We start from the raw sequence: 249,339 nt of genomic DNA, 5'->3' as shown, positions 1-249,339 counted from the left end.
CTGAAGAAAGAAATTAAGGAAGATACAAATAAATGGAAGCATATACCACATTCATTTTAATCAATATCATTAAAATGGCCATATAACCCAAAGCAATTTATAGATTCAATGCAATCTCTATTAAAATACCAATAGCAGATTTCACAGACCTAAATAAATACTTCCAAAATTTATATGGAACCAAAAAAGACAATAAAATGGCCACAGCAATCATGAGGCAGAAGAACACAGTAGGAGGAATCGCAATACCAGATATCAAACTATACTACAAGGCCACTGTAATCAAAGCAGTATGGTATTGGCATAAGAACAGACATACAGATCAATGGAACAGACTAGAGAGCTCAGAAATAAACCCAGGTCTATATGGTCAACTAATATTTGACAAAGGGGGAAGGAACATAAAATGGAGTGAAAAGAGCCACTTCAACAAATGGAGCTGCGAGAACTGGACAAGGACATGGAAAAAAAAAAAAAATGACGCTAGACAACCAAATTATAAACTCAAGATGGATTGAAGACTTAAATATAAGCCGTGACACCATAAAGGTCCTAGAGGAGAACATAGGCAGGAAAATGTCAGATATCCCACATAGCAATATTTTCACCAATATGCCTCCTAAGGCAAGGGAAATAAAGGAAAGAATAAACAAATGGGACTACATCAAACTAAAGAGTTTCTGTTCAGCAAAAGAAAACATCAGCAAGATGAAAAGGGAACCAACCATATGGAAAAACATATTTGCCAATGACACCTCAGACAAGGGACTGGTCTCCAAAATATATAAAGAACTTATATGATTCAACACCAAGAAGACAGACAACCCAATTAAAAAGTGGGCAAAGGACCTGAACAAACACTTCTCCAAAGAGGACATACAGAGGGTCCACAGGCATATGAAAGAATGCTCAACATCACTAGCCATCAGAGAGATGCGAATAAAAACCACAACGACATACCACCCCACACCTGTCAGAATGGCCATCGTCAACAAATCAACAAACAACTTGTGCTGGCGAGAATGCGGAGAAATGGTAACCCTGGTGCATTGCTGGTGGGAATGCAGACTGGTGCAGCCACTATGGAAAACAGTATGGAATTTCCTCAAAAAACTTAAAATGGAACTGCCTTTTGATTCAGCAATTACATTGCTCAGATTATACCTGAAAATCCCGAAACACGAATTCAAAAGAACCTATGTACCCCCGTGTTCATAGCAGCTCTATTTACAATAGCCAAGTGCTGGAAATAGCCCACGTGCACATCTGTAAAAGAGTGGATCAAAAAACTGTGGTACATTTACACAATGGGGTACTGTGTAGCAGAAAGAAAGAAGGAACTCATACCATTTGCAACAACACGGATGGAACTAGAGAGAATTATGCTTAGCGAAATAAGCCAGGCAATGAAAAACAAATACCATATGACATCATCTGATGCAGGAAACTAATGAACAACACAAACAAATGAGCAAAATTGAACCACAGGCATGTAAACAAGGAGCAGACTGACAGTGACAAGGGGAGAGAGGAGAGGGAAAGAAGGGGGTTAAGAAGGGGAAGGGTCTAGACAAGGAACTAGTATAAATGACCCTGGACATGGACAACTGGGTGAGGACGGACTGTGCGAGAACGGATGGGTGGAGTGGGGGGAAGCGATGGGGGAAAAAGTGGGACAACTGTAATAGAAAAACAATTTTAAAAAATTAAAAAATAAAGTAGATATTTGATGTTTCTTTTTGTTAAAAATATATTCATTTGTATAAAAAAGGTATTCATAGTACATATTTGTGATCACTCAAGCTTTCTTAATAACAATTACTAACATGTTTGAGACTTACTCTAGGCTGAATGCTTTTTGAAAATTATTTTTATTTTTTAATTATATTTTATTGATCATGATATTACAGTTGTCCTGATTTCCCCCTTTCCCCCTCCACCCAGCACCCCCACTCCCTCAGGCAATCCCTCCACCATTGTTCATGTCCATGGGTCATGCCTATAAGTTTTTTGGCTGCTCCATTTCCTATACTGTACTTTACATCCCCATGGCTATTCTGTAACCGCCTATTTGTACTTCTTAATCCCCTCGCCTCTTCACCCACTCCCCCACACCCCTTCCATCTGGCAACCATCAAAACTTTCTCCATATCCATGATCCTGTCTCTCTTCTTTTTGTTTGCTTAGTTTGTTTTTCAGAGTCAATTGTTGATAGATATGTGTTTATTGCCATTTTACTGTTCATAGTTTCGATGTTCTTCTTTTTCTTAAATAAGTCCCTTTAACATTTCATACAGTAATGGTTTGGTGATGATGAGCTCCTTTAGTTTTTTCTTGTCTGGGAAGTTCTCTCTGTCTGCCCTTCAATTCTAAACGATAGCTTTGCTGGGTAGAGGAATCTTGGCTGTAGGTCCCTGCTTTTCACGACTTTGAATATTTCTTGCCAATCCCTTCTAGCCTGCCAAGTTTCTTTTGAAATATAAGCTGATAGTCTAATGAGAACTTCCTTGTAGGTAAATAACTTCTTTTCTCTTGCTGCTTTTAAGAGTCTCTCTTCATCTTTAACCTTTGGTATTTTAATTATGATGTTTCTTGGAAGGCTGAGTGCTTTTATTTAAAATATTTTATTTATTTATTTTTAGACTGAGGGGAAGGGAAGGAGAAAGAGAGAAACATTGATGTGAGAGAGAAACATCAATTGGTTGCCTGTCACAGGCACCCCAGCTGGGACTGGACCCGCAACCCAGGCATAAGCCCTGACTAGGAATCAAACCAGCAACCTTTCACTTTGTGGGCTGATGCCTACTCAAATGAGCCATACTGGTCATGGCTTGGCTGAGTGCTTTTAATGCAGTGGCTATTTGATCCTCACAATGAGATAGCATAGCTTATTGACAGAAGAGTGAACTGGGGCTGGAGCTCAAGAAAGGTAAACAACTTGGCCAAGATCACACAGCAAATGGTACAGTTGACTTCCAAAACTAGACTTTGATATAATTATAGACTATGTTCTTAATCAGCAGCCAAGTTATTTCCCAAAATGCAACCCACTTGTACTCAAACCACAAGTAGTGACTGTTTAAAACCAGTAACATAATGATCTTTAGATGTGGGCCTTGGAACTGATATTTCTACCAAGCTTATCAGGTTTTCCACATGTCTGTTAATAGCTGAGAATCAGCAATAGTCAAATAGGATTCACCACTCTTCCAAGTGCAGTGCACATCTGTATTAGTAACAAGTATATTGTACCTTATTTTCCTTGAATCCATGCTCCACAAAATGAATGACTAATGTTAAGGGGAAACTCAACCAGCCTTCATTGGAGCAGGATTCTGTTTACAGGTTTACTGAGAAAGCTGCATTATTTACTAGATGGATCGCCTGAGTTATCGCTATAACTATGAGAAATATCACTGAGCTAGCATCCTTTTCCTAAAAGAAGGAGAAATTCAAAAGAGTTGTGGAAAAACCAAACATGTATTAATTTTTATGAGCCATGACTATTTCATTTTGTTTAAAATAATCTATTTTTTATACCACAAATTAGTTTAGAATTGTAGTCATCAAACTCTTTAGAGTACAATTAAACACTCCTATTGAGCAAATATTAAAATGCCCGTACTACTTGACCTAGGTATCATCGGCCCTGATTCCATCTCTAGGGATCTATTTTGTAGCAACACCGCCAAAGGACAGGAATATACAGGGTGGGACGAAAGTAGGTTTCCAGTTGTTCATATGGAAAATCATATAATAATAAATAATAATACAAGAATAAACTGTGTTTCACGTACTCACAGCTGTAAACCTACTTTTGCCTCACCTTGTATAGGCACCGGGATATTCTTCCTAACATAGGTTCTAAATAGCAAACAAGTGGAAACAACCAAATAAGGGTTAAAGCAGTAGAAGATTGAGATGCCCACCAATGGAATATTCTGCAGTCAGTAAAAAGGATAAACACATCTATGCCTATGGAAAGTGTCCACAATATTATGTGCAGAAGGTATCTCTGTTTACATCTAGTATATGCACACATACTCCACATGTATGCTCTAGATCTGTATGTATTATAAAATGCTATTATTTTTAAAGCCATGTATACATATGTATATGTGCAAAGGCAAATATTTGGAAAGATACATATCAAATAGCTAACTGGTTTCTTAAAGGAAATGGGATTAATACGTATTTCTTTTAGGAATGGCAACTTTTCTTTTTTATTTTCTGCACTTTTAAAATTTATTTTTCAGTGAGCATGTATCATTTACCTCTCTGGTTTCATCTTACCCTCCCTTACCCTACCTCTCAATAGGTCATACTCTATCCATTGGAACCATTTCCTGCTTGGATTCTGAGTTGACACAGAGAAGACAGAGCTCAGCTTGGCCATTCATAACCATCTGTGTGCCACAACGACTTTTATATAATGAGGGCAATGCAATGAGCAAGTCCTTTTGCCCGCTTCTCTCTCTCCTTGGCTCCCTGGCCCCCCTCCCCACCCCTCCCCTCCTTTCCTCTCCTCTTCTCTTCTCTCTCTCTCTCTCTCTCTCTCCCTCTCATGCATGCACACGCTTCTCCCAGGCAACATTTACAATTCCCGTTTATTATGAGGGCCACATTCCCCTAACACCAGTACCCCCCACACCTGTGATTGTGTGAAGGCACTACCGGAGCCTTTGTCTCCAAAGAAGCAGTGAAGATGTCCCTGTTTATTCCCCGTTGGCTTCCAGCACTGAGGGACAAACAAAACCTGCTCATTTATACTGAACTATTTCTCAAGGTCCAGCAACCCTAAGCCAAAAGAGAAGCTTAACCAGCTCAACATTCCCTAAATACAACTGTTGAGAACAAAGTAATAGAACAAAGGCCACTGTGAGGAAAGGGGGAGGGTGGGGATCACATTGTTAACCTGTGTACAGGGCCTTTCAGAGTTTGAGATATGACTGACTCTTGGTCAGCCCCCTGGTTGACCTCCCGGGGAATGTTCTCTATGGACGCATGCATGTGCTTGGGAAGAGCCCTTTTTTCTGGGGGCTGCCTACCTCCCGTCCACGTGAGTTAGGAGTCTGGGGTTTGCCTCGGGTGTTGAGCAATCGACAGCCGTTTGAGGCTGTCTTGTGGTTTCTTCGGCAACGTAACACTCTTCTAATAGTAGGTTTCTGAACTCTTTGCTTCTGACCAATGCCATGGGCTAGACAACCAGAAGCAAAGAGCTTGTCCAGTCTTATGTCTTGCATTTCAACGGGGGCTGGGAATGTGTCCTTCCTAGTGCGGGCCTCAATGCTACAGTCACCTGGCACCCCACCTCCTGGCCCTCTGGCGAGAGACCTCTGCCTCCATCTTGGCCCCTGTGGAGATGGGGCAACGTGTAGAAGCCATAAATGTGCACAGAGCCATGCCCTCCCTACACATTCACAGGGAGCTGATTGTCCACTTCAAGCAGGGAAGACAAAAATTTCATAGTAGAGGATGGGGAGGGGGAGTTAGGGTCATAGTTAGACCCCAGGTTTTTCTCCTGTTAAGTCTCTCACCTCACCTGCTTCTGCTCACCCTACCTTGAGCTTGGAGTAGAAATGTCTGTATTTACAGCCCTTCTAGACTCCAGATTACTGGTGAGAGTCGACAGGAAAGGCCTTTTTTAGCAAAGCTGATTCTTTTCCTTTCCTGATTACAGATGAGCCCATTTCCAAGTAGCCTGAACTCTTTCTTAAAGGACCTTACCGGTGAATGCAAGAAGTGCCTATTATATGCCAATATTCAGAACCTTACTCATCAAATTCTATAACGTTGCAGCCTTAGTATTTGGCACAGGGCCTTAGCACCCACCGACGGTATCACAGACCACGGTTCAACCCACAGCAGTGATACCGTGTAAGAGCGGTTCTCAAACGGGGTGCCCGGAGGACAGCATGAGCAACACCTGGGGGCTCGCTAGAACGGCCAGTTCTAAGCACCCCTCCCTCCTTTAGAAGGTGGAACACAGCAATCTGTGTTTTAACAAACCTCCAGGTAATTCTCACGCCCAACAAAGTTTAAAACCCAGTTGCATTTAGCAAGGTACTCTGCAAATCCCCTCCTGCTGTTTCGGTTCAGCTAATTCCACTCTTCAGCTGGGGGCTGTCACTTTTAACAGACCCTGTATCTCCGCATAGATACAAGACTGTATTTCTCAGGATACTGGTAGTTTCAAGGAGGAAAACAAACAAGCAAACAAACCTAACTCTGAGAAGCTTGAATAAATGTCCCTTGTGGCTCCAAGAATGAAGGTCCTGGGGTGGCTCTGGGTCCAGGCCAGGCTGGATGCGGCAGCCCTGTGATATCCCACAGCTGCTATTTTCTTCTCTTTCTGATTGCCTTTCCATGTGAGAGTCCAGGTGCCCCCCAGTGTTACATGAATCCTTGTTCATTTTCTTCAGGGAAGAGAGAGGCTATGTCTCCATTGCAAAACATCACTGGGTTCTTTTGGATTTGACTAACGTAGTTCAGAATCCTTATTCCTAACCAATTGCTGTGGCTATCAGAATGTGTTTCACCAATTTGCTTAAGTGAATCAAGGCACACTCCTGAATTGTGAGTTGGGTAAACATCACGTAAAGTTAGAGGATTACGGGGAAAAGTGGCTTCTCAAAGGAACTATGGATTTCTGGCACCAGGAATGATATAAAATAGATGTTGGTCAGGAAAAACATGTTTTTATGATAATAATGTGTTTGTCTTTTTCCTGTGGGTTTTTTCCTTGATATATGAAGGACACTAACACTTTGCATGTGCACATTTCTCCTCCTTTGTGCTCTAAATTTGAAACTTTTAGTCTTCAACCTTCCTCAAATACTTTATTTTTAAGAAGATGCTGACTTGGACTTCTGGCCAGATGGAGGCCTAGACAGACACGCTGCATCTCCCTCCACAACTAAGAAGGAATACAACTACCTCAAAACTAGAGACAACCAGAAGTTCTTGAAAATAGAGCTGCATGGAAGTCCAACAAACAAAGATAGAAAGAAGAAATACTTATCCAAACAGAAAGGAGGAGCAGAGCCGAGGCAGAGAGGACTGTCATGTGGTGGCAGCAGCGGCGGCGGCGGCAGCAGTGTCAGGCCGGTAAAAGTGCAGTCACACATTTCAAAAACTAGGGAGGGACACCTGGGGAGCACTCCCAGCACCAGACCAGACCATGCAGCTCATGATTCCAGCGCTGGAGAAAATCAAGCCTCATTGCTTCTGACTGTGCAAACCAGTGGGGGTTGGGGCGGAGGAAGAGTCCAGTCTCTCAGCAGAGTCCGCTTATTTAAAGGGCCCCCACAGTCCTAGAACGTCCACGGACCCACCCACTCTGGGAACGACAGCCAGGGCAAAGCTAGAGAGGCACCAGTCCCATCTGGAAGTGGGAGAAGTGCCTGGAAAAGGGGCGGGTGTGGTATTGTTTCCTCTCAGACCTCTCCCCAACATACAGCACCACAAGTTGGTGAAATCGTTCACCCTGTAATGACAAATACCTAAGGCTCCACCTCTTACAATGTAACAAGTGCAGCAGCTCTACCTGGGACACAGAGGCAAACAAACACGGGAGCCTGTCAAGATGAGGAGACAAAGAAGTATGGCCCAAAAGAGGGGACAGATCAAGATTCCAGTGGGAGAACTAAGTGACGAGGAGATAGCCAACCTAACAGATGTAGAGTTGAAAACACTGGTGATAAAGATGCTCACAGGCTTGACACATATGCTTAAGTATGGCAAATGCATAAGGGAAGAAGTGGAGGCTATGCTGAATGAAACAAAGGAAAATCCACACCAAACCAATGGTGAAGGGAAGGAAACCAGGGTTCAAATCAATGATTTGGAGCATAAGGAAGAAAAAAACAGTCAACCAGAGGAAACGAGAATTGAAAGAAACAAGGAGAGGCTTAGGAACCTCTGGAACAACTCTAAACATGCCAACATTCAAACCATAAGGGAGCCAGAAGAAGAGGAAGGGCAAGAAATCAAAAGCTTATGTGAGAAAATAATGAAGGAAAACTCTCGAAATTTGTTGAAGGAAATAGTCATACGAGTCCAGGAAGCACAGAAAGTCCCAAACAAGCTAGACCCAAAAAGGACCAACCAAGACACATAGTAATTAAAATGCCAAAGGTGAAAGATAAAGAGAGAATCTGAAAAGCAGCGAGAGAAAAGCAGAGAGTTACCTACAAAGGAGTGCCTATAAGACTATCAACTGATTTCTCAAAAGAAGGTTTGCAGGCAAGAAGGGGCTGGCAAGAAGTATTCAATGTGATGAAAAGCAAGGACTTACAACCAAGATTACTCTATCCAGCAAAGCTATCATTTAGAATGGAAGGGCAGATAAAGTGCTTCCCAGACAAGGCAAAGCTAAAGGAGTTCATCACCACCAAGGCATTATCATGTGAAATGTCAAAGGGACTTACTTAAGAAAAAGAAGGTCAAAACTATGAACATTAAAATGACAACAAACTCACAACTATCAACAACTGAATCTAAAAAATAAAAACAAAATCCAACTAAGAAAACAAGAATAGGAACAGAATCATAGGTGTGGGGATCATTTGGATGGGTATCAGCTGGGAGGGGGAAGGGGGAGAAATGGGGAAATGGTGCAGGGATTAAGAAGCATAATTTTAGGTACAAAATTGACAGGGGGAAATTAAGAATAATATAGGAAAGGGTGAAGCCAAAGAACTTATATGCATGACCCATGGACATGAACTAAGGGGGGTGGGATTGCTGGAGGGTAGGTGGGTACTGGGCAGAGGGGAACAAAGGGGAAAAAATTGGGACTACTGTAACAACATAATCAATAAAATATCCTTAAAAAAAAAAAAGAGGATGCTGACTTGTGTACTTCCTTGTTGCCCTATAAAGGACTATTGTCCAAATCTTAAGCTCTTCGTGGTACCAAAGTTACCACCAGAAAATGAAGCTACATGTTGGCTCTGGACATGCAGATTAGGGTGGAACTGGCCCTGCCACAAACACCATCTACTCATCTCATATAAGCAGAAGCCTGGGGACAGGGACGGGGATGGAGAAAGTGAAAGAACTCTCAGAATAATGAGTCATCATTACTGCAATTGCCCACATTGAGGAAGAGGGGGCAGTCCTTTAACATTAGGTGGTCAAGGGGGTCGATGACGGGGGGGAACCTTCTGTTTGATACTTCTATTCTCCTTCTTTCCTTGGACCAGCATCCACAAAAAAATATTGTATGGAATTGGCGACATTCCCGGACACTGGGTGGGTCCTGATTAAAATAAGCCAATTTGTATCTTTGTTTTTGTTTTTTAACTTATTATAACATAAGTGTTTCCCACATCAGTGCATTGTTTATAAAAGCTCCAAAATAGACAACCAAATGAAGATGCCATAATTTTCTTCACCATTTCCATATTGTAGATGATTTAAATTGGGTCCAGTTTTAAATTGCTATCGATGTGCTGGATGCCATAGATTCTTATGAATAAATCTTTTTTCCATATTTGAAGTTACTTAAATAGGAAATAGATTCCTAACCATGGATTACCTTGGCCAAAGGCTAAGATCGCCTAAGGTTCCTTATGCACATTAGCACCATATCTAACACATCTTCATGCCCTTTTCCTTGTGTATATTGGTGCCCTTGATGGATCTCTCTCGAATGAACCGGTGTCTGAGAGGCTGCCTGTGCTCATGACTCCTGAAGCCCAGGCTTTGCTAACACAGCTCTGTCCCTGGATGTGGTTTTGGTTAGAACAGCCGTAGAATAACAGAGAAGTTTCTGCTCTGCTAAGGGAAACAATGACTAGAGAGTTCTACTGAGAAGAAACAGCTCAGTGTTGCCCCCAGGGTGACATCAACATCTCACCTCCTCTCGCTGTGGAAACCACTTCCCCAGAAACAGCCGCAGTCGAGTGAGTACTTGGAACTATTCTTGCAAATACCCTGAGCCCTGTGGTGACCCAAGACCCCTGTTGCATGTACAAGTCAACAGGCACCACTGTACTTAAAACTTCCTTTCTCACTCAGCTTGGACCCCAGAAGGAGGCTGGCATCGGCGAGTCTTGGTCCCTCACTGTCCTCCTCACCATGGCCCTCTGTCCCCAGGCCTCCTCTGACAAGTGTCCTCCTGCTGCCATTTGCCGATGTTCCCCCTACTCTCTGGCTCCGCTCAGACCATGTACCAAAGTTCTATGAACAGAGGCACCCAAATGAGATCAAGAACTTCTTGAAGGGTTTTCAAAATTCCCTGGGCTAGCTGTTTAGGGGGCTTTTCTTTCAAAGGACTTTTAGTTTTCTGTTCTATATACCTGCCAGGAAGGGTGGGGGCTTGTCTTATTTTGGAAATGGTAAAGTGGAGTCGTTTTCAACAAGAGGTAGAATCCAGCTTCACTTGCTTTCCAGTGATCACCTGAGTAATAAACTCACCTCAGCGCCACTTTATGGGTGGTTTACAAAGACAGTTTCTTGCTGGAAAAATCTCCCTGGACCAGACTAGGTTTTCCAACTAGAACTGGCACAAGAGGCAGACCGTTCAATTGTATGCCTTCCCTGCAGAGAGAGCTCAAGATCGAAGCTGAGATTAGAGCAAAGATAATACTCAGAGGTGTCCAAGGCTGTGAGCTAAAAAGAGCCTGAATTCACCTCTTCCGCGGACACACCAGATCGACAGCGGCGTATGAAACAATGTCCTCTGGGGGGAAAATCCTGAAAACTCGCTCAGCTGCTGCTTCACATCTGCAAACGAGAAACAAGCCGCATGGAGGTGGTTAGGAGGGGCTGAGACGCGGCTCCCTAATCCACAATCGCGTGGGAACTCACAGGCCCAGGGCTTCTCCATTGGGACTGACGGGAGGGTGCCCCACATCAGTCACCAACGTTTTTAGATTTGCACTCGAGAGACAAGCTCCCCAAACGTCTGGCTGTGAAAAGCAACGGGGCTGCAGCCGAGAGACCCAAAGGCCCAGCGCAGAAGCAGCCTTCTGAAAAGCGCCCAGATTTTCCACGCAAGAGACTCTCCTGCTGATCTTAGAGCCTTGGCCCGAGGGGCCGGGCCTGCTGGGAAACCCTCCAGGACAGGGGCTGGTGGCAGCCGTTCTCACACTCTGCCCTGCCTTACTACCTTTTTTTTTAGCTCTCGGTTTTCTTTTTTCTCATCAGGTGCCGTCTTTCCGCTCCAACAGGCGGGCACCATCATCTCTGCGCTCTCCCTCTGCAGCGCTCCACAGCGCCAGCAACACGCGGGCGGTGCCCTGGTTTTTGCAGCTGCCGCTCAGGGGCTGCCCCTGTACATCTGGCTCTAGTTGGCCGTGGGAGGTGGGGACATGAGCTCCTGGATCCCACAGGACTGTGACAATCAGAGAGACTGTAAGACTGAGCTACCACTCCCGGGGCACTGTACAAACAGCGGCCTGAAATGCACCCAGTCTCTCAGTGAAAGGGGGCTACTTCTCCCTGGTTTTGGAAACAAAAAACAAAAAAAAACATTCTGTGCAGCTAATAAATAATATAACTAAGATGCAAACGTGTGCCGCCATTTCTCAGAACAGCCCAGAACCCCCTGGGTGGTTGTTTAAAATGCTCACAGTAGAATTTCTTGGGTTTAGATCTGGGAATCTAGATTTTTACTAAACCCCCATGTTATTTCACATGCAGACAGAAGACCAAAAACCACTGAATTAATCAATAAGGATTTACCACTCTTTCCTTAATAAGGTGCATATGGTAATATTTTTTGATAAGCCCCACTTCATTTTCTTTTAACTACATTTTAGTATCAAAAAGTGGAATTTTGGTAGTCAGGACTTTGGAAAGGCAATGACACAGTTTCTAGCAAATTTTAAAGTGAACTTACTCTTCAATCTAGCTATCTTATTTTTAAGAATGTATTCCAAGAAACTTTATATGAGACACAAAGGTATAGGCACACGGATGTTCCTTGTAGCCCTGCTTGTAAAAGTAGTGACAGAGAAACAAATTCATCAGAAGAAGAATAGTTGAAAACATCATAAATATGAAACCACTGAAGAGGATGAAGTACATTTAGATATTAATGTGAAACTATATGTATATAGAATATACATTCCACATGTGTACCAATAATCATACCAATATTTATATGATCACATATTCGCTAACCCGAGCACCTTAAGAAAAGGCACCCTCTTGGAGCACCCAGCCCTGTGCCAGGTGCAGGACTTTACAGGTGAGGGGCAGACTGGACTTCGGCATCTTTTGTCCACATAGCCAGGGACCTCTCTGGACATCAGCCCTGAGACCATCCCACCAGCTAGCTGTTAGGGTCCCTCCAAGCAGGGATCTCCTATTGGTCGGATGAGCCCATTTTGAGAGGCAAAGGGGATACTGTTAGTAATTATGCTGCCACAACTGATATAAGCTGGGTTTTCCCCAGGTAAGGAGGTTGTATATGATTCTCCAACCTATGTGCAGTGTCGTCGGGAGGAAGGGTCAAGCTCAGCTACCTTCCACAGGGTCACTTGACCAATGGGAAAATCACCTTGTGCGATGGGAGTGCAGCAAATCAAGTTCATGCCAGAAAGACAGACAGACAGAAACAAACAAACAGAAGAGAGTGGCCAGCCTAGTGGGTTCCACCTTTGTGGAGGAGAGGTCATCACTTCTCCTCTGGAAGGGGTCTCAGGAAGGCAACTTGTAAATAGTGGAAGTGTCTGCAAGCAAAGTGACTCTCTTTAAAGTTGGATGTTCCAGAATGAAGGACAAACTGAAGGCATAGTTTATGGTGGCACTCAAGGCCCACTGGATCAAGCTTTGCCTGAAGCTAATGTTACTTCTTCAAGTTTTAGTTATGTGAGTGAATGAGTTCCCTTTATTGGTTAAGCCAGATTGAGTCAGCTTTTCTGATACTAGAACCCAAACCATCCCTAACTGATACAGACCGCAGTGCTGCAAGTAGCAGACCCCGAAACCTGGGATTGGCTGGGCCAGGAGTTGAAGGCAGTGAGGACACCTCTACCTAGCACAGTAGCTGCTTATCCCCATGACCTGTTTCAGATTCTTACCAAGGTTGCATCAAGAAGAAAAAGTCAGGATGTTGTAGTCCGGTTACTTCTTGCATAAATCAGTAAAGCCTATTGAGAAAGAGATTAGCTCACTTTGAAGTTGGCTCCTCGGAGAGCAGAGAAGGAAAACATGTCATTTGCTTATAAGAGGCCATTTCGGCTCGCTGCCTGCAAATCCAGCTCATTGAGAATCAGTGATCTGGGAGAGAATTCTCCTCTCCAAGCTAATATTAGTATAAGCAGAAGTGGAAAGATGGGAGACTAGGAAGGACGAAAATAGTGGGGTACATAAGCAGCCTGATCCTCCCCCTTTTCAGACTCCTCTTTTTAAAACTCTAGCTTGTGAACAAAATGAACAATCATGTTCTTTGTGAAGGCGGACCTGGGATGCAGTCAGAGGCAGGGAGCTGATCGTGGTGACCTCCATGTTGCAGCATTGCTTCATCAGCAGAGGGCAGTGTGGAGCTGGAAGTCAGGGCGATGGCGGAGCGGTGTGGCGGTGAAAGGATTGACCAGGGCTCCCGGGGCTGAGCTGCGCGAGGCTTTCCACAAAGGCGTTCCTAAAGTGACACTGGACGACAGCGTGCGGATTGCTGGGGGGAGGGGAGTATAAGGGGACGAAATGGTCATGGGGAAAAAAATACCACAAAGATTACATTTTTAAAAAAAGTGACACTGGCTGACACATTTTTGGATTCTAATTAGCTGTCCAGTGGGATTGACCAAAAACGACCACCAGCCTTGAAAAATTGAAAGGGAGTTACTTGTATCGCTGCTGAACCCCCGAGGCTGGCCCAAAACAGCCTTCAACGGCACCCCGACTGTGGTTCTCACACCTGTGTGCATGAACATCACCTCAGGAGTTTTTCAATTCCTGAGCCCAGGCCCCACCAAAGTCCCACTGAATTTGTAACTTCGGAGTGAAGTCGTGCTACTGGGAATTCTTCAAAGCTCGCCGGTCGCCGGAGTGATTCTAATGTGAATTCCAGCTCCAACAGGAAATAAGACTTTATACCCATACAATGCTAAGGGAGAGAAAAGCTGTGGCAGAATTTGAGCACCTGAAGAGCAGGGATCTTGCCTTTTATGTCTGTCTCTGTATCCCCAGGGCCTAGAAAGAGACTGCTTTACAGTAAACGCTCAATAAATAACTCCGTTGGTCAGAGTATACGCCAAAGTTGCGGGTTTGATCTCTGGTTAGAGCACATACAAGAATCAACCAATGAATGCACAGGTAAGTGGAACAACAAATCCAACATCTCTCTCTCTCTCTCTCTCTCTCTCTCTCTCTCTGTCTCTCTGTCTCTCTGTCTCTCTCTCTCTCTCTCTTCTTGTCTCTTTCTCAAAAATCATTTGTAAGAAAGGTATGGAAAAAGGTAGATATTCAGAATTTAACATAGTTCTTGCTGGGTCCTACATTTTGTTTGTTTACTTGTTTTCTAATTTTATTAGGCAAAAAGAGAAGATATTTGGTGAGCTATTTGCTTGACTTGTGAAATTTTTCTGGGGGGAATGGGGACATCTGTAATAGTGTCGACAATAAAAATAAAGTAAAAAAATCCTTTGTGGTTTTCATTTAACATGGAGGATTTCTTGTAACATATTCCCATAAAAATCTTTAAAATAATGCTGTATATTTGAAGTGAAATGAGGAGGTTGTTAATTGGTCAATGTTGATTGTTTGTTTACATGAATCATGATCCTATTAACTAAATATTCTCTTCCTAAATACCAGCAATGTTAGACTTAAATTATCTAAATAATTAACTCAATTTTTAAAATATGCTTTATTGATTATGCTGTTACAGTTGTCCCAATTTGTTTTCCTTTTATTCCCCTCTGCCCAGTGCACCCCCACTTAGTCCATGCCCTTTGGTTGTGTATATAGTTCTTCTCAACATCTTCCTGTCTACTCCACTCCCTCCTACTATGCTTCTTAATTCCTGTATCATCTCCCTCCCTTTCCCCCCTTCCTCCTCCCCACTGACCTCCCCCCATAATGTTCTCCATACCTATCATTCTTTTCCCACTCTCATTGCCTACTTAGTTTGCGTTTGTTTCAATTCCTTAGCTTCTGTTGTTGGTTGTTGTGATACAGTTTTTATTTTAATGTTCATAGTTTTGATCCTCTTTCTCCTAAACAAGTCCCTTTAACATTTCATGTAACAGTGATTTGGATCTGATCAGAGAAGGAAAACTCTGACTCCAAAAAACCTCTGCTGCCTTGCGGCATACCTCTTTAGGGGAAAGGCTAAGGGAGTAAACCCCGACAGAAAATCCGGAGCCGGAGTCCCTAAGGCGGTTTGACGTGTAGTCAATACCGGCAACTCCTGGGGCGCACCTGAAGCCAAGCTGTATTGACTCCGTCTTTCCCTTGGACCCTTCAGCTGCGAAGAGAGGGGGGGTCTGCTGCATGGGCAACAGCAGACCCTCCATATCACCCTGCCCAGGCTCTGTAGCTTCAGCTTCACTGGAGAGGACACTCCAGCGTCATCGCAAGATGTCGATTCAACACGGGAGGAGACAGATACCGTGTCACTCCCGAGTTGGACTGCACAGCCATTTTCGGCGGTGCAGATGGACTCTTAAGAAGCTACACCATCGTCTCTCGAGACGGACGGCTGCCGCCGCCGCCGCCGATTTGGATCTGATGAACTCCTTCTGTTTTACTTAGTCCTAGAAGCACTTTCTCTGCCTTTTCATTCTGAATGAGAGTTTCACTGGATAATCTTGGTTGTAGGTTTTTGCTTTTCATTTCTTTGAATATTTCTTGCCAGTCTCTTCTCGCCTGCAGTTTCTTTTGAGAAATCAGCTGATAGTCTTATTGGGACCCCTTTGTATGTAATTCTCTTCTTCTCTCTTGCTGCTTTTAGAATTCTCTCTTTATCCTTAATTTTTGACATTTTGATTATAATGTGTCTTGGTGTGGTTCTTCCAGGGTCCTTTTTTTTTTTTTTTTTTAACTCTCTGTGCTTCCTGGACCTGTAAGTCTATTTCCTTCCCCAGGTTAGGGAAGTTCTGCTTCATTATTTTTTCACATAATTTTTCAATTTCTAGTTCTTCTTCACATTCTGGCAACCCTATGATTTCGATGTTGGTCCGCTTATAGCTGTCCCATGGGTTTCTGAGCCTCTCCTCATTCTCCTCACGTTTCATTTCCTCTTTCTGCACTGGTTGACTCTTTTTTCCTTCCCTGTGTTCCAATTTGTTGATTTGATCCCTCACCACTTGTTTTGTATGTGTTCATTTCAGCAGGACTAGCCATCATTCCTTCCCTGTCTTGTTTAAGATCTGCTGTTAGGTCTGTAAGCATTTTTATAACCAAAGCTCTGAACTGTGCCTCAGAAAGATTTCCTGTCTGCTGTTTTGTTAGAGTAGATATTTGCTGTCTGGTCAGCTGCATCACTGGGATCTCTATCATGATCTGTGCCATCCTTGCAGTTTTATGTTTACCTTTGCTTTCTGGGCAGGGCTGTCACACCTCCTATGCTATAGGGGGCGGAGCCCAATGCACTCATCACAACCGGGTGACCCTTCTCACCATGTTGTGGCATTTTTGTGGGGGCAGGGGTCCAAGATGGATTCCTGCCGTTCACTCTCCGCTGAGAGACTGGGAGCCTCCTCCTCTGTCCCCACCCACTCTGGGCCTCACAGTCCAAGGCAATGGGGGTCTGCCTTCCCCGGAGTTGGAATCGCAAGCTGACGGGTCTGGTCTACAGCCAGGGGTGCTGTCCAGGCGCTTCTCGCCTCCCCTTAAATATGGGTGTCTATGCTTACCACCGTCCCACCACCATTGCCGTTGCTGCCGCCACCAGCACAGTTTGACCTCTCCACCCCAGCTTCACACCTCCTACCCTTCTGGACAAGCACCACTTCTTTATAACTTCCTACGTTGGACTTCCATTTATTTTCTGGAACTTCTGGTTATTTCTGGTTTTGCAGTAGTTGTAGTCCTTCTTAGTTGTGGAGAGAGATGGAGCGTGTCACTCTAGGCCTCCATCTTGGCTGGAAGTCTCCTGTGCGTGTTTGCCTGTGTCTTAGGTAGAGCTGTTGCTCCTGTTACATTGTAAGGGGCTGAGCCTTAGGGATTCCTCAATTTTTTATGTTAGCTTGCTATTGTATACTCAACCTTTGACTGAAAGATGAATAAAGCTTTTATTAATTTAGCTGACATTACTAAATTACTTATTTTCTTAATGACTTTTATCTAATTAGAGTCTTAATCTGAAATGACTTTCTTCCCTTAACTGTGAACTTTCTACTAGCTTGTAAGGATGGAGAACCCGTTACACCAAGACAGGGCACACATTTGTGCAAGTTTAAGATCTCAGGGGAGAAGACAGGCCCCACCGTAAAGGAAGGCTCAGGGATCCAAATATTCTGACAGCCCTAAGACCTGATGATGGGGGGCCACAACAGGGGTCAAGTATGTTGTACATAACTGGCACTTGGTGAGCCAGGGGCCAGAGCACCAGGATAAATTGTTATTTGACTTAATAACCCACACCCCTGGAGGATGATGTATCTTCCAGTTCTCGGGGACAGACTATATTGGGGGACACGGGGGAGAGGAGTCCCTCTTCACACTTGTTTGACCACACTGCTGCTTGAGGAAGTGCTGGCTACCCCAGGAGTCCTGCTTCGGCCTTGCTTTTCTTGCTTATGGCTTGTGCTATTTGTGTGCATATATATTTATCTATTTACATTTTAATTCTTTCCCTCATGGCTAGAGGTGGTTACAAACGTACACATTTCAGTAGAGAAGAACAATTTATTAGTAACCTGGTTCACTCAGCAGGAGGATCAGGTGTCACTTTCTACTACTACTGAGTCCAAGTCCTCATAGGAGACTCCCTCCTTTGTTCTGGGGAGAGAAAAAGAAGGTCAAATCTTTTACTCTTGAAAGGAACAATGAAACTATTCATTATTTCCCCCTTTTAGACAGGAATTCTAAATAACTCCCAGTTATTTACATGTCGGAAGGCTCCTCCTCATCAGAGGAACCCATGTTTTGCAAATGCTGTGCCTCTTCTTTTTTGAAAGGGCCATATGCACCCCGCAGGCAGCTCCAGAAACCGCCCTTCTAGAAAACAGAGAGGGAAACATGAATCCTGCCTGTCCCCCACTTTGTCCCGCCACAGTGCTTGATCCTCCTGAAATTTACCTCCATCTGGCTTTCCACCGATCGGTCCTTATTCAGGAGTCGCGAGAAAAAGCCCCTTGGAGGAAAACGCATACCAAAATTAGTGATTTGTCCCTCGCCTTATTAGGATTAAATGGGTACCTGGGTCCATACTCAGAGGCAAAGTCACTATAGACCTGGGACCTTGGAAATGATTCTTTGCACACTGGGCTTCCAGGGGTTCTCTGTGTCTCTTTAAAATGTCCCTGCCATGTCTCTGGGGTGACCTCTGTGTGTGGTCTGGCATGGAGTACAGGCGGGATTTTCAGCCCGAAGCACTTTCCTGGCCCTTGGCCAAGCACCCTGAGGTGCATTGGGGTGGGGGGTGGGGAGGGGATGCACCGTCACACTGGGCAGAAGCAGTTTGCTCTCTCCAGAAGCATTTCACATCTGTCCCATTTAGACTTAGTCCCACATGCACCCTTTGCTGGGGGTGGGGCTGAGGGTAAGAAGGTGCTTTCAACTTTCTAGCTGCTTTATCCTATAGGTTAAATCACACAACTAAATGCCTGAGTCCAAATAGCAGTTAGCTAACTTAGCTAGCGTGCTGACTTTTGTACTGCAGGCTGTCACTGCCCAGCGAGTTGTGAAATCAGTTTACAAGTCACAACCAGCACTAGAATACAAAATATTCTTTTTGACTAAAACAGAATAGAAAAAAATCAGAGTGCATAATGAGTCTGTTTTAGAAACGACTTATGTCTGTGCGGTACGTGCGTACTGAGTTCTGACATAAAGTGTAGCTCACAGCCCAAGCACGGGGTAATCAATGGAGAGGCCCCAGCTGGAAAGGCACCATCTTCTTTCTGAAACTCACTAGCAGTGTGGCCATGGAGCAAGATATTTCCCTTCCTCCTCTCTGTTTCCTTGTTGTTAAAAAAAAAAAAAAAAGACAAACTACTGCGTAAGGTCTTGCCCAGTTAAAACTCTATGAGGTTGGGATAAAGGGAATAGAGAGAGTAGGGGCCTGAAAACCAGGAGGACGGGAAGGGAAATTTTTCTGCCACCTTACAGGAAGGACTCACATAGTCTACCTTTCGTCAGCCTTGAAGGAGACCAGAGCCTTTACCCTAAGGCCACGTGGCTTTTCCTATCCCTCCCCCAGAGCTTCTACCACCGGCAGGAATAAGTATAACCAAGACCTCCCCCTTTGTTCCCTGTTTCCTTAAAGGACCAGTGGCAGCAGATGCATCTGTGCCAGTCACACACTCTGTCAGCTTTGGCTACGGAGCTCATTTTGCAAAGTCCAGGCAAAGCACCAGAGTGAACAAGTGTTGTTTCCAAACTTAGCGGTTTCCTCACTGTAAAATGAGACTGAGGTAGAGTTCTAAGTTCTCCTCTAGTTCTTTCTTTTCTTTTTCTTTTTTTTTTTTTTAACTTTTCTAAGCATTTATTTTATGATAAATTTACTTTCAAGTCTTTCTTTCTTCAGTTCCTTATGGGACTTTTTATTTTTCTTTTATTTTCTATGCATCTTCCTCTTCTGGTTCAGGACCAAGCTGCTCTTTTTCAGGGAGGAGCATCTCAGTGCGGCAGGCCTGAGAGCCCTTGTGGGGGTTAATCCACCATGAGCGCCGTAAGCTCTGCGCTGCATCTTGGGAGCTTTGCTCACCTGGATGTGCTCAATGCCCAGAGAGTCTGCACCCCAACCCTTAAGTTCAGCACTGCTCTCTGCAGTTTTAAGCATGTGCAGCAAAAATGCAGCACTCTTTTGGGGGCACCAACCTGCACCCAGCCCCAGTCTTTGGCCTGGGCACTCCTACCAACTCCACCATTGTAAGGACAGAATGGCACATATTGCTTCTGCAAAGTGACATCCTTTAGCTGCTTGGTGGCTTTTCAGATATGCATACCCTTTTGGCCTGGCAGTTTCCCAAGTGTTCTCAAAGTGAACATGAATATTTAAAACTCTTGATTTGCATGATTTTGTGGGGTTTTCTGGGTCAAATGAGTAGCGCACCATTTTCAGAGGTCACCTCAGGCCACCTCCAGGAAGAAGCTCCTCTAGTTGTAAACTCCTACTTTGAAAACTGTCAGACTAATATTTACCTTGGCTTTCCTCCATCATTGTCCGCAGGTGTTCTTTTGGCACAGAACTGTTTTAGGAAGAAAGCGACATCACAATTATTCATCACAATGACCACTCTCTCTAAATCTTTATTTGTTCCCTTCTAAGTAAGGTGATAACTTTCTTGAGGACAGGAATTTGTTGAATATCCTTTGACTCTTCTTCCATAGTCCCTAAGTCCCTAGGATCTTGCAGGGAGCTGGCAATGCGTTTCATTGGCTGCTTTGGATAACATTCAGCAGTTAGTCCCTAATAAAAGCTCTTAGAAGTAGAAAAAGAAACTAAAAGTATCTACCGGAAACAACGCAGCAGCTTTGTTTTAAGTTCAAGAACAAGAGTAGGATGCCTGTTATTACTGTTACTATTCATCATTGTTGAGGAGGTCCTAATCAATTTAATAAGAAAAGTGAAGTATTGGAAAGAGACAAAACGCATGTGCATAGGAGATGATGCCAAACCTAAAAGTGCAAGAGCATCGACTAGAATTTTAATGTCAAGTAAAATGGCAATTCAGTAAGTAAATCCAAAATCAAATGATTAATACGCAAACCTCAAGAGTTTTCCCACGTACCACAAAAGACTAATTTAAAAATGAAAGAAAGATCCCACTTGCAACATCAATAAAAATGCATCAAGTACCTAGAAACGGACTTAACAAAAAATGCGTAAGACCTACGTGATCAAAACATTAAAATTCTTCTGAAGGACATTAGGAAGAATACACGACGTGAAGATACCGTGTTCCTAGTTGTTGTGAAGATGTCAGTTCCCTTCAAATGAACCTACCGATGTAATGCAATCTATTCAAATTCCAAGAGAGTTTTTAAACAAAACCTGGCCAGCTGGTATTTGGCAGGGAAAATATGCAGCAATAGCTACAAAATGTATGAAAAAGAAGATAAAAAAGCAGCAGCTTACCCTACCAGACATCAAAATATGTTATAAAGAAATTGGAATTACATAGTGATACTGTCACTGGTACAAAAAAAGATAACTAGATCAACAGACTAGAGTCCAAAGAGAGCTTTTTAGACCAGGAAAGAAAGAATGAGTCATTCAATAAAAGATTTTAAAACAATTAAATCTTCACGTAGGGGGAAAACAGTCAACCACACTAAAAACAAAACCAATACTAGACAGATTTCTTTTTTAAATTATGAATAAAAGAAATATTATAAAAAGGACTAAAAGACAATGTCAGAGACCACTTTCATGCCATGAGGTAACAAAGGCCTCGCTAACAAAACCCATACCCCATAAGCCGTGAGATGATCGGCAGATAGGGTGACAGAAAATCAACACACATCCTGCTCCGCACAGCCCTTGCCCTCTTCTCCCCTTGTTTGTTTGTTTTCTCCCTGTTGATTTATGGAAGTCCTTTGATATTAAATATCTTCATAGTTTCAGTGGTTTTCGTTGAATTTCAAAATTTCAAATATTTCTCAGTGTTGTGGTCTTTAAGGAGACAGAACAGTCAGGCAAACCATCCTCAAAAAGCTTATCATCTAACTGGGGAGAGGAAATAATGAAACCACATAAATAAACACAAATGCGAGATTAAACTCCATAGAAATTAAATGCATTATAGGAGTTTATAGAAAATCCAAAAAAGCAAAGGCCATATGCTCACTAGAGAGGGAGAGGGTATTGTCTGGGCACTGGCCAATGACTTCTTCCCAGAGACCTTGGCAAGCCACCCCCATGCTAGTCCCCAGCCCCTAGGCTCAGAAGTCAGACTCTTCACCAAGAGAGGGCTCACTTCTTCCGATCGGGGTAGTCTCACCTTGTCAATACTGCAGTGCTAATAAAAAATCAGAAGGCCAAGATTACGGCCTGACAGTGAGAATTACATCTGTTCCACAGACAACACCTGTGTCTACACGATCAGGGAAATACACTCAGAAGCACAGTCAGAAGGCTACTTGGTGAGAACAGAATTAGAACAATAGGAATCAGCTGAATCCCGTGTTTAAAGGAAAAGACTGCATTAGCTGGATCCATGCATCTCCCCAACAGGCACAGCCTGGCTAGTGGGCCGGACTCTCCACGTCTGCTGCCTGAGGTGCCATCTCTACTCTTAGGCACTGCTAGGATGGGCAATGCCCATGTCAGACTCTCCCTCACCTGTTCTGAGCTTTTATTGCTCACCAACCCTCCTGCAAATAGACATGTTTTCTTTAGCAGTTACACATCCAGCCAGGTATTTCTCAAGTCTGGTCGACCAGGAGGCCATTTGGTCCGTACACATCTCTGCTCTGCTCCATGATGTGTTGACCTTGGGGAGCTGCCTTTTAAAAACTTACTTACCATATTTTTAAGTTCTCATGGCAGGGGAATGCCTCACTACTGCCCACGCCCTGAAAGGGTGATAAATCTCACAGAAGAAGGAGGACTAGCAGGGCTGAAATAGGAATTTGAGCTGGCTTTTGAGAGATTCACAGGACTTGCAGCAGAGGCAGAGCAAAATAAGGGAATTTTAGATGGGCAAAGGCACGAACAAAAGTAGAAATGGGCATGGTGTGGCTAGGTTATGGTGGGGGGCTGCCATGACCATTGAAAATGTAAACAAGGTATTAGGTTGGATTAGTAGGGTAGTCAAGATTGTCAGCTAATTATATCACTTTTAATATTAGCTCCTACCTGTTGGGAAAACAAGCCATTGTGTAATTGAAGAAAAGGCACACAGGCAAGCTCCAGGAAGAGGTGAGTATAAATAAGACATGCTTTAGAGAGGCCTGATGCAGGATTTAGTTTGCTATGTTTTAACTGAACCTATTTACACCATGCTTTTTACACACTGGAGAAGAAAACCGCTAAGTAAATCTAATCAATTGACAAGATCACACTTTTATCTTTTAGCCATGTCCTTTTGACCAGGGTGACATAACTTTATGAGGGTGGAGAGTCTAAATCTCTCCTCAGTTCAGCCAACAAGAAATCAATGGTAGAAAGAGAGTAATTGGTAAGACATCAAATCAACATCATCCATTTTGAGTTGAAGAAATTTTGCTGTCATGTCTACTCTGGCCTAGTATAAGTTCTCACAATAGTACAGTGGCTTGTTATCTTGATTTCAGTTCCACACAATCTCTGGGAGTGGGCTTCCTTTAAAAATCTCTGGAATATAATGTGTAATAAAATAATAAAGCATATCTCAGCATTCATGACTAAAGAAAAATATCAAGGAGGAGTAGGTGGGAAAGTGGCTTTGATTTTCAGTTTGTGGGTTCTGACTCTATGCTAAAGACAGAATGTATTCTGGGAAGCTGAACGAACCGTTCGTTGTCTTACCGTAATGAGACAGAAGATTGCAGTTAAACCTGTCGCCACTACGATAACAGGAGAGGCTAATAGGAGTATCTCCTTATAGCCATATCTTGGCACATTTCTGATGACCTTAAAAGAGAAAAACAAGCAATAGTTTTAAAAAACAAACCAAAGAGATGGAAAAGATAAAAATTAACTATTCTTAAGCCTGTGCTAAAGAATAGCTAACTATTCTTAACTACCACTCTAAAATCCCACTCTTTCAGGTGAATGGCTTACGAGGAGAGACCCCAAAACCCCCAGAATTTATTTAAAAAATATTGTGTGTTTATCCTTACATGCTTAAACTTCAGTCCCCTTTACAGTACTCTCTATTTGATGCAATACACCTATTGAGACATTTTTTTCCACTGCTCAAAACGGTTTTTGAACTTGTCAATTTTGATGCCATTTAGTGCTTCTGCTGTTTTTTTTGTTTCACTGATTCCACATTGGCAAAACAAATCCCCTTGAGGAATTTTTCATCCAGGGAAACACAAAAAGTCACTCAGGGCAAGACTGGGTGAATAGGGAGGGTGGGGTGTGGGGGTCATGCCGTTTGTGTCCAGAACGGCTGAACACTCAGCAAGGTGTGCGCAGGCGCACTTGTAAATCACCCATCAAGTATGTTGAAAGAGTCTTCCAAAAAAAATTCACTGATGCCTAACACACCCTCTCACAACAAAACCAGCTGGTACACTCTTACAGATGGGTTCCTAGAATACTCCCCTAGTGGAGGAAACCTGTACTACAAGGGGCCCGCCCTCCAGAAGACAATTCTGGGTTTTGGGGGGTTCCCTCTCATGTAGGTTCTTAAAGAGCATATCGTATCTAATGTGTTATGCAATCATAGTATTAGCATTTTCTTGTGCAATTTATTTATCTTGTGTGTTAGGTCCTCTTGGTGTCTACCCTAGGAACAGTGGCACCACTGTCTAAATGAGCAAAGTAGAAGATCACTGTCATGGGTCTTGGCCAAAGTCACATGGCTAAGACAAGAGACAGTGTGGGTGCCTCTGGTCTTCCTACCTCAGTGCTTTCATGGCACGTCCTCACTAACTCACTGTCCAGGCCTCGTGCCTCAGGAGCTGTCCTTACCTTACGTGGCTCCTCCTCTTCCTCTTCACCCTGGGCTCCTGTCTTTCCATTTGCCCATTTGTTCATGTCCTCTGGCTTGGAGACCTCTTCTTTTTCTGGTTCCCTGAGCAAATCTTTTACTAAATCTGTTCCAAAAAATAGTTTCCTCCATTTATTTTTGTAACTTGAATTGTAAAATTTAGGTTTAAGAAGGGTCCCTCTGTTGTTTTTCAAATGACTCAAGGGCATACCTCCATCTTGTACATTTGAAAAAGGGAGTTTAATGAATGGTAATAACATTGATTCTATACCTGCTTTTTAATCTCCGAGAAATAAGGCAGTCTGTACTGTAGTGCACTAATGACATCACTGTTATCATTAAAGTCTAGCTGCTTACCCAGAATGGCTAACAATTTCTTCTCCTTTTGGCCCAAGGAGACCTCCTCTGGCTGAATTGTCAGCTCACTGCCCGCATTCTTATTGCCTTGTAACCCTCTCATGAAGGAGCCTTTTGGATTTTTTAAATGTGGTTCATCTGTCAAAAAAGAAGAGACCATTTTTGATCATGAAGGACTCATGGGACAGCTTTTTGTCAGTCCAAAGCCCTACATGCCAGTCAAATAAATTGGGAATCAGCAAATATCGGAATGTTGTTCAGAGAGGAGAAAAATAAACCCCAAGTTAAACCCGATTGGCAACACAACAAAAGGAGAAAAGGTATGTTTTTAAAGGGCGTTCCACAGCATGAAATAGAGTAACCATATTTAGGATGATTCCCTTGATCCCCAAGGGCCAGTTGCCAGGTACTGAAGAAAAACCAAGGCTGGAAGACCCCACTCAGTTACACTCGCTGCAGATCTACTGCGATTCCTCACGTTCATGGTCCCCACCCTGTCCTGCTCAGATGCAGAGGGAGCATGAGGCTTCCCCGCTCCGCCTCTTCGTGTGCTCGTGTTCTTGCCTCCATCACAGGTGAGCGTGATTAAAACCCACGGCTAACAGGTCTTCATCTGGACATGCCCTTCTCCACTTACCCACCAAAGCATTACTTTGGTCATTGCTTCTACACATCCCTGCCCCCAGAACAAAAGGCTCTATACAGAAAAATAACTCTATGTCCACTCTTGCTCTGTGCTTAAATTTAGGCACGCATCTGGAATGTGGGTTAAGAGACTTGGCAGGTTGTGTGCCACTGTGGAATGTTCAATACATCTATGGAATAATACTTTGGGGTCCTAATATACAGAAGGGAAAAGGCAACTGTTGTCAGATGCCTGCTTTGCTTTCCTTTCATGTCTTTTCTTACATTTTCAGCTTTACTTGGGGAACCATCCAAAACTTCTGACTGCATGAAGGTCAAGTGTATCATTGTACAACTGGGTTTCCATTCCAGAATAATGAAAGTATTGCTGTGGAAGCTGAGGGTCAGAGAAGGAGTTGAGGGTCCCAAAGTGGGGAGCTTGTGGAGCCCCAAAAGGAAAGCCAGAGATCTGAGTACTAGGTGACAGCACTTAACACTCTCTAACCTTGTTTTTACTCTCCTGTTAAAGGAGATTAAAATGCCTGCTCTGCCCACCTTTGGGGTAGAAGAGAGTAATATAATAGGCCAAAAATTTGTTTTTGAAAAATGAGCCACACTCTCTTAATATAAGTAGCACAGTGTTATTATTTATGATGTGCCCCAGATCACTGCCAGAGACCCACATTCACACTATCTGGGCATGAAAGCACATTTTGGAAGTTATCAGATGGTGTGAATAAGCCTAATTTGTAGAAAAATACTTAAAAGCACCCAAGTGTTTGGTGGATAGAAAACCGTGCGCTTCAGAGCAAGTTCAGAGTTGGACAGTCTAAGAATACAAGAGGCCTCCCACCCATTAGAAGGATTTGGTAGTCGCTTCTGATAATAAAACCAGAAATTCAGATCCCAAATAGAATTTTCATAAAATACAATCACTCGTACTCTTTTTATAAAATTGCAAAACAAACAAAATAAAAACATAGCTCTACCTGTCCAACGAGGCAAAGGACAGACGAGGCCTAACGCATCCAGAGCCAGTTTACAGGCTGTGCCACTGACCAACAGGTTCTCATTTGGACGGAAAGCGCCAGCTGAGCACCGCACGCACTGTGTGCTCATTGCTGTTAATCCCCTGCCCCCTTCCTTTCTCTTTTTCCTGCGTCTCACTTTTAGCAAGGAAGCGATTCTCAGAAATATAGGGAGTTAAACTCTGGATGAATGAATAAAAATAACACGGTGACCTTATTTGTTTAAAAACTTACCATCACTGGGACAACTGTAATAGAACAACAATTTTAAAAAAGAAAGAAAAAAACAAAAACAGCAACAACAACGAACCTTCGAAAGGTATTTTCAAAGGAAAACAACTTATCATCATCAATCAAAAATTAAAACAAATAAAATGAAAATGAAAGAATTTACCACTGGGCAATTCAGACTCACCACAAGTTGTGTGTGTCAGACAGTCAGCGGGGCAGTGTAATTTCACTCTCTGGCTGACCCTCTCAATGTTCTCTCTGAATTTGCAGAGGCAGCAGGCCAAATTATGAGGGAGGATCCTATAAAGGGAAAGGCAGAAAATTAAATTATTGGCAGAAAAGCTATTTGAGCAGGTAGAAGAGGTGGGCAGAGGCTACCAGAGGGCTGTGCAAAGAAGCGTTGTGGGGGCTTCCCACCTGAACAGTTTGGGGGGCATCAGCTGGCCATCGGTTATTCTTTTGGTAATCCTCACTGGGGAATGTGCTTATTGATTTTAGAGAGAAGGGAAGGGAGGGAGAGAGAGAGAGAGAGAAACATCTATGTGAGAGAGAAACTAACCGGGACCCTCAGCGAAACCCTAGGCTGGCTGGAAATGGAACCCGCGACCCTTTGGTTTACAGGAAGACTCTCCAACTCACTGAGCCACACCAGCCAGGGCAGCCATTTGCTCTCTTGAATATTGTCAATAAATAGAGGGGAGGACAGAAGAGTAAGAATGGCAGCGGGTATGGTATGCCTAGACTAAAGGTGATAGGCACTAGAATCGGTGACACTGATCTGTAGTTATAATTCAGATGTATCTCCTTCTCCCAACCCAGAAGTCTCACTTTGGGTGGAGAGTACACTAGGAGGGGGAAATCTTCTAAGAAGGCTCTGGATAAGTCCCTAACTTATAAATCCCTAATTGTGAGTGGTAAATGTATTAGAAGTTACTCTGGGCATAAAGAAAAACATTACGTGGTTAAATAGTAGCAGATTGCATTGGGCAAATCTAGGCAATATGAACATTCAAAAGAATAATGATAATAAGGTATAACATAATTAATTTAAAGAAGAGCCCATGAGTTCACAATAATACTCAAAAAGAAAATAGGTAAACTATTATTTATAGAATAATTCCAGCTAATAAATGTAGTAGGAATAATAAAATTAGAAAAATAGTGTCACTTTGTAACCACCAATGTAGTAATCGATCAGACACAAATTATTACTGAGGCACAATTGGGTAAAAAGTTGAGAGGAGAATGTTCGCTGATCTTAAAGCAACATTCAACAGATTATTTATTAATTACCAAGGAAAAAATAACTTTACAATGGAGGGATCTGGAAAATACCATGTTCACCAAAAGATCAAATTTAGCATTATAAGCCACTTAAAATGATGAGGTAGAAAGGATATATCACTTATGTAGTATTCCTTCCAAAATATTTTACTTTGAATCTAATCATGAGCAAACAGACAAATCCAGACTATGGGACAATTCATAAGACAACAATCTTAGACACATCCAAAATGCCAGTGTCATAAGAGACAGAAAATAAAAAGGGTAGATAAATATTTTAGATTAAAGGAAACGAAGACAAGACATGCGATGCCTGATCTTTGATTAGATTCTGGATCAAAACAAAACAGACTTAAAAAATATTATTGAGGCAGGGGGGAGAATATAACTGGCTTTAGACCAAGATGGGATCAATTTGACCTCCTGCCTAAAACAATTAAAAAACCAGACAAAATATATGTAACAACAGTTCTCAAGAAATTGAAATTCAGGTAATGAAGGACAGTGACTCCCAAGAGACAGGAAACAAATTAAGTAAGCCCTCTGATGCATTGTTCTAGCTTACTGCTCTGAGCTTCCAGGTCATGATGTAAGGAAGAAAAAAACCCACAGAGACTGGTTAACTCCCTAAGGAATGGATATGAGAGTTGGGGAAACCAAGGTGACTGGAATGCACAAAGCAGAATACTAGGAAAGAAAAGAAGTACACAGACAAGCACTCTGGGGATATGCAGAGAGATCTCTTGAGTATTCAACAAGGTACTGGATGGTGCCTGTGTGTGAAGAGTTGCTTGAGCCCAGGAAAAGAACCACATGAAAGGATCAGAGAGAAGAATAACTGGATATCACCCACTGTTAGGAATAGTGCCTGCTCCAAGAAGCTGGAGATTAAAAACTACAGTGTCTAAATGAAAAAGACACTGGAGGGGGGATAAATGGTAATGGGGGAAAGATGCAATAAATGCCTACATAAATATAAAACCCGAAAAGAACAAGAAAAAGACACTGGGTAGGGTTACTGGCGTATTAGACACTGCAGAGGAAGAAAAGACCGGTGACTTTACAATGTAGCAATACAAACTATACAAAATGAAACGCCAAGAGAAACAACCAACAACAAAGATGAACAGAGCCACAGGGAGCTGGGCAACAACTTCAGGTGGCCTAATGTATGTGTGCTTAGAGTCCATGAAAGGGGGGAGACATAAAAGTCTGCATAAATAGCCCCAAATCGTTCCCATTGGTGAACACCGAACACTCACATGTCCAAGAAGGCCAGTGAACTCCATGCACAAGAATTATGCCCAAAACTATACTGAAGCACATCATAATCAAATTGCTCAAAACCAGCAATAAAGAGAAAATATTAAAATCAATCCAAGGGGGAAAATAAAACCACTATATAAGAGGAACAAAGATAAAAATTACAGTAGATTTTTTTGTTGGCAATAATGTAAGCCAAAACTCCCAGTGAAAAAAATATATATATATATATATTTGAGGTAGTGAAGTGGGGAAGGGGACCCAACAACTATCAAGCTAGACATCTCTACCCATGACCTTTCAAAAACAAAAGCAAGATACTCTCAGACATCCAAAAGCTGAAAGAATTCTCCACTAGTAGGTCTGCACTGTAAGAAATGTTAAAGGAGGTCGTTTTCAGCAAAAGAAAACTGTTACCAGATGGAAATACAGATTATTACAAATTCTGAAGGACACTTGAATTAGTAATGACTTAGGTTAATATGTAAGATTTTTCTTATTATTTAAGTATCTTTACAGATAATTGATTATTTAAACACAAAATATAGTGTGGTGTTTATAATGTAAGTAAAAGTAAAGTGTATTGAAAGCAACAGCACAGAGGCCAGGAGGGACAAATGGAAGTACACTATTGCAAGGTTCTTATACCATTGATGAAACCATAAAATATCATTGGAAGAGAGATTGTGAGAAGGTAAAGATGCATACTATAAACCATAAAGCAATCACTGAAATAACAAAATCTGAGCTATAGCTTTTTAGCCCACAAAGAAAACAAAATACTCAAATGTATTCAATCCAAAAGCACAAATGAAAAGAAAACAACAACAGGCAAACAGATGGGACAAATAAAAAACAAATAGCAAGACAGTAGATTTCAATGTAATTGCATCAATCATTACATTAATTGGAAATGGTCTAACACAGTTATCACACTAGATAAAAAAAGGAAAAGCCATCTTTATGTGTCTACAAGAACCAACTTCAATAGAAAGATACACATAGGTTAAAAGGATAGAAAATATACTATGCTAACACTAACCAAAAGAAAGCTGGAGTGGAGATATTTCCATAAGACAAAGTCAATGTCAAAGCATATTACCAGGGATGAGGGAGACTATATTTCATCAAAATAAATATGTCAAATAATGAAGACATTACCTAGAAACTTATATACCTGATAACAGAGCTTAAACATAGATGAAGGAAAGTGAGAATGACCAGGAGAAACGAACAAATCCACACTTATAATTGGATACTTTAACATTTTTCTTTCAGTGATTGATAGAGCAAGTAGATAGAAAATCAACAAGGATATAGAAGACTAGAAGAACACTATCCACCTACATGATGTGTGTAAGACACTCCTCCCCAAGTCAGCAGGATGTACACTTTTTTCAAGTGGATGCATAAGATTTGCCAAAATAGACCATATTCTGGCCTATTACCAGAATTTACTGGCTATAAAGTCAGTTTCAATAATTTAAAAAGGATTTTAGTTATTCAATATACGTTCTCTAACAACAGTGAAAGTAAATCAGAAATTAACAGATCTATAAAAAAAAAGTCCACAGTTTTGACAACTAAAAAACATGCTTCTGAATAACCCTATGGGTCAAAGAAAAAATTCATAAGGGAGATTAGAAACTATTTTGAACTGACTGAAACAGAAAACATGAGATGTCAACACGTGGGATGTTGCTAAAGCAATACTCAGCTTCTGCAGCTTCCATCTTAAGAAACCAGAGAAAGGACTTCAGTCAAGTTGCAGGTATAGGCAGACATGCTTCAGCAGCCCCTTGCACGAGCATAAGAAATATCACAACTATCCTCAAAACAAAAAACACCCAGAACGGTCAGAAAATCGAACTGCATGGAAGTCCGGCAACCAATGATTTAAAGGAGCCATATTCGTCCAGACAGGTATGAGGGATGGAGCCGGGGCGGAAAGGACACTGTGTGGTGCTGGTGAGGAAGCACCAATGGCTGGCAGAACAGGCAGTCCTACATTCATGTGTGGTGCATAAAGATCGAGTGATCCCAATCCAAGGCCAGACCACACAGCCCAGGGCGCCAACACCAGAAAAATAAAGCATAATACCTTCTGGCTATAAAAACCAGTGTGGGTTGGGGTGGCGGAAGAAACCACTTGTCACTCAAGCGAGTCTGCTTAGAGGGCCCCCACAGTTCTAGAATGCACTCAAACCCACCCACTCTGGGAACCACCACCAGTGCAACAGCTAGAGGGGTGCCAGTGGGTGAAGTGACTGGAAGCAGGGTGAGTGCCGAGCAAGCCTCCAGAAGCCAGGCAGTGGCATTGTCCTCTCTCTGACCCCTCCTCCACAAACAGAGCCACAGAGTGGTGAAACGGGTTGCCCCGCCCTGGCAAATACCCAAAGCTCCACCCCATACAACTTAACAGATGTGCTAAGACAGGGAGTCAAAGCAGCTCTACCTCGTACACAGAAACAAACACAGGGAGGCTGCCTGGTTGAGGAAACAAAGGAATATGGCCCAAATGAAAGAACAGAACAAAACTCCAGGAAAAGAACTAAACAAAATGGAGATAGCCAACCTATCTGATGCAGATTTCAAAAACACTGCTGATAAGGATGCTCAGAGAACTCACTGAGTACTGCAAAAGCATAAGGGAAGAAAGGAAGGCTACACTAAGTGGAATAAAGAAAAATCCACAGGGAATCAACAGTGAAGGGAAGGAAGCCAGGGTGCAAATCAATGATTTGGAACATAAGGAAGAAATCAACAGTCATCCAGAAGAGAATGAAGAAATATGGAAGTTAAAAAAATGAGGAGAGAATAAGAAAACTCTGGGACACCTCCAAAAGTACCAACATCCGAATCATAGGGATGCCAGAAGCAGAAGAGGAAGAGCAAGGAAGTCTATTTGAAAAAATAATGAAAGTAAACTTCCCTAATCTGGCAAAGGAAATAGACATACAAGTCCGGGAAGCACAGAGAGTCCCAAATAAGTCGGACCCAAAGAGGACCACACCAAGATACGCCATCATTAAAATGCTAAATGGTAAAGGTAGAGAGAGAATCTTAAAAGCTGCAAGAAAAAAGCAGAGAGTTACCTACAGAGGAGTTCCTTTAAGCCTATCAGCTGATTTCTCAGAAGATACTTTGCAGGCAAGAAGGGACTGGCAAGAAGTATTCAAAGTGATGAGAAACAAGGACCGAAACCAAGATTACTCTATCCAGCAAAGCTATCATTTAGAACGGAAGGGCCAAAAAAAAGTAGAAACAACGCAAACATCCATTAACTGATGACCGCTTAAACAGACTGGTATCTTCACACAACTGGAAAATTACACGGCAATAAAAAGCAATGAACTACTCATAGATGCAATAACATGAATGAATTCCAAAAGGATTATGCTAACTGAAAGAAGCCAACACAAAAGGCTACACTTTACATGATTTCATTTATAAGAGACTCTGGAAAAGGCAAGACTATCGTGACAAAAATCAAATTGGTACTTGCCAGGGACTAATGGTGGGAGGAGGAACTGAGTGCAAAAAATCATGAGGAGCCTTTTAGGTATGATGAAAGTATTCTGTATCTCAAATAGCATGGTGGCACATAAATACACATTTCTCAAAACTCACTGAACTGTATACTTTAAAATAGTGAATTTTATTAAATAAGAATCTGACTTAAGAAAATAATAAGGCAAACCTCCTAAAAGAACAACTAAGTGAAAATAAATATAAGAAAAATCAACTTACAGTTTTTCCAAATTAGTGTTTAGCGCGAGGATGCGCTCAACTGTGGTGAGTGACACATCTGTTTTCCCCAGGTCTCTGAAGGAGAAAGTCCAAACATGCATCAAATGAACCCAAAGACAAAATTCTGTACTTGAAAGGGCACTTAATATCTGCTTACTTCAGTTTTGGCTTCTCTGTCAAGCCAGCTCGAAAGTTTACTTGCTGTGGATAATAATTTCAGAGAGCTCTTCTTGAAGAAATTTAAATTTATTTGCATCATCAAATTAATGATGTCGGTGAACAGTACAATCTACTTTTTTTTAGCCATTATTCTACTTCTAATTCTCAGTAGCATCCACCACTTCATTACTCTTTAAAAAATACATAATGTACAAGTTATTCCTTTTTCCTTTCTGAGATCAATGGTGTTTCTACATGCTTCTCAAGTTACATATCAGTGTGTGTTCTTTAACACCGCTCCCTTTCTTTGCTGGCTGCCTTGTCCACCTGCTTTCTCTCTTAATCATTTTTCTGTGCCAATAACTTTGTTTTTTTTCAATAGGGAAAGATATTTTATTTATTTTTTATTTTTAAAAATACTTTTAAATTTATTTTTAGAGAGAGGGGAAGAAAGGGAGAGAAACATCAATGTGTGGCTGCCTCTCATGCTTCCCCAACAGGGGACCTGGCCCTCAACCCAGGCACGTGCCCTGACTGGGAAGAGAGCTGGCTGCACTTTGGTTCACAGGCCAGCGCTCAATCCACTGAGCCACACCAGCCAGGGCTACTGTGCCAATAACTTTTATGCAATAAACCAGTTATAATTTAAATTATGACTTTTTAGTCAAAATGCAAAATGCTAACTCTTTGACGAAAGTAGAAAGGAGCAGAAATCATCTCACGAACCAAGAGATTGTCGCAATACTTACAGATATTTTAATGCTGGCAAATTAAAAAGATAGGGATCATCAAGACTTCTCAAAGGGTTATGGCTGAGGATTCTGAAAAAAATGCAATAGAATAAAAATTATCTGCATTTTCAATAATTGCCCCGAAAGTTTATATTCATTTTATTGGTACAAAACTAGAAGGTTAAAAAAATATTATTTTCTGTCTTTACTAATAGATCACCCAGAGAATCTGTAAAACACTCTTTGTTGGGGAGCTACCCAGGTCTCTAAATGATAAAGTGGGGAAGAGAACGTGGAAGAAGAAGAAGAAGAAGAAGAAGAAGAAGAAGAAGAAGAAGAAGAAGAAGAAGGAGAAGGAGAAGGAGAAGGAGAAGGAGAAGGAGAAGGAGAAGGAGAAGGAGAAGGAGAAGGAGAAGAAGAAGAAGAAGAAGAAGAAGAAGAAGAAGAAGAGGAAATAAGCGGATAGCAAAGAAAAAAGTATGCCAAAGAACTTTCAGATGGAAAACCCTAGAGGTGACTATGCTGACAGGAAACTCTTGCTCTACAGAAAATACTTATTGTGGCATCCTCCATAATTCAAGTTGCTTTTCTTCATCTACAGAAAGTTTTTTAAATTCCGGTTTAAACCACCCAGTTAAAAATAAAAATAGGACCAACTCCTTGGTTTTAGAGCCAAAGAAGGGATAAATCTTAAGAGGAACTGGTGAAAACCACACTCTCATCACATACTCCCATGTGTATTCTTATATCACAAGCTTCCTTACATTTCATGTAATCACCTGTTTACTTGTCAATTTCTTGGACTGTTAGTGCCTAAAATTTTCTAGGTATTTAATAAATGCTTGTTTAATAAATAAATAACATTTTAACTACATCTCAATAAAATGAACAAATGTGTTTTTTGACAAAATTTTGTATTTCAAATGCTGAAATAAATTTTATTCTTGACTCTTTAAAACAAGCAAAACAGACAAAAATAAGAAAGAAAAGAAAGTCTGTTTTTAGGTTAACTCTTCTCAAGAATCGTTAGTGTAACCCTCACAATAATCTTACTGATAAATATTATTATTACCCCATTTTACAAATGAGAAAACTGAAGCACAGAGAGGTTGTATTGCTTGTCCTAGGTCATCAAGCTAGTAAGAAGCAGAGGTGGCATTGAACCCAGTTCTGACTCCAAAGCCTGTTTAACTTCTATGAAGAAAAGGGGTTTAAAATAACTTGTAATTTAACCTTACTTGTGAGACCACTAAATAAAGAAATAGATTTTCAAATTTCATGTACCCATCTGGGAGACCCTCAATGATAAATTACATTTTCTGTTTTTATTTCTGTTTCCTAATCATCCCCCACGATTAAATATTTAACTAACGTATAGTCAAGTTTAAAACCATGTTGTAGGCAAATTAGTAAAAATTATGAAGTAAGGACACCTGAAAATTCATTTCTACAAAAGCAACAAAAAATACAACTGGAAAAAAAAAGACTCAATTGTTTTTAAACTGAAAATTTAACCAGCACGCTTGCAGGAATCCAGGGAACACTTATTCAAGAAAAGTGATTGGTTTCTGTAAGATCAATGATCTGTGTTGCTTTAATTCTTCTTAGAGCTTTGCTCTCCATCCCATGGGTAACATTGAAAAACAGCCCACATGCCCAGTACCACAGGGAACAGAATGGAATACAATCTCATTCCCAAAGAACTGTCTGGTAGTTCCCTGAAGACTCACTTAAAAGGTTTGTCTTTGACGTGACTGAGAGCTGGGTAGCATCAAAAGCCTCTCTCCTCAGGGGCAATTTTGTGAAAACAATTGCAGGTAAATGTTTTAAGAGGGCAGCCGCTGAGGCAACAGATAACAGTTGGTGCAAATTTAAAAAAAAAAAAAAAAAAAGAGAGAGCCTAACAAAAAAGCTTAAAAATCAAAGCTGAGAAATGAGATATCCATAAAAACTCTGAAGGGCTTCAAAATATGCTCAGGAAATTGGAAGACCATGGGACACATTCCTGAGAATCTAGGAAAGAACTATTAGAGCTAATAAGTGAGTTCAACAAGGTTGCAGGATACAAGACCAATATGCAAAAATTAGCTGTATTTCTATACACTAGGATTGAATAATCCAGAAATGAAATAAAGAAAAAAACTCCAGCTATAACAGCATCAAAAAGAATGAAATACCCAAAGAAGTGTATGACTCACATACTAAAAACTACAAAACATTGTGTAGAGAAACTTTTAAAAGATGTAAACAAATGGAAAGACATGATGTGTTTGGCATTGGAAGATGATACTGTTAAAATGACCCTCCTCCCCAAATCAATTTATGGTTTCAATGCAATCTCTATTAAAATTTCAACTGACTTCTTTCCAGAAATTGACAAGCGATTTTTAAAATCATATGACAATTCAAGGGACCAAGAATAGCTAAAACGATCTTGATAAAGAGGAACAATGTGGAAGGACACACACATCCTGGTTTCAAAACCTAATTCAGAGCCACAGCAATCACAGTGTGGGACTGGCATAAGGCTAGACATAGCAATCAATGGAACAGGGTTGACAGTCCGGAAATGAACCCTCACATGTGTTGTCTATTGAGTTCCCACAAGGGTGCCAAAGCTATTCAATGTGGAAAGAACCGTCTTTTCAAATGGTGCTGGGACAACTGTGTATCCCCATGCAAAATAATGAAGTTGGACTCTGCCTACACTTCACACACCATATGTACAAATTAACTCAAAATAAATCAAATACCTTAATGTAAGAGCTAAAGTTGTAACATCCTTAGGAGAAAACAAGGGATAAATGTCTATGACCTTGATTAGACCAACAGTTTCTTAGATATGATACTAAAAGCACAACCAAAGGAAAAATAGATAAATTAGACTTTATAAAAATGAAAAAAATTTTGTGCCTCAAAGGACACTATCAAGAAAATGAAAACACAGACTTCCCGCCAAGATGGAGGCCTAGACTGATATGCTCCGTCTCCCTCCACAACTAAGAAGGACTATAACTACCACAAAACCAGAAATAACCAGAAGTTCCAGAAAATAAAGCTACATGAAAGTCCAAGGTATGAAGTTATAAACAAATGGTGCTCGACGGAAGAGGTAGGAGAGGCGAAGCATGGGCGGAGAGGTCAAGCTGTGCTGGTGGCAGCAGCTACAGCGATGGGCGGAGGGACTGCAGTAAGCACAGACACCCGTATTTAAGGGGAGGCAAGAAGCACCTGGGAGCACCCCTGGCTGCAGACCAAACCCGTCAGCTCATGATTCCAACGCCAGGGAAGGCAGACCCCATTGCCTCGGACTGTGAGGCCCAGAGGGCGTGGGGACGGAGGAGGAGGCTCCCGGTCTCTCAGTGGAGAGAGAACGGCAGGAATCCATCTTGCACCCCTGCCCCCATGCAAAGCACCGCAGTGTGGTGAGAAAGGTTGCCTGGTAGTGACAAATGCACGGGGCTCCACCCCCTATAGCATAGAAGGTGTGACAGCCCCGCCCAGGGAGCAAAAACCTGCCAAGATGGCAGGGTTAATGATAGAGATCTCAATCATGCAGCTGACTAGAAAGCAAATACATGAATTAACAGACGAACTGATAGATAACATTTCTGAGGCTCAGTTCAGAGCTATAGTTATAAGACAGCTTACAGAAATAACAGCGGGACTTAATCAAGATGGGGAAGGAATGAAGGCTAGTCCTGCTGAAATGAATGAAGACACATATGAAACAAGTGGCGAGGGAAGGAAAACCAGGGATCAAATCAACAAATCAGAACAAACAGTCAACAAATGCAGAAAGAGGAAACAAAAAGTGAGGAAAATGAGGAGGAGCTCAGAAACCTCTGGGACAGCTATAAGAGAGCAAACATCTGAATTATAGGATTGCCAGAAGGTGAAGAAAAACTAGAAATTGAAAAATTATGTGAAAAAATAATGAAGCAGAACTTCCCTAACTTGGGGAAGGAAACAGACTTACAGGTCCAGGAAGCACAGAGAGTTCCAAAAAAACTGGACTCTGGAAGAACCACACCAAGACACATTATAATCAAAATGTCAAAAATTAAAGATAAAGAGAGAGTCTTAAAAGCAGCAAGAGAGAAGAAGAGAATTATGTACAAAGGGGTCCCAATTAGACTATCAGCTGATTTCTCAAAAGGAACTCTGAGGGCGAGAAGAGACTGGCAAGAAATATTCAAAGAAATGAAAAGCAAAATCCTACAACCAAGATTACTCTATCCAGTGAAGCTCTCATTCAGAATGAAAGGGCAGAGAAAGTGCTTCCAGGACAAAGTAAAACTGAAGGAGTTCATGAGATCCAAACCACTGTTATATGAGATGCTAAAGGGACTTGTTTAGGAGAAGGAGGATCAAAACTATGAACATTAAAATGAAAATTGTATCACAACAACCAACAACAGAAGCTAGGGAATCAAAACAAAGGCAAACTAAGTAGGCAATGAGAGCGGGAAAAGAATGATAGGTATGGGGAACATTATGGGGGGAGGTCAGCGGAAAGGGGGAAGGGGGGAAGGAGGGAAAGGGAGGGAGATGATGCAGGAATTAAGACGCATAGTAGGAGGGAGTGGAGTAGACAGGAAGATGTTGAGAAGAACTATATTCCCAACTAATGGGCATGGACTAAGTGGGGGGTACAACTGGAGGGAGGGGGGTCACAGGGTGGTGGGAAGCAGAGGAAAAGTAATTGGGAGAACTGTAACAGTAAAATCAATAAAACATATTAAAAAAACTGAAAACACCACTCAAAGAATGGGAGAAAATATTTGCAACTCGTATCTTTGATAAAGGCTCATATTTAGAATATCCAGAATATGTAAAGATCTCTTACAACTCATTAAAAAGATAATAACCAAATTTTAAGATGGACAAAAGATTTAAAGAGACATTTCTCCAAAAACGATATACAAATGGCCAATAAGCACATGAAAAGATGCTTAATGTCTGAAGTCAGCAGGCAAATACAAATCAAAAATACCGTGAGATACTACCTTACATTCACTCAGATGGCTATAACCAGACAGACAGGACAGTAACAAACGCTGGCAAGGATGTGGAGAAGTTGAAATCCTCACACACTGTTGGTGGGAATACAAAATGGTGAAGACACTGTGTACAACAGTTTGGCACTTCCTCAAAAAAGGTAAACGTATAATTGCTATATGACTCAGCAATTCACTCCCAGGTATGCACCCAAGAGAATTAAAAACATGTCCACAGAAACACATTCCTAGGTATGGGACTGTCATAGTAGCATTATTCATAATGGCCAAAAGGAATAGCAAATTCCTTGCAAAGCTCATAAGTGGCTCTACCACTTATTAACAGTGTAAGCCTAGGTAAGTTGTTTAACATCTCTGAGTTCCAATGGGAATAATGATACCTGCATCACAAGAGCTGTTGGGAAAATGAGATACAGCCTGAGGTAACACGTGATGAGCATTTACTGTGTGGAAAGCACTATTCTAAGAACTTTAGTCACGATATCTTACTTGTATCATAATTAAAAGTACCAAGTATACTGCCTGAAACATAATAAGCACCTAATAAATGTAAGTGTTAAAGAAACATGGGGCAGAGGATGAATTACTATGCTTTTGAGAGAAAGAAAATATCTTCTTATAAATGAGAAGACTAAGATGCAGTTGGAAAAAGAGAAGTATCATCGTAAGCTGCTGGGTTTGACAATCTCAAAACCTTTGTACTATTACAAATAAAACGACCCCCCCTGGATGATCCTAAAGGACAGATTCCTCACTGCTATTTTTAGTGTCTTGTTTATGCCTTTCAGAACCCAAGAATAAGCTGCCAAGATTCCAGTCCATACCAAAAAGGGCATCCTTTAGTTGCCCACAGCTATCTAAAGGAACCCAATCAAGGTTAGTAGACAAGGGGAGCATTAGGGTGTCTCTGTGATCAATGCTCAATTTGCCTTCAGCGTGTGGCCTGACTTACCTCACTGATATTCTCAAGAGTGGGGTCAATAATTCAACAGGGATAAGGCTTGGATTTTCCTCTCAGATCCTCTCAGTGCCTATGATCTTGGCACAATATGGAGGTACCACGGACAAGCCAGAATGTGAATGCGCTCTACCTGGATGAGGTACAGCCTTTCTGCATTATAGAGTCCTTTGTTTTCTAAAATCATGGAGCTTGTATCGTTAGAATCACTGAAGTGAGATAAAAGCATTTTTAAAAGTATTTTATTTTACTTTTAAAGAGAGGGGAAGGGAGGGAGAATGAGGGGGAGAGAAACATCACTGTGTGGTTGCTTCTTGTGTGCCCCTTACTGGGGACTTGGCCTGCAACCCAAGTTTGTGCCCTGACAGGGATTCGAACCGGCAACACTTTGGTTCACAAGCCGGCGCTCAGTGCACTGAGCCACACCAGCCAGGGCTAAAAGAATTTTTTAAAACAAGCCATCAGCCATGGCTGGTGTGGCTCAGTGCATTGAGTGTTTAACAGTAATATTATGACTTCATTCAACGACTTGCGGCCAAGATGGAGTCCTAGACAGACACCCTGCATCTCTCTCCACAACTAAGAAGGACTACAACTACCTCAAAACTAGAGACAACCAGAAGTTGCAGAAAATCAAGCTGCATGGAAGTCCAACAAACAAAGATATAAAGAAGAAATACTCATCCAGACAGGTAGGAGGGGTGGAGCTGGGGCGGAGAGGACGCAGTGTGGTGGTGGCAGCAGCAGCAGCAACAGCAGTGGCAGCAGCAGGCCGGCAGAAAGCGCAGTCACACATTTCAAAAAGCAGGGAGGGACACCTGGGGAGCGCTCCCGGCCAGACTGCACAGCTCAGGGTCCCGGCACCAGGGAAAATCAAACCTCATTGCTTCTGACTGTGCAAACCGGTGGGGGTTGGAGTGGAGGAAGAAACTGCTGGTCTCTCAGCAGAGCCTGCTTGTTTAAAGGGCCCCCACTGTCCTAGAATGACTGCAGGCCCACTCACTGAGGGCACAATGGGCAGGGCAACAGCTAGAGAGGCGCCAGTCCCATACAGAAGTGGGAGAAGTGCCTGGAAAAGGGGCAGGTGCTGAGCAAGCGGCATTGTTCCCTCTCTGTCCCCTCCCCCACATACAGCATCACAACGTGGTGAAACGGGTCTCCCTGTACTGATGAATACCTCAGGCTCCACCCCTTGCAACAAACAGGAGCAACAGCTCTATCTAAGACACAGAGGCAAACAAACACAGGAGCCTGTCAAGATGAGGAGACAGAGAAGTATGGCTCAAAAGGGGGAACGGATCAAGGCTCCAGTGGAAGAAATAAGCGATGAGGAGATAGCCAGCCTAAGAGATGAGGAGATAGCCAACCTAGCAGATGCAGAGTTCAAAACGCTGGTGATAAAGATGCTCACAGGCTTGACAGACATTCTTGTGTACGGCAAACGCATAAGGGAAGAAGTGAAGGCGATGCTAAGTGAAATGAAGGAAAATCCACACAAAACCAATGCTGAAGGGAAGGAAATCGGGGTTCAAATCAATGATTTGGAACACAGGGAAGAAACATCAGTCAACCAGTACAGAATGAGGAAACAAGAATTGAAAAAAATGAGGAGAGGCTGAGGAACCTCTGGGACAACTTTAAACGTGCCAACATCTGAACCATAGGGGTGCCAGGAGAGCAAGAGCAAGAAATTGAAAGCTTATGTGAAAATATAATGAAGGAAAACTTCCCAAGTTTGGCAAAGGAAATAGACATACAAGTCCAGGAAGCACAAACAGTCCCAAACAAGCTAGACCCAAAGAGGACCACACCGAGACACATCATAATCAAAATGCCAAAGGTGAAAGATAAAGAGAGAAACTAAAGAGCAGCAAGAGAAAAGTAGTTATCTACAAAGGGGTGCCTATAAGACTATCTGTTGATTTCTCAAAAGAAACTTTGCAGGCAGGAAGGGACTGGCAAGAAGTATTCAATGTGATGAAAGGCAAGGACCTACAACCTAGATTCCTCTATCCAGCGAAGCTATCACTTAGAATGGAAGGGCAGATAAAGTGCTCCCCAGAAAAGATAAAGCTAAAGGAGTTCATCATCACCAAGCCATTATGATATGAAATGTTAAAGGGACTTATTTAAGAAAAAGAAGATCAAAACTATGAACATTAAAATGACAACAAACTCACAACTATCAACAACTGAATCTAAACAATAAAAACAAAATTCAACTAAGCAAACCAGAAGAGGAACAGAATCATAGGTACGGGGATAATTTGGAGGGTTATCAGCTGGGATGGGGAAGAAGTAGAAATGGGGAAATGGTGCAGGGATTAAGAAGTATAATTGGTTGGTACAAAATAGACAGGGCAAAGTTTAGAATAATATAGGAAATGGTGAAACCAAAGATCTTATATGCAAGATCCATGGACATGAACTAAGGGGGTGGGATTACTGGGGCAAGCGAGGTACCGGGCAGAGGGGAGCAAAAGGGAAAAAAATTGGGACTACGGTAACAACATAATCAATAAAACATACTTAAAAATAAAAAAGACTTCATTCAAGAAACTTACTGAATTATAATTACCTGAACCCCAGGGGTGAATCAAGATTTTGTGGAGCTTGAGCATCATTTGTTCTGGGAAATCCAAATACAAACATGCCAAACTAGAAATATGAAAATTGTTAGTGCGCCTCCTAAAACTTTGAAAGGCACCCATGCAAGTGAAGAGCTCTGAAGCTTAAGTTCCATTCAGTTCATGATAAGTCTACCTCAAACTTGTCACAAACTTGTTTAATGCAGAGAAAAGTATCGTTTCAACGTATAAAAACACCAGTAATACATTGTATAGACGATCAAATGACTCAACTTGAGGGGTGGCATCTTCCCTGGGCAAGTTGCCTTTGGAAAAAGATGCAATTTAGTTTACACCTTATTGTGGCAGATGTTTCCTGAAGCAAATTAGCCTTGTCCCTAACAAAGATTTGGCCCCAAACAAAGGAGCCCAGCCTCCAGAACACACTGATGGCATTGCGACAAGCTTTTGAAAATAACTGTGAATTAGTTCTAGCAGTACAGCTCTATGCAAATCACAGGAGTATTTTTATTTCTAACACCTTTTCTTGTCGTTTAAGATGAACCCAGAAACTGAAGAACTGCAGGCTGGTGCCTCCTGGATGACGAATCTCTTCTAACCCACCCCCCACTTCCCACTTAGTCTCCCTCCTCTCCCGTTACCCTGCTGCAGAGATGCTGGCGTGGGTCTCCTATGTTCTTCCCAACAACATCCGTCTTCCTCCTTCCAGTATCAAAGTTTCTTGGGGATAAAGTCCCTGCCCAATTCTTCCTTGTACCCCCAGCACTTAGGACAGTGCTGATACACAGTGGGCATGGCGCCCAGGAAACCTTTTTTCTTCCTGTGCTGCCTTCCTAACTATAGTGAAACTCAGGTTCTTATAAGAAACTCTCCGTGTTACACAATGCTTGGCAAAGCTGGTGACTTTATGACATCGTACTCATACTACCGAGACCTCTGGGTGGGAGGACCCCAGAAGCCTGCTGCTCTGATGCGCGCGCCAAAGGAAAACTGACCCTCAGTCTTCTTTCCCCAAGTTAGGGATCAGCAAACTAAACAGGGAAAAGGAAGGCTGCTACAGATGGGACACCTGCAGGAACTGTCAGTCCAGCGCCAGACACACCCTGAACACCTGCATCTAACCCGAAACTGTGGGAAATTGGATTTCTGAACCATAAGACGGTAAGACAGTCTTTTCAAAGGCAGGTGGAGGGGACAATCTTCACCATAAGTTCAAAATCCTGTTCAGGACCCTGAACATATGCATTCTGCTTTGCTCGTATCACTGAGAAATCACAGAATTTTTGAGCTGCGAGGGGATAAAACCCACACTTCCCACTGACGAGTGGTCAGGAAAGAAATTGGAATTAGGCTACAGCGATGTATTTTCTTTATGACTATTTTTTCACAGCACACCTTAACATAAATAGCATATTTTCCCATACCTCAAAGGTTCCCATTGCCACAGACAATTCGCTTCAGAGTTACATACTTTCTCAAAAAGATAACATTCTGGGTTATTGAGGAGAGATGTGCCCTGTGGCAGGTTTTTAGGAAGACTTCCTGCTTTATTGTTTAAGAGACCCATGGTTGAGGAGAACTCTGAGCTAAGCTGAAACTCTTTCAGTCCTATGTTCCATACATTTACGCAGTCAGAAACTTTGCACATGAGCAGGAATCTAAGTTCAATTCAGAAGTGGAATTTCAAGGACCATTCACAAGTCAGAGCAGCAGCACCGCTGGGATAGCCAGGACGATGCTACTTTGAATGATACTTGCTTGCTGCCTTTTATCGCCCCCGCCGAAGGTCAGTGCTGGGGAAAGCGGAGCCTGCGTATGAGTCCGACAAGTCCTTGGCCTCTTTGTACCTTAGTTTCCTCATTTGAGAAGAATGAATGGCTCTTAAGCCATACTTCCCAGAGTTCAAACTGGGCTTACACCCAGCTCACCAATCACTGGATCATGTGTTTACCCATAGCTTTTTACATGTATTTATCTTCTATTTCACTTACAAGGTGTGTAAAAACCTCATTCCATGCCAGGTTTGAAATGTCCCGGGGCTCAGTTCTCTGATTGAATTGCCACCAAGATTTCTTCAAAAGAAGACACAAGCAAAAAACAAAAAAATAAAAACAATTCAGATCTTTTGGCAGTGATTCTAATTTATATATGATAAAACAACCTCAATACTCCCTCTATGCATTAAATAAATCTCACTGTGGGAGATATCTCATATGAGCTAGGCTTTCATGCGTACACATGCAGTGCATTAGATACAAAACAGTAAGTACTTGAAAAAAACTTGCATTAAGTGGTCTTTATTTCTCTAGCACAGGGTTACATAACTTAGCATTTTGGGCTAGATAATTCTTTGTTACAGGGGCTGTCCTGTGCGCTGTAGGATGTTGAACAACTCCGGCCTCTGCCCACTACATGCCAGTAGCATATCTACAATCGTGGCAACTAAGAATGTCTTTGGATATTGCCAAGTGTCACCTGGGTGCAAAACCACCTTGGCTGAGAATCACTGCTGTAGAATGCGTCATTCCGATCTGTGAGATAATTCTCACACTAGTCTGGGCTAGAGACAAAAACGACTTGCTACATAACTTTAGTAGCTTTCTACTAATACAATTTTAATCTTACTTCAAAAGAAATAACAAAGAGATTTACAATTAAGTTTTATAAAAATTCTAGACATAATGAAGTTATAGTTATAACTTACAGAGTTTCCAGGAAAGGCACCTCTTGAAAAGATTTCTTACCAATAGATTTTATATTATTGCCAGATAAATCTCTAGAAAAAAGGAAAGGAGAAATATTCCCTGAATTAGCTATTAGATACCTAAATAGTAGAAATAATTGGTAGAGGTTGGAATGATAATATTGAATACGTAGCTTTAGTCTAAACTCTAAACCTTAGGAATTGGGATTTGAACTTCCAGAGCTCGTAAACCTGCCCTCACCTCCCTGAACAATCTCACCCTCATGATCTTTATAAAGAAAATATACAACTATAGATCTTGATAAATTTTGAAGATAATCTTTTCTGAGAGAAGAATTGATTAGATGACATTTCGTGGCCTCATCAAATTTAAATTATGAGCTGAAAGCTTTTATCTTTATATTTAATTACAAATTTCTAGTATGAAAAAGAAATAGCCTCACACTTACACACCTTCCTGGCTTAGTTCTGTTTTTCTCGGCCAATTCAATACCAGAAGAAATAAAAGATCTCTTTTCACATAACTGAAAGAAAGTTGCTACTTTTTAAAATTCAGAACTTTGAACTAATTCAGAACGATACTTCCTATTGTTTTAGCAGAAATTCATTTTTTATTTTACGTTGCTTTAATAACCCATGAATTTAATTGCTTCAGTTGTACGGTGGTGGGAAAACAAAAAACCAAAATGGTACTGGATTTTTATTTGAAAACACCCATTCTGGTCTATAGTTACTCTTATTTCCATTGATTCCAGCTTAGTCCCTCAGTGTTCACCTAGATGAGTATAACTGTCTTCTCACTGGTGTTTCCATTTCTAGTCTCTCCCTTTCTAATCCATCCTGCACACAGTCACCAGATTAACACTCTGGAAGTGGTTCTCCAGTACCGGCCAGCATCACTTGGGAACTTATTGAAGATGCAAAATCCAAGCCCTACTCTGAACCGACTGAATCAGTAACTGTGGGGGTGGAGCTTGAGCTTTAACGGGCTCTTCAAGTGATTCTGTTGCAGGCGAAAGTTTGCCCTACAGCACAGGTGTGATAACATGGTAGCCTGGCATGTTATCCTTGGCTTGGCCTTCAAAGCCCTAGAAGATCTGGCTCTAATATTCTGTTCTTCCTAGCTGTACTCCACAGGCACTCAAGGTATTTTTACTTGTACTCTACAGGTACTCAAGGTATTTTTCCTGTATTTTGCCTTTCCCCATGCTCCTTTTGCAAGATTACTCCATCTGAGATGTCTGTGTGATTATCCCTAAGGGCCCTTCAAGGTCGTCTTCAAACAGCATTGCTCTAGTAACATCTTTGCTGATCCAACTTCAAGTGTCTTTTCCCTCTGCTGTGTTCCAAAACCAATTCATATTTCTCATTGCCCATCTCCATTTCTTCTTTTTGATACAGTTATTCTTGCATCCTATTTCCTCTGAGCATAAACTCCTTGAAAGGATGGATGAGGTCTTGCTCACCTGCACTGTCTACCATGTTTAAAAGTGGCACATGAACATATGTAAACTCAAATATTTATAAAATAAACAAATAGCTGGGGAGTAGAGGGAGAAAAATAAGTGTTGTAAAGGAAATGTGGTTTTATTATTTTATGGCTCCCTCTATGCGCCTCTGCAGCACTGTCTTCTGTTTACTACTAGTGCATTGTGGTAGGAGCTTGCACGTTCATTTTCCCTGTGAGATCATGAGTTACCAGAGGGCAGAAGCCATGTCTTACCCATATTTGCGCCTACAATACTAGCGACAGTGCTTGGCATGCTCTTTCTTAGCTTGTTTGTTGGTTGGCCTTTTTTAATGAATGGGAATACTTAGGCCGGCATGGAATAATTAGCTTACAAAGTATTTCACAGCAGAGGGGATGAATGACCTAATCTATTGAGCGGTTAGTTACCTCATTTGTCTTCCTCCTGTTTGTAAGGTTTGGAACCCAGATGGCGAGATACCCCAGAAGACCAATTCAAAAGTGCTTATGCCCTGAGGCTTGAAAAGTTTCATAATTCAAAGGACTGTTTTTAGTGCCTCATGAGGCTCTTTCTACCCACTTCCCTTAAGCCTTCTATATTTGCAAAAGTCATCTATTTGCTAAAAAGCATCATTAATTACCTTCAAAAAATTAATGACATACACATCTCTGAATGCCATGGACAAAAAATAAGAATTGAGTTCTTATAGCAAAGGACATCTCCTTATCTCTAAGTAAATGGAATCACTAGGCAAGCGTTTCTCCCTTGGCAAGGAGGCTGGAGAGATCTTTATTTTGTAATTAATGAAGTTAGGGGCATTTCTGATATGCTTATTTGGTGTAGACATTTCTAAGTATACCACTTAACCATCATTTTAAACATTGAAATCCTGAACACCAAATCTGCTCTCCTGGTAACTTAACATGTTCATAACAATACTGTTTACATAGTTCATCTACTTAGTTAAACATTTGATATGTAAATGTTAATCTAATTTAGATTAAATTATTGAAAATTTCTGGGTTAATAGCATTCAAATTAATGTAAGTGTTCTATATTTTCTTGTCCTTTAGGAGACAATTTGACGTTAACCTGAATGCTTCTCATTTTACTAAATTAACATTTTAAAACCTTTTCTGTAAAGGCAGACAGTAAATATTTTAGGCCTTGCAGGCCACAGACAGTCTGTCTCGCATATTCTTCTTCGCTTCTTTCTTTTCTTTCCTTTTTTTTTGTTTTTTTTTTGTTTACAGCCCTTTAAAAGTGTAAAAAGTATTCTTAACTTATGGGCTGTATGGAAACATACCTTAGGCTCTATTTGATCCATGGGCCCTAAATTAAATGTAAATACAGGCAGATGATATATGAACACTTATATAACAAGGTTCATATGGGTGTGTATAAGTACTAAGACATTATTACCACTTTTCCTCTATAGCTGGAGACAATTCCCTACCTATATCTTGTCTATATGATTAAAAAATTGAAAATGCATTGAAGATAATAAATGCTCAAGATAGGCGGGGAGCCCTATCCACACTTACAGAATTGTAGCATTTTATTGCTGGAAGAAATTGTAAAGATTATCTCATTTGAACCCCTATGTATCTTATAGATAATATAACTAAAAAATTATAAATAAAAACAATTAACTTACAAAGACTTGAGGAATAAAAGACGTCGAAATGAGTCCTTATCAATTTCTTTTAACTTGTTGTTACTCAGGATTCTGAAAAATAAAAAGGTTATTTCTGGATCAAAAGGCAAAATAACTACAATTATTTACTATACAGAAATATATATGGAGAAACCTGGACGGAAAACAAAAACAAACATAAGAGTTTACAGCCAATGAAACGGAGTTAACGGAGGAAGCACAAGAGGATTTCAGGATAGCACAATTAATATCCTCAGAGAGCTGTAAGCAGTCAGCACATCCACTGAAAAGAATGAACTCAGCCTTATACAAATGGAGTGTTGTCATTCATAAAAACAATGTTCAGTGTATGCGCAGCAGAAATGACAGTTGAATAAATTAGAAAACTGAGCGATCTGGCCAGAATTCTCCATAATGAAAGAGGAAGGGAACGGGAACGATCCACAGACAAGCCTGACACCTGGTCTGCCCAAGGAATGTGAAGGCCTTTGCTTTATCTAGTCTCTCAGTACCGACGAGGGACATGCTTGGGGGTAGGGGTGGGAGTGAGGGGAGTTTCACTCATTTCCTACATGTGAGGAGCAGAAAGGCACAGGGCCAGTGCCTCCAAGAACGGAGCGAGGGAGTGGTAGAGAGCCAGTTCAGAAGCAGCTCTGCCGAACGTCAACGTGGGTGTCTCTTGCAGGAGACTCCGCGCTCCTTGCACATGACATTAGGTGGTGCCCTCTTCAGGAGCCTTGGAGACTGGAGAACATGCTGTGTCGCCTTGTGAAGCTATTTCCATCAAGTTCAGCGTTTGAAACATTCTGCTTTCCCTCAGTGTCTGTTGGCTACATATTTTTATAACCGCATCTTGTAGCATCATTCTACCCCAAAGCTTAATTCTTTACTCATAGCATATGGCAAAATATTATGGCCCAGAAACTCAACAACTAAGATCAGGGACTGTTCTCAGTTATAAGGTAGTTCAGATGACACAGATATAGTTACATTTTTAAAAAAAACATGAAAATAAAAACACAAAGACTTTAATTCCAACAAACAAGTCTTGGAGTCCTAAAAAGGCATCAAAGACCTTGGCCTCAACTTGAAATTCACCACATTATAAGGAACAGCAGTGATGGTCAGAATGTGTATGCAGGGGGAATGGTCAGGGGTGGTGCTCTGATTCACTGTTTTCTCACCTCCCTTAGGTAACGCTTTCATATTTCCATAGAAATGGTCCAAAAAGAAAAAGCAAAAAAGCTGCCATGTCCAACAATGTTTATAGTAAACCTTTTCATAAATATAAAACATTGGAAAAAATGGTACCTCCCTAAATCACTTAAAACTGTATGCGTATTTTCAAATCACACATTTGTTGCAGATGTCATTCACATCACTACTTAGAAACTATAACCAGTTATTAGATCTACCACTATAGCTCGTTTCTTAGTATGTTAAGAGAAGCAGATCTATGACTATATCGATAGCTTTAAAAAATATTTGAAAACTTTTTTCAGTAATAGTTTTCCTTTATTTTCTTATATATTTTTTAAATTTATTTTTTATTGTTTTTCTATTTCATTTAAAAACATAGTCCCCAAGAACAGAGGCTTCTGCCAATCACCAAAGAGACTAAAGGAAAAAACAAGAAGGCGAACAAATCCTGCTCTGGGGGGTCTATTGACCCTAAGTTAGAGACCTCTCCCTCATAAGGTAGAGATCTCAAGCTGACTTAGAAATCTTCAACACTTCCCAGATTCATGCTATTGTCTATCAGATCCCAAACACATGTTATTTAAAAAAACGAATGTTTAATTTTTAACTTAAAAAATGTGCAATGTATATTTCTTATGGCTCAAAATTCCATACATAGGTATATAGTTACACAATCCAAAGTTTTTTCTCCTACACCATCTTTCAGACTACTCCGTTCTCTCTACTCCTTAAAGAAAACTAATCTTATTTATTTCTTGTGCTAAATGACTTTCATTTTTCTTACAAGTTTGGGAAATAAAATTTCCAATTCAGACTCTATCATGGAAAATATAAACTATATATAATTTCAAAGAAATTCATAAGTTAAAAAAAAGAAAAACACCTGCTTGGTTCTAGCATTTTTCGTTACCAATAAGATATCTTAGAGGGTGATCGTAAACCCTGTTTTTAGATTACTATGGCTATTTGGTCTCTTATTATTAACTCAGAGGTTGTTTATGACATCTGTTCGAGTTGACCTAATAATATGACACACAAACTTGTCATAAAAAATGCCAGTTAATTACTTTGAATGTAAATATTTTTTCCCAAACTACCTGTGTAGCCAAACTGACTTTTCTACAAATTGATTTAAAAAAGATAAAAGAGAAATAGGCAAAAAAGGACAGGGCAAAGTCAGAGAAGAAATATAAATGTTCAATATTTAAAGATTTCTTAAAATTGTTGTTCTCTTACAATTGTCCCCATTTTTCCCCTCATTGCTCTCCCCTGCCCTGCCCACCCCCAGCCCTCTCCCACAGACAACCCCCTCCCTCTTGTCCATGTCCATGGGTCATTTACACTAGTTTCGTCACTAGACCCTTCCCCTTCTTTCCCCCCTTTTCCCCTCTCCCCTCTCCTCTGGTCACTGTCAGCCTGTTCCTTGTTTCCATGTCTCTGGTTCTACTTTGCTCATTGGTTTGTTTTCTCATTAGATTCCTGTATGAAGTGAGATAATATGGTATTCTTCTTTCACCACCTGGTTTATTTCACAAAGCATGATACTCTCCAGTTAAATTTACAAGTAACCAGAAAAATTCAAATTCAGATGGGACCCCTTTTATTCACTCATTACATCAGCCAAAAAATGGAGACTATCAGTGCTGGAAATGAATGTTGTCGTGGCCTACTACTGCCTGGAGCATAAGTTGGCACAACTTCTTTGAGGGCAGTCAAAATGTTATATCAGTATACTCTTCGCCCCAACAACTCCATTCCTAAATGTCTATTCTGCAGAAAGCCTGTCCATGTTCACAAAGATGCATGTACAAGAATGTTCGTTGCAGCAATACATGCAACAGGAAAACTAGACATAATCTAAACATCCACCAATAGGGGGATTTTTAACTGTAACACACCCATCCTGTAGAATATTATGCAGGAGTTTAAATGAATTGGTTAACCAGGAAGGAAACAAATCTAAGACATAGCAAGAGGTGGAAGGACCGAGTTGTTACCATTTATGTAAAAAAAAAAAAAAAAAGAAAAGAAAATCACACAACATGCCTATTGTGCTATCAGTATGTAGGCAAAGGCCCGGGGAAAGGTCTGCAAGGGCACACAGTAAACAGCTCAGAACAGCCTCACCTTAAGGGTGGGGGACGAGGGCAGAAGCGAAGGTTTCACTATGCCTGTATTTCATTTTTATATACTGAGAATATAAACATGTATTACTTGTTACAGTGAAGAATAAGGTTAAATTGACTCATTTTAAAGAGAGCCTGCCAATTTAATTTTTTAAATAAACACAGACTTGGAATCAATAGAGGTTGATTTATGATATGGAGGTGAATACCTTTTCTCAGAGCTAATGACCTCAAAATTGGGGACCAAGAAGGACCTTACAATGCAGTCAGGTTTGCTTGTTTGTTTGTTTGTTTGTTTGTATACATTTTTGGAGAGAATATACTCACAGTTTCTCAGTTACATGGAAGAACCTCCATGAGTCCTTATCAAGGTGAGAAATAGAGTTGCCTTTTAAATCGCTGCAAAGAAACACAGTTAGTATCTTTAAATAGGCAGGAAAAGAACAAACAGAGTAATTAAAACAGTCATGGCAACCTTGTGGGGATTAATCAAATGAAGAAAATACCAGCTTTCTAATTTCCACAGCTATCAGCTTTCCCAGTCTGCACAAATTAATAAAGACATAATGTGGGGCCCCTGGCACAAACCATGAGGCATCTCCTCAGAACCTCAATTTCTTATTTGGCTAGGTGTTGCCAGTTGATTACTTTGAATGCATTTTCTCCAAAACCACCTGTGTCTAAAATGACTCCTTGTACAAACGAATACAAAAATAATAATTCCACAGAAAAATACCAAAAATGTATCATTATCAGCAAATTAACACAAAGAAACCTTGCGTCAGCCAGGCCACAGCAAAACTTTGGGTCAGTGCCCTCTGTGGGAATCTTTCCAGGTGTTAGAAAGATAAGGGCAATTAGAAATGAGAAGGACTGATATGGAAAGATCTGACAGACATATGTGACAAGGGAAAGCACAAATCACTGAGCAAGGAGTAAAGTATTACCTCTTTAGGGGGGAAACTGCAAAAGAAAAGGAAAAGAAGAAAAAGAGAGAGAGATTGCAAGAACAGACACATGCCAAAGTGGTAACAGGAGTGGCGGGAAGTGCTGCGTGGGATTTTCACATTTATCCTGTGTGTTTCTGTGACTTTAACACCAACACCAACAACACAGGGAGGCTGTTCCCATGAATTACAAGCGTTTAAAAGAATCTGTGAAATTCCCGAGGTTCAGTCTCAATCACTAACTCAGTGGGTAACTTTGAATCTTCACCTTTAGCTTTGTCCTCATCCCTCAGCGACAACTTACCTGTCCAGTTTATATGCGCGTTTCCCAGGAAGGTGAGAAAAGTCAAACAGGTCCCTGTCTGTCCCTCTGCACAGTGGACACTTCCACCCAACCAGAATCCTTTGGTTGCTTTCGGCTCCCCAATAAAAACTGCCCAGTCTGAACTCATCGCCTTCAATCTGGCTTCTCCTCTCCAAATGCTCTTTGTCCACCTCGTACACCACTGTGGTTCTCCTCATCACCCAGGACAGAAACTTTACAGGGTCGTATTTGATTTTTATCTTTCCTGTACACCCCATTCCCCAACTCCAGCCAGTTACTACAGCCTGTCAGTTTTTCTTTACACTGTTCCCAGGATGTTCTTTCTCCTCCTATCACAACCACTCTTCTTGCTTTACTGCTAGATTTTGCTCAAGTATTCTACTGGTCTCCCTGAATCAAGCTTTCCTCTTGAGATCACTCTACATATGGAATTTAAAATAACCCTCTTATTTTAACCACCTGTCTCTCTCACTTGAAAACATTCAGGGGCTCTCCCAGTCTCAGTGCAACTTCCAAACTCCTAGAGCCAAAGTTTTTCATAATCATATTTTTCACCGCTTCCTAAACCAATTCTTGACAGCAAGACTAGCCTAATAAGTCCTGGTCGTTCCTGCAGCCATGCTGTTGCCAAGACTGTACGCATTATTTTTCCTCTATGTAACAAACCACAGGCACCTTTTAGTCCCAGTTAAAGTTATAGCTTAACCATGCAGTCTTCCGACTTCCATAGGCCAGTGACTACCGATTCTGCTGAATTATACCACCTCTGGTCTGTATCTTTTTTAGTACTTAACTATATATCATCTCCCTTTTTAGTCATATTCCCTTTCTTCCCACCTGTCATTGTCATGTTTCATAGACAATGTCATACTTCTGTGGCTCCCATAGTACTTAGCCCTGGCTGGACACAGAATGGGTGATATATTTAGAAAGCCAGGTGGCAAATGTGAGTTCTGGGTATAACTGGATATATGATAGGCACTGACATAGGTGAACTCATCTAAATCTCACAACAATCCTAAGAGATGGTAACTATCATAATCTTGACTTTACAGATGATGAAATTGAACCCAAACACTAATATATGGCATAACTACATTCAAACTCGGGCACTCTGGCTCTAGAGTCTCTTCTCTTAACCAATTTGTTGTATCACCACCAATGAGATTCGGAGAGGGCCATGAAGCTGTAAAGAGGATGACATAGAAGTGGGAGGAGAGTAGAGGGTTAAGGAATGAAGTGATGGGGCTAAAGAAAAACCAGTAAGGAAACATGCGGAGGAGGAAACAATGGTGAGAAGGAGAATGAAGATAAGGACTAGATGACAAACAAAATATAAAAGCAGGAAGTAGTCAGTGTGGGTTTGAGAAGCTGAGGAAGGCCCAGGGAGACCAGGAGGAGAAGGCTGGCAGGTCAGGCAGGTTGCGGAGAACAAAGGAAGAAAGGCAGTTCTTACAAGGTGGTGAAGATGTCCTTGTACGTGTCGGAGTCTGGCACAGGCACTCTGTGGAGCGCCTGCGTTGGGCCGAGACCAGAACAAGACAGCGTCTCATTTCGGCAGGAACAGATCTCACATATATGGATGACAGCCTTCTGTTCAGGCATTGGAGGACCGACCTCAGATGACACTGCTTGATGGGCCCTGAGAAACTGCTCAGACCAGGGTGGCTGCTGGGGCTGAACAGTCTCTGGACCTGGAAGCATCGCCTCAGGGTGTTTCGGAGGAGCGGTGGTCTGCTGCAGCGGTGTCGGTGTCGGACGTTCAGCCTCCACAGTAGCCTCTGGCTGCACAGTTAGCTCCAGGTCCAAAGGCCGACCTGTCACTCTAAAATAGGTATTTGGCTTGGGAGGCTGAGATGGAGACTTCTGCAGGCCTGTGGAAGGTTCTGCATTGTCTCCTGGGTAAAGAGGCCATTGGAGCAGAGCTGAGCTCTCTTGCTCCACCTCAGGAGGGTCTCTCGTCTCAGGGGCTTCTGGCTCCTGAGCTCGGATCTCCGTTGGCGATGGTTCGGCCAGCAGCCACAATAGCTGCCAAAAAATCAATGGGGCCCAGAGGTGCAGCCCGGACATGCTAACAGAGGTCCGGGAGACACAATGAGCAACCCAGGAAAGCTGGGGCACAAGGAGTGACCCGGAGGGGCTGGGGCACAGTGAGTGACCTGGGGGCCCAGGGCACAGTGAGCGATCTGGAGTGGGGGTCAGGGGGTCTGGGGCAACGCAATGAGACCCAGACAAATGAGGTGCAGGCACACGCACTGAGCAGGAGCCTACAATTTGCAGCCGTGTCACAGTTGGCAGCCGTGTCACAGTTGGCAGCTGTGTCACAGTTGGCAGCCATATCATGCACGTGCCCCTTAGCACAAAGCACCCCTCCCCCGCCTCAGGTTCCAACCTTCACTTAGGCAGTTATATTAGTCTGGGGTGAGAGTACTACAGGAGAGCGAGCCTTTTTCTCCAGAATCAGGGTCCTTTTCCCTGCAGAGGGGACAGCTCCCTCCTGACGGGCCTCCCCTTGCCCCTCACAGTGAGGCGGGATTGGGCTGCACACCTGGGTGGCCACGGACGCCAGCAGCCAGGGGTGGTGGGACGCGGGCGGTAAAGAGGGTGGGAAGTTGCGGGGCAGGCGTGCGTGCTGCATGCAGAGCTTCCCAAGGAAGCCACAGGGCCTGGCATCCCAGGAAATGCCCAGGTGCCGGTCAAGCTCCTGCAACCTGAACTCCCCCTTAAAGCTGAAATCTGAGTGACATTCGTCCTCCCTTTGGCTACACTGCTCTCAGAAAAGTAGCTGGCCTACAGAATAAACACCAGTGTGGGTGGCTGGGAAGGGGACACACTTTATAGCTCTAAAATGTTGTCACTTCCTGGAAATTCTCAGAATCCACGTCTGGTTCTTCACTTGCCACTCTGTTAGGTGGGGGCTACCACTGAGTCAGGGATGACTCCAAAATTTCTGCAGATGGGGTTTGACAGTGAGCAATGCACTCTGGGAAACAGGGTCTGAAACCCAGTAAACAATGCTTTACAATGGTTGGGGAAAGGTGCCCCTCCCACTTGGCTCAACACAGCCATTGATCTAGCAAAGTAAGGACGGCCTTTTCAGAGGTCTGCCCTGTGCGCACACGTGGAGAAGACACTCCGGTGTGAAAGCCGGCACGTTAAGTCATTTTCTTCAGACACTGTAACTAGCACCCAGTTTGCTTCCCTCACAGCCCTTTTATATTCTATTTTACTTCACTCCTTGTTTACTGCCTGGCACAACCTCTGGCACATAAATTCAAGAGAGAAGGAGCAGCATCTTATTCCCAGTGTCTAGCACATAGTACTGGTTTCAAAGTGGAACTGATTCCAGGATTGCCCTCATATAGCAATGGCTCTCATGCTAGAATCAGGTTTCTGAAAATTTAGCATCAGTATGGAATCCCTTCCTCACATAATTCAAAGGAAGACAGGCTTCTTCAAGCCCAGGACAGGACGACAACAGAGCTTTTGTTTCTGTAGCCATCAGAGGTTCCAAATTCAAAATTCCACATAAGTATTCCCATCAGGCTCACACAAGTTAAATGCAAGAACTACTCTATTTCAACTACAAGTTAATTTTTCTTTAATTAGCAAATGCTTGATTTCAAGGTGCTGACAGTACTTTACTAAATACCTATTCTAAATAGGTTTTCTAGACCAGCCTTCTCAAGATATTGGCAAAGTATATCATAAAACCTATAGGCTGAAATAACTTTGAATTTTAACAAGAAAAATAAATAAAAGCCTTATTCAGCCAAGTACCTCTAGCTTAAGCAAGGCTAGATGATTTTGATTTTGTATTAACAAGTTGGCAGCCCTGCAAAATCAGTGAACTTTTGTGCAGTCATTTTAATACTAAAGATAGAAAATACACATTTTGAGCGCATATGCTTTATTACTGCAAAATAGGTAAAAAAATGCAACTGAAATATTTTTTAAATTGTGTAGTGTGTGGAGAAGGGGCTGTGACTGATCGAACATGTCAAAAGTGGTTTGCAAAGTTTCTTGGTACTGTTGACATTTGAGCCAAAGAATTCTTGGCTGTGGGGTTATCTTATGCATTGAAAGAAGTTTAGCAGCACCCCTGGCCTCTACCCTATAGAAGTCAATAGCAGGAGGTAGTTCACATACTCAAATATCCAAGTCAACAAAATTACTGGTGAAAGTTAAAAATGTGTCTTTTATTTTATGGAAAAATCTAAACAGACTTTTTGACCAACCCAATAGTACTGAACAATGACATGGTTGAATCTTAAAAAATAAATGTTGATTGAAAGAAGACAGAAGAATATATAATGTATGGTTTTATTAATGTAGAGTTCAGAAGCAAACAAAACAAACCATAGCATTTAGGGATGCATTCTTAGAGGGCAAAAGCAAGAACTATGTATTGTAACAAGTATATCAATAATTAGTTTAGAGGAAAGGTTATAATAGGGGAGGGAGACAGGGCTTCTAAAGACATTTATAATGCCTCTTTCTTGATGGTTAAATGGGTGTTTGCTTTATGCTTCATTAATTTATATATTTGTATTATATACCTTTCTGGATGTGCTATAGTTCTAGTGAAAACATTAAAAAAGAAAAAAATCAAAGGTTTTTTATTATTGCTCTTTATCTAAAAACATAACCAGATACACCTTGGTAGTTTATGTTCTCTGGTTGTCATTTAGTCTCAGGATAAACAATGGGAGCATATGATCAGCAACAGTTTAATGAAGCCATAGCATTTACAGGATTCTCAAATAGGTACAATATAAAATATGTCATAAAAATTATTAAGTGATCCAAGGTAGAATACATTTTAATACTGGCACAATGGCAATAGCAGCTTTACAAATATTTATCTACAGTATTTCTATAACATTTTTAATGAACCTTTATTCCACAAGAATGATCAAATCATTTAAATTAAATTGATATAATACACAGTGGTTTACTAACATTAGAAACACTATGAATGCCTCATAAAATAGTTTGTACAAATATTCAACTGCTTTATTCTCGGTAATCATTCTTTTTACTCACATGTAATATAAATGCAGCTAGCAGGTTTTAAAAAACTTACTGGAAGCACATGTTTCTTAACTTTATTATCTGTTGAATTTTTATCTATAAGTGTGTTGTAGACATAAATGTGGGTGTCATAAAAACAAAAGTGTCCCCAGGTCTGCTTCCCAGTCTGGTAACATTTATAACACTACTTGGCACCTCAAAGCAACATTCATCTGGGAAATTGCTAAAATAACTTTTTAGCCTCAGCTAACCAGAGATATTTCATGGATATCATGTATGTAGCTGCTTCCTCGCAGGCTAAAAAGTGCAGTGAATATGTGAAATCCCTTGGTGACTATCCATGAAAAACTGTTGGCCTTATTCCCGGAACTGCAGTGGGGGTTACAGCATTAAAGCTGGTCCGGCCCATCCAGGCACATTCACGCTAACGAGCGCTCCCCTCCCTCCAAGGCACTGAGAGCATCGGTGCTGGGCCTGGTTGAAGCTACAATGACGCCCACTGCTAAGCAGGTGAGTCTGACACGCTGAGGGCTCCCAGAAATACTTGGCAACTTTGCAGGGGACTGACCGACAGGGTCGCCAAATAAAATGTAGAATTTCCAGTCAAATTTGAATTTCAGGAAACAATACATTTTGTTACATGTCCCATGTAATATTTGGGACACAATTATACAAAAAAAACGGTTTGTTCATTGTTTAATGGAACATATTATATTCAAAATTCATTGTTATTTATCTAAATTTCAAATTTGATTGGGTGTTACATTTTTGTGTTTACTAAATCTGGCAACCCTGGACTGGCAGGAAAGAAAACAAATACAGTTAGGTATGCATTACTACTGTTATTGAAACAACAGGGTATTGAGGACAGGGTATCAGGCCTTATAGTGAACCTTCTATAGGACTTGAAGAATCCTTCACGGGGTACTGTGGAAAATACAAGGTTCGTGTTGAGTCATCATGAAATTTATATTTAGCTGTATGAATGTGGACAGCAGACATCAAAATAACAAATATCTCAGAATTCAGTGAGTCAGATATCACTACCTATCTAATATACTAAAAGTTACACATTCTAATTTTTAAGGTCACATTAGATCTTTTGCTTCCAAATCTCCTGGAAAATAGTTGGGTTTCGATGGAGGATGGTCTCACCTCTTAACTGTTTATAATGAACAGAAATCAAATCCAGCAGGTCTTTTTAATTGATCAAGTTCATAGTACTTAATGAATGCATGAGCTTTACAGGGTAAAAATACCCAAGATGAATGAGAACTAGCTTATTATCTGAAGGTTATAACTGCACCTACAGAATACAAATTAGAATTATAGTTAAATTTGAACAACCTCTCTAGCCTCAATTGAGTAGTTCCAGGATAAACACTGCTTTGGAGATTGTATTTTCCATTCTGTTCTCTTCCTGATCATGCAAACTAGAAAATATCCAAACACCCACTTTATACCACAGTATACATGGGCTCCATACATACTGTAATTCTTTAAATGGAATTATATATTAGAATAATTACACGTACTACATTTCTTAAAAAGGAGTGAGGTGATTTTATCAGCATATTTTACGGATGATCACAGGGAGTCGGACAGCGTTGGCATCAGTTTTGTTCATCAAAGCTGCTTGTAGAAAGGGGCAGAATTTGAGTTGGGCTTCTAGGGTGAGCCAGCTATGAACAAAAAAGAGGGGTCTCAGTTATAATGTGGACTATGTTCCTGTAGCCTGCACAGCTCTCCTTCTTCCTCACTAACAGAACCCAGGCTTTGTGCGAGGAGCGACACATCCAGATTCCAAAAACCAATTTTCCCAGTTTCCCTCACAGCCTTTTTATATTTTATTTTATAAATTACTGTCTGGCACAACGTCTGGCCCATAAACTCCAAGAGAGAAGAGCTGCATCTTATTCCCAGTGTCTAGCACATAGTACTGGTTTCTAAAGGAAACTGATTCCAGGATTGGCCTCATGCAGCGATGACTCTCTTGCTAGAATTAGGTTTCTGAAAATTTAGCATCAGTATGGAATCCCTTCCTCACATAATTCAAAGGAAGACAGGCTTCTTCAAGCCCAGGACAGGACGACAACAGAGCTTTTGTTTCTGTAGCCATCAGAGGTTCCAAATTCAAAAGTCCACATAAGTATTCTCAGCAGGCTCACACAAGTGAAATGCAAGAACTATTCTATTTCAACTATGAGTTAATTTTTCTTTAATTAGCAAATGCTTGATTTCAGCCTAAGTAGCTATTCTAAATAGGTTTTCTAGACCAGCCTTCTCAAGGTACTGGAAAAATAGGTCATAAAACCTATAGGCTGAAATAACTTTGAATTTTAACAAGAAAAATAAATAAAAGCCTTATTCAGTCAAGTACCTCTAGCTTATGCAAAGCAAGATGACTCTGATTTTGTATTAACAAGGTGGCAGCCATACAGTAATGTCATCGGAGTACTTTACATACCCATTTAAAGTTTTCTCCAAAAAAGGAAAACACTTAATCTCCAGTGAATAAGCCTTTTTAAATATATAATTTTAGAAAATTAAGCTAGTGACATCAGCCAATGTCTTTGCACCATCAACAGCTATATTAGCTACAAAGTACTCAATAGATGACTAGAGGAATGAGTTATTTCTTATACTAGGAATTTAGTATGTTAGTACTTAAACCATCATTCTAGTCTATAGAATGAATATAAAGTACCAATAAAGGATATTAGTCTTTTAGCCTTGACACCATAGCAGGATTCCAATCCACCAACCACATTTTTTTTTTAAATATATTTTATTGATTATGCTGTTACAGTAGTTCCAATTTTTTCCCCTTTACTCCCCTCCACCCAGTATCTCCCTCCCCCAGCATCCCCCCCCAAGTCCATACCCATGGTTCGTAAAAAATAACTATCCCTCCCTCTCAGATATTAAGACCCTTTGTAATCTTGTAAAGGACAATGGGCGAAGGTCTCAAGCTCCTCTAGCTGCTTCAAGCTGGACATGGTCGTCGTCCTACCTAGCCTTGGGTCCAGAAATCCCTAATAAGAGTGGGGGTGTGGAGGGGAGGGTGGCCTTCCCACATGGGGAAGGATCGTGCAGACTCCAGGTCAGTTGGCTGTCTCCGGACAACGGCGTGCTTGGTTTAGCAGGCTGGCATCCTTGTTGTGTTCTGGGGGCAACAGATTTGGCAAAAAGGGTTAAAAAGCATCATTCAATCCATAACTACTAGGTGGCAAAAGGCAGGGATCAATTCCTCAATGTTCCACATTAGGAGAAAAAAAAAAAAAAAAAAAAAAAAAAAAAAGGGCTTCTTTGGAGGAAGGTGTGCCAGGCACATCTCTCCTGTCCAAAACCCTTTTGCCCATTTTATTTAGTTTGGGCTGAGGGAAATAGTTTCTGTTTCCCCCCTCTCAGACCTCTGGGCCCTTTCTGTCCAAGCCATTAGGATAGAAAAGAGAATTCAGTTTTAAAGTGAAGCCCACAGACCACCCCATTCTTCACCAACTCAGCCATTTAGTTCAGCCAAACTGTTGAGTCTCCGGAGGCAGCGCTGCAGAGAGGATTAAGTGAGGCTTATGCGTACAGACAATCACTCAGGTAATGCGGTCATAGGCTTATGCCCTTTGAAAACAGAAAACACATGTTAATTTATGTAACATAACCAACAAAAAAGTCTCTAAATCTGTAAGACTGTCTTATTGGGAAGACATACAGTTGCAAGGCACTTGACATTCTACTTGCCTGCAACTTGAATCCCTTTGGTGATATCACAGATATGGTTTAATTTTCAAGTGAAACCATTTTTTAAATGAGAAGAAACTTTTAAGACGGTTAGCTGCCCTACTTTACAGTCTGCCACTGATCATTGTGATTTTCCTTGAATACTGATTTTTCTCCCTAAGATTACTCTCCTTGTCTTTAAAGGGACTACATTAAGTCCATTTTTAATTTATCCTGTTCATTTGCATAAGCATAACAAGAGCAGCAAATGATCACTTATGATCTTTAGTTCTGTTTTGCTGGAACTTACCCAAGGAACATTTAGGGTGGCCCTCAGTCTGCTCTTCAGTGCACAGAAGCTGGGCCACATACCTGGCATTCATCCTTGCCTGTACACACCTGTCCTTTCCAAGTCTTTCTGGTTTTCCATTGTGCCTTAAGGTCCCTTCTAGCCATCTTTCAGGAAAACAACCTTCGTTCCTTCCCTGGAGAGATTGCTGTGGACCGCACAACCAACCATGGCAGCAGGCCTTTTATTTCGCGGGCTTTTATTACCTTTGAAAGTCATTCCCAGTTCCTTAGGGCTTTTTGGTAACAACATGAGCCCAAGCATGTCTCCTTTAGGCTTGACATTCCAGTCAAAGGCTTGTTCAGAAAAAGGAACCTCTATTAACAACTGGTCTTATTAGGTCTATGCAAAGAAACTTAAGTCATTACTTACTTGTTTAGAATGCCAAACTCTGGAGAGATCAAATAGGGAGAAAAATATACAATGTGAAGGAAAATCTTTGTCCTAATATTCACTGAACTGGCATTTCCATTCTTCATATTTTCATTTTCCCCCACTAAAAAAAATTTTTTTTGTTTGTTTTTCCATTACAGTTGTCTCTCTTTTTTTTTTTTTTCTTCCCCTCTTGCTTCCCTGTATCCTGCCCCTCCCTTCCCCCACATTCAGTCCCCACTCAGTTGCCCATGTCTGTGGGTCATTTATACATGTTCTTTGATTTTACACTTCCCCTTCTTACCCCCTTTTATCCCTCCCCCCTCCCCCCTTGTTACTGTTAGTCTACTCCTTGTTTACATACCTCTGGTTCAATTTTGCTCATTTGTTTGTGTTGTTCATTAGTTTCCTGTAATAGGTGACAGCATAACGTATTTTTCTTTCGTTGCCTGGCTTATTTCGCTAAGCATAATTCTCTCTAGTTCCATCCATGTTGTTGCAAATGGTAGAAGTTCCTTCTTTCTTTCTGCTACATAGAACTCCATTGTGTAAATGTACCACAGTTTTTTGATCCACTCATCTACAGATGGGCATTTAGGTTGTTTCCAGCACTTGGCTATTGTAAATAGTGCTGCTATGAACATTGGAGTGCATAGGTTCTTTTGAATTGGTGTTTCAGGATTTTTCGGATATAATCCCAGTAATGGAATTGCTGGTTCAAAAGGCAGTTCCATTTTTAGTTTTTTGAGGAAATTCCAAACTGTTTTCCATAGTGGCTGCACCAGTCTGCATTCCCACCAGCAATGCACCAGGGTTCCCGTTTCTCCGCATCCTCTCCAGCACAAGTTGTTTGTTGATTTGTTGATTATGGCCATTCTGACTGGTGTGAGGTGGTATCTCATTGTGGTTTTTATTTGCATCTCTCTGATGGCTAGTGATGTTGAGCATATTTTCATATGTCTATGGGCCCTCTGTATGTCTTCTTTGGAGAAGTGTTTGCTCAGGTCCCTTGCCCATTTTTTAATTGGGTTGTCTGTCTTCTTGGTGTTGAGTCGTATGAGTTCTTTATATATTTTGGAGATCAATCCCTTGTCTGAGATGTCATTGGCGAATATATTTTCCCATATGGTTGGTTTCCTTTTCATCTTGCTGATGTTTTCTTTAGCTGAGCAGAAACTTTTTAGTTTGATGTAGTCCCATTTGTTTATTCTTTCCTTTATTTCCCTTGCCTTAGGAGATATATCAGTGAAAATGTTGCTACGTGGGATATCTGAAATTTTCCTGCCTATTTTTTCCTCTAGGACTTTTATGGTATCGTAGACAGCATATATGTGGGTCATTCTTTCTAATCCATTCAGCTACCCTATGTCTTTTAATTGGAGCATTTAATCCATTTACATTTAAGGTTATTACCGATAAGTACTTATTCATTGTCATTTTTCCCCTTTGTACTCGTGTTCTTCTCTGTCTCTCTCTATTTCTTTATCTTCTTAGAGCAGACCTTTTAGCATCTCTTGCATTGCTGGTTTGGTGGAGATGTATTCTTTTAGCCTTCTTTTGTCTTGGAAGCTCCTTATTTCACCCTCCATTTTGAATGAGAGCTTTGCTGGGTATAGTATTCTAGGTTGTAGGCCTTTGTTTTTCATTGCTTGGAATACTTTTTGCCATTCCCTTCTGGCTTGTAGTGTTTCTGCTGAGAAATCTGATGATAGCCTTATTGGAGTACCCTTGTATGTTATTAGTTGTTTTTCTCTTGCTGCTTTTAGGATCCTCTCTTTGTCTTTGAATGTTGCCATTTTAATTATGATGTGTCTTGAGGTGGGCCTGTTGGGGTTCATCTTCATTGGGACCCTCTGTGCTTCCTGGACTTGCGTGACTCTTTCTCTCGTCATGTTAGGAAAGTTTTCTGTCATTAGTTTTTCAAAGAGGTTTTCTATCCCTTGCTCTTCTTCTTCTCCTTCTGGAATTCCTATGATACGGATATTATTACGTTTCATGTTGTCCTGCAGCTGTCTTAGAACCTCTTCAGTCTTGTTCAGTCTTTTTTCATTTTGTTGCATTGTCTGGGAGTTTTTGTGTAGGTTGTCCTCCAGCTCGCTGATCCGATCTTCTGCTTCCTCTAGCCTGCTTTTAATTCCTTCTACTGTGTTCTTCAATTCAGAGATCGTATTTTTCATTTCCTCCTGGCTCTTATTGATAGCTTCTATGTCCTTTTTCATGCTCACGTAATTTTCTGTGAGTTCCTTGTAGTTTTTCTGGAGTTCTTTGAAGTTTCCGCTGAGCTCATTCAGCTTCTCCATAATCCATGTTTTGAATTCCATATCTGATAGTTGGCTCCCCTCTATTTCATTTAGCACTCTTTCTGGGGATTCTACCTTTCCTTTTGATGGGAGGTTGTTTCTCTGTCTCCCCATTTTTTTGACTCCTATTGTTTGTTGGTGCTTCTTGGAATGATCTGCACTTCCTGGATCTGCCTCTGGTGGCGTCAGATCATGTACCAGTCTGGCCCTAGGCAGCCTGTTGGAGACTTCCAGGGATCTACTGCTGTTGTCTGTCTTCTTTGATTGTTAATCTATTCAATCTGTGATTAGCTGTCAGGCTTAAGAACTGTGGGTGTGGCAGCTTAATTCCTGTAGGCAGGGCTTTTGCTTCCCCTCAGGCTGACGCCACTTGGAGGGGAATGGTCTACCCGCAGTACTGGGGATGAGTCAGCACTGGGACCCAGTCAGCTGCTCCTCCAGTTCTCCCCTCAAAGCCACCGTGCCAAATTCTCCCCAAGTGTCTCCAGTCCTCTCTGCCTTCCCTCTGCTTGAGCCCAGGGTAAGTGGTGGCCAAAATATTTTCGTATGTGATCCACTTAAGAGCTCTTTTTCTCCTGCTGTTTCTCTCCGGCTAGCAAGAAAGCCTGTGGCTTTTCGCTTTTCACAGCTGATACTATTTTACTTTCCACTCTGTCGCTGTAGGCTGGGAAGCCCAGCTGGGGGTTTAGACCCTGCCCTTCTCAGGGGGAATCCCTGGCTGCTGAGCTGTTTCTCAGTCCCTTCAGCAGCCACCCGTGTGAGCCCAGCCAGCCCTTCCACGTCTCCGCACTCCCTACCGGTCACGTTGTGATGTAGCGGCCTTTTCTGTCTCTCCGTGGTTATAAGACTTCTTTCCAGCTAGTGTTCCATTGGTTATTCCAGATGATTTCTCCAAAATTAAGTTGTAAATCCAGACTGGTCCTGGGAGGAGGTTAGTGTAGCTTCCATTTACTCCTCCGCCATCTTGGATCTCGCCCACCAACCACATTTGTTTATGTGCTTTTGGAGTATCTTAAACCAGCCCTAGAATGTTTTTACTTACAAAGCATACACACATATGCACATTTGCCTGACAGCCTTCTTCCCAGCCTTTATTGTCTGGAAATACACGTCACAAAAAAACAAAAACAAAAAACTAATGAAACTGCTGTTTAGCCTAGACAACTCACTGTCATGCACTGTTACTCAATTTGGCAAGTGGACATATTCTAAAAGTTGAGAACACGAAGTGTATTATCCCTTTATTTTAATCTTGAGGAATACTATGTCTCACAAAGGTAGACATCCAACAAGTTAACACCACATCCAATGAACAAAAATGCCTGGCAAGCAACATGAAATAGCAACTCAAAGTATATTAAGTCTGCTACTCAAAACATTCACTGGTCGAATTGCCTATAAAATCTAATTAGATAAAGTTTTAGTTTCTCAAATCCAAAATATTTAGAATTATGGCACTCACAGAAGAATGATCAAAACTTCATCTATTACAAGTTATCACCTACTAACAATCATTTATCCAACCAGTCTTTGATGAGCACCTGCTACTGCTACATGCAAAACATTTTGCTAAAAATGTAGGGGACATAAATTAACATAAGGATGTAGAATCCTTAATTTCATGTAAAGATAGGACAAGGTATATACAAGGTAGACTGAATGTCGTTAAGAAAAATAAAATGTCATGTGTGCTTTTTAAAGTAAACCCAACCACAAATTGCAATCTCAGTATATGCACAGCTAACAGTCCTAAATATTATTTGCTAGACCTTCAAAGGGAAGTAAATGTTAGCTTCACACTCATGATCTCGTCTAACCCTAATTACTTGCCAAAAGAAATAATACTATTGCGTTGGGTGGTCAGGTTTCAACATATGAATTTGAGGGAGAGGGACACAAACATTGGACTGCAACATTTCAATTTTGGACTTCTATACACCAAAACTGTGAGAGGATAAATTTCTGTTGTTTAAGCCAAGTTTATGGTACTTTGTTACAGCAGTTTGAGGAAATTAATAGACTCCAACTACCCCTCAGGAATGGTTTTGAACTCCAGTGATGAGTGCACATGAGAAATCTTCTCTCATCTCTCGATTGATAAAAAGTTAGCTCACATGTCTGGCCAAAATGGAGGCATAGGTAGACACGCTTCACCTCCTTGCACAACCATAAGAAGGATCACAACTAACCTCAAAACAAAGAACAACCAGAACTGCCAGAAAATCAGACTGTATGGAAGTCTAACAACTAAGAATTTAAAGAGTAAATATTCATCCAGCTCGGTAGGAGCGGCAGAAATGGGAAGGTGGGGTGAAGAGGACACGGTGTGGCAGTGGCAAGGGAGCAGCAAGGCAGTGGTGACGGCTGGTGGAACGGGTGGTCCCACACTCACATGTGGTGGATAGAAGCTGGGAGGGACACCTGGGGAGTGATCCCAGCCCCAGGCCAGACCCTGAAGTGCAGGTTCCCAGTGCTGGGAAAATAAAGCCTCATAGCTTCTGGCTGTGGAAACCAGTGAGTTTGGGGGTGTGAGGGAGAAGAAAGCACCCATGTCTGTCTGTTCAGAGGGCCACCACAGTCCTAGAAAGCACTCAAACCCACCTGCTCAGGGAACCATCACCAGGGCAACAGCTAGAGGGGCACCAGTCATATATGGAAAGTGAGTGAAGTGACTGGAAACAGGGCGAGTGCTGAGCAAGTAGCATTGTTCCATCTCAGACCCCTGCCCAACATACAACGCCACAAAGCAGTGGAACAGGTTGCCCCGCCCTGGTCAGTACCTAACACTCTGCCCCTTACAATGTAACAGGTGCTCCAAGACAGGGAATTAAAGCAGCTCTACCTAATACACAGAAAAAAACACAGGGAGGCTGCCAAGTTGAGTAAACAAAGAAATATGGCCCAAATGAAAAAACAGAACAAAACTCCACGAAAAGAACAAAGTGAAACAAAGATAGCCAACCTATCAGATGCAGAATTCAAAACACTGGTGATAAGGATGCTCAGAGAATTCATTGAGCATGGCAAATAAATAAGAAAATAAATGAAGACTACACTAAGTGAAATAAAGAAAAACCTACAGGGGACCAACAGTGAAGGGAAGGAAGCCAGGGTTCAAATCAATGATTTGGAACATAAGGAAGAAATAAACAGCCAATAGAGTCCCAAACAAGTTGGACCCAAAGAGGACAACACCAAGACACATCATAATTAAAATGCCAACAGTGAAAGATAAAGAATCTTAAAAGCAGCAAAAGAGAAGATGAGAGTTCCCTACAAAGTAGTTCCCATAAGACTATCAGCTGCCTTCTCAAAAGAAACTTTGCAGGCAAGAAGAGACTGGTAAGAAGTATTCAAAGTGATGAAAAGCAAGGGCCTACAACCAAGATTCCTATATCCAGCAAAGCTATCATTTAGAATGGAAGGGCAGATGAAGTGCTCCCCAGAGAAGGTAAAGTCAAAGGAGTTCATCATCACCAAGCCCTTATTATATAAAATGTTAAAGGGACTTATTTAAGAAAAAGATCAAAACTATGAACAGTAAAATGACAACAAACTCACAACTATCAACAACTGAATCTAAAAAGAGAAAAACAAAAACAAACTAAGCAAGCAACTAGAACATGAATAGAATCATAGATAAGTGGTTCATATGGAGGGTTATCAGCAGGGAAGGGGAAGAGGGAGAATGGGGGAAAAGGCGCAGGGATTAAGAAGCATAATTGGTAGATACAAAATAGACAGTGGGATGTTAAGAATATTAAAGAAATGGAGAGGCTGAAGAACATAAGTGCATGACCTATGGACATGCACTAAGCGGGGTGATTGCTTGAGGGAAGGGGTGTACCAGGTGGAGGGGGGCAAAGGGAAAAAATTGGGACAACTCTAATAGCATAATTAAAATTGCTTTGAAATAATAATAAACGACTGAGCAACTTAAAAGAAAGTTAACTGAAAATGGTATATACTTTGGAACTTTTCTTAATCTTTAGCAGATGAAAGGATTACTTACTACCTTTACAAATAAAAATTTCTCAGCCAGAGCCCACAATTAACTCACAGTTTGGAGCTGGCAGAACAGAATCTGCATATTTTGAACCATGCCCCCAGGGAGTTGTGCTATCGGTAGATGATCCACAAACCACCAGAGAGGAGGAATTTGAAGAGCCCCGGATGAGGTCAGTTAATTTTAAAACATAAATAAAATTTATTACATATCATATACCACAAATGCAAAAATGATGCAATTAATCAAATCAATTATTTTCTAGGGATCTGTTTGGCAGGATAGCCAATCAAGGCAGGGAGTGGGAGGGAGACATGTCTCACCCATTAACTCAGCAGTTCTGAGTCTGGTGCAGTAAGATTGCCAGGTGTTCCAGAAATCACAAGGAAAAAAACATGAGAGCGCAGGAGGGGAGCCCTTGAAAATCTTTCAGTATCATTTCCACTATCTGGAAAAGGCTTTTAAACTGTATATTAATCCCAAGGTCTGAAGATGGGAGGAGGGGAAACCTAGAAACTGGCTACGAGCAGAAAACCCCTAAAACCCCAATAGGCAGTACACTCAGACTAGCTGGGTGCCCACTTGCAGCTTTGTGCTCAAGTGTATTTCATAAATAAACTTGCTATTTCCACTACACACGTTGTCTCTCGCCTGAATTCTTGAGAGTGAGACAAGAACAGAGGAGGGGGACCCCCCCAAAAAACTATATTCCCTATACTGTACTTTATAACATCATGACTATTTTTATAACTGCCAATTTGCACTTTTTAAACGATTATTTATTTATTAATTGATTGATTGATTTTTAGGGAGAGAGGAAGAGAGGAAGAAAGAGAGAGAAACATCAAAGTGTGGTTGCCTCTCGTACACCCACAACTGTGCACCTGGCCTGCAACCCAGGCATATGCCCTGACTGCAAATCGAACTGACAACCCTTTGGTTCACAGGCTGGCACTCAATCCACTGAGCCACACCAGCCAGGGCTAATTTGCACTTATTAATCAAAACTTACATAACTGCCTTAAACTATTAGTAAGACATTATGCGAATGTTATATTTCATATATTTTAAGACTAAAATCTCTAATTTTATTTGCCCAGCATTTCAGAATCAATGTGTTTAGGAAAATATAAACAATTACACTAAAACTTTGGTATGTTAACTCATTTTGCACATTTATCTAACTGGTGATATACCAGTGTTACCAGGTTGATGCTCGTGAGTCATCATAGATTAATAAGATCTGTATCACTTAAAAATTGTTTCACGGTATTGAAATTTTTAAAGAATAAAGTGTGTAATATTTTGGATTGAAAAGATTTAACTCAGATAGCACTCATTTAAAATAAGGTATTTCAGCAGTCCAAGAATAAAATGGTAAAAAGAATAAAGAATCTAACTCAGGTAACAAAATTGTAAACCAAACAACAGGGCTTGTTTCAAGATAATTTCAACATCAGCAAGATGAAAAGGAAACCAACCATATGGGAAAACATATTTGCCAATGACATCACAGACAGGGGACTGATTTCCAAAATATATAAAGAGCTGATACGACTCAACATCAAGAAAACAAACAACCCAATTAAAAAATGGGCAAGGGACCTGAACAAACACTTCTCCGAAGAGGACATACAGAAGGTCCATAGACACATGAAAAAATGCTCAACATCATTAGCCATCAGGGAGATGCAAATAAAAACCACAATGAGATACCATTTTACACCAGTCAGAATGGCCATCATCAACAAATCAACAAGCAACAAGTGCTGGCGAGGATGTGGAGAAACGGGAACCCTACTGCACTGTTGGTGGGAATGCAGACTGGTGCAGCCACTATGGAGAACAGTATGGAATTACCTCAAAAGGTTAAAAATGGAACTGCCTTTTGAACCAGCGACTCCACTGCTAGGATTATACCCGAAGAATCTTGAAACACCAATTCAAAAGAACTTATGCACTCCTATATTCATTGCAGCACTGTTTACAATAGCTAAGTGCTGGAAACAACCTAAGTGCCCATCTGTAGATGAGTGGATCAAAAAACTGTGGTACATTTACACAATGGAATACTATGCAGCAGAAAGAAAGAAGGAACTCCTGCCATTTGCAACAACATGGATGGAACTAGAGAGAATTATGCTTAGTGAAATAAGCCAGGCAAAGAAAGAAAAATACCATATGATATCACCTAATACAGGAAACTGAAGAACAACACAAACAAAGGAACTAAATAGAACAAAGAGCAGAATAGCAGTCAATAGTGGGGAGGGGAGAGGGAGAGAAGGGGAAGAAGTAAGGGAAGGGATTAGTCAAAGAACCCGTATAAAAGACTCATGGACATGGACAACGGGGAGGGATATGTTTGCGGGAGAGGGGGTGGGTTGGGTGGCGGAGAGAAATTAGGGGGAAAGGGGACAACTGTAATTGAAAAACCAAAATAATAAATAAGTAAATAAATAAATAAATAAAAAAGATAATTTCAGGAGCAGCATCTTAAGGAAAATCCCAGATAAAACATAATTTTAGCAGTAACAAAGTTTTGGCTCAACATGATTATGCAACATTTAGTTTTGATAGAAACATGTTTTATTATGGACAGTGACACAGACACAAGAGAAAACAGAGGTATCAACCATATATTTTAAGTCCTTTTCTAGAATGACCGATGTTTATTAGAGAGTTGTAGCCCCACTGACAATAAATATCAATGTTATCACGGAACAGTAGAACAATTATTGTCCGAATACTGAGCTTCTGTAACCAAAACCCGCTGTGGGTTCAAGAAAACACTGTATACACATACCAAATCAATAACTCCGTATACACCAGAAACAAAAACCAGCTCAAGTCTAGAAATGAACTGGCTGGAACGCACTTACTGTGCTACTGCTTTAAGAATCCCACGGAGCACCTTGTAACTCATTAACTGCACGTTTTCCTTCGGGGGCAAACATGGCTCTCTCTCTGTCACATATGTTTAAGGAAATCTCAAAACCCAGAGGCCATCTGGTGGGAAAGTGATTTCTTGTTTTCCTGGGTAGAATACTGGACATGGTGGTGGGCCTGGTTATACCCGAAAAACAGATAATAGAATTATTTTTTTCATTTTTCAATAAGAAACACCTGAAAGGTAAACGCCTAAACAAACAATAGATTTGTAGGTAATGGGTACACTCCTAATTTTAATCATATCTAATACGTCATTATTTAGGCTCAAATATTACCCTGCTTTTCTACAAATTTTAACTTCAAGTTCTGCCTCAGTCAATTGATGTGAATTGATGGCATGAACTGATTAACACATAATTTATTTTTCAAGAAAAAGAATATTAGGTATAAAAAGTATTTAAAATTAAGGCCTGCTCAATTAAATAATTACTTTGCTATTATCCTGTACTTCTTAAAAACAATCAAAACAAGCATCAGGCCCTGGCCAGGTGGCTCAGTTAGTGTTGTCCCAATGTGCCAAGGTTGCAGGTTTGATCTCCGGTCAGGACACACAAGAGGCAAATAATCAATTAATACACAAATAAGTGGAACAACAAATCAACATTCCTCCTCCTCTAAAATCAATAAATAAAATTAAGGAAAAAAAGTAACCCAAACACTGGCAACAGCATTTTTGTTTCTGAATACGGAAAGGGCCAATTTCTCACCTGAGGCATTAGTAATATCTGCAAAGGAGCATCAGGAACCACAACAAAAAGCCCCGTAAGTTGAGCATAATGTGGTTTTAGCCCTCCGCCCTGAGACAATGACAGCATATATAAGGGCATATCACTATTCAGGGCTTTTACAGCTGATTCCTTTGGTCCACTTCCTAGTACTTTCACTACTTTGTCAGGCCCTGAGCACATAAACCTCTGACCTCAAGAGTCTTCATATTCAAAGCCAACAGATGCTTGAGCTGTGTCATCTCCCCGTCCTTCTCTTCCCATTATAACTGCACTTCTCTTTCCAGGAATAGCTTTATTTGGTGCATAAGGCAGAGTTGCCTCCAACGCCCTAGGCTTGGATGGAAACTATTCTGTCCAGCAGAGGTCTCACAACCACGGCGGAACAAATCTATCCAGGACACTGTATTTTGTCTGGGGGATAAGGGAGGCGGCTGTTCCCTCTGGTGGAGAATAGCACAAGACCTCTGTCCTTCATGTTTTTCATTGAGAAGGGTATGCATGGGAGATACAAGGTCAAAATTTATGAATCATCGATAGCTTTTAGGCACTCGGATTACAGTTGACAATAACAGATTACAAGTACCAGTACACAGGGCACAGTGACCAGTCTGTTTCAGGGTCTATTAAACATCTTGATGCCACACTAGCATTAGTGCAAATATTGGGAAATTGATACAATCCAATTTTCCATAACCTTTTTCTTCCAGAAGCTATAAAGGAAGAAGTGAGCGGGGCGGGGTTGGGTGGGGGCTATAGAGTTTTTCATTTAATATAACACAAAAAAAGTCTTCATTCAGAAAAGATCAACAATTAATGAGTAAGCAAATAAGTACATGTCAATAACTTTCCCTTGTTTACATACCACACAGCAGTCACATTTATTTTTCTAGATATTTTACTTCTGAAAATATGATTTTACTCAATTGGTAGTTAACAGGAAAAAAAGGAAAAAAAAAGAAACAAGAAAAAAATCCAGTCCACCTGATAAAAGTTAGCTGCCTTGATATCAGAGGGATCATCTCGAGGTGCTTGTTTCCTTCCACAGTTACAGGCACCAGTGGGTCGAGCGTGGCTGTTGTGATATAGCACAGGAGGATTTCTTTCAGTCTCTGGTTTTCTCCTGGAAAATGTAAGTCACTAATAATTTCACACACACAATGGAGAGTCAAATTTATTTTGCATTCTTAAGCTTCTAACCCCCAAATTTCTCTAAATAATATTTTGGAAATAAGAAGGAAAAACAAAACAAACAAACAAAAACCCAAACACCGAACCTTGACTAAATACACATAAGAGAAACAAGTGACAATACATTAGGCTTCCTAAATAAATTTTATCGTTATGGTGACCTTACACTTCATTATATTCATTTTAGTTCAACAAAAACTACATTATAAAAATCTTAATATGAAATTTCTGGAACTGTATTTTTTAACAGTTCTCATTTACTAATCCCTTAGGGTTCACTCTTTATTTTATTTTATTTTCTCTTTTCTCTCCTTTTTTTTTTTTTCTCTCCTTTTTTATTTTATTTTTTAAATGTTTTTTATTGATTATATTGTTACAACAGTTCCAATTTTCTCCCCTTTGGGTTCACTCTTTAAATGCTCTTGTAATGCTCTCATGAAAGAGCCGTCTGCATTTGTTAAATATACTACATCTGTCAAAAAAGAAGAGACCATTTTTGATTATGAAGGACTCATGGGACAGCTTTTTGTCAGTCCAAAGCCCTACATGCCAGTCAAATAAGTTGGGAACCAGCAAATATCGGAATGTTGTTCAGAGAGGAGAAAAATAAACCCCAACTTAAACCCGATTGGCAACACAACAAAAGGAGAAAAGGTATGTTTTTAAAGGGCGTTATTGACTCAGGACATTCCACAGCGTGAAATAGAGTAACTATATTTAGGATGATTCCCTTGATCCCCAAGGGCCAGTTGCCAGGTACTGAAGAAAAACCAAGGCTGGAAGACCCCACTCAGTTACACTCGCTGCAGATCTACTGCGATTCCTCACGTTCATGGTCCCCACCATGTCCTGCTCAGATGCAGAGGGAGCACGAGGCTTCCCCTCTCTATTTTTTTTTAATGTGTTTTTTTGATTATAATGTTACATTTGTCCCAATTTCCCTTCCCTCTTCTCCCCTCCACCCGGTGGCCCCCCTCCCTCCAGTTGTCCCCCCCTTTTAGACCATGTCCATTAGTTGTGCATATAGTTCTTCTCAACCTCTGTCTATTCCATTCCCTCCTATCATGCTCCTTAATTCCTATATCATCTCCCTCCCTCTCCCCCTTCCCCCTCCCTGCTGACCTCCCCCCAATATGCTCCCCATACCTATAGTTCTTTATCCACTCTTGTTGCCTGTTTAGTTTGCCTTTGTTTCAATTCCCTAGCTTCTGTTGTTGTTTCTTGTGATGCAGTTTTCATTTTAGTATTCATAGTTTTGATCCTCCTTTTTCTAAACCAGTCCCTTTAACATCTCATATAACAGTGGTTTGGATCTAATGAGCTCTTTCAGTTTTATTTTGCCCTGGAAACACCTTCTCTGCCCTTCTATTCTGAATGACAATTTCGCTGGATAGAGTATTCGTGGTTGTAGGTTTTGGATTTTCATTACTTTGAATATTTCTTGCCAGTCCCTTCTTGCCTGCAGGGTCTCCCTTGAGAAGTCAGCTGGTAGTCTAATTGGGACCCCTTTGTACATGATTCTTTTCTTCTCTCTTGCTGCTTTTAAGATTCTCTCTTTAACTTTTGACATTTTGATTATAATGTGTCTTGGAGTGGTTCTCCCTGGGTCCAGTTGTTTTGGAACTCTCTGTGCTTCCTGGACCTGTAAGTCTGTTTCCTTCCCCAAGTTAGGGAAGTTCTGCTTTATTATATTTTCACTTAATTTTTCAATTTCTAGTTCATCTTCTTCGCCCTCTGGCAAACCAATGATTCTTATGTTGGGCCTTTTATAGCTGTCCCAGAGGTTTCTGATCCTCTCATCACTTTCCTTGCTTCCCGTTTTTTCTCTCTGCACTGGTTGACTGTTTGTTCCTTCTTTGTGTTCTGGTTTGTTGATTTGAACTCTGGATTTTATTTCCTCACCATCTGTCTCGTATGTGGTTTTGTTCCTTTCAGTATGCGTGTTTTTCGATTCTTTCTCATCTTTTTCCAGATCTTTTGCTAATTCTGTAAGCCACCTGATAACAATGGCCCTGAACTGAGCCGCTGACAGGTTTCTTATTTGTTCATCTGTCAGATTCCTCATCTGTTGCCTGGTGAGCTGCGCCACCGGGATTTCTATAGTTGTCTGCCTCATTTTGACAGATGCGTTTTGTTTTCTTGGGCCGGCTATAGGGGGCAGTGCCTGCGTACTCGTCACAACCCAGCGACCTGCGCCGATCCGCAACCTTTCTCGCCGGCGCTTTGTCGTCACTGCCCAGCGTCCACTGGCGATCCGCAACCTATTTCGCAGCCCTGTGGCGGTTTGTGTGGGGGCGGGGGTCCAAGATGGATTCACACAGTTATTCCGCTAGGAGACGGGGGATCTGTCCTCCTGCCCCCTGGGCCTCACTGTTCGAGGCGATGTGGTGGCTGCTTCTTCCAGCGTTGGGGTCGCGAGCCGCCGGGGTTTGACTGCAGCCGGGATTGTCCTCCCTGCCGCTGGGATTGCTCTCCCTGCCGCTGTCCCTGGTGCGGCCGCAAACAGCACCGCCCACTTTTGCTCTTACCTGCCCAAAGAGCGCCGCTGGTTTATAACTTCATACGTTGGGCTTCCGTGTAGTTTTATTTTCTGGAATTTCTAGTTATCTTTTGTTTTAAAGTAGTTGTATTCCTCTCTAGTTGTAGAGGGAAGCCGAGCATGTGCGTCTAAGCCTCCATCTTGGCCGGAAGTCCCCCTCTCTACCTCTTTGTGTGCTCGTGGTCTTGCTACCATCACAGGTGAGCGTGATTAAAACCCACGGCTAACAGGTCTTCATCGGGACATGCCCTTCTCCACTTACCCACCAAAGCATTAGCTTGGTCACTGCTTCCACACATCCCCGCCCCCAGAACAAAAGGCCCTATACAGAAAAATAATTCTTGCTCTGTGCTTAAATTTAGGCAGGCACCTGGAATGCAGGTGGGTTAAGAGACTTGGCAGGTTGTGTGCCAATGTGGAACGTTCAATACATCTATGGAATAATACTTTCAGATAAATTTAAAAAGCAAAATCAAGCCTAAAAACATTAAGAGTAGAAACCCTATGACATCCGCAGGAGTCCCATTTTGAAGCTGGGATGCGGAAAGGTAAAAGAACAGAAACGCAGTTACTGAACCTCTTACCTGCTGATGTGCTCCTTTGACATAATACGTAGCTATAAGCACAGCGAGCAGCAGTAAACAAGACACCACAGTGTTTTGACGATGCCATAATCTTAAAAACATATTTTAAAAAATTAATGAAATAGCTCAGTTTCATTTTCAGGATTCATCATTCTCAAAAACAATATCCTGTCAAAGCAGTTCGGTTTTTTTAGCTCAGCTACAGGATCAGTTCTTTCTGGGATGAGCTCTTTTGTCCTTAATCACTATGGTCTCTTGGGGTATAGAAGGGGTCCAGGGAAGATACATGGGTACAGAACTCAATTTTATTCCCTTATCCAAAGACTAATCTTATTTACACCAAACTTCTAATTAGGAGAAGCACTGTAATACACTGGAGAGCACTGGCCTTCAAGTCAGAAGACTTGGGTCAGAATCCCAAGTTCCTTAAATACTGCACTTGGAGTAAGACACTTAACCAGTCTGATTCTGTTTCTTGTTTTAAAAATCATGATAATCATATACTTGTTTTAGCTTCTTTATGGAGTTGCTTTAAAGATCAAATGAACTGAAAAATGTTACAAAATGTTTTATTAATTGTAAGTATAATAAAAATGCAAGATATTATAGGTAATAACTTGGAAAGGCAAGCCAAAAATGATAAGGCAAGTAAAAGTTTCACTTCCTCTTTATGATGTCTGAAATAGGGCTTACAAGTACTAAATTCAAGATAGAACACATTTTCTTGGCAGTCTTTTCTCATTGGCTCAAACTGTCAGTAACAGTGCCACGTATCCTGAACCTTGTCCTACTAAAGAATCAGTGTATTCAATATACACAGGTCTTCCTCCTTAAAGCAAAGCCAGAAAAAAAATCTCGCTTTCAGTATTCTGTTTTGCATAAAAGATTCAACATGAGATAGCGGTCAACTGTCAATAGTATGTTCCCTTAACCTATTTTTCTGCAAACTATAGGAAAGGAAAATAAATATATTCCCATAACATTCTAAATTCAATCCATTTCATAAAGCAGGTGGCAGGGAGTAGGAGCTTGCTGAAGATTTCTAAAATTAGTAAATAAGAGTTATATAAAAGATTATGGAAGACTCTTTACTTTGAGGTCCATCCTTCAAGATTACTAGGATTTCCAGAGAAAAATACTGCAAGGTAATGAGTGGCTGTCTCCACAGGACAATATTCTGCCTTTCTTCCCGATCCCTCTTCTTCTTTTCATTCATTGAAGAGGGATCTGAAAAACATTAGTGCGGAAATTAAAACAAAATGCTCGCTTTTTCCAATCACTTTCATAATTCGTCTACTTTCCCATCCCACATTTGAATGACGGCATATGAACCTCAAAAAAACAATGTGGTTCACACTAGGACAACTCTTAACATTTTTTATGCAATTATCTTACTGTTAGGACACAAGTTTCTCTTTTGTACATTACTGGAATACTACATTATCCCACCTCTACGGAGTGCAATTTAGCTTATATCGTAGAGCAAAGTGATTTAGAGCTCAAAATGTGAAGGCAAATTACTTCGTTCCAAATCCTGGTCTTGGCGCTTAACTAGTCCTGTGACCTTGGGCAAGTTGGTTAACCTGTCTATGCCTCAGTTATCTCTCTCTGAAATGAAGACGAAAATAGTACTTACTTTATAGGGTCATGATAAAGATTAAATTAATTCATATAGTAAAGCTCTCAGAAGTTTGACCCTTAGTTAAGGGCACAATTAAGGTTAGTTATTATTGTCATCATCTATCAAAATTGCAATACACATAGAGTAGCCCCACCTTATACATGGTTCCACTTTCAGTACCCATGGTCAGCCTTGGTCTGATTCCAGAGATCAGCAATTCATAGGTTTTAAATTGCGCACTGTTGTGAGTAATGCGATGAAATCTGGCGCTGACCGTGCTGTCTCTGCTACCTGCTCACTAGTCACTTCGTAGCTGTCTCGGTCACCAGATGGACTACTGCAGTTACCACAGTGCTGGTGTTCAAGTAATTCTTATTTAACTTGATAATAGCTTCAAAGCACAAGACTAGTGATGCTGATAATTCGGATACGCCAAAGAGAAGCCATAAAGCATATGAATGCATGAAAGAAAAACAGCATATTTAGGGTTTGGTACTATCCATGGTTTCAGGCATCCTCTTGGAATGTTTCCCCCATAAATAAGGGGACCTACTGTACCCTGTAATCCAATAATTCTATTTTTAAGAATGATTAGGTGTAAGGAGAAATAAGTTTTGTACAAGCTTATTCAATGAGGCATTATTTGTCCTAGCAAAAGATTATAAACAACTGAAATGTTATCAACAGAGGACAGAGGGATGATTCTAGTATGGTATACTCATACAATGGAGTACTAAGCATCCTGAATAAAGAACAAGGTCTTCATGTACAGTTATAGCACAACCTCTGGCAAATATTTAGTAAAAAATAAAAACTGTAGTAAAGAAGAGTATGTCATAGAAACATTAATTTTAAATTTCTGGGGGTGAGGCAGTAGGGGGAGCATATATAAATGTGCTAGTTGAAAAGACAAAAAAACATGTAAAAGCTACTAATGGGAGAGACCGTGACATATACGATGTCTATCTCTTAATCCTGAAACGCCTAGTGAAACAATGTAAAATTTATTGGCAAAGTAACCCAGAAGTCAGATCAGTGCTACAAAATGTGTTCTGCAAGGCCATTCAGTGATCAAAGCAAACATATGGCAACTGTTTCAGATAGCTTACACCTCTTCCAATAGAAGAAAATATCTGCTATAATAATATTACCATACTGGAGTGTAATTTGTGATGTGTTTGAGATGCTAAACAATCTAGAAGTTAAAAGGAAATCCATTACAATGAACAGAAAAGGAAAACCTTTCATTTTCCTTTAATATACAAAGGAAAGATTTTTGTTAAATCATCTATATAAATAAATTCTGTAATTTTCAGGGTATATGTATGAATAAGAGTCAAACATACTGCAATTTACCCCACAAATTTCAAATTTGGTTAAAATATAAATTTGTCTCAAGATTTTGAAATAAATCCACAATAATCATATTCTGACTTTTTTGATAATTATATAATTTAGGGTTCCTGTAATAAGTAAATTTATAATCTATCTCTAAAGTTACAAAATAGCATCATGAAATTGGGCACCAAATACTTTTCATACAATAAAATTAACAATAATAATCTTGTACCTAGAATACTAAATGTGACGGTGGCCAGGCTGCCTCGACTATCACTGTGAAAAAAAATCACCTTATAGGCCCGGACTCATAATTTAATTTACTCTGAAGAGTAAACAAAATATAATTAATCTTATATAAGAACCTTGTATTATTACATAGAATATTATTTTACTATAAAAATAACAAATAATAGATATATTTCTATTTTATTCCAGTGAAAAGCATATAATTTAAACCCATAGATCTTCTCCCTCCAAACTGCCATACTTTACCTGTGAATTTTCCATTATATTGTTCCTTGTTCATTGCTACACGTCTCTGGTCACAATTTTTTCCATTCTCTGCCATTTCATAGATCAATAACTCTTGAGGAGCTAATAAAGCAAAATAAAATCCAGTGATACATTACAGTATTCCCTCACTTATCACGGGCATTACATTCTAGATCCCCCCGTGACAGGTGAAAATCCACGAAGTAGGAACCTTACACTTATTTTAGTATTTATATATATTTTAAGGCTTTATAAACCCTTCCCACACACTATAAAGCTTTCCCAGTCCCTTATTAACCTTTCCCACTCCCTTATTAACCTTTTCCACACTTTTATAAACACTACTTATGTTCTTAAACACATTCTATACTCTTAAACCTACATAACTTTAACAACATATGTATACAGTACCGCAAAATCCCACAATACAGTGAAAAATCCACGATAAATATAATATTCTTAAAAATCCTGCAATACAGTGAGGCCACGATAAGTGAACAGCCATATAGAGAGGGACTACTGTACATAATTCTGCTTTGCACCCGTGACTAAATAAAACTGCATACAGACACAACATGGCAGTACTACCATATCTTTACCTGAACAATGTGTTTACTTTATTTGTAGTTGGAGTAGTTAAGGTTAAATGAGATCGTAAGGGTGGGGCCCTAATCCAATAGAACCAGTGTCACCAGAAGATGAAAAGAGACACCAGACACCTCTCTCTCTGCAAGCACATAGAGGAAAGTCCATGTGAGGACACAAGAAAGCAGCTGTCTGCAAGCCAGAAAGAGAGGCCTCATCAGAACCCAACCCTGTCAGCTCCCCAATTTCATATGTCCAGACTCTGAAACGGGGAGAAAATAAATGTCTGTTGTTTAAGTCAACTAGTCTATGGCATTGTTATGGTAGCCCTAGCAGACTAATCCAACACTGATTAGTATAAACAAGGGGAACCAGATCACAGTACAGTAATATTTTTCTTGGTAATAGTAATAAATTGGTATTCTGGTTTGTGAACTTGGTTAGAATAATTCCACCCTCTGGTGTCCATTCAGATATACACTTACTACTTCAAATTTACAAGCTAAAAAGCTGAGAAGCAGACACTAAAATGTGGCATCTATACCAAGATCCAGATGCCCTGAGTGGACTAAACTGCGTAAGCCAGACCGTCTTTTATCCCAGATATACCCTAAGTATTTTGCAGCCCGTGTCTTCAAATCACAACAGTGACTACTCAGGCTAGCATTAACATACCCTGTTAATCTTACTCATTATCATTTTCAACATCATAAAAGGACCAATTTTATAGGGGAACAGAAAAACTTGGTTCCCCAAAGCTGCCAATACATCTTGATGGACTTCAGGTCATATCAGAGCAAGCAGCCCTTGGACTTGGTATGTCACCTGTCTGTATTCCACACCCTAGGCCGAATGCATTCTACCCTATTCTAATTCTATTCTCCTTAACTGAAAGTTGCTTTATTTACTGGAGCTAAAAGAATCCTTCCAGCATCATGTATTTATTAGCTGCACGACTTGAGTAACTAATTTAAGCCTTTGCATTTGAGTTCATTTGTAAAATATCCCCATTTCTATATTCATGTCATCTTTAATTTTTGTGTGTGTGTTGGTTTGGAGTATTCTCAGTAATTTAGTCTCTCTACTTCAAGAGAAATTATAGATAACTGTCATGCACAGTGACAGGTACACAGCAGGCACTTAATGTTAGTTTCTCCAAGCCCATTTCACGAATGTCACAATTTCCCAAAATAATCATAGTGAATTCTTCCCTGAGTAGTCACTTACAGACACTTGTTTTCCACATACTACACATGAACTTGCAAAACTGGTTTCCAGAGAAGCAGCCAAAGAATCAGAAAAATCTTACTTTGTTATGTTGGATAACAAAAATGAATTATCATCAATCTAAACATTTTGAAAAGTACTAAAAGGACAATTTGTTAAAAATCATTATGGAGTAAAGGGCTCTAGCCTACCTATGCAGCTAGGTAGGGTAAGAGGAAGTACTAATTTTTAAGGAGAGCCACTTTTCACGGTGGAACGCAGAAGCATAAATTTTGGAAATCTATGATGGAATAGTGTGTGGGAATAAATCCAAAAGGACTGAACTCTCCTCAAACAGGAACCTAGAATATCTTCCTGATATCCAACGGAGCTTACTGTGCAGTGGAAGTGTTGTAATATCAATTTTAACAGCATGTATTGAGAATTAAGTTGTTGAAATAAACTCTATAGGTCTGTGGATGAGATGAGAAGGTAGAAACAGGAAAGCATAATTCAAACATCCAATATAATTTTCATTGTGAAGACATATCTAGATACAAGAAATGCTTTAAAAGGCTGTAAACTTGCAGATTTTAAACACAGCTGAAGCATTCAAAATAAAAGGTTGACCTTAAGATATATGGGTTTTTTTGTTTGTTTCTGGCAGAAGTCCTTAGAAAATACTGCTAAAATCAGCTCACAAAGGTTCTTTGTAGGCTGTACATCGGTGCTAAGACTATAATAATCCATTCATTTTAAACATTAGCTGCATTTGTAATGCAAAAACACTGTGAAACTAAATTATTGTGAGTTCTTCAAAGAAACACAGAAACATTTAAGGAGAAAATGAAAACAGCAACTCCCTGAGTAATAGAAGAGCTACTGGGGAATTTAACAAGATGAAAAGGAAAAGCAAGTAAGATGAGTGAAACCACTGATTCTAATTTTCTTAGCCACTGTGTTGCAAAATAAAATGAGCACACTTCCACTTCAGAAAATAATCTATCCAAATGATCCCACTTTCTCACATACAAAAAAACTAATAAAACAGATTTTCCCATATAAAGCATATAAGGCAGCCAACTTGATTAGTATACCTTTCTTGCTTTCAGAAGTGTGTATCCTTAACTGGATTATTTAGTAAATTCGGTCATAGACTACTCCAAAATAGCTGTAGATTTTCCTAAAATTATTAAGATTAAGAAATTGCAATTTATTCCTGGAAACTTAATAAATAAGTGAAGAGTAACATATCTTGACTAGTGAGGCTTTGATACAGCATAAAGCCAAAGAAAACTCAAACACCACGCGCAATATCAGAGTGACTATCAGATCATCTGACTCAGAGTCAGACAGTATCTAACACATGCTTGTGGCAGTTCAAGAATGTGTTCTCAGAAGATGCATTATTTGAATGAGAACATATGAGATAAATTCTCTGAATCTTTTTGAACTTTCTAAGTCTTGGGGAATTCAACAAATTAAAACTCCAAGTTAGGATAGAATTTAAGTGTTCAAAATCTCAATAAATCTCCCAAAAATGGCTTAGTAGGTTATGAGGGTATACATTTCCAGCCTAAACTGTTCCCCATATTGGTGAAGCATGAAGTACACTAACCTATGGGAAGGGGAACCACCAGGTGCTGAGAGGCTCTGGCGCCTGAGCCGGTAGGAGACATACCCCGGAGCTTCGGGGCCAGAAGCACAGCACAGAGTTCCTGTGCGCACGGTGGGGGGAGGGGGGGGTGGTCACAGATGGCTGATCAGCTTCCGCTGAAGTCAGCTCTGTGCGCACAGGCTTGAAAAGCACTTGCCCTGGGACCTGTCTGTTTTCTCTGACTGCTCTTTGGAACCCCCGGCCCGTGTGAAAAAGGCCCCGGCTAACCTGCTGAGGCAGAGGGGACCATGTGGAGCAAAGGCATCCCAGCCAAGACCGGCCTAGCTAAAGAGCCACGCTAGCCCGGACCAGGACTGCCCAACCTAACTCACAGAATCACGAGAAATATCAAATGAATTTTTAAATCACGAAATCGAAATTCTGGAGCTAAGTTGTTACACAGCAAAATACTCAATAGTGATAACTGCTACAGTGAAAAGTAAGGAAATTTGGGAGTGTGTATATGCGTGTGGATCGTGCACAATTTTTCACAAGGTGGGTAAAAGAAGCTTTCTCTGAGAACTTAACATTAGAGAAAAGCCACGGAAAAACACGGGGAAGAGCACTGTAGGGAAAGAGGAAAAGAAGTACAAAGCCTTTGAGGTGGGAGCCTGCGGGCATGTTTCACCTCCCAACAGCTACTAAGGTTACTGATTGATTCAGATACTTAAATTTATAAAAATTATAGAGTTTTGCAGGTACAGAGATTCTAGCGATATCTGTAATTAGTATAAACTGAAGAAATTCCTCTACCCACAGAAGCAGCGCTAAAATCTCCTAAAAATTAGATCTTAAAAACTTACAAGGGGCAGGAGAACCTTGTATGCTCTCCTGATTACACAGCTTTTGCAATGTGGAGACTTCAAAGTTTCTGGAAGGAAACAGACTCAAAAATGAGGAAAGAAGAGGTCAGTCAGATCCACCAATTCAACTTTACTGGACTTTATTCTGTCCTCTAGACCACAGAGCAGCATCTGACAGAGCTGAACATTTCTTAAAAGAATTCTGAGTAAATCACATGCTTGATACCCAGCCCCCTAAAAAAAATGACAAACCTCGCTCACCCCTCTGCCTCATCTGTGTAGCTGTAACCACTTTTTATTAGTGTTGGATTATCTGATCATTCTTTCTTCAAACACTCATTTATCAGTGTCCTTTGCTGGCTCTCATTTACCTGACCTGACCCATTGCCAGGTTTCTCCAAGTGACTTATCTGGTTCCATAGTTTAAAATACTAGCATGGATTTGTACTTCCGGTCCTGAGCTCTAGATTAGTATTCCTAATAAAGTACCACCTGGACGATTCCCAAGCATCTCAAATTTAACATGTTCTTTTTAACCCAGCCTCATCCCTCTTCCTCTTCTGGTAACACATCCAGTCCTCCCCAAACCCTCCCTCTCCCGGTGCTTGGCACAACCATCCACCCAGTTACCACACAGAGAAGCACAGCTATCCCTGACTCCTCACATCTAATTCAGGCCCCAGTACTCTTCCAAATATATTTAGCATCCACCCACTCACGGCTCTCCACTTTTGCTACCATCTGGATCAGGCCATCTTCATGTCTCCATTTCTATTCTTGCCCCTTCAATTCATCCTTCACATATGAGCAAGAGTGAACTTCATATAAATCATATTACTCCCTACCTGAAACTGGAGAATGACTTCCTATTGCTCTCAGATAAAATTCAAACTAATTTACATAGCCTGGAAAACTACATAACCTCAACCACACATGTGTTTCCTACCTAACCTCGTATCACGGTATTACAGGTGTACCGTGCCAGAGTCTCAAACAGGCAGACAGCCACATTCATTCTCTCTCAGACCCTTTGTTGTTTCCTTTTTAAGATTTATTATACTGTGTTTATTCTTTCACTTCTGTGTTTATGTTTCTATCAGGCTTCTGACAAGAGTATCTGTTTGTCTTTGTTTCCCACTGTTTTCCCCAGAACCTAGGACACAGGTATTTTGTTCAATGATTGGATGAATGAACAGATGTCAATGCAAAATGATCTTTCCATACAAAGACGTAAGCACTAGAAGACATCCCTAAAAAGCAAACCCCCAGATTTTAATTCTCAAATTCCGTGTTATGGCTTACCCAGATAATGCTGTGGAGAAAGGGAAAAATCCTTCCTCCCTCCGGTTCCTTTTGGCTGGCTGAGGAATCAAATCAATGAGACAGATTGACGAGAGAAAATCAAATTTAACTCCCCAGGCACGGGAAGCCCAACTACATCACAGAGTTCCCGCGCACACGAGGGATCCAGAGACAGAAAGGGAAAATGCCGTATGTACGTCATTGTGAGCTTAGCATGAGACTGTCTGAGAGACTTTGAGACGGAGGTGACCCGTTAAGCTGTGCCCAGATATGTGATTCATGCTTACTGTTTTTTAAAGCCACCATGTTTCAGGGTAATTTGGTACACAGCAATAGGCAACATATATAAAGGACTTGACTTAGCAATGCTGTTGCGCTGTGCTCTTCACAACAGCCAGATTATCAAGTCTCTCGATCAAAATGTGTATACCTCTTAAGCAGAAGTTTTGAGGCAGGCAGGGCTAACACAAAGCACATTGGACTTGGAGTCAAGGTTCACGATTGACTCTCGGCTTTCACATCTGCCTTAAATAACATCATTAAGTCTCTTCAAATTTTGAACTTCGGTTTGCTCATCAGTGAAATAAGGATTTTTGACTCCACAATGTTCTCATATTGTACTAAAAGCCTTTTCTTACATCCACTATACTCTCATTGTCTTATCTCCTGAAATACCGATGAAACAAAAGTCAAAGTTCTTACTGTGAAGAATGTTGTCGAGTGGGGAAACCTGAGTAAGAATAAGACATTCAGCTAAAATATGCGACCCTATGTCAATGTTTGTTTGTGAAGTTTGATGGAATACGTTACTAAAGGAAGAATTTAAATAGGATTTAGCATCATAACAAGAATGTTAAATGCCGAAAGAGAAAGAGGCAAGTCAGCTGACAGGATGGCAGTAATAAAGGCACAGAAGTGAGATGTTGTATGAGGTTATTTACAGAGCACTGAGATGATGTGATGGGCGAGAGTGAGTCTCGGTTAATAATGAGAAATGAAGAAAATACTGGAGAAAGATTATTCAGCTTTGCCAAAAATTTTACTGGATGTGGCATTGCTGCTACATATTCATAAGTCAGAAGAAAATCCATTAGCCACAGAATGGGATGGGACAACGTAAATTGAAGTACGAACTGGCATTTTGAAAATACATAATGAAATGTAATAACTGGCTGTGTCAAAGTCTGTCTAGAGTCAACAGTGAAAAATACAGAAATATCAGAGTAATATTGTAATTTTTGCAGTATTCTATCATTTTACTTCCTTTTTAAAGAATTACCCTAAATGCTGAGGCAATATGAAGCATACCTGGCTATTTGCCTTCATTTTAGTTATTACAAAGCATTAAAGGGCATACTCATCACCATTTTATTTGTGCTTTGGAAATCATGATATCCTCATCCCATCCTGTCACATCAGGACTTCCCTGAAGGATACCAGGACAGAAGAAAGTTACTTCTTAGTCACATTCTTCTTGTATAGTGGTAATTCCTTAATTTTTCTCACTCTTTTTGTTATTGTTGTTGATGTTGTTCATGCCATTATATCTTCTCTTCCTGACTAAGCTGACAGACTGTGTGTAGTACTGGTCATCGGTCACATGTTTCCAGCTCATTGCCACTTTATCTGAGTTCCCTCTTCCAGGAGCAGTATTTCCACAGACGTGCCTAACGGCGGTGATGCTCAGTTATAAATCCCCCACTCTGTGTTCTCCCTGCAGTGGATATCTCCATCCATTACAACCAGTTTCAGGGTTTGGACCTGAGCATGGGTATTCCTAGTGGCATTTCGGTATTTCTTTTCCATGCAGAAATATGAGCATTTCCTTTCTCTTTAAATAAAAAGATTACAAATAAGCAATGAATAACTATCTCCACATCCTCCACCAGGGTAAAGGAACCAGAGGGCCAGAGCTAATAAATAACTCATCATGTTGGTTTCTGACTTGGTCTCCACACTACTAGGCAATTTCCCCAACCTGGCAGATGGAAATAATTCAACATTGTGTTTAATAAGATAAACACCAGAGGAAGAAATCTTTTTTTTTTTAATAAAGGGGAAATAAGGATGAAAATAAAAATTAGAATAATTATGCATTTTTTTTTTTTTTTTTAGAAATAAGGTGATAAATACTCATATTCCTTCCCATGACATGAGACACATGCAGGGATCACTGCCAATTAGCCTGGAGTGAAGGGAGATTAAAAGTATCAATATGTATCAGAAAGGCATGTGCAAAGCCCACTTTCCTGTTGAGCAGGGTCCCTGGTGAATGGTTTTCTTCCTTTGGGGGCCTTGCTTTGCCCAAATCATTTATTTCACCGTTTACTTGGTTACTGAATTGAATGCATTCCATTAGATTGCTATAAAAAGCATGCCTAGGATTAAATACCCTTTCTTAGCAGCTGAGACTTTCACATTGTTTACTGGAATAGGGTGGCAAAAACTGCTCAATTAAAATTCTCTGCATACTCAGACGAATACCCCTTGTTAAAAAGGATTTTACCAGTCCCCCTCAGGAAATGTGAAAGAAAGCAATCAAAAAGGTTTACAGCAACCACATTAGGGGAAGATAAAATCAGAGCTGAGAGGCAAATCACCCTTTCCAACCTAAAATATGGGAGCATATTTTGAAATACTACCTGATGTGTCATTCACATAAACTGGAGGGAGGAAGAGGTCTATGAGGTATAATGACATAATGTTCCATAAATAACCACGTTTTGGGGAAAAGAGAAGGCAAGAGTGGCTATTTCCCCCAAAGCCTACGATTGAGCCCAGATACAAGGTGCAGATGTAAAAAACTGAAAAACGAACAAAATAAACTTTACTTGCCTTATGTGAATACATATTTGTATCCCTCACATAAAGGAAATTAAAAGCAATCTTTCCTCATGAGAGCCATGGAAGGAGAGAGAGATATCATGCAGACGAGATACAGATGAAGATTTTGTTTTTCATAGGACAAGTCTGGTGATGTGACTTCAGCTATTTTTGCTCTCAATTCTTTTCTGCCTAAGTGGGAAAAGTGGGGTAATTTGATTATGTTTTGGCTTGCATGTTTCTGTTTGCAGCATGAGAGGTTAAAGGAAACACCCTCCACCCCTGCCGGTTAGAACCTCCATTTTTGGAAAGCCTATGGCACTGAAAAAAACGCTAAGGAGGTTGCATCTGCAATCTTGCCAAGAATGGAGAAGTGTTTGCAAGTGTCTATGAGGTGGCAGAGAAGGTAGGAGAGAGGAGCTGAGCCAAACATAACATGCTTGATATATTAGAATTTAACTTTTAGTTTAAATTATTAAATTAGCCTTTCTTAAGAGTCATAGTGTTACTGTTAGCCTGGCCAGACTGCTGGGAGCAGGTGGAGGGCAGCGAACTGAGGGGATGCTGGAGGACATCCTAAACTGCCCACAGCGGCCAGATAACCAAGCTCTGCCGCATGCATGCTCCACCCGCTGGGGAATAGTGGCTTGCACCTGGTGGCATATCCCTGCCCCTGGGCGAGGTGGAACAGGAGGAAGTATTACAGTGAGCACACAGAAGGCTAGCAAGATCCTTGGATAGGCAACAAAGTCCTCCTACCCCCTTCTAGTACCTGACTGGGGATGGGACCAGGGCAAGGCAGGCACATGTGCCACAGAGGTCAGAATGGCAGCAAGGGAAGGAAGGGATGCACTGACCCACCTTGCGAATGTACTGACTGGTGTGTTCGTGAGACCGTCTGGCTCTGGAAGCCGCATAGCTGGTGGTGGCATTGGCCCCACACATGGGCTCCAGGAGGGAGCCTGAGGACTGACGGTGGCTGGGGAAACAGACGAGCTGACTCGGCGGCCACTCAGTGGCTGCCTGCGGTTCCCAAAGGGCAGTACTTTCAATGGGAGAAGGAAGTCTGGATGCTGCCTTTGCTTTTGGTCTGGCTGAGGTCTGCTGTATTTTCCTCTGGGTTTCCTGGAGTGAATGGGCTTTGAGAAAAGTCTACCATTCTCCCAGATCGTGCAACATTGACTAAAAACCTTGTTCCTTTCTCACCACCCTGTCCCTAGAATTTGTCTATTGGTGGTGGCAGGCAGCAGAACCCCCGCTTTGGTTCGGAAACAATAGCTGCAACTGGAACATAGTTATGTCTTGGGGCCTGCAGGCCTGCCAGTAAAGCGAGCTTCAAAAAGTATACCCTGCTTAAGATAACAGAAGAATATAGCCCGTTAAGCATGACATGTATAGCTCTGTTCTGTTGGCTGTCAAGACTATGTCACTGACTCACAATCCCAAGATGTCTTACAGACCTCTCTTTCTGTTCAAGACCACCTGGCCATAGTCACACATACCCAAGAGTGGATAAATCAGATTGCTAAAGCTTGCATAAAATATGATCAATCAACACAGCCCATGACCCTGAACACCTTACTCATAGTCAGGCACAATTTTTGCTCTGTGAAACCTCTTGTCTGTAAACCATTGGAGAACTCAAGCTTCTGAGCAGTAGCTTTCCATTCTCCTGGACGGCACCATTTATAATAAAATAGCTTGTCTTTCCCGACTGCAAAGCCAGGTATCAGTTCTCATTGACTCACTGGGCACACAGTTGGCCATGGGCTCTCCTCTGAGTTGCTTGGTTTCAAGAGCAAAAACTGTTTCTAAGTTGGGAGAGGCAAAACACATCTTTTCCATGTCCAGTGAAGTTTATAACTATGGAGCAGAATGCAGGATTAGTATATGATTAGAATTCAGATAAGTAACCAAAAGGAGTGTGTATGTTTGGATCAAAGTAATCAATGTCACATCAATTAAAAACTTCTCTTGTTTTCAGACTAACCCTGTTTACAGAGATTTGCATGTTTGGATACTGGAAGTAGGAGCGTTGTTATAAATTTTATATCAAAATATGATACATTACCATTGAAAATAATGTGACTCTGCAAGCAGCTAAGAACAAAAGAAATTATTGGCCATAGTTTTCTCTTGGAAGTTAAGTTCCTTTGCTCTCTATTTTCTTTTGCTTTCCACTAGTACAATATCTCACACTGCCTGGAGGGCAGCTTGCATTAGAACCCCGGGAACCTGAAACTGAATTTCCAGAAACCCTAGATCACAAAGACAAGGGACATTCTTTAGATAGGGTTCCCCACCGTGAACCTTTATTAACTCAGACATGATGCTGGCTTTGACTGGCTCCCTTTCACCAAAGGATCCCTGTAACTTGACTTCCAATGCATTTCGCTTACAAACCCTGCCCTTTCGGCTGCCCTGCTACTGACAAACGAAGCAGTTCAGGAAGTGCAGACATTCTCTGTGTCTTTGCCTGGATGCCTCTGAGCTGGCAGCAGATGTCAGCCGAGCAAACAAGTCTTGAGGATATCCTGGCCATTCCTAAATCTTTCCAAACGATGTGGAGGTCTGGTTCCTCTCCGGGAAATCAGGCTTCTATCATGAGCCAGGCAGGGTCTTAAGAACCTCAGAATTCAATGGATTCTGCATGGGAAGGCCATTTCTGTCTTAAAATATTCTGTAATATGTGTTACACAATTAACTTTTTAGAAATGATGGTGCTCTTGAAGTAAGACCATGCATAATTCTACCAAACTAACTCATCCACTTTTTCTTTTTCCCATTTACTTTCAATGTTCCATAAGTTTACTCCATTTTAAGGGACCATTATAATGTAGACAGAGTGGTTTATCTAGCTCATTTTATCTCAACTTATATCTTAATTATATAGCATATACTTTACTAAAACAATCTTCCATGAAATGGAATTTAGGTTGTTTCTAATCTTTTATTACTAATAAAGAATTTTGCATATGAGTATCTTTCTGGCTATAAATCTCTACTTACTTCCTTAAATTAAATCTAAAGGACCACATAACCTTGATAAAATTGAGAAATTGCTTTCTAAAAAAATGTACCTGGTTGCTAGTAATATATGATCTTATCAATTTCAAGACAAAGACATATTTCTTATACCCTTCTCATAGATTCCTCCCAACAATATTATTTTCTGATAATTAACTATTCTGCTATCAAGTGACTATGTTATGTTATAGTTTATTAGGAAAGTATACAATATATCTGGTACACGGTAGGAACTCAACAATTTTTAAGTAAAATTAATTTGAGTCCCACTGGTAGTATATAAAATTCTGCCTAAAATAATAAGTTTATCAAAGTGTTTAACTTAAAAGAATAAAATAAATTACTTTTTATCGTTGGAGTTAATATTTATATATGTCAAACCCCCGGAACAAATGCTTCTGCTCTCTATCCCCTGGTCTAAGGAAAATAGTAACTATACTACAACCTTTGTTATTATTAAGGAAGACCTCTCATGTAGCAGTCGGGATAGACCTGGTCCTAGAAAGAGCACTCAGAAAATGGCAAGGGAACAATACTAGGTCCACCTGCTCATTATCAATAAACAGCATGGGCTATAGCAGAGGAAACTAAAATTAATCAAAGTTACAGAGAGATTCAGACCCATTTATAGAGGCAATATAGTTTACATAACTCTGTCCATCGAAACTTTCAAATTAACTGCAGCACAAGCTACTCAGGTATCAATATATGAAAGAAGTCCTTGTGTTTTCCAGGCAATATCTACAAAATAAAAACAGCAGAACAACTCCTGAGGCTGTGGGAGGGTGATGGAGGTGGAAACAAGCCCATCAAATCAGATCGTAGCTGGGTAAACAAACCTTTGGTTTAATGGTCAGCTCTGTGCCTTGTTTTTCACCTGTTTTGGCAACAGGTTAAGGTAGTCTGGGTTGTTTCACCTGCTTCTGATACTCTGCATACATGATCACCCTCTGAAGTCAAGCGGGTACGCTTTCAAATGCCATAATTAAAGGTCTAATTTATCAAGAAATGGCAAAGATAGAATTTGTTTCTGCTTACTTTTCATTATAGCATTCCTAAGTTACCTTTCTAACACCATTGCTTTTATTATGCACATATAAATATGAGTGTAGAGATAGATAGGTATTTAGATGTAGAGATGTAATATTTGTGGCTCTGGATTTTATTACCTGTTACTATTTCATTAGGTAACTCCACCCACCCCAACCACCAAGGGAAGTGGATGTGTTCTCCATTGACCAAGAGGCTGAAGGATTAATTTTCCAGCACCTGAAGGTCTTCAAAGCCAATAGGCAACATTTCCAGTCGGGTAGTTAATTGTAACCCGCTCTAACTAGACTCTCCTAACTGAAGGTTGCTGATTTTGCAGTGCAAAAAAATACTTTCAGCTGTGGACAATTAACAAGCTCAGTAGACCAAGCAAAAGTGCAGCCCTCTTCTGCACAATTCTGCTGCCAGCAGTACTTTGACAGCTATATAATTACATGGACCATAAATTATGCTCAGTAATCACCTTGTTTATAATTCCATTCCCTGTAAATTAGTAGTGTAATGAAATGAGATTTCATAACCACCAGATGCATAGTGAGCTGCTCACCAGAGACTCTGGCAATAGCTAGGAGGCAACCCCTTCCCAAGGAGTGAGATTTTGGTGGGCTGCTATTTGCTGGTCATGCCATTGGCAAGTGACCCAGTGCAACAGGCTTGGGGCTGCCGATGACATTCAGGCAGTTCCAGGATGGAACCTGTATGAAACACCAGTAAGTATCAGGTACATGGTACCCTGTCTGAAAGAAAACCTTTGCTTGCTTTTACCAGCTCCATTTACCCATGTTGCATGTTATGTAATATGTGCACGTAGAGATTCCTCAAGAGTCCATCTTAAAACTAATGATAATGGGCAAATGTTCCATAAAGAAACTATTTGTTTCACTGGGTAAATGAGTGGTCTGTTTTTATAACATGGGAATATGGTAAATGAGCAAGAAATATAACCACATTCCCCAAGGTTATTTTTCCCTCTATGTGGAAATTATTTTTTTCAAAATCCTTTGTATCATTCTCAGTTACTGTGAAAAAGAAATAAGAATGGAAGTAATAAAAATGCTGATTGTCTTTGTTCTAGGTTTTCACAAGTAACCCAACTTTTGAGACATGACTCCCTACTATTTCATAATAAAACAATGACAAATTATAATTTTTAGAGTCGATAGCATGCGACTGGGAATTATACATTTTTATAGAAAAGAAGAACAAATGAACACCTGATAATTTCTCTCTTATATTCCAAAGCCCAGACAAGTTATTTGCAAGAGATTTATTAGAATTTGAGCCATTACTGCTACAAGAATTGTGCTGCAAGGAAAAATACAAATTATCTGCCACTGCTTCTAACAGAACTGGGAGGGGAAAAGGCATGAATCTAGAAGCTTTAATTACTTGCAGAAATGTAAGTTGGTTATGCAGTACCTATTTTAATTACCATCTGATTAAAATTAATCCTAGGTAGAAAAGGAGAAAGTAGAATAAGGACACTGTAGTCTAAAGGTTAATGTTCCAAATGCAGACATGAAATGGACAAAATATCTGCTTGAAGGACATGTACTGCAAGTGACTATCTGAATTGTGAAATAGGTTTTTAGATATTTGTTGTTTTGACACATACTTTTGTATTTTCTGAATTTCTAGGAAAGTTGCATCCTTCATCCCTCTACCAGAGGTATCTAAACAAGGCAACATTTCCCCCAGGTAGAAGCATTTCAGGTGAAATAAAATTATTCCAATGTTATTAGAGACATGGCTGGGACTTCCACACCAGTTCTCAAAGGTTATTTCCTTGAATGACAAACCTAGGATGTAAGTCAACAGCAGCTAATTTATTTTATAACATTTCTATAGTGTGGCATGTGTAATGACTTTTTCAGAGATGGAGGACCCTACTGAGATCATTAGATATTATAGAAATTGACTATTAGTGACTTCTTAGAAAGTCATGTCCGAAAAAGCTGAGGTTTATGTGTAGGGGGTGTGTGTGTGTGTGTGTGTGTGTGTGTGTGTGTGTGTGTGTGTGTGTGTGTGTGTGTGTGTGTGTGTGTGTGTGTGTGTGTGTGTTCACACACATCACCTGCCTTGATGGCAGGGATCAGGCAAACCTGGTAATATCATCAACACAACAGATTAAGTACTTCCTGGTCAACAAAGAGAGCTTAGAAACTATCTATCCTTTATGTAGACAGATAATTTATAATTGGTGTGCCATTATAAGATGTTGAACTTTGAGTTGGTTTTCCATTTGAAATAATGCATTTACTCTCAAACAATAGGGTATTAGCTAAGAAATAGAATAAATAAACTTGTTGATACATATTTTGAAATTGCATCTTTGGTTGCCATTGTTGCCATTAGACCTAAATGAGAGATATCTTAATATGATTTCTAACACTACCATAATAAGTAGCCTAAATCATAAGTTGTTAATTATATTTGGTGGCTGAAAAGATTGAATATTGAATAAAAATTCACAGAACCCACCTCAGCATACAGTTAAAGGAAATAAACACAAAAATTAAAATAGCAAATATAAACTAGCAGTATTCAATCTTGTGAAAGGGCTAAATTTTATATCACAAATAAAGGTACAGTATACTATAATAGCAAAAGAACAAGCAGATAAAAATTAAAAGCAGGCAGTAAGAATCCACAGAGACGTCTTCCTCCATCAGTCCAGCACCATGTACCCACCCCATGAACACCCCCACCAATCACCACTAGATATTGGCATTGTGGGGCAGAAGGAAAGTGAGGAATTAAGAGGAATTTTACTAACTTGGGACGTGCCTTTAATAAGTGATCTAAGAAGAAAGGGTGGTTAGGTGGTGGTGGGCCAGATGGGGAGTAAAGTTGGAAAAGAAGGGAAAAAAATCGAATGTACTCCTTTGTTAAAGTGACTTGCTAGAAACTAACATCATTAATAGAATGTGTCATTCAGTTCTCTTCTGACAGGAAGAAGGGTAACAATACTAATTATCCCCAACAATTAAATAATTAATAATTAAATAAATATTTAAAAATTTCAAAAAAATAATAAAATAATAAAATGAAAACCAATGTGAATCCCTAGAGGTATCTGTTGCTAAGGGGCAAGCTCGGTATCTCAAGTGAAGTCCATCTACTCAGTATGCAAAAGGAAAGATGTAGCAAGAGATGACATAGGTCATCTTTTATTCCCCATTGCACTGCTTGAAAAAAGGTAGGATTGGATGCTAGGTGAGCTCAAATATTAGAATTCTGTTAAACCAAGGAAATCATACAAACTGAAGCTCTTCCACTTGCAAAGCCCACAGTATTTTATATGACTCAAACAAGGTAATTTAAAATTTAAAAGATGAGAGAGCAGTATAAAACCCTTTACTGCCCCACCTCCACCATTAAGAGGTGATATAAAATCAGAACATAGAATACTAAACAGGATCTATAACCTTCAATCTTCTATCTGAAGCTCTGAAAGGAAAACACAAACAGACCATCTAATGTTTCAAGGGAGCCAAAAAATAATACTCTCAGGACATTCTGCCAAATGCAATGTCCAGATGAAACAGCCTGCTTACTTAGCAAATATTCTAGAAGGATATGATGGGACAACAATAAAAAATTACTAAAGCAAATAATAATAGGATGGAAATGGTAAAATGAAAAGAAGAGAAAGAGAAAAAAGGAGAATCCTTTCTGGGGAAAATTTATTCTAGAAAATAGAAGAAAAATTTCAACCATAACTTTATACTTTTCAAGGAATTAGGAAAACCACAAAATATGTGGAACTATATATAACAATAAATGTTAAGTTTTTAGTGTGATATTAGAATGCTAAGAAAACAATTTTTTCACAATAAAATATACCAGAGAAAATTGAAACATCAGAAACAGAAATCATGTGGTAGAAGGCCACATCAGTAACACAGGGTACAGGTATTAAAATATCGCTGCAGGTGAAGGTATAAGTCTGCGTTACCTACTAGGCCTCCATTGACACTTGATAGTCCTTGTTGGACAGAAGTGGGAGTTCTGATTCCTTTTATGGTCCCATGGATGCCATGGTGGTGATGCCTCCATGACACCAGCTTTCTGGGAAGGTGAGGGATTCTACATAATTATCAAGTGGAGTCTAGGCTCCCCAAGTGATTTCCACTGATACCAATTGATCAATGACTTGTTACTGGTCAGTAAGGTTGAAAGTGTCAGCTCCCTATGTGGTTTTCTGGAACCATCCTAGTGGGGATATGGAAGACTCTCATTATATCCCAGTACTGGTAAAGATCTAAGCTCCCCCACTTGGCCTTTGCTCACATGAGTGGGGTGGGTCCATAGTTTTTTTGAGGTGATTGCTTGGAGTGGAAAAGTTACTGTCGAAAGTTTTCTGGTTTTGCAAGGCTTCTCCTTTCCTGGTCCTCTTTTTGTCTCTACCTGTGCATGTTTCCAGCCATATGACTTCTTCAGCTGTAAGTCGGGGGTACAGGAGACAAAAATCACACTGTGTTGTTCCTTGGGCCCATGGTCCCTAGATAGTTTGCCTCCTCTCTCCAAATTTTGGAGTCTTCTTATGTTTGTTTTGTATATAATGTTGATAGTTTTTAGCTGGTTTTAGTACAAGGGATAAGAAAAAATAGATTTTCCCCATCTTTCTGGAAGAACTATGAACACATTTTTGAAAGATTGAAAGTGGATGGAAGAGTGGTAATTGACTTAGATTAGTAGGGAAAGCCAAAACTCAAGTGCTTGCAGAGGTTTCTAACAAAAAAATGAAATATCAAATCCTGGAAAGGGTGCAGACAAGAGCCCTTGTAAATCTCTTACATTGCAGGTGGGAATACAAAATGATGCAGGTGTTTGGACAAGCTTTGAAAGTTTCTTAAAAGTTAAACATGTACTTATGTCATATGACCCAACAATACTATTGCTACAGCATTTGCTCAAGAGTAATGGAAATACATTTTCATACAAAAAAACCTCTATTGAATGTGGAGGTCCCCTTACTGATTATAATAAAAGAAAACTCAAATATTCATCAAATAATAAATAGATTATAAAATTATAGTACATCCAGAAATAGCTGTTATTCACTGGTAAGAAGGGGTGAACATCTAATAAATTCAACAGCATGGGTGAATCTAAGAAGTATTATGCTATTGAAAAATGCAATACACAAAGATGGCCTACAAGTTGATTCTATTTGTGTAGCATTCTAGAAAAGGTAAAAATAAAGAAAGTAAAATCAGGTCAGTATGTGAGAATAAAAAGATTGACAAAAAAAGGGGGCACAAGAGAACTTCCTGCAATGATGGTAAAATACCCTATATTTTAATTGTGGTAGTAGAACTCCACATCTAAAAATGTAAATTTTAATGAATTTAATTTATAACTCAATGAATTTGACTTCAGTGAAGTTATAAATGGAGAATAAAATCCTTAATAAAAGATTTGACATAAAAAATAAATAAAAAGTTAACAAAAATTGATGTGATGGGCCTAGTAGAGAAAAAAATAATTAATGAGGTTCAAGCCACTACAATTAATTTCAGAAAGGTATAATAGGTTAAAGAAAAAGGAAGAAGAAATTAAGAAAGATAATAGAAGCATATTTTCAGAACGAAAGGAACTAACTTTTCATATTGAAAGATCTCACTGCAAAATGCATGCATACATACATACATACATACATACATGAAAAAAGAACCACAGGAAGGCAGACCATAGTAAAATTTTAGAACAAAAGAAATAAAGAGAATATCTAAGTTGTCTTGAAGAAAATTAAAATTTTAACATCTCCAATATATAACCTGTATCAAAACTGCACTGGTTTGCCAATATTTTGTTGAGGATTTTAGCATCTATGTTCATCAGCGATATTGGCCTGTAGTTTCTTTCTTTGTTGTGTCCTGACCTTTTTTTGGAATTAGGATAATATTGGCCTCACAGAAAGAGTTTGGAAGTCTTCCTTCCTCTTGAATTTTTTGGAATAGTTTGAGAAGGATAAGAGTTAATTCTTCCCTAAATGTTTGGGAAAGTTCTCTCCTGTGAAGCCATCTGTCTGGGGCTTTTCTGTGCCATGAGTTTTTTGATTACTGCTTTAATTTCACTAGTTGTTATTGGTTTATTCAGGCTTCTTGATTCAGTTTTGGAAGATTATGTTTCCAGAAATTTGTCCATTTCATGCAGGTTGTCAAATTTCTTGTCATATAGTTGTTTGTAGTAATTTCTTACAACTCTGTATTTCCGTGGTATCGGTTGTGACTTCTCCTCTTCCATTTTTGATTTTATTTATTTGGGTATTCTCTTCTTTTTCTTGATGAGTCTGGTTAAAAGTTTATTGATTTTGTTTATTTTTCAGAGAATCAGCTCATGGTTTTATTGATTCTTTCAATTGTTCTTTTAGTCTCTATGTCATTTAATTCTTCTCTGATCTTGATTACTTCCTTCCTTCTACTCACTGGGTTTTGATACCTGGGACAAGGGTTTGATATCCAAGATATTTAAAGAACTTATATGACTGAATACCAAGAAGACAGACAATCGAATTACAATGCAGGCGAAGGACCTGAACAGACACTTCTCCAAGGAGGACATACAGAGGGCCCATAGGCATATGAAAGAATGCTCAGCATCACTATCCATCAGAGAGATGTAAATTAAAACCACAATGAGATACCACTTCACATGGGTCAGAATGGCCATCATCAACAAATCAACAAACAAGTGTTGGTGAGGATGCGGAGAAAAGGGAACACTAGTGCACTGTTGGTGGGAATGCAGACTGGTAAAGCCACTACAGAAAAGAGTATGGAATTTCCTCAAAATAACTAAAAGTGGAACTTCCTTTTGAACCAGCAATTCCACTACTAGGATTATACCCAAAGAACCCCGAAACACCAATGTAAAAGAACCTATGCACCCCTATGTTCATAGCAGAATTATTTACAATAGCCAAGTGCTGGAAACAGTGTAAGTGCTCATCAGTGGGTGAGTGGATCAAAAAACTGGTACATTTACACAATGGAATACTATGCAGCAGAAAGAAAGAATGCCTACCTTTTGCAACAACATAAATGGAACTGGAGAGTATTTTGCTTAGTGAAATAATCCAGGCAGTGAAAGACAAAAACCATACGATCTCATCTAATGCAGGAACCTAATGAATAAAACAAACAAATGAGCAAAATAGAACCATAGGTATGGAAATAAGGAACAGACTGACAGTGACCAGAGGGGAGTGAGGAGGAGGAAAAGGAGGGGAAAGAAGGGAAATAGTCTAGTCAAGGAACTAATATAAATGATCTGTGGACACGGTCAACATTGTGGGGACTGACTGTGTGAGAGGGGGGAGGTGGGTGGGGCAGGGGAGAGCAATTGAGGAAAAATGGGACAACTATAATAGGACAACAATAAACAACAACAAGGAAAAATTTCACTGGTCCTCTAAGAATAGCAAGTGACCTCATGGAAATGAACAATGACTTGACAGTTTTGAGAAAATGCTTTTGCTAACTTATAATTCTATATCTAGCTATATCATCGATCTAGGCAGACATTTTCATGAACGTAAAACTTGAAAAGAAGTTTACCATTCATTAATAAGAAGCTAAAGCATACAAGAAACAAGAACTCTAATAACACAGTTAAAGAGAATTCCAAGGATGACGTTAAATAGTCTCATATTATATAACTCTATATCCCTAGAGAGCAACCATTTCAGTTTAAAGCAAGAAGATGCAGAATTCCAGAAGAGAAGTATACAGGTAGTCTCTGGGAAAATTACATTATCTGATATATGAGGTCTATGCAGAAGGTATCCAGCCATGTAATATGAAAAAAAAAAGAAAGAAAAGACATTCATTGAAGAAGATACAAAATACAAGAAACATTGTACATATGACAATGATTCCTCAGTCTCCTTCAAAGTCGGCATCTTGAGACCTCACAAAGTTCTCCCAGTTGCCATCAGCTGATCTTTCATATTGTCCTGAATCTCACCAATGGTCTAAAATCTCTTGCCTTTCAAAGGTGATTTTAGTTTCTGGGAAAAGCCAAAAATGGCAGGGCACCAAATCTGAGCTGTATAGGAGCTGAGTCACCTGGGTAACTTGATGTTTCTCCAAAACTCTCTGCACGAGATGTGATGAATGAGTGGGCACATTGTCATGATGAATCTGCTAATCACCAGTTGCCCACAATTGTGACCTTCTGAATCATATGAATAGTTTCCAAGGAAGAATGTTCAAGCTTAATGCAAAACTTGATGCAGATTCTTTGCTCTACTCACTCAGACATTTTGAATGTGACAGCCACACAGTACACAGGCTTACTAAACAGTGTCTACCACCCCACTGAAGTAGTACAGTGAAGTTGTCATTCTTCATGCAGGTACATTCCAGTCCTGGCTGCCAGGTTGCATTGATGTCATGCAAACTATTCTCATTATTATTAACAATGGCTGGACTTTTTCCAGACAAGCCTTGATTTCACCCTTTGGAAAATGGTATTGGCATTCTGTTAGAGAGGTTAGAAAGAATTACCGATAGGTACATAGAAAGATAAACAAATTAAAACTCAAACAAGCACTAACTTCAGAGGGTAAAGATTTTTATTACATGTAATTTAATCTTAGTCCTAACATAACTCAGGAAAACAATGAAAAATAGTTGCATAGTCAAAAGTAATATATAAACTACATTCTTGTTTAATACTGGAATGTATTTTAAGGATGTGGGAAACCACAGCATTTAATGCAATAGTGCTCCCTATTTCATAATAGGCATCAATAGGATATTAACAAAATCAGTATAGTAATAATGCCTACATAAATATATTAGCTAGAAACAACAGAGTTAAATTTAAATATAACAAGTAGTATTTAAAAGAATTGGAAGAGGTCGTTTTTAAAGAACAAAATAAGGCATGAAAAAGAAGGCAGCAAAATATTTTTTATTATATGCTTTATAATTCTGTTCACTAAAATGTGTGGGTTTCTAAAGTTTCTTCTACCGCACTTCTCAGATACCTAAAACCAAAGTGCAAATGATTTGGAACCAGAACCAATTTAAACTCTTTGGTTTGCTACTTCTTACTAGCTTTGGGATTTTGAGCAAGTTATTTGAGTCCCAGTTTCTACTATTTAAAGTAGAGATAATATTAACTAATTAAATCAATTAGAATGATAATTAAGTGAAGAAAGTAAGCCTTGGCCCTGGCTGCTGTGGCTCAGTGGATTGAGCATCGGCCTGCGAGCCAAGTGTCGCTGGTTCGATTCCCAGTCAGGGCACATGACTAGGTTGCACATCAGGTCCCCAGTTGGGGGTGCAAGTGAGAGGCAACCACACATTGATGTTTCTCTCCCTCTCTTTCTCCTTTCCCCTCTCTCTAAAAATATATAAACAAACAAACAAATAAATTATTAAAAAAGAAAAGAAAAGAAAGTAAGCCTTCACTAAAGGGAAAGGCATATTAGAGCTACTTGTACAAGCTACTTTTACTTTTGAAGATTCCCTTCTTCTGGTCCCAGCATAACCCACCTTTATGACTGTATTTCTCTGGGAGAGATCTGTAAACTCATTTTAATTTTAGAACTTTATGCAACTAAATTCTCAATGAAATCTTAATATAAGTAAGTTAAACTTAAATTTTTATGATTGAAATACAACAAAGACAATTAAAATTTTTATGATTGAGGTACACTATTAAAATACTATATAAAATGAATGAGATTACATAGAAACAACTATGGTATTGACTTTTGATGCAAGATATTATACATGCACACAAAAATGTACAAAGGAAAGCATCACTGAAACAATATGAAGATGGTATCCAAATGCATTTGTCCTTTAATTTGGGAGGTAAAATATAAAGTATTTTTTATCATTTTATATGCATGCAGTTCTGTAATAAACATTATTAGATTGATAATCAAAAGAAAGTAAGCTTTGTAAGGATGGTGAATGATGTATTAAAATTACTTTTTCCTAAAGCTGAATGGTATCAATGCTGATAACATTAAGTAAATATTGATTTAATAAAAAATAAAAATTAAATAAGTTACTAATAAATACTGATTTTAAAATGTTAAGTTGGTTTCTGTGCTTGTATCTTAATTTTTCTCATGCTTTCAACATTAGTTTCTGATATGCCCAGAAGAATCAAGAAAGAATGAACATTTTAAACTGGAAGGGGTTGAGCTGAGATAGTCAACTTAATACCAAGGAGGAGACTTTAGTTAGCAATTAAGCAATAATAATCAAGGCAGATTAATGGCTGTCTCAGAAAGTTCATTGCTGTGGGCCATTAACCCTAGTACAGCAATTAATTCCCAAGGAAACGTCCTATGCTCAGAGGTCATTTTTGCAGTTGGAAACTACCAGCAGTAAAACTACACCAAAATGTCCATTTTCAGAAAGTAAGCATGCCATTTCTATTCCTGTGATGGTTCATTTATGTGTCAGCTTGCCATGGGGTGCCCAGATATTTTGATCAAATGTTATTCTGGGTGTGTCTATGAGGTATTTCGGGATGAGACTGACATTTCAATCAGGAGATTGAGTAGATTGCCTTCCTTAATGTGGGTGGGCCTTATCCACTGGTGAAAGGTCTGAATAGAACAAAAAGGTGCACTCTCCCCTGAGTAAGGGGGAACTCCCCCTGACGGACTGCCTTAAGCTAGGACATTGGTCTCTTTCCTGTTTAGGACTAGAACTGAAACGTCGACTGTCCTCAGGTCCTGCCAGCGTTCAGAGTAGGATTTATACTGTTGGCTCTCCTGGTTCTCAGGCCTTCAGATTGGGACTGACTTTACATCATTGGCTCTTCTGAGTCTCTAGTTGGCTGAATGAAGATCTTGGGACTTCCCAGCCTCCTTAATTGCATAAGCCAATTCCTTATTATCTATCATCTATTGATCTATCATCTATTGATCAATCTATCTATCTATCTACATACCTACCTACCTACCTATTTACCCTATTGGTACTATTTCTCTAGAGAACCCTGACTAATACATCCCCCCTTTTTTGTATATGTATAAAGGGAAATATTGAAAACATGCACACAAAATATTTAACAGTGAATAACTTCTTAAGCCCATGAGTTGCATGCATTATTTTCTTAAAGCTGTAATTCAAAACCCTTTTGAAAAAAATAAACTTATATTCAGTATTTATTATGTGACATGTGTCTTACATATATTACAAGTTAGTTCTCGAGACAAATGGTACAAATAAGGAGTATGAACCCCATTTTATTGATGAGAAAAAAATGAGATTCATAGTATTTAATCAACTTGCTCATAAGCACATATTAAGAGGAACCTAAAGAGCATTGATCCCAGGGTTTCATTGTTAAAAGTTCATAATCTTTCTACTGACTATACTGTAATCTTTCTAAAGATCCCCTCTTAGACTAACATTGGCAAAGAATTCTTGCCAGAATTATTTTTTTAAAGTTGCTTTTCTTGTTATGGGGTAAATGGATACCATGCTAATATATGGTATAGTAATTTAATATAGAAAAAGTAAATAATCAAAATACACAGTTAAGTTCAATATCAAGTAATGTGACAAGAGTATGACTAAGTATAATTTGAGGGGATATTGATATTACCACCTAAAATTTCATCTATTAAACTACATCAATCTTATAATAAAAATAAAAATGACTTTGGTATGCTTCTTAAGCTGTAAGTTCTAGTTATAGCAATACAGCATGAATATATATGAACATATATATATATATATAATTCAAAAGAAAGGAATTATAGATTCATTTTTTGTGTGTGCTTGAGCATTTTTATTTATTCCTCATTTTCACAAACAGCATACATTATTTTTATATTCTTAGAAAAAAAGTATTTAGAAAATGGTTTAAAATTAGGTATGTGTAAGGCTCATCCTATCCAAAGAATTTCATTTTATTTTATACTTTTTGATGCAATTGTAAATGGGATTGTTTTCTTAATTTAGTCTTCTGATTATTCCTTATTGGTATGTAGAAACACAAGAGATTTCTGTATATTGATTTTGTAATCCTGCAATTTTACTAAATTTACAAACAATTTTTTAAATCAAAAGTTTAGAGAAAATATAATATTTGTTAGAAGATCAACATATAGTGTATCTGTCTCTTAGGAAATGCAGTATTTAATTCGATATTTATTTACTTGTGGAAAGAGAAATGAGAGGTTAGAGGACATCACTACAGATCTGGGCTCAGTAACAGCTACGATTACCCTAGTGTGACCCTGTTAATTCTATATATTGGGCTAGGAACATCAGTAAGTAAGTAGTGTATATATTTTTATTTTTACTGCTGTGCAAGCTTTGTATTTATGTTTCAAAATTCATTTTAGAGGTCTTTTATGTCAACAAGTGTGCTTCTATCACAGTATTGTTAATGACTGTTTTCCATTGTTATCCCTATACCATGGTATATATAATCAATCCTCTTAATGGAGATTTTTTAAATATTTTATTTATTTATTTTTAGAGAAAGGGCATGGGGGAAGAAAGAGAGAGAGAGAGAGAAACACCATTGTGAGAGAGAAACATCGATCAGCTGCCTCTCATACACACCCCAACTGGGGACTGAACCCACAACCCAGGCTTGGAATCAAACTGGTGACCTTTCACTTTGTGGGAGACACCCAACCAATGGAGCCACAGTGGTCAGCACCTCTTATTGGACATTTTACAGAGTGCTGTGATAAATATCCTAATAGCTTACTTCTTACACTTTTAGATATATTGAAAACTGCTTGTCACATATTTTTAAATTTTTCTTTGCTTTTTCAGGCTCACTTCCTCTTTTAAACCATAAATGAAAAGCAGTATATTTTTGTATTTTGTAACTGAAGTCACTGGAGGGGTATTGGCGGAAATGGAAACAAAGGGAAAAAGCAATGTTCTTCATGGGGACAAGTGCTTGTCAACTGATTCTCATTTTACTGCTCAGACGTGTATGCCTCTCAAGAGAGATACTGTTTGAGAAATGAGAAATGCCTTAAGATAGGAATTTAATCCATTTAATATTTGTTTTATTTGCATATTTTCTATTTCTTTCCTTCATTCTTTAAGATATTGCAGTGTGAATGCTGAAGTTCTGTAAATTGTAGCTAGTGTCTAATAATAAGATGAATAGAAAAGAAATGGGCTTTTAAATTTACTCATCTCACATACCACATACAGATGATAACATTCATCTGCTTGTCTCAATTAGTGTAGCATCCCTTTTCCCTTGACATTGTACCATCAATACCTTAACCCACAGGCAGTCTTTAAAATGACCCACATTCTCTCCTTTTCATAATTTCATGCCTCCTAGCATCCCTCTGTCATGGACACTATCTGATCCTTATCATGATGGTTGGCGCTCCATCAAATGCCATGAAAATCTCTGAGCTGATGCACTGAGTTCTAGTTTTAATATTTATTGGGCATAAAGTTTATTCTCTCCCTTTTTCTTCTCTTTCTATTTTTTCTTTCTCTTATTTTTTGACAACATACCTTCTATTTATGAACCAATGCTTTCCCAATTTTATAATAACCCTATAAAACACCTTTATTTTGGAAGGGGCTAAAGTGATTCTTCATCTGCACCCTCCAGTACCAGCTTGGGTAATCAGGATCTTACTTCTGAAGAGAGTGACGGTTCAGGGATGGCCATAAATTAGCGTATCTCCTAGGACTTTTGTGAATAGTAGTGGAAAAATCGCTCCACTTTTGCTCAGAGTGTAAGCCATAGAAAGAATATAAACTGTAACCTACTGGCAGCACTGTTTCCCATTATTTATATAGGAAACACTCCCAGGGAATAAAGGCAAGGCAGAGAAGAGCAGAACACAGGGCTGAAATGGGACAGAGCATCGATTCTGTTTTGCCTGAAGAAAATCTGCCTCAGAACTTTGCAATCACTTCATCCAATGAAGTTCTATTTCACTAACTACGTTGAGTTAGATCTTTGTAAATTGAAATTTAATGACTCCTACTTTATTAAGTGATTACTACCTAGAAGTCATTCATTGCTTGTAATAGTTACAGAAACAAAACTGAAAACAAACAAACAAACAAAAAAAAGAACAAGCAAGAAAAGCAAACAAACAAAACTCATAGACACAGACAACAGCAGGATGGTTGGATGGTCACCAGAGGGCTGGGGTGTGTGGTGGGGGTAGGAAAGGGGGTGCACTATATAGTAATGAAAAAAGATCTGACCTTGGGTGGCAGGCACACAATGCAACATACAGCTCATGTATCATTTATTGTACACATGAAAACTATAGTCTTATTAACCAAGGTCACTTTAATAAATTTAATTTAAAAAGTGGCTAAACTGAGAAAGGGTGGTGCAGGGAGGAGTTCCCCGGACCAGATGAAGGATTTATTATTGTACTCAAGAAGCAGAGGTGAAAATGTTGCCTACTGTCTCTGTGAAAAAAAAGAGCATGTCCTCAACTAAAACAGGAGAGTTAACGGACTTAGTCAAATGTCTCAGAACACTGGCGTCTTTCTGTGATGTCCTTTTGTAAGTCCCATCAAAACAGGGAAACTTACAGTCTAAGATGAGCTGTTGGCAAGCCAAACGTAAACACACAGTGCATTGTTAGGAGAGGTCCTATGTTCCTTCAATCTGCATCAAGATCCAGTGAATCATAAAATCGTGCAGACTGCCAGAATGAAAAACAAACGAACAAAACAATAAGCTCTGCTTCTGAGCTAATGTAAATGAGAGGAAGATGTAGAAAACACAAAAAGATATTGTAACAGTGGGACCCAGGGGTTTTCAGCAACTCTCTTGCTAGGTACATCTTGCCATTTAAATTCAACCATTATCCAGACTTTAAAGAGCAATTCTGTTTGAGGCAGCCTGGGTTCAGGGAACATATGAGGCCTCCTATATTGAGTAATACATTTCAAAGGCTGAGGCCAAGATGGACCAGTTAGTTTAAAAGTCAGGAAAGCTGGGCTAAACACTGCAGCCCAATGCAAAGCAGCATAAATCATAATGGAGAAATCGATTCTCAAGATCTTTTGAAATTGGATTTGGGGCAATATTTTTCAACTTAGTTATTAGCCCACAATATTTTTAGGAGTTGGGTATAATTATGACCTATTTGCGCAACGCCTAAGATATTCTGCAGGGCCCTAAATTTATAGTAACAAGAAATAGGTTTCTGCCCTGGCCAGTGTGGCTCAGTTGGTTAGAGCATCATCCCGTGTACTGTCATAATTAAGGTCTTAGAAAAACTTGAGGAAAGACCCCAAGAAGGCATTAAGTGGCAGTTGCTCATCCTCAATTTGCTGACAATGTAACTTGTGACAAGCCTTTTTGTCCTTCTCTTAACAGATGAGGAAGTTGATGTTCAGAGAGTAGAGACTCATTGATTAATCTAACTACAACTGAAATGTGTTTTTTTTAAATCAATTTTACTCCCATGGTTGAATGAGAAAACATATATAGTGTCTGGTTCATAACAGGTGCCTACTAAATGAGAGGAGGGGATCAAGCAAAGTTAATGGAAAATTCTAGTGGTGGCAGCATGTTGTTCCAAACTAGCTGAAAATAGAACCCTACTATTGAGGTTGAATTTCAAAGGTGGACCTTAAGGTATGCGTGAGTGATTGATGTTGTAATAAAAAAGACTGATGTTGCATTAAATCCCAGGTAAGAGAGATAGATAAAAGTATGTGTGTGAATTTTTTGATGTGGACAAAGGAAAATAATGATCTCTTAGAGTCCCTAAAGTGAAGTTGTTTTACTATTCTCCCACTAAACCATTAGTTACAAATATTGTATGTTTTGGCATCATGATATTGATTCTTAGTCCAGGTATCTTCAAAATTTCAAATACAAGTAGCACACTAAAGATTTGCTTTTCCAAGTGGCATCAGTCCATCTCTTATTCATAGTTACTTTATTTATTCTTTGCCATTTTTCTGTAATAATTTTCTATATCTTTCTGTGTGTTCTGTAACTACTGTAAAGTGTTAGTAATAGAAAATACCTTGTGTAGCTACTCTCAATAAGTCTATTAATAAAAACAATAATTTATAGAAATTGCTGTTGAGAAACACCTTTCGAAAAACCTAATTTCACCTTCAGGGAAATAATATATCAGATAGAGCAGCTAACATAACATTCATACTATGATGATAGACAGGATGTCTATAAAAATGAAAACAGGTGATGGGTCTATATCAGGCATAATTTGAACATATAAAAACCAGAGAAGAAAATAAAATGTTTTAGCTCTATACTTAGTGGATAAACAACAGTAAGTTATAAGAATTTAACATCATGGAATGTTTAATGCTAAAAAAAATTAATTGAGGCAAAACACATAGCCCTGTTCCCTAGTTTTACAAATTAAAATTAAAACATTTGAAAAATTACTTGACTACTTATACTTGCTCAAATAGTTACACTCAGTGTCTGGACAATTACTCAGATCTCTTTTAATCTTAAATCATAGTTCATAAGTGATGATAACAAATATAAAAGTGTTTATATTTGTCATAAGACATAAAAGGTATTCTGGAGAAAAAAATCTTTACTATCTATGTATATTCAAAGAAAGTATTAATATAAAAGTTAACAGAAGGGCTTTTGTCTTTACACACATGGGCCAGAATTAATTATTAACTAGAGAGACCAAGGTGGTCCAGTTATTGTTTTGTCATATGTAAACTTAGGGGGATTAGATATTACTTTTAAAACTCAGAAAATTAATTTTTAAATTTGTACAATAGGAAAAACAATGCTGATTTTAATTTGTTGTGAAAAATAAACTAGATATTTTAAAGAAGTACTTCAAGGTAATATCAACATTTTACATGCAATATTTCTTTTTATTTTCTTGCTTTTATGTGGGCTAACATTAGAATGGTCTACCAATCAAATATTTAAAACTCACTTGCCAAATAGCTTTTAGGTACTTTACCTCCCTAAGATTTCTATAGGCCATTCAATGGGATGGTGACAGAGTTTTTACTTAGGTCTGAAGAAGATAAAAGCAAAGCGCCCTTTCGTGAAAAAGGTCATGCGGTGTATGGCATGTGGGATGCACCATGGGGGTGAAGCCTTTGGGGACAACTGCATCCCACCATGGCTCTTTGCCCAATGGTACAACACCAACTGCTCCACTGGGACACCTACCAGAGACTTTTAATTAAAAACCCAGACTGTTGTGCAGGAGATTGTTACAAAACTGAAGGAAGTTAAACATAAAACCCTGTAGAGAAAACACAATTAAAAAAAAAAAAATCAAACTCCTCAAGGGAGCATTTAGAGTTGTCTGGTGAATCTCACTAGGATTGCCTGTGCATTTTCATCCTATGACTTTCAGGGGTTTGAAAAGCTCTGGCACAGGGCAGCGGGGGAGGGGGCCAGTCGTTTTTTCATCTCTATCTCTGTGGCACTACATATCCTGAAGAAAAAAGCCCAAATCCAGCCAATCATGTATGTAATTTGTGTGTGCACATGTGTGTGTGTTTTCAGGGATGTACAAATATTTTCTTCTAATTTATTACTATCAAATTCCACATCATTTCCCATAGGCCTTCACTGCTAGTTTTGATGTTTGCATCAATCACTTGGTATCTTAATTAACATCCCAGAATATGCATATATATAACTGAAATCACCATTGAAAGTGAAGAGATTTCAGACAGTTGATTAGATTCAGGAAAATACAACGGGGCAGCTGATGGGGACTGGAAGAACAGTGTGAGGTCCCAAGGTGCCCACTTTGAAGGGAACTGAGGCGTCATTGTCCTGTGTACAATATGTCTTGTATCTTGTATCTTCTTCAATAAATGTCTCTATTTTTCATATTACATGACTGGATACCTTCTGGATGGAGATATACAGTTATATATACATATATATATATATATATATATATATGTATATATAACTGTACTGTTTGTTCTGGAAAGATAAGTGAGAATGAACATGTGCTAAGCATATATACTCAAATACTCTGCTTGAATCTTTATGAGAATGTATCGAATCCCCTTGGCAACTCAATGACAGAGGTATTATCTTTCCTATTTTCTGGATGAGAAGGCAGAGTGAGGCTCAGTCTTTGGAGCACATATCCCAAGATAATAGAGGAAGTGTTTGACAGATCAGAGACCGTAACTCCAGTGTGTCTGGCTTCAAAGACTGTGCATTCCTTAAGTTTATTGTAGGATTGTAAGCCCCATATCTCAGCAGTGTTCAAGATCCTGTTTTCAGCCACAGAGTCTGGGAGATGGAAAGACTCATACCTAAGAAAAAAACAGGAAGGGCATTGCCCATCTTCAGGGTTCTTTCATCTGTGTATGAGATCTGCGTTTAATTTTTGTGGTTGCTGTAACACAGTACTACCAACTGTGTAGCTTAAAACAACAAAATTTGTTATCTTACGGTAGTCCTAGAGGTCAGAGGTCTGAAATAGGTCTCACCGATCAGTGTCAGCCCGGGTACATAGTTCTGAGGCTCTAGAAAAGAATCTGCATCCTTGCCTTATCCAGCTTCCAAATGCTCTCACACTCCTTGGCTTGAGGATCTGTCCCCCATCTTGAAAGCCAGCACTGGTGGCGGAGTCTTCCTCATGTCTCATTCATCCAACCTCCCGTTCTGTAGTCAGATCTTGCTCTGCCTCTCTCTTCTCCTTCCCTCTTCCACCTTGATTACCCTAAGCATGCCTGGGTAAATAATCCAGAATAATTCCAAGAGTTTTAAATTAATTAAATTTGCCAAATCTCTTTTGCTCTGTAAGATAACACATTCACAGGTTCTGGAAATTAGAGTGGATGTCTTTGGGGGAAAAGAGGAGTCTTATTCTGCCTGTCAAAAGATTTTTCTCAACCATAATTTGCCAATATATTTCCATATATTGAAAGTATCAAACATTCTTCACTAAAAAGAGAATGGAAACCCTATGCTACAAGTCTGCATGTCTCTTCTCATGCCTACCCTTTCAATTCCATTTTCTTCAATGTTTTCACTTCTCACAAAATGCCTCTATTTCAGCAAATCAATGCCTTTGACCTTTCCCCACTCTCATACTCTTTCATATACCTGTGCCTTGAAAGGCTGGTTCCACTGCCTCAATGTACTTTTGCTTCTTCTCTCTCACTGCAAAATGCCTATTTATTAGTCAATTCAGTTAGAATGGTTTTCTTTTTCATCTGCAAAGTAGCTCTAGACTCACCCAGATGAGGTCAATTCTCGGAGCAAACATATGTTAAGTATGTTCCATATCGTGTTATGATGATCAAGTTTAGTGGCTGCATTTCTTACCTCACTGTGAGCTCTAGGAAGACAGAGTCTTATTCACCTTTTTATTCCCAGTGGCAAAAATGGAAGTTTGCACTTAAAATTTTGCTTTAGAGGGACAGGAAAATGAGATAGTCCTAAACTTACTGAAATGAATTCTCTCAGACAGCAGGTTGATACAACTCACATAACATTCTTCTCCAATTGGTAAGAGTCCATTCATGAAGCCAACTTTCTGTACCATTTCATTTATCTCTGCCTGAGCTGGTATAAGCTTTCTCTGATCTTGGACTTGTTAGGGTGAAGGTACATACAAATAACCGGGTATTTAGAATAGTTAGGTTATTCAACTTTTGGTTGTCATTAATCTTTTTTTATCACTTGGAAGAAATCTTCCTGAGGACCAAAGTTATTTCATAACTTTTCATTTGCTTATTGACATTTGTATATCATTTTTTGGAAGCATCTGCTTTAAGTCTTTTGCCCTTTTTAAAAATTGAATTGGTCATCCTTTTATTTATTTTTTAAAATTTGTGTAAACTTCCTATAAGTCTTCTCCAGACATATGTGTTCAGAATATTGTTTCCCAGTCTATATCTTGCATATTCAAAATATGTATATATATATATATATGTATATATAGAGAGATAGATAGATAGAAATACATATAAATGCAATATAACTACATCAAATTAAAATTACCAACAAAGGGATCATGTGAATATTTTACCCATGGAAAAGGAGAAAGAGATGGGATAGGCAGAGGCATGAACTATTTTTTAAAAAGAATTCTGATGTTATATTAGCAGCTAAATCAGTTTGAAGAATAGTGATTTTATAAATAACAACGAGTAGTGAGGCCTCAGTTCATTTGGTACTCGTCATCGTCGTCGGCAGCCGTCCGTCTCGAGAGACGATGGTGTAGCTTCTTAAGAGTCTATCTGCACCGCCGAGAATGGCTGTGCAGTCCGACTCGGGAATGACACGGTATCTGTCTCCTCCCATGTTGAATCGACATCTTGCGATGACACTGGAGTGTCCTCTCCAGTGAAGCTGAAGCTACAGAGCCTGGGCAGGGTGATATGGAGGGTCTGCTGTTGCCCATGCAAGGTACTTCCTTGAGCAAAAGTGGCTGCAGATGAAGGTGTTTAATATTGATATTTGGATGGAGGTGGGCAGCCTGTGTGTTCTTAATGCTCTGATGCTGCCTAGGAATTCTAAATCTAATCTTCCAAAGTCCATTCCTAGTTGTCTAGTAACACTACACATGCACTGTAATCAGGGAGAGCTCATGAAGTAAGCTGAAGTAAGCAAACAACCTAAACAAAGAACTTTGTGTCTGGTTTTCGGTGAGCATGGCCTGCTCTATACAGTAATAGAACACCGATGCCGCTGTCATATTATACAAATAATCAGAAGCAGCCATACAATTCTGTGAAAATGGCACTTGTCTCTCTTTCAGTGTCTTCTATAGGCCAAGTCTCTTAGAGGATCGCCTTCCAGTGATGTCTATGAAGAATTGTTTATGGGTTGCTAGTTTTTCTTCCCATAATACAGAAGACAATCTGCTTGTCTTTCACATAATCACCCCAAATTCTAAATAGCTCACACTTCCCTGAAGGTCTGTTTTTTATCACACTCTCCCGCATGTATTTATGTCTTAGTTAATGTTTGTTTAAAAGCACTCGAGTTTCTCTCTAGCTGAAGCAACAAAAAGGGGGAATGCATGGATATCAATGGGGCAAGACAACTGTGGTTTATCACAAGATCAAGGACAAAGAATAACAAGGGAAGGAACTAGCCCAGCTCTAAAGGTCTCAGCAGCAAGAACTAATATTCCTTCTTCCTTGAGCGTTTTCTTCTGACTTCATTCAGATCCAGTAGCTCCCAGGCTCTACGTCCTCACTTCTCTCAGTTACAGGTTTTTTAAGAGAGAGAATTTGACTCTCCCAGATCAAAGCCACAGGCCCGTCAGCTACCTCCAGGCACAATTTCAGATGGTACAGAGATGGGCGCTGGAAGATGACCTATGCGTCTTCTGAGCTGGTCTCACAGAAGAGAAATGGCTGGGGGAAGGGCCATTCAAAGAGCTGCCTGCCACTGCTCACTCCTGTTCCGAGAGCTTCCCTTATAACATTTCATCTGCACTATCAAATTATTGCACAACTTAAGAAACATGGCTACCAGCTTTACAACAACCTGTCCAGAAAGTGGCAGAGCCACCACTTAAACTTCACTCTCTTTGGCTCCAAAAGGGCTAAAGACAAGTTACAAAAACCGTTCTTAGTACACAGACATATTTTTTTAAATCACTAAAATAATATGGTTACTCAGGTGGACTGAATTACTATATATTCAGAATTGTGTAGAAAGAAAAATATTTTACCACCAGATATTTCTGAAACAGAAAACAGAAAATTTCCAAAACATAGGAAAGAGGAAATGATCAAATCAAACAATGTGTCCAAGAATTTAAAAATCTTGTTGTACTTCTAGGGAAAAAGTTGTATCATCAAAATTTTTAAAAGGGTTATTCTTGACAATCATAAATGACATAGTATTTGTTGAAATAAAAATAAAACTGTGTTTCCATGGATATCTTAGGGACAAGGGTCTCTGTGTTAGATTTGTGATTAAATATGTACTTACTGTTTCTAAAGATGCCTGAACCTTGGTATAATGTGGGGGCATTTTTGTCTTTTGCATATTTGTAATCATTTCATATTTCTGAAAGGTGAGGAATAGAGAGGCACAAGGAACAGACTGACAGTAACCAGGGAGGAGAGGGGAAGGGGGAGGGGATAAACAGGGGGGAGGGGAAGGGTCTAGTCAAGGAACTAGTATAAATGACCCATGGACGTGGACAACAGGGCGGGGACTGACTGTGGGATAAGGGGTGGGTGGGGTGTGGGGGAGTAATGGGGGAAAAAGTGGGATAACTGTAATAGAAAAACAACAAATAAATTTTTAAAAAGCATTAAAAAGAGATGCACAAGCTGATGACGGTACAAATAGTGAAAAAAGAAAGCGAAAGAGAGAGATTGAGAGAGAGAGAACAATTTTTCTTCATATTCCAATATTAGCTCTTGTTTGGTTTATTTTAAGAACTTGAATTTGGTCTCTCCTAAGTAGCTCAGCCTAACTGTTCCCAGGAGAGGACACTGAATTTCAGTTAACTTGACTCTCTCTCTCAAATTGGGATTACGGTGTGCTTGTAAGACATCTCTGAGGCCTAATTGGAATTCCATTTCTATGGAGATTAGATTGGAACCTGCAACAAGGAATAATAAAGCAAAATACTAATGCATTTCTCCTTCCAAGGACTGTTATAGGACATTTTCCTCCACTTGCTGTGAACTGTTATTTCGGGAACTTCCAAGTATATTGTGTTTTGCATGATAACACGTTGAGAACTAACTGCTTATTTGATTCACTGTCTTCATTAGTGCACCAGTAATTAAAAACTGATGTTATTTCTTCCCATTGAGTTTCTTTTTCCTTTTTTGGTGTTTCTACTATTTTTTTTTTTTTCTATTTCATGAATTGGTTTGGGCATTACTAGTGATTTGTGCAAATCTGAGCAAAAATCCAATTAAGAATATGAGAAGTAGACCCCAGCAATTGTAAACAATGTTTTTTGTTTGTTTGTTTTAATGACTGGCTCTCTGAGAGAAATTTCTTTTGCTGTCTATCCTCCCTTCCCTTTGAGTTTTAGAGTTAAATTGGAGTTTCAAGAAGTGGGGAAAAGATGAAGATGACATTGTTCTACAACTGTAATTATATTCTGATGTTTTGTATAGGGAGGCGGTTTTGAGTAAAGATACTTCTGGTCATTGTGATGTGGACCTTTAGAGAGAGAGTAGATAGAATTTTGCTAAATACTTTGGTTGTTGATGTTGCCCTCTGTGTCTTTCCTACCTCTCTCTTCCCAATTCCTTAATAGAAAAATTAACTTACAAATCTCCTGCATTTAGTAACTAAAGTTCCTCCCAACACTTGGAGGGGGTGTTAGTACCTTCATTTTACAGATTATGAAAATAAGCCTTAAAGAGAAAATGACTTGACCAGGATCACCTGTCTAAGGAGACAGAGAGAGAGAAAGACAACAAGCCACGTATCACCCTGAGAGGGATGGATTCTAGGGGCTATGTCCCAAATAAGGTGAAAACAAAAAAAGAAAAAGAAAAAATAAAACAATTACACATACCAGGAAATAAAACAGGTCCAGGATCCAAAAGATGAACTGGTTTAAAGTTGAAAAATAAGTCTTATTGCAGGACCAGAATGACTAAAGTCAAGCCACATTAGAAATTAGGGGAGGCTACGGATTTGCAAAATATATTGGAAATGCCTAGAAGCAACAGAATACCACTGATAGGAAGAAACAAGAGATCAGGTGCCAGAATATTTGCTCCAAATTTCCTTTTTGTTCATATTATTATGACTTTTACAATGTAAAGCACAAATTATTTATTCAAATACAAAATACCAATTAATTTATATATTCATGGCCTATATATTTTGAATTACTGAAGTGATGCATGATTGCTGTAGAAAATGCAAACAATGCAAAAAATGTAGAGTAAAATAAAGTCTCTATCAACTTTCTACATAATTGTATATATGGTTATAGAGCTAGAGCTATAATTATAGCTGAATACGCATAGACATAAATAAATACATTGTTCCATGCAAGATCACTTGACTTGTATTTAAGCATTAAAATAACTTATAAAGTCATTTGCTATTTTATGAAAATTATTAGAAGGGCTTGTTCGTCCATGTACCACATGTTCTGGCGTATTTTACTTGTATGAAAAACAAGTCATAGTCCCCCCCCAACCTTTAGCACGGTTTCACAACTACTTTCTCCTCAGAGGAAGTATTAGAGGTTCATAGCCATCATCTCTGAATTGAGAAATAAGCTAAGGTGTATGCATAGCTATTGAATGTAGGCAAATAAACATTAGATAAAACGATCACATCTTAACTGAAAATTTTCTTTCTTTTCTCTATACTACTTCCTATATACCATGGCTCTGCATCTTCTCCTGCACTAGACACTATTAGTTTTTCACATATTAGTACTTTTCATGGATTTACAGTATAATTTCATTGGGGTTTTAATGTGGATTTTCTTGATGACTAACACTGATCATCTTTTCTACATATCTTTTACTCTTTGAGCATCTTCCTTCATGCATTGTTTATTTGATTCTTCTGCCCATTTTTATATTATGCCACCCTCTTATAAGTTGTGAGAATCTTTTATATATTCTGGTCACAAGTATTTTGTCAGATATGCATATCAAATATATGCTCCCAGTCTATGGTTTGACTTTACATTTTCTTAATTGTGTCTTTCAAAGAGAAAAGGTTGCATTTCTTATTTTTTTAATTTTTGTATTTTAATAACACATTACTTATCATGGTTTTTTTTTATGATTTGTGCTTTCTGTATCCTATTTTTTCTAGATATTTTACAGCATTAAGCTTTTACACTTTGACTTGATTTTTGTTCAGGTTCAGGATAAGAGCTGAGATTCAATCTTTGCCTATGGACATCCAACCAATGCTGCACCATTTGTTGAAAAGACTTTCATTCCTTCATTGAATTTCATTGGCAACTTTGTTGATCATCAATTGACCATGTATGTATGGAAATGGTTCTCAATTCCCAGTTCTGTTTCATCGAAAATTATTACACTCACCAAGGCCTTAGCTGCTGTAATTTTGTGGTAAATCTTAAAATCAGAAGGTGTTGGCCTTTATTTTTGTTATTCTATTTAAAAATTGCTTTGTCCATTTTGGTCATTTGAGTTTTTAAATCTCTGCTCTGCTGATTGTTTATGGAAATGCACCAGACCTAATCATAAAGATTAGAAATAATAAATCATGGTACATTTGTATGAATGTTGCATAATGAAATAAAATGATAGAACATGAATGAATCTTGCAAACATATTGTTGAACACAGGAAGCCAAATTAAAGACAAATGATTCCATTTTAAGAAACTTTGAAATTGGCCAAACTCATACAGGGTGGTACAAAAGTAGGTTTACAATTATGAGTATGCAAAACACAGAGTTTATTCTTGTATTTTTATTTATTAATTATTATATTATATTTCTATGAATAACTGTAAACCTACTTTTGCCACAGCTGTATATGGTGCTACAAATCAGGACAATAGTCATTTTGGGAAGGAATGGAATTAGTGACTAGAGGAGATTAGAGATGGGCTTCTTAAATGCAGTTAATATTTTATTCCTTGATTGCAGTGTTGTTCATAACAACCCTGGTATGTACTCTTTTCTGTATATAGGTAATATTTCAAAATTCTTTTTAAAATGGAAATGAATACACTTCTAAATTTATGAAGGAATGTTTGTTTGATAACTAATAAACATACATTTTATTTCATGTGGTATATATATATATATATATGAGTGTGTGCATAACACCTAGTTTTAGATGTATCTATTAATAAAGTTCATGTAAGAGTCAATAAGAAGAAACGTTGTATGTATTGATCATTAAAATAAGAAGTTATTCAGAAACACCAATCCCTGAGTCTTTCTTTCTAAAACTTTGTAACTTGCCATCTCTAGTTTTCAATATTTTTCCTTTTTTGAGAAGACAAAGACTCCAGTACTAATCTTCTGCCATATTTCTCTAGATCTGACCCAACTGTCACACTATTCCAAAATACTAGCTGATAAAACTTCTGGTGTCACTCCCTGAGGTGCATACACATTTTAACAGAACTTCCTGAGGATCAACCAGCCTTTAAGAGATGAAATGCATGTGTCACGAGTGCTGGAATTTCAGACTCCATGAAAAGAGACAATGAGAAATTCTGTCGGTCAGAAAGAATTCTATTTGGCTCTTGAATTAGACTTTCACGCCAACTTTAATGAGTGACCTCAACGTGAGCTGAGCCATTCAAGTTCCCCTAAACTATCTTCAGTGCAAGTTTTAAAATCTCTTGCACTTCATCATGTTGTAAGCTTTATAAAACTTTATTTTAAGAAATTTAATAGATTGTTTATCATCATAGAGTGTCATGGGTAAAAGGTAAACCTAAAAGTTATATAACTCAATCAGTACATTGCTTCTTGCATCCTTCTGTATTGCTGAGGAGCATTCATTCAACCTTCTCTGCGCATCTTTAGGGAACTTTCTACCTCCCAGGGAAGTACGTTAGGTTTCAGACATCTCTAACCACATATTCTCCTATTATTATTCTAATAATCATCTTATAATATATAAAACATTTCTTATAGTTCTTCCAAATAGTTGAAGACACACATGGATCTTCTGAAAGTCTTCTTTAATAGTTTAGAGTTTGTTTATCATTCTGTTCTTCCATCGTTGATCAGGTTCTGCTCTGTCAATACCTTGCTTTAGGTTTTATACATAGAGCGCTAGGGTGGTTTCACACTCGGCTTTTCAGAGCTAACATGTTAGCTGATAGTGATACTGCACTTGGAATTAGAGCAGTTGTGGCTAAGTATCCGCTTGCTTAATTCCAAGTGCAGTGACATGCTCACTCTTCATAGGGCTTTTCATTGCATTTTAACTGGTTTCTTCTACACTGACACCTAAAGAGAAGAATGGATCACAATCAGCTAATATGTGTCTTCAACTATTTGGATAAACCTCTTATCTTCTCTGAGCTTGGGTTTGTCAGTCTAATAAGCAGAGGTAAAAGTATGATTTGTGTTAGAATTTTTTTTTTGAAGATAGCATAGGTGAAAATCCCTGAGAGGGCACCTGACATATAGTTACAGTTCAATATGTGCTGTCTGTCTCCAAATCACAAAATAATATGAAATCAATATTTTGGTCATCATGACCTTTCAACAACCTCCAAGAATTATGCCAGATGGCAGATGCTATCTTCTGGCCATAAAAAATAGAACTGGTCATAAATAAAGGGTGTGTTATTCATGTTCTGTCTGCCTTCACCACCTGCTATCACTTGGCATAAAATGTAGGCTTGAGAAGTGGGAATTCCTCTTTCAGGTATAATTTACACTGACATTAATTCTCTCACTGAGTTCTAGATATATGATGTTGGAAAATGCTGACTAACTGAACACTTAAATATTCAGTTACCATTAAATTATAATGAACGTAAAATCCACATTAACATCTCATTAAACCATTATGACTAGCGCTACACAATATATACTTTATCATCTTAGATACCTTAACATGTTTTTACCTTTGAGGCAATTGAGTTCATTAAAACTTCTATTTGCTTAACTGATTATAAGAACTTTATGATGCAGAATGACCAACATTATTAAACTAATTTCTAAAGTATTTTTTTTTAATTAAATACTCTATCAATGAAGAATTATTTTAAGAAATACCACTTTTGAAGAAAAAACAGAAGCCTGACTGGGGTACAAATTTTGGGAGGATTTATGCCTAGATCAATATAATATAAAGAATTCAATTCAAAGGCAAAATACCTAGACATCCTAAATTACTGTACAAACTATTTTGTCTAGGGAGGTGAATGCCTATATTTATAACAAAGCCTTACTCTTCATCCAGATCATAGGTCTTATATTTATATTAACATTTTTTACTAATATTGTATTGGGTTGCCCAAATAGACCATTTAGTTTTTCCATAATAAAAAACATGCTTTTATTTTTAACAATACCTTTATGATTTGGATATTTTGAGTATGTCAGCTACCTTCTGTGTTGATTGTTCTCAATTAATGTCTTGATTTTATAGCTGTCAACTTCAATTGGTCTACTGAACTGTGGAACAACATCCAGTGAGAAATCTCCAGCATGAAACTTCACAAACTACATTTGACACGTTCTATCAGTCACAGCGCTTTCTCCATATACTGCACAAAGTTTTTTTGTGTGTGTGTGTTTCAGTTGTGTTTTTACCTTTCTTAAAATAATAAAGCATAATATGTCAAAATGTTGCATATTTTCTTCCATCTTCAATATTAAAATGGCTACACAAAAATTTACCAATTTTGCTAAGGTTTTTTAAAAGCATGCTGATATGACACCTGTCACAATACAATCTAACAAAATTGTTTCAAATGACGTTAAAGACAACTAAACGCTAGTAGAGCCATCTTACAGAAAAAAACAAATGAACTTCTTGGCCAACCCAGCATCAGCCAGATGCAGATAGCCATGTCACGACTTTTGGAATTGTGTGAGCAAATAAATTTTCACCTTAATAGAATGCAAAATCTGGACCTCTGTTTGAATCCCAACTCCATGCTTATGGAATATAGAATTTTGGTTTGTGACTTAGACTCGCTAAACTTCAATATAATTATCTATAAAATGGACACAACAGTGAATACATGCTGCACAGATCAGATATTAAAGGTCAAAAGGTAACTATATATAGCCTTGGCCAGGTGGCTCAGCTGGTTGGAGCATCATCCTGTACACCAAAATGTCACAGGTTTGATTCTGGTCAGGACACACACTTAAGTTGTCGGTTTAATCCCCTGTCAGGGTGCATATGGGAAGCAGCCAATTAATGTTTCTCTCGCATCAATGTTTCTCTGTCTCTCTCCCTTCCCCTCTCTCTAAGATTAATAAACATATCCTCAGGTGAGGATTTTAAAAAGATAACTATACATATATAATACTCATTAAATCAGCTTCAGTTGTTGTTTGCTTGTAGTATTTGTATTAAAAATTGATTAAGTGTATTCTAAAATTGTTAAGTTCTAACAGTAAGTTTCCTTTTCTACAGGTTTCCTTCACATCTATCTCTTTTATCACCTGAAATTGTATAATTCACTTGGGCTAACAGGTACATTTCCCCCATCCCAAGTGAGAAGGGAACTACAGATAGCAATTGTTAGTCATCGCACCGGAATAGTAATTAATATGTTAGGTTATTCTCCCTTGAGTGCCTCCTGATTGCTGAGTAATGAGAGAAATACCATCCAGTATTTCAGACGGAGTATTATTTTAGCAGCCAGGTCAGTATTGGGTAGAGTGCTGCAAAGAATAACATGAAAGTACTTTAAAATGCCACAGATTGTGGAGAAGAGTAAGGTGAAAGGAAGTAGCAGTATTAGTCACTGGAAACCTCTGTATTTAAAGGTGTTTAATGATCTCGAATACCTGTTTTGCTTTCTCACCCCTGTTGACCTCAGCCACCCATCCCTTATACAGCAAAGGCCTGGCTTGTCCACTCTGGACATCATTTATCCTGGGCACAGCCTCACAGGCTCCAACTGGGGAAGCTGGGCATGCTCTGGGCTCTGCTTTTAGCTGAAACTTGACAACCAGATCTTGGAGAAACTCATCAGGTTTCTATATTTTTATGTTGCCCTAAAATAATTAATACCTAAGTATGTATGATTCTTCCATATTTTGGAAGCCTGTTTTATTTCAGTCCTACTCCTATTGAGTATAATGAAATGCCATTACTATTTTTAAATTTCCTTATTTTAAGTTCCCTTATAGTAACTTCAGGGTAACAATTGAATTTATATGTTCTTCGAATGTGGTTAGGAATGTAACTTAAAATAAAAGCATGTTAGAAATTTTCTAATTTTAAGTTTACTCTTCACATGTTATATTTCTCATTCATAATCCCTCTATAAACAGTTATTTTTATCATTCCCATTTGGCATTTTAGGAAACTGAGACTCAGAAAAATGAAATTTTCTGTTTATTCAAATAATTATTTTGCAGTGGTACTAAGGTTTCTTTAATCTCTTTAATAAATACGCATTCAGTGCCTGCTCTCTTCCTGTCCATTATTTTAGAGAAAATGAGGCAACAGAAAGGAGTTGCTCTGATGTGGCTCATTCGGTAGTGAAGGAAGATGGACAAACATATACAGTATATGGAGAACACTGAAGGTTGTAATGTTATGAGAACAACTAAAATCCATGCAGTGTACTGGATAGAGTCTTAGGAATTAGTTTTAATTAGATAAGGAAAACAACCCACGCACTTGCAGTTAGCTCTTGTGTGGAAGAAGAAAGATGGAGCATATTTGATTGGATAAGCAGGAGGCGCCCAGGCATGGCTTTGCTGCCAGAGGTTGGGCATCGTTGCAGATTTGTCTGTCTGGGGGCCTGTGCAGGGTGAGCACCAAAAGCTGGGCAAGTAGGCTTAGCATGAAAGGCCAAGCAATCAGCTTATCATTATGAAAGATTTGAAAAAAGGAACCAGAGTAGATCCTAAGAGTTCTGATCCCAAGAATTTGTTTTTTTTTTTTTTTTTTTTTTTTATTGTAGCTGTATGAGATGATGGATGTTAACTAAACTGATGTGGAAATCATTTTATAATATAGGTAAACCAAAACACCGTGCTGTACACGTTAAATCCATAGAGTGATGTATGTCAATTATTTCTCAATAACCTGCGGGTGGTGAAAGATAAGAAGGACACTGTAGTATTAGGCAGAGCTCTCAAGACGGAAGCGTATTCTTATGGACAAAGCTAAAGTAGCAAGAGTCAGGTGAAAACTGCTACTTGAAGGTAGGTGTCTAACTGTTTTAAAATCAAGTCACTTTGTCGGTATGAGTCTCAAAATGTGCCAAGTAGGAAGTGTTAAAAGTAACTGCATGTAGTGAGATTAGGCGGCAGAAACATGGCATGTGAATGTGATATGAAAATTACAAGGGTTTCTTCTAGGCACTCTGACTACCAGGCCAATGATTAAAAGTCTGTTTTGAGACATCAACAAATAATGAAACTCAGAGTGAATACCTACTTCGTGCCAGAGTCAGGACTTCCTCAGGGATTGATCAAGTGTGAGCAATCAGTAGACATCCATGACTTTTACTAAAAAGGATTGGTAATAAAAAGCTGGAAAGGATGTGTTGAATACTAGAGTAGGTTATTAAATCAAATAAAGAAAAACCTTGAGTGTAATGGATGTAACTCATCTAGAATGATATCCATATATGTCAAAAAATTAAAATTTTCCAAACTACTGTGTCATAGGCAAAAAGATAGAAAAAATACCAATGAGATCTACTTTATCAAATAAAATTAATATTTTAAGGATGAGGAAAGGCAAGCAAAGAAGAAAGGTTTTTTCCCATATTGTATTTAAACACATAAATTGAGAAATAGAAAGCAGTAAGATTTCAAGATTTTTATATTTAATTTTCATCAATTTGCTTTTAATCTGCCTAGGAATGATTTGTTTTCCTTTAATTTGTCTTAGCATTTTTTGAACATTTCAGATCTTCAAGTTAACATTTTAGAGGTCAACTTTTCAGCCATTATTTCTTCATAGATGTTTCTAACTCATTTTTTTGTCTCATGTTTTTTTGTGGTTGAAGTTATGCATAATTTTTCCAGAAACTAATGGAGGGTCTGTTCATTTTTCTTCTAAATTTTTATCTCTTCAGATTCAGTAATTTTTAATAATCTATCATCAACCCCACATGTTCCTTCTTCTACCTTCTATCTGACATTGATCTCATCCAGAAATATTTGTGTTACTCTAATCTTAAGTTCTTGAATTACCACATATTTATAGATTTTCCATTGATTGACTTAGATTTCCCATCCATTTAGGCCATGTTTTCTTTCACTTTGTAAACATATTTATGATGTGTGCATTGGAGTCTTAGTCTCCTGTATCCAACATCACTGGACTATTGATTATTATCTTGCCTCATAATGAGTTACCCTTGCCTTTTTATGCAGATATTCTAATGCACTTTGTTGTAAATTTGACAGTGTAGCTAATATAGCATAGTGGTCCTTGATTGTCTTATTCTGTAAATTCTTGGTGCTGTGAACAGTTAACATACCTGGGTTCAAGATTCAAGCAGTCTTTCTCTTGATATGCAGCTGCTGATACTGATATTCTTATGCCCTCCAGATGGTGTTTTTTAATTCTGGCTGCCTATGGTTCTTCTCTGTTCCAAGGGTTTGACCAGAGATGGACTCACCCTTTCTGTGGCTTCCTTGCTTCTTGGGATTTCACAAAATTATGTCTGCTCTGCCACCTATGGGCTCTGTGCTCTCATGTCAATTGTTCAGCTCCCTGAGTCAAGCATCACTGGGAAAACACTCACATAAGAAGATCATCCAACTCGTAGATTTGGCCTCACATAGCTCTAGCTATCAGGAGTAGGTTTATCTCTGGTCTTTACTTACATTTTTGCCATGTGCCTGGGGTCTCCCTGCACATGCATTTTGTTGTTTTATTTTGTTAAATTCTTACCTGCCAGGAAAGAATTTATTTTGGTAATCTATGCTCAAATTTGGGTCTCACCTCTGGGATAATTGTGCTGCCTGTATTTCTCCTCCTTCACATTTTTGGTTGTCATCTGGCTCTGAACTTGTGATCTCAAGTACCTCCACCTAAAGGGTCACTGCTGTTCACTCCTATTGCCACAAAGGTTGGGTCAGACCATTGGGACTGCAAGTGGCAAACTCACAATCCTTACACTTTGTGGTTGCAGTTTTTTGAGACTGAACTCTCCTCTGAATTCGGCTGACAATTGGATCCATTCCTATTTTTTAAATAATTGTTTAAAAAATAACCTTACCTAGTTTTTATACTTGCTATCTGCTGGGAGTTTGTGCAGAAGTGCACTACCTTTCTCCTCCTTTACAAGAAGAAATCTCAATCATACATTTTATGTCTGTTTTTGCTATTAGTTACTCAATAGCATATACTAAAATGTTAGTTTCTCCTTTTAATGCTGCCAGATTTTGCTTTATTTATTCATAGGGTATATGTTAGGTGTTTTCAGTCTCTAAAAGTTATATCATCTCTGTGAAATTGTATTCTTTTCATCACTGTAAAGTGATTGCCTTCATTCCTAACCTGTGTTTTGTCTTAATATCTTTTTCTGAAAATAATATTAATATGGGTCAATGGCATTATTTTTGTGAGTGTATTTATAGCACCACCTTTTTATATCATTTTAATTTGCCTTTTTGTGCCATGCTGTTTCAGATAAGTTACTTGTACACTATATACAACTGTATTTTAAAATCCATTTAAATAATTTTATTTTATGAGTTAAACTTATTTATTTTGTTGTGGTTAAGTGAAACATTTTTGTATATTTCAATCATCTCTTTTTGCGCTTCCTTTTGCCATATTTAATCTTCACCTTTTAAAAATTGATTGAGTTTTATTTATATCTCTTTAATCACTTAATAATTTTTAATGACATGTCAATTTTTAATGTGTATATTTGACATAAAATCTAAAGTAAATCATTACCATCCCTCTAAAAATTACTCATCTTTATGTTGTTCTTATATATAAATTAGACTATATTCTGATTTAAACCCTCCAAAATAAGCATTATTTTTATCTAATGCATTTTAAACTTATGTTCATATTTAAAAATTAATTCTTCAATTTTACTTCTTGTGTCCAAGTCCTTCTTTCATATGGAGGCCAGAAAACTATGTAAATAGCATTAATTTGCTAAATGAAGATGCTTTTCCTGTAAAATTTTATACACAACTGAAAGGCTCTTTTTCAAAATGCTGAGATGTTATTCAAGAAGAAGGAAGTTGAGCTACTAATAAATCATCCACTTTAATTTTATTAACCACAGTTTTTTTGTCACATTTTTTAATGGTATTCCCTTCAATTTGCATTATTTCTATTTTTATTATTTAATTATTGTATAATTCTTATCCATATTTAAATTTTTTTCTACATTTCTTGGGGTAGAATATTGTTTTATTGTTTTTTTAAATATTTTTGGACTATTTTCTCTCTGTGCCTCTCTCTCTCTCTCTCTCTCTCTCTCTCTCTCTCTCTCTCTCTCTCTCTCTTTTTAGGGAATCCTGGTAATCCTGAAACAGCAGGTGCTACTTTTATGTTATTAATTTCTTAGTTTATCTGATCTATTTATCTATTCCAGGAAGGCTTTAAAAAAACAGATTTTATACATTGATCTTTTAGGCTACTGTCCAGTTGACCTACCCATTGATCTGTGTCTGTTTTGAGAACTGGTAATATTATATAAATAGTGCTGAGTGAGGCAAAGAGAAAAATGACCTTACAGAGAATCCATAAGCAAGACTTCCCAGGAGAAATTTTGTCTGCAGAAATAAGCATTCAATTTTTCACCAAGATACCTATCACCACTCAGCTAAAAGATTCATGTCCATCCAAAACAACACCTAATATTAATCAGTTTTGCCAGTTTTATTTGTGAAAATATTAAATTCATTTATACTATGGGCTATGGTTGGTTAATGATGTTCAAAGTATTGTGACTTTTACCTAAGGCACGTCTTTAATGACTTTGGTCTGTAATAATTGATTACTATTTATCAAATCAAATCTGTAAAGCACAGGTTATTATATTTCAAATAAAGATGCATTTTGAAAAGCAATATTTTAAGATATAACAAAGATAATAACATTTACCAAATACTTTAAAGACAAGCATCATGATTTAATTCTAAATAGAGCCCTTATGAAAGTACATAAGCTTCTGCTATCTGGTGTGACAGGAGAGTTGGGTGTTCCAGTTAATCTATAGCATGGTTCATGGAGCTGACACATATATCTTATAGAGATTGCCAACTTTTAAAGAATGGCTTTGCCATGAAATAAAACTCTCTCTGAAGCTATACTGAATGTGATTTAGCCTATATTTGGTGGTTTATTTATCAGTCCACTGAAATTTTTTGAGAAGAGAAATGACTCTCTATTTGACGTTCATGTGATTCTGACCCACTGTGTAGGCTTTTAAGTTATTGCTGCTAGAAACCACTAAAAAGAAGAAGGGAAATTTATTTGAACCCAATCAGAAATTGTAGAGGAGATGGTGAGATTTTAAAAGACAGGGATTGTGTCTTATTCATCTCTGCACCCCCAACACCCAAACCAGCGGTTCTCAAACTAAATGCTGTAGAAAATCACTTGAGAATAATTTTGTTTCAGTGAAGAGCCAGAGCCCCATTGCAAACCTATGAAGACCAAAATCCTGGGGAGTAGGATCTGGATTTTTAATCCAGCACCTGGATTATTGTTGTGGATGGTCCTTATCTTCCACTTTGAGAAAAATCTGAACTGTACTAGTGGCTTCTAAAGATTTAATGTATATATTGGTAACCTTGGGATTATATTAAAATACTGATTCTAATTTAATATGGCTAATGTTGAGCCTGAGATTTTGTATTTCAAAGGGACAGTCAGAGCTGCAGATGTATGGACAATACTGTGAATAGCAAGGGTTTAGAAACAATGCCTGATTCATAATAATGGGGAATAAACTGCTGTTAATTAGAAGAACATCTGTATCACTGTGCCTACACTAGTCCTAAGACATTTATTATGTCCTACACCGAAATATAAATCTCTTGTATATGTGAAATTCTTTTAATAATGCTTTCCTGCATGAAAGACATAATCCTCTATTTGCATTACCCCCAAAGCACCTGGTAGAATATCTGAGAAATAGAATAATTTTTGCTGAATGGATGTATAAACCAAAGAAGAAGTAAACTAATCAACCAATCAACTAACCAAAGAAGACATACTGAACAAATATGGGTTCTTTGGGACTATATTCTTAAATGGTAACTAACAAATACATATTGTGCATATCAGATAAGACAGGGACTTTTCAACTACCTCTGAGAACAGTGACCAGGACCATTAGAAACACTGGCTAACTCAATACCCAAAGCTTTTATGTTTTAAACTACCCACTCAGACACTATTTCTCACTGTAAAACTTTGTGATAATTTATAGATTTGCTGAATTTTTTAGTTGAAGGGATCAACTAAAGACTAACACATTTGTTTTTAAAAATTAGAGTCTCACAGAGGTTGCATTTCTCGCCCAAGTTTCAACAGCTAGAGGGTAAGACATATATTATTAACAATTCTGATGTGCTCAATTGATGTCTGATGTCTAAAGGTAGGACTGAAAATCTGTTAACCTAGATCTGTTGTGGCAGGTACCCAGATAAGCCTGTTTTACAGTGATTACCAGTCAAAATCAATAGGCCCATTACTCTGTCAACATTGACATAATGGTTTATGGGCAATAGTATCTATCAGGAGAAAATGTATAGGAAAATATTAATGATTTCAAAGCAGTGGAACCAAGAAATTCCAAGCACAGTGCTATGGGTTTTTCTGGACATTCTTTTATTTTTAGATGTGAAGGCTTTCTAGTTACTCTATAATTTTGACATATTTCCTATTCCTGATTGGTATTACATAATAACGTTTATTAGAGCACCATGAAACCTTCTTAAACTGAGATGGATAGAGAAGAGTGGAAAGAATATGATTTTCTAGCCATACAGGAATGGTAACTAAACCTTAGGTCTTTAAATGACAGCTGTGTGCAAATTCTAAAATACTAAATTTGGTAATTGTAATATTTATGTACAACCATATTTTAAAGAAAGGGGAAACTTTTAGGCTGAGTTTCCAGTTAAGGTGTAATTTTTATTAGCTTTCTACCCAATCTTGCCCTAATTATTTAACCACCTTTGCCCTTTAGTGCAGAAAAATTTCTATGATTTTGGTTTCCCATCACAAAATGATGTGTTTATCCTTTTCATCACTTTGTGGTCTCGTTCCTTTGTCTTATCGTCAGTCTACAGCATTTCTTTGTGTAAACTCAAACTCTCTACTTGCTTTTTAAAATTATTGTCCCTCTGATCTAAAGAATCAATCTCACCCTTCTCTGCACCTTCATCACTTTTCAGGAAGACAACCACTTCTGTTTCCTTTTCCAAACATGTCTTATTGCCCTTCTCCAGCTACAATAACACCATCAGACCCTTATTGATTTTCTTATCCAGATTTTACAAAGGAAAAGTTGCTGATCACTCTTCCTTCTGCTCATCACTCTTTCACTCTTCAGCCTGCCTCCATTAGACCAGCCTGGACTGAAAAGTGCCCTTCCTGAGGTCATTATTAATGACCTCTTATTCCAAGACCAATAGATTTTTTTTTTGCTCTGATCCTAGTTCATTTTTTTGCTGTATCTGACATTGTCTTGAAAATGTATTCAAAGTGATGAAAAGCATGAACCTATAGCCAAGATTAATCTACCCAGCAAAGCTATCACTTAAAATAGATGGATGGTCAGATAACGTGCTTCCCAGACAAGGTAAAGCTAAAGGAACTCATCATCACCAAGCCATTATTACATGAAATGTTAAAGGGACTTAGTTAAGAAAAAGAAGATCAAAACTATGCATATTAAAATGGCAACAAACTCACAACTATCACCAACTGAATCTAAAAAATAAAAAACAAAAACAAAAGACCTAAGCAAACAACCAAAACAGCAACAGAATCATAGGTCTGGGGATCATTTGGAGGGTTATCAGCTGGGTGGGGGTAGAGGGGGGAAGGGGGAAATGGTGCAGGGATTAAGAAGCAGTCTTGGTAGGAACAAAACAGACAAGGGGATATTAAGAATAGTATAGGAAAGGGTGAAGCCAAAGAACATTCACGCATGACCCATGGACATGAACTGGGGCAGGGGTAGATTTCTGGAGGAAAGGGGGGTACCAGGCAGAGGAGGAAAAAGGAAAAATATTAGGACAACTGTAACAGAATGATCAATAAAATATTCTTAAAAATGTATTCTTCCTTGGCTTCCAAGACTCCACATTAAAGAGTTGTTATTAAATATTTTCAGCATTTCTTCAGGCCACTTCAATTGGCTAGTTTTTCTCTCATCATCCATGAAATGCTGATATTGTATAAATTTCCATCATTGGTCCTCTGCTCCTCTCATTCTCTATACTGTGTCTGAAGAATAATGTGCATAGGCATATTTTTAACTTTCCCCCCTAAAGGTCAAGACACTAATCTCTAAAATTTCTACCTTCAACTTGTATATTTTTTCTAAAGTATTTTCAAAGTATTTTAAATTAACTTGCAAAGTTTTGAAGCATTATATTCACTTGCTTGCTGACCATCAACATTCTAATATACCATAGGCACCTCAAAGTCAGTATGCGTATGTGGAACACATTGTTCTCTCATCTCGAGCTATTTAATTTTTAACGCCCTCCAGTTCAAGTTATAACAGCACCATTTTCAGATTTTCCCAAAGTAGGACCCTATATTCAATTGTAGAATTCTACCTTGTCTTTCATTCTATCCTCTAATTACTTAAGTTCTGTTAAGTTATTCTCCTAAGTGGTTATCTAATTCAGTGCTTCTTAGTCTTTATTAGGTATTATAGTTACCTTGGACCTTAGAACAATACTAATACCTGGTACTTAATTAAAACCAACCAGCGCAGAGCTTGGGTTGATGCACCTGGATAATGGTATATTTTAACCACCTCACTTTATGTATGTCTGAAGCAACGTTTCTTCCTCACCCATAGTCCTAGGGTAGGTTCTCACCCGCAGTTACTACAATAGTACACTCACTCTATACCTTGTCTACTCTCCCATCTGCCTCAACACTATCCTTCTCAGAGCTGCCAGTGAGACCCAGCTAAAAGATTTCTCAAAAATATCTATTTTCCATTTTATTCTATAAAAGTATTATACTTCTTTTACATAATTACTAAGATCCTCAAAGATCCAGACCCTGACTTTCTCTCCTGACTCATAGCTGTTACTTAAGATTTTCCACAGTATATCTTATTCATATACTTTTACTTATCTTGTTCCTTCTCTGTACTTTTCTTCCCAGTGAGCTAAAGCCTTCCTATTGGGAAAAACACTCACCAGCATGAAGTCTTTACATGACTCCCACTCGGCCACATGATAACGGGCTTTAAGTCAGAAACACTTTCTTATCAAGAGAAGAAGAGCTCATACAGCCTGTGCTGTGCTTACACCTTGTATGGGAGAATCTTTCCCTGTTAGAAACTTAATGAATACGTAATCCTTTGTTTTAAGCCTATATATCAATGGCCCCCAGGCTTGTCCCCAGCCTTCAGTATTTCAGATGCCAAGGGGGAGAGTCGGGAACCTTCTGCTGCACCAGGAGACAGGTGCGTGTAGGCACAGAGCCCTGCACTGCCTGCCTACGGATTCCTGCTGGCCACAGGCACCAGTGCCCACTATTGAAGCTGGTCTCGCTCTATTTCTTCTCTAGGCAAGTAAAGTGTTGTTTCCTCCAGCGCTTCACTGCACTGTTTTCTTCAGTCACTCCAATATCAAGTTGTCATGGGCAGAAGTGTGTGGACTTTGACTCCTGCTTGTCAGCCTATTGATGAGGCCTGCTGTTTTTCATGTAATTTGAGTCTTTCTCTGGAATTGGTAACTGGTGTGCAGTGTTATTTTTCTGAGATGGATAACTGGTACATTGTTCTCAACACCCCCGCTGGCATCATAGGGCTTGCTAAATGTTACCAGTGAATGAAGTTCCGATCAGCCCATCTCTGCTGAGAAGCCCTCCCTAGGTCGCCTGCCTTCTATACTAGGTTAGATCCCCTGCACTGTGCTCACTTCCATAGTTGAATGTGGCTCATTATATTGTTGTAATCATTTATATAAGTACCTGTATCTCCTAACAGAACTACTTGAAACTGGGAATTGAAGACTCATTTCTTCAGCATCTACTATAGTTCTGTAGTCTCTAGTACTTGTTAAATGCCCGAATAAATGAATTCATCAAGTAATCTATGCATCGGTTTGCCCCTTGCTTCTATCAGAATATTATATCTGCACTTGACTTGGTGCCTTGGCTGTCAGTGAATAAGTAAATGATGTCCTGTGTGCCTCTTTCCTGATGACCTTCCTCAGGCTCTTCATATACACCAAGGTCATTATTGTCAGCCTTATCCTGTGTGATGTCTTTCTCTTAGAACACATATTTATAGTAAAACCATCTTTATTATCTTGAATTATATCGATAGACAATATAATTTACACATATTATTTCAAATATAATCTTAATATCTTAATTAAAATTATAAAAGACAAATAAAAGGAAAGTAATATTTCATTAAATGTACTATATTTCAATAGATAAAACCTTGAGGACCGCTATGCTAGAAGTCACAATGAAGTAGAGGTACAAGTGTATCTATTATTGGTGAGTCTATACTCACCAATAATGTGGCATCTAGAAATGCAGACTGATAGTGCTGTGTTATATTTGTAAAACAAAACAACCAATGTCATTATCACCACCAGTGGCAGGTAGTATTTCTGAAGTATGAGGACAAATTTTGTTAAAGGGTTGAAATTGACAATTTGCCTTACGCTCTCATTGCTTTACTGCAAAGGTCATTGTATAGTAAAACCATGGAGAAACAATTTGTGCTTATATAAAATAGAATTATATTGTAGACTCATGCAAGCTTTCTCTGCCTGTTTAGGAAGGCATTTGAAAGTCATAAAAGGAATTGGACAGTTCTTTGTTCTGTTTGACAGTCTTCATACAATGACATTTAGCACCCCTATCCCACGCATTAAATGATCTTAGCAAGCCACAATCACTGGGAAACAAAATTTACAAAATGTTCCCCCACGTGCAGATTTTTCCCTTGGCAATATCAATTCTGTCTACATTCTTACATGCCCCTCCCCAACCCATCCTGACCTCCTGCCCTTGCTTTACTCCGTTTCCCCATCTCAAATAGTATTTTCCCTCCATGTTCATTCTGTCTACCATTGAAAAACTAAGCCATGCTAAGTAATGGCTGATTCATACTGGTCCGGTCTGGAAATTTCAAACTCAGCAGAAAGCACGTGAGGTGAGCAGCTCCGCATAAAGGGGCAAAGGGAAATGCACGGGACTTCTTTCTGCCCTGCACTTTATAATAAATAGCTAAGATGAAGGAAGGTCTGAGCACAACGAAGTCTATTTACAGCTTTAAGATGTACAGGCTCAGAAATGGGTTTGAGCGTTTCCCCCCTCATCCTGACTAAAAGAGTTTCGATGGCAAATTTTTGTAAATAAAAACATCTGTAGAATAAACAATAAAAATAATAATCCCATAGTAATCATGTAACATCAAGTAAAGACACACTAAATGCCTGCTATAGGTTTTACTCCAAAGCTTGATTTATTCTGAGAGCACTTAAGAGTCTATGTAAGTATAAATGAAGAGTTTTGCAGATCTGTTGAATTTGTTTTAACCTTTATATCTGTAGAGTTCTCTGGAGGGCTTAGCTGTAATTAATAATACTCTCTTGCCATGACCCATTTTCAGCTGAAAGCTAGTCTTTCCTAGGCTTACTTAAAAAAATAGAGGCACAAAAGCTTTCCAAATCTTTGCTAAAACCTTACATATTTTTCATCAGTGAGGTTTAAGATTCTCCCAATTCCAAAAAAAATCCAAGTTCTAATTTCTCTCATGTGATAATTTAATCCCCTCTTGTAATCAAGTCCATTTTAAGCTCTTTCATAGTATTAAACAAGTTCTCTCAGAATTTTTCTTTGTTTCTATGCTATTTTTTTCTGAGACCATGCTAAAACACTCTTAAATTCTAGCAGAGATTTTTAGTATTTCACAAAACATTTACTCAATTTTGATCCTTCTTAGTAAACTGTGTATCTGTGAAGAAAGAGTTCAAAGGGCAAAAATAAATGGCAGAAAGTATAATAAACTGAACACTGGATGACAAAAAAAAGTAGAGGGCTCAAATACTTTTATTGCTTTTCTTGTGGTAAATAAGATAAAAAAATATTAATCATGGTTCCTCCCACCTACACTCTGTGATCGCCAACAAGATGTGGATTGATTCAAAGATTTAAATGCAAACCCTTATTTTTGGTAGTGCTTCAAGAACAGCTGTTTAAACTATTACACAATTTTTGATGCTTTGATCAATACTAGTTTAAGCAAAGATAAAACTAGCTGCACAGAATGTCGATTTGGTACACAAAGGGGTCAATCCAGAGGCTTCTAAACAATTTTTTTTCTACAACCAAAATGTTTCAGTCCGCCACTTCAAAAGAGATCAATGTAAGAACACATGCCATATGTTTTGTTGAAGTCTCAGCCAGAAGAAAATATACCTATTATGGGATTTAAACCAAGATGAAATACAACAATCACAAAAACTGGCAAGTATTAGGCACTTGGAAGAGCTATCGATCGCATGCCTCCTGTGAACAGGTGCCTGACCAAGGCAATCTGGACGTGCAAATGGACAGAATGACACAGAAACTGGTTTTGTGGGGGGCAGGGGCGGGGTGGGAGGAGGTGCATAAGAGAGTATAATAGGAAAATGCTGCCCCATGGGGGCATTTGGGAAATACAGACTTAAACAGCTCAAAGTGATAATGAACGTGCTAAGGGCACAATAAGTGAGAATACTAGATTTCTACTATGTATATATTTCTATTGGATAGTATAGGATGCTCACTTTCTAGGAGCTCATGGTCTAGTCTGGGAGTAATCACAGTATAAGAAATGAAGACAAGATTTCTCAAAACTCTGTTACGCCCTTCATAAATTAAAAAATATAGGGAGTACAAGCTGTGAGCCATTGGTCAACTATCCCCCAGTTCTCCAAGAGCTTACACAACTTACAAAATAGTTGCTTAAAGCTGATGTTCAGTCTCATCAATGCTTTACCTTCTAACCCTTCCTTGACTTTTATAATCCCAACAAAGTCTAACCTATTAATTTAATTAATGAGGGTAGTTAAGATAATGAAATCACATGATTTCTGCGTGCTCTTTTTCTACTAGGATATACATTTAATAGGCAACTATATGGACAAAAAATATATTATTCTAAACAATATATCAAGTTTAATAAAATTCATTTGTACAGTGTTCTGTGAAGAAAGAAAGAAAGAGAATTAAGAAGCTGTAGGTCTCCAAGAAATTCTTTGGGAAAATCTTGTTTTCATTGTAAAAGTAACATATTAATTTTCTGGTAACAGGTGAGGAACCTACAAAGCAGATCACTGAACCATTTTGTCTGTCCATACACTCATGTTGTGAACACACTTTGTTTTATCTGGACACTTCATTTTATTTCTTTTATAATGCCTTATCAGTATCTCTTTTCTGCCTAAAGCTGGGTTAAAATATTTTTTTCTTTTTTTGGTAGATATGCCAAAGAATTTACTAGTCATGTGAGGGTTATGCATCCTATATCTAATCTTTTTGTGGTTATATTTACAGATTTTTAAAAATGTGTTGTACAAACACATTTTTTATCAGTGTAAAAAATTAAAGAATAAAACATATTAACAATATGTAATTGTTATCGATAATGATTTCCCAAATAACAAAATGTCTTCAAATATTTTTACTTGCTCATTTTTTCTTCTAAAATCTTATTTTGATAAAGCTTCCTTTAATTTTTTTTTTAAATTATTGTACAGTTGCCTACTTGTTCCTACAAACCCTTTGTTAACAAGTACAATAATGTCATAGCTATCATAATTGTAATTATTTATACTTACCTATAAATACACTCTATACTCTTATCTACATGTTAATTTTTCCAGAATTTTATAATTAGTTTTCACTAGAGAATATCTTCAATAAATTGTTCAGAGTTAAAAGGGTTTTAATATCAAAACACATCTTTACTTTTTTTTTTTAAATGGTAGTTCTAAAATGGAGAGTAGAGTAGAAGTTCCTTTCCAGGTGGAGTAGGGTTTTTCAACATATTCTGTCATTTTCAGTACTCTTTGTGCTTTATTACAGATATAAATTACCTCCAAACACTACCATGTTATCCACCCACAATTGCCAATTTAGAAATCAATCTCCATGATTTCCTAACGTTCAAAAAACAAACAAACAAACAAATCAAACAACAAGAAAAACCACCGCATGTCTGTGTTTAGTCTGGAAGCAAACACTGGAAGTTGTTGCTCGGAGCTGTAGAGCCAGTGAGCTGGGCTTTAGTGCCTTCACATACTGTATTTTGTAGAATATCATTAGAGGTGAAGGATGTCATTATTTCATGAACAATTGCAAAGAAAAACTGCTGCCAATTAATATATGGCATTGCATGATTGTAAGATACTTTAAACTTATTAAATAAAAGTTTAACATATAAAAATATTTAAAGCCAAGAATTGATGAAATATGATGATGATTATCTGGTTGATTGCTCACAGTCCTCTATTCTCTATCTTCAGCTTTTGTTCTAAGATATTTTTGAGAATCTATTCTGTGAATTTCTGAAGAAAAGCACTATTCCTCTTACAGGCATTCACCTCCATCTCTTTCCTTAATCCTATTGGATTTCACTGTCAAAATTATTCCATTTGTTTTTTAACTTCTCCCAAATTCTTATTTGATGTAATGTGGCAACTCTTCTAGTCTACCAAAGAGTCTGTAGGGTTTTTCTATGTATTCTGCCATTTCTATTGGCATGTTTTTATTGACCCACTTTGAACAATAACCAGGCTGTTTCAATATATTGTCTCTGAATATCTTAATTTCAATTGTATATACTCTGCTCCCCTTCTCATCCACATATTTTCTTTCTACATTAGGCAATGGGCCAACAATGATTTTCATCTCAGGGAGATGAAGTTTTATTCCTCTAGGCAAAATTTGATTTTAAAATAAAGGCAGTCAAATTTCTCAGTAAGGAGCTTGGGTTTTTATAACTGAGACTAAAACACAGACATCGATTAATTCAAAACTTACATAATATCAACAGCTAAGCAAGAAAGTAACTCAAGACTTTCCACCTGGACATGTTATAACAACTGGTCATCTTCCTCTGTTCAATCCAGAATACAAATGATATGGACTAAAATAAGTTTTAAATATGCTTTTTCAAATTCCATGTTTTGGAACTATTAGTTCACAACCCTTGGAGACATGATACTCACTAACCATTCCCAACACCACAAATGTGATGTCTAAATCTTATTTCAGGGGCTCATAAACATCACACTACTCCTAGAGTAGGAGTGGGGATGCAGGCCGTATCCCCAAAGACCTCCTCTACGGCGAGCTAGCAGAAGGCAAGAGGATGACAGGGCGCCCAAAACTGCGGTTCAAAGACATCTGCAAAAAGGACATGACACAATGCTCCATCAATCTCAACACATGGGAAGTTCAAGCAGACGACCGCCTAGCCTGGAGGCTCGCGGTCAGGCAAGGTACGTCACGTGCAGAGGCTGCGCGCAACGAGGAGGCGGTCCAGAAAAGATCGAGGCGGAAGCAGCGTCAACAGCAGCAACAACAGCCATCTGCCTTCACCTGTACCAAGTGCGGCAGGGATTGTCACTCCCGAATCGGACTGCACAGCCATTCTCGGCGGTGCAGATAGACTCTCAAGAAGCTACGCCATCGTCTCTCGAGACGGACGGCTGCCGACGACGATGCCAGAGTCTCAAACAGGCAGATATCCACATTCATTCTCTCTCAGACCCTTTGTTGTTTCCTTTTTAACATTTGTTATGCTGTGTTTATTCTTTCACTTCTGTGTTTATGTTTTTCTCTATCAGGCTTTCGACAAAAGTATCTGTTTGTCTTTGTTTTCACTGTTTTCCCCAGAACCTAGGACACAGGTATTTTGTTCAATGATTGGATGAATGAACAGATGTCAATGCAAAAGGATCGGATCTTTCCATGCAAAGACGTAAACACTAGAAGACATCCCTAAACAGCAAATCCCCCGATTTTAATTCTCAAATTCCGTGTTATGGCTTACCCAGATAATGCTGTGGGGAAAGGGAAAAATCCTTCCTTCCTCCGGTTCCTTTTGGCTGGCTGAGGAATCAAATCAATGAGACAGATTGACGAGAGAAAATCAAATTTAACTCCCCAGGCACGGGAAGCCCAACTACATCACAGAGTTCCCGCGCACACGAGGGATCCAGAGACAGAAAGGGAAAATGCCGTATATACGTCATTGTGAGCTTAGGATGAGACGGGCACCTTGAGGCTTGAGTGTCACTGCCAGACGATTAGAGCAGTTGTTCCGTAAGCAGTAGTTTGCCCTGCCATACAGACAGGTCAAAGGAGGTTATGTCTGATAATCTCTTATTGTGGGCAAGGCCTCTAATTCAAGTTCTTCTAGAGGTAGTTGGGGGAGGAGAGGCAGGAGTTTCTCTATCCTGCAGGGTCTCAGTTCACTTCAGCTCAAAATAACCTTCATACCACAAAGGCACACCTTGGGGTGACTCATTCTGGATCCCTATAATGTGAACTATTAACAATAATACAAAAAGGTTAAGAAAATGACCTATAAGAATGACTCATTTTGTTAAGAATCCCACATGTAAAAATCCACAAAATAAAATTGTGTATATAAATACATCTATTTACCGAGATCTCATTAATAATACCAAACAATAACCAAGTAAGCAGCAACACAAAGATGTGCTTTCAAAACAGGGTTGGGAAAGAGTTCATAGCAACTGTTCAGCAGGCCACAGGATGACGACAATGATGGTAATCATGGTTAGCTGTATGCCAGGCACTATTCTAAATGCTTTATGTAAATCTATTCACTTAACCCTAACAACAAAAATACTGACTACATTGTCAAGGAGGAAATGGAGACAGCAAGAGGCTAAGTAATTAGCCCAACAGTTGCGCAGCAGTAGAGCTGGAATTTGAACCAAGGCAATTTTGCTTCATAGCCTTCTTGACTCTTATCACTACCTACCCAGTCCTTTCAGAAAAATGTGTAAAGACCCCGGTTATTGTTACTAATGAACCTCAAGAACAAGAGAAAACATCACAAAGCATTACTAAAAAATATATGTACTTTTGGAAGACTCCTGACAAACTCCACAGCAATTAGTTACATCAGCTGGGATAGGATTACTCAATCGGTTGCTCTTGCTTAATTTAAAAATGCCTTAAGCTTTAAGAACATCTTTTATCTGATACAGAAAATTATCACCTATTCAAATTTCCAAAACCTTGAAGAGCATATTTTAAAATGAGCTTTTCATAATAAGGGTTTACACAATACATAATATCAGTTCACTCTATACAAAGGTGCTTTCCAGACAATTAAGTTTCTTGAAGCAATGAACTCCTTAAAAGTTTAGCCCCCCCCCCACCAAATATTTTCAAGTCTTTGTGAAAGCACAGTATTAACCAACACAACAACAAATTATCACTTCCATTCATCTAGTTTGCTTCTGAGGTTAGTCTGGATTCTCTAATCTGGAGTTTATTCCATACCAGAGAGAGAGAGAGAGAGAGAGAGAGAGAGAGAGAGACCTGCAAAGAGGGTGTGGGCAAAGCAGCAGTGATAGTAAGTACCTGGCACTACAGGCTCTAAGAAAGGGGAGAGAGACTAAACAGGTTTTGTAAAATCAATGGAAGCAAAAAGAGTTCCCAAGAAGACAGAGAACTAACTCTTCTACATTGTCTATTTACCCAGAATGAAATAATTACAGAAGTGATTCCACAGATTAAGAGAAAATTAATATAACAATGATGAAATTACAAACAGCTTGGAGAAATTTTTTTAGCAGGAGCAAAGTAATTAATACAGCTTCCTCATGCTTAGTAGCAACAACCTTCACTCACTGAGACATGTTACAAAGATCCTGTCTTTTCCACTTGCCAGAAAGAAGACATCTCGATACCTGATAGTAACTAAGCATCAACTCAGAATAACTGTTCTGAAGAATAGAACTAATTTTCTTTCTTTCTAACATTCCACTGCAAATCTTGCCAAGCACAGTATTTTTGTTTTCATAGAATTTACAACTCAATCAGCTAAAAGGGGGGTGGGGGGGGAGGAATGTATATACACATATAGATTTCTTTAAAATATGAGAAATATTTTTTAAATTTAATTTATTTTTAGGGGGGGGGGCGGAGGGAGGCAGAGAGGGGGAGAAACATAGTTCAGTGCCTCTGGCACACCCCAAACCAGGGACCTGGTCTGCAGCCCAGGCATGTGCTCTGACTGGGAATCGAACAGGCAACCTTTTGGTTTGCAGACTGGATGGAATTCAATCCACTGAGCCACACCAGCCGGGGCAATACATAAGAGAAACCATTTTAAGGCAAACCAGTAAATATTACCAAACCGTATAAAGATGCCTGAAGACAAGTTAGCAGAACAGAAAGAACACTTGGGAATCTCATTTCCAGTTCAGGTACCGGCACTGCCTAAGCCGTATGACTTCAAGCAAGCCAATTACTGATTGTTTCTGGGCCTCAGTTTTCTCCTGTTAAATAAGAATCTAACTATATGTTCAGAGAGGGTGCTTCTACTTCTAAATACTGTGTTCAGTAGTTTTCAGTGAAATGATAAAGTGTCTTACTTAATATAAATAAGGCTATTTCTAACCTTTATTTAACTATATGTAAGCACCGAAAGCTTCAGCTTCCTCTGCACTTGTAAATTCTTATGTGACAATACATGACGACCAGAAAAGACCAGTCTTAAACTCTCAAATGCAAAGCTATACTCATTTTCCAGTCATCTACTTATCAATCAAGGTGACTAACTCAATGTTTTACAGTATCAAACTATTCCTGGCTAGCTTTTATTGCATTCAAAAGTAGGGCAAAGATCATCGCGGTAAAGTGTATAATAATATTTTCAGATAAAGAGCACACAATATAAAACATGAAATTCTGAAACGATGCAAAGCAACAGTATTCTGCACTTACATATGTCCATATTTCAGAGTAAAATGACAATATTTTCATTTATATCATGATTTCACATTTACTATCTCAATCACTGTGACAATCCTATGAAGTAAAGTGAGCTGTATTTTTATCAATACAATCCAGACCAGCTCAGAAAGTCAGGTAACCTGTCAGCCTTCACTTAATAAATGCTGAACCTGTACATCAATCTAGGTTTTCTGATTTAAAGTCTGATGATCTTTTGCAATCCTAAAAAGTGGTTAGAAAATTTGAATCATCGGTTCCTGAATAACTGAATTGAACAAAAATATAAGGTCAGGTTCGGCAATTATAGTCAATAAGCAAATTTACCAGATGTTAAAAATAATAATAACCTCTAATTTATATAATTCCACATCTCAAAACTCTTGTCACCTCGTCTCAGACAAGTGTGAAATTTTTTTCTAAATAAAAATATGTAAATTAAACAAACTGATTAAACTCACTGATTCATCTGGTTCTGGTGTTTCTGCTGTCCCGCTATTATAGTTTCCCAACTGAGCCATTTCTTCCAAAGGATCCTTATTGAGCCCCAGCTGGCTGATGATGTACCTGGGAATGTCAGTTTTAATACCCTGTCCTTCTTTTGCATGGCCCTCCGCTGCTTCTAATAGGTAGTAAAATTCTTCAGGATCAAATTCCAGGCACTCTAGTAACCGAGCAGGGCGGGCAATAACAATCAGGATCTTTCGGACTAGCTGTTTTATAAAAGCCAATTCGCCACTTTCTGAACGATCGTGGGCCTCCTGTAGCAACTTATCTAATTTGTGCTGTAATTCAAGGAAGTATCGTGAGGTGATAAGACCCTGGTGGGATTTATCCAAGCAATCTCGAGCCAGTTCAATAATCTGATGGTGAGTGAAACTCAGCACTCCGTCTGCGAGGGGAAGAACGTGGTCAGGAGAGTAGCTGGTGATAATTTCCTTCAGGCGTTCTTCCATCTGAGCTGTAGCCTTCGGGAACCTTTCTTTGTAGACGTGGTTCATCATAATTATTTCACGGTCACAGCAGGCGGGAGCACGTCCGGGGCTCAGACTTCGAGAACGGGGGCGCATGGGCGTGTTCCTGCATCTGTTCTCTGCGGCAATGCTCTCGGTAGTACAAAAATGTTTCGATAAGAAGTGTAATTCATCCGGTGTTGGTTGGTATGGTAACTGATGCAACTTCTCCTGGGAGGAACAGGATGAAGACACCGTGGAGCTGGGCGTGTTTGTCCCATAGCCAGAGGAGGGGAGGGAAGCCAGGGACCAGCGGCGTCCATCAGTCCTGCGTGCAAATGAAAAATGGGCTGAGGCACTGGGCACTGATTAAACTAGCTATAGGTTAACTGTTAAAAGGCATTTATTAAGGACTTCAGAAACTTGGTTCTTCTGGAATGAGTGCCACAGAAACTAACGTATCAAATAGGATATTAATAGCATATTAATCAAATAGGATATATCCTCAAAGAAAATGTTCCCATGTTTTAAAACAAATAAGACATAAAAGATTTCCAGTGTGGAGTCATTTCACACCTACATTTGTCTGGATACCAGCACCCGTCTTCCAAAGGTCAATAAAAACAATCTAGAACGCACAAAATGTTGCACAGTAAATAACAGTTTCTCTACCATCATTTCTGTTAATATACAACCAAAATCAGAACTAAGATACAATAGACAGCAGTCAGAACATTAAATTATCATTACAACACTAAAAAACACTAGTACAAGCTTCTCCAAAAGATCAGTGCACTCTGTCTGCAAAATTTCTGACAAGCCCCAAAGGAGAACTGAAGTACAGTAGATTAAAGTTAGGATTAAAGGATCTATGTTGCCCAAATGGGTATAAACAGTGCCAGAGCCTATACACCATTTGATTTCCCAATGAATTTGCAGGAAAACAAAAGATAATAGGGTAAACCCTACTAGAGGTCATAAGTTATCTTAGCAGTGTGACACAGGACCACAAATGGCTTCTTGGAATTTTAGAGATTAAGCCGACCTCCACTGTGATAATATACAGGGGTCAGAGGGGTAAGGGATTTGGAAAAGGTAGAGGACCCCACTTTTCATGAAAGTAGTGGGCGATGTGTGAAGGTCCTCTGCGAGCGATCCTCGCAGCGAAGGCCCCATTCCCTTTAACACCAACGCTTTAGAAGGAACCTACACATCTAAATTGTGTTCAGAAGCGGGTGTGTTCAGCGTCACGCGCTACTGCTTGGGTAAGCCAAGAACCCAAACTGACAGCTCCTGAGAAACAGCTAGGTCATCAGCAGGGGAGATCTCCATTTACCCTCAAGTCCTAGACGCCCGGGAGGGAAGAGGAGACAGGCACTCCACAGAAGCTCAGAACAGGTTCCATATGCGTGGCGCTCACAGCAAAAGGTCGGGAGTCTAGTGTACGTGTTCAGTAACCTGGTGGCCAACCATGGCGAGGTGTCCCAAATAACCTGGCTACCGCCAGACGGAGACGTCCAGAGTCAGCAGCACCCGAAAACACTGCTTGAAGTCGAAATCGTGGTGCCCCAGATCTGCACGGTCTAAGCAGGCGAGCTCAAGAAGAAGCCAAGCTCGGAGGACAGTGTCAGGTTTCTGCCCGCAATCCCCCGCGCTCGTTTACCTACCCGCTCTGACTCCGGCTTCTCCGGATCTCCGGATCTCCGGATCCCGGCAGCGGCACCTGACCGCCTCTCACACCCGCCTCTGGGCTCCAGCCAGCCGGAACTCGTTACGTCACTTCCGGCCCTCGTTCCCCCGGGAGCCTGTCTCCTAAAGAGAAACGTTCCCGCCTCTTTTCGGCAACCTCTGCTGATGGTCGCCGGATTTCGCCTAGGGACCTGTGGGTGGGGCGAGAGGAAGAATGACTGATCTCTTAGTAAGTCCTTATCCGGAACTTGTCAAGGGACCACGGAAGCGGTAGCCAGCGCGTTGGAAGCGTGGTCGCTCCTCGAAAGTGAAGACCCTAAAGACGCGAGTGCGGTGGGGAGAGGTGCTGTAGGTAAGTAGGCCCAGTGCCCCTCACAGGGCGACGGAGAAGGGTGTCGTTCTCCATTCTCTCTGCACTTGGAATGTTTCTTCCCACCTCTTTCCGAAACCCCCCATTGCCACCCCTTCGTCTTTGTAAATTGCCTTCCGCGCACTGGTCGCTGGGGCCACTGCTTGTTCTGCCAGTCGTCCTTTCGAACAAGGGACCGAGATGCTGGGGAGTGCAAGGACCCAGCGTTTTCAGTCCCCAGACAAAGCCTCCGCTCAGGCAGCATCGATGTGCTTGCCCCGATTGTGAAAAAACACCGAGCAGGCCTCACACTCTGCCGGGTACTGTGAATACCCGCAGCGTGTCAAGTTGTTGCCCGAGGTCATGCCTAGAGAAGTAGTAAATTCTTCACTACCGCACGCCAGGCACTGTACTAAACCCTGAGACTCTGACCCAGAGTGATTATGTGTAAGTGCCACGGCAGCTCTGAAGAATAAGTAATTAAGGCCAGGGATGGTCAAGATTTCAGAATCAGCCATTTGAACTATGCCTGAGCCGGCGAAGAGGATGTTCTTGTTTGTGGTTGTGTGTTTAAATGGAGGAAAATAAAAATAATAATTGCGGGGAAGGATGGCTGCTTGAAAGGACCTACTAATTTGTTGTGGCTGGACGGCACAGTATGTAGCAGGAGAGTAGACTAGGATGAAGTAGATTGTAACCAGATTGTGTAAATTCGTGCAAAGGGATTTATGTTTTATTCTTTAGGCATTTATCCAGTGATTTCTGAGCAGGGAAATGAGAGAATCAGATTTGTGTTATAGAAGTATAATGATAATGGCAGATGGACTGGAATGAGTAGAGTGCCTTAGCGAAGCAAATGTGGAAAGATTAGAGGCAGTGAAGTTAATTAGGGCACTGCTAGCAGAGATAAGGAGATGGTTTAAGACAGATAAATTCAACAAGTTTGGTGACAAAAACAGGAAAAGTGTAAGGTTACTCAGGAATCAATGATACATAAAAAGGAAGTCTGAGAGGAAAGGGACAAAACTGAGTTCCATTTAGGACCCGGTTTAGAGTACTTCATAGACATCTCTCTAAGTGATGAAATCTAGCAGAAGCTGGTTTGAAGTCTGGAGCCCCAGAGAGGCATTAGGAATCCTCAGATGTGATGATTTGGGAAGAAGTGAGACTGTTCATCTGACAAACTCTTTATTGTCCGCCTCCTTGTACTAGGATGTCAGTTCCATGAAGAGTGGGATTTGTTTTGTTCAGTGCTCCAGCTCCAGAGTCCAGAACAGGGCCTGGTGCACAAGAGGCCCTCAGGAACCATTGATTGAATGGGAAGAGAGTATTTAAGCCAGCACTGTCCAATAGAACTTTCTGTGGTCATGGAAATGTTCTATATTTTTGTCTGATAGAGCGACCATTAGCCACTTTTAAGTCGTTGAGCTATTGAGCACTTGAAATGGGACTAAGTGCAACTGAAGAACTGAATTTTTATTTCATTTTAATTAAATTTAAATAACTACATTTGGCTAATGGCCACTATATTGGACAATGTAGGTAGAGACTGAAAAGAGAGCCAGATGTGTAACCTTAGATAATGCAATACATACAGCAGGGGAAGACAGAGGCAGAGGAGGAAACTGGAGAAAAGCGCTCAGAAAGGTAGGATAATGGGGTGGGTGATAATGGGGTTAAAGCATTCAGGGGACGAAAGTTGAAAGAAATAGTTATCAGTGAGCAGTGCAGAAAACTCAGGATGAGGCTTGAAAGGAGGCGACTGCCTTTGGCTGTTTGCAAGTATCTGATTCCTTAGCAATTTCAGTTGAGTGGAGAAGGGAGGCAAGTAATTGAAGAAGTTAGAGGTCAGTGGAAGAGGAAAAGTGAGGCATGGGTTTCAGGTCCAAGAGGAAAGAAAGATTTTCTTTTTAGGTTGGAAAATGCCAAGGGGCAGTAGCCAGTGCGGTGGGGTTAACGGGTGGAGCATGTTCAGGAGGTAATTGGGTCAAGAGTATTGGTGAAAGGGGTCAAGTGTGGCAGAGGAACTAGAAGGCACCAGGAGGAGGGTTTTCTGGGACAGGATTTGCCGTGAAGCCGTCATTGTCCAAGATTAACTGAGACTACGAGTAGTTCTTTTTACCTTAGTTTCAAGCACTGGGTTTCTCGGTATGTTTATAGTAGATATACAGGAAAGGAGACATGCTGAAACACCTTTTAGTGCAGAGTATTAATTTTAACACAACTGGTCAGTGTGATACCATTATAAAACAATATTATTAATCTTAACCTTGCTTTTACATTTCTTTGCAATCCTGTTGGGGTTTGGTGCAACTTTTATTTCAATCTTCCTCTTCTCAGCTCCAGCTTGACTTCTGTTTGTACACCTCCCTCCTTCCTGGGAACAACTTTCTGCCTCCAAATCCAGACCTACTTGCATCTGGAACTGTCACATTGACCCCTGACTGGGTAGTATCTTGGTCAGGGCGCATACAAAGAGTCAACCCATGAATGCATAAATAAGGGAATAATAAATCATGTTTCTCTTTCTCTCCCTTCCCCCCCCTCTCAAAAATCAATAAAGTTAGGTCCTCTCTCTTCTGCTACTTTGTATTAATTTCTCTATCCTGAGCATCTACTTACTTACCTTTCCTCTGGCTCTATTCATTGACATTTAAATATGCTTAACCTTTAAATATATGCATCTTTCCTTTTCTCCATGCGCCCTTCTATCTGTTGCTCCCCCACCCACCCGCTTTTTCACTTTTTTTCTATTTCTCGATCCCACCCCAAACTAGCTTCGGCCCCCGCAACTACCCCACATTAGTTCCTGACCACATTGTCCTGGTCTTCCTGCTTCTGTATCTGTAAAAGCTGGGCATTTAAAAAGGTAGCTCCAGAAAGGATTACAACTAGAGAAAGGAATGAGTGAACTACTATAAAATGCACAGGTACTTCAAAAAGTGTCCAAATATTAAAGGACACTTTAATCCCAGGAAGTGAAAATAGTTACAGGTTTTATAATGTTAAATAGCAATTTCAGGAAAATTAGCATTTTCTGGGAAGGGCAAGGTTTGCATTTGGGATCACTTTTAAATTGACTAGCTGCACCTTTGATTTAGATGCAGCCTTTAAAAATCAGGATATAACTCAGCAATATGTGTTAAATTATACTTTTATAATTTGGATATGAGTTTATAGACATCTTTCTTTTCCTTCAGATAGAGTGTAATCTATTGTTTTCTAACAAATATTAAGGTTTATAGGCCTGGCTTACCTCATTTTTAACTCTCCCAATCCTTTGAGATCTGGAGATAAGGCTTTGAAGATCTGTTTGCAAAGGCATTGTTTTGTTTCTAAACTAGAGATGAGTCATAGGGCACCAGAGCAGTGGTTCTCAACATTATCAAACCCAACATATACTTTTTTATAATGAATCATCTGTAATGAGTGAAAAATGGTTCAGATACTTTAGAATAGTTTGGCAGTTCCTCAAAGTCAGAGTTGTCACGTGACCCAGCAATTCAACGCCTAGATATGTAACCAAGAGAAATGAGAATATATATCCACAGAAAACTTGTACTCATAGCCAAAAGGTGGGAAAATCCCAAATGTCCATTAACTAATGGATAAATAAATTGTGTATATTCATACCACAGAGTATTATTCATCAATAAAAAGGAATGAACAGTGATACATGCTTCAAAATGAATGAACCTTGAAAACGTACTAAATGACAGAAGCCTGAAACAAAAGGCCACATATTGTATGGTTTAACTTACATGAATGTCCAGAATAGGCAAATTAATAAAGATAAAGCAGATTACTGGTTGCCAGAGGCTGGGGGCGGGGGACGTGGGAAGCAACTGCTAATGAGTACAGAGGTTTCTTTGGGGGGCGAGGATAACGTTCTAGAATTAGATAGTGGTGGTGGTTGTTGCACAACCTTGTGGACGTATTAAAAACCTCTGAACTGTACACATTAGAAGTGTCAATTTTATAATATGTGAATTATATCTCATAAAGTTTAACATCCCTTCCCCTATACTGTCTTCATATTAAAATAGTTGATATTACTGTGTAATCTAACATGATTTTTTAAAACATTAATGTCCTAATTTTAACATGAGAATAAAAACTTTATAATAATATACAGCATGTTATTTCCAGGACTTGTATCACAGAATCATGAATCCAACAGACTTAAATGTAGAGTACATTTTATTGGTGACTCAAATACCATGAACAGCTTTGCTGGGGTAACAAGAATTTCTAAAGGATGATCTTCCTTTATTTTATATTATACACTTATGGTAAATTCAGTGTATATTAAAACTATCCAAAAAATACTTTGTGTTTGTATGTAAAATGAAATTGGGCTCTAGTCTCACATATTAAGTTGCACCACCCTGGCTGGTGTGGCTCAGTGGATTGAGTGCTGGCCTGCGAGCTGAAAGGTCACTGGTTCCATTCCCGGTCAGGGCACATGCCTGGGTTTGCGGGTCAGGTCCCATTGGGTACATGTGAGAGGCAACTGATTGTTTCTCACACATCTATGTTTCTCTCCCTCCCCCCCCTTTCTAAAAATAAATAAAATCTCAATAAATTTTTTAAAAGTTTTGCACCTACAGTAATGCCCAATGGGACAAATTTTCACTTGTAAGGCTTATATCATTCCATGCTCAGGTCTAATGTCAGCAAGGCATCTCACTCCAGGTCCATTATGTAGACAACCAGGGACTTCTCTACAAAGCCGGCACCATCCCCAAGAGAACCACTCATTATAAAGACACAATTAAATAAGCACTGCATTCCAGAAGAAGGGTGGAGTTCTTGGTCTCTTTAGATCCTTTGCCCATCTTGGTGAAACAGCATTTCCTTGCTCCACAAGTTAGAGAAGACTGAGGAACAGAGCTGTGTTGTATCCAAGAACAGAGAAATAGTCCTCACATTGAGATTCAAAATGACTAAACTGTTTCTTCTGTGCTCTTGAATTTTTTCTAGAGAAAAAGTGGTACACTCGTAAGATCCAAAATATATTGCCTTTTTTCTAGATGACCTCATATAGTTTTTTCTTTTATTGATTCTAGAGAGAGGGGAAGGGAGAAAGAGAGAAACATCAATGCTAGAGAGAAACACGGATCGGTTGCCTCTTGCCTATGTCCCAACTGAGGACCAAACCCTGCAACCCAGGCATGTTCCCTGACTGGGAATCAAACTGGCCACCTTTTGCTTTGCGGACAACGCCCAACCAACTGAGCCACACTGGCCAGGGCCTCAGTGTTAACTATTGTTGCTTATATACTATCAAGGTGTTTCATCTGATAAGCCTCTAACTTTCCACAGCTACATGATGATAACAGTTTTCCTTTTCTTTAAGATGCTCTCCAAATCCTTGGTTATGGAATATTTGGCTCATCCTGGTGCACTCAGCTTGGCTGCCGGAGTAGCATGTGGCATGTGCCTGGGCTGGGGCCTCCGAGTGCGCTTTGGGACAGTCCCCAAAAGCTCAGTGAATGAGACGCACACAGAGACTGAAGCTGAAGCAAGCGTCTTAGGAGACAGTGGGGAGTACAAAATGATTCTTGTGGTTCGAAATGACTTAAAGATGGGAAAAGGGAAAGTGGCTGCCCAGTGTTCTCATGCTGCCGTTTCTGCCTACAAGCAAATTCAAAGAAGAAACCCCGAATTGCTCAAACAGTGGGAGTACTGTGGCCAGCCCAAAGTGGTGGTCAAAGCCCCGGATGAAGAAACTCTGATTGCCTTGTTGACCCACGCGAAGATGCTGTGACTGACTGTAAGTCTAATCCAAGATGCGGGACGTACTCAGATTGCACCGGGCTCTCAAACTGTCCTCGGAATTGGCCCAGGACCAGCAGACCTAATTAGTCCGCATATAGAAAACGCTAGTGTGTTGTTGCTCACCTCATATGTAACAGGTGCCCTTATGTTGTGCTGTGTACTGTGCTTTTTCCGTGGGACCATTCCATTCGGGAACAAAGAGCACCATGATTCCAACCTGTGTGTATTTACTAACCCTGCCCTGAGGTTTGTGTATGTGGGATATTGTGGTGTTTTAGATCACTGAGTGTACAGAAGAGGGAATTCAAACAAAATATTGCTGTTCTTCAGTTTTGTTTGTGGAATTTAAAATTACTCAAATTTAAAATAAATTACTGGACTGTGGAAATAACATGTGGAATGGCAGTTTTAATTAAATACCTCTCAAACATAAACCAAAAGAACCATGGTTTTGGTAGTTTTATATTGGATCCCAAGGGTGCAGGGAGGTCTGAGAGCAGAAGCGGAATCAGGATGGGGACGTGTGAGCCACTGTTTCACATCATGTGCAGAACTGCTGTAGTGAATAAGGGACATGCAGGAGTGTGAAGGACCAGTCATTGCTGTCGTGGGCTACACGCCACCTGTCGCCATCATGTTAACCAAGTGGCACGTCTAAGTTTTATCTGAGCATTTCACTTAAGTAACAGGTGAGGAATGTTAAATTATATTAACTTGAAAGTATAGAAACATGAAGTTAATGTGCTGTCCTCGCCATGAAATTGTAAGGGTCCCCAGATTATGGGTCGTTTAAGGTGATTGAAACAGTGTTTGAATCCAACTCTTTGCAAATGGCTAAGAATGTTACATGAAAATTCATTTCAGTATTAATCACAGTAGTATTAGAGGGTCCCCTACCTAGACTTGTATTGCCCCAATAAGGTTTTTTTTGTTGTTGTTTTTAATTTAAACTTAAGAACCTCTTTTCTTACCCCATCTTTATTCCCCTCCACACCCATTTTCCTATAGGAAATTAGAGTATTAGCTAGAAAATCCTTTTTTTTGGTTTGTCATACTGACGACATCTTGCTGTTCAGGCCCTGGCTATATTTTTGTTTCTGATGGGTCTGTGCTCTCTTTCTTCATCATTATCGAAATCAAGAGGGAGAATAATAATGGTCCCAGTGAAAAACGCCTTTTCAGAGGCAACATTTCTTCTAGACCTTTCCCGTAGTTTTGAGTAAACCAGTTTTTATCACTGGAGTTATTCTTTTCCTTCCCTTCCCTAATAGAAACAAGTTAAAACACTTCGGTAAAGGTTTCCTTACAGCATACTTAAAAAAAAAAAAAATGTTTGTAAGAACAAACAAAAGAAAAGCCTTGTGTTAATCTGGGCCTATGATAATGAGTTGCCACTTAAGCCATCTATATAATGGGCCATAGTAGAAGGAGAAACTGCTGTTGAACTGCTTTGACTTAGGTTCAGATCCTGAGCAAGATGAACTTCTGAGATTGTTCTCTTGTGTGGATAACAGTGTAAGTAGTTTTCAGAATTATTTGCAGGAGTATGTTTAAATCACAAAATGCCTAGATCATGACTGGATAATAGTAAGTGTTGTACAGTAAACAGTAGAATGAATTTGTAATAAACTGTATTTTAAGGGATCTTTCCTAACATTATTCTGAATAAGACAGTCTAGAAGGAATTAAAAGTAGTAAACAAGGGTCCTAAGAGTCCTTGGCACTGTAGATGTAACTGAAACAGGAGAGAGGAAGAGGAGACGTTACTGGGACACTTTTCAGAAGGTAAACATTCTTTCAATGATCTTTCCTAATATCCAAATACAGCCTTTGTAGGTAAAAACCTGTGGTGATTGTTGACAGTTATTTCAACATAGACATTCGTGTAATAGCAAGAGACTACCTGGTGATTTCCAAGTAGGGCTGCTTAGCTTTCCTGTAATTAAGTCGTGTGCAGACATTCCCAGTGTAGTGGTTCTATCTATTGATACTTACTGTATTGGTAGCTAAAACTTAAAAAAAAATTATTAACCCATTTAAATGTAACAGTAGTAGACTCATTCTGTGTTAACAAAGAATTATGAATTAATCATACGTCTCTTCAAAGTTTGTCTTTAACAGAAGACTGTTGGATTCTCATCTCTTTTTATTTTCAGTCTGTTGCCTGTTTTTGTTGAAGGATATGAAAAATATGGCCTCATATAGACCTGTCATTAGGAAGGAATTTTAATAGCCTTTTCAGATAATTGGGGTTAGTTGAAATGTGGAATCTGAAGCCATAAAAGTGAACTTTTTATACTGTTACATTAAAATCCATTGGTCTGTCTTTACTTTGAATGGGTCTTTCACCCATGCGTGACTTGTACCCTCATGCATTGGTTATGTGGAAAATACTGATTTACTGCATTACATAGTTCATCTAGATGTTGACATGTTATATATTTTAAAGTCATTTTTGAGAAACACTGATCTTATCAGAAGAGTCTTAAGTTTGGGGAACCTTTACAGAGGCAGATACAAGTTTTCCTAAATACTTGTCAATTATTATCTATGAGGCAGTTACAGCCAAACACTCAGATCTGGATAACTCCTTTGTGGGTTGTCCTTGCCAGTAAAAGTTGCCATGACAACAGCAGCTAGTTCATCTCGCCACTCAGTCTCACAGGTCCTTTTCTTATACTTTGTTGTGCACCAGAAGTGTTTAATGCTATAGTCAAGGGTCAGATTTAACAATATTGTTATTGCTTCCTCAAGGACATTAAATGAAACGTTTTCTCTTACTGTGGGCGGAGGGCAGTGAAACCACTTTGTACAGGTAGGTGCCCTGCCTTCATCTGTGAAGCACACCGGCAGTTTTACCCATCGTTTGTTCTGTGTCAGCGTGATGAAAAAGAAAAACAATGTCTTAATGTTACAAGAATAGTTTTGACCTCCTGAGTCTTAGAGAACTCAAGATTATGAATCCTATAAAGTAATTCTAAGTGCAGGTGAACTGGAAACAAGATGTACTGCCAGAATCACGAGAATCTGTGGACTGTTCATCCTAGTGGATATGCCACAACTCATTACAGTTATTTGAATCAGCCACAGCAGGCCGTTCTATGGGGAATGCACTGTCCTTTGAACATGGAACCATCAGTCTCTGAGGCAGGCCTCAGAAATTACCTGAGCCAGAACCCTGCATTTAGCATTGAGTTCTCATCAATTCCGTTGCAGGCTGTTGCATCACTTTTGAATCTAGTAGCATAAACACTCTTTAGAAACAGTTGCTACTATGGCATCATTCACAGTTACAATTTCTCCTGTGCTCTCATGTACCAGTGTGAATGGTATAAAACTGAGCAAACATTAGAACCTTTAAGACTGGCTGCAGTAGTCTTTAGAGTTCTGCTTGCAGACTCCACTGACCTCAGACCTTAGGTGTGCTGTCATGCTGCTTATGGTGAAGTTAACCGCTAACCAAGGCTAACCATGGAGAGCTGGAGCCATTCAACATGTGCCTGTTACCAAATACTCCCCGGCATCATCATAGTTTTTAGGGATATACTGTGAGGATCCCCCTAAAAGGCTTTCAGGAGTGGTTCTCTGCAAGGATGGGAGCTATATAGCTTTGGGAGCTGGGAACCTTCTTTATATTCTGGGCAGCTGGTAACACAGTAATTATTGGAATTATGTCATGCTAAGTGTAGAAAGATCAAAAGGGAAACAAAGTGGCCCATAAGTAATTGAATTATCTAAGTTCCTGAAGTTCTAGGTAAAGAGTGGGATGTTGAGATGACACTACTTCCACTTTACAATGACCATAAATTCTTACATGTGCCTATTACCACCTTCCAGGTCCATACAAGTCACTTCACAAGTTTCAAGGCCTTCCCTGTGAGGAAAGAGGGAAAGCAAAGCAAATTTTTAGACTGATGTAGAACCACTGCTGAGAACCTTTGGCCACTATGAGTCAGGGAAATGAACATGAAACACTGCGCAAGTGGGTTATGTCAATGCTGTTAAACCTCAACTTATAAGACAAATTAAAAACCCAGTGGGTTAGATTCTAAACCCTTTGCGGGTGGCTATACCATCTATTTATAAAGTAGCCTCTGAGTCGCCCAAAATGTTACGGTAGTAAAAACAAACTGCAGTTGCACCCAGTGGGACTACCCTTGCACCACAGGTCTTCTCCAAGGGTGACAGCAGCACAGTCTCAGGGAAGAAGAGCTATTAACACGCAGAGGGACCTAACAATTCATAGGAAATGCTGTCCCTCCCTTGTAACCCTTTTTTGTCGTGACCTGTTTCTCTCTCATTCTTTTGTTTCAGGAGTTAAACCACCAGGACAATTTAACCCAATGTTTTGTTTTTTAGCCCAAGATAACTGTGTAACTGTGCCGAGTACATGACAGAAGAACATGAACAGATTTTCACCTCAAGAATACTTAAATTGGGGGAAGAAGTTCAGCTTTTATTGTTAGAATTTGAGTTTCAAACACTTGTGGTAGGGGGACAGTCATCATACAAAATTCTACCTAGTAAAGTTTTAGGTGACCAGTGACTTTGTCAATTAGGTCTGCTGGTCCTGGGCCAATTCCGAGGACAGTTTGAGAGCCCGGTGCAATCTGAGTACGTCCCGCATCTTGGATTAGACTTACAGTCAGTCACAGCATCTTCGCGTGGGTCAACAAGGCAATCAGAGTTTCTTCATCCGGGGCTTTGACCACCACTTTGGGCTGGCCACAGTACTCCCACTGTTTGAGCAATTCGGGGTTTCTTCTTTGAATTTGCTTGTAGGCAGAAACGGCAGCATGAGAACACTGGGCAGCCACTTTCCCTTTTCCCATCTTTAAGTCATTTCGAACCACAAGAATCATTTTGTACTCCCCACTGTCTCCTAAGACGCTTGCTTCAGCTTCAGTCTCTGTGTGCGTCTCATTCACTGAGCTTTTGGGGACTGTCCCAAAGCGCACTCGGAGGCCCCAGCCCAGGCACATGCCACATGCTACTCCGGCAGCCAAGCTGAGTGCACCAGGATGAGCCAAATATTCCATAACCAAGGATTTGGAGAGCATCTTAAAGAAAAGGAAAACTGTTATCATCATGTAGCTGTGGAAAGTTAGAGGCTTATCAGATGAAACACCTTGATAGTATATAAGCAACAATAGTTAACACTGAGGCCCTGGCCAGTGTGGCTCAGTTGGTTGGGCGTTGTCCGCAAAGCAAAAGGTGGCCAGTTTGATTCCCAGTCAGGGAACATGCCTGGGTTGCAGGGTTTGGTCCTCAGTTGGGACATAGGCAAGAGGCAACCGATCCGTGTTTCTCTCTAGCATTGATGTTTCTCTCTTTCTCCCTTCCCCTCTCTCTAGAATCAATAAAAGAAAAAACTATATGAGGTCATCTAGAAAAAAGGCAATATATTTTGGATCTTACGAGTGTACCACTTTTTCTCTAGAAAAAATTCAAGAGCACAGAAGAAACAGTTTAGTCATTTTGAATCTCAATGTGAGGACTATTTCTCTGTTCTTGGATACAACACAGCTCTGTTCCTCAGTCTTCTCTAACTTGTGGAGCAAGGAAATGCTGTTTCACCAAGATGGGCAAAGGATCTAAAGAGACCAAGAACTCCACCCTTCTTCTGGAATGCAGTGCTTATTTAATTGTGTCTTTATAATGAGTGGTTCTCTTGGGGATGGTGCCGGCTTTGTAGAGAAGTCCCTGGTTGTCTACATAATGGACCTGGAGTGAGATGCCTTGCTGACATTAGACCTGAGCATGGAATGATATAAGCCTTACAAGTGAAAATTTGTCCCATTGGGCATTACTGTAGGTGCAAAACTTTTAAAAAATTTATTGAGATTTTATTTATTTTTAGAAAGGGGGGGGAGGGAGAGAAACATAGATGTGTGAGAAACAATCAGTTGCCTCTCACATGTACCCAATGGGACCTGACCCGCAAACCCAGGCATGTGCCCTGACCGGGAATGGAACCAGTGACCTTTCAGCTCGCAGGCCAGCACTCAATCCACTGAGCCACACCAGCCAGGGTGGTGCAACTTAATATGTGAGACTAGAGCCCAATTTCATTTTACATACAAACACAAAGTATTTTTTGGATAGTTTTAATATACACTGAATTTACCATAAGTGTATAATATAAAATAAAGGAAGATCATCCTTTAGAAATTCTTGTTACCCCAGCAAAGCTGTTCATGGTATTTGAGTCACCAATAAAATGTACTCTACATTTAAGTCTGTTGGATTCATGATTCTGTGATACAAGTCCTGGAAATAACATGCTGTATATTATTATAAAGTTTTTATTCTCATGTTAAAATTAGGACATTAATGTTTTAAAAAATCATGTTAGATTACACAGTAATATCAACTATTTTAATATGAAGACAGTATAGGGGAAGGGATGTTAAACTTTATGAGATATAATTCACATATTATAAAATTGACACTTCTAATGTGTACAGTTCAGAGGTTTTTAATACGTCCACAAGGTTGTGCAACAACCACCACCACTATCTAATTCTAGAACGTTATCCTCGCCCCCCAAAGAAACCTCTGTACTCATTAGCAGTTGCTTCCCACGTCCCCCGCCCCCAGCCTCTGGCAACCAGTAATCTGCTTTATCTTTATTAATTTGCCTATTCTGGACATTCATGTAAGTTAAACCATACAATATGTGGCCTTTTGTTTCAGGCTTCTGTCATTTAGTACGTTTTCAAGGTTCATTCATTTTGAAGCATGTATCACTGTTCATTCCTTTTTATTGATGAATAATACTCTGTGGTATGAATATACACAATTTATTTATCCATTAGTTAATGGACATTTGGGATTTTCCCACCTTTTGGCTATGAGTACAAGTTTTCTGTGGATATATATTCTCATTTCTCTTGGTTACATATCTAGGCGTTGAATTGCTGGGTCACGTGACAACTCTGACTTTGAGGAACTGCCAAACTATTCTAAAGTATCTGAACCATTTTTCACTCATTACAGATGATTCATTATAAAAAAGTATATGTTGGGTTTGATAATGTTGAGAACCACTGCTCTGGTGCCCTATGACTCATCTCTAGTTTAGAAACAAAACAATGCCTTTGCAAACAGATCTTCAAAGCCTTATCTCCAGATCTCAAAGGATTGGGAGAGTTAAAAATGAGGTAAGCCAGGCCTATAAACCTTAATATTTGTTAGAAAACAATAGATTACACTCTATCTGAAGGAAAAGAAAGATGTCTATAAACTCATATCCAAATTATAAAAGTATAATTTAACACATATTGCTGAGTTATATCCTGATTTTTAAAGGCTGCATCTAAATCAAAGGTGCAGCTAGTCAATTTAAAAGTGATCCCAAATGCAAACCTTGCCCTTCCCAGAAAATGCTAATTTTCCTGAAATTGCTATTTAACATTATAAAACCTGTAACTATTTTCACTTCCTGGGATTAAAGTGTCCTTTAATATTTGGACACTTTTTGAAGTACCTGTGCATTTTATAGTAGTTCACTCATTCCTTTCTCTAGTTGTAATCCTTTCTGGAGCTACCTTTTTAAATGCCCAGCTTTTACAGATACAGAAGCAGGAAGACCAGGACAATGTGGTCAGGAACTAATGTGGGGTAGTTGCGGGGGCCGAAGCTAGTTTGGGGTGGGATCGAGAAATAGAAAAAAAGTGAAAAAGCGGGTGGGTGGGGGAGCAACAGATAGAAGGGCGCATGGAGAAAAGGAAAGATGCATATATTTAAAGGTTAAGCATATTTAAATGTCAATGAATAGAGCCAGAGGAAAGGTAAGTAAGTAGATGCTCAGGATAGAGAAATTAATACAAAGTAGCAGAAGAGAGAGGACCTAACTTTATTGATTTTTGAGAGGGGGGGGAAGGGAGAGAAAGAGAAACATGATTTATTATTCCCTTATTTATGCATTCATGGGTTGACTCTTTGTATGCGCCCTGACCAAGATACTACCCAGTCAGGGGTCAATGTGACAGTTCCAGATGCAAGTAGGTCTGGATTTGGAGGCAGAAAGTTGTTCCCAGGAAGGAGGGAGGTGTACAAACAGAAGTCAAGCTGGAGCTGAGAAGAGGAAGATTGAAATAAAAGTTGCACCAAACCCCAACAGGATTGCAAAGAAATGTAAAAGCAAGGTTAAGATTAATAATATTGTTTTATAATGGTATCACACTGACCAGTTGTGTTAAAATTAATACTCTGCACTAAAAGGTGTTTCAGCATGTCTCCTTTCCTGTATATCTACTATAAACATACCGAGAAACCCAGTGCTTGAAACTAAGGTAAAAAGAACTACTCGTAGTCTCAGTTAATCTTGGACAATGACGGCTTCACGGCAAATCCTGTCCCAGAAAACCCTCCTCCTGGTGCCTTCTAGTTCCTCTGCCACACTTGACCCCTTTCACCAATACTCTTGACCCAATTACCTCCTGAACATGCTCCACCCGTTAACCCCACCGCACTGGCTACTGCCCCTTGGCATTTTCCAACCTAAAAAGAAAATCTTTCTTTCCTCTTGGACCTGAAACCCATGCCTCACTTTTCCTCTTCCACTGACCTCTAACTTCTTCAATTACTTGCCTCCCTTCTCCACTCAACTGAAATTGCTAAGGAATCAGATACTTGCAAACAGCCAAAGGCAGTCGCCTCCTTTCAAGCCTCATCCTGAGTTTTCTGCACTGCTCACTGATAACTATTTCTTTCAACTTTCGTCCCCTGAATGCTTTAACCCCATTATCACCCACCCCATTATCCTACCTTTCTGAGCGCTTTTCTCCAGTTTCCTCCTCTGCCTCTGTCTTCCCCTGCTGTATGTATTGCATTATCTAAGGTTACACATCTGGCTCTCTTTTCAGTCTCTACCTACATTGTCCAATATAGTGGCCATTAGCCAAATGTAGTTATTTAAATTTAATTAAAATGAAATAAAAATTCAGTTCTTCAGTTGCACTTAGTCCCATTTCAAGTGCTCAATAGCTCAACGACTTAAAAGTGGCTAATGGTCGCTCTATCAGACAAAAATATAGAACATTTCCATGACCACAGAAAGTTCTATTGGACAGTGCTGGCTTAAATACTCTCTTCCCATTCGATCAATGGTTCCTGAGGGCCTCTTGTGCACCAGGCCCTGTTCTGGACTCTGGAGCTGGAGCACTGAACAAAACAAATCCCACTCTTCATGGAACTGACATCCTAGTACAAGGAGGCGGACAATAAAGAGTTTGTCAGATGAACAGTCTCACTTCTTCCCAAATCATCACATCTGAGGATTCCTAATGCCTCTCTGGGGCTCCAGACTTCAAACCAGCTTCTGCTAGATTTCATCACTTAGAGAGATGTCTATGAAGTACTCTAAACCGGGTCCTAAATGGAACTCAGTTTTGTCCCTTTCCTCTCAGACTTCCTTTTTATGTATCATTGATTCCTGAGTAACCTTACACTTTTCCTGTTTTTGTCACCAAACTTGTTGAATTTATCTGTCTTAAACCATCTCCTTATCTCTGCTAGCAGTGCCCTAATTAACTTCACTGCCTCTAATCTTTCCACATTTGCTTCGCTAAGGCACTCTACTCATTCCAGTCCATCTGCCATTATCATTATACTTCTATAACACAAATCTGATTCTCTCATTTCCCTGCTCAGAAATCACTGGATAAATGCCTAAAGAATAAAACATAAATCCCTTTGCACGAATTTACACAATCTGGTTACAATCTACTTCATCCTAGTCTACTCTCCTGCTACATACTGTGCCGTCCAGCCACAACAAATTAGTAGGTCCTTTCAAGCAGCCATCCTTCCCCGCAATTATTATTTTTATTTTCCTCCATTTAAACACACAACCACAAACAAGAACATCCTCTTCGCCGGCTCAGGCATAGTTCAAATGGCTGATTCTGAAATCTTGACCATCCCTGGCCTTAATTACTTATTCTTCAGAGCTGCCGTGGCACTTACACATAATCACTCTGGGTCAGAGTCTCAGGGTTTAGTACAGTGCCTGGCGTGCGGTAGTGAAGAATTTACTACTTCTCTAGGCATGACCTCGGGCAACAACTTGACACGCTGCGGGTATTCACAGTACCCGGCAGAGTGTGAGGCCTGCTCGGTGTTTTTTCACAATCGGGGCAAGCACATCGATGCTGCCTGAGCGGAGGCTTTGTCTGGGGACTGAAAACGCTGGGTCCTTGCACTCCCCAGCATCTCGGTCCCTTGTTCGAAAGGACGACTGGCAGAACAAGCAGTGGCCCCAGCGACCAGTGCGCGGAAGGCAATTTACAAAGACGAAGGGGTGGCAATGGGGGGTTTCGGAAAGAGGTGGGAAGAAACATTCCAAGTGCAGAGAGAATGGAGAACGACACCCTTCTCCGTCGCCCTGTGAGGGGCACTGGGCCTACTTACCTACAGCACCTCTCCCCACCGCACTCGCGTCTTTAGGGTCTTCACTTTCGAGGAGCGACCACGCTTCCAACGCGCTGGCTACCGCTTCCGTGGTCCCTTGACAAGTTCCGGATAAGGACTTACTAAGAGATCAGTCATTCTTCCTCTCGCCCCACCCACAGGTCCCTAGGCGAAATCCGGCGACCATCAGCAGAGGTTGCCGAAAAGAGGCGGGAACGTTTCTCTTTAGGAGACAGGCTCCCGGGGGAACGAGGGCCGGAAGTGACGTAACGAGTTCCGGCTGGCTGGAGCCCAGAGGCGGGTGTGAGAGGCGGTCAGGTGCCGCTGCCGGGATCCGGAGATCCGGAGATCCGGAGAAGCCGGAGTCAGAGCGGGTAGGTAAACGAGCGCGGGGGATTGCGGGCAGAAACCTGACACTGTCCTCCGAGCTTGGCTTCTTCTTGAGCTCGCCTGCTTAGACCGTGCAGATCTGGGGCACCACGATTTCGACTTCAAGCAGTGTTTTCGGGTGCTGCTGACTCTGGACGTCTCCGTCTGGCGGTAGCCAGGTTATTTGGGACACCTCGCCATGGTTGGCCACCAGGTTACTGAACACGTACACTAGACTCCCGACCTTTTGCTGTGAGCGCCACGCATATGGAACCTGTTCTGAGCTTCTGTGGAGTGCCTGTCTCCTCTTCCCTCCCGGGCGTCTAGGACTTGAGGGTAAATGGAGATCTCCCCTGCTGATGACCTAGCTGTTTCTCAGGAGCTGTCAGTTTGGGTTCTTGGCTTACCCAAGCAGTAGCGCGTGACGCTGAACACACCCGCTTCTGAACACAATTTAGATGTGTAGGTTCCTTCTAAAGCGTTGGTGTTAAAGGGAATGGGGCCTTCGCTGTGAGGATCGCTCGCAGAGGACCTTCACACATCGCCCACTACTTTCATGAAAAGTGGGGTCCTCTACCTTTTCCAAATCCCTTACCCCTCTGACCCCTGTATATTATCACAGTGGAGGTCGGCTTAATCTCTAAAATTCCAAGAAGCCATTTGTGGTCCTGTGTCACACTGCTAAGATAACTTATGACCTCTAGTAGGGTTTACCCTATTATCTTTTGTTTTCCTGCAAATTCATTGGGAAATCAAATGGTGTATAGGCTCTGGCACTGTTTATACCCATTTGGGCAACATAGATCCTTTAATCCTAACTTTAATCTACTGTACTTCAGTTCTCCTTTGGGGCTTGTCAGAAATTTTGCAGACAGAGTGCACTGATCTTTTGGAGAAGCTTGTACTAGTGTTTTTTAGTGTTGTAATGATAATTTAATGTTCTGACTGCTGTCTATTGTATCTTAGTTCTGATTTTGGTTGTATATTAACAGAAATGATGGTAGAGAAACTGTTATTTACTGTGCAACATTTTGTGCGTTCTAGATTGTTTTTATTGACCTTTGGAAGACGGGTGCTGGTATCCAGACAAATGTAGGTGTGAAATGACTCCACACTGGAAATCTTTTATGTCTTATTTGTTTTAAAACATGGGAACATTTTCTTTGAGGATATATCCTATTTGATTAATATGCTATTAATATCCTATTTGATACGTTAGTTTCTGTGGCACTCATTCCAGAAGAACCAAGTTTCTGAAGTCCTTAATAAATGCCTTTTAACAGTTAACCTATAGCTAGTTTAATCAGTGCCCAGTGCCTCAGCCCATTTTTCATTTGCACGCAGGACTGATGGACGCCGCTGGTCCCTGGCTTCCCTCCCCTCCTCTGGCTATGGGACAAACACGCCCAGCTCCACGGTGTCTTCATCCTGTTCCTCCCAGGAGAAGTTGCATCAGTTACCATACCAACCAACACCGGATGAATTACACTTCTTATCGAAACATTTTTGTACTACCGAGAGCATTGCCGCAGAGAACAGATGCAGGAACACGCCCATGCGCCCCCGTTCTCGAAGTCTGAGCCCCGGACGTGCTCCCGCCTGCTGTGACCGTGAAATAATTATGATGAACCACGTCTACAAAGAAAGGTTCCCGAAGGCTACAGCTCAGATGGAAGAACGCCTGAAGGAAATTATCACCAGCTACTCTCCTGACCACGTTCTTCCCCTCGCAGACGGAGTGCTGAGTTTCACTCACCATCAGATTATTGAACTGGCTCGAGATTGCTTGGATAAATCCCACCAGGGTCTTATCACCTCACGATACTTCCTTGAATTACAGCACAAATTAGATAAGTTGCTACAGGAGGCCCACGATCGTTCAGAAAGTGGCGAATTGGCTTTTATAAAACAGCTAGTCCGAAAGATCCTGATTGTTATTGCCCGCCCTGCTCGGTTACTAGAGTGCCTGGAATTTGATCCTGAAGAATTTTACTACCTATTAGAAGCAGCGGAGGGCCATGCAAAAGAAGGACAGGGTATTAAAACTGACATTCCCAGGTACATCATCAGCCAGCTGGGGCTCAATAAGGATCCTTTGGAAGAAATGGCTCAGTTGGGAAACTATAATAGCGGGACAGCAGAAACACCAGAACCAGATGAATCAGTGAGTTTAATCAGTTTGTTTAATTTACATATTTTTATTTAGAAAAAAATTTCACACTTGTCTGAGACGAGGTGACAAGAGTTTTGAGATGTGGAATTATATAAATTAGAGGTTATTATTATTTTTAACATCTGGTAAATTTGCTTATTGACTATAATTGCCGAACCTGACCTTATATTTTTGTTCAATTCAGTTATTCAGGAACCGATGATTCAAATTTTCTAACCACTTTTTAGGATTGCAAAAGATCATCAGACTTTAAATCAGAAAACCTAGATTGATGTACAGGTTCAGCATTTATTAAGTGAAGGCTGACAGGTTACCTGACTTTCTGAGCTGGTCTGGATTGTATTGATAAAAATACAGCTCACTTTACTTCATAGGATTGTCACAGTGATTGAGATAGTAAATGTGAAATCATGATATAAATGAAAATATTGTCATTTTACTCTGAAATATGGACATATGTAAGTGCAGAATACTGTTGCTTTGCATCGTTTCAGAATTTCATGTTTTATATTGTGTGCTCTTTATCTGAAAATATTATTATACACTTTACCGCGATGATCTTTGCCCTACTTTTGAATGCAATAAAAGCTAGCCAGGAATAGTTTGATACTGTAAAACATTGAGTTAGTCACCTTGATTGATAAGTAGATGACTGGAAAATGAGTATAGCTTTGCATTTGAGAGTTTAAGACTGGTCTTTTCTGGTCGTCATGTATTGTCACATAAGAATTTACAAGTGCAGAGGAAGCTGAAGCTTTCGGTGCTTACATATAGTTAAATAAAGGTTAGAAATAGCCTTATTTATATTAAGTAAGACACTTTATCATTTCACTGAAAACTACTGAACACAGTATTTAGAAGTAGAAGCACCCTCTCTGAACATATAGTTAGATTCTTATTTAACAGGAGAAAACTGAGGCCCAGAAACAATCAGTAATTGGCTTGCTTGAAGTCATACGGCTTAGGCAGTGCCGGTACCTGAACTGGAAATGAGATTCCCAAGTGTTCTTTCTGTTCTGCTAACTTGTCTTCAGGCATCTTTATACGGTTTGGTAATATTTACTGGTTTGCCTTAAAATGGTTTCTCTTATGTATTGCCCCGGCTGGTGTGGCTCAGTGGATTGAATTCCATCCAGTCTGCAAACCAAAAGGTTGCCTGTTCGATTCCCAGTCAGAGCACATGCCTGGGCTGCAGACCAGGTCCCTGGTTTGGGGTGTGCCAGAGGCACTGAACTATGTTTCTCCCCCTCTCTGCCTCCCTCCGCCCCCCCCCCTAAAAATAAATTAAATTTAAAAAATATTTCTCATATTTTAAAGAAATCTATATGTGTATATACATTCCTCCCCCCCCACCCCCCTTTTAGCTGATTGAGTTGTAAATTCTATGAAAACAAAAATACTGTGCTTGGCAAGATTTGCAGTGGAATGTTAGAAAGAAAGAAAATTAGTTCTATTCTTCAGAACAGTTATTCTGAGTTGATGCTTAGTTACTATCAGGTATCGAGATGTCTTCTTTCTGGCAAGTGGAAAAGACAGGATCTTTGTAACATGTCTCAGTGAGTGAAGGTTGTTGCTACTAAGCATGAGGAAGCTGTATTAATTACTTTGCTCCTGCTAAAAAAATTTCTCCAAGCTGTTTGTAATTTCATCATTGTTATATTAATTTTCTCTTAATCTGTGGAATCACTTCTGTAATTATTTCATTCTGGGTAAATAGACAATGTAGAAGAGTTAGTTCTCTGTCTTCTTGGGAACTCTTTTTGCTTCCATTGATTTTACAAAACCTGTTTAGTCTCTCTCCCCTTTCTTAGAGCCTGTAGTGCCAGGTACTTACTATCACTGCTGCTTTGCCCACACCCTCTTTGCAGGTCTCTCTCTCTCTCTCTCTCTCTCTCTCTCTCTCTCTCTCTCTCTGGTATGGAATAAACTCCAGATTAGAGAATCCAGACTAACCTCAGAAGCAAACTAGATGAATGGAAGTGATAATTTGTTGTTGTGTTGGTTAATACTGTGCTTTCACAAAGACTTGAAAATATTTGGTGGGGGGGGGGCTAAACTTTTAAGGAGTTCATTGCTTCAAGAAACTTAATTGTCTGGAAAGCACCTTTGTATAGAGTGAACTGATATTATGTATTGTGTAAACCCTTATTATGAAAAGCTCATTTTAAAATATGCTCTTCAAGGTTTTGGAAATTTGAATAGGTGATAATTTTCTGTATCAGATAAAAGATGTTCTTAAAGCTTAAGGCATTTTTAAATTAAGCAAGAGCAACCGATTGAGTAATCCTATCCCAGCTGATGTAACTAATTGCTGTGGAGTTTGTCAGGAGTCTTCCAAAAGTACATATATTTTTTAGTAATGCTTTGTGATGTTTTCTCTTGTTCTTGAGGTTCATTAGTAACAATAACCGGGGTCTTTACACATTTTTCTGAAAGGACTGGGTAGGTAGTGATAAGAGTCAAGAAGGCTATGAAGCAAAATTGCCTTGGTTCAAATTCCAGCTCTACTGCTGCGCAACTGTTGGGCTAATTACTTAGCCTCTTGCTGTCTCCATTTCCTCCTTGACAATGTAGTCAGTATTTTTGTTGTTAGGGTTAAGTGAATAGATTTACATAAAGCATTTAGAATAGTGCCTGGCATACAGCTAACCATGATTACCATCATTGTCGTCATCCTGTGGCCTGCTGAACAGTTGCTATGAACTCTTTCCCAACCCTGTTTTGAAAGCACATCTTTGTGTTGCTGCTTACTTGGTTATTGTTTGGTATTATTAATGAGATCTCGGTAAATAGATGTATTTATATACACAATTTTATTTTGTGGATTTTTACATGTGGGATTCTTAACAAAATGAGTCATTCTTATAGGTCATTTTCTTAACCTTTTTGTATTATTGTTAATAGTTCACATTATAGGGATCCAGAATGAGTCACCCCAAGGTGTGCCTTTGTGGTATGAAGGTTATTTTGAGCTGAAGTGAACTGAGACCCTGCAGGATAGAGAAACTCCTGCCTCTCCTCCCCCAACTACCTCTAGAAGAACTTGAATTAGAGGCCTTGCCCACAATAAGAGATTATCAGACATAACCTCCTTTGACCTGTCTGTATGGCAGGGCAAACTACTGCTTACGGAACAACTGCTCTAATCGTCTGGCAGTGACACTCAAGCCTCAAGGTGCCCGTCTCATCCTAAGCTCACAATGACGTATATACGGCATTTTCCCTTTCTGTCTCTGGATCCCTCGTGTGCGCGGGAACTCTGTGATGTAGTTGGGCTTCCCGTGCCTGGGGAGTTAAATTTGATTTTCTCTCGTCAATCTGTCTCATTGATTTGATTCCTCAGCCAGCCAAAAGGAACCGGAGGAAGGAAGGATTTTTCCCTTTCCCCACAGCATTATCTGGGTAAGCCATAACACGGAATTTGAGAATTAAAATCGGGGGATTTGCTGTTTAGGGATGTCTTCTAGTGTTTACGTCTTTGCATGGAAAGATCCGATCCTTTTGCATTGACATCTGTTCATTCATCCAATCATTGAACAAAATACCTGTGTCCTAGGTTCTGGGGAAAACAGTGAAAACAAAGACAAACAGATACTTTTGTCGAAAGCCTGATAGAGAAAAACATAAACACGGAAGTGAAAGAATAAACACAGCATAACAAATGTTAAAAAGGAAACAACAAAGGGTCTGAGAGAGAATGAATGTGGATATCTGCCTGTTTGAGACTCTGGCATCGTCGTCGGCAGCCGTCCGTCTCGAGAGACGATGGCGTAGCTTCTTGAGAGTCTATCTGCACCGCCGAGAATGGCTGTGCAGTCCGATTCGGGAGTGACAATCCCTGCCGCACTTGGTACAGGTGAAGGCAGATGGCTGTTGTTGCTGCTGTTGACGCTGCTTCCGCCTCGATCTTTTCTGGACCGCCTCCTCGTTGCGCGCAGCCTCTGCACGTGACGTACCTTGCCTGACCGCGAGCCTCCAGGCTAGGCGGTCGTCTGCTTGAACTTCCCATGTGTTGAGATTGATGGAGCATTGTGTCATGTCCTTTTTGCAGATGTCTTTGAACCGCAGTTTTGGGCGCCCTGTCATCCTCTTGCCTTCTGCTAGCTCGCCGTAGAGGAGGTCTTTGGGGATACGGCCTGCATCCCCACTCCTACTCTAGGAGTAGTGTGATGTTTATGAGCCCCTGAAATAAGATTTAGACATCACATTTGTGGTGTTGGGAATGGTTAGTGAGTATCATGTCTCCAAGGGTTGTGAACTAATAGTTCCAAAACATGGAATTTGAAAAAGCATATTTAAAACTTATTTTAGTCCATATCATTTGTATTCTGGATTGAACAGAGGAAGATGACCAGTTGTTATAACATGTCCAGGTGGAAAGTCTTGAGTTACTTTCTTGCTTAGCTGTTGATATTATGTAAGTTTTGAATTAATCGATGTCTGTGTTTTAGTCTCAGTTATAAAAACCCAAGCTCCTTACTGAGAAATTTGACTGCCTTTATTTTAAAATCAAATTTTGCCTAGAGGAATAAAACTTCATCTCCCTGAGATGAAAATCATTGTTGGCCCATTGCCTAATGTAGAAAGAAAATATGTGGATGAGAAGGGGAGCAGAGTATATACAATTGAAATTAAGATATTCAGAGACAATATATTGAAACAGCCTGGTTATTGTTCAAAGTGGGTCAATAAAAACATGCCAATAGAAATGGCAGAATACATAGAAAAACCCTACAGACTCTTTGGTAGACTAGAAGAGTTGCCACATTACATCAAATAAGAATTTGGGAGAAGTTAAAAAACAAATGGAATAATTTTGACAGTGAAATCCAATAGGATTAAGGAAAGAGATGGAGGTGAATGCCTGTAAGAGGAATAGTGCTTTTCTTCAGAAATTCACAGAATAGATTCTCAAAAATATCTTAGAACAAAAGCTGAAGATAGAGAATAGAGGACTGTGAGCAATCAACCAGATAATCATCATCATATTTCATCAATTCTTGGCTTTAAATATTTTTATATGTTAAACTTTTATTTAATAAGTTTAAAGTATCTTACAATCATGCAATGCCATATATTAATTGGCAGCAGTTTTTCTTTGCAATTGTTCATGAAATAATGACATCCTTCACCTCTAATGATATTCTACAAAATACAGTATGTGAAGGCACTAAAGCCCAGCTCACTGGCTCTACAGCTCCGAGCAACAACTTCCAGTGTTTGCTTCCAGACTAAACACAGACATGCGGTGGTTTTTCTTGTTGTTTGATTTGTTTGTTTGTTTGTTTTTTGAACGTTAGGAAATCATGGAGATTGATTTCTAAATTGGCAATTGTGGGTGGATAACATGGTAGTGTTTGGAGGTAATTTATATCTGTAATAAAGCACAAAGAGTACTGAAAATGACAGAATATGTTGAAAAACCCTACTCCACCTGGAAAGGAACTTCTACTCTACTCTCCATTTTAGAACTACCATTTAAAAAAAAAAAGTAAAGATGTGTTTTGATATTAAAACCCTTTTAACTCTGAACAATTTATTGAAGATATTCTCTAGTGAAAACTAATTATAAAATTCTGGAAAAATTAACATGTAGATAAGAGTATAGAGTGTATTTATAGGTAAGTATAAATAATTACAATTATGATAGCTATGACATTATTGTACTTGTTAACAAAGGGTTTGTAGGAACAAGTAGGCAACTGTACAATAATTTAAAAAAAAAATTAAAGGAAGCTTTATCAAAATAAGATTTTAGAAGAAAAAATGAGCAAGTAAAAATATTTGAAGACATTTTGTTATTTGGGAAATCATTATCGATAACAATTACATATTGTTAATATGTTTTATTCTTTAATTTTTTACACTGATAAAAAATGTGTTTGTACAACACATTTTTAAAAATCTGTAAATATAACCACAAAAAGATTAGATATAGGATGCATAACCCTCACATGACTAGTAAATTCTTTGGCATATCTACCAAAAAAAGAAAAAAATATTTTAACCCAGCTTTAGGCAGAAAAGAGATACTGATAAGGCATTATAAAAGAAATAAAATGAAGTGTCCAGATAAAACAAAGTGTGTTCACAACATGAGTGTATGGACAGACAAAATGGTTCAGTGATCTGCTTTGTAGGTTCCTCACCTGTTACCAGAAAATTAATATGTTACTTTTACAATGAAAACAAGATTTTCCCAAAGAATTTCTTGGAGACCTACAGCTTCTTAATTCTCTTTCTTTCTTTCTTCACAGAACACTGTACAAATGAATTTTATTAAACTTGATATATTGTTTAGAATAATATATTTTTTGTCCATATAGTTGCCTATTAAATGTATATCCTAGTAGAAAAAGAGCACGCAGAAATCATGTGATTTCATTATCTTAACTACCCTCATTAATTAAATTAATAGGTTAGACTTTGTTGGGATTATAAAAGTCAAGGAAGGGTTAGAAGGTAAAGCATTGATGAGACTGAACATCAGCTTTAAGCAACTATTTTGTAAGTTGTGTAAGCTCTTGGAGAACTGGGGGATAGTTGACCAATGGCTCACAGCTTGTACTCCCTATATTTTTTAATTTATGAAGGGCGTAACAGAGTTTTGAGAAATCTTGTCTTCATTTCTTATACTGTGATTACTCCCAGACTAGACCATGAGCTCCTAGAAAGTGAGCATCCTATACTATCCAATAGAAATATATACATAGTAGAAATCTAGTATTCTCACTTATTGTGCCCTTAGCACGTTCATTATCACTTTGAGCTGTTTAAGTCTGTATTTCCCAAATGCCCCCATGGGGCAGCATTTTCCTATTATACTCTCTTATGCACCTCCTCCCACCCCGCCCCTGCCCCCCACAAAACCAGTTTCTGTGTCATTCTGTCCATTTGCACGTCCAGATTGCCTTGGTCAGGCACCTGTTCACAGGAGGCATGCGATCGATAGCTCTTCCAAGTGCCTAATACTTGCCAGTTTTTGTGATTGTTGTATTTCATCTTGGTTTAAATCCCATAATAGGTATATTTTCTTCTGGCTGAGACTTCAACAAAACATATGGCATGTGTTCTTACATTGATCTCTTTTGAAGTGGCGGACTGAAACATTTTGGTTGTAGAAAAAAAATTGTTTAGAAGCCTCTGGATTGACCCCTTTGTGTACCAAATCGACATTCTGTGCAGCTAGTTTTATCTTTGCTTAAACTAGTATTGATCAAAGCATCAAAAATTGTGTAATAGTTTAAACAGCTGTTCTTGAAGCACTACCAAAAATAAGGGTTTGCATTTAAATCTTTGAATCAATCCACATCTTGTTGGCGATCACAGAGTGTAGGTGGGAGGAACCATGATTAATATTTTTTTATCTTATTTACCACAAGAAAAGCAATAAAAGTATTTGAGCCCTCTACTTTTTTTTGTCATCCAGTGTTCAGTTTATTATACTTTCTGCCATTTATTTTTGCCCTTTGAACTCTTTCTTCACAGATACACAGTTTACTAAGAAGGATCAAAATTGAGTAAATGTTTTGTGAAATACTAAAAATCTCTGCTAGAATTTAAGAGTGTTTTAGCATGGTCTCAGAAAAAAATAGCATAGAAACAAAGAAAAATTCTGAGAGAACTTGTTTAATACTATGAAAGAGCTTAAAATGGACTTGATTACAAGAGGGGATTAAATTATCACATGAGAGAAATTAGAACTTGGATTTTTTTTGGAATTGGGAGAATCTTAAACCTCACTGATGAAAAATATGTAAGGTTTTAGCAAAGATTTGGAAAGCTTTTGTGCCTCTATTTTTTTAAGTAAGCCTAGGAAAGACTAGCTTTCAGCTGAAAATGGGTCATGGCAAGAGAGTATTATTAATTACAGCTAAGCCCTCCAGAGAACTCTACAGATATAAAGGTTAAAACAAATTCAACAGATCTGCAAAACTCTTCATTTATACTTACATAGACTCTTAAGTGCTCTCAGAATAAATCAAGCTTTGGAGTAAAACCTATAGCAGGCATTTAGTGTGTCTTTACTTGATGTTACATGATTACTATGGGATTATTATTTTTATTGTTTATTCTACAGATGTTTTTATTTACAAAAATTTGCCATCGAAACTCTTTTAGTCAGGATGAGGGGGGAAACGCTCAAACCCATTTCTGAGCCTGTACATCTTAAAGCTGTAAATAGACTTCGTTGTGCTCAGACCTTCCTTCATCTTAGCTATTTATTATAAAGTGCAGGGCAGAAAGAAGTCCCGTGCATTTCCCTTTGCCCCTTTATGCGGAGCTGCTCACCTCACGTGCTTTCTGCTGAGTTTGAAATTTCCAGACCGGACCAGTATGAATCAGCCATTACTTAGCATGGCTTAGTTTTTCAATGGTAGACAGAATGAACATGGAGGGAAAATACTATTTGAGATGGGGAAACGGAGTAAAGCAAGGGCAGGAGGTCAGGATGGGTTGGGGAGGGGCATGTAAGAATGTAGACAGAATTGATATTGCCAAGGGAAAAATCTGCACGTGGGGGAACATTTTGTAAATTTTGTTTCCCAGTGATTGTGGCTTGCTAAGATCATTTAATGCGTGGGATAGGGGTGCTAAATGTCATTGTATGAAGACTGTCAAACAGAACAAAGAACTGTCCAATTCCTTTTATGACTTTCAAATGCCTTCCTAAACAGGCAGAGAAAGCTTGCATGAGTCTACAATATAATTCTATTTTATATAAGCACAAATTGTTTCTCCATGGTTTTACTATACAATGACCTTTGCAGTAAAGCAATGAGAGCGTAAGGCAAATTGTCAATTTCAACCCTTTAACAAAATTTGTCCTCATACTTCAGAAATACTACCTGCCACTGGTGGTGATAATGACATTGGTTGTTTTGTTTTACAAATATAACACAGCACTATCAGTCTGCATTTCTAGATGCCACATTATTGGTGAGTATAGACTCACCAATAATAGATACACTTGTACCTCTACTTCATTGTGACTTCTAGCATAGCGGTCCTCAAGGTTTTATCTATTGAAATATAGTACATTTAATGAAATATTACTTTCCTTTTATTTGTCTTTTATAATTTTAATTAAGATATTAAGATTATATTTGAAATAATATGTGTAAATTATATTGTCTATCGATATAATTCAAGATAATAAAGATGGTTTTACTATAAATATGTGTTCTAAGAGAAAGACATCACACAGGATAAGGCTGACAATAATGACCTTGGTGTATATGAAGAGCCTGAGGAAGGTCATCAGGAAAGAGGCACACAGGACATCATTTACTTATTCACTGACAGCCAAGGCACCAAGTCAAGTGCAGATATAATATTCTGATAGAAGCAAGGGGCAAACCGATGCATAGATTACTTGATGAATTCATTTATTCGGGCATTTAACAAGTACTAGAGACTACAGAACTATAGTAGATGCTGAAGAAATGAGTCTTCAATTCCCAGTTTCAAGTAGTTCTGTTAGGAGATACAGGTACTTATATAAATGATTACAACAATATAATGAGCCACATTCAACTATGGAAGTGAGCACAGTGCAGGGGATCTAACCTAGTATAGAAGGCAGGCGACCTAGGGAGGGCTTCTCAGCAGAGATGGGCTGATCGGAACTTCATTCACTGGTAACATTTAGCAAGCCCTATGATGCCAGCGGGGGTGTTGAGAACAATGTACCAGTTATCCATCTCAGAAAAATAACACTGCACACCAGTTACCAATTCCAGAGAAAGACTCAAATTACATGAAAAACAGCAGGCCTCATCAATAGGCTGACAAGCAGGAGTCAAAGTCCACACACTTCTGCCCATGACAACTTGATATTGGAGTGACTGAAGAAAACAGTGCAGTGAAGCGCTGGAGGAAACAACACTTTACTTGCCTAGAGAAGAAATAGAGCGAGACCAGCTTCAATAGTGGGCACTGGTGCCTGTGGCCAGCAGGAATCCGTAGGCAGGCAGTGCAGGGCTCTGTGCCTACACGCACCTGTCTCCTGGTGCAGCAGAAGGTTCCCGACTCTCCCCCTTGGCATCTGAAATACTGAAGGCTGGGGACAAGCCTGGGGGCCATTGATATATAGGCTTAAAACAAAGGATTACGTATTCATTAAGTTTCTAACAGGGAAAGATTCTCCCATACAAGGTGTAAGCACAGCACAGGCTGTATGAGCTCTTCTTCTCTTGATAAGAAAGTGTTTCTGACTTAAAGCCCGTTATCATGTGGCCGAGTGGGAGTCATGTAAAGACTTCATGCTGGTGAGTGTTTTTCCCAATAGGAAGGCTTTAGCTCACTGGGAAGAAAAGTACAGAGAAGGAACAAGATAAGTAAAAGTATATGAATAAGATATACTGTGGAAAATCTTAAGTAACAGCTATGAGTCAGGAGAGAAAGTCAGGGTCTGGATCTTTGAGGATCTTAGTAATTATGTAAAAGAAGTATAATACTTTTATAGAATAAAATGGAAAATAGATATTTTTGAGAAATCTTTTAGCTGGGTCTCACTGGCAGCTCTGAGAAGGATAGTGTTGAGGCAGATGGGAGAGTAGACAAGGTATAGAGTGAGTGTACTATTGTAGTAACTGCGGGTGAGAACCTACCCTAGGACTATGGGTGAGGAAGAAACGTTGCTTCAGACATACATAAAGTGAGGTGGTTAAAATATACCATTATCCAGGTGCATCAACCCAAGCTCTGCGCTGGTTGGTTTTAATTAAGTACCAGGTATTAGTATTGTTCTAAGGTCCAAGGTAACTATAATACCTAATAAAGACTAAGAAGCACTGAATTAGATAACCACTTAGGAGAATAACTTAACAGAACTTAAGTAATTAGAGGATAGAATGAAAGACAAGGTAGAATTCTACAATTGAATATAGGGTCCTACTTTGGGAAAATCTGAAAATGGTGCTGTTATAACTTGAACTGGAGGGCGTTAAAAATTAAATAGCTCGAGATGAGAGAACAATGTGTTCCACATACGCATACTGACTTTGAGGTGCCTATGGTATATTAGAATGTTGATGGTCAGCAAGCAAGTGAATATAATGCTTCAAAACTTTGCAAGTTAATTTAAAATACTTTGAAAATACTTTAGAAAAAATATACAAGTTGAAGGTAGAAATTTTAGAGATTAGTGTCTTGACCTTTAGGGGGGAAAGTTAAAAATATGCCTATGCACATTATTCTTCAGACACAGTATAGAGAATGAGAGGAGCAGAGGACCAATGATGGAAATTTATACAATATCAGCATTTCATGGATGATGAGAGAAAAACTAGCCAATTGAAGTGGCCTGAAGAAATGCTGAAAATATTTAATAACAACTCTTTAATGTGGAGTCTTGGAAGCCAAGGAAGAATACATTTTTAAGAATATTTTATTGATCATTCTGTTACAGTTGTCCTAATATTTTTCCTTTTTCCTCCTCTGCCTGGTACCCCCCTTTCCTCCAGAAATCTACCCCTGCCCCAGTTCATGTCCATGGGTCATGCGTGAATGTTCTTTGGCTTCACCCTTTCCTATACTATTCTTAATATCCCCTTGTCTGTTTTGTTCCTACCAAGACTGCTTCTTAATCCCTGCACCATTTCCCCCTTCCCCCCTCTACCCCCACCCAGCTGATAACCCTCCAAATGATCCCCAGACCTATGATTCTGTTGCTGTTTTGGTTGTTTGCTTAGGTCTTTTGTTTTTGTTTTTTATTTTTTAGATTCAGTTGGTGATAGTTGTGAGTTTGTTGCCATTTTAATATGCATAGTTTTGATCTTCTTTTTCTTAACTAAGTCCCTTTAACATTTCATGTAATAATGGCTTGGTGATGATGAGTTCCTTTAGCTTTACCTTGTCTGGGAAGCACGTTATCTGACCATCCATCTATTTTAAGTGATAGCTTTGCTGGGTAGATTAATCTTGGCTATAGGTTCATGCTTTTCATCACTTTGAATACATTTTCAAGACAATGTCAGATACAGCAAAAAAATGAACTAGGATCAGAGCAAAAAAAAAATCTATTGGTCTTGGAATAAGAGGTCATTAATAATGACCTCAGGAAGGGCACTTTTCAGTCCAGGCTGGTCTAATGGAGGCAGGCTGAAGAGTGAAAGAGTGATGAGCAGAAGGAAGAGTGATCAGCAACTTTTCCTTTGTAAAATCTGGATAAGAAAATCAATAAGGGTCTGATGGTGTTATTGTAGCTGGAGAAGGGCAATAAGACATGTTTGGAAAAGGAAACAGAAGTGGTTGTCTTCCTGAAAAGTGATGAAGGTGCAGAGAAGGGTGAGATTGATTCTTTAGATCAGAGGGACAATAATTTTAAAAAGCAAGTAGAGAGTTTGAGTTTACACAAAGAAATGCTGTAGACTGACGATAAGACAAAGGAACGAGACCACAAAGTGATGAAAAGGATAAACACATCATTTTGTGATGGGAAACCAAAATCATAGAAATTTTTCTGCACTAAAGGGCAAAGGTGGTTAAATAATTAGGGCAAGATTGGGTAGAAAGCTAATAAAAATTACACCTTAACTGGAAACTCAGCCTAAAAGTTTCCCCTTTCTTTAAAATATGGTTGTACATAAATATTACAATTACCAAATTTAGTATTTTAGAATTTGCACACAGCTGTCATTTAAAGACCTAAGGTTTAGTTACCATTCCTGTATGGCTAGAAAATCATATTCTTTCCACTCTTCTCTATCCATCTCAGTTTAAGAAGGTTTCATGGTGCTCTAATAAACGTTATTATGTAATACCAATCAGGAATAGGAAATATGTCAAAATTATAGAGTAACTAGAAAGCCTTCACATCTAAAAATAAAAGAATGTCCAGAAAAACCCATAGCACTGTGCTTGGAATTTCTTGGTTCCACTGCTTTGAAATCATTAATATTTTCCTATACATTTTCTCCTGATAGATACTATTGCCCATAAACCATTATGTCAATGTTGACAGAGTAATGGGCCTATTGATTTTGACTGGTAATCACTGTAAAACAGGCTTATCTGGGTACCTGCCACAACAGATCTAGGTTAACAGATTTTCAGTCCTACCTTTAGACATCAGACATCAATTGAGCACATCAGAATTGTTAATAATATATGTCTTACCCTCTAGCTGTTGAAACTTGGGCGAGAAATGCAACCTCTGTGAGACTCTAATTTTTAAAAACAAATGTGTTAGTCTTTAGTTGATCCCTTCAACTAAAAAATTCAGCAAATCTATAAATTATCACAAAGTTTTACAGTGAGAAATAGTGTCTGAGTGGGTAGTTTAAAACATAAAAGCTTTGGGTATTGAGTTAGCCAGTGTTTCTAATGGTCCTGGTCACTGTTCTCAGAGGTAGTTGAAAAGTCCCTGTCTTATCTGATATGCACAATATGTATTTGTTAGTTACCATTTAAGAATATAGTCCCAAAGAACCCATATTTGTTCAGTATGTCTTCTTTGGTTAGTTGATTGGTTGATTAGTTTACTTCTTCTTTGGTTTATACATCCATTCAGCAAAAATTATTCTATTTCTCAGATATTCTACCAGGTGCTTTGGGGGTAATGCAAATAGAGGATTATGTCTTTCATGCAGGAAAGCATTATTAAAAGAATTTCACATATACAAGAGATTTATATTTCGGTGTAGGACATAATAAATGTCTTAGGACTAGTGTAGGCACAGTGATACAGATGTTCTTCTAATTAACAGCAGTTTATTCCCCATTATTATGAATCAGGCATTGTTTCTAAACCCTTGCTATTCACAGTATTGTCCATACATCTGCAGCTCTGACTGTCCCTTTGAAATACAAAATCTCAGGCTCAACATTAGCCATATTAAATTAGAATCAGTATTTTAATATAATCCCAAGGTTACCAATATATACATTAAATCTTTAGAAGCCACTAGTACAGTTCAGATTTTTCTCAAAGTGGAAGATAAGGACCATCCACAACAATAATCCAGGTGCTGGATTAAAAATCCAGATCCTACTCCCCAGGATTTTGGTCTTCATAGGTTTGCAATGGGGCTCTGGCTCTTCACTGAAACAAAATTATTCTCAAGTGATTTTCTACAGCATTTAGTTTGAGAACCGCTGGTTTGGGTGTTGGGGGTGCAGAGATGAATAAGACACAATCCCTGTCTTTTAAAATCTCACCATCTCCTCTACAATTTCTGATTGGGTTCAAATAAATTTCCCTTCTTCTTTTTAGTGGTTTCTAGCAGCAATAACTTAAAAGCCTACACAGTGGGTCAGAATCACATGAACGTCAAATAGAGAGTCATTTCTCTTCTCAAAAAATTTCAGTGGACTGATAAATAAACCACCAAATATAGGCTAAATCACATTCAGTATAGCTTCAGAGAGAGTTTTATTTCATGGCAAAGCCATTCTTTAAAAGTTGGCAATCTCTATAAGATATATGTGTCAGCTCCATGAACCATGCTATAGATTAACTGGAACACCCAACTCTCCTGTCACACCAGATAGCAGAAGCTTATGTACTTTCATAAGGGCTCTATTTAGAATTAAATCATGATGCTTGTCTTTAAAGTATTTGGTAAATGTTATTATCTTTGTTATATCTTAAAATATTGCTTTTCAAAATGCATCTTTATTTGAAATATAATAACCTGTGCTTTACAGATTTGATTTGATAAATAGTAATCAATTATTACAGACCAAAGTCATTAAAGACGTGCCTTAGGTAAAAGTCACAATACTTTGAACATCATTAACCAACCATAGCCCATAGTATAAATGAATTTAATATTTTCACAAATAAAACTGGCAAAACTGATTAATATTAGGTGTTGTTTTGGATGGACATGAATCTTTTAGCTGAGTGGTGATAGGTATCTTGGTGAAAAATTGAATGCTTATTTCTGCAGACAAAATTTCTCCTGGGAAGTCTTGCTTATGGATTCTCTGTAAGGTCATTTTTCTCTTTGCCTCACTCAGCACTATTTATATAATATTACCAGTTCTCAAAACAGACACAGATCAATGGGTAGGTCAACTGGACAGTAGCCTAAAAGATCAATGTATAAAATCTGTTTTTTTAAAGCCTTCCTGGAATAGATAAATAGATCAGATAAACTAAGAAATTAATAACATAAAAGTAGCACCTGCTGTTTCAGGATTACCAGGATTCCCTAAAAAGAGAGAGAGAGAGAGAGAGAGAGAGAGAGAGAGAGAGAGAGAGAGAGAGAGGCACAGAGAGAAAATAGTCCAAAAATATTTAAAAAAACAATAAAACAATATTCTACCCCAAGAAATGTAGAAAAAAATTTAAATATGGATAAGAATTATACAATAATTAAATAATAAAAATAGAAATAATGCAAATTGAAGGGAATACCATTAAAAAATGTGACAAAAAAACTGTGGTTAATAAAATTAAAGTGGATGATTTATTAGTAGCTCAACTTCCTTCTTCTTGAATAACATCTCAGCATTTTGAAAAAGAGCCTTTCAGTTGTGTATAAAATTTTACAGGAAAAGCATCTTCATTTAGCAAATTAATGCTATTTACATAGTTTTCTGGCCTCCATATGAAAGAAGGACTTGGACACAAGAAGTAAAATTGAAGAATTAATTTTTAAATATGAACATAAGTTTAAAATGCATTAGATAAAAATAATGCTTATTTTGGAGGGTTTAAATCAGAATATAGTCTAATTTATATATAAGAACAACATAAAGATGAGTAATTTTTAGAGGGATGGTAATGATTTACTTTAGATTTTATGTCAAATATACACATTAAAAATTGACATGTCATTAAAAATTATTAAGTGATTAAAGAGATATAAATAAAACTCAATCAATTTTTAAAAGGTGAAGATTAAATATGGCAAAAGGAAGCGCAAAAAGAGATGATTGAAATATACAAAAATGTTTCACTTAACCACAACAAAATAAATAAGTTTAACTCATAAAATAAAATTATTTAAATGGATTTTAAAATACAGTTGTATATAGTGTACAAGTAACTTATCTGAAACAGCATGGCACAAAAAGGCAAATTAAAATGATATAAAAAGGTGGTGCTATAAATACACTCACAAAAATAATGCCATTGACCCATATTAATATTATTTTCAGAAAAAGATATTAAGACAAAACACAGGTTAGGAATGAAGGCAATCACTTTACAGTGATGAAAAGAATACAATTTCACAGAGATGATATAACTTTTAGAGACTGAAAACACCTAACATATACCCTATGAATAAATAAAGCAAAATCTGGCAGCATTAAAAGGAGAAACTAACATTTTAGTATATGCTATTGAGTAACTAATAGCAAAAACAGACATAAAATGTATGATTGAGATTTCTTCTTGTAAAGGAGGAGAAAGGTAGTGCACTTCTGCACAAACTCCCAGCAGATAGCAAGTATAAAAACTAGGTAAGGTTATTTTTTAAACAATTATTTAAAAAATAGGAATGGATCCAATTGTCAGCCGAATTCAGAGGAGAGTTCAGTCTCAAAAAACTGCAACCACAAAGTGTAAGGATTGTGAGTTTGCCACTTGCAGTCCCAATGGTCTGACCCAACCTTTGTGGCAATAGGAGTGAACAGCAGTGACCCTTTAGGTGGAGGTACTTGAGATCACAAGTTCAGAGCCAGATGACAACCAAAAATGTGAAGGAGGAGAAATACAGGCAGCACAATTATCCCAGAGGTGAGACCCAAATTTGAGCATAGATTACCAAAATAAATTCTTTCCTGGCAGGTAAGAATTTAACAAAATAAAACAACAAAATGCATGTGCAGGGAGACCCCAGGCACATGGCAAAAATGTAAGTAAAGACCAGAGATAAACCTACTCCTGATAGCTAGAGCTATGTGAGGCCAAATCTACGAGTTGGATGATCTTCTTATGTGAGTGTTTTCCCAGTGATGCTTGACTCAGGGAGCTGAACAATTGACATGAGAGCACAGAGCCCATAGGTGGCAGAGCAGACATAATTTTGTGAAATCCCAAGAAGCAAGGAAGCCACAGAAAGGGTGAGTCCATCTCTGGTCAAACCCTTGGAACAGAGAAGAACCATAGGCAGCCAGAATTAAAAAACACCATCTGGAGGGCATAAGAATATCAGTATCAGCAGCTGCATATCAAGAGAAAGACTGCTTGAATCTTGAACCCAGGTATGTTAACTGTTCACAGCACCAAGAATTTACAGAATAAGACAATCAAGGACCACTATGCTATATTAGCTACACTGTCAAATTTACAACAAAGTGCATTAGAATATCTGCATAAAAAGGCAAGGGTAACTCATTATGAGGCAAGATAATAATCAATAGTCCAGTGATGTTGGATACAGGAGACTAAGACTCCAATGCACACATCATAAATATGTTTACAAAGTGAAAGAAAACATGGCCTAAATGGATGGGAAATCTAAGTCAATCAATGGAAAATCTATAAATATGTGGTAATTCAAGAACTTAAGATTAGAGTAACACAAATATTTCTGGATGAGATCAATGTCAGATAGAAGGTAGAAGAAGGAACATGTGGGGTTGATGATAGATTATTAAAAATTACTGAATCTGAAGAGATAAAAATTTAGAAGAAAAATGAACAGACCCTCCATTAGTTTCTGGAAAAATTATGCATAACTTCAACCACAAAAAAACATGAGACAAAAAAATGAGTTAGAAACATCTATGAAGAAATAATGGCTGAAAAGTTGACCTCTAAAATGTTAACTTGAAGATCTGAAATGTTCAAAAAATGCTAAGACAAATTAAAGGAAAACAAATCATTCCTAGGCAGATTAAAAGCAAATTGATGAAAATTAAATATAAAAATCTTGAAATCTTACTGCTTTCTATTTCTCAATTTATGTGTTTAAATACAATATGGGAAAAAACCTTTCTTCTTTGCTTGCCTTTCCTCATCCTTAAAATATTAATTTTATTTGATAAAGTAGATCTCATTGGTATTTTTTCTATCTTTTTGCCTATGACACAGTAGTTTGGAAAATTTTAATTTTTTGACATATATGGATATCATTCTAGATGAGTTACATCCATTACACTCAAGGTTTTTCTTTATTTGATTTAATAACCTACTCTAGTATTCAACACATCCTTTCCAGCTTTTTATTACCAATCCTTTTTAGTAAAAGTCATGGATGTCTACTGATTGCTCACACTTGATCAATCCCTGAGGAAGTCCTGACTCTGGCACGAAGTAGGTATTCACTCTGAGTTTCATTATTTGTTGATGTCTCAAAACAGACTTTTAATCATTGGCCTGGTAGTCAGAGTGCCTAGAAGAAACCCTTGTAATTTTCATATCACATTCACATGCCATGTTTCTGCCGCCTAATCTCACTACATGCAGTTACTTTTAACACTTCCTACTTGGCACATTTTGAGACTCATACCGACAAAGTGACTTGATTTTAAAACAGTTAGACACCTACCTTCAAGTAGCAGTTTTCACCTGACTCTTGCTACTTTAGCTTTGTCCATAAGAATACGCTTCCGTCTTGAGAGCTCTGCCTAATACTACAGTGTCCTTCTTATCTTTCACCACCCGCAGGTTATTGAGAAATAATTGACATACATCACTCTATGGATTTAACGTGTACAGCACGGTGTTTTGGTTTACCTATATTATAAAATGATTTCCACATCAGTTTAGTTAACATCCATCATCTCATACAGCTACAATAAAAAAAAAAAAAAAAAAAAAAAACAAATTCTTGGGATCAGAACTCTTAGGATCTACTCTGGTTCCTTTTTTCAAATCTTTCATAATGATAAGCTGATTGCTTGGCCTTTCATGCTAAGCCTACTTGCCCAGCTTTTGGTGCTCACCCTGCACAGGCCCCCAGACAGACAAATCTGCAACGATGCCCAACCTCTGGCAGCAAAGCCATGCCTGGGCGCCTCCTGCTTATCCAATCAAATATGCTCCATCTTTCTTCTTCCACACAAGAGCTAACTGCAAGTGCGTGGGTTGTTTTCCTTATCTAATTAAAACTAATTCCTAAGACTCTATCCAGTACACTGCATGGATTTTAGTTGTTCTCATAACATTACAACCTTCAGTGTTCTCCATATACTGTATATGTTTGTCCATCTTCCTTCACTACCGAATGAGCCACATCAGAGCAACTCCTTTCTGTTGCCTCATTTTCTCTAAAATAATGGACAGGAAGAGAGCAGGCACTGAATGCGTATTTATTAAAGAGATTAAAGAAACCTTAGTACCACTGCAAAATAATTATTTGAATAAACAGAAAATTTCATTTTTCTGAGTCTCAGTTTCCTAAAATGCCAAATGGGAATGATAAAAATAACTGTTTATAGAGGGATTATGAATGAGAAATATAACATGTGAAGAGTAAACTTAAAATTAGAAAATTTCTAACATGCTTTTATTTTAAGTTACATTCCTAACCACATTCGAAGAACATATAAATTCAATTGTTACCCTGAAGTTACTATAAGGGAACTTAAAATAAGGAAATTTAAAAATAGTAATGGCATTTCATTATACTCAATAGGAGTAGGACTGAAATAAAACAGGCTTCCAAAATATGGAAGAATCATACATACTTAGGTATTAATTATTTTAGGGCAACATAAAAATATAGAAACCTGATGAGTTTCTCCAAGATCTGGTTGTCAAGTTTCAGCTAAAAGCAGAGCCCAGAGCATGCCCAGCTTCCCCAGTTGGAGCCTGTGAGGCTGTGCCCAGGATAAATGATGTCCAGAGTGGACAAGCCAGGCCTTTGCTGTATAAGGGATGGGTGGCTGAGGTCAACAGGGGTGAGAAAGCAAAACAGGTATTCGAGATCATTAAACACCTTTAAATACAGAGGTTTCCAGTGACTAATACTGCTACTTCCTTTCACCTTACTCTTCTCCACAATCTGTGGCATTTTAAAGTACTTTCATGTTATTCTTTGCAGCACTCTACCCAATACTGACCTGGCTGCTAAAATAATACTCCGTCTGAAATACTGGATGGTATTTCTCTCATTACTCAGCAATCAGGAGGCACTCAAGGGAGAATAACCTAACATATTAATTACTATTCCGGTGCGATGACTAACAATTGCTATCTGTAGTTCCCTTCTCACTTGGGATGGGGGAAATGTACCTGTTAGCCCAAGTGAATTATACAATTTCAGGTGATAAAAGAGATAGATGTGAAGGAAACCTGTAGAAAAGGAAACTTACTGTTAGAACTTAACAATTTTAGAATACACTTAATCAATTTTTAATACAAATACTACAAGCAAACAACAACTGAAGCTGATTTAATGAGTATTATATATGTATAGTTATCTTTTTAAAATCCTCACCTGAGGATATGTTTATTAATCTTAGAGAGAGGGGAAGGGAGAGAGACAGAGAAACATTGATGCGAGAGAAACATTAATTGGCTGCTTCCCATATGCACCCTGACAGGGGATTAAACCGACAACTTAAGTGTGTGTCCTGACCAGAATCAAACCTGTGACATTTTGGTGTACAGGATGATGCTCCAACCAGCTGAGCCACCTGGCCAAGGCTATATATAGTTACCTTTTGACCTTTAATATCTGATCTGTGCAGCATGTATTCACTGTTGTGTCCATTTTATAGATAATTATATTGAAGTTTAGCGAGTCTAAGTCACAAACCAAAATTCTATATTCCATAAGCATGGAGTTGGGATTCAAACAGAGGTCCAGATTTTGCATTCTATTAAGGTGAAAATTTATTTGCTCACACAATTCCAAAAGTCGTGACATGGCTATCTGCATCTGGCTGATGCTGGGTTGGCCAAGAAGTTCATTTGTTTTTTTCTGTAAGATGGCTCTACTAGCGTTTAGTTGTCTTTAACGTCATTTGAAACAATTTTGTTAGATTGTATTGTGACAGGTGTCATATCAGCATGCTTTTAAAAAACCTTAGCAAAATTGGTAAATTTTTGTGTAGCCATTTTAATATTGAAGATGGAAGAAAATATGCAACATTTTGACATATTATGCTTTATTATTTTAAGAAAGGTAAAAACACAACTGAAACACACACACACAAAAAAACTTTGTGCAGTATATGGAGAAAGCGCTGTGACTGATAGAACGTGTCAAATGTAGTTTGTGAAGTTTCATGCTGGAGATTTCTCACTGGATGTTGTTCCACAGTTCAGTAGACCAATTGAAGTTGACAGCTATAAAATCAAGACATTAATTGAGAACAATCAACACAGAAGGTAGCTGACATACTCAAAATATCCAAATCATAAAGGTATTGTTAAAAATAAAAGCATGTTTTTTATTATGGAAAAACTAAATGGTCTATTTGGGCAACCCAATACAATATTAGTAAAAAATGTTAATATAAATATAAGACCTATGATCTGGATGAAGAGTAAGGCTTTGTTATAAATATAGGCATTCACCTCCCTAGACAAAATAGTTTGTACAGTAATTTAGGATGTCTAGGTATTTTGCCTTTGAATTGAATTCTTTATATTATATTGATCTAGGCATAAATCCTCCCAAAATTTGTACCCCAGTCAGGCTTCTGTTTTTTCTTCAAAAGTGGTATTTCTTAAAATAATTCTTCATTGATAGAGTATTTAATTAAAAAAAAATACTTTAGAAATTAGTTTAATAATGTTGGTCATTCTGCATCATAAAGTTCTTATAATCAGTTAAGCAAATAGAAGTTTTAATGAACTCAATTGCCTCAAAGGTAAAAACATGTTAAGGTATCTAAGATGATAAAGTATATATTGTGTAGCGCTAGTCATAATGGTTTAATGAGATGTTAATGTGGATTTTACGTTCATTATAATTTAATGGTAACTGAATATTTAAGTGTTCAGTTAGTCAGCATTTTCCAACATCATATATCTAGAACTCAGTGAGAGAATTAATGTCAGTGTAAATTATACCTGAAAGAGGAATTCCCACTTCTCAAGCCTACATTTTATGCCAAGTGATAGCAGGTGGTGAAGGCAGACAGAACATGAATAACACACCCTTTATTTATGACCAGTTCTATTTTTTATGGCCAGAAGATAGCATCTGCCATCTGGCATAATTCTTGGAGGTTGTTGAAAGGTCATGATGACCAAAATATTGATTTCATATTATTTTGTGATTTGGAGACAGACAGCACATATTGAACTGTAACTATATGTCAGGTGCCCTCTCAGGGATTTTCACCTATGCTATCTTCAAAAAAAAAATTCTAACACAAATCATACTTTTACCTCTGCTTATTAGACTGACAAACCCAAGCTCAGAGAAGATAAGAGGTTTATCCAAATAGTTGAAGACACATATTAGCTGATTGTGATCCATTCTTCTCTTTAGGTGTCAGTGTAGAAGAAACCAGTTAAAATGCAATGAAAAGCCCTATGAAGAGTGAGCATGTCACTGCACTTGGAATTAAGCAAGCGGATACTTAGCCACAACTGCTCTAATTCCAAGTGCAGTATCACTATCAGCTAACATGTTAGCTCTGAAAAGCCGAGTGTGAAACCACCCTAGCGCTCTATGTATAAAACCTAAAGCAAGGTATTGACAGAGCAGAACCTGATCAACGATGGAAGAACAGAATGATAAACAAACTCTAAACTATTAAAGAAGACTTTCAGAAGATCCATGTGTGTCTTCAACTATTTGGAAGAACTATAAGAAATGTTTTATATATTATAAGATGATTATTAGAATAATAATAGGAGAATATGTGGTTAGAGATGTCTGAAACCTAACGTACTTCCCTGGGAGGTAGAAAGTTCCCTAAAGATGCGCAGAGAAGGTTGAATGAATGCTCCTCAGCAATACAGAAGGATGCAAGAAGCAATGTACTGATTGAGTTATATAACTTTTAGGTTTACCTTTTACCCATGACACTCTATGATGATAAACAATCTATTAAATTTCTTAAAATAAAGTTTTATAAAGCTTACAACATGATGAAGTGCAAGAGATTTTAAAACTTGCACTGAAGATAGTTTAGGGGAACTTGAATGGCTCAGCTCACGTTGAGGTCACTCATTAAAGTTGGCGTGAAAGTCTAATTCAAGAGCCAAATAGAATTCTTTCTGACCGACAGAATTTCTCATTGTCTCTTTTCATGGAGTCTGAAATTCCAGCACTCGTGACACATGCATTTCATCTCTTAAAGGCTGGTTGATCCTCAGGAAGTTCTGTTAAAATGTGTATGCACCTCAGGGAGTGACACCAGAAGTTTTATCAGCTAGTATTTTGGAATAGTGTGACAGTTGGGTCAGATCTAGAGAAATATGGCAGAAGATTAGTACTGGAGTCTTTGTCTTCTCAAAAAAGGAAAAATATTGAAAACTAGAGATGGCAAGTTACAAAGTTTTAGAAAGAAAGACTCAGGGATTGGTGTTTCTGAATAACTTCTTATTTTAATGATCAATACATACAACGTTTCTTCTTATTGACTCTTACATGAACTTTATTAATAGATACATCTAAAACTAGGTGTTATGCACACACTCATATATATATATATATATACCACATGAAATAAAATGTATGTTTATTAGTTATCAAACAAACATTCCTTCATAAATTTAGAAGTGTATTCATTTCCATTTTAAAAAGAATTTTGAAATATTACCTATATACAGAAAAGAGTACATACCAGGGTTGTTATGAACAACACTGCAATCAAGGAATAAAATATTAACTGCATTTAAGAAGCCCATCTCTAATCTCCTCTAGTCACTAATTCCATTCCTTCCCAAAATGACTATTGTCCTGATTTGTAGCACCATATACAGCTGTGGCAAAAGTAGGTTTACAGTTATTCATAGAAATATAATATAATAATTAATAAATAAAAATACAAGAATAAACTCTGTGTTTTGCATACTCATAATTGTAAACCTACTTTTGTACCACCCTGTATGAGTTTGGCCAATTTCAAAGTTTCTTAAAATGGAATCATTTGTCTTTAATTTGGCTTCCTGTGTTCAACAATATGTTTGCAAGATTCATTCATGTTCTATCATTTTATTTCATTATGCAACATTCATACAAATGTACCATGATTTATTATTTCTAATCTTTATGATTAGGTCTGGTGCATTTCCATAAACAATCAGCAGAGCAGAGATTTAAAAACTCAAATGACCAAAATGGACAAAGCAATTTTTAAATAGAATAACAAAAATAAAGGCCAACACCTTCTGATTTTAAGATTTACCACAAAATTACAGCAGCTAAGGCCTTGGTGAGTGTAATAATTTTCGATGAAACAGAACTGGGAATTGAGAACCATTTCCATACATACATGGTCAATTGATGATCAACAAAGTTGCCAATGAAATTCAATGAAGGAATGAAAGTCTTTTCAACAAATGGTGCAGCATTGGTTGGATGTCCATAGGCAAAGATTGAATCTCAGCTCTTATCCTGAACCTGAACAAAAATCAAGTCAAAGTGTAAAAGCTTAATGCTGTAAAATATCTAGAAAAAATAGGATACAGAAAGCACAAATCATAAAAAAAAACCATGATAAGTAATGTGTTATTAAAATACAAAAATTAAAAAAATAAGAAATGCAACCTTTTCTCTTTGAAAGACACAATTAAGAAAATGTAAAGTCAAACCATAGACTGGGAGCATATATTTGATATGCATATCTGACAAAATACTTGTGACCAGAATATATAAAAGATTCTCACAACTTATAAGAGGGTGGCATAATATAAAAATGGGCAGAAGAATCAAATAAACAATGCATGAAGGAAGATGCTCAAAGAGTAAAAGATATGTAGAAAAGATGATCAGTGTTAGTCATCAAGAAAATCCACATTAAAACCCCAATGAAATTATACTGTAAATCCATGAAAAGTACTAATATGTGAAAAACTAATAGTGTCTAGTGCAGGAGAAGATGCAGAGCCATGGTATATAGGAAGTAGTATAGAGAAAAGAAAGAAAATTTTCAGTTAAGATGTGATCGTTTTATCTAATGTTTATTTGCCTACATTCAATAGCTATGCATACACCTTAGCTTATTTCTCAATTCAGAGATGATGGCTATGAACCTCTAATACTTCCTCTGAGGAGAAAGTAGTTGTGAAACCGTGCTAAAGGTTGGGGGGGGACTATGACTTGTTTTTCATACAAGTAAAATACGCCAGAACATGTGGTACATGGACGAACAAGCCCTTCTAATAATTTTCATAAAATAGCAAATGACTTTATAAGTTATTTTAATGCTTAAATACAAGTCAAGTGATCTTGCATGGAACAATGTATTTATTTATGTCTATGCGTATTCAGCTATAATTATAGCTCTAGCTCTATAACCATATATACAATTATGTAGAAAGTTGATAGAGACTTTATTTTACTCTACATTTTTTGCATTGTTTGCATTTTCTACAGCAATCATGCATCACTTCAGTAATTCAAAATATATAGGCCATGAATATATAAATTAATTGGTATTTTGTATTTGAATAAATAATTTGTGCTTTACATTGTAAAAGTCATAATAATATGAACAAAAAGGAAATTTGGAGCAAATATTCTGGCACCTGATCTCTTGTTTCTTCCTATCAGTGGTATTCTGTTGCTTCTAGGCATTTCCAATATATTTTGCAAATCCGTAGCCTCCCCTAATTTCTAATGTGGCTTGACTTTAGTCATTCTGGTCCTGCAATAAGACTTATTTTTCAACTTTAAACCAGTTCATCTTTTGGATCCTGGACCTGTTTTATTTCCTGGTATGTGTAATTGTTTTATTTTTTCTTTTTCTTTTTTTGTTTTCACCTTATTTGGGACATAGCCCCTAGAATCCATCCCTCTCAGGGTGATACGTGGCTTGTTGTCTTTCTCTCTCTCTGTCTCCTTAGACAGGTGATCCTGGTCAAGTCATTTTCTCTTTAAGGCTTATTTTCATAATCTGTAAAATGAAGGTACTAACACCCCCTCCAAGTGTTGGGAGGAACTTTAGTTACTAAATGCAGGAGATTTGTAAGTTAATTTTTCTATTAAGGAATTGGGAAGAGAGAGGTAGGAAAGACACAGAGGGCAACATCAACAACCAAAGTATTTAGCAAAATTCTATCTACTCTCTCTCTAAAGGTCCACATCACAATGACCAGAAGTATCTTTACTCAAAACCGCCTCCCTATACAAAACATCAGAATATAATTACAGTTGTAGAACAATGTCATCTTCATCTTTTCCCCACTTCTTGAAACTCCAATTTAACTCTAAAACTCAAAGGGAAGGGAGGATAGACAGCAAAAGAAATTTCTCTCAGAGAGCCAGTCATTAAAACAAACAAACAAAAAACATTGTTTACAATTGCTGGGGTCTACTTCTCATATTCTTAATTGGATTTTTGCTCAGATTTGCACAAATCACTAGTAATGCCCAAACCAATTCATGAAATAGAAAAAAAAAAAAATAGTAGAAACACCAAAAAAGGAAAAAGAAACTCAATGGGAAGAAATAACATCAGTTTTTAATTACTGGTGCACTAATGAAGACAGTGAATCAAATAAGCAGTTAGTTCTCAACGTGTTATCATGCAAAACACAATATACTTGGAAGTTCCCGAAATAACAGTTCACAGCAAGTGGAGGAAAATGTCCTATAACAGTCCTTGGAAGGAGAAATGCATTAGTATTTTGCTTTATTATTCCTTGTTGCAGGTTCCAATCTAATCTCCATAGAAATGGAATTCCAATTAGGCCTCAGAGATGTCTTACAAGCACACCGTAATCCCAATTTGAGAGAGAGAGTCAAGTTAACTGAAATTCAGTGTCCTCTCCTGGGAACAGTTAGGCTGAGCTACTTAGGAGAGACCAAATTCAAGTTCTTAAAATAAACCAAACAAGAGCTAATATTGGAATATGAAGAAAAATTGTTCTCTCTCTCTCAATCTCTCTCTTTCGCTTTCTTTTTTCACTATTTGTACCGTCATCAGCTTGTGCATCTCTTTTTAATGCTTTTTAAAAATTTATTTGTTGTTTTTCTATTACAGTTATCCCACTTTTTCCCCCATTACTCCCCCACACCCCACCCACCCCTTATCCCACAGTCAGTCCCCGCCCTGTTGTCCACGTCCATGGGTCATTTATACTAGTTCCTTGACTAGACCCTTCCCCTCCCCCCTGTTTATCCCCTCCCCCTTCCCCTCTCCTCCCTGGTTACTGTCAGTCTGTTCCTTGTGCCTCTCTATTCCTCACCTTTCAGAAATATGAAATGATTACAAATATGCAAAAGACAAAAATGCCCCCACATTATACCAAGGTTCAGGCATCTTTAGAAACAGTAAGTACATATTTAATCACAAATCTAACACAGAGACCCTTGTCCCTAAGATATCCATGGAAACACAGTTTTATTTTTATTTCAACAAATACTATGTCATTTATGATTGTCAAGAATAACCCTTTTAAAAATTTTGATGATACAACTTTTTCCCTAAAAGTACAACAAGATTTTTAAATTCTTGGACACATTGTTTGATTTGATCATTTCCTCTTTCCTATGTTTTGGAAATTTTCTGTTTTCTGTTTCAGAAATATCTGGTGGTAAAATATTTTTCTTTCTACACAATTCTGAATATATAGTAATTCAGTCCACCTGAGTAACCATATTATTTTAGTGATTTAAAAAAATATGTCTGTGTACTAAGAACGGTTTTTGTAACTTGTCTTTAGCCCTTTTGGAGCCAAAGAGAGTGAAGTTTAAGTGGTGGCTCTGCCACTTTCTGGACAGGTTGTTGTAAAGCTGGTAGCCATGTTTCTTAAGTTGTGCAATAATTTGATAGTGCAGATGAAATGTTATAAGGGAAGCTCTCGGAACAGGAGTGAGCAGTGGCAGGCAGCTCTTTGAATGGCCCTTCCCCCAGCCATTTCTCTTCTGTGAGACCAGCTCAGAAGACGCATAGGTCATCTTCCAGCGCCCATCTCTGTACCATCTGAAATTGTGCCTGGAGGTAGCTGACGGGCCTGTGGCTTTGATCTGGGAGAGTCAAATTCTCTCTCTTAAAAAACCTGTAACTGAGAGAAGTGAGGACGTAGAGCCTGGGAGCTACTGGATCTGAATGAAGTCAGAAGAAAACGCTCAAGGAAGAAGGAATATTAGTTCTTGCTGCTGAGACCTTTAGAGCTGGGCTAGTTCCTTCCCTTGTTATTCTTTGTCCTTGATCTTGTGATAAACCACAGTTGTCTTGCCCCATTGATATCCATGCATTCCCCCTTTTTGTTGCTTCAGCTAGAGAGAAACTCGAGTGCTTTTAAACAAACATTAACTAAGACATAAATACATGCGGGAGAGTGTGATAAAAAACAGACCTTCAGGGAAGTGTGAGCTATTTAGAATTTGGGGTGATTATGTGAAAGACAAGCAGATTGTCTTCTGTATTATGGGAAGAAAAACTAGCAACCCATAAACAATTCTTCATAGACATCACTGGAAGGCGATCCTCTAAGAGACTTGGCCTATAGAAGACACTGAAAGAGAGACAAGTGCCATTTTCACAGAATTGTATGGCTGCTTCTGATTATTTGTATAATATGACAGCGGCATCGGTGTTCTATTACTGTATAGAGCAGGCCATGCTCACCGAAAACCAGACACAAAGTTCTTTGTTTAGGTTGTTTGCTTACTTCAGCTTACTTCATGAGCTCTCCCTGATTACAGTGCATGTGTAGCGTTACTAGACAACTAGGAATGGACTTTGGAAGATTAGATTTAGAATTCCTAGGCAGCATCAGAGCATTAAGAACACACAGGCTGCCCACCTCCATCCAAATATCAATATTAAACACCTTCATCTGCAGCCACTTTTGCTCAAGGAAGTACCTTGCATGGGCAACAGCAGACCCTCCATATCACCCTGCCCAGGCTCTGTAGCTTCAGCTTCACTGGAGAGGACACTCCAGTGTCATCGCAAGATGTCGATTCAACATGGGAGGAGACAGATACCGTGTCATTCCCGAGTCGGACTGCACAGCCATTCTCGGCGGTGCAGATAGACTCTTAAGAAGCTACACCATCGTCTCTCGAGACGGACGGCTGCCGACGACGATGACGAGTACCAAATGAACTGAGGCCTCACTACTCGTTGTTATTTATAAAATCACTATTCTTCAAACTGATTTAGCTGCTAATATAACATCAGAATTCTTTTTAAAAAATAGTTCATGCCTCTGCCTATCCCATCTCTTTCTCCTTTTCCATGGGTAAAATATTCACATGATCCCTTTGTTGGTAATTTTAATTTGATGTAGTTATATTGCATTTATATGTATTTCTATCTATCTATCTCTCTATATATACATATATATATATATATACATATTTTGAATATGCAAGATATAGACTGGGAAACAATATTCTGAACACATATGTCTGGAGAAGACTTATAGGAAGTTTACACAAATTTTAAAAAATAAATAAAAGGATGACCAATTCAATTTTTAAAAAGGGCAAAAGACTTAAAGCAGATGCTTCCAAAAAATGATATACAAATGTCAATAAGCAAATGAAAAGTTATGAAATAACTTTGGTCCTCAGGAAGATTTCTTCCAAGTGATAAAAAAAGATTAATGACAACCAAAAGTTGAATAACCTAACTATTCTAAATACCCGGTTATTTGTATGTACCTTCACCCTAACAAGTCCAAGATCAGAGAAAGCTTATACCAGCTCAGGCAGAGATAAATGAAATGGTACAGAAAGTTGGCTTCATGAATGGACTCTTACCAATTGGAGAAGAATGTTATGTGAGTTGTATCAACCTGCTGTCTGAGAGAATTCATTTCAGTAAGTTTAGGACTATCTCATTTTCCTGTCCCTCTAAAGCAAAATTTTAAGTGCAAACTTCCATTTTTGCCACTGGGAATAAAAAGGTGAATAAGACTCTGTCTTCCTAGAGCTCACAGTGAGGTAAGAAATGCAGCCACTAAACTTGATCATCATAACACGATATGGAACATACTTAACATATGTTTGCTCCGAGAATTGACCTCATCTGGGTGAGTCTAGAGCTACTTTGCAGATGAAAAAGAAAACCATTCTAACTGAATTGACTAATAAATAGGCATTTTGCAGTGAGAGAGAAGAAGCAAAAGTACATTGAGGCAGTGGAACCAGCCTTTCAAGGCACAGGTATATGAAAGAGTATGAGAGTGGGGAAAGGTCAAAGGCATTGATTTGCTGAAATAGAGGCATTTTGTGAGAAGTGAAAACATTGAAGAAAATGGAATTGAAAGGGTAGGCATGAGAAGAGACATGCAGACTTGTAGCATAGGGTTTCCATTCTCTTTTTAGTGAAGAATGTTTGATACTTTCAATATATGGAAATATATTGGCAAATTATGGTTGAGAAAAATCTTTTGACAGGCAGAATAAGACTCCTCTTTTCCCCCAAAGACATCCACTCTAATTTCCAGAACCTGTGAATGTGTTATCTTACAGAGCAAAAGAGATTTGGCAAATTTAATTAATTTAAAACTCTTGGAATTATTCTGGATTATTTACCCAGGCATGCTTAGGGTAATCAAGGTGGAAGAGGGAAGGAGAAGAGAGAGGCAGAGCAAGATCTGACTACAGAACGGGAGGTTGGATGAATGAGACATGAGGAAGACTCCGCCACCAGTGCTGGCTTTCAAGATGGGGGACAGATCCTCAAGCCAAGGAGTGTGAGAGCATTTGGAAGCTGGATAAGGCAAGGATGCAGATTCTTTTCTAGAGCCTCAGAACTATGTACCCGGGCTGACACTGATCGGTGAGACCTATTTCAGACCTCTGACCTCTAGGACTACCGTAAGATAACAAATTTTGTTGTTTTAAGCTACACAGTTGGTAGTACTGTGTTACAGCAACCACAAAAATTAAACGCAGATCTCATACACAGATGAAAGAACCCTGAAGATGGGCAATGCCCTTCCTGTTTTTTTCTTAGGTATGAGTCTTTCCATCTCCCAGACTCTGTGGCTGAAAACAGGATCTTGAACACTGCTGAGATATGGGGCTTACAATCCTACAATAAACTTAAGGAATGCACAGTCTTTGAAGCCAGACACACTGGAGTTACGGTCTCTGATCTGTCAAACACTTCCTCTATTATCTTGGGATATGTGCTCCAAAGACTGAGCCTCACTCTGCCTTCTCATCCAGAAAATAGGAAAGATAATACCTCTGTCATTGAGTTGCCAAGGGGATTCGATACATTCTCATAAAGATTCAAGCAGAGTATTTGAGTATATATGCTTAGCACATGTTCATTCTCACTTATCTTTCCAGAACAAACAGTACAGTTATATATACATATATATATATATATATGTATATATAACTGTATATCTCCATCCAGAAGGTATCCAGTCATGTAATATGAAAAATAGAGACATTTATTGAAGAAGATACAAGATACAAGACATATTGTACACAGGACAATGACGCCTCAGTTCCCTTCAAAGTGGGCACCTTGGGACCTCACACTGTTCTTCCAGTCCCCATCAGCTGCCCCGTTGTATTTTCCTGAATCTAATCAACTGTCTGAAATCTCTTCACTTTCAATGGTGATTTCAGTTATATATATGCATATTCTGGGATGTTAATTAAGATACCAAGTGATTGATGCAAACATCAAAACTAGCAGTGAAGGCCTATGGGAAATGATGTGGAATTTGATAGTAATAAATTAGAAGAAAATATTTGTACATCCCTGAAAACACACACACATGTGCACACACAAATTACATACATGATTGGCTGGATTTGGGCTTTTTTCTTCAGGATATGTAGTGCCACAGAGATAGAGATGAAAAAACGACTGGCCCCCTCCCCCGCTGCCCTGTGCCAGAGCTTTTCAAACCCCTGAAAGTCATAGGATGAAAATGCACAGGCAATCCTAGTGAGATTCACCAGACAACTCTAAATGCTCCCTTGAGGAGTTTGATTTTTTTTTTTTTAATTGTGTTTTCTCTACAGGGTTTTATGTTTAACTTCCTTCAGTTTTGTAACAATCTCCTGCACAACAGTCTGGGTTTTTAATTAAAAGTCTCTGGTAGGTGTCCCAGTGGAGCAGTTGGTGTTGTACCATTGGGCAAAGAGCCATGGTGGGATGCAGTTGTCCCCAAAGGCTTCACCCCCATGGTGCATCCCACATGCCATACACCGCATGACCTTTTTCACGAAAGGGCGCTTTGCTTTTATCTTCTTCAGACCTAAGTAAAAACTCTGTCACCATCCCATTGAATGGCCTATAGAAATCTTAGGGAGGTAAAGTACCTAAAAGCTATTTGGCAAGTGAGTTTTAAATATTTGATTGGTAGACCATTCTAATGTTAGCCCACATAAAAGCAAGAAAATAAAAAGAAATATTGCATGTAAAATGTTGATATTACCTTGAAGTACTTCTTTAAAATATCTAGTTTATTTTTCACAACAAATTAAAATCAGCATTGTTTTTCCTATTGTACAAATTTAAAAATTAATTTTCTGAGTTTTAAAAGTAATATCTAATCCCCCTAAGTTTACATATGACAAAACAATAACTGGACCACCTTGGTCTCTCTAGTTAATAATTAATTCTGGCCCATGTGTGTAAAGACAAAAGCCCTTCTGTTAACTTTTATATTAATACTTTCTTTGAATATACATAGATAGTAAAGATTTTTTTCTCCAGAATACCTTTTATGTCTTATGACAAATATAAACACTTTTATATTTGTTATCATCACTTATGAACTATGATTTAAGATTAAAAGAGATCTGAGTAATTGTCCAGACACTGAGTGTAACTATTTGAGCAAGTATAAGTAGTCAAGTAATTTTTCAAATGTTTTAATTTTAATTTGTAAAACTAGGGAACAGGGCTATGTGTTTTGCCTCAATTAATTTTTTTTAGCATTAAACATTCCATGATGTTAAATTCTTATAACTTACTGTTGTTTATCCACTAAGTATAGAGCTAAAACATTTTATTTTCTTCTCTGGTTTTTATATGTTCAAATTATGCCTGATATAGACCCATCACCTGTTTTCATTTTTATAGACATCCTGTCTATCATCATAGTATGAATGTTATGTTAGCTGCTCTATCTGATATATTATTTCCCTGAAGGTGAAATTAGGTTTTTCGAAAGGTGTTTCTCAACAGCAATTTCTATAAATTATTGTTTTTATTAATAGACTTATTGAGAGTAGCTACACAAGGTATTTTCTATTACTAACACTTTACAGTAGTTACAGAACACACAGAAAGATATAGAAAATTATTACAGAAAAATGGCAAAGAATAAATAAAGTAACTATGAATAAGAGATGGACTGATGCCACTTGGAAAAGCAAATCTTTAGTGTGCTACTTGTATTTGAAATTTTGAAGATACCTGGACTAAGAATCAATATCATGATGCCAAAACATACAATATTTGTAACTAATGGTTTAGTGGGAGAATAGTAAAACAACTTCACTTTAGGGACTCTAAGAGATCATTATTTTCCTTTGTCCACATCAAAAAATTCACACACATACTTTTATCTATCTCTCTTACCTGGGATTTAATGCAACATCAGTCTTTTTTATTACAACATCAATCACTCACGCATACCTTAAGGTCCACCTTTGAAATTCAACCTCAATAGTAGGGTTCTATTTTCAGCTAGTTTGGAACAACATGCTGCCACCACTAGAATTTTCCATTAACTTTGCTTGATCCCCTCCTCTCATTTAGTAGGCACCTGTTATGAACCAGACACTATATATGTTTTCTCATTCAACCATGGGAGTAAAATTGATTTAAAAAAAACACATTTCAGTTGTAGTTAGATTAATCAATGAGTCTCTACTCTCTGAACATCAACTTCCTCATCTGTTAAGAGAAGGACAAAAAGGCTTGTCACAAGTTACATTGTCAGCAAATTGAGGATGAGCAACTGCCACTTAATGCCTTCTTGGGGTCTTTCCTCAAGTTTTTCTAAGACCTTAATTATGACAGTACACGGGATGATGCTCTAACCAACTGAGCCACACTGGCCAGGGCAGAAACCTATTTCTTGTTACTATAAATTTAGGGCCCTGCAGAATATCTTAGGCGTTGCGCAAATAGGTCATAATTATACCCAACTCCTAAAAATATTGTGGGCTAATAACTAAGTTGAAAAATATTGCCCCAAATCCAATTTCAAAAGATCTTGAGAATCGATTTCTCCATTATGATTTATGCTGCTTTGCATTGGGCTGCAGTGTTTAGCCCAGCTTTCCTGACTTTTAAACTAACTGGTCCATCTTGGCCTCAGCCTTTGAAATGTATTACTCAATATAGGAGGCCTCATATGTTCCCTGAACCCAGGCTGCCTCAAACAGAATTGCTCTTTAAAGTCTGGATAATGGTTGAATTTAAATGGCAAGATGTACCTAGCAAGAGAGTTGCTGAAAACCCCTGGGTCCCACTGTTACAATATCTTTTTGTGTTTTCTACATCTTCCTCTCATTTACATTAGCTCAGAAGCAGAGCTTATTGTTTTGTTCGTTTGTTTTTCATTCTGGCAGTCTGCACGATTTTATGATTCACTGGATCTTGATGCAGATTGAAGGAACATAGGACCTCTCCTAACAATGCACTGTGTGTTTACGTTTGGCTTGCCAACAGCTCATCTTAGACTGTAAGTTTCCCTGTTTTGATGGGACTTACAAAAGGACATCACAGAAAGACGCCAGTGTTCTGAGACATTTGACTAAGTCCGTTAACTCTCCTGTTTTAGTTGAGGACATGCTCTTTTTTTTCACAGAGACAGTAGGCAACATTTTCACCTCTGCTTCTTGAGTACAATAATAAATCCTTCATCTGGTCCGGGGAACTCCTCCCTGCACCACCCTTTCTCAGTTTAGCCACTTTTTAAATTAAATTTATTAAAGTGACCTTGGTTAATAAGACTATAGTTTTCATGTGTACAATAAATGATACATGAGCTGTATGTTGCATTGTGTGCCTGCCACCCAAGGTCAGATCTTTTTTCATTACTATATAGTGCACCCCCTTTCCTACCCCCACCACACACCCCAGCCCTCTGGTGACCATCCAACCATCCTGCTGTTGTCTGTGTCTATGAGTTTTGTTTGTTTGCTTTTCTTGCTTGTTCTTTTTTTTGTTTGTTTGTTTGTTTTCAGTTTTGTTTCTGTAACTATTACAAGCAATGAATGACTTCTAGGTAGTAATCACTTAATAAAGTAGGAGTCATTAAATTTCAGTTTACAAAGATCTAACTCAACGTAGTTAGTGAAATAGAACTTCATTGGATGAAGTGATTGCAAAGTTCTGAGGCAGATTTTCTTCAGGCAAAACAGAATCGATGCTCTGTCCCATTTCAGCCCTGTGTTCTGCTCTTCTCTGCCTTGCCTTTATTCCCTGGGAGTGTTTCCTATATAAATAATGGGAAACAGTGCTGCCAGTAGGTTACAGTTTATATTCTTTCTATGGCTTACACTCTGAGCAAAAGTGGAGCGATTTTTCCACTACTATTCACAAAAGTCCTAGGAGATACGCTAATTTATGGCCATCCCTGAACCGTCACTCTCTTCAGAAGTAAGATCCTGATTACCCAAGCTGGTACTGGAGGGTGCAGATGAAGAATCACTTTAGCCCCTTCCAAAATAAAGGTGTTTTATAGGGTTATTATAAAATTGGGAAAGCATTGGTTCATAAATAGAAGGTATGTTGTCAAAAAATAAGAGAAAGAAAAAATAGAAAGAGAAGAAAAAGGGAGAGAATAAACTTTATGCCCAATAAATATTAAAACTAGAACTCAGTGCATCAGCTCAGAGATTTTCATGGCATTTGATGGAGCGCCAACCATCATGATAAGGATCAGATAGTGTCCATGACAGAGGGATGCTAGGAGGCATGAAATTATGAAAAGGAGAGAATGTGGGTCATTTTAAAGACTGCCTGTGGGTTAAGGTATTGATGGTACAATGTCAAGGGAAAAGGGATGCTACACTAATTGAGACAAGCAGATGAATGTTATCATCTGTATGTGGTATGTGAGATGAGTAAATTTAAAAGCCCATTTCTTTTCTATTCATCTTATTATTAGACACTAGCTACAATTTACAGAACTTCAGCATTCACACTGCAATATCTTAAAGAATGAAGGAAAGAAATAGAAAATATGCAAATAAAACAAATATTAAATGGATTAAATTCCTATCTTAAGGCATTTCTCATTTCTCAAACAGTATCTCTCTTGAGAGGCATACACGTCTGAGCAGTAAAATGAGAATCAGTTGACAAGCACTTGTCCCCATGAAGAACATTGCTTTTTCCCTTTGTTTCCATTTCCGCCAATACCCCTCCAGTGACTTCAGTTACAAAATACAAAAATATACTGCTTTTCATTTATGGTTTAAAAGAGGAAGTGAGCCTGAAAAAGCAAAGAAAAATTTAAAAATATGTGACAAGCAGTTTTCAATATATCTAAAAGTGTAAGAAGTAAGCTATTAGGATATTTATCACAGCACTCTGTAAAATGTCCAATAAGAGGTGCTGACCACTGTGGCTCCATTGGTTGGGTGTCTCCCACAAAGTGAAAGGTCACCAGTTTGATTCCAAGCCTGGGTTGTGGGTTCAGTCCCCAGTTGGGGTGTGTATGAGAGGCAGCTGATCGATGTTTCTCTCTCACAATGGTGTTTCTCTCTCTCTCTCTCTTTCTTCCCCCATGCCCTTTCTCTAAAAATAAATAAATAAAATATTTAAAAAATCTCCATTAAGAGGATTGATTATATATACCATGGTATAGGGATAACAATGGAAAACAGTCATTAACAATACTGTGATAGAAGCACACTTGTTGACATAAAAGACCTCTAAAATGAATTTTGAAACATAAATACAAAGCTTGCACAGCAGTAAAAATAAAAATATATACACTACTTACTTACTGATGTTCCTAGCCCAATATATAGAATTAACAGGGTCACACTAGGGTAATCGTAGCTGTTACTGAGCCCAGATCTGTAGTGATGTCCTCTAACCTCTCATTTCTCTTTCCACAAGTAAATAAATATCGAATTAAATACTGCATTTCCTAAGAGACAGATACACTATATGTTGATCTTCTAACAAATATTATATTTTCTCTAAACTTTTGATTTAAAAAATTGTTTGTAAATTTAGTAAAATTGCAGGATTACAAAATCAATATACAGAAATCTCTTGTGTTTCTACATACCAATAAGGAATAATCAGAAGACTAAATTAAGAAAACAATCCCATTTACAATTGCATCAAAAAGTATAAAATAAAATGAAATTCTTTGGATAGGATGAGCCTTACACATACCTAATTTTAAACCATTTTCTAAATACTTTTTTTCTAAGAATATAAAAATAATGTATGCTGTTTGTGAAAATGAGGAATAAATAAAAATGCTCAAGCACACACAAAAAATGAATCTATAATTCCTTTCTTTTGAATTATATATATATATATATGTTCATATATATTCATGCTGTATTGCTATAACTAGAACTTACAGCTTAAGAAGCATACCAAAGTCATTTTTATTTTTATTATAAGATTGATGTAGTTTAATAGATGAAATTTTAGGTGGTAATATCAATATCCCCTCAAATTATACTTAGTCATACTCTTGTCACATTACTTGATATTGAACTTAACTGTGTATTTTGATTATTTACTTTTTCTATATTAAATTACTATACCATATATTAGCATGGTATCCATTTACCCCATAACAAGAAAAGCAACTTTAAAAAAATAATTCTGGCAAGAATTCTTTGCCAATGTTAGTCTAAGAGGGGATCTTTAGAAAGATTACAGTATAGTCAGTAGAAAGATTATGAACTTTTAACAATGAAACCCTGGGATCAATGCTCTTTAGGTTCCTCTTAATATGTGCTTATGAGCAAGTTGATTAAATACTATGAATCTCATTTTTTTCTCATCAATAAAATGGGGTTCATACTCCTTATTTGTACCATTTGTCTCGAGAACTAACTTGTAATATATGTAAGACACATGTCACATAATAAATACTGAATATAAGTTTATTTTTTTCAAAAGGGTTTTGAATTACAGCTTTAAGAAAATAATGCATGCAACTCATGGGCTTAAGAAGTTATTCACTGTTAAATATTTTGTGTGCATGTTTTCAATATTTCCCTTTATACATATACAAAAAAGGGGGGATGTATTAGTCAGGGTTCTCTAGAGAAATAGTACCAATAGGGTAAATAGGTAGGTAGGTAGGTATGTAGATAGATAGATAGATTGATCAATAGATGATAGATCAATAGATGATAGATAATAAGGAATTGGCTTATGCAATTAAGGAGGCTGGGAAGTCCCAAGATCTTCATTCAGCCAACTAGAGACTCAGAAGAGCCAATGATGTAAAGTCAGTCCCAATCTGAAGGCCTGAGAACCAGGAGAGCCAACAGTATAAATCCTACTCTGAACGCTGGCAGGACCTGAGGACAGTCGACGTTTCAGTTCTAGTCCTAAACAGGAAAGAGACCAATGTCCTAGCTTAAGGCAGTCCGTCAGGGGGAGTTCCCCCTTACTCAGGGGAGAGTGCACCTTTTTGTTCTATTCAGACCTTTCACCAGTGGATAAGGCCCACCCACATTAAGGAAGGCAATCTACTCAATCTCCTGATTGAAATGTCAGTCTCATCCCGAAATACCTCATAGACACACCCAGAATAACATTTGATCAAAATATCTGGGCACCCCATGGCAAGCTGACACATAAATGAACCATCACAGGAATAGAAATGGCATGCTTACTTTCTGAAAATGGACATTTTGGTGTAGTTTTACTGCTGGTAGTTTCCAACTGCAAAAATGACCTCTGAGCATAGGACGTTTCCTTGGGAATTAATTGCTGTACTAGGGTTAATGGCCCACAGCAATGAACTTTCTGAGACAGCCATTAATCTGCCTTGATTATTATTGCTTAATTGCTAACTAAAGTCTCCTCCTTGGTATATAAGTTGACTATCTCAGCTCAACCCCTTCCAGTTTAAAATGTTCATTCTTTCTTGATTCTTCTGGGCATATCAGAAACTAATGTTGAAAGCATGAGAAAAATTAAGATACAAGCACAGAAACCAACTTAACATTTTAAAATCAGTATTTATTAGTAACTTATTTAATTTTTATTTTTTATTAAATCAATATTTACTTAATGTTATCAGCATTGATACCATTCAGCTTTAGGAAAAAGTAATTTTAATACATCATTCACCATCCTTACAAAGCTTACTTTCTTTTGATTATCAATCTAATAATGTTTATTACAGAACTGCATGCATATAAAATGATAAAAAATACTTTATATTTTACCTCCCAAATTAAAGGACAAATGCATTTGGATACCATCTTCATATTGTTTCAGTGATGCTTTCCTTTGTACATTTTTGTGTGCATGTATAATATCTTGCATCAAAAGTCAATACCATAGTTGTTTCTATGTAATCTCATTCATTTTATATAGTATTTTAATAGTGTACCTCAATCATAAAAATTTTAATTGTCTTTGTTGTATTTCAATCATAAAAATTTAAGTTTAACTTACTTATATTAAGATTTCATTGAGAATTTAGTTGCATAAAGTTCTAAAATTAAAATGAGTTTACAGATCTCTCCCAGAGAAATACAGTCATAAAGGTGGGTTATGCTGGGACCAGAAGAAGGGAATCTTCAAAAGTAAAAGTAGCTTGTACAAGTAGCTCTAATATGCCTTTCCCTTTAGTGAAGGCTTACTTTCTTTTCTTTTCTTTTTTAATAATTTATTTGTTTGTTTGTTTATATATTTTTAGAGAGAGGGGAAAGGAGAAAGAGAGGGAGAGAAACATCAATGTGTGGTTGCCTCTCACTTGCACCCCCAACTGGGGACCTGATGTGCAACCTAGTCATGTGCCCTGACTGGGAATCGAACCAGCGACACTTGGCTCGCAGGCCGATGCTCAATCCACTGAGCCACAGCAGCCAGGGCCAAGGCTTACTTTCTTCACTTAATTATCATTCTAATTGATTTAATTAGTTAATATTATCTCTACTTTAAATAGTAGAAACTGGGACTCAAATAACTTGCTCAAAATCCCAAAGCTAGTAAGAAGTAGCAAACCAAAGAGTTTAAATTGGTTCTGGTTCCAAATCATTTGCACTTTGGTTTTAGGTATCTGAGAAGTGCGGTAGAAGAAACTTTAGAAACCCACACATTTTAGTGAACAGAATTATAAAGCATATAATAAAAAATATTTTGCTGCCTTCTTTTTCATGCCTTATTTTGTTCTTTAAAAACGACCTCTTCCAATTCTTTTAAATACTACTTGTTATATTTAAATTTAACTCTGTTGTTTCTAGCTAATATATTTATGTAGGCATTATTACTATACTGATTTTGTTAATATCCTATTGATGCCTATTATGAAATAGGGAGCACTATTGCATTAAATGCTGTGGTTTCCCACATCCTTAAAATACATTCCAGTATTAAACAAGAATGTAGTTTATATATTACTTTTGACTATGCAACTATTTTTCATTGTTTTCCTGAGTTATGTTAGGACTAAGATTAAATTACATGTAATAAAAATCTTTACCCTCTGAAGTTAGTGCTTGTTTGAGTTTTAATTTGTTTATCTTTCTATGTACCTATCGGTAATTCTTTCTAACCTCTCTAACAGAATGCCAATACCATTTTCCAAAGGGTGAAATCAAGGCTTGTCTGGAAAAAGTCCAGCCATTGTTAATAATAATGAGAATAGTTTGCATGACATCAATGCAACCTGGCAGCCAGGACTGGAATGTACCTGCATGAAGAATGACAACTTCACTGTACTACTTCAGTGGGGTGGTAGACACTGTTTAGTAAGCCTGTGTACTGTGTGGCTGTCACATTCAAAATGTCTGAGTGAGTAGAGCAAAGAATCTGCATCAAGTTTTGCATTAAGCTTGAACATTCTTCCTTGGAAACTATTCATATGATTCAGAAGGTCACAATTGTGGGCAACTGGTGATTAGCAGATTCATCATGACAATGTGCCCACTCATTCATCACATCTCGTGCAGAGAGTTTTGGAGAAACATCAAGTTACCCAGGTGACTCAGCTCCCATACAGCTCAGATTTGGTGCCCTGCCATTTTTGGCTTTTCCCAGAAACTAAAATCACCTTTGAAAGGCAAGAGATTTTAGACCATTGGTGAGATTCAGGACAATATGAAAGATCAGCTGATGGCAACTGGGAGAACTTTGTGAGGTCTCAAGATGCCGACTTTGAAGGAGACTGAGGAATCATTGTCATATGTACAATGTTTCTTGTATTTTGTATCTTCTTCAATGAATGTCTTTTCTTTCTTTTTTTTTTTTCATATTACATGGCTGGATACCTTCTGCATAGACCTCATATATCAGATAATGTAATTTTCCCAGAGACTACCTGTATACTTCTCTTCTGGAATTCTGCATCTTCTTGCTTTAAACTGAAATGGTTGCTCTCTAGGGATATAGAGTTATATAATATGAGACTATTTAACGTCATCCTTGGAATTCTCTTTAACTGTGTTATTAGAGTTCTTGTTTCTTGTATGCTTTAGCTTCTTATTAATGAATGGTAAACTTCTTTTCAAGTTTTACGTTCATGAAAATGTCTGCCTAGATCGATGATATAGCTAGATATAGAATTATAAGTTAGCAAAAGCATTTTCTCAAAACTGTCAAGTCATTGTTCATTTCCATGAGGTCACTTGCTATTCTTAGAGGACCAGTGAAATTTTTCCTTGTTGTTGTTTATTGTTGTCCTATTATAGTTGTCCCATTTTTCCTCAATTGCTCTCCCCTGCCCCACCCACCTCCCCCCTCTCACACAGTCAGTCCCCACAATGTTGACCGTGTCCACAGATCATTTATATTAGTTCCTTGACTAGACTATTTCCCTTCTTTCCCCTCCTTTTCCTCCTCCTCACTCCCCTCTGGTCACTGTCAGTCTGTTCCTTATTTCCATACCTATGGTTCTATTTTGCTCATTTGTTTGTTTTATTCATTAGGTTCCTGCATTAGATGAGATCGTATGGTTTTTGTCTTTCACTGCCTGGATTATTTCACTAAGCAAAATACTCTCCAGTTCCATTTATGTTGTTGCAAAAGGTAGGCATTCTTTCTTTCTGCTGCGTAGTATTCCATTGTGTAAATGTACCAGTTTTTTGATCCACTCACCCACTGATGAGCACTTACACTGTTTCCAGCACTTGGCTATTGTAAATAATTCTGCTATGAACATAGGGGTGCATAGGTTCTTTTACATTGGTGTTTCGGGGTTCTTTGGGTATAATCCTAGCAGTGGAATTGCTGGTTCAAAAGGAAGTTCCACTTTTAGTTATTTTGAGGAAATTCCATACTCTTTTCTGTAGTGGCTTTACCAGTCTGCATTCCCACCAACAGTGCACTAGTGTTCCCTTTTCTCCGCATCCTCACCAACACTTGTTTGTTGATTTGTTGATGATGGCCATTCTGACCCATGTGAAGTGGTATCTCATTGTGGTTTTAATTTACATCTCTCTGATGGATAGTGATGCTGAGCATTCTTTCATATGCCTATGGGCCCTCTGTATGTCCTCCTTGGAGAAGTGTCTGTTCAGGTCCTTCGCCTGCATTGTAATTCGATTGTCTGTCTTCTTGGTATTCAGTCATATAAGTTCTTTAAATATCTTGGATATCAAACCCTTGTCCCAGGTATCAAAACCCAGTGAGTAGAAGGAAGGAAGTAATCAAGATCAGAGAAGAATTAAATGACATAGAGACTAAAAGAACAATTGAAAGAATCAATAAAACCATGAGCTGATTCTCTGAAAAATAAACAAAATCAATAAACTTTTAACCAGACTCATCAAGAAAAAGAAGAGAATACCCAAATAAATAAAATCAAAAATGGAAGAGGAGAAGTCACAACCGATACCACGGAAATACAGAGTTGTAAGAAATTACTACAAACAACTATATGACAAGAAATTTGACAACCTGCATGAAATGGACAAATTTCTGGAAACATAATCTTCCAAAACTGAATCAAGAAGCCTGAATAAACCAATAACAACTAGTGAAATTAAAGCAGTAATCAAAAAACTCATGGCACAGAAAAGCCCCAGACAGATGGCTTCACAGGAGAGAACTTTCCCAAACATTTAGGGAAGAATTAACTCTTATCCTTCTCAAACTATTCCAAAAAATTCAAGAGGAAGGAAGACTTCCAAACTCTTTCTGTGAGGCCAATATTATCCTAATTCCAAAAAAAGGTCAGGACACAACAAAGAAAGAAAACTACAGGCCAATATCGCTGATGAACATAGATGCTAAAATCCTCAACAAAATATTGGCAAACCAGTGCAGTTTTGATACAGGTTATATATTGGAGATGTTAAAATTTTAATTTTCTTCAAGACAACTTAGATATTCTCTTTATTTCTTTTGTTCTAAAATTTTACTATGGTCTGCCTTCCTGTGGTTCTTTTTTCATGTATGTATGTATGTATGTATGTATGCATGCATTTTGCAGTGAGATCTTTCAATATGAAAAGTTAGTTCCTTTCGTTCTGAAAATATGCTTCTATTATCTTTCTTAATTTCTTCTTCCTTTTTCTTTAACCTATTATACCTTTCTGAAATTAATTGTAGTGGCTTGAACCTCATTAATTATTTTTTTCTCTACTAGGCCCATCACATCAATTTTTGTTAACTTTTTATTTATTTTTTATGTCAAATCTTTTATTAAGGATTTTATTCTCCATTTATAACTTCACTGAAGTCAAATTCATTGAGCTATAAATTAAATTCATTAAAATTTACATTTTTAGATGTGGAGTTCTACTACCACAATTAAAATATAGGGTATTTTACCATCATTGCAGGAAGTTCTCTTGTGCCCCCTTTTTTTGTCAATCTTTTTATTCTCACATACTGACCTGATTTTACTTTCTTTATTTTTACCTTTTCTAGAATGCTACACAAATAGAATCAACTTGTAGGCCATCTTTGTGTATTGCATTTTTCAATAGCATAATACTTCTTAGATTCACCCATGCTGTTGAATTTATTAGATGTTCACCCCTTCTTACCAGTGAATAACAGCTATTTCTGGATGTACTATAATTTTATAATCTATTTATTATTTGATGAATATTTGAGTTTTCTTTTATTATAATCAGTAAGGGGACCTCCACATTCAATAGAGGTTTTTTTGTATGAAAATGTATTTCCATTACTCTTGAGCAAATGCTGTAGCAATAGTATTGTTGGGTCATATGACATAAGTACATGTTTAACTTTTAAGAAACTTTCAAAGCTTGTCCAAACACCTGCATCATTTTGTATTCCCACCTGCAATGTAAGAGATTTACAAGGGCTCTTGTCTGCACCCTTTCCAGGATTTGATATTTCATTTTTTTGTTAGAAACCTCTGCAAGCACTTGAGTTTTGGCTTTCCCTACTAATCTAAGTCAATTACCACTCTTCCATCCACTTTCAATCTTTCAAAAATGTGTTCATAGTTCTTCCAGAAAGATGGGGAAAATCTATTTTTTCTTATCCCTTGTACTAAAACCAGCTAAAAACTATCAACATTATATACAAAACAAACATAAGAAGACTCCAAAATTTGGAGAGAGGAGGCAAACTATCTAGGGACCATGGGCCCAAGGAACAACACAGTGTGATTTTTGTCTCCTGTACCCCCGACTTACAGCTGAAGAAGTCATATGGCTGGAAACATAAACAGGTAGAGACAAAAAGAGGACCAGGAAAGGAGAAGCCTTGCAAAACCAGAAAACTTTCGACAGTAACTTTTCCACTCCAAGCAATCACCTCAAAAAAACTATGGACCCACCCCACTCATGTGAGCAAAGGCCAAGTGGGGGAGCTTAGATCTTTACCAGTACTGGGATATAATGAGAGTCTTCCATATCCCCACTAGGATGGTTCCAGAAAACCACATAGGGAGCTGACACTTTCAACCTTACTGACCAGTAACAAGTCATTGATCAATTGGTATCAGTGGAAATCACTTGGGGAGCCTAGACTCCACTTGATAATTATGTAGAATCCCTCACCTTCCCAGAAAGCTGGTGTCATGGAGGCATCACCACCATGGCATCCATGGGACCATAAAAGGAATCAGAACTCCCACTTCTGTCCAACAAGGACTGTCAAGTGTCAATGGAGGCCTAGTAGGTAACGCAGACTTATACCTTCACCTGCAGCGATATTTTAATACCTGTACCCTGTGTTACTGATGTGGCCTTCTACCACATGATTTCTGTTTCTGATGTTTCAATTTTCTCTGGTATATTTTATTGTGAAAAAATTGTTTTCTTAGCATTCTAATATCACACTAAAAACTTAACATTTATTGTTATATATAGTTCCACATATTTTGTGGTTTTCCTAATTCCTTGAAAAGTATAAAGTTATGGTTGAAATTTTTCTTCTATTTTCTAGAATAAATTTTCCCCAGAAAGGATTCTCCTTTTTTCTCTTTCTCTTCTTTTCATTTTACCATTTCCATCCTATTATTATTTGCTCTAGTAATTTTTTATTGTTGTCCCATCATATCCTTCTAGAATATTTGCTAAGTAAGCAGGCTGTTTCATCTGGACATTGCATTTGGCAGAATGTCCTGAGAGTATTATTTTTTGGCTCCCTTGAAACATTAGATGGTCTGTTTGTGTTTTCCTTTCAGAGCTTCAGATAGAAGATTGAAGGTTATAGATCCTGTTTAGTATTCTATGTTCTGATTTTATATCACCTCTTAATGGTGGAGGTGGGGCAGTAAAGGGTTTTATACTGCTCTCTCATCTTTTAAATTTTAAATTACCTTGTTTGAGTCATATAAAATACTGTGGGCTTTGCAAGTGGAAGAGCTTCAGTTTGTATGATTTCCTTGGTTTAACAGAATTCTAATATTTGAGCTCACCTAGCATCCAATCCTACCTTTTTTCAAGCAGTGCAATGGGGAATAAAAGATGACCTATGTCATCTCTTGCTACATCTTTCCTTTTGCATACTGAGTAGATGGACTTCACTTGAGATACTGAGCTTGCCCCTTAGCAACAGATACCTCTAGGGATTCACATTGGTTTTCATTTTATTATTTTATTATTTTTTTGAAATTTTTAAATATTTATTTAATTATTAATTATTTAATTGTTGGGGATAATTAGTATTGTTACCCTTCTTCCTGTCAGAAGAGAACTGAATGACACATTCTATTAATGATGTTAGTTTCTAGCAAGTCACTTTAACAAAGGAGTACATTCGATTTTTTTCCCTTCTTTTCCAACTTTACTCCCCATCTGGCCCACCACCACCTAACCACCCTTTCTTCTTAGATCACTTATTAAAGGCACGTCCCAAGTTAGTAAAATTCCTCTTAATTCCTCACTTTCCTTCTGCCCCACAATGCCAATATCTAGTGGTGATTGGTGGGGGTGTTCATGGGGTGGGTACATGGTGCTGGACTGATGGAGGAAGACGTCTCTGTGGATTCTTACTGCCTGCTTTTAATTTTTATCTGCTTGTTCTTTTGCTATTATAGTATACTGTACCTTTATTTGTGATATAAAATTTAGCCCTTTCACAAGATTGAATACTGCTAGTTTATATTTGCTATTTTAATTTTTGTGTTTATTTCCTTTAACTGTATGCTGAGGTGGGTTCTGTGAATTTTTATTCAATATTCAATCTTTTCAGCCACCAAATATAATTAACAACTTATGATTTAGGCTACTTATTATGGTAGTGTTAGAAATCATATTAAGATATCTCTCATTTAGGTCTAATGGCAACAATGGCAACCAAAGATGCAATTTCAAAATATGTATCAACAAGTTTATTTATTCTATTTCTTAGCTAATACCCTATTGTTTGAGAGTAAATGCATTATTTCAAATGAAAAACCAACTCAAAGTTCAACATCTTATAATGGCACACCAATTATAAATTATCTGTCTACATAAAGGATAGATAGTTTCTAAGCTCTCTTTGTTGACCAGGAAGTACTTAATCTGTTGTGTTGATGATATTACCAGGTTTGCCTGATCCCTGCCATCAAGGCAGGTGATGTGTGTGAACACACACACACACACACACACACACACACACACACACACACACACACACACACACACACACACACACACACACACACACACACACACACACCCCCCCCTACACATAAACCTCAGCTTTTTCGGACATGACTTTCTAAGAAGTCACTAATAGTCAATTTCTATAATATCTAATGATCTCAGTAGGGTCCTCCATCTCTGAAAAAGTCATTACACATGCCACACTATAGAAATGTTATAAAATAAATTAGCTGCTGTTGACTTACATCCTAGGTTTGTCATTCAAGGAAATAACCTTTGAGAACTGGTGTGGAAGTCCCAGCCATGTCTCTAATAACATTGGAATAATTTTATTTCACCTGAAATGCTTCTACCTGGGGGAAATGTTGCCTTGTTTAGATACCTCTGGTAGAGGGATGAAGGATGCAACTTTCCTAGAAATTCAGAAAATACAAAAGTATGTGTCAAAACAACAAATATCTAAAAACCTATTTCACAATTCAGATAGTCACTTGCAGTACATGTCCTTCAAGCAGATATTTTGTCCATTTCATGTCTGCATTTGGAACATTAACCTTTAGACTACAGTGTCCTTATTCTACTTTCTCCTTTTCTACCTAGGATTAATTTTAATCAGATGGTAATTAAAATAGGTACTGCATAACCAACTTACATTTCTGCAAGTAATTAAAGCTTCTAGATTCATGCCTTTTCCCCTCCCAGTTCTGTTAGAAGCAGTGGCAGATAATTTGTATTTTTCCTTGCAGCACAATTCTTGTAGCAGTAATGGCTCAAATTCTAATAAATCTCTTGCAAATAACTTGTCTGGGCTTTGGAATATAAGAGAGAAATTATCAGGTGTTCATTTGTTCTTCTTTTCTATAAAAATGTATAATTCCCAGTCGCATGCTATCGACTCTAAAAATTATAATTTGTCATTGTTTTATTATGAAATAGTAGGGAGTCATGTCTCAAAAGTTGGGTTACTTGTGAAAACCTAGAACAAAGACAATCAGCATTTTTATTACTTCCATTCTTATTTCTTTTTCACAGTAACTGAGAATGATACAAAGGATTTTGAAAAAAATAATTTCCACATAGAGGGAAAAATAACCTTGGGGAATGTGGTTATATTTCTTGCTCATTTACCATATTCCCATGTTATAAAAACAGACCACTCATTTACCCAGTGAAACAAATAGTTTCTTTATGGAACATTTGCCCATTATCATTAGTTTTAAGATGGACTCTTGAGGAATCTCTACGTGCACATATTACATAACATGCAACATGGGTAAATGGAGCTGGTAAAAGCAAGCAAAGGTTTTCTTTCAGACAGGGTACCATGTACCTGATACTTACTGGTGTTTCATACAGGTTCCATCCTGGAACTGCCTGAATGTCATCGGCAGCCCCAAGCCTGTTGCACTGGGTCACTTGCCAATGGCATGACCAGCAAATAGCAGCCCACCAAAATCTCACTCCTTGGGAAGGGGTTGCCTCCTAGCTATTGCCAGAGTCTCTGGTGAGCAGCTCACTATGCATCTGGTGGTTATGAAATCTCATTTCATTACACTACTAATTTACAGGGAATGGAATTATAAACAAGGTGATTACTGAGCATAATTTATGGTCCATGTAATTATATAGCTGTCAAAGTACTGCTGGCAGCAGAATTGTGCAGAAGAGGGCTGCACTTTTGCTTGGTCTACTGAGCTTGTTAATTGTCCACAGCTGAAAGTATTTTTTTGCACTGCAAAATCAGCAACCTTCAGTTAGGAGAGTCTAGTTAGAGCGGGTTACAATTAACTACCCGACTGGAAATGTTGCCTATTGGCTTTGAAGACCTTCAGGTGCTGGAAAATTAATCCTTCAGCCTCTTGGTCAATGGAGAACACATCCACTTCCCTTGGTGGTTGGGGTGGGTGGAGTTACCTAATGAAATAGTAACAGGTAATAAAATCCAGAGCCACAAATATTACATCTCTACATCTAAATACCTATCTATCTCTACACTCATATTTATATGTGCATAATAAAAGCAATGGTGTTAGAAAGGTAACTTAGGAATGCTATAATGAAAAGTAAGCAGAAACAAATTCTATCTTTGCCATTTCTTGATAAATTAGACCTTTAATTATGGCATTTGAAAGCGTACCCGCTTGACTTCAGAGGGTGATCATGTATGCAGAGTATCAGAAGCAGGTGAAACAACCCAGACTACCTTAACCTGTTGCCAAAACAGGTGAAAAACAAGGCACAGAGCTGACCATTAAACCAAAGGTTTGTTTACCCAGCTACGATCTGATTTGATGGGCTTGTTTCCACCTCCATCACCCTCCCACAGCCTCAGGAGTTGTTCTGCTGTTTTTATTTTGTAGATATTGCCTGGAAAACACAAGGACTTCTTTCATATATTGATACCTGAGTAGCTTGTGCTGCAGTTAATTTGAAAGTTTCGATGGACAGAGTTATGTAAACTATATTGCCTCTATAAATGGGTCTGAATCTCTCTGTAACTTTGATTAATTTTAGTTTCCTCTGCTATAGCCCATGCTGTTTATTGATAATGAGCAGGTGGACCTAGTATTGTTCCCTTGCCATTTTCTGAGTGCTCTTTCTAGGACCAGGTCTATCCCGACTGCTACATGAGAGGTCTTCCTTAATAATAACAAAGGTTGTAGTATAGTTACTATTTTCCTTAGACCAGGGGATAGAGAGCAGAAGCATTTGTTCCGGGGGTTTGACATATATAAATATTAACTCCAACGATAAAAAGTAATTTATTTTATTCTTTTAAGTTAAACACTTTGATAAACTTATTATTTTAGGCAGAATTTTATATACTACCAGTGGGACTCAAATTAATTTTACTTAAAAATTGTTGAGTTCCTACCGTGTACCAGATATATTGTATACTTTCCTAATAAACTATAACATAACATAGTCACTTGATAGCAGAATAGTTAATTATCAGAAAATAATATTGTTGGGAGGAATCTATGAGAAGGGTATAAGAAATATGTCTTTGTCTTGAAATTGATAAGATCATATATTACTAGCAACCAGGTACATTTTTTTAGAAAGCAATTTCTCAATTTTATCAAGGTTATGTGGTCCTTTAGATTTAATTTAAGGAAGTAAGTAGAGATTTATAGCCAGAAAGATACTCATATGCAAAATTCTTTATTAGTAATAAAAGATTAGAAACAACCTAAATTCCATTTCATGGAAGATTGTTTTAGTAAAGTATATGCTATATAATTAAGATATAAGTTGAGATAAAATGAGCTAGATAAACCACTCTGTCTACATTATAATGGTCCCTTAAAATGGAGTAAACTTATGGAACATTGAAAGTAAATGGGAAAAAGAAAAAGTGGATGAGTTAGTTTGGTAGAATTATGCATGGTCTTACTTCAAGAGCACCATCATTTCTAAAAAGTTAATTGTGTAACACATATTACAGAATATTTTAAGACAGAAATGGCCTTCCCATGCAGAATCCATTGAATTCTGAGGTTCTTAAGACCCTGCCTGGCTCATGATAGAAGCCTGATTTCCCGGAGAGGAACCAGACCTCCACATCGTTTGGAAAGATTTAGGAATGGCCAGGATATCCTCAAGACTTGTTTGCTCGGCTGACATCTGCTGCCAGCTCAGAGGCATCCAGGCAAAGACACAGAGAATGTCTGCACTTCCTGAACTGCTTCGTTTGTCAGTAGCAGGGCAGCCGAAAGGGCAGGGTTTGTAAGCGAAATGCATTGGAAGTCAAGTTACAGGGATCCTTTGGTGAAAGGGAGCCAGTCAAAGCCAGCATCATGTCTGAGTTAATAAAGGTTCACGGTGGGGAACCCTATCTAAAGAATGTCCCTTGTCTTTGTGATCTAGGGTTTCTGGAAATTCAGTTTCAGGTTCCCGGGGTTCTAATGCAAGCTGCTCTCCAGGCAGTGTGAGATATTGTACTAGTGGAAAGCAAAAGAAAATAGAGAGCAAAGGAACTTAACTTCCAAGAGAAAACTATGGCCAATAATTTCTTTTGTTCTTAGCTGCTTGCAGAGTCACATTATTTTCAATGGTAATGTATCATATTTTGATATAAAATTTATAACAACGCTCCTACTTCCAGTATCCAAACATGCAAATCTCTGTAAACAGGGTTAGTCTGAAAACAAGAGAAGTTTTTAATTGATGTGACATTGATTACTTTGATCCAAACATACACACTCCTTTTGGTTACTTATCTGAATTCTAATCATATACTAATCCTGCATTCTGCTCCATAGTTATAAACTTCACTGGACATGGAAAAGATGTGTTTTGCCTCTCCCAACTTAGAAACAGTTTTTGCTCTTGAAACCAAGCAACTCAGAGGAGAGCCCATGGCCAACTGTGTGCCCAGTGAGTCAATGAGAACTGATACCTGGCTTTGCAGTGGGGAAAGACAAGCTATTTTATTATAAATGGTGCCGTCCAGGAGAATGGAAAGCTACTGCTCAGAAGCTTGAGTTCTCCAATGGTTTACAGACAAGAGGTTTCACAGAGCAAAAATTGTGCCTGACTATGAGTAAGGTGTTCAGGGTCATGGGCTGTGTTGATTGATCATATTTTATGCAAGCTTTAGCAATCTGATTTATCCACTCTTGGGTATGTGTGACTATGGCCAGGTGGTCTTGAACAGAAAGAGAGGTCTGTAAGACATCTTGGGATTGTGAGTCAGTGACATAGTCTTGACAGCCAACAGAACAGAGCTATACATGTCATGCTTAACGGGCTATATTCTTCTGTTATCTTAAGCAGGGTATACTTTTTGAAGCTCGCTTTACTGGCAGGCCTGCAGGCCCCAAGACATAACTATGTTCCAGTTGCAGCTATTGTTTCCGAACCAAAGCGGGGGTTCTGCTGCCTGCCACCACCAATAGACAAATTCTAGGGACAGGGTGGTGAGAAAGGAACAAGGTTTTTAGTCAATGTTGCACGATCTGGGAGAATGGTAGACTTTTCTCAAAGCCCATTCACTCCAGGAAACCCAGAGGAAAATACAGCAGACCTCAGCCAGACCAAAAGCAAAGGCAGCATCCAGACTTCCTTCTCCCATTGAAAGTACTGCCCTTTGGGAACTGCAGGCAGCCACTGAGTGGCCGCCGAGTCAGCTCGTCTGTTTCCCCAGCCACCGTCAGTCCTCAGGCTCCCTCCTGGAGCCCATGTGTGGGGCCAATGCCACCACCAGCTATGCGGCTTCCAGAGCCAGACGGTCTCACGAACACACCAGTCAGTACATTCGCAAGGTGGGTCAGTGCATCCCTTCCTTCCCTTGCTGCCATTCTGACCTCTGTGGCACATGTGCCTGCCTTGCCCTGGTCCCATCCCCAGTCAGGTACTAGAAGGGGGTAGGAGGACTTTGTTGCCTATCCAAGGATCTTGCTAGCCTTCTGTGTGCTCACTGTAATACTTCCTCCTGTTCCACCTCGCCCAGGGGCAGGGATATGCCACCAGGTGCAAGCCACTATTCCCCGGCGGGTGGAGCATGCATGCGGCAGAGCTTGGTTATCTGGCCGCTGTGGGCAGTTTAGGATGTCCTCCAGCATCCCCTCAGTTCGCTGCCCTCCACCTGCTCCCAGCAGTCTGGCCAGGCTAACAGTAACACTATGACTCTTAAGAAAGGCTAATTTAATAATTTAAACTAAAAGTTAAATTCTAATATATCAAGCATGTTATGTTTGGCTCAGCTCCTCTCTCCTACCTTCTCTGCCACCTCATAGACACTTGCAAACACTTCTCCATTCTTGGCAAGATTGCAGATGCAACCTCCTTAGCGTTTTTTTCAGTGCCATAGGCTTTCCAAAAATGGAGGTTCTAACCGGCAGGGGTGGAGGGTGTTTCCTTTAACCTCTCATGCTGCAAACAGAAACATGCAAGCCAAAACATAATCAAATTACCCCACTTTTCCCACTTAGGCAGAAAAGAATTGAGAGCAAAAATAGCTGAAGTCACATCACCAGACTTGTCCTATGAAAAACAAAATCTTCATCTGTATCTCGTCTGCATGATATCTCTCTCCTTCCATGGCTCTCATGAGGAAAGATTGCTTTTAATTTCCTTTATGTGAGGGATACAAATATGTATTCACATAAGGCAAGTAAAGTTTATTTTGTTCGTTTTTCAGTTTTTTACATCTGCACCTTGTATCTGGGCTCAATCGTAGACTTTGGGGGAAATAGCCACTCTTGCCTTCTCTTTTCCCCAAAACGTGGTTATTTATGGAACATTATGTCATTATACCTCATAGACCTCTTCCTCCCTCCAGTTTATGTGGATGACACATCAGGTAGTATTTCAAAATATGCTCCCATATTTTAGGTTGGAAAGGGTGATTTGCCTCTCAGCTCTGATTTTATCTTCCCCTAATGTGGTTGCTGTAAACCTTTTTGATTGCTTTCTTTCACATTTCCTGAGGGGGACTGGTAAAATCCTTTTTAACAAGGGGTATTCGTCTGAGTATGCAGAGAATTTTAATTGAGCAGTTTTTGCCACCCTATTCCAGTAAACAATGTGAAAGTCTCAGCTGCTAAGAAAGGGTATTTAATCCTAGGCATGCTTTTTATAGCAATCTAATGGAATGCATTCAATTCAGTAACCAAGTAAACGGTGAAATAAATGATTTGGGCAAAGCAAGGCCCCCAAAGGAAGAAAACCATTCACCAGGGACCCTGCTCAACAGGAAAGTGGGCTTTGCACATGCCTTTCTGATACATATTGATACTTTTAATCTCCCTTCACTCCAGGCTAATTGGCAGTGATTCCTGCATGTGTCTCATGTCATGGGAAGGAATATGAGTATTTATCACCTTATTTCTAAAAAAAAAAAAAAAAATGCATAATTATTCTAATTTTTATTTTCATCCTTATTTCCCCTTTATTAAAAAAAAAAAGATTTCTTCCTCTGGTGTTTATCTTATTAAACACAATGTTGAATTATTTCCATCTGCCAGGTTGGGGAAATTGCCTAGTAGTGTGGAGACCAAGTCAGAAACCAACATGATGAGTTATTTATTAGCTCTGGCCCTCTGGTTCCTTTACCCTGGTGGAGGATGTGGAGATAGTTATTCATTGCTTATTTGTAATCTTTTTATTTAAAGAGAAAGGAAATGCTCATATTTCTGCATGGAAAAGAAATACCGAAATGCCACTAGGAATACCCATGCTCAGGTCCAAACCCTGAAACTGGTTGTAATGGATGGAGATATCCACTGCAGGGAGAACACAGAGTGGGGGATTTATAACTGAGCATCACCGCCGTTAGGCACGTCTGTGGAAATACTGCTCCTGGAAGAGGGAACTCAGATAAAGTGGCAATGAGCTGGAAACATGTGACCGATGACCAGTACTACACACAGTCTGTCAGCTTAGTCAGGAAGAGAAGATATAATGGCATGAACAACATCAACAACAATAACAAAAAGAGTGAGAAAAATTAAGGAATTACCACTATACAAGAAGAATGTGACTAAGAAGTAACTTTCTTCTGTCCTGGTATCCTTCAGGGAAGTCCTGATGTGACAGGATGGGATGAGGATATCATGATTTCCAAAGCACAAATAAAATGGTGATGAGTATGCCCTTTAATGCTTTGTAATAACTAAAATGAAGGCAAATAGCCAGGTATGCTTCATATTGCCTCAGCATTTAGGGTAATTCTTTAAAAAGGAAGTAAAATGATAGAATACTGCAAAAATTACAATATTACTCTGATATTTCTGTATTTTTCACTGTTGACTCTAGACAGACTTTGACACAGCCAGTTATTACATTTCATTATGTATTTTCAAAATGCCAGTTCGTACTTCAATTTACGTTGTCCCATCCCATTCTGTGGCTAATGGATTTTCTTCTGACTTATGAATATGTAGCAGCAATGCCACATCCAGTAAAATTTTTGGCAAAGCTGAATAATCTTTCTCCAGTATTTTCTTCATTTCTCATTATTAACCGAGACTCACTCTCGCCCATCACATCATCTCAGTGCTCTGTAAATAACCTCATACAACATCTCACTTCTGTGCCTTTATTACTGCCATCCTGTCAGCTGACTTGCCTCTTTCTCTTTCGGCATTTAACATTCTTGTTATGATGCTAAATCCTATTTAAATTCTTCCTTTAGTAACGTATTCCATCAAACTTCACAAACAAACATTGACATAGGGTCGCATATTTTAGCTGAATGTCTTATTCTTACTCAGGTTTCCCCACTCGACAACATTCTTCACAGTAAGAACTTTGACTTTTGTTTCATCGGTATTTCAGGAGATAAGACAATGAGAGTATAGTGGATGTAAGAAAAGGCTTTTAGTACAATATGAGAACATTGTGGAGTCAAAAATCCTTATTTCACTGATGAGCAAACCGAAGTTCAAAATTTGAAGAGACTTAATGATGTTATTTAAGGCAGATGTGAAAGCCGAGAGTCAATCGTGAACCTTGACTCCAAGTCCAATGTGCTTTGTGTTAGCCCTGCCTGCCTCAAAACTTCTGCTTAAGAGGTATACACATTTTGATCGAGAGACTTGATAATCTGGCTGTTGTGAAGAGCACAGCGCAACAGCATTGCTAAGTCAAGTCCTTTATATATGTTGCCTATTGCTGTGTACCAAATTACCCTGAAACATGGTGGCTTTAAAAAACAGTAAGCATGAATCACATATCTGGGCACAGCTTAACGGGTCACCTCCGTCTCAAAGTCTCTCAGACAGTCTCATGCTAAGCTCACAATGACGTATATACGGCATTTTCCCTTTCTGTCTCTGGATCCCTCGTGTGCGCGGGAACTCTGTGATGTAGTTGGGCTTCCCGTGCCTGGGGAGTTAAATTTGATTTTCTCTCGTCAATCTGTCTCATTGATTTGATTCCTCAGCCAGCCAAAAGGAACCGGAGGGAGGAAGGATTTTTCCCTTTCTCCACAGCATTATCTGGGTAAGCCATAACACGGAATTTGAGAATTAAAATCTGGGGGTTTGCTTTTTAGGGATGTCTTCTAGTGCTTACGTCTTTGTATGGAAAGATCATTTTGCATTGACATCTGTTCATTCATCCAATCATTGAACAAAATACCTGTGTCCTAGGTTCTGGGGAAAACAGTGGGAAACAAAGACAAACAGATACTCTTGTCAGAAGCCTGATAGAAACATAAACACAGAAGTGAAAGAATAAACACAGTATAATAAATCTTAAAAAGGAACCAACAAAGGGTCTGAGAGAGAATGAATGTGGCTGTCTGCCTGTTTGAGACTCTGGCACGGTACACCTGTAATACCGTGATACGAGGTTAGGTAGGAAACACATGTGTGGTTGAGGTTATGTAGTTTTCCAGGCTATGTAAATTAGTTTGAATTTTATCTGAGAGCAATAGGAAGTCATTCTCCAGTTTCAGGTAGGGAGTAATATGATTTATATGAAGTTCACTCTTGCTCATATGTGAAGGATGAATTGAAGGGGCAAGAATAGAAATGGAGACATGAAGATGGCCTGATCCAGATGGTAGCAAAAGTGGAGAGCCGTGAGTGGGTGGATGCTAAATATATTTGGAAGAGTACTGGGGCCTGAATTAGATGTGAGGAGTCAGGGATAGCTGTGCTTCTCTGTGTGGTAACTGGGTGGATGGTTGTGCCAAGCACCGGGAGAGGGAGGGTTTGGGGAGGACTGGATGTGTTACCAGAAGAGGAAGAGGGATGAGGCTGGGTTAAAAAGAACATGTTAAATTTGAGATGCTTGGGAATCGTCCAGGTGGTACTTTATTAGGAATACTAATCTAGAGCTCAGGACCGGAAGTACAAATCCATGCTAGTATTTTAAACTATGGAACCAGATAAGTCACTTGGAGAAACCTGGCAATGGGTCAGGTCAGGTAAATGAGAGCCAGCAAAGGACACTGATAAATGAGTGTTTGAAGAAAGAATGATCAGATAATCCAACACTAATAAAAAGTGGTTACAGCTACACAGATGAGGCAGAGGGGTGAGCGAGGTTTGTCATTTTTTTTAGGGGGCTGGGTATCAAGCATGTGATTTACTCAGAATTCTTTTAAGAAATGTTCAGCTCTGTCAGATGCTGCTCTGTGGTCTAGAAGACAGAATAAAGTCCAGTAAAGTTGAATTGGTGGATCTGACTGACCTCTTCTTTCCTCATTTTTGAGTCTGTTTCCTTCCAGAAACTTTGAAGTCTCCACATTGCAAAAGCTGTGTAATCAGGAGAGCATACAAGGTTCTCCTGCCCCTTGTAAGTTTTTAAGATCTAATTTTTAGGAGATTTTAGCGCTGCTTCTGTGGGTAGAGGAATTTCTTCAGTTTATACTAATTACAGATATCGCTAGAATCTCTGTACCTGCAAAACTCTATAATTTTTATAAATTTAAGTATCTGAATCAATCAGTAACCTTAGTAGCTGTTGGGAGGTGAAACATGCCCGCAGGCTCCCACCTCAAAGGCTTTGTACTTCTTTTCCTCTTTCCCTACAGTGCTCTTCCCCGTGTTTTTCCGTGGCTTTTCTCTAATGTTAAGTTCTCAGAGAAAGCTTCTTTTACCCACCTTGTGAAAAATTGTGCACGATCCACACGCATATACACACTCCCAAATTTCCTTACTTTTCACTGTAGCAGTTATCACTATTGAGTATTTTGCTGTGTAACAACTTAGCTCCAGAATTTCGTGATTTAAAAATTCATTTGATATTTCTCGTGATTCTGTGAGTTAGGTTGGGCAGTCCTGGTCCGGGCTAGCGTGGCTCTTTAGCTAGGCCGGTCTTGGCTGGGATACCTTTGCTCCACATGGTCCCCTCTGCCTCAGCAGGTTAGCCGGGGCCTTTTTCACACAGGCCGGGGGTTCCAAAGAGCAGTCAGAGAAAACAGACAGGTCCCAGGGCAAGTGCTTTTCAAGCCTGTGCGCACAGAGCTGACTTCAGCGGAAGCTGATCAGCCATCTGTGACCACCCTCCCCCTCCCCCCACCGTGCGCACAGGAACTCTGTGCTGTGCTTCTGGCCCCGAAGCTCCGGGGTATGTCTCCTACCGGCTCAGGCGCCAGAGCCTCTCAGCACCTGGTGGTTCCCCTTCCCATAGGTTAGTGTACTTCATGCTTCACCAATATGGGGAACAGTTTAGGCTGGAAATGTATACCCTCATAACCTACTAAGCCATTTTTGGGAGATTTATTGAGATTTTGAACACTTAAATTCTATCCTAACTTGGAGTTTTAATTTGTTGAATTCCCCAAGACTTAGAAAGTTCAAAAAGATTCAGAGAATTTATCTCATATGTTCTCATTCAAATAATGCATCTTCTGAGAACACATTCTTGAACTGCCACAAGCATGTGTTAGATACTGTCTGACTCTGAGTCAGATGATCTGATAGTCACTCTGATATTGCGCGTGGTGTTTGAGTTTTCTTTGGCTTTATGCTGTATCAAAGCCTCACTAGTCAAGATATGTTACTCTTCACTTATTTATTAAGTTTCCAGGAATAAATTGCAATTTCTTAATCTTAATAATTTTAGGAAAATCTACAGCTATTTTGGAGTAGTCTATGACCGAATTTACTAAATAATCCAGTTAAGGATACACACTTCTGAAAGCAAGAAAGGTATACTAATCAAGTTGGCTGCCTTATATGCTTTATATGGGAAAATCTGTTTTATTAGTTTTTTTGTATGTGAGAAAGTGGGATCATTTGGATAGATTATTTTCTGAAGTGGAAGTGTGCTCATTTTATTTTGCAACACAGTGGCTAAGAAAATTAGAATCAGTGGTTTCACTCATCTTACTTGCTTTTCCTTTTCATCTTGTTAAATTCCCCAGTAGCTCTTCTATTACTCAGGGAGTTGCTGTTTTCATTTTCTCCTTAAATGTTTCTGTGTTTCTTTGAAGAACTCACAATAATTTAGTTTCACAGTGTTTTTGCATTACAAATGCAGCTAATGTTTAAAATGAATGGATTATTATAGTCTTAGCACCGATGTACAGCCTACAAAGAACCTTTGTGAGCTGATTTTAGCAGTATTTTCTAAGGACTTCTGCCAGAAACAAACAAAAAAACCCATATATCTTAAGGTCAACCTTTTATTTTGAATGCTTCAGCTGTGTTTAAAATCTGCAAGTTTACAGCCTTTTAAAGCATTTCTTGTATCTAGATATGTCTTCACAATGAAAATTATATTGGATGTTTGAATTATGCTTTCCTGTTTCTACCTTCTCATCTCATCCACAGACCTATAGAGTTTATTTCAACAACTTAATTCTCAATACATGCTGTTAAAATTGATATTACAACACTTCCACTGCACAGTAAGCTCCGTTGGATATCAGGAAGATATTCTAGGTTCCTGTTTGAGGAGAGTTCAGTCCTTTTGGATTTATTCCCACACACTATTCCATCATAGATTTCCAAAATTTATGCTTCTGCGTTCCACCGTGAAAAGTGGCTCTCCTTAAAAATTAGTACTTCCTCTTACCCTACCTAGCTGCATAGGTAGGCTAGAGCCCTTTACTCCATAATGATTTTTAACAAATTGTCCTTTTAGTACTTTTCAAAATGTTTAGATTGATGATAATTCATTTTTGTTATCCAACATAACAAAGTAAGATTTTTCTGATTCTTTGGCTGCTTCTCTGGAAACCAGTTTTGCAAGTTCATGTGTAGTATGTGGAAAACAAGTGTCTGTAAGTGACTACTCAGGGAAGAATTCACTATGATTATTTTGGGAAATTGTGACATTCGTGAAATGGGCTTGGAGAAACTAACATTAAGTGCCTGCTGTGTACCTGTCACTGTGCATGACAGTTATCTATAATTTCTCTTGAAGTAGAGAGACTAAATTACTGAGAATACTCCAAACCAACACACACACAAAAATTAAAGATGACATGAATATAGAAATGGGGATATTTTACAAATGAACTCAAATGCAAAGGCTTAAATTAGTTACTCAAGTCGTGCAGCTAATAAATACATGATGCTGGAAGGATTCTTTTAGCTCCAGTAAATAAAGCAACTTTCAGTTAAGGAGAATAGAATTAGAATAGGGTAGAATGCATTCGGCCTAGGGTGTGGAATACAGACAGGTGACATACCAAGTCCAAGGGCTGCTTGCTCTGATATGACCTGAAGTCCATCAAGATGTATTGGCAGCTTTGGGGAACCAAGTTTTTCTGTTCCCCTATAAAATTGGTCCTTTTATGATGTTGAAAATGATAATGAGTAAGATTAACAGGGTATGTTAATGCTAGCCTGAGTAGTCACTGTTGTGATTTGAAGACACGGGCTGCAAAATACTTAGGGTATATCTGGGATAAAAGACGGTCTGGCTTACGCAGTTTAGTCCACTCAGGGCATCTGGATCTTGGTATAGATGCCACATTTTAGTGTCTGCTTCTCAGCTTTTTAGCTTGTAAATTTGAAGTAGTAAGTGTATATCTGAATGGACACCAGAGGATGGAATTATTCTAACCAAGTTCACAAACCAGAATACCAATTTATTACTATTACCAAGAAAAATATTACTGTACTGTGATCTGGTTCCCCTTGTTTATACTAATCAGTGTTGGATTAGTCTGCTAGGGCTACCATAACAATGCCATAGACTAGTTGACTTAAACAACAGACATTTATTTTCTCCCCGTTTCAGAGTCTGGACATATGAAATTGGGGAGCTGACAGGGTTGGGTTCTGATGAGGCCTCTCTTTCTGGCTTGCAGACAGCTGCTTTCTTGTGTCCTCACATGGACTTTCCTCTATGTGCTTGCAGAGAGAGAGGTGTCTGGTGTCTCTTTTCATCTTCTGGTGACACTGGTTCTATTGGATTAGGGCCCCACCCTTACGATCTCATTTAACCTTAACTACTCCAACTACAAATAAAGTAAACACATTGTTCAGGTAAAGATATGGTAGTACTGCCATGTTGTGTCTGTATGCAGTTTTATTTAGTCACGGGTGCAAAGCAGAATTATGTACAGTAGTCCCTCTCTATATGGCTGTTCACTTATCGTGGCCTCACTGTATTGCAGGATTTTTAAGAATATTATATTTATCGTGGATTTTTCACTGTATTGTGGGATTTTGCGGTACTGTATACATATGTTGTTAAAGTTATGTAGGTTTAAGAGTATAGAATGTGTTTAAGAACATAAGTAGTGTTTATAAAAGTGTGGAAAAGGTTAATAAGGGAGTGGGAAAGGTTAATAAGGGACTGGGAAAGCTTTATAGTGTGTGGGAAGGGTTTATAAAGCCTTAAAATATATATAAATACTAAAATAAGTGTAAGGTTCCTACTTCGTGGATTTTCACCTGTCACGGGGGGATCTAGAATGTAATGCCCGTGATAAGTGAGGGAATACTGTAATGTATCACTGGATTTTATTTTGCTTTATTAGCTCCTCAAGAGTTATTGATCTATGAAATGGCAGAGAATGGAAAAAATTGTGACCAGAGACGTGTAGCAATGAACAAGGAACAATATAATGGAAAATTCACAGGTAAAGTATGGCAGTTTGGAGGGAGAAGATCTATGGGTTTAAATTATATGCTTTTCACTGGAATAAAATAGAAATATATCTATTATTTGTTATTTTTATAGTAAAATAATATTCTATGTAATAATACAAGGTTCTTATATAAGATTAATTATATTTTGTTTACTCTTCAGAGTAAATTAAATTATGAGTCCGGGCCTATAAGGTGATTTTTTTTCACAGTGATAGTCGAGGCAGCCTGGCCACCGTCACATTTAGTATTCTAGGTACAAGATTATTATTGTTAATTTTATTGTATGAAAAGTATTTGGTGCCCAATTTCATGATGCTATTTTGTAACTTTAGAGATAGATTATAAATTTACTTATTACAGGAACCCTAAATTATATAATTATCAAAAAAGTCAGAATATGATTATTGTGGATTTATTTCAAAATCTTGAGACAAATTTATATTTTAACCAAATTTGAAATTTGTGGGGTAAATTGCAGTATGTTTGACTCTTATTCATACATATACCCTGAAAATTACAGAATTTATTTATATAGATGATTTAACAAAAATCTTTCCTTTGTATATTAAAGGAAAATGAAAGGTTTTCCTTTTCTGTTCATTGTAATGGATTTCCTTTTAACTTCTAGATTGTTTAGCATCTCAAACACATCACAAATTACACTCCAGTATGGTAATATTATTATAGCAGATATTTTCTTCTATTGGAAGAGGTGTAAGCTATCTGAAACAGTTGCCATATGTTTGCTTTGATCACTGAATGGCCTTGCAGAACACATTTTGTAGCACTGATCTGACTTCTGGGTTACTTTGCCAATAAATTTTACATTGTTTCACTAGGCGTTTCAGGATTAAGAGATAGACATCGTATATGTCACGGTCTCTCCCATTAGTAGCTTTTACATGTTTTTTTGTCTTTTCAACTAGCACATTTATATATGCTCCCCCTACTGCCTCACCCCCAGAAATTTAAAATTAATGTTTCTATGACATACTCTTCTTTACTACAGTTTTTATTTTTTACTAAATATTTGCCAGAGGTTGTGCTATAACTGTACATGAAGACCTTGTTCTTTATTCAGGATGCTTAGTACTCCATTGTATGAGTATACCATACTAGAATCATCCCTCTGTCCTCTGTTGATAACATTTCAGTTGTTTATAATCTTTTGCTAGGACAAATAATGCCTCATTGAATAAGCTTGTACAAAACTTATTTCTCCTTACACCTAATCATTCTTAAAAATAGAATTATTGGATTACAGGGTACAGTAGGTCCCCTTATTTATGGGGGAAACATTCCAAGAGGATGCCTGAAACCATGGATAGTACCAAACCCTAAATATGCTGGTTTTCTTTCATGCATTCATATGCTTTATGGCTTCTCTTTGGCGTATCCGAATTATCAGCATCACTAGTCTTGTGCTTTGAAGCTATTATCAAGTTAAATAAGAATTACTTGAACACCAGCACTGTGGTAACTGCAGTAGTCCATCTGGTGACCGAGACAGCTACGAAGTGACTAGTGAGCAGGTAGCAGAGACAGCACGGTCAGCGCCAGATTTCATCGCATTACTCACAACAGTGCGCAATTTAAAACCTATGAATTGCTGATCTCTGGAATCAGACCAAGGCTGACCATGGGTACTGAAAGTGGAACCATGTATAAGGTGGGGCTACTCTATGTGTATTGCAATTTTGATAGATGATGACAATAATAACTAACCTTAATTGTGCCCTTAACTAAGGGTCAAACTTCTGAGAGCTTTACTATATGAATTAATTTAATCTTTATCATGACCCTATAAAGTAAGTACTATTTTCGTCTTCATTTCAGAGAGAGATAACTGAGGCATAGACAGGTTAACCAACTTGCCCAAGGTCACAGGACTAGTTAAGCGCCAAGACCAGGATTTGGAACGAAGTAATTTGCCTTCACATTTTGAGCTCTAAATCACTTTGCTCTACGATATAAGCTAAATTGCACTCCGTAGAGGTGGGATAATGTAGTATTCCAGTAATGTACAAAAGAGAAACTTGTGTCCTAACAGTAAGATAATTGCATAAAAAATGTTAAGAGTTGTCCTAGTGTGAACCACATTGTTTTTTTGAGGTTCATATGCCGTCATTCAAATGTGGGATGGGAAAGTAGACGAATTATGAAAGTGATTGGAAAAAGCGAGCATTTTGTTTTAATTTCCGCACTAATGTTTTTCAGATCCCTCTTCAATGAATGAAAAGAAGAAGAGGGATCGGGAAGAAAGGCAGAATATTGTCCTGTGGAGACAGCCACTCATTACCTTGCAGTATTTTTCTCTGGAAATCCTAGTAATCTTGAAGGATGGACCTCAAAGTAAAGAGTCTTCCATAATCTTTTATATAACTCTTATTTACTAATTTTAGAAATCTTCAGCAAGCTCCTACTCCCTGCCACCTGCTTTATGAAATGGATTGGATTTAGAATGTTATGGGAATATATTTATTTTCCTTTCCTATAGTTTGCAGAAAAATAGGTTAAGGGAACATACTATTGACAGTTGACCGCTATCTCATGTTGAATCTTTTATGCAAAACAGAATACTGAAAACGAGATTTTTTTTCTGGCTTTGCTTTAAGGAGGAAGACCTGTGTATATTGAATACACTGATTCTTTAGTAGGACAAGGTTCAGGATACGTGGCACTGTTACTGACAGTTTGAGCCAATGAGAAAAGACTGCCAAGAAAATGTGTTCTATCTTGAATTTAGTACTTGTAAGCCCTATTTCAGACATCATAAAGAGGAAGTGAAACTTTTACTTGCCTTATCATTTTTGGCTTGCCTTTCCAAGTTATTACCTATAATATCTTGCATTTTTATTATACTTACAATTAATAAAACATTTTGTAACATTTTTCAGTTCATTTGATCTTTAAAGCAACTCCATAAAGAAGCTAAAACAAGTATATGATTATCATGATTTTTAAAACAAGAAACAGAATCAGACTGGTTAAGTGTCTTACTCCAAGTGCAGTATTTAAGGAACTTGGGATTCTGACCCAAGTCTTCTGACTTGAAGGCCAGTGCTCTCCAGTGTATTACAGTGCTTCTCCTAATTAGAAGTTTGGTGTAAATAAGATTAGTCTTTGGATAAGGGAATAAAATTGAGTTCTGTACCCATGTATCTTCCCTGGACCCCTTCTATACCCCAAGAGACCATAGTGATTAAGGACAAAAGAGCTCATCCCAGAAAGAACTGATCCTGTAGCTGAGCTAAAAAAACCGAACTGCTTTGACAGGATATTGTTTTTGAGAATGATGAATCCTGAAAATGAAACTGAGCTATTTCATTAATTTTTTAAAATATGTTTTTAAGATTATGGCATCGTCAAAACACTGTGGTGTCTTGTTTACTGCTGCTCGCTGTGCTTATAGCTACGTATTATGTCGAAGGAGCACATCAGCAGGTAAGAGGTTCGGTAACTGCGTTTCTGTTCTTTTACCTTTCCGCATCCCAGCTTCAAAATGGGACTCCTGCGGATGTCATAGGGTTTCTACTCTTAATGTTTTTAGGCTTGATTTTGCTTTTTAAATTTATCTGAAAGTATTATTCCATAGATGTATTGAACGTTCCACATTGGCACACAACCTGCCAAGTCTCTTAACCCACCTGCATTCCAGGTGCCTGCCTAAATTTAAGCACAGAGCAAGAATTATTTTTCTGTATAGGGCCTTTTGTTCTGGGGGCGGGGATGTGTGGAAGCAGTGACCAAGCTAATGCTTTGGTGGGTAAGTGGAGAAGGGCATGTCCCGATGAAGACCTGTTAGCCGTGGGTTTTAATCACGCTCACCTGTGATGGTAGCAAGACCACGAGCACACAAAGAGGTAGAGAGGGGGACTTCCGGCCAAGATGGAGGCTTAGACGCACATGCTCGGCTTCCCTCTACAACTAGAGAGGAATACAACTACTTTAAAACAAAAGATAACTAGAAATTCCAGAAAATAAAACTACACGGAAGCCCAACGTATGAAGTTATAAACCAGCGGCGCTCTTTGGGCAGGTAAGAGCAAAAGTGGGCGGTGCTGTTTGCGGCCGCACCAGGGACAGCGGCAGGGAGAGCAATCCCAGCGGCAGGGAGGACAATCCCGGCTGCAGTCAAACCCCGGCGGCTCGCGACCCCAACGCTGGAAGAAGCAGCCACCACATCGCCTGGAACAGTGAGGCCCAGGGGGCAGGAGGACAGATCCCCCGTCTCCTAGCGGAATAACTGTGTGAATCCATCTTGGACCCCCGCCCCCACACAAACCGCCACAGGGCTGCGAAATAGGTTGCGGATCGCCAGTGGACGCTGGGCAGTGACGACAAAGCGCCGGCGAGAAAGGTTGCGGATCGGCGCAGGTCGCTGGGTTGTGATGAGTACGCAGGCACTGCCCCCTATAGCCGGCCCAAGAAAACAAAACGCATCTGTCAAAATGAGGCAGACAACTATAGAAATCCCGGTGGCGCAGCTCACCAGGCAACAGATGAGGAATCTGACAGATGAACAAATAAGAAACCTGTCAGCGGCTCAGTTCAGGGCCATTGTTATCAGGTGGCTTACAGAATTCACAAAAGATCTGGAAAAAGATGAGAAAGAATCGAAAAACATGCATACTGAAAGGAACAAAACCACATACGAGACAGATGGTGAGGAAATAAAATCCAGAGTTCAAATCAACAAAACAGAACACAAAGAAGGAACAAACAGTCAACCAGTGCAGAGAGAAAAAACGGGAAGCAAGGAAAGTGATGAGAGGATCAGAAACCTCTGGGACAGCTATAAAAGGCCCAACATAAGAATCATTGGTTTGCCAGAGGGCGAAGAAGATGAACTAGAAATTGAAAAATTAAGTGAAAATATAATAAAGCAGAACTTCCCTAACTTGGGGAAGGAAACAGACTTACAGGTCCAGGAAGCACAGAGAGTTCCAAAACAACTGGACCCAGGGAGAACCACTCCAAGACACATTATAATCAAAATGTCAAAAGTTAAAGAGAGAATCTTAAAAGCAGCAAGAGAGAAGAAAAGAATCATGTACAAAGGGGTCCCAATTAGACTACCAGCTGACTTCTCAAGGGAGACCCTGCAGGCAAGAAGGGACTGGCAAGAAATATTCAAAGTAATGAAAATCCAAAACCTACAACCACGAATACTCTATCCAGCGAAATTGTCATTCAGAATAGAAGGGCAGAGAAGGTGTTTCCAGGGCAAAATAAAACTGAAAGAGCTCATTAGATCCAAACCACTGTTATATGAGATGTTAAAGGGACTGGTTTAGAAAAAGGAGGATCAAAACTATGAATACTAAAATGAAAACTGCATCACAAGAAACAACAACAGAAGCTAGGGAATTGAAACAAAGGCAAACTAAACAGGCAACAAGAGTGGATAAAGAACTATAGGTATGGGGAGCATATTGGGGGGAGGTCAGCAGGGAGGGGGAAGGGGGAGAGGGAGGGAGATGATATAGGAATTAAGGAGCATGGTAGGAGGGAATGGAATAGACAGAGGTTGAGAAGAACTATATGCACAACTAATGGACATGGTCTAAAAGGGGGGGACAACTGGAGGGAGGGGGGCCACCGGGTGGAGGGGAGAAGAGGGAAGGGAAATTGGGACAAATGTAACATTATAATCAAAAAAACACATTAAAAAAAAAATAGAGAGGGGAAGCCTCGTGCTCCCTCTGCATCTGAGCAGGACATGGTGGGGACCATGAACGTGAGGAATCGCAGTAGATCTGCAGCGAGTGTAACTGAGTGGGGTCTTCCAGCCTTGGTTTTTCTTCAGTACCTGGCAACTGGCCCTTGGGGATCAAGGGAATCATCCTAAATATAGTTACTCTATTTCACGCTGTGGAATGTCCTGAGTCAATAACGCCCTTTAAAAACATACCTTTTCTCCTTTTGTTGTGTTGCCAATCGGGTTTAAGTTGGGGTTTATTTTTCTCCTCTCTGAACAACATTCCGATATTTGCTGGTTCCCAACTTATTTGACTGGCATGTAGGGCTTTGGACTGACAAAAAGCTGTCCCATGAGTCCTTCATAATCAAAAATGGTCTCTTCTTTTTTGACAGATGTAGTATATTTAACAAATGCAGACGGCTCTTTCATGAGAGCATTACAAGAGCATTTAAAGAGTGAACCCAAAGGGGAGAAAATTGGAACTGTTGTAACAATATAATCAATAAAAAACATTTAAAAAATAAAATAAAAAAGGAGAGAAAAAAAAAAAAAGGAGAGAAAAGAGAAAATAAAATAAAATAAAGAGTGAACCCTAAGGGATTAGTAAATGAGAACTGTTAAAAAATACAGTTCCAGAAATTTCATATTAAGATTTTTATAATGTAGTTTTTGTTGAACTAAAATGAATATAATGAAGTGTAAGGTCACCATAACGATAAAATTTATTTAGGAAGCCTAATGTATTGTCACTTGTTTCTCTTATGTGTATTTAGTCAAGGTTCGGTGTTTGGGTTTTTGTTTGTTTGTTTTGTTTTTCCTTCTTATTTCCAAAATATTATTTAGAGAAATTTGGGGGTTAGAAGCTTAAGAATGCAAAATAAATTTGACTCTCCATTGTGTGTGTGAAATTATTAGTGACTTACATTTTCCAGGAGAAAACCAGAGGCTGAAAGAAATCCTCCTGTGCTATATCACAACAGCCACGCTCGACCCACTGGTGCCTGTAACTGTGGAAGGAAACAAGCACCTCGAGATGATCCCTCTGATATCAAGGCAGCTAACTTTTATCAGGTGGACTGGATTTTTTTCTTGTTTCTTTTTTTTTCCTTTTTTTCCTGTTAACTACCAATTGAGTAAAATCATATTTTCAGAAGTAAAATATCTAGAAAAATAAATGTGACTGCTGTGTGGTATGTAAACAAGGGAAAGTTATTGACATGTACTTATTTGCTTACTCATTAATTGTTGATCTTTTCTGAATGAAGACTTTTTTTGTGTTATATTAAATGAAAAACTCTATAGCCCCCACCCAACCCCGCCCCGCTCACTTCTTCCTTTATAGCTTCTGGAAGAAAAAGGTTATGGAAAATTGGATTGTATCAATTTCCCAATATTTGCACTAATGCTAGTGTGGCATCAAGATGTTTAATAGACCCTGAAACAGACTGGTCACTGTGCCCTGTGTACTGGCACTTGTAATCTGTTATTGTCAACTGTAATCCGAGTGCCTAAAAGCTATCGATGATTCATAAATTTTGACCTTGTATCTCCCATGCATACCCTTCTCAATGAAAAACATGAAGGACAGAGGTCTTGTGCTATTCTCCACCAGAGGGAACAGCCGCCTCCCTTATCCCCCAGACAAAATACAGTGTCCTGGATAGATTTGTTCCGCCGTGGTTGTGAGACCTCTGCTGGACAGAATAGTTTCCATCCAAGCCTAGGGCGTTGGAGGCAACTCTGCCTTATGCACCAAATAAAGCTATTCCTGGAAAGAGAAGTGCAGTTATAATGGGAAGAGAAGGACGGGGAGATGACACAGCTCAAGCATCTGTTGGCTTTGAATATGAAGACTCTTGAGGTCAGAGGTTTATGTGCTCAGGGCCTGACAAAGTAGTGAAAGTACTAGGAAGTGGACCAAAGGAATCAGCTGTAAAAGCCCTGAATAGTGATATGCCCTTATATATGCTGTCATTGTCTCAGGGCGGAGGGCTAAAACCACATTATGCTCAACTTATGGGGCTTTTTGTTGTGGTTCCTGATGCTCCTTTGCAGATATTACTAATGCCTCAGGTGAGAAATTGGCCCTTTCCGTATTCAGAAACAAAAATGCTGTTGCCAGTGTTTGGGTTACTTTTTTTCCTTAATTTTATTTATTGATTTTAGAGGAGGAGGAATGTTGATTTGTTGTTCCACTTATTTGTGTATTAATTGATTATTTGCCTCTTGTGTGTCCTGACCGGAGATCAAACCTGCAACCTTGGCACATTGGGACAACACTAACTGAGCCACCTGGCCAGGGCCTGATGCTTGTTTTGATTGTTTTTAAGAAGTACAGGATAATAGCAAAGTAATTATTTAATTGAGCAGGCCTTAATTTTAAATACTTTTTATACCTAATATTCTTTTTCTTGAAAAATAAATTATGTGTTAATCAGTTCATGCCATCAATTCACATCAATTGACTGAGGCAGAACTTGAAGTTAAAATTTGTAGAAAAGCAGGGTAATATTTGAGCCTAAATAATGACGTATTAGATATGATTAAAATTAGGAGTGTACCCATTACCTACAAATCTATTGTTTGTTTAGGCGTTTACCTTTCAGGTGTTTCTTATTGAAAAATGAAAAAAATAATTCTATTATCTGTTTTTCGGGTATAACCAGGCCCACCACCATGTCCAGTATTCTACCCAGGAAAACAAGAAATCACTTTCCCACCAGATGGCCTCTGGGTTTTGAGATTTCCTTAAACATATGTGACAGAGAGAGAGCCATGTTTGCCCCCGAAGGAAAACGTGCAGTTAATGAGTTACAAGGTGCTCCGTGGGATTCTTAAAGCAGTAGCACAGTAAGTGCGTTCCAGCCAGTTCATTTCTAGACTTGAGCTGGTTTTTGTTTCTGGTGTATACGGAGTTATTGATTTGGTATGTGTATACAGTGTTTTCTTGAACCCACAGCGGGTTTTGGTTACAGAAGCTCAGTATTCGGACAATAATTGTTCTACTGTTCCGTGATAACATTGATATTTATTGTCAGTGGGGCTACAACTCTCTAATAAACATCGGTCATTCTAGAAAAGGACTTAAAATATATGGTTGATACCTCTGTTTTCTCTTGTGTCTGTGTCACTGTCCATAATAAAACATGTTTCTATCAAAACTAAATGTTGCATAATCATGTTGAGCCAAAACTTTGTTACTGCTAAAATTATGTTTTATCTGGGATTTTCCTTAAGATGCTGCTCCTGAAATTATCTTTTTTATTTATTTATTTATTTATTTATTTATTTATTTATTATTTTGGTTTTTCAATTACAGTTGTCCCCTTTCCCCCTAATTTCTCTCCCCCACCCAACCCACCCCCTCTCCCGCAAACATATCCCTCCCCGTTGTCCATGTCCATGAGTCTTTTATACGGGTTCTTTGACTAATCCCTTCCCTTACTTCTTCCCCTTCTCTCCCTCTCCCCTCCCCACTATTGACTGCTATTCTGCTCTTTGTTCTATTTAGTTCCTTTGTTTGTGTTGTTCTTCAGTTTCCTGTATTAGGTGATATCATATGGTATTTTTCTTTCTTTGCCTGGCTTATTTCACTAAGCATAATTCTCTCTAGTTCCATCCATGTTGTTGCAAATGGCAGGAGTTCCTTCTTTCTTTCTGCTGCATAGTATTCCATTGTGTAAATGTACCACAGTTTTTTGATCCACTCATCTACAGATGGGCACTTAGGTTGTTTCCAGCACTTAGCTATTGTAAACAGTGCTGCAATGAATATAGGAGTGCATAAGTTCTTTTGAATTGGTGTTTCAAGATTCTTCGGGTATAATCCTAGCAGTGGAGTCGCTGGTTCAAAAGGCAGTTCCATTTTTAACCTTTTGAGGTAATTCCATACTGTTCTCCATAGTGGCTGCACCAGTCTGCATTCCCACCAACAGTGCAGTAGGGTTCCCGTTTCTCCACATCCTCGCCAGCACTTGTTGCTTGTTGATTTGTTGATGATGGCCATTCTGACTGGTGTAAAATGGTATCTCATTGTGGTTTTTATTTGCATCTCCCTGATGGCTAATGATGTTGAGCATTTTTTCATGTGTCTATGGACCTTCTGTATGTCCTCTTCGGAGAAGTGTTTGTTCAGGTCCCTTGCCCATTTTTTAATTGGGTTGTTTGTTTTCTTGATGTTGAGTCGTATCAGCTCTTTATATATTTTGGAAATCAGTCCCCTGTCTGTGATGTCATTGGCAAATATGTTTTCCCATATGGTTGGTTTCCTTTTCATCTTGCTGATGTTGAAATTATCTTGAAACAAGCCCTGTTGTTTGGTTTACAATTTTGTTACCTGAGTTAGATTCTTTATTCTTTTTACCATTTTATTCTTGGACTGCTGAAATACCTTATTTTAAATGAGTGCTATCTGAGTTAAATCTTTTCAATCCAAAATATTACACACTTTATTCTTTAAAAATTTCAATACCGTGAAACAATTTTTAAGTGATACAGATCTTATTAATCTATGATGACTCACGAGCATCAACCTGGTAACACTGGTATATCACCAGTTAGATAAATGTGCAAAATGAGTTAACATACCAAAGTTTTAGTGTAATTGTTTATATTTTCCTAAACACATTGATTCTGAAATGCTGGGCAAATAAAATTAGAGATTTTAGTCTTAAAATATATGAAATATAACATTCGCATAATGTCTTACTAATAGTTTAAGGCAGTTATGTAAGTTTTGATTAATAAGTGCAAATTAGCCCTGGCTGGTGTGGCTCAGTGGATTGAGTGCCAGCCTGTGAACCAAAGGGTTGTCAGTTCGATTTGCAGTCAGGGCATATGCCTGGGTTGCAGGCCAGGTGCACAGTTGTGGGTGTACGAGAGGCAACCACACTTTGATGTTTCTCTCTCTTTCTTCCTCTCTTCCTCTCTCCCTAAAAATCAATCAATCAATTAATAAATAAATAATCGTTTAAAAAGTGCAAATTGGCAGTTATAAAAATAGTCATGATGTTATAAAGTACAGTATAGGGAATATAGTTTTTTGGGGGGGTCCCCCTCCTCTGTTCTTGTCTCACTCTCAAGAATTCAGGCGAGAGACAACGTGTGTAGTGGAAATAGCAAGTTTATTTATGAAATACACTTGAGCACAAAGCTGCAAGTGGGCACCCAGCTAGTCTGAGTGTACTGCCTATTGGGGTTTTAGGGGTTTTCTGCTCGTAGCCAGTTTCTAGGTTTCCCCTCCTCCCATCTTCAGACCTTGGGATTAATATACAGTTTAAAAGCCTTTTCCAGATAGTGGAAATGATACTGAAAGAATTTCAAGGGCTCCCCTCCTGCGCTCTCATGTTTTTTTCCTTGTGATTTCTGGAACACCTGGCAATCTTACTGCACCAGACTCAGAACTGCTGAGTTAATGGGTGAGACATGTCTCCCTCCCACTCCCTGCCTTGATTGGCTATCCTGCCAAACAGATCCCTAGAAAATAATTGATTTGATTAATTGCATCATTTTTGCATTTGTGGTATATGATATGTAATAAATTTTATTTATGTTTTAAAATTAACTGACCTCATCCGGGGCTCTTCAAATTCCTCCTCTCTGGTGGTTTGTGGATCATCTACCGATAGCACAACTCCCTGGGGGCATGGTTCAAAATATGCAGATTCTGTTCTGCCAGCTCCAAACTGTGAGTTAATTGTGGGCTCTGGCTGAGAAATTTTTATTTGTAAAGGTAGTAAGTAATCCTTTCATCTGCTAAAGATTAAGAAAAGTTCCAAAGTATATACCATTTTCAGTTAACTTTCTTTTAAGTTGCTCAGTCGTTTATTATTATTTCAAAGCAATTTTAATTATGCTATTAGAGTTGTCCCAATTTTTTCCCTTTGCCCCCCTCCACCTGGTACACCCCTTCCCTCAAGCAATCACCCCGCTTAGTGCATGTCCATAGGTCATGCACTTATGTTCTTCAGCCTCTCCATTTCTTTAATATTCTTAACATCCCACTGTCTATTTTGTATCTACCAATTATGCTTCTTAATCCCTGCGCCTTTTCCCCCATTCTCCCTCTTCCCCTTCCCTGCTGATAACCCTCCATATGAACCACTTATCTATGATTCTATTCATGTTCTAGTTGCTTGCTTAGTTTGTTTTTGTTTTTCTCTTTTTAGATTCAGTTGTTGATAGTTGTGAGTTTGTTGTCATTTTACTGTTCATAGTTTTGATCTTTTTCTTAAATAAGTCCCTTTAACATTTTATATAATAAGGGCTTGGTGATGATGAACTCCTTTGACTTTACCTTCTCTGGGGAGCACTTCATCTGCCCTTCCATTCTAAATGATAGCTTTGCTGGATATAGGAATCTTGGTTGTAGGCCCTTGCTTTTCATCACTTTGAATACTTCTTACCAGTCTCTTCTTGCCTGCAAAGTTTCTTTTGAGAAGGCAGCTGATAGTCTTATGGGAACTACTTTGTAGGGAACTCTCATCTTCTCCTTTGCTGCTTTTAAGATTCTTTATCTTTCACTGTTGGCATTTTAATTATGATGTGTCTTGGTGTTGTCCTCTTTGGGTCCAACTTGTTTGGGACTCTATTGGCTGTTTATTTCTTCCTTATGTTCCAAATCATTGATTTGAACCCTGGCTTCCTTCCCTTCACTGTTGGTCCCCTGTAGGTTTTTCTTTATTTCACTTAGTGTAGCCTTCATTTATTTTCTTATTTATTTGCCATGCTCAATGAATTCTCTGAGCATCCTTATCACCAGTGTTTTGAATTCTGCATCTGATAGGTTGGCTATCTTTGTTTCACTTTGTTCTTTTCGTGGAGTTTTGTTCTGTTTTTTCATTTGGGCCATATTTCTTTGTTTACTCAACTTGGCAGCCTCCCTGTGTTTTTTTCTGTGTATTAGGTAGAGCTGCTTTAATTCCCTGTCTTGGAGCACCTGTTACATTGTAAGGGGCAGAGTGTTAGGTACTGACCAGGGCGGGGCAACCTGTTCCACTGCTTTGTGGCGTTGTATGTTGGGCAGGGGTCTGAGATGGAACAATGCTACTTGCTCAGCACTCGCCCTGTTTCCAGTCACTTCACTCACTTTCCATATATGACTGGTGCCCCTCTAGCTGTTGCCCTGGTGATGGTTCCCTGAGCAGGTGGGTTTGAGTGCTTTCTAGGACTGTGGTGGCCCTCTGAACAGACAGACATGGGTGCTTTCTTCTCCCTCACACCCCCAAACTCACTGGTTTCCACAGCCAGAAGCTATGAGGCTTTATTTTCCCAGCACTGGGAACCTGCACTTCAGGGTCTGGCCTGGGGCTGGGATCACTCCCCAGGTGTCCCTCCCAGCTTCTATCCACCACATGTGAGTGTGGGACCACCCGTTCCACCAGCCGTCACCACTGCCTTGCTGCTCCCTTGCCACTGCCACACCGTGTCCTCTTCACCCCACCTTCCCATTTCTGCCGCTCCTACCGAGCTGGATGAATATTTACTCTTTAAATTCTTAGTTGTTAGACTTCCATACAGTCTGATTTTCTGGCAGTTCTGGTTGTTCTTTGTTTTGAGGTTAGTTGTGATCCTTCTTATGGTTGTGCAAGGAGGTGAAGCGTGTCTACCTATGCCTCCATTTTGGCCAGACATGTGAGCTAACTTTTTATCAATCGAGAGATGAGAGAAGATTTCTCATGTGCACTCATCACTGGAGTTCAAAACCATTCCTGAGGGGTAGTTGGAGTCTATTAATTTCCTCAAACTGCTGTAACAAAGTACCATAAACTTGGCTTAAACAACAGAAATTTATCCTCTCACAGTTTTGGTGTATAGAAGTCCAAAATTGAAATGTTGCAGTCCAATGTTTGTGTCCCTCTCCCTCAAATTCATATGTTGAAACCTGACCACCCAACGCAATAGTATTATTTCTTTTGGCAAGTAATTAGGGTTAGACGAGATCATGAGTGTGAAGCTAACATTTACTTCCCTTTGAAGGTCTAGCAAATAATATTTAGGACTGTTAGCTGTGCATATACTGAGATTGCAATTTGTGGTTGGGTTTACTTTAAAAAGCACACATGACATTTTATTTTTCTTAACGACATTCAGTCTACCTTGTATATACCTTGTCCTATCTTTACATGAAATTAAGGATTCTACATCCTTATGTTAATTTATGTCCCCTACATTTTTAGCAAAATGTTTTGCATGTAGCAGTAGCAGGTGCTCATCAAAGACTGGTTGGATAAATGATTGTTAGTAGGTGATAACTTGTAATAGATGAAGTTTTGATCATTCTTCTGTGAGTGCCATAATTCTAAATATTTTGGATTTGAGAAACTAAAACTTTATCTAATTAGATTTTATAGGCAATTCGACCAGTGAATGTTTTGAGTAGCAGACTTAATATACTTTGAGTTGCTATTTCATGTTGCTTGCCAGGCATTTTTGTTCATTGGATGTGGTGTTAACTTGTTGGATGTCTACCTTTGTGAGACATAGTATTCCTCAAGATTAAAATAAAGGGATAATACACTTCGTGTTCTCAACTTTTAGAATATGTCCACTTGCCAAATTGAGTAACAGTGCATGACAGTGAGTTGTCTAGGCTAAACAGCAGTTTCATTAGTTTTTTGTTTTTGTTTTTTTGTGACGTGTATTTCCAGACAATAAAGGCTGGGAAGAAGGCTGTCAGGCAAATGTGCATATGTGTGTATGCTTTGTAAGTAAAAACATTCTAGGGCTGGTTTAAGATACTCCAAAAGCACATAAACAAATGTGGTTGGTGGGCGAGATCCAAGATGGCGGAGGAGTAAATGGAAGCTACACTAACCTCCTCCCAGGACCAGTCTGGATTTACAACTTAATTTTGGAGAAATCATCTGGAATAACCAATGGAACACTAGCTGGAAAGAAGTCTTATAACCACGGAGAGACAGAAAAGGCCGCTACATCACAACGTGACCGGTAGGGAGTGCGGAGACGTGGAAGGGCTGGCTGGGCTCACACGGGTGGCTGCTGAAGGGACTGAGAAACAGCTCAGCAGCCAGGGATTCCCCCTGAGAAGGGCAGGGTCTAAACCCCCAGCTGGGCTTCCCAGCCTACAGCGACAGAGTGGAAAGTAAAATAGTATCAGCTGTGAAAAGCGAAAAGCCACAGGCTTTCTTGCTAGCCGGAGAGAAACAGCAGGAGAAAAAGAGCTCTTAAGTGGATCACATACGAAAATATTTTGGCCACCACTTACCCTGGGCTCAAGCAGAGGGAAGGCAGAGAGGACTGGAGACACTTGGGGAGAATTTGGCACGGTGGCTTTGAGGGGAGAACTGGAGGAGCAGCTGACTGGGTCCCAGTGCTGACTCATCCCCAGTACTGCGGGTAGACCATTCCCCTCCAAGTGGCGTCAGCCTGAGGGGAAGCAAAAGCCCTGCCTACAGGAATTAAGCTGCCACACCCACAGTTCTTAAGCCTGACAGCTAATCACAGATTGAATAGATTAACAATCAAAGAAGACAGACAACAGCAGTAGATCCCTGGAAGTCTCCAACAGGCTGCCTAGGGCCAGACTGGTACATGATCTGACGCCACCAGAGGCAGATCCAGGAAGTGCAGATCATTCCAAGAAGCACCAACAAACAATAGGAGTCAAAAAAATGGGGAGACAGAGAAACAACCTCCCATCAAAAGGAAAGGTAGAATCCCCAGAAAGAGTGCTAAATGAAATAGAGGGGAGCGAACTATCAGATATGGAATTCAAAACATGGATTATGGAGAAGCTGAATGAGCTCAGCGGAAACTTCAAAGAACTCCAGAAAAACTACAAGGAACTCACAGAAAATTACGTGAGCATGAAAAAGGACATAGAAGCTATCAATAAGAGCCAGGAGGAAATGAAAAATACGATCTCTGAATTGAAGAACACAGTAGAAGGAATTAAAAGCAGGCTAGAGGAAGCAGAAGATCGGATCAGCGAGCTGGAGGACAACCTACACAAAAACTCCCAGACAATGCAACAAAATGAAAAAAGACTGAACAAGACTGAAGAGGTTCTAAGACAGCTGCAGGACAACATGAAACGTAATAATATCCGTATCATAGGAATTCCAGAAGGAGAAGAAGAAGAGCAAGGGATAGAAAACCTCTTTGAAAAACTAATGACAGAAAACTTTCCTAACATGACGAGAGAAAGAGTCACGCAAGTCCAGGAAGCACAGAGGGTCCCAATGAAGATGAACCCCAACAGGCCCACCTCAAGACACATCATAATTAAAATGGCAACATTCAAAGACAAAGAGAGGATCCTAAAAGCAGCAAGAGAAAAACAACTAATAACATACAAGGGTACTCCAATAAGGCTATCATCAGATTTCTCAGCAGAAACACTACAAGCCAGAAGGGAATGGCAAAAAGTATTCCAAGCAATGAAAAACAAAGGCCTACAACCTAGAATACTATACCCAGCAAAGCTCTCATTCAAAATGGAGGGTGAAATAAGGAGCTTCCAAGACAAAAGAAGGCTAAAAGAATACATCTCCACCAAACCAGCAATGCAAGAGATGCTAAAAGGTCTGCTCTAAGAAGATAAAGAAATAGAGAGAGACAGAGAAGAACACGAGTACAAAGGGGAAAAATGACAATGAATAAGTACTTATCGGTAATAACCTTAAATGTAAATGGATTAAATGCTCCAATTAAAAGACATAGGGTAGCTGAATGGATTAGAAAGAATGACCCACATATATGCTGTCTACGATACCATAAAAGTCCTAGAGGAAAAAATAGGCAGGAAAATTTCAGATATCCCACGTAGCAACATTTTCACTGATATATCTCCTAAGGCAAGGGAAATAAAGGAAAGAATAAACAAATGGGACTACATCAAACTAAAAAGTTTCTGCTCAGCTAAAGAAAACATCAGCAAGATGAAAAGGAAACCAACCATATGGGAAAATATATTCGCCAATGACATCTCAGACAAGGGATTGATCTCCAAAATATATAAAGAACTCATACGACTCAACACCAAGAAGACAGACAACCCAATTAAAAAATGGGCAAAGGACCTGAACAAACACTTCTCCAAAGAAGACATACAGAGGGCCCATAGACATATGAAAATATGCTCAACATCACTAGCCATCAGAGAGATGCAAATAAAAACCACAATGAGATACCACCTCACACCAGTCAGAATGGCCATAATCAACAAATCAACAAACAACTTGTGCTGGAGAGGATGCGGAGAAACGGGAACCCTGGTGCATTGCTGGTGGGAATGCAGACTGGTGCAGCCACTATGGAAAACAGTTTGGAATTTCCTCAAAAAACTAAAAATGGAACTGCCTTTTGAACCAGCAATTCCATTACTGGGATTATATCCGAAAAATCCTGAAACACCAATTCAAAAGAACCTATGCACTCCAATGTTCATAGCAGCACTATTTACAATAGCCAAGTGCTGGAAACAACCTAAATGCCCATCTGTAGATGAGTGGATCAAAAAACTGTGGTACATTTACACAATGGAGTTCTATGTAGCAGAAAGAAAGAAGGAACTTCTACCATTTGCAACAACATGGATGGAACTAGAGAGAATTATGCTTAGCGAAATAAGCCAGGCAACGAAAGAAAAATACGTTATGCTGTCACCTATTACAGGAAACTAATGAACAACACAAACAAATGAGCAAAATTGAACCAGAGGTATGTAAACAAGGAGTAGACTAACAGTAACAAGGGGGGAGGGGGGAGGGATAAAAGGGGGTAAGAAGGGGAAGTGTAAAATCAAAGAACATGTATAAATGACCCACAGACATGGGCAACTGAGTGGGGACTGAATGTGGGGGAAGGGAGGGGCAGGATACAGGGAAGCAAGAGGGGAAGAAAAAAAAAAAAAAGAGAGACAACTGTAATGGAAAAACAAACAAAAAAAATTTTTTTTAGTGGGGGAAAATGAAAATATGAAGAATGGAAATGCCAGTTCAGTGAATATTAGGACAAAGATTTTCCTTCACATTGTATATTTTTCTCCCTATTTGATCTCTCCAGAGTTTGGCATTCTAAACAAGTAAGTAATGACTTAAGTTTCTTTGCATAGACCTAATAAGACCAGTTGTTAATAGAGGTTCCTTTTTCTGAACAAGCCTTTGACTGGAATGTCAAGCCTAAAGGAGACATGCTTGGGCTCATGTTGTTACCAAAAAGCCCTAAGGAACTGGGAATGACTTTCAAAGGTAATAAAAGCCCGCGAAATAAAAGGCCTGCTGCCATGGTTGGTTGTGCGGTCCACAGCAATCTCTCCAGGGAAGGAACGAAGGTTGTTTTCCTGAAAGATGGCTAGAAGGGACCTTAAGGCACAATGGAAAACCAGAAAGACTTGGAAAGGACAGGTGTGTACAGGCAAGGATGAATGCCAGGTATGTGGCCCAGCTTCTGTGCACTGAAGAGCAGACTGAGGGCCACCCTAAATGTTCCTTGGGTAAGTTCCAGCAAAACAGAACTAAAGATCATAAGTGATCATTTGCTGCTCTTGTTATGCTTATGCAAATGAACAGGATAAATTAAAAATGGACTTAATGTAGTCCCTTTAAAGACAAGGAGAGTAATCTTAGGGAGAAAAATCAGTATTCAAGGAAAATCACAATGATCAGTGGCAGACTGTAAAGTAGGGCAGCTAACCGTCTTAAAAGTTTCTTCTCATTTAAAAAATGGTTTCACTTGAAAATTAAACCATATCTGTGATATCACCAAAGAGATTCAAGTTGCAGGCAAGTAGAATGTCAAGTGCCTTGCAACTGTATGTCTTCCCAATAAGACAGTCTTACAGATTTAGAGACTTTTTTGTTGGTTATGTTACATAAATTAACATGTGTTTTCTGTTTTCAAAGGGCATAAGCCTATGACCGCATTACCTGAGTGATTGTCTGTACGCATAAGCCTCACTTAATCCTCTCTGCAGCGCTGCCTCCGGAGACTCAACAGTTTGGCTGAACTAAATGGCTGAGTTGGTGAAGAATGGGGTGGTCTGTGGGCTTCACTTTAAAACTGAATTCTCTTTTCTATCCTAATGGCTTGGACAGAAAGGGCCCAGAGGTCTGAGAGGGGGGAAACAGAAACTATTTCCCTCAGCCCAAACTAAATAAAATGGGCAAAAGGGTTTTGGACAGGAGAGATGTGCCTGGCACACCTTCCTCCAAAGAAGCCCTTTTTTTTTTTTTTTTTTTTTTTTTTTTTCTCCTAATGTGGAACATTGAGGAATTGATCCCTGCCTTTTGCCACCTAGTAGTTATGGATTGAATGATGCTTTTTAACCCTTTTTGCCAAATCTGTTGCCCCCAGAACACAACAAGGATGCCAGCCTGCTAAACCAAGCACGCCGTTGTCCGGAGACAGCCAACTGACCTGGAGTCTGCACGATCCTTCCCCATGTGGGAAGGCCACCCTCCCCTCCACACCCCCACTCTTATTAGGGATTTCTGGACCCAAGGCTAGGTAGGACGACGACCATGTCCAGCTTGAAGCAGCTAGAGGAGCTTGAGACCTTCGCCCATTGTCCTTTACAAGATTACAAAGGGTCTTAATATCTGAGAGGGAGGGATAGTTATTTTTTACGAACCATGGGTATGGACTTGGGGGGGGATGCTGGGGGAGGGAGATACTGGGTGGAGGGGAGTAAAGGGGAAAAAATTGGAACTACTGTAACAGCATAATCAATAAAATATATTTAAAAAAAAAATGTGGTTGGTGGATTGGAATCCTGCTATGGTGTCAAGGCTAAAAGACTAATATCCTTTATTGGTACTTTATATTCATTCTATAGACTAGAATGATGGTTTAAGTACTAACATACTAAATTCCTAGTATAAGAAATAACTCATTCCTCTAGTCATCTATTGAGTACTTTGTAGCTAATATAGCTGTTGATGGTGCAAAGACATTGGCTGATGTCACTAGCTTAATTTTCTAAAATTATATATTTAAAAAGGCTTATTCACTGGAGATTAAGTGTTTTCCTTTTTTGGAGAAAACTTTAAATGGGTATGTAAAGTACTCCGATGACATTACTGTATGGCTGCCACCTTGTTAATACAAAATCAGAGTCATCTTGCTTTGCATAAGCTAGAGGTACTTGACTGAATAAGGCTTTTATTTATTTTTCTTGTTAAAATTCAAAGTTATTTCAGCCTATAGGTTTTATGACCTATTTTTCCAGTACCTTGAGAAGGCTGGTCTAGAAAACCTATTTAGAATAGCTATTTAGTCTGAAATCAAGCATTTGCTAATTAAAGAAAAATTAACTCATAGTTGAAATAGAATAGTTCTTGCATTTCACTTGTGTGAGCCTGCTGAGAATACTTATGTGGACTTTTGAATTTGGAACCTCTGATGGCTACAGAAACAAAAGCTCTGTTGTCGTCCTGTCCTGGGCTTGAAGAAGCCTGTCTTCCTTTGAATTATGTGAGGAAGGGATTCCATACTGATGCTAAATTTTCAGAAACCTAATTCTAGCAAGAGAGTCATCGCTGCATGAGGCCAATCCTGGAATCAGTTTCCTTTAGAAACCAGTACTATGTGCTAGACACTGGGAATAAGATGCAGCTCTTCTCTCTTGGAGTTTATGGGCCAGACGTTGTGCCAGACAGTAATTTATAAAATAAAATATAAAAAGGCTGTGAGGGAAACTGGGAAAATTGGTTTTTGGAATCTGGATGCATCGCTCCTCGCACAAAGCCTGGGTTCTGTTAGTGAGGAAGAAGGAGAGCTGTGCAGGCTACAGGAACATAGTCCACATTATAACTGAGACCCCTCTTTTTTGTTCATAGCTGGCTCATCCTAGAAGCCCAACTCAAATTCTGCCCCTTTCTACAAGCAGCTTTGATGAACAAAACTGATGCCAACGCTGTCCGACTCCCTGTGATCATCCGTAAAATATGCTGATAAAATCACCTCACTCCTTTTTAAGAAATGTAGTACGTGTAATTATTCTAATATGTAATTCCATTTAAAGAATTACAGTATGTAAGGAGCCCATGTATACTGTGGTATAAAGTGGGTGTTTGGATATTTTCTAGTTTGCATGATCAGGAAGAGAACAGAATGGAAAATACAATCTCCAAAGCAGTGTTTATCCTGGAACTACTCAATTGAGGCTAGAGAGGTTGTTCAAATTTAACTATAATTCTAATTTGTATTCTGTAGGTGCAGTTATAACCTTCAGATAATAAGCTAGTTCTCATTCATCTTGGGTATTTTTACCCTGTAAAGCCTGTAAAGGTCATGCATTCATTAAGTACTATGAACTTGATCAATTAAAAAGACCTGCTGGATTTGATTTCTGTTCATTATAAACAGTTAAGAGGTGAGACCATCCTCCATCGAAACCCAACTATTTTCCAGGAGATTTGGAAGCAAAAGATCTAATGTGACCTTAAAAATTAGAATGTGTAACTTTTAGTATATTAGATAGGTAGTGATATCTGACTCACTGAATTCTGAGATATTTGTTATTTTGATGTCTGCTGTCCACATTCATACAGCTAAATATAAATTTCATGAAGACTCAACACGAACCTTGTATTTTCCACAGTACCCCGTGAAGGATTCTTCAAGTCCTATAGAAGGTTCACTGTAAGGCCTGATACCCTGTCCTCAATACCCTGTTGTTTCAATAACAGTAGTAATGCATACCGAACTGTATTTGTTTTCTTTCCTGCCAGTCCAGGGTTGCCAGATTTAGTAAACACAAAAATGTAACACCCAATCAAATTTGAAATTTAGATAAATAACAATGAATTTTGAATATAATATGTTCCATTAAACAATGAACAAACCTCTTTTTTTGTATAATTGTGTCCCAAATATTACATGGGACATGTAACAAAATGTATTGTTTCCTGAAATTCAAATTTGACTGGAAATTCTACATTTTATTTGGCGACCCTGTCGGTCAGTCCCCTGCAAAGTTGCCAAGTATTTCTGGGAGCCCTCAGCGTGTCAGACTCACCTGCTTAGCAGTGGGCGTCATTGTAGCTTCAACCAGGCCCAGCACCGATGCTCTCAGTGCCTTGGAGGGAGGGGAGCGCTCGTTAGCGTGAATGTGCCTGGATGGGCCGGACCAGCTTTAATGCTGTAACCCCCACTGCAGTTCCGGGAATAAGGCCAACAGTTTTTCATGGATAGTCACCAAGGGATTTCACATATTCACTGCACTTTTTAGCCTGCGAGGAAGCAGCTACATACATGATATCCATGAAATATCTCTGGTAAGCTGAGGCTAAAAAGTTATTTTAGCAATTTCCCAGATGAATGTTGCTTTGAGGTGCCAAATAGTGTTATAAAAGTTACCAGACTGGGAAGCAGACCTGGGGACACTTTTGTTTTTATGACACCCACATTTATGTCTACAACACACTTATAGATAAAAATTCAACAGATAATAAAGTTAAGAAACATGTGCTTCCAGTAAGTTTTTTAAAACCTGCTAGCTGCATTTATATTACATGTGAGTAAAAAGAATGATTACCGAGAATAAAGCAGTTGAATATTTGTACAAACTATTTTATGAGGCATTCATAGTGTTTCTAATGTTAGTAAACCACTGTGTATTATATCAATTTAATTTAAATGATTTGATCATTCTTGTGGAATAAAGGTTCATTAAAAATGTTATAGAAATACTGTAGATAAATATTTGTAAAGCTGCTATTGCCATTGTGCCAGTATTAAAATGTATTCTACCTTGGATCACTTAATAATTTTTATGACATATTTTATATTGTACCTATTTGAGAATCCTGTAAATGCTATGGCTTCATTAAACTGTTGCTGATCATATGCTCCCATTGTTTATCCTGAGACTAAATGACAACCAGAGAACATAAACTACCAAGGTGTATCTGGTTATGTTTTTAGATAAAGAGCAATAATAAAAAACCCTTGATTTTTTTTCTTTTTTAATGTTTTCACTACAACTATAGCACATCCAGAAAGGTATATAATACAAATATATAAATTAATGAAGCATAAAGCAAACACCCATTTAACCATCAAGAAAGAGGCATTATAAATGTCTTTAGAAGCCCTGTCTCCCTCCCCTATTATAACCTTTCCTCTAAACTAATTATTGATATACTTGTTACAATACATAGTTCTTGCTTTTGCCCTCTAAGAATGCATCCCTAAATGCTATGGTTTGTTTTGTTTGCTTCTGAACTCTACATTAATAAAACCATACATTATATATTCTTCTGTCTTCTTTCAATCAACATTTATTTTTTAAGATTCAACCATGTCATTGTTCAGTACTATTGGGTTGGTCAAAAAGTCTATTTAGATTTTTCCATAAAATAAAAGACACATTTTTAACTTTCACCAGTAATTTTGTTGACTTGGATATTTGAGTATGTGAACTACCTCCTGCTATTGACTTCTATAGGGTAGAGGCCAGGGGTGCTGCTAAACTTCTTTCAATGCATAAGATAACCCCACAGCCAAGAATTCTTTGGCTCAAATGTCAACAGTACCAAGTAACTTTGCAAACCACTTTTGACATGTTCGATCAGTCACAGCCCCTTCTCCACACACTACGCAATTTAAAAAATATTTCAGTTGCATTTTTTTACCTATTTTGCAGTAATAAAGCATATGTGCTCAAAATGTTGTGTATTTTCTATCTTTAGTATTAAAATGACTGCACAAAAGTTCACTGATTTTGCAGGGCTGCCAACTTGTTAATACAAAATCAAAATCATCTAGCCTTGCTTAAGCTAGAGGTACTTGGCTGAATAAGGCTTTTATTTATTTTTCTTGTTAAAATTCAAAGTTATTTCAGCCTATAGGTTTTATGATATACTTTGCCAATATCTTGAGAAGGCTGGTCTAGAAAACCTATTTAGAATAGGTATTTAGTAAAGTACTGTCAGCACCTTGAAATCAAGCATTTGCTAATTAAAGAAAAATTAACTTGTAGTTGAAATAGAATAGTTCTTGCATTTACCTTGTGTGAGCCTGATGGGAATACTTATGTGGACTTTTGAATTTGGAACCTCTGATGGCTACAGAAACAAAAGCTCTGTTGTCGTCCTGTCCTGGGCTTGAAGAAGCCTGTCTTCCTTTGAATTATGTGAGGAAGGGATTCCATACTGATGCTAAATTTTCAGAAACCTGATTCTAGCATGAGAGCCATTGCTATATGAGGGCAATCCTGGAATCAGTTCCACTTTGAAACCAGTACTATGTGCTAGACACTGGGAATAAGATGCTGCTCCTTCTCTCTTGGATTTATGTGCCAGAGGTTGTGCCAGGCAGTAAACAAGGAGTGAAGTAAAATAGAATATAAAAGGGCTGTGAGGGAAGCAAACTGGGTGCTACTTACAGTGTCTGAAGAAAATGACTTAATGTGCCGGCTTTCACACCGGAGTGTCTTCTCCACGTGTGCGCACAGGGCAGACCTCTGAAAGGGCCGTCCTTACTTTGCTAGATCAATGGCTGTGTTGAGCCAAGTGGGAGGGGCACCTTTCCCCAACCATTGTAAAGCATTGTTTACTGGGTTTCAGACCCTGTTTCCCAGAGTGCATTGCTCACTGTCAAACCCCATCTGCAGAAATTTTGGAGTCATCCCTGACTCAGTGGTAGCCCCCACCTAACAGAGTGGCAAGTGAAGAACCAGACGTGGATTCTGAGAATTTCCAGGAAGTGACAACATTTTAGAG

The 249,339-nt window shown here is 38.8% G+C and overlaps 2 protein-coding genes, 4 long non-coding RNA genes and 2 pseudogenes across 6 annotated transcripts; 2 read left to right on the top strand and 6 right to left on the bottom strand.

The window, feature by feature from the left end:
• Positions 1 to 24,692: 24,692 nt before the first annotated feature.
• Positions 24,693 to 33,269, bottom strand: LOC149998721 (uncharacterized). The gene is made up of 4 exons (XR_016514347.1): positions 33,245 to 33,269; positions 27,132 to 27,247; positions 25,065 to 25,202; positions 24,693 to 24,813 (listed from the first exon to the last, which is right to left on the bottom strand). It is a non-coding gene; the product is annotated as an uncharacterized LOC149998721 (long non-coding RNA).
• On the bottom strand, positions 33,259 to 45,471 carry LOC149998720 (uncharacterized). The gene is made up of 4 exons (XR_016514346.1): positions 45,406 to 45,471; positions 44,693 to 44,773; positions 34,153 to 34,224; positions 33,259 to 33,319 (listed from the first exon to the last, which is right to left on the bottom strand). It is a non-coding gene; the product is annotated as an uncharacterized LOC149998720 (long non-coding RNA).
• Positions 45,472 to 59,408: 13,937 nt separating this feature from the next.
• Positions 59,409 to 73,707, bottom strand: LOC149998719 (uncharacterized). Its single transcript, XR_016514051.1, has 3 exons — positions 73,569 to 73,707; positions 71,790 to 71,973; positions 59,409 to 59,845 (listed from the first exon to the last, which is right to left on the bottom strand). It is a non-coding gene; the product is annotated as an uncharacterized LOC149998719 (long non-coding RNA).
• A 3,215-nt stretch (positions 73,708 to 76,922) lies between these two features.
• Positions 76,923 to 144,162, bottom strand: LOC149998718 (uncharacterized). The gene is made up of 5 exons (XR_016514039.1): positions 143,840 to 144,162; positions 143,084 to 143,131; positions 80,353 to 80,454; positions 77,991 to 78,125; positions 76,923 to 76,989 (listed from the first exon to the last, which is right to left on the bottom strand). It is a non-coding gene; the product is annotated as an uncharacterized LOC149998718 (long non-coding RNA).
• LOC149998717 (microtubule-associated serine/threonine-protein kinase 4-like) lies at positions 138,583 to 144,198 on the bottom strand. Its single transcript, XM_090291362.1, has 3 exons — positions 144,171 to 144,198; positions 142,012 to 142,831; positions 138,583 to 139,106 (listed from the first exon to the last, which is right to left on the bottom strand). Exons 2-3 carry the CDS (start codon positions 142,618 to 142,620, stop codon positions 139,095 to 139,097), a joined length of 621 nt encoding a protein of 206 aa, XP_090147488.1. The 5' UTR covers positions 142,621 to 142,831; positions 144,171 to 144,198; the 3' UTR covers positions 138,583 to 139,094.
• A 161-nt stretch (positions 144,199 to 144,359) lies between these two features.
• Positions 144,360 to 150,608, top strand: LOC149998716 (peptidyl-tRNA hydrolase 2, mitochondrial-like; annotated as a pseudogene).
• Positions 150,609 to 154,757: 4,149 nt separating this feature from the next.
• Positions 154,758 to 160,923, bottom strand: LOC149998715 (peptidyl-tRNA hydrolase 2, mitochondrial-like; annotated as a pseudogene).
• A 161-nt stretch (positions 160,924 to 161,084) lies between these two features.
• Positions 161,085 to 228,391, top strand: LOC149998714 (microtubule-associated serine/threonine-protein kinase 4-like). The gene is made up of 7 exons (XM_090291137.1): positions 161,085 to 161,112; positions 162,452 to 163,271; positions 166,185 to 166,682; positions 220,623 to 220,690; positions 224,835 to 224,936; positions 227,164 to 227,298; positions 228,300 to 228,391. Exons 2-3 carry the CDS (start codon positions 162,663 to 162,665, stop codon positions 166,194 to 166,196), a joined length of 621 nt encoding a protein of 206 aa, XP_090147263.1. The 5' UTR covers positions 161,085 to 161,112; positions 162,452 to 162,662; the 3' UTR covers positions 166,197 to 166,682; positions 220,623 to 220,690; positions 224,835 to 224,936; positions 227,164 to 227,298; positions 228,300 to 228,391.
• Positions 228,392 to 249,339: the final 20,948 nt, after the last annotated feature.

The sequence above is a fragment of the Furipterus horrens genome, unplaced genomic scaffold (assembly GCF_987537825.1).
Source record: "Furipterus horrens unplaced genomic scaffold, mFurHor1.1.pri manual_scaffold_11, whole genome shotgun sequence".
NCBI classification, from domain to species: Eukaryota; Metazoa; Chordata; class Mammalia; order Chiroptera; family Furipteridae; genus Furipterus; species Furipterus horrens.
Note: the sequence above shows the minus strand (reverse complement) of the source record. Positions and strands in the feature narration are given on the sequence as shown.

Coding starts and splice junctions, on each gene's coding strand:
- LOC149998717 (XM_090291362.1), bottom strand. CDS start 142,620: ATGCGCCCCCGTTCTCGAAGTCTGAGCCCCGGACGTGCTCCCGCCTGC.
- LOC149998714 (XM_090291137.1), top strand. CDS start 162,663: ATGCGCCCCCGTTCTCGAAGTCTGAGCCCCGGACGTGCTCCCGCCTGC.